General features: G+C 50.1%; 2 protein-coding genes and 1 non-coding gene across 7 annotated transcripts; 2 read left to right on the top strand and 1 right to left on the bottom strand.

The window, feature by feature from the left end:
• Nucleotides 1-46,826: 46,826 nt before the first annotated feature.
• On the top strand, nucleotides 46,827-96,999 carry PSD2 (pleckstrin and Sec7 domain containing 2). 3 transcript variants are annotated; one of them, XM_060008738.1, is made up of 15 exons: nucleotides 46,827-46,957; nucleotides 60,871-61,298; nucleotides 64,397-64,837; nucleotides 65,221-65,415; nucleotides 68,456-68,536; nucleotides 71,743-71,855; nucleotides 72,583-72,645; nucleotides 86,356-86,444; nucleotides 87,530-87,573; nucleotides 88,653-88,843; nucleotides 89,015-89,085; nucleotides 89,515-89,672; nucleotides 90,579-90,723; nucleotides 91,993-92,136; nucleotides 94,825-94,908. In XM_060008738.1, exons 2-15 carry the CDS (start codon nucleotides 60,922-60,924, stop codon nucleotides 94,831-94,833), a joined length of 2,121 nt encoding a protein of 706 aa, XP_059864721.1. In that variant the 5' UTR covers nucleotides 46,827-46,957; nucleotides 60,871-60,921; the 3' UTR covers nucleotides 94,834-94,908. The 3 variants fall into 3 exon arrangements, with proteins under 3 accessions (XP_059864721.1, XP_059864719.1, XP_059864718.1); XM_060008736.1 differs by having other exon boundaries at nucleotides 46,835-46,957; nucleotides 72,583-72,641; nucleotides 86,355-86,444; nucleotides 94,820-96,999; XM_060008735.1 differs by having other exon boundaries at nucleotides 46,835-46,957; nucleotides 94,820-96,999.
• Nucleotides 97,000-99,743: 2,744 nt separating this feature from the next.
• On the bottom strand, nucleotides 99,744-279,431 carry NRG2 (neuregulin 2). Of its 3 annotated transcripts, none has more exons than XM_060008723.1 (10): nucleotides 278,399-279,431; nucleotides 137,590-137,761; nucleotides 130,557-130,675; nucleotides 124,421-124,541; nucleotides 117,984-118,042; nucleotides 108,240-108,342; nucleotides 105,954-106,077; nucleotides 105,466-105,593; nucleotides 104,379-104,606; nucleotides 99,744-101,490 (listed from the first exon to the last, which is right to left on the bottom strand). In XM_060008723.1, the coding sequence occupies exons 1-10, from the start codon at nucleotides 279,087-279,089 to the stop codon at nucleotides 100,719-100,721; spliced, it is 2,517 nt and encodes an 838-aa protein (XP_059864706.1). In that variant the 5' UTR covers nucleotides 279,090-279,431; the 3' UTR covers nucleotides 99,744-100,718. The 3 variants fall into 3 exon arrangements, with proteins under 3 accessions (XP_059864706.1, XP_059864703.1, XP_059864704.1); XM_060008720.1 differs by lacking the exon at nucleotides 117,984-118,042 and adding an exon at nucleotides 118,407-118,483 and having other exon boundaries at nucleotides 278,399-279,430; XM_060008721.1 differs by lacking the exons at nucleotides 117,984-118,042; nucleotides 278,399-279,431 and adding exons at nucleotides 118,407-118,483; nucleotides 156,098-156,278.
• On the top strand, nucleotides 264,191-264,263 carry TRNAV-UAC (transfer RNA valine (anticodon UAC)). Its single transcript has one exon. It is a non-coding gene; the product is annotated as a tRNA-Val (tRNA).
• Nucleotides 279,432-286,516: the final 7,085 nt, after the last annotated feature.

Raw genomic sequence — 286,516 nt, 5'->3', positions numbered from 1 at the left:
CTTTTGCTCATGCATAACTTTATAACATTATGCATTGATAATTTAGAAAACATTAGTTCACTGAGTCATGCAGATTTCTCAAATGTTAACACATTTCATTATATAATATTAAATAATCACACTGATATCACCATCAGTTTCATCAGAAATGTACCAGGGAGGGAGTTCCCTGATGACGCAGTGGATAAGAATCCGCCTGCCAATTCAGGGGACATGGGTTCGATCCCTGGTCTGGGAAGATCCTACATGCTGCAGAGCAACTAAGCCCACACGCCACAGCTACTGAAGCCCGCACACCTAGAGCTAGTGCTCTACAAGAGAAGCCACTGGAATGAGAAGCCCATGCACCGCAACGAAGAGTAGTCCCTGCTCACCGCCACCAGAGAAAGCCCGTGCACAGCAGCAAAGAACCAATGCAGCCAAAAATAAATAAATAAATAAAAATAAGATGATTTGTAAACATTAAAAAAAGAAAACAAGAAATGTACCAGGGAGCTTTCAAGCTTATGGTGACCTATACAAGTATTCCCAAATTCAAATTTTCATTTAAAAAATAGAATTTTATCATTGGCGATAAATACTGTAGTTGTTTTCCTTGAAGTGACAGGCTCACTTGATTGTTTTTGAGAGCATAGCTGCCAAATATCCAAGTCTAAAGTTTGTCTGTCTTTCTTGTCGAGTAAAAATGGTCCTCCATAAAAAAGCAGCTAGGTCAGCTTGTAACTCAAACAACTGCAGAAGTGCTTTCCCTTGAGGCAGAAATCATAATTTGGTATGTTACAGACTGTTTTGTGTGAATTTCCCATATCATCACACACAATGTTAAGTAGATGTGTATGCAAGGTTGAGATTTTTAAAAAATTTTATTTCATTATTTTATTTGTTTTATTTTTGGCTGCGTTGGGTCTTCGATGCTGTGCGTGGGCTTCCTCTAGTTGCGGGGAGCAGGGGCTACTCTTCATTGCGGTGCACGGGCTTCTCATTGCGGTGGCTTCTCTTGTTGCGGAGCACAGGCTCTGGGCGCGTGGGCTTCAGTAGTTGTGGCACGCGGTCTCAGTAGTTGTGACTCGGGCTCTAGAGCGCAGGCTCAGTAGTTGTGGCGCACGGGCTTAGTTGCTCCACGGCATGTGGGATCTTCCTGGACCAGGGCTCAAACCCGTGTCCCCTGCATTGGCAGGCGGATTCTTAACCACTGTGCCATCAGGGAAGTCCCCAAGGTTGAGATTTAATAAAATCACTAATTTTACTGCCTCACTTCAACAAGGACATTCTTAAGTGAAACTAGCTTTTTTTTTTTTTTAATGGACTCTCCTGACAGTGACGTGTACAATGACTTCTAGTACAGTTTGGTGTCACTGCCTTGATTTGTGCTAAGGCACAGACAATTTTAACCACTATTGCTTTTGTACCGTCATTGCAAATCTCAACACAGTAAAAAGCTTTAGTATTATTAGTAAAATAATTTTGACTTCACCTAGCCCTGAGAAGGTCTTGGATACTCCCAGGGTTCTGTGGACCCTGCTTTGAGAACCACTGCACTAAGCTCTTCTGCCTCTCATTCTGTTCTCATTCTGTGGTGATGGGCTGTGTTTTACATATTTCACTGATTAGGACACTGAGGTGCAGTGGAGCCTCACATGGGTCCTCATCTCTCATTCCAGCACTGAAATGAGAATTTTTTTCCTGCAAGGATTGGGGAGGCTTCTTAGGGGAGGTGGCATTGATTTGATGGATGGGCAGAATGCCATAAGGGGGGGGGGTGCTGGGAGTACAGTCTTAATGGAAGGAACAGCATTAGCAAAGACCTAAGGAAAAGAACACATGATGAGGCCAGATAACTAAGGGTCTCAAATGCCGGCCCCAAGGCAATGGGCAACAGAGAGTGGTGTTGACAGGGGAAGCGATGGATGAGATGAACCCAGAGACAGAGAGGGCCAGAGATGGGGCCCTGGTCCTTCACCAGGAGGCTTTTCCATGCTGGCTGGCCTCAGGGCTGTGTCCTTAGGGTGGGGTGACATGTGGCTACTTACATGGACTCATCCTTCATGACCATGACTGGCAGCGTGTGGTCTGTTGCCCAGAATCCCCTAGTGAAAAGTGTCTCCACAGGTTTCTGCACTGACACTCAGCTTCTCTTTTCTTTTGTATCGGCTTTTGTGGTGACAGCGACTAGCCTCACCCAGCTTCTTGTGTCATGCATGCACATGAGGGGACCTGGGCAGAGGCGGCAGCTGAAGGGAGAGGTTGGTCATGGTGCCACATCAGCGTGTGATAAGGGCCTGGGCCTGAGTGCTGTGAAAGTAGGGACTGCAGCACTGACCCTGAGCAGGGACTGCCGCCCATCTCCACCCCGGGCCTGGCCTCCCCTCCTCCAGTGGCTCCGTGTTCCCGCTCCAGCTTGTCCCTCTGAGCTACTGGGGCTCGGCTCCTGGCCAGGTCTGATATGGGGAGACAGACCTCAGTTTCTGTGCAAGACAGGCCTCTATATCCTGCTGTGCTCCCGGTCTCGGTACTGGGCCTGTATGGGTGTTCGCGGCTGTGCCGTGTGACTGTGTGGGTACGTCCTATGCTACGTGTGATCATGACTGTGGCACATGAGGTGCTCTGCAGCACAGATGTTTGTGAGCTTGTGTACCCTGCCATGTACATTGAGTTGTGTGTATGTTTTTGTACCTTTAGTTGGTTGGTGTATAGTATATAGTTTTGTATATATTTTGGGGGTGTGAGTGTCACTGTGGTGGGTGTGTGATGGTTTTTTGTGTGATGGTTTGTCAGCGTATATCTTGGCCCAGGCCCAGAAGAAGGCCTGCTGAGGTGTTGCCGGTGGGGCGCATGCTTGGCTAGGGAGCCCACAGCCAGGAGGTCCGACTGGGAACAGACATGTCCTCACTGGCCCGGAGAGCATCGCAAACCCTCAAAGGGCCCCTGGCCAGTCAGGGTGGCTGGCTGGAAAGGAGGCATGAGGGAACCAAAACAACCTCGGCCCACCTCCCACACCTCGCTGGCGCTTGAGCCTAGTGGTGGTAGGCCAGGGTCCTGGGCCCATCCTCCTAAGCTCCAAGCACTTTTTGTTGTGGGGTTGGGCAGGCACCACAGGTACAGCTCAGCGTGGCTCTTGTGGTCAACTTCAGCTCGTAGCGGACCACGGAGGCAGAGCTGGGCCCACACCTTGTTGGGTCAGGGCTGTAGGTAGGACCAGCCCTGCTGAGTCAGGACTGATGCTGAGTTCATTACATGTGTCACTCATTCAACAAATATTTATTGAGCGTGTGCTCTGTTCCAGGCCCTGCTTTAGGTGCGGGGAATATAGCAGTTAAACTCACTGAATTGGGGGAAGGGGAGAGGGGCCTGCTGCTGTGCATTTTACAGATGAAGGACCAGATCCTGAGAGGTTAAGTGATTTGCCCAAAGTCACGGCAAAGCTGAGATTGGAAACCAGGCCTGTCTCGTACCAGAGCTGCCCTCCCCCTGCTCTTGCTGCTCACAGTTGCAGCCTACATGCTCACTGAGCTAGGACCAGCAGGGTGAGGGGATGGGCAGACAACGCTTGGCTAGCCTTGTGCCCTGGGCTATTGTCTGATGCTGGAGAGTGGGTACAGCAGCTAAATAGTGAGCTGCTAGTCGCTCTGCAGGGAAGGTGGGGGTGCCTGGGGTGGTCCCCAAAGGCTGTGCATAGAAGTGGTCAGGTGGAGATTCAGGTGTGAGGAGGGTGTGGAGGGTGTACCTTGTGTCTCCAGGGTACAGTGGGACCCAAGGGAACACTTCCTCTCTGGCTGTGTGACCTGGGATGGGGCCCTGCTTCACTCTGAGCCTCAGCTTCCTCATCTGTAAAGTGGGCACAATAATTGTCCCTCCCATCCTCGGTGGTACAATGCTCAGGGCATAGTGCCTGGTGCACAGTAGGGCAGCTAGGGAGATGGGGCAGAAGTGGAAGTAGGCAGGGCCTCCCCAGGGCTCTCTGCTCAGCCCCAGGAAATGGGTAGAGGGTAGGGGGAGGAGGAGCAGATGTGCCCGCGTCTCACAAGAGCAGCCGCATTTAGCCACCGAGTCGGGATTGAAATATTCCTGAGGGAGAAGAACCCTGAGGCTTCAGGGCGGCAACAGCTCGTCAGTGGGGAGTGGGGAAGGGATGTTGTCACCATCTGCCTCGTGTCTGTCTGCGACTAAAATAATACTGGGGTGAGACTCGCCGCAGGCACGGGCCCAGCCGCAAGGTTCCCCGGAAGAGGGAGGGGCCAGAGGGTGCTGCAAGGCTCGTGGGGGGATCAGTCTCATGAGTGCAGGGCAAGGGGACCCTCCAGACCTGCCTGGGGTCTGCCCCAGAGGGGAGACCAAGCATGTGCTGAGATCCCAGTAAAGCAGAGGCTACAACAGAAACAAAACAAGGGGGACAGACAAATTGCCTGATTCAGCTTCCATGAGCTGATCCAGAATATTGAAACCAGAAAACGTAGCAAGAAGCTATTTTAATTTCAGCCAACGTATAAGTTTTGGGTGTATGGTTTACTGTGGTTTTTATTTTGAATCAAATATGGAGGATGCTCCATGATCTCCTCACAGCTCAGGGCTCTGGGGACGGAGTGCCCACCTTTCTCACTGGGTACAGTAGTCACATCCCAGCTGCCTCCAAGTGTTGGTACCCCTGGGCCTGGGCAGTACCCCTTCAGATGGGGACCTGGCTGGGAGCCTGATGCTTGGCCTCTGGGCGGTGAGGCAGTCACGTCTGGTCTTTTGCTGTGGGTCTCACCAGACATGAGCAGTTGGGTATTTTTGTTTTTGCAGAGAGAACAGACCCGTGACCTCAGCGGTTTATTTTAACTGCAGAAGCACCCTAACTGTTGGTTGCTATGTGCTGACATGGTACAGTGCTATCGGTTCAGCAGGCAACACATGAGCACCTACTGTGTGCAGGCCCTGAGCTGGGCAGGCTGGGCCCACCCTCAGCCTACAAGGCCAGCCACTTGGGTGCCAGGGAGGGTGCTGGATATGGCAGGAGACCACAGCTGTTGTCCTGAAGGAGGTAGCAGATGCACTCAGCCTTGAAGAGGAGATACAGAGACATGTGGCATCAGCAAGGGAGAGTGGGGAGGATGCTCCAGGCAGAGGGAACCGCATGTACACAGACCACGACTCCGTGGCTGCCTCTTTGTGGCAAAGGTATACGCAACACAATCTTAGTTGCACTGTGGAGCCCTTCTAGGAGGCCGGACCTCATGCTTACTGCTTACATGTGTTTTTCTGGTCGCTCCTTACCAACCCCCCAAGGGGTTGGTACACTTAGCGTCCATCTTACAGATGAGGAAACTGAGGCTCAGAGATGTCTGGTAACTTGTCCTGTGTGCTACCCCTGCACAATGCCCTCATTCGGCAGATAGCAAGCTGAGGTCCTGCTATGCCAAGCCCTGAGTCAGGGTGCTTCCTGGAATCGGACCCAGCAGCACACTCCAGAGTGTTTTATGGCTGGGGTCTCTCATCTCCATCTGGGCACAGTAACCAGAGGAACCTCTCTCCAGGGTGTGTGAGTGTGTGTATATGGGGGAGAGAGATGCAGAAGCCTGCATGCAGCAGCCTGGGGAACCCCACTTTACAACCTTGAGTAAATTTCTCCTCTGAGCCTCAGTTTCCCCATCTATAAGGTGGGGCTACAGTACCTGTGTGAAGGCTCCTTGTAAGGATTAAGAGTGAAAGCGGGTGTGAGAAGCCCTCTGTGAATTCAATGAGTCTCCGATCAGGGCTGATTCTCCTCAAAACATGAGGAGTGATCTTCCCAGAACAATCCAGCCAGCAAGCTTTCCCTGCAGCTGACAGCCCCAGCCCTCCGCCGCCCCCGCCACCAGCAGCCACCACCCTGAATTATTCAGGGCGCTCCAGGCCTCTGTGGCCACCCTTCCCCTCCCCTGAACGCCAGGCTGTCAGCACCCACCTCCGAGCCTCTGCCAGGGTTTTGCCGACCTCAGGGCCCCCGCACTTCAGCCTGTTCAGGTGGGCCGTGAGTGTGATGGGGTGATTGTGTGTGAGTTTGAGAGAGTGACAGGGAGTGTGTGAGAGCATGAGAGTGTGTGTGACAGTGTGTGCAAGCATGTGAATGTGCGAGGGTAACTAAGTGTGCAAAGTGTGAGAGTGAGTGTGTGTGGATGTGTGAGGGTGAGCTTGTGTGTAAATGTGTGTGAGTTAGTGTGAGGATGAGGGTGTGAGTGTGCTATACTGTGTGGGAGTGAGGATGGAGGCTGGGTCCTCCTTAGGTGCGGGGAAGCCAGGCTCAGACAGGGGTGTCCCTCTGGCTCAAGAGTTCACAGTGATCTGGGAGTCAGATTCCAGCCTGGAGAAGGAGGGGTTCAGTTCACCTCTGTTTCCATAGTCCCTTCTTAATTGCGAGCAGCAGGGAGAGGCGGGAAGAGGCAGAGGTTTGGGAAGAAGGGTATGTAGTGGTTAGATCATGGACAGGACCTGGAGTCCATGCCCCTGTGGTGGCTTAGACTGCTGCCAGACTATTCCTGGTATGTCTCATTTCCTGACAAACTGAGACCCTCAGAGGAGAGGCAGTTCCCTCCCACTGGTCCCCTTCTTTTCCCCGAGCCTGGGAGAGCTGAAAGCCCCAGTGGGTGAGAGGTGGGGGACTGTTCCCTTGCATCTGTACTGTAGCCAGGTGGCAGCCCCCCCAAGGTCTTAAGTGGGTGCTGAGGAAGGGGGCAGGAATCCACTGGTAGGCTTGCTGGAGGGCCCCCACCCACAGGCAGGAAGGGCAGAGCAGACCTCCCTCTTCTTGACCCACTCCTACCTACACCCTGGTCCTGCCTGGAGGCTTACTGTCCAGTGTGTGGGAATTTGGAGTGCCGGCATGGGGTGGGGTGGGCTTTAGGAACTGGGAGCCTGCGGTGTGTGGTGGGGGTGGACTGTGTGACAGAGGTCTTTAGCATGAGACAGGTCTATGTATTGGTGTGAGGATATGCGTGACTGAGTTTGCATTTGTATCTGTTAGTTTGTATGTGTGCAAGCAACGTACGTGTGACTGTGCTTGTGTTTATCTGCAAGTTGTGTGTGAGTACCTGTTGGTGTGATCAGGTGAGTGTGTGCGGTCTGTATCGGAGAGTGTGTGTTTGTGGAAGTGTCTGTTTGTGTGAGCGGGTGAGAGATGACTGACAGGGAGGGGGTGGGGGGGCCACCCTCAGCTCCATGGCTTCAGTCTTCCTCAGACCTTGCTTGGCATGGCCTGATGTCCTGTCTGACTGTGCTGCGACCATGCTGCTGGGAGTGTGATTGCCTGGCTTTGACTGACAGAACCTCATAGCCCCATGGGAGGGGAGCTACAGGTAGGGGAGCCGAGGCAGGGTGAGAGAGTTGATATTTGTGTGTGTGTATGAGAGACTTGATTTTTGTGGGACACAGATAGAACTGGGTACAGAGCCAGAGCTGCTGGAATCTGATGCCTGGGTCCAAGTCCCAGTTCCTCCACTCACTGGAGTGAGCTGGGTGAGTCGTTTCCCTCTCTGAGCCTCAGTTTCCTCATCAGAACAGTGGGGATTATGATGGTCAGGGGACCTTGGGGTATAGGGCCTGCACACTAAGTGTTACCCATCAAATATCCTATGAGACTGTGTTTTCCTCCAGACTCTGGGAAGTTGGCTGGTTGGAGGCCTGGACACTGGCCTCCAGAGGCTGGGGAGATGGTACCTCCTCCCCTTCCCTGGCCCCAGAAGGCCTGATCTGTCCCTACTGTACCTCTCCCATCAGAGGGATATGTGTGGAGGGCTCAGAGGAGTATAAGTCAGCAGGTCATTCTGTCCATCCCCCTCCATTCTGGGAGGGTCAGCTCCCAGTCCCCAGACCAGCGAGCATTTTCCAGTCCTCTACTCCTTCCCATGGTCAGAAGCCGGAATGGAGCAAGTCCTGCCCATTCCCTCTCTGGCCTCACTTTCTCCCTCTGTAGAGCCAGGCAGGTGGGGTGTACTGGGGTGGGAGGCTTGAGGGTCCCTGCTGTTGGGTCCTCAGAGCTGGCTAGCTCCCTCAGTGCCCCACACCCACTAGCCTGCAGAGCTGTGGCCCAGGCAGCTGTCCGGCTGAGCGGGTTAGCAACACAAGACAGATGGTGAGGGATTATCTCAGCTTCTCAGAGTGCAATGGCGGCAGCGGTTGGAGGGAGGGGGGGGGGCTCTCACACCCTCCCCATGTGTGTATCCATACACACACACAAATATACATGCAGCTCCCCACTCCTGCCCCAGACCCAACCCAGGCTCTTGATGTTTATGAGGTGGGCAGGAAGGCAGGAGGAGAGAGGAGATTCTGAGAATTGTTGAGAACCGTGGGACTTGGCAACCTTGTCCCTGTCCCACTGGACTCCTGGACCACAGGCTGAACCAGCTGGGCTTCTGAGAAGGCCCTCCCTCTGCCTCTGCTTCCAGGGTTTCTCGGCAGCTGCCTCCACTGGGAATGGTGTGCTCAGGAGAGCATGGACTTACAGAGAAGCCTGAGGCTCAGAGATGTGTGAGCTGTGCCCAGAGCAAGTTTGGCACACGAGCCGGCTGAGCTCTGGGGCTTGGCAGGTGGTGGAGGGCACCGATGGTGGGGCTCCTGAATCTTCTGCAAACAAGGTGTGTTTGCCCCAGCACTTGATGCTGATGCCCAAGATCCCACAGGGGTGTGTGTATAACCTGTTACAGGAGCAGCTGCACGCACACGAGGACTCAGGCACAGCCTCCCTTTCACATACACTTTGGGTTGTGCATGCAGGCTGTCTGGTGTTGAATGACAGAGCTCTGTCTCCAGGCTCTGTCACTGCGAAACAATTGGGGTGGGGTGAGAGGCCCACTGAGTGAATTCTCCCAACTGTCCCCTAATGTGCCATAGACAGACAGTGGAGGGGCTTTCTCTTCAACTTCAGCTAGAGACTCAGCACTTGTCCCCCATCCTCCCTTAGACACCCTTCCCTCCCCCCAGGCCTGAGTCATCAGTGCTGGGCCCCCGGGAGGGGTGTGGGCTAGGAAGCTGGGCCAGATTTGCAAATGGCCACCCCAGGGGACACTTTTCCCTTCCCAGCAGGGGGTGGGAGTCGGGTAGGGGAGGGCAGGGTGGAAGCCTCAAGACAGAAACTTTCTTTACTCACAGCTACCAATGTCCAGACCTCTCCTCCCTCCCCAAGAGTGTGGACTAGGGGCAGTGCTAGGCTGCTCGGGTAGGCTGGTGCCAGTCTCTGCCCAGAGCAAACCCACTCGTCTAGGCCCGTGAGGCTTCAGCCTGTCAGTGTGCTCCTAAGGGTTCATGTGTGGGCTGTCCAGGACTCAAGGTCAGGACCTGAGGGTCAGCCGGGGAGCCAATTGGGCCTACCTTTGAAGCTGCATTATTTGTGGGCTTGCAGAACTTGGTAACACCACCCCACTGCTTCTGTCACGGACAAGACTCTCTGCACCACAAGCTCCTCATTTGTCAGCCAGGCTAGCCCCTCTCTCTCCTCTCGGCCTCCAGTCTGAAATAACCCCTGACTACACATCTGGCTCGTTGAAGGTGGGCACCTGGCAGGGTGCTGGGCGGAACCTAGCACCTGAGTCCTGGTCAATCTCTATCTCTCTGACCCTCCGGCCTCAAGCTGGTGGTCTGTATCCTGCATCGTGAGGGTTGGGCGAGACCATGTATAAGCTCCCCACCTCCCCTCAGAGCTTGACCTGGGGAGGTCCTACATGAACTTGAGGGGTCTGAGCTTCCCCCTCTCTCTCATCAGCAAGACTTTTCTCGTCGTTTCCTTAAGGTTTCAAAGTAACATTCTAAAGAGGCACCGTGAGAGCCAATCAGAGAGCCCATGTAAATGAGGAGTCGCTGATTGGCTGTCTCTTTCACGCCCTTTACGAAACTTCAACTACATCAACTCAGCAAAGATTTTTCGCTCTGGCCTCTCGCGCCCTGCAGGAGGCGGGGCTGGGGGTCACCCGGGCCATCCCCCTGCCGCTTGGTGCCTGGCCCGCCGAGTCGGGCCACTTAGGAACATGCGGGGGCGAGTGCGCCGGACTCTGGGGGTTTATTCTGGCTCAGAATCCCGGCGGGGGCGGCCTGAGGAGTGAGCCCCCTCCTCTTCTTTGTAGGACCGCTGCAGAGCGGGCTGCAGACCGCGGGTATCGAGCTTGGCTGGGCCGGATCGATATCTGCCCACTGGACTGATGCGCCAGGGAGTCGGCTCGACAGGGGCTCAGCGGCAGAGTGATGGCCGTGCAGCTCCCCGCCCCACCCCCTTCAGCGGCACTCCCCGGGAAACCGAGGCGGGGGAGTGGTGTCGGGATCGAGGGCGCGGCGTGGGGCAGGCTACTCTCTTTCGTTCTGGGCCGCGGCCCTCACGGTGGGGGCGGGGGTAGTCCGGGGCCGCTCCCCGTTCCCCAACCTACGCTCATCCCCACCCCCAACGACTGCCCGAAGCTCGAGGTCTTCCCCGCCTGTATCTTGTCCCCTCGTCCTATCCTTCGCCTTCCTCCCACTCTCTTTGTGTGTCTCCTCCCTGGCCCTGAGGTCCCTCCCTTACTTCTCCTCTCTCTGTGGGTGTCTATCTCTACATCTCCATCTCCATTTCTTTCTCTGCCTGTCTCTAGCTGTCCCTCGGTCTCTGCTTAGGTCTCTCCTCGCCTCTTGCCCATTTTCACTTCCTCTCTTTGTCTGGCTCTCTCTTCTCTCCCTCCTTTCAGCCGTTCCCCCACCCCCACCCCCACTACCACACACACCTCACAGCCCTGTTTACGATGTCCCCAGGGCTGGCAGGTGGGCGGGGCTGCAGCAGAGACGGGGTAGGGAGGGAGAAGCAGCCTCCCCCCCAGCTGTTAACCTTCACGCTTCAGGCCTCTGCGGATGGCAGAGGAGGGGGAAAGCCCAGCTGCCAGCTTGGCGGAGGTGACCAGGCGGGGACTGGGGCTGCCTCTCCCTCTGGGCTTGTCTCTGGGGAGATCTGGGGCCGGAAGGAATGTGATGGAGGGCGCCTCCGGCGGAGAGAGGCTATTGGCCCCCCGAAGGCTTTTGCTGGCCGGGTGGGTGCCCAAAGAGGGCTCTGAGCGGCGCCGGCTCTGCCCGCGGCCGGGCCGGACGTGGGGGCCGGCGTGAGAATCCCGCCCATCTGTGAGCCGGCCTCACGCCGTCAGACCCAATTTATCTCGCCGCCAAAGTTTCACAGCCATCTGCTCGAGTGGAACGGCTTCCAGCGCTGGCCCCACCGGGCCCCCCAGCCAGCGCGGGGATGTTTTCCAATACGGCAGTATTGCAGCCCCCCCACCTCAAAGCAAGGAGGGGGGAGAGGCGGCAGAGCGCGGTGCGTGGGGCTGGCAGGCAGCCCTCTCCCGCGAGCGAGCCGACCCTGAATTTTAAGCGATTGATCAGGAAGCGCAGGCCGTTCCCATCACTTAGAGCAGCCAAATGCGACGGCGCAGGGATTTCAAGGGGCCTTTGCGGAGGCGGTAAAGAGGTCACCGTCACCGCGCCAGCCGGCGGGCAAGAGGGGGCGAAGGCCTGCGGATACACGTGTGTACACACGCCTGTATACAGCCACACCTGTATCCACGTGACCCCCGGGGCCCCAGCACTGACCAGAACTCGGCATTTGGATGTGAGCCCATCACTGTTTCCCCAACCCCCATCCTCCAACCCCTAGCGCTGTCTGAGAGACCTAGCTAGAATTCCGCCCCTGTCCCAACAATGATCACCTTAGACAGCTTCAGCACAGGAAGCCCAACCTCCCTCCCCTCCCCCTATGTGCCTAAAATGCAAACGTTTGGGCACCCGCCCCTTGCACTTCTGAACAAGCTTGCAGAGGCAGATGTACCCTGCGCCCCGGGTAATCACACAGGTGTGCACAATTCGATTACATACTTGACCTCAATGCTCATGCATCGGTATACTCCCAGTCACCACCAACACACCCCCACAAACATGCAAACAGTAGCTCCACCATTCTCAGCCCAGCACCGAGGAACAGAGAGCTTCCACACCCCCTTCTCCAGGACACACACACATGTGCACACTGCCTCCCAAGACTCTGAGCTGCTGCTGTGTCCGCGGGGTGGGCGCCTCCACTGCCCTCCAGGCAGCGCGGGTGCAGACCTCAAAGAGAACAAAGGCCGAGCGGATGGAGGGAGGGGGGCTGAGCCCCCGGCCTCATCCTCCTTGGCGATGCTCGTCTGTCTCGGCTCCACGGCCACCGCATCGAGCGGCTCTGATTGCCGAGTAAATCACAGCGATGATCTGAATAATTATCGTCTCCTGAAAAGAGAAAAAAACAGAGGAATAAATAAACAGAGGAGAGAGCAGCCACCCGATTTCTCACAGCCCTGGGTGGGGAGAATACATTGGGGTGGGTGTCAGTGGTCTCCTGCAGATCCTAAGGGCTTCTTTGGGATGCAGTGCAGGTGGGGGGGGGGGGGGGCCTCAGGGCTGAGAGTCCTTCCAGAGAGGTGTAATTATGATCTGGTCCTCTCTCTTCATTCATCTCCCCAGGTTAAGCCAGGCCAGCTCCCATACCCCTTCCACCCCATCTGGCCTGTCACTGCTTCTCACACAATCAGGCCCACCTGTCCTGTAGAGCTCCCTCCTGTCTCCAGTCCTTGGTTCAAGCCCATCTGCCCCCTGGGATGCCCTCTCCTTTCCTCTCCAGCTTGCTTGACTCTCCCATCTCTGAAGGACAGACCCCAGGCTACTTCCTTTGGGAGGTTCTTCCTGTCTGTCCAGCCTTCCAGGATCCTCCCCTCCCAATAGTCCAGTGTCTGATTCCACATAGCCTGACTGATTTGGGGATGCTCACCTGGTCTCCTCAGCTGGATGGAGAGCTTTGGTGGGAAACAGCTTTGTTCTAAGCAAAATAATGATTATAACAACAATAGCAGCTATTACCCCATCCTGAGCATTACTGATGTGCTGGCCCCATGCTAAAATATCCTCTCACATGGATCCTCCCCAGAATCCTGCGTGGGAAGTAATATTCTCATTTTACTAACGGGGAAACTGAGACTTAGCAAGAGTGAAGTTTGGCTCTGGCCATCCCTCCAGTATTAAAATGCTGGTCATCTTCTGGAGTCCCCACCCCACCCCCCGCCATCCTACAGGTTGGAGGAGCTGTTCCTCCCCCAGGTCTCAGCCCATTCCTGCTCTTCCCACCTCCCCCACCTCCGTTTTCCTATCCTCAGGAGGTGTGCCATCCATGCATGGTGACCCTCAACCCCCTAAAGGGCACGACCCTTCCCCACAGCCCCGGCATCAAAGGAGGGGCAGCTCAGTCCTATGCTTCTCCTGCCTGAAATGGTTCCAGATGTGGGACCTGCAGGGGCCTGCGGAAAACGTAGGGTGATGTTTGGCACATGGATAGGTTTCCTCCTGGAGGCTGCCCTGAGGGAGACCCATCAACCTCCCACCCCTGGCACCTGGTCAGTAAATGAGAGCAGAACATGGTTCAGGGAGGGGGTCTCCCCAGAGGCTGAGGGAGGAGGACCCCTTGTGGAGCCTGGGTATCTGGGGCAGGAGAGAAGCTGAACCCAATGTGGGTTTGCCTTCTACCCTCCATGGGGGGCAGGCTGTGGGATCTGGGGGCCTGAGGGCTATACCCATGCCTGGGTTCTCTGGGCTGTGCAAGGAGGCCCAGGACTTAGTGGTTTAGATCCCCCCACACCTCCACAGAAAAATGCCATTGTAGATGGGGGAAACTGAGTCACAGGTCCCAAACTGACTCCTGGTTAATGGTACCTGTGCAGACCTCGCCCATGGGGATCCTGATTTAGAAGCTCATGTGTTTCTGGGGATATGGGTGGATCTGAAAGCTTTTGTCTGTGGCTTGGGTAGAAAAGGGACAGGTGAGACATGGTACTGGTCTAGAGACACATCGAGGTAGTCCCACCTCTGGATGTGGGTGAAGATGAGGCAGGCCCAGCCTGGCTCTGGGAAACCCTCAACCCCTACTTGTCAGGCCCCTGCATGTAACAGTCACAAACATAAGCACTCACATCTGGGTACACACAGGCAAGAAGACATTCACACTAACATCCACACACACACAGGGGTACACACAGCACAAATATGTACAAACAGGTACATACAGACACACTCTGTGACACACAGGGTATGCAAGCAGATTGCACACACAAGAATCCACTGGCCTATGTGCTCTCCCCCATACACATACTTATGGAGAACAGACAGGCACAAACAGGTACATACAGACACATGCACAAAGACACGCAAGCACATTTGCACAGTGAGGCAGACGCACACATGTGCACACACGTAGGCACACACCAGATCGCTCGCCCCCACCCCCCTTCAGGGAGCTGGCTGCCCGCCAAGCGCGGTGCTTTCTGCTGGGTGTGCACAACCTTTCACAGGCTCTAATTGAGTCGAGGGTGATTTATAACTCGGCGGCGCCCCTGCTTGAGTGGGCTGCTCCCTCCTACTGCAGCCCCGGCCAGAGCCTTTGACCACCTCTGCCCCATCCTCCGCACACCGGGTCACACACACAGGCCCCTAAGAGGGAGAAGGGGACCTTTCCCTCCTTGCCACCAGCTCCTTTCTTTATTCTTGCCTTTCTCCAGGGCCAGACGCCGGGTGCTGAGAGTTTTTGCCTCAACCCACTCACCACCATCAAACCCAGCACTACACAGCTCAACCTCCCAGAGACCAGTCACAACCTTTCTAACCTGCCTGTCTAGGGACAGCCAGGACTTTGACTGCAAACCTCGTGTGCTTCCCGACCTGTGGCAGGAGAAATGAATTTAGACATGAGAAGGGACTTTCTCAGTGTGTTGGGGCTGAGGGGTGGGTTCTGGTCAGCAGGGACTAGGAGAGCCTGGGTTCAGCGTGATGGGAGAGAGGGAGGCCACTGGGAATCTCATTTCCTCCCCCTCCACTCTTTTGGGTAACTGAGCTGACTGTGACCCTCCCTCCCAGCTGTCCCCATGGCCTGTGTGCCTGGGCCTGTGATTAATCACATTCATTAGGCCTGGAGGTTTGGCTCATAAAGTCCCCTTGTCCACCTAAGGAGCTGCAGTGAGGGCCTTTGTCCTGGTGTGTGTGCAGGGAGTATGCACCCTGACCCCTCACCTCTGACCCTGACGTGGACTAGCAGCTTCATCCATGGTCCATGAGCTCAGCCTGAGAGCTATTTCATCCTCCCCGTGTCAGATACGGATGCTGTTAACCCATTTGACAGTGAAGGCAACACAGGCCCAGAGAGGCCAAGTCATTGCCCAAGTTATATACTTGGTTCATGGTGGAGCTGGGATTTGAAATCAGACAGCAAAGCAAAGCACACCTAACCCAGAGCCTGACCCCACCATGGAGTCCCATCTGGCCCCCAGAACTCCTGGTGCTCAGGGTGCTGTGTTTTGGAGCAGGAGAGGTTCCTTGGAGGGGCTAGCCCTCTCTATTCCCAGAGTGGGCTTAGTTTACAGTATGAGGGACTCAGATTAGATTTAAGAGGGACCTTCCTCGCAGTAAAAAGATAGAGAGCCAAGAGAAGTGTGTGTGTGTGTGCGCGCGCGTGCGTTGGAGAGAGGTGCAGTGGAGAGTCTGGGCTGCCCCTAAGGGAGTCCACATGGTAGTGGCAGCCAACATTTAGTACCTGCTTATTGCCTGTTGACTCACATAATCCCATGGGAGAGGAGATGAACCCTATTTTAGAGATAAATACAACTGATACTCTGACAATTTAAAACCATCTGCCCAGCCTCATGGATTCAATGCAGCTGCAACCCCATTCCTTCCCCCCTGCCATGTTCTCTGGCCTCTGTGGCTCAGTGACCCCACTTCATCTTTGCTTGGGTCAACCTGGCTCTTGGCCCTCCTGAATTTTCTTGAACACACTTGAACACATGTGAGTGAGGGTGTGAAGTGGGTGGCCTCGAGGGCATGGGGTGTGTCCCAGACTCTGTTGGGGTAGGGATTTGTGTGTGGATGCATGTGTCAGTGTGTGTGCTTTTGTGACCCAGGTCTGTTTGTGTGTGGAGGTATCTTTGGGAGTCTGTGTGGGTTTGTGTTTGTCTATAGAGCTCAGTATGTATCAATCTACCTGTCTCTCTCTGCATGGCCTGCGTGATGTGTTTGTTCTCTCTGAGTTTCCTCCTCAGTTGTCTCACTCAGTGTGTGTGTATTTTTGTGTGTCTGTCTCTTTCCCAGCTTCTGGGTGTGTCTCTATGTGAGCATCTCTGCATGCCCTGCTGGGTGTGTGTGCCCCTGTAGCTCTGTCTGTTTCTGCAAGTGACTTTAGGTGTGACAGCATGCGTGATGGTGTGTGGGTCCGTCCGTGTGTATCTGTGTGTGTGACTGTGGGTGAAGCTGTCTTAACTGTGTCTGTGTGCATGTGAGACACCATGTGTGCGTGTCACTGAATGGTGCTGTCTGTGACAGTGTTTCAGGGCTGGGACTACGGTGGGCACAACATTTCTCAGTAATCAGGAAAATTCTTTTCGTGTAATATTTTTTCAAAACTCGCAATTAATGCAAAAACGGCACGATGGTAAAATATGAAAATAGTAAAGACAGGATGAGTATGTGTGCACGTCTGCGTGACTGTGTATGTCGCGGTGCCCGTCCGTCCTCCCTCCCGCGCCCGCCAGGTGAGCCCACCCCACTCCAGTCACGCTGCGCTGGGCTGAGCCGCGGTAATTTCCGAGTCGGCGGCGGCTTTGTGTGCACCGGCCGCTGTCTTGGGGGCGGGGATGGAAGGGAGGGTTATTTCTCCCCCCTCTTCCTTTTTATTGGGTCATTAACAACGGCCCGGACTGCCGCTGCGCCCCCGCCCCCCCCCCCCTTTCATGTCTGCCGCGCCTCCCGCCATTATCTCCCTCCGCCGCGCAGCGTAATTCGATGCCAATCAGGTTTGGGGCGCTGAGGCAGCCGGATCAAAGACCGGGCCGCGGCGCTGGAGGGAGTTGGGTGGGGGAGAGGCTGTGTCCCCCCGATCCCCGACGTCGGGGCACCCACTGTATGTCCCTACCAAGCGCCCAGGGTCACACTGGGAGGCCCCGCCCGACCCGGGAAGGGGTTCAGAAAACCACTTGCGGGGACGGGGTGGTCAGCGGCACCGGCGCCCCTCGTGGGCTGGAGCTCGCGGGTGGTTTCCTGGGAGGGCCTGGCCTTTAGGCGGAGCCTTGAAAGATTTTGGTAACAAAAGTGGAGCTAGCTGAGAAATGGCATTATAGGTAGAGGGACCAGCTTGGGCAAAGGCTGGGAGGCGCGGAGCAGCAGTGTTTTAGGAATAGAGAAGAAGCTGACACATTGTTGTGGCTGGGTGGTTGTGCTGTGTTCCACGGGCACGGAGCAGTGGAGGGTTCTTGGGAGGGGAGGGACAGTATCTCAGCCTGCCTTTAGGACCATTTATCTGATGGTGTCCTCTGCCTGCTGGAAGCCCTGCTGACTCAGTTTCCGTCTCTGGGAAATGGGGACCCCATCAGTTCTCTCCACCTCCTCCAGGAGACATTAGTAAGATGGTGAACATGATACAACAAGCAAAGACAAGCACAACTCGCATTTATTGAGCCCTGTTTGCCAGGCTAGGCCCCAGTCTTGTTTCATCCTCACAACAGCCCTACACGGTTGAAACTCATTTTACAGATGAGCAAATAGAGGCACAGAGAGGTAAAGTGACCTGCCCAAGGATCCACAGCTGGTGAGGGCCATGGTTGGGATTTAAACCAGGCTTACAGATCCAGAGCTCACAGGAAGAGGGTCCTCCCCTGGGAGAGCCCCTGCCCCAGCTCTCTATCCTCTCCCACCCCACTTGGGCCTTGGGGAGGGATGGGGGTAAAGGTTTTGAAGCTGCCTGTGTAGGGAGGTGATGACTCCACAGAGTAGGCTGGGTGGGGAGTGGGACCAGCATCATCCTCCCCAGACTCACAGCCACCTCCATTGCTTACAACCCTCGGCCTTGGATATGTCACCTGCTACCTCCAGTCTGCTGCTTCCTCTGTAAAATGGGGTTAACAAGTTTCTTTGGCTTATCCCTGAAGAGTTAGTGAGTGAATGCAGCAAAGGGTATTTTAAAAGTAAGATGTAGGGGCTTCCCTGGTGGCGCAGTGGTTGAGAGTCTGCCTGCCGATGCAGGGGACACAGGTTTGTGCCCCGGTCCGGGAAGATCCCACATGCCGTGAGCCGTGGCCGCTGAACCTGTGCATCCGGAGCCTGTGCTCCGCAACGGGAGAGGCCACAACAGTGAGAGGCCCGCGTACCGCAAAAAAAAAAAAAAGATGTAATAGAAATGGTAGTTTTTATTACCGCCATCAGCCAAAGACTGGTGTGTGTAGGAGCGGGGAGCAGGGACTGTCTGCCAGACAGTCCCAGCAGAGGATGGAAAGTCCCTTTCTCCCCAAAGAAAATGACAGTGTTTAGTCCCAGTGATTTTGGGGAGAGCTGTTCCCCTACCCCCAACCCCTGAGAAGGAGAGAAGTAGATTTTCTCTCCCAAATAGTGCTGGGTCTTCACAACTCTAAATATCTCAGACCAGAGAATGTTCTGAGCAAACCACGGTATACGTAATACATGTTTCTGTTCTCAGCTAAAAACAGGCCTCTGGACCTGGAGGGCGCTGGCCGGCAAGGGGCCCTGCCTCCGTCCTCTACCCTCAACCCTCAGATCTGGGCTCTAGTAAGCAGGGGGTGGGGATTGGGGGGAGTGGGGAGTGGAGGCCCCTGAGCGCTTGGCATCTTCCACATGGTTTCCTGAGTACCTACTTGGGCTGGGTCTGTGCTGGCGCTGGGGAGATAGATGTAGGAGGCCCACAGAGAGTGCGCATTCTGGTGGGGGTGGCCAGTGAGAAAGGACGGTTCCTGCACAAGGGGATTTGTGCTCACATGGGCCGGGCTTCTAGTGGGCCTGGGGGTGTCCTCTCTTCCTGGAGGGACAAATGGGTTGGATTGAAAAGAATGAAGAGAAGTTTACCAGATGAGGGTTGGGGACAGGAAGCACATTTCAGGAACGTGCAAAGCCTGGAGGCCTGAAAGAATAGTGCACAGTGAATGTTTCTGGAGATGGGGTGAGCAGGGGGGGCTGGACTGGAGAGGGCTGCCGGGCTCTGAAAGGGCAGAGCAGAGCCTGAAGGAGATTGGAGGTGAGGATGCTGGGGACCCAGGGTGGCTTCACAGCAGAAAGTCACTGTACCTCAGCCTTCTCATCTGTACCATGGGCACAAGACACCACCCCACCCTTCCCAAGCCAGACAGGCCTAGGTGGAAGGTAAGGGGAGGCACTTGTGCTTTCACCCCCCACCCCCCCCCCACCTCAGGGAACTAAGTCATGGGCAGAGACTGGGGTGAGGAGGCAGGGATGCAGAGCTCTGCCACTGTTCTCCATGCACATGGAAACAGACCTGGAGCCCCCTCCCAGACCTGGTCTGGGGTGCCAGATGGAGGTGGCCATGATTCGCTGCCCCAGGTGACGTGAGCCTGTGGCTTTGGCAGTGTCTCCTGCTGGGGAAATGGGATCTTGGTTCTAGCTCTCTGGTCAGGAAGGCTGCTCTCCGCTGGATGGCTCTGCAGGGCCTGGCCTCAGGCCTGACCAGCTTCTTTTTTGCTGTCTGTTGGTTCTATACCTCCTACCTTCCCAAAGGAGGTCCGTTGTCCCCTATGCTCCATCCCTCCTGGGGAGTCCCTGCCTGGCTGGAGCTGTGTGCCTGTGTGCGTTGGGGAAGGGGGTGGCAGCGCTGCACACTGCAGATCCCAGCTGCCTCTGGACGCTGAAAAATCCAATTTTCTTCCTAATTGCCACCGCCCGTGCGCGCTCTCTCCCCTCTCAGTCTACTTCTGCTTGGCGGTGCCTCATTCCCCCCACACTCCCCCTACTCCTGCCTCCTCCTGCCCACCCCACGGCGGACGCTGTCCCCCCACCCCACCCCGTGGTCACCCGTGTCGGGACGCACCACATATCACGTCTGCAGCCGGGAGGGGCTCAGGGAGTGGACGGCCCCCCGCCCTGGGCTCCCTGACGAAATCGTCCTTTTCTGCGGCGGATGACAGGTTGTGGGAACAACAGCTTGAATTACGGAAAGAAGTTTCCCCACTGAGTTAATCTGCTGTGGCTGGAGGTGACCTTCTGGAGACGGCGATTAATCACGGGCCGTGGCGGGCGCCGTGCCACGCCGGGCCCTTTGGGGGAATACTAATTCCACTACAAGATAAATCATAATTTGACAATAATCATCTGCCCTAATCACTCCAGTTCTTCCGTTTAATTATTTGTATACACCGTGTTTCTTCATCGAGGACCCTGTGTGCCCATGGGTGGGGAAGAGATGGCCACCTGGGCACAGACCCCTCTCTGGCCCCCTCAGCTTCTTGGCACTGTGGGTGAGCCTGGGAAGACCTGACTCAGAGCTGCTCGGGGGTACATTGGCGCTCAGAGTTGCGATAGCATGACTGGGGAAACTGAGACGCAGAGAGAGGCCAGACCTTGCCCAAGGTCCCATGTCAAGCTTGGGGTGAGCCAGGCCGAAGACTAAAGCCTATGATGTTCAGTCCTAGGCGACACCCGCTGCAACTGCCCTGCTGAAGAATTGGTCCAGAGTGCCTCACTTCCACTGCCCAGCTCCCTGACCTCTACCCCCAATCACCTGGGATGCCTGGTCCCACTCTCCATCTGCCAGCATGGACAGGGTTGCTGGCTGCTTCCACTCTCCTTCCCTAAGCCCTGGGCCTGGCTGTCCACTCAGGGAATGAGGATCAGGGGTTGTGCGCATCTGAGAAGGCATGGCCTACTCCTGCCTACCAGATGCTGTGTGATAGCTGGCAGTTGACAGGACCTCTCTGAGTCTGTAGCCTTTATCTGTAAATTGGGTGAGGCTCCCTCTCTTCCAGGGTGGTGGAGACCTGGCCTGGTGCCAGATCTACAAGGGTGCTCACAGATACCTCCCACTGCTACTTCTTGTTCTGTCAGGGCCCAACTACTAGGGCCCTGCATTTCCTACTTCCACCCCCCCACCCCCAAACCTGGCTTCTGGTGCCGCCATGCTCAGCCCTAGGTTGGGCTGCTAGGACAGCTCCAGGGATCTAGCTCTGCCCCTGATGTCTCCCCTTGGAGGGGCTGGCTAGGCTGCTGCCAACTCTGGTTCCCTGAAGCAGGAATCAGAATGACTCGGGGTCTTTCTTCTTCCAGGCCAGCTCCTGGCACCGCATGGTAGGGAGTAGTGGTAAGGAAGGGGTCCAGTGGGGGCTGTTGGACCGAGAAAAGCCCCCCAGACGGGGCTTTTGTGGGAAGCTTGGCATGCCTTTGTGGCACGTGAGGCGATGGCTCCCCCAAACAAGAGCCAGAAGCCTAGGCGAGTGTTGATAGGGCTACAGCCGTAGAGAATGATGTAGCAATGATGAGGAAAATAACAACAGCACTGAATGTTCATTCCCAACAGCAGGCTGCCTGGGGATCTCCTGGTCCCAAGGACGCTCTATGCTAGGCTGATGGTAGAAATACAGCCCTTATCCTCAGGCTGCCCTAGGCTCAGGGAAGAGATGTGGCCCCTTTGCCCAGATCTGAGAGAGAAGAAAGAAGCGGGGTGGGGGGAGGAGAATGTAAACCGCAGTATTACCTGCCAACATTTGTGGGGCTCCTGCTATGTGCCCAGCCCCGTGCTTAATACTCTGCCTTTTTCACATCTCTGAGTCCTCATGATCATGAGTGAGGTGTGATGTCAGCCCACTTTACAGATGGGGAAAGCAAGTCTCAGGGAGGCAAAGTAACTTGCTCTGTGTCACCAGACTTGTGAGTACAAGGTTGGGATACGAACTCAGCCTCCTTCTTCATTCCCTCCCATCTCCCAGAAATCTTGACAAACCCTCTTCATCAGTGTTGATCGGTGTTGTGGAATTTCTGGTCAGAGGATGTGGGGAAAGCTGAGCCAGTCTCTTCACCTCTCAGGGTCTCTGTCTTCTCACCTGTGAAAAGGGGTCTGAGGCAGTTGTAAGACTGTGTATGTGAAGGGGCAGCTGGTCCCTACCTCGGCCCTCCATACTTGTTAAGTCCCTCATGGGGTCTGACCTCCCTCCCTTCTGCTGTAGTTTCCCTTCTGTCATCCTCTGTGGAAACAGGGCTCCCTTCTTGGTCTTTGGTTAGACCTGTGCCCTCCAACTGCAGCTCCTCAGTGACCCCTGCCTGGAAGAGGAGATATGCGTGGGACTGGCAGTGTCTTGTAGCCCAGTGGCCTCCATCTGATGCCATTACCTGACAACCCCTGGGCACATCAGCCATGGCTTGTGACCGTGGGGCGATGCTGGCTCTGTGAGATGTGTTTTGGTCAGGCACCCCCCTGGCCATCCCCAAGTCCTTACCCCACCAACCTGCCTTTTGGGGCCAGTATTCCCACACCCCAGGCAGGGGTCTGGAGGGTGGCTGTGCAGGAGTACCCCACCCCAGCTATAGAGACCCGAGGGGGGTCATTTGGTCTTTCTGAGCCTCAGTTTCCTTATCTGCAAACCAGAGGTAATAATAATAAGCATTTAATAATTCTTATCTATTGTTAGTATAATTATCAGACCGCATGGTGAGGTCACAGAAGGGTCAGCCAATTGTCACCCGCCCCTGGCCTGACCCTTAAGTTGCCTATTTGGGGTGTTCAAGAGGGGATGGGCATCCCCCCCTGCAGACAGCACTCCAGTCAGAAAGGCCAGGCTGCTGGGTCAGGCCCCTCCCACCTGAGCTGCCTCTCTTCCTGCGAGGGGAATGGCAGGGTTGGGGGAAGCTGGCAGGGAGGTGGTGGAGCGGTGGCAGAAGAGAAGGGAGGCAAAGGCTGGCCGAGTGGGGGAGAGATGGCCTGGGGGGAGAGCAGCTGAGTCGCTGGGGAGGGAGGGAGGCTGTCGCTATAAATACCTCCCAGGTAACAGGACCTGTAAATGAAGGGAGGGAATTAGTCACATTCCGCGGCGCCTCGGAGAGAGGACAGGGAGCAATGACCTGAATCCATGGAAGGGAAAAAATTAGGCTAACCTTGGTGGGGGCTGGTTAGGGCTGGATACTGTGCCTCCTCAGAGAGGTGCCCTGGACGCGATCTGCTGGACAGGCCAGGGAGAAGCAACTGTGGCAGGAAGGGTCTGGGAGGGTTAGCTTGTCTGCTCCATGCCCATATGGGTGAGGGGCTCTTTTCTTCTCAAGGATTCCCTCGCCTCTCTCAGAAACTCAGACCAATTCCTCGTGGAAGTCTTTCCAGAGGTCTAGCCCTGGTCTTTCCTCATGTCACTCTGAAGCATGTTCCCATTTGCTGCCCTCCTGAAGCTCTCGCTCTTCCTGAAGCCCCTATGTTATCATGCATTCAGCTCTGCGGTCATTCCCTGGGTTCCTGGTTCAGGCAAAGAATCTGCCTGGGAAGTCAAGAAGGAGGTGTCCTGCTTCCTCTCTGGACCCCACTGCCAGGGGGCTGGATCCATTTGTCCCTCACCGGGATGATGACCATGGCCTGCTCCCCAGTCTCCCAGCTTCACCCCGCTCTGGGCCCGCCCCCCTCCCCATGGTTGCCAGAGCAACAGTCAGTGCACCCCTCCCTTACTTGTACCTTCCTACTCCTCTAGGGATGGAGTCAGTCCCCTTGGCTTGGCATACGGAGCCTCCCAGATCAGTCTCCAAGCAGCTTTCTAACCACATATTCTGCCCTTTGCTCTCCCTCACACTCTGAATTCTCCAGGTCTTTGCTCTGGTTGTCATTTTAGCCACGGATGCCTCCTCTTGCTCTGGCTGGCAGATTTTCATTTTCTCCCAGGCCTCCAAGTCTGAAATTCTCCCTGCCACCTCCCCAGCTGAATTAGGTCCTCCCTCATCTATGCTCTGGAAACCCTTCTGGCAGGGGTAGTGTGGGGAAGTGGTTAAGATCCATACGATATGCCCTCTGGTGAATAAATAAGCTCTCCATGCCTCGGTTTCCTCATCTGTAAAAAGGGGTTCTCACAGTGCTTCCCAAGGGTGCTACAGTTTGGGTGAGACGCTGCCTGAGGAGGGCTTAGCACAGTCGGCGGGTGGCAGTTGTTGGGGTCACAGTATCGATCGCACTGTTTCTGTGTCTGCTTCCTCTGTGGGCTGTGAGATGGGGGGTGGGGGTGGCGGCGTTGCGTCCCTGTGTGACTCGTCGCCGCAGCCGCAGTGGCCATCTCGCGCCTGGCACTGAGACGGTCGGCAAATGTTTGCTGAATTAATGAGTAGGGGCTGCAGGGCGGGTTTGGGCTGCAGTTCCGCCTGGGCTGCTGCAGCTGGGGCGCCTGTGTACTTGTGTGAGCCATGAGAGTATGACTGAGGGGTATCTGTGGGTGGGGGATTCGTATCCTTGTCCCGGGGGTCTGGCGGCGCCGTGGGCAGCCTGGCGCGCCCGCTCCCTGGGGTCCCCGCCGAGCGCCTGCCTGGCTGCGGGACCCCGTTGCCAGGAGCAGTCAGGATGCGGCAGCGTCTCCATGGCAACGCGGCATCACGAGCCGCGCGCCGCCCTCCCCCGGCGCCCCGCAGTGGGCAGGAGGCCGAGCCTGGCAGCCCCTCCCGGCCCAGCAGCCAGCAAGCTGGGCCAGGAGGCCGAAGCCTGGTGGGAGGGACTGAGGAGAGGGCTTCTTATTTTTCTAGAGATGAGGGGCTGACCTGTCTTTACTTCCCTCTCCATCCGGGGGAGGTGGACAATATGAGGGCTCTGTCCTCTGTCCGTGTGCAGCACTCCCCCCCCACCCCAACTTCTGTCCAGGAGAGCAGGAACAGGTTCTGGTCAGGGCAGGAGACCCTCACTGGCCAAGGGACATCTCTGATCTAAGTCCACGCTGTGAAAATGGCACAATGATCCAGCCTCGAGGGGCTGTTGGGAGGGGGCACTGAGGTACTGCTGGGGAAGTGCTATCCTGTCCAGGGTGAGTGCAAGCCCAGTGACTTCCAGTACTCACCCAATGTCCACCAGTATCCCCACTTCTCACCACTATTGACCATGTCCCCAGTACCCTGAAACAAACTCAGTGATTCCCAGTGTGGGCTCAGTTCCCACCTAGTGCCTCTGGTACTCACCCAGTATCTTCCCAGGGCCTGCCAGTACTTCCAAGTACCCACTTGGCACCTCCAGTTGTTATCCACTAGCCCCCTATGCTTACTCAGTATTTTCAAATATCCACTCAGCACCCCACCCCGCAGTTCATACCCAGTAACTATCTGGTGCCCTCCTTTCAATTTAGGCTTGGTGCCCCTTAATATCCCCCAGGGATGACCCACTTCACCGGGTACCTGCGTGGTGGCCTCTAGCGCCCTCCTCTTGTCCACACAGTACCCTACAATCAGTACCTACCCAGTACTCCTGTTCACCCAGTGTTAACCACTACAACCCAGTATACTCCCACTATGCACCCCCTGCCCCACTCTCTACTTTCCGGTAAATCTCCCTTATCCTCCTGATCTGCGCCCCTCCCCACTCCATCCCCCCAGCCCGAGCTCCGCCAGACCGCAGTGCTCCAGATGGCCAGGAGGGGGCGCGCGAGCGGCCAACCGAAGACCGAAGCGCGGGGCGCGGCCCTGGCGGAGGTCGAGGGGCTGCGTCCGAGGCCTTTGTCTTCCGAGTCTGAGTCCGCGCCCAGGATGGGGCTGCATTTCGGGGAATTCTCCCGGGAGTGACCGCACCCCCACCCTTATCCTCTGTTAGCCCCGCCGGGCCCGCCGCCGTCGCGGCGGCTTCGGCTCTGGGAGGGGGCGCGCGCCCTCTGGTGGCCATGGAGCTGCACAGCTCCCTGGGCTGCTGCACGGGGACAAGGTGGTGCGTTCTTTCCCTTCCTCTTCCAGCGTCCTAGTTTGTTGGGCCTGTCCTAGTGCTGGCTCGCGGAGGGTTGGGGCTGGGGGTGGGAGTGGGGTGCGGTGGGGTTGTTGGCAATCCAGGCCCCTCTCTGGTGGCAAGGCAGAGGGACTGGAGTCTGGGCTGAGGGAGAACATTGGTTAGGGAGCTTGGGACTGGTGGCGGGGGGGGGGGGGGGGGGGGGAGTGCTAAATCCGCTAAGAAATGGATCTCTACTCAAGGATTCAGTGTTGGGATGAATTGGGAGATTGGGATTGACATATATACACTAATATGTATAAAATGGATAACTAATAAGAACCTGCTGTATAAAAGAAATAAGTAAAATAAAATTAAAAAAAAAAGGATTCAGCAATTAGGGTTTTTATCCGGGGTGTGCTGCCTGCAGAAGGGCGGGGGCATGGGTGGATGGGGCCCGAGTGGGGTGGTAGGGTGAGGCAGCTCTGTTCCAGGCCTGGCAGCTCCTGCCTGGCCCCAAGCCCTTAGCAATGGGATGCCCATCGATCGACCTACTCCTGAATAATGCCATTACTGCCTCTGCCCACCTGCCAGCCCTCAGTCCTCTGCCCGCCAGCCTGGACCAGATTGGGGACCAGCAGTTCCTCAATCTTCAGCAGTCCTTGGGTGCCCTTTCTCTCTCCCACAGTGTGAGGTTTTCTCTCTTCTGTGTATTGGGGGAAATAGATGGAGCCACAGCAGGAAGGATCCGGGTTAGATTCCTGCAGTCTGTCCTCGATTTGGGTGACCTTGGCCTGTAGGACCAGCCAGGGTCAGATCTGTTATCTTGTACCCACCTCTGGTCTGGCATCAGGACAGCACTCAGCTAGCCTCTGCTCAGTGGAGTAGTGAGTGAGTTCCCTTAGACTTATAGATCCTTAGAGATGCCTCCTCCATCTTCCTCCTCATTGCGTGGGTGGGGAAACTGAGGCACCCGGCAGGTAAAGAATTATTCCAGAATCACCAAGAATGGACGGGTGGGCTGCACAGCAGTGAAGTGATGACCACTGGTCCGGATGGGTTTGGGCTCAGTTCTGATACCTACTGAAGGAGCTTGGGCAAGTCATTTCCTTCTTTCTAAGCCTCAGTTTCCTCATTTATAAATTGAGGATTAAAAACTCTTATCTACTTCCCAGGATAGCTGTGAGGATTAAATCAGACGGTGATGGTGTTGGGGAGAATAACAGCGATTAGAGGCATTGTCAGCCGAGGGCTCACTTCGTGCCAGGTGCTGTGTCAAGTGACTCAGCACATGAGATCCTAGAGGTGATTATACTAGGTTGACAAAGGCTCTGGGCCTTCCTGAAGAGGCCTGGGTAACGAGAGCAGCTCACAGGCAGAGTGACGAAGCCCCTACCAGGCCTGGTGCCCGACTCCAGGCCTCCAGGATGAGCTCCAGCACTCCTCTGCCAGTGCTCTGGCTGGAGGCAGAGGGAGGGACGAGATGACCTTAAGCTGTCCCCTGTGCAGTGGCTCCCATGTTCCCAGAGGCCTGGATCCGATTTCCGGCCCCGGGGGAGGGCAGAGGGGGCTGGTAGATGGAGGAAGTATGTGTCCTGGCCCTGGCAGCTGGACCTGAGGGCCTTGCCCCGGATTCTGGGGCCTTTCCTGCAAAGGGACTGTCCAAGAGCAGGAAGGAAGGAAGTGGGGAGGGGGAGGAAGAGGGGGAGAGAGAAAGGATGGGACAGGCCCCAGCTGGGAGTGAGTTTTCTCTGGGACCGGCCCAGAAAAGAGGACATCTGGATTAGCCTGGCTGAGAGGCCGTGGGTCTGGTGGCACTGGCTGGGGCCTGGATGTGAGTGAGGTGGTGGGGGGCAAGAAAAGAGGATGAGTCCCACCCTCCGTCTCCTCATCTGTGTGGCACGTACAAGAACATCCCCTTCCCCGGCAGGATGGGAGTAAAGAATGAGGTCAAAAATGCAAAGCACCACAGGGGCCTGGTAGGTGCGTCATGCTGGAGTTAGTCCCTCCCCCCCCCCCAACTGCCTGGAGGCCTGACCTGTGAGACAATACACAGCTCAGACCTAGGCAAGGGCCTGTGAACTCAGGCGTTATTGAGCACCTACTGTGTGTTGGGGCCTGGGGCTATTGACGTGCACAGGAGCCAGTCCTGGTCTCACAGGGCTGGTCTGTAATGAGAGAGAAGGATGAGTCACCAGGCAGTGAGGGAAGAGCACAGGGCCTGTGACAGTCCAAGTGAGAGACCTGACCCAGCCTGGGAGGTGAGGGAAGGTTTCTTGGAGGAGGTGATATTCATGTCAGGACTCAAAGGATGAGTATGCATTAGCCAGGAGAAGGGGCATGGTGGGGAAGAGTGTTCTAGGTGGAGGGAAAGAAAAGCAGGTCCCAAGCCCAGGGTTCAGGGAGAGCACGACTATGGCCGCAGCAGAATGTGTGGCAATGAGCAATGGCATGAGACAGGGCCTTGGGGCTCAGGGACAGGGCTATGGATTTTATCCTGAGGGCACTGGGAAGCCACAGAAAGTTATAGGCAGGGGTGGAATGATCAGAGCAGAATAAGGCCCAGTGGAGGGCACTCAGGACCTCCACCTCCATGCCCTCATCTCTCACCAGTCCTCAGTGAGGTGCAGCCAGGCCAGAGCATCATAGCCCCCTAGTAACTTCTCAGCTTTTCCCACCCCATTTCTTTGTCAAGCCTTCTTCCCTATCTGGATATTATTTCCCTGGAGAAGCCAACATCTTCCCCTGACCATGAAAACACAGCACAAGGAAGGATGGAGCAGCCCTTAGTCCCTTTACCTTCCTGTCCTTCCTTACTCATCAGTAAGCCAAAGGGAGAGAGTATTGGTAGAATGTGTGCCAACCAAGTGAATAAAAACAGTTGACTTAATTTATGCAGTGTTTCCACCGCTCAGGTAAGAATGAAATACATGTGCATGCACAAGCTACAGACTGTATAATTCTGATGATTCTGCATATGAGTGAAATGTCCTTATATTTGCATTTAAAACTGGCATTGCATAATGTAAAGATGAACGGTAGAAGTCATGCTAGTCATTAAAATTTAAAATTTTTCTTTACTTAGAATGATATTAAATAGCGAATACAAAAACATCATGACAAGTTGAGAGACCACCTAGGAAAGGAAAAAGCTTCATATATATTACTATTAGGCACTTTCTCCTTGCTTTTTGGACGAGGAGGGGGCCCTGCCTTTCCATTTTCTGATGGGTCCAGCTCTGGGTGGAAGACCCCCTCCATGTCTGTTTTAGGGTGGGAGCTGTGAAGGGGAGGACCCAAGGCTGCCCCCACCCTGGGCATTCCTTCTGTGGTGCAGCCAGTGTGGTGAGTGAGGCTTACAATTCCCTGAGCCCAGGGGTGCCAGTAGGAGACAGAACCGCCTCCTTTTCTACTGTATCCCTCCCAGCTGCGGGAAGACCTAGCCCTCCCTGGGGGTCCTGCTCTCTCCCCATGTGCCACAGTCCAGGGTTTAGGGCAGGGCATCTGGGGGAAGCCAGCCCCCTCAGGCCTGAAGATGATGCTGTCCCTGGCCTTGGAGGACCTCTTCACTGACTACCAGGCTGCCATCCAGCCTTTGAGCCCCAGGGACTTCCTGGTTCCCTCCCCTTAAGACGGGGCTCCCCAAGGGCGGGACCTGCAGAGGGGCCTCAGAAGCAGGCTGTTGAGAAGCTGGAGAGGGCTTCTGTCTCCCCTCTCTCAGCACTGCCCCCAGCTGGGTGAAGGAGAGGGGTGGGTTCTCTCTCCTTGGCTTGCTTTTGGGGGACAGTGAAGGGAGGGACCGAAACCCTTTGGCAGTGATCAGCCAGCAACCTGGAGGGCTGCCGGTAGGAGGCCCTCGCTGTTGAGGCAGAGGGAGGGTGAGTGGGAGTGCAGTTAGGTGAGCGGAAAGAGCCTCCTGAGACTGGGTCTCCGAGGGGCTGGGGGAAGGGCGGGCTGCCTGGGGTGGTTAAGACTCCCTTCCCACTGTTTGCCTCTGGCTCTAGTCCCACCGACTCGTCCAAGCTCTCTGACCCTATTTCCTCCTTGAAATCTCAGGATAATGACTGCACCTGCCCCAAGGACCCCTGTGAACGTTCTCTGAGCTAATGCACAAACAGCATTTAGTGTGGAGCTTGGCACTTAGGAGCCACCATTCACAGAAGCTCATTTGTTGTGGAAGAGGAGGTTGGTGACTTGGTGGGGTCTCCCTCCTCTGCCCCCAAGAATGTCCTCCATCCCCTTTCCCTCTCCCAGGTCCTCCTTCTTTCCTCTACCCTCCTTCCCCACTTCCTCTCTCTGCTATTCCTCTAGCATACTAGGCTTGTGCTCACCTCAGGGCCTTTGCACTTGCTGTTCCCTCTCTCTGCAGCTCTGGTCTCCCAGATGCTTGATGACTGACTCATTTCTTGGGTCATAGCATAAATGTCACCTCCTCCGGGATGGTGTGCCTGATTGCTCCAGTTGATGTCTTCCTGGTGAAGCCACTCTTACATTTCACTTGGTAGGTGATAATTTTGTTTACTTGTTTGTTCAGCATCTTTCTTCCTTGCCCCCCAGGCTATGAACCTCACGTAGGTGGGCACCTTGTCTTCTTGTTTCCCATGTCCTCAGTGACTGGCAGCGCACACTAGGTGCACCACACAGACAGAGCCCTGCTTTTCTGAAGTTCACAGTTTAATGAGTGAGGCAGGATTGAACAAGCAAACACATGTTTTGATACATATTTATTATTTTTTTTTTAAAAATACGCCTTTATTTTATTTTTTGGCCGTGCCGTGCAGCATGTGGGATCTTAGTTCCCCCACCAGGGATCAAACCTGTGCCCCCTGCAATGGAAGCATGGAGTGTTAACCACTGGACTGCCAGGGAAGTCCCTATTTATTATTTTTCATGTGGTAAGATATATATAACATAAAAATCAGGATCTTGACCATTTTAAAGTGTACAGTTCTGTGGCATTGAGGCCATTCACATTGTTGTGCAACCGTCACCACCATCCATCTCCAGAACTCTTTTCGTCTTGCAAAACTGAAACTCTGTACCATTAAACAATAACTCCCCATTTCCTGCACTCCTTCCAGCCCCTGGCAACCACCATTTTACTTTTTGTCTATGAATCTGACTACTCTGCATGGCTCGAATAAGTGGAATCATGCAGTATTTGTCTTCTTGTGACTGGCCTATTTTGCTTAGCATAATGTCCTCAAGATTCATCCATGTTGTAGCATGTGTCAGAATTCACTTCCTTTTTAAATAATATTCCATTGTATGTATAGACCACATTTCATTTATCCATTCTTCTGTTGATGGACACTTGGGTTGCTTCCACCTCTTGGCCATTGTAAATAATGCTGCTGTGAACATGGGTGTACAAATATCTCTTCAAGACCCTGCTTTCAATTCTTTAGTGTAGGGCTTCCCTGGTGGCACGGTGGTTAAGAATCCGCCTGCCAATGCAGGGGACACGGGTTCGAGCCCTGGTCCGGGAAGATCCCACGTGCTGCAGAGCAACTAAGCCCGTGCGCCACAACTACTGAGCCTGCGCTCTAGAGCCCGCAAGCCACAATTACTGACCCCAAGTGCCTAGAGCCTGTGCTCTGCAACAAGAGAAGCCACCACAATGGGAAGCCCGCGCACCACAACAAAGAGTAGCCCCTGCTCACTGCAACTAGAGAAAGCCCACGTGCAGCAATGAAGATCCAACACAGCCAAAAATAAATAAATAAAATAAATAAATAAATAAAAATTCTTTAGTGTATATACCCAGGAGTGGAATTGTTGGATCATATGTTAATTCTATTTTTAATTAAACATTTAAAAAAACTTTTTAATTAAAAAAAAATTGTTTTGGCGGCACTGCATGGCATATGGGATCTTAGTTCCCAGACCAGGGATCGAACCCGTGTCCCCTGCATTGGAAGTGTGGAGCCTTAACCCGCCAGGGAAGTCTCTATTTTTAATTTTTTGAGGAACCATCATATTGTTTACTTCAGTGGCTGCACCCTTTTACATTCCCACTAATAGTGCAAAAGAGTTTCAATTTCTGCATATCCTCACAGGATATGCTTCTTTTCTGCTTTTTTTTTTTTCAGTAGTCATCCTAATGGATGTGAGGTGGTATCTCATTGTGGTTTTTTTTAATTAGTTAATTTATTATTTATTTTTGGCTGTGTTGGGTCTTCGTTGCTGCACGTGGGCTTTCTCTAGTTGCGTGAGCTGGGGCTACGCTTCGTTGTGTGCGGGCTTCTCATTGCAGTGGCTTCTCTTGTTGCAGAGCACGGGCTTCAGTAGTTGTGGCACTCAGGCTCAGTAGTTGTGGTGCACGGGCTTAGTTACTCCACGGCATGTGAGATCTTCCCCAACCAGGGCTCGATCCAGTGTCCCCTGCATTGGCAGGTGGATTCTTCACCACTGCACCACCAGGGAAGTCCCTCCTATTGTGGTTGTGATTTGCATTTCTTTAATGATTAGGATGCACATTTTGAAAGAAATGTTTGGAGAGAATGGCGGGTAGGGAGCCTTTTAGCTCTGGTGGTCTGGAAGGAGGTGGTGTTTAAATTGAGGCAGAAAAGAAGGAGGCAGCCAGTGGAGGATCTGGGGGAAGAACATTTAGAGGAGAGAAAACAGTAAGTGAACAGGACCTGAAGTGTGAGTGAATGCTGCATGTTTTTGCTGGAGAAATAGTAATGGGCAAGGGGGTGGACGTAGAAGATGTGGTCTGACGGGTGGGCTAGGTGATCCAGGACTTTAGGCCATGGAAAGGAGTTTGTATTTGCAGTTTACGGTAAGCACTGGTTTCCTCAGGTCATAGGCAGAAGGGGGGCCGAGGGGGAACACGGGGACAGAGGGATGGATGGACGGAAAAGGGGGCTGATTGGGCGGTGATGTCACTGTTGTGAGCGTGACAGTGTGCGTGCACAGGACACGTGGTGCTTGCTGGTGTGTGCCTGTGTGCGTGTGTGCACCTGGCGGCCTGGGGCATGTGGGTGCTTGTGTGTGCGTGTACACCTCCAGAGGCCCCGGATCATCATATGATCGTCTCTCTCAGGAGTGCGCTGTGCCCACCTACCTCATGCCCACGGTAGCCGCCCCAGCCAGCAGGGCGCGGTGTTGCTTCCTGAGGTCCTACCCCCGGCCTGGAACCAGCAAGAAGGATCCAGTTGAGGCTGGTCTCCGAGTATGACGACCAGTCTTTGAAGGTTTGGAGACAAGAGCTTGCCCGCCTGAGACCAGGAGATGACTCCAAGCCTCACCTTTGCAAGGCAGCAAGGGACGCGGGGGCCACAGATTGGGTGAGCAGGGCCGGCTGCTGCAGTACCGAGAAGGGCCACACGGGGGCAGCCGAGAACGCGAAGAGGAGGTGGGGAGGGTGGGGAGGGAGGGGAGGGAGGGGAGGGGAGGGGAGGGAGGGGAGGGCGAGAGGGAGGGGTAAAGGGTGGGAGGGGAATGGTGTGTGCTGGGGGTACAGAGGGGTGGACAAGTCTGGGGAGAAACTGTGGGGCTCTGAGGTTTGCTTCTGCCTCCCAGTGGCTGTGTGTGTGAGAATAAAAGGAAGCCATGAGCTCCTTGCCACCCCAGTGGTGTCTCATTTCATCCTCAGCAACAAACTCACAGGCTTAGAGAAGTGGAGGCACTTGCCGAAGGTTACTCAGCTGGGCATTCAGAGCAGGCCTGCCTGACCTCTCGACCTGTTTTCTAACCACTGCGGACCCTGAATGAGTTCACCTGCAGATGAGTGCTGGTTTGTTGATCTATCTCTTGGCCTTACCTGACCCCAACATTCCCTGTATCATCAGAGCATGCTCCCTCTTGGGCAGGGCCAGGACAGTCTGGGAAGGGAGGCTAGGACTTGAGACCCCTCCCTGAGGCCCGTGGGGAGGAGGGGTTCAGGGGCCCTGGGGTGAGCTCAGATGTATGCCCCCATCACCACGGGAAAAACAACATATAGTAATATCAATCCCCTTTCTGACCTTGCCCTTGGCTGAGGGCTGGGTGGTGGGAGCGTGGGGATTGTGGGAAACTAGGGCTGAACCCCTGGCCTGCCTCTGGGGCCCCTACCCCCTGTGCTGAATCTTACCCAATCATCAGGCCCAAGTCCCAAGGACTGTAAGCTGGGAAACAACCAGGGTCCTCCTCAAGAAAACCCGCCAATGACTCTTCCCTGCATATAAGTGTGCGACTGAAGCGGTTTGTCCATCCTTGGAGAAAAAAACATGGATGGTTTTAGCTGAGACCATTGAACAGAGGGGCAGACTGAGGCCCAGAGAGAAACGGAGTCATCAAGGGTCATGCAGTGAGGCAGCGGCTGAGGCCCTGTGCATTTTTATCTGGAAAGGGCTAGAGAGCCCCAGACAGGGGAGTCAGGAAGATATATACCCACAGGGTGGAGATTGAGGGGCCAGAATGGCAGTGATCTGGCCTCCTCCTCCAGAAAGTCCCTCCTGACCATCCCCTCTGCCAGCAATCTCAGAAATGGTCTCAGAGCTCCCTTGACACTTTGTCTGGTCAGGGAGACTAAAAACTCACTCTGAGTTGCTTTCAGGGACCTCAGAGACCCTCAGTCCATTCTCTTAGTCTGTCTAGAAATCTCCTCTCTAACCCTCCTGACATCTGCCCATCTTGCTTGCACACCTCATGTGGCAGGGAGCTCACTGCCTTAAAAGGCAGCCTGTTTCATTGTAGGACAGCTCCTTCTAGTGAGACCAAACTGGCCTTCCTGTGCTGTTCCCTTGGTTGGAACTAGCTCACCCTGTGGAGCACCGAACATGTGCCTCTGTCTGTGCACACAGGCCCCAGCTGGCTGCAGAGAGGTCTGTGCCCTCCCACCCCCACGCCAGCCTTCTCTGAAGCTTAAGTGGTCCCAATCCCCCGAAAACAACCTTTCCAGACCTTCGTCTCCTGAGCAGCTCTCCACTGGGTATACTCTGGGTGGGAATGGCTCCTTTTGTGGTGACTACTTTTTTCTCAATACAGAAGAAAATATGTGTTTGTTATAGGGAAATTAGAAAATACACACGAGGAAAAAACATCTGCAATCCCGTCACCCAAAGACAACCCCGTTTAGCTCTTTAGGACTTTCCTTCCAGACTGACGCCAGCGCGTGTGTTAATGAAGTGAGGGGTAAAAGCTGGTTGTAGGAGGCCTTCTAGGGGAGAAAGGCAGGTTTTGTTCAATTTAACACTTTGAAGGATCATTTGGTTGTGAAGACAGGTCTGCTCTGGAAGATTGAGGAAAGGGACAAAGAAAAGGAAAGGGACAAAGAAAAGGAAAGGATCCTGATAATAAAGAAAGAAGAATTTCCAGTTTCTGAGGGCCATGCTAGAGATGTGGGGAAATGTTTCTGGAGCACTGTCCTCCCCACAAGCTCCCAACCACCATTTGCTCCCACTCTCCATCACCTTCCTCCTTCCTGAGCTGAGCCTGGGGCAGGCATCGCAAACCCGGGTTCCAACGGCAGTGGCCCCCTTTAGAATGGGGGAGTGAAGCCTGCAATCCTGAACTCCTGGGGAAAGCCTCCTGCAAGATCCAGTCACACGGTGAACTCTCCCCTTGCCCAAGTCAAGCTGTGAGTCCAGCTGGTGGCACTGGCGGTGTGAAGGAATTAGGGGGGTTCCCAAGAGATAGTGCAGGGGAAATAGGACAATGCGTTCAGGAGGCAAGAGGCAGGTGGGAAATGGAGAATTTCCTGGAAAAAGGAAAACAGAGCCAGCTGTGATAAGAAGAAATGGAAACTCCCCAAGAACTCCAGGGATTGGGATGGGGGCAGGGATGGTGCATGGAGTAACCTGTGTCACGGGATGGGGTCTCTAGTGAGGGGAAGCGTACCCCCAGAGAGCTGCTTTTCCTTCTCAACTAGTGTATGTGTAGAGAGAATGTCCTTCCATTTCAGCAAATATTTGTCATGCACCATTTTCATTGCTGCATAATACTCCAGTGCTTAAAGATGCTGCCATTTCTCTAACCCATGCCCTATTTTAGGATATTTAGGACTTTTTGCCATCATAATTAATGTTGCAGTGAACAACCTTGTAGCTACGTCTTTGCCCCCATCCATCTTTATTTTCTTAAGATAAATTCCTAGCAATGGAACTGCTGGGTTGAAGAGCAGGAACAATTTTTTTTTTTGTGGTATGAGGGCCTCTCACTGTTGTGGCCTCTCCCGTTGCGGAGCACAGGCTCCGGACGCGCAGGCTCAGCGGCCATGGCTCACGGGCCCAGCTGCTCCGCGGCACGTGGGATCTTCCTGGACCGTGGCACGAACCCATGTCCCCTGCATCGGCAGGCGGACTCTCAACCACTGCGCCACCAGGGAAGCCCAGGAACAATTTTTAAGGCTTTTGATACATGCTGAAAAATTGCTTCCCAGAAGGTGGCAGCACTTTTGGCTCCTAATGGGTAACAGCTGTGTGAATGTGCCTATTTCCCCACACCTTGACCATCAGTTGTCTTCTTTTCACAATATTTTATTACTCAAATTTTAAACTTATAGAAAAGTTGAACAAATTTTGCAGCGAACACCCATATAGCCACCACTCAGATTTGACAATTTACATTATACTATATTTGCTCTCTCATCATCTATGCATGTCTCCTCCCTTCATCAGTTCATCTGCGTTTTTGGACGTATTTCAAAGTAAGTTACGGGTATCAGTACATTTCACCCCCTGACATTTCAACACGCATATCACTAACTAGAGTTCAATATTTGTGTATGGTTCTTTGCTTTTTTAGACGAAACATATATAATGAAAAACACAAATCTTAAGTATATAATTGGTTGAGTTTTGACAAGTGCATATACTTGTATACCCCAACTCCTATCAAGATATAGAATATTTCCATCAGTCCAGAAAGTTTCTTAGTCACCCCGTGACCCCACGGTTCTGGTTTCTTTCCACAGTATCTTAGTTTTGCCCATTCTGGACCGTCATAAAATGGAATCATAGTATCTACTCTTTTTTTGTGTCTGGCTTGTTGCATTCAGCATAAAGTTTGGAGATTCATTCACGTTATTGTGTATATCAGTCGTTTGTTCCTTTTTGTTGTTGAGTAGAATTCTATTGATTGGATGTATAGCAGTTTGTTAATCCATTTGCCTCTTGATGGACACCTGAACACCACTGAAGGTTGTAACGACAGGGTTGGCTGCAGTTGCCCCGGCAATCAGCTGGACACCTTGGGCTGTTTCTCATGTACAGATGAATGCATGGCTGCCCAGCTAGGTCTTCCTGACCTTGAACTTGTACTTTGTTGGAATTTGAATGGCTTTTCCATTTGTCCTCATTAAATTCCATTTTGTTGGTTTTGACTTAACCCTCCAGTCAGTCCTGATAGTGATGAGAGTAGCAAACTCACATACACTTACCATGTGCCAGGCACTGAGCTAACTCATTCAGGCTTCAGAAGAACCCTACTGAGGAACTACTATTATCCCCATTTTAGAGATGAGGAAATTGAGGCACAGGTTAAGTAACTTGCCCAAGTTGACCCAATCACAAATGAGCTGGGAATAGAACCAGGTAGCCTGGATCCAGACATCGTGATCTTAACGACTCGCTCTATTGCCTCTTTTTGGCTTCGGATGTCTTCTCCCTCCATCTTCCACTTTCTGCAAACACACTGAGTATGCCTCTGGGTCTTCATCCAGATTACTGGTTAAAAAGCAAAACCAGGGAATTCCCTGGTGGTCCAGTGGTTAGGACTCTGTGCTTTCACTGCCGAGGGCTTGGGTTTGATCCCTGGTCAGGGAACTAAGATCCCACAAGCCACGCAGTGCAGCCAAAAAAAAAAAAAAAAAAAAAATCTATGGACCAGATAAGTCCAGGGCCAAGGACAGAACTTGGTGGCATGCCTCTAAAGATCTCTTCTACCACACTTTGTTTATCCCTTCATCTGTTGGACTCTTAGGTTTTTTCCACCTTTTGGCTATTGTGAATAATACTGCTATCAGGTTTGTTAATTGCTATTTCATAATCCCTTTCTCATCAGGTTCTCCTCAACCATTCCCACTACGGTGGCTCTTGTCAAGGTCCCCAGGGACGTCCATGTTGCTAAGTCCAATGATCAGTTTTCAGTTCTCATCTCATGTGATCCATCAGGAGCCTTTGACTTGGTTCATCTCTGTCCTCCTGGATATGTTTTCTTCATTTGTTTATGGGATCCCACATTCTCCTGCTTTTCCCCTGCCTCTCTGGATGCTCCTTCCCAGTCCCCCATCTTGTGCTCCCCTTTCCCCCACCTACCTCTTCATATGGGAAGCCCTCAGGGCTTCTGACACACCCCGCCCCCACTCCTAGGTGGCCTCATGACTTCTCCCAAATGCCCATCTCTAGCCCGGACCTTCCTCAAGTATCCATCTGTCTATCTGACATCTCCACGTGGGTGGCCAACTGATGTCTCAATCTCCACCTGTCCTCCTCAAGCACATACTTCCCCACCTTAGTTCCCAGCAACTCCATCCTTCCTATTGTTTGGGTTTTCATATTTTGCTTTACTCTTGACTCCTTTTTTTCTGACACCCCACACCCAATCCCTCAACTCATCTTATTGGCTTTAACTTCAAAATACATCCGGAATCTGGCCACTTCTCACCAGCTCTGCTGCTACCACCTTGGTCTGAGTTCCCATCAACTCTCCCCTGGAATTCTGCAGTAGCCTCACTGGTCTCCAGGCTTGGCGCTGACCCCTCCTATCTATCCCCAACAGCCAGAGGAATCCTTTAAACATATAAGTCAAATCAGGTCAGTTCTTTGTCCTAAAGCTTGGGTGGCTCCTCATGTCACTCAGCATCAAAGCCAAAGACCTTACAATGACCTTCAAGGCCCTATGTCACCTGGCCCCTTCCTCTCCGCCTCATCTCCTCCACTCTCCCCTTGGTCCCTTTGTTCCTTGTGTTCCAAGGACACACCAGGCACACTCCTACCTCAGGGCCTTTGCACTGGCTGTTCTTGTTCCTTGGAAATCTCCACCCCCCCAGATAGCTACATGAGAAATTCTTTTTACCTCTTTCTTGTCTTTGCTTGAATTCACCTTCTCAAGGTGTCTAGCAGTAGCCCTCTGTTTATTTATTTTTTAACATCTTTTTTGGGGTATAATTGCTTTACATTGTTGTGTTAGTTTCTGCTGTATAACGAAGTGAATCAGCTATATGTATACATATATCCCCATATCCCCTCCCTCTTGTGTCTCTCTCCCACCCTCCCTATCCCATCCCTCTAGGTGGTCACAAAGCACCGAGCTGGTCTGCCTGTGCTATGGGGCTGCTTCCCACTAGCTATCTGTTTTACATTTGGTAGTGTATATATGTCAATGCCACTCTCTCACTTTGTCCCAGCTTACCCTTCCCCCTCCCCGTGTCTTCAAGTCCATATTCTACATCTGAGTCTTTATTCCTGTCCTGCCCCTAGGTTCTTCAGAACCATTTTGGTTCTTTTTAGATTCCATATATACGTGTTCACATACAGTATTCGTTTTTCTCTTTCTGACTTACTTCACTCTGTATGACAGACTCTAGGTCTATCCACCTCACTACAAATAACTCAATTTCGTTTCTTTTTATGGCTGAGTAATATTCCATTGTATATATGTGCCACATCTTCTTTATCCATTCATCTGTTGATAGACACTTAGGTTGCTTCCATGTCCTGGTTATTGTAAATAGAGCTGCAATGAACATTGCGGTACATGACTTTTTTTGAATTATGGTTTTCTCAGGGTATATGCCCAGTAGTGGGATTGCTGGGTCGTATGGTAGTTCTATTTTTAGCTTTTTAAGGAACCTCCATACTGTTCTCCATAGTGGCTGTATCAATTTACATTCCCACCAACAGTGCAAGAGGGTTCCCTTTTCTCCACACCCTCTCCAGCATTTATTGTTTGTAGATTTTTTGATGATGGCCATTCTGACTGGTGTGAGATGATATCTCATTGTAGTTTTGATTGGCATTTCTCTAATGATTAATGAAGTTGAGCATTCTTTCATGTGTTTGTTGGCCATCTGTATATCTTCTTTGGAGAAATGTCTATTTAGGTCTTCTGCCCATTTTTGGATTGGGTTGTTTGTTTTTTTGATATTGAGCTGCATGAGCTGCTTGTATATTTTGGAGATTAATCCTTTGTCAGTTGCTTCATTTGCAAATATTTTCTCCCATTCTGAGGGTTGTCTTTTCGTCTTGTTTCCTTTGCTGTGCAAAAGCTTTTAAGTTTCATTAGGTCCCATTTGTTTATTTTTGTTTTTATTTCCATTACTCTAGGAGGTGGGTCAAAAAGGACCTTGCTGTGATTAATGTCATAGAGTGTTCTGCCTATGTTTTCCTCTAAGAGTTTGATAGTGTCTGGCCTTACATTTAGGTCTTTAATCCATTTTGAGTTTATTTTTGTGTATTGTGTTAGGGAGTGTTCTAATTTCATTCTTTTACATGTAGCTGTCCAGTTTCCCAGCACCACTATTGAAGGGGAGTAGCACTCTATTTAAAGTTGCAGTACCCCTCACCCTGTCCACCTCCTGGGCCCTTCTACACTGCTCTATTTCCCCTGTAGTACTCATCATTGTCTATAATATTATAAATTTGACTTATTTATTGTGTTTATTGTTTCGTTTCTTCCCCCACCCCCACTGGAAATGCTTTAGGAGGGCAAGGATTTTTGCCTCTTTTGTTTACTGCTATGATTCACCCAGAAACATGAATATGTAATGCCTCAACGACAATTCGATGAAGGAAAGAAGAAAGAAAGTAAGATAAGTTGGGAAGGGGTCTGCAGTCTAAAAATGGGTTGGAGCCAAGAAAATATGGGCTTCTGGCATGGCCAGGTGTCGTGGATGTCAGTGCTGTTTGCTGTGCAGCAACCATCTTCCTCCTCCTGGTGATTCCTCTCCCTGTTTTCCTTTGGAACAATTTCCCCTCCCACTATTGGTCCATTCGGATTACCTGGGGCTGACTCCACTCCTCACTCCAAGGGGGGCAGTGACTCCTTAGGCCACAGTGACTGGTTCAAGGCTGGGCATATTTCGCTGGCTGGGCCAATGAGACTGCGTCCTAAGACTTTTGCTTACATTCTTGGGATGGGCAAGTTTTCTTCCCTCAAAGCTAGATGGAAAATCAGAGCTGCCTGAGCCACACTTTGTTGGAAGAGGTTACCTGGAAATGAAGCCCACACAGAGGAATAGTGGGCTACAGGTGTGGAGAAAGACCACTTTTGGGACCCTGGATTTGGTACTTCCTGCACCTGGATCTACTCCTGGACTTTTCATTTACTTGAGCCCCCTTTCACTGAGGCCGGCTTCTATCACTTGCAGCCACTTAAACTGTACCTGCCTGAGCTCCTGAACTGGGAAGTGAGGAAGGGGCAGAGTAGGGTCAGCAGGTGGCAGTCACAGGTGAGAAGCGTTTAGTGTACGGAGGGCATTTAGTTATCAGTGCTGAATGGTGGGGAAATGGGAACAGATTTGCCTTGGTCCTGCCATAGAGGAGCTCTCAAACTGTTGAGGGAGAGAAGGACATGGGCACTGATGGGGCAAGACAGACTGAGGGATCCTTCCACACCAGCTGCCAGCTAAGCTGAGATGAATAGCACCCAAGATTGGGGAGGGAAGCGGGAAGTGGGAGGTGTCCGCTGTAGAGCTCATTCCCGAGCTACCACTTCCCCCATCACCTCCAGTGCAGGTGGAAGAGCCCAGTTAAAGTACACACCTGGGTGTGTTCTGGGGTAGGTCCCTTAACTTTCCTAGCTTCAGTGTCCTCATGGGTAAAATGGGCTGAATGATGTTCACCTAGGGTTTCTGTGAGGATGAAATGAGATAGTGTGTGAAGTGAGATAATGCCAAGAACTTAGGATGAACCTGGCTCACATAACAGTTTTTTAAAAAAATTATTTATTATTTACAAATTTATTTATTTATTTTTGGCTGCGTTGGGTCTGTGCGGGAGTTTTCTCTAGTCCCAGAGAGCGGGGGCTACTCTTCGTTGCGGTGCGCCGGCTTCGCATTGCGGTGGCTTCTCTTGTGGAGCACCAGCTCTAGATATGCGTACTTCAGTAGTTGTGGCTTGTGGGCTTAGTTGCTCTGCGGCATGTACGATCTTCCTAGATCAGGGCTCGAACCCATGTTCCCTGCACTAACAGGAGAACTCTTAACCACCGTGCCACCAGGGAAGTTCCTAACGAAACAGTCAATAAATATCAGCTGCTCTAATTGTTCCCCACGGTCTCTCCTAGCCCGTGGCTGTGCCTGGTGGTGCAGGTGCAATTCTTATAGATACCAGCAGGTGGCGCCCCGACATCAAAAGAACCCATTCGTGGACTGACTGCTTTCTGAAGTACTCCGGAAGGGGTTGGGCGGAGCGGCCTCTTGCTTCTCGGCCAGTTAGAGTCCTGTCTTCCCGGCTGCCCTGGGGAGAAGTACCTGCGCTCCCCTCAGTTCCAAGGAAGCGGGGCCTGGGTCAGCATAGGTTAGTCAGTGGAACCTCAGTTTTCCGTCTGTACTGTGGAAGAGCATGGATTTCGGAGACAACCTGAGCCAAGTTAAGGAAATGCTTAGGTTGGTGCAGGTAAAGGACTTTCAGAAAGAGCGAGCATCCCAGCATGGAGGCTGGTTACAGACGGCCTGCGACTGGACCTTGGGGCGCGGCTGGGCCTGGTGCTGAGGCAGGGGGACGACCCATATGACCTTCGTTTCCTTTCTGGACGAGTGAGAGAGAGAGAGAGCCGGGCTGCGCGGCACGGAGGACCCAGGACCGGTGCGTGGCCCTGTGACGCGAGACGCTCTGGTAATTCTGAGTCCGGCCAGCAGAGGGAGGCGGAGAGCCTCGTGGCCCCAGATGGCTCCGCTTCTAAGCCCCGCGCCCGCCCTCCCTGGACATTCCCATTTGGCCTCGCTTCCTGGGGCAGGAGTCGACATATCTCGTGTCCCTTTGCTTTGAAAAAGGCTTCTCCTCCTCTCTCTGGCTGGGCTTCCTGGGTCAAAGCGTGGAGTGAGGGGGAGTGTCAGCTTCAACCCTAAGTCTATGAGCCCTAGCTGAGCCCATCTCGTGGGCCTCGGTAACCTGGATGGGATCTACCGGACACTCCAATTCTAGCAGCTCTCCAAGTTGTAAGTATTTGGGGGGCAGAAGGAGATCCCTTTCCTAACCCCCCTATTAATCCAGGCCTGGATGGCCAGCTGGACCTCCGGAAGCATGGGAGTGCATCCCATCCCACCCTGGCCAGTTCCCGGCATTCTCCTGGACCGGCTCCCAGCGGCCCACAAAGGCCCTCAAAGTTCTTGGCGGGCCAGGCTTTGCCTGTGCCCTGGGCCCGCAGCCGGCTGGCTCTAGGCACTGCAAGTCCCTGGCACTCCTTGTGGGGCTTTGTCCACCAGCCCTGGACCAGTACTGGCAGGGCCACACTTGCTGGGGGAGGGTGTGGGACAGGCAGCTCTCAGAGCCTGAGCAGTCCCCCTTCCCTCCCGCCCATGGGCTTGCTCCCCTCCAGGGGACCTTCCCTCTACCTCACCTTGCTCAGGCAGTGCCCTGCCTTCGCCTCTTGGCTGCAAGCCCAAATCTTCACCTTCTTCAGGGGCCTGCTTCTATTTTACTACTCATTTATTCATTCATCCATCCAATACTTACTGAGCTCCAGCTACCCTCCAGGCCCTGACTAGATGCTGGGGATCCAGTAATAACTAGATACACAGTCCATGCCCCTTTTTGGAGTTCACAGTCTGGGTGAGATTGTAGGCAGGAAACTAGTAAAATCCATACCTAAAATTTGACTTCACCTTGTGATAAGTGGGGTGAAGTAGATAAGCTGTCTGCCCCAGGAAGCTCCACCTACAGAGATATTTCCCCTGGGAAATCATCTGATAGGCTGTGAGCTGTGGAGGGAGGGACTTTGTCTGGGCTCTGCTCCCCCTCCCCCCCACCTCAGGGCCTGGCATACTGGCACACAGTAGGTGCTCAGTAAATGTTTGTTGAATTAATGGATGAATCATCCTCACAGCCACGGGCTGCCAGTGAGCATGGTCTTTGCACCTTACACTTCCTCCCAGTTAACACAGGAGTTGCAGGTAACGTTGGGGATGTAAAGACAAGAGTTTGAGGCTCCCAGGATTCCACCTCTGGCCACTCTGACTCCCCACCTGCTCCTCACTGCACAGCTTCCCTACCTCGGGCCCTTGCCCTCTGGGACCATCCAGTCCAGAGAGTAATGGCACAGTGTGGTATGTGCCGTGACGGGGGAAGACGATGGCACTGCTACAGAAGTGACGGAACAAATTTCCTGCCCTCCTGGAGCTTATGGCCCAGTGATGGTAGTGGTGGGAGGGAGACAGACAATAACCAGAATTAGCGAGTAAACATGTAGTATACAAATATGCGTTATGGAGGAAAAGAAAGCAGGTGAAGGGAAGATGTGGGTGAGGGAGGGGGTGGTATTTCAGGTCGGGTGGTCAGAGAAGGTGACATTTGAGCAGAGAGCTGAAGGGGGTAAGGAGTGAGTCATGCAGCTACCTGGGGAAGGAGTGTTTCAGGCACAGGGAATAGCAAGTGCAAAGGCCCTGAGGTGGGGAGTGTACCTGGTGTGTTAGAGGAACAGAGAGGAGGCCAGTGTGGCTGGAGAGGTGTGAGGTTAGAGAGGTGACTGGGGCCAGATCACAGTAGGACCTTGTAGCCATTATAAGGCTTGGCTTGAGTCTTAGTGACAAGGGAGCCATTTGAGGATTTTGAGCAGAGGAATGACATGATCTGACTTACACTGAACAGGATCCCTTCGGCTGCAGTGTTGGGGTTGTTGGTACTGGGGCTGTGTGGAAGCAGGGGGACCAGTTAGGAGGCTACAGTAATAATCCTGGTGAGAGAGGATGGCGGCTTGAGGCAGGTGGTGGCAGTGGAGCTGATGAGAAGTGGCCAATTTGAGACAGCTTTGAAAGTAAATCCCATAGGATTTGTTGAGGGATTGGATGTGGGGGTGAGAGAAGGAGAGGCCTGTTGGGTGCATCTGTGATCCGGGTCTTGGGTGGGTGGGCACCGAGCACATTAACTCCTTTCATCCCTGCCCCACAAGAGGGGCTGTGACCATCCTCATTGGGTAGTGAAAACTCAGAAATGTGGTCCAGCTGTGACTTGAGGTCATGGGTCCTGAGGATAAGGAGCAAAGCCCTGTCACCACCACTTCCTCCCCCCGCCCTTGCTGGTTGCCAACTGCCGCCCAGCTCTGCCTGCAGGTAGCAGAGGGCAGAAGGTAGAGGGCAGGACAGCAGGGAAGCCATGATCCCTCTGTGTCCTTCGAGAAGATCCTGGGCCCCTGCAGTAGAGTGGCTCCCTGGGTATGTCCTAGGGTCTGATGGGCCATGAAGGGCTGTGGCCAGAGTGCCCTCTGAACTGCTCAGCTGTGTCTACAGGATCAGACCTCCTGGCTTATGCTTTTGGAGTTTGTTTTCTCATCTGTAAAACAGGTGGTAGGATTGTTTTGAGGGTTAAATATAACACATAGAAAGCATTTAGTGTGGACTCGGGCACCCAGTAGATGCACAGTTAATAGCAGAAATGTCACTGTGGTTGATGAAACCCCAGCTCCAGCTGTAGCCCAGCTTGAAGAGGGAGGAGACTGATCACAGCTCAGACCCTGTACCTCCAATTACTGCCACTCTGCACAGCTTAGGCACCCCTCATAGGTCAGCAAATCCTCTCTTCTGTCATCCTCTCCTACCTAAGAAGAGGGTCCCTAACTGTATGTGTGTATGGGTGGGGGGAAGGATGCAGAAAGCTTCATGGAGGAAGAGGCATTTAAGCAGGGATTTGAAGATTGGGTAGGAGTTCATTGAGCACAGCAGGATCAAGGCCCGACAGGGCAGAGGGTGGAATACTTGCAAAAGTGTGGAGGTGGGAAGGAGCTGGGTGAAGTGAACAGTGCTTGGGGGCTGGAGTGGAAGGAGAAAGGTGGAAAGTGGCTTCCTGTGGTAGGGCCTGACCCTAACCTGATCTCCCTTGTCCATGGCATGGGGCCTGCTCACCTGCCCTGCCTCTCCACAGCTCCCGGTCTCCCTAGATCCCTGTGGGTGGGGGCCCTTTATTACCTCTCTGAGGGGTGGAACCTTGCCCTGTAGGAGCCTCACAGCCAGGATGTTCTTTTTAGTGTTTAGCCCAGGTACAATACTGTCAACTTTCTCTTCAGAGCTAGGGTCCTGGGGTGGGGGGAGGTCTGCAGGTGGTGACTAGCAGGGTCTGTGGGGCAGGTTCCTCGGGAGAGAGTTTCCACAGCCCAGAGTACTGGGCTCCTGACCTGGTACTGGGACTCTGTATTCCTCCCTTCCCCTCCCTCAGGGTCTCTCCCCTTTGTCCCTCTCTCCTGCACCCCTCCTCACTGCACTCCTTCCAGCTCTGTCCCAAGCCCCCCTTCTCACCCCATACCGCAGGTCTGTCTGTCCCTCTGTCTGCCTCAGTAGGTAGCTAAGTAGGTTGGGCTCAGCCTCCCTCTCTCTGGGATCATCCACCGTGATCCCGGCACTCCTCGCTCCTCTCAGTCGGCTGGGTCTCCCCTGGGCGGGTGTGTGTGTGTGTGTGTGTGGTGTGTGTGTGTGGTGTGTGTGTGGCGGGGTGTGTGTGTGGCGGTGTGTGTGCGCGCGCGCCACGGTGCGCGAGCGCTGGCGGGGGTGTGGAGGGCAAGGAGCCGGACCACGAACAGACCAGGGGAGGAGGGCAAGGACCCGCTCCCTCCTTCACCTCGAGGAGGGTGGTTCCTGAGGGCTCAGGGTCTGGGGCCCCAAGGTCCTGCCGAGGGTGTTGGGTCCGGCCGGCTGGCCCGGGGTTAGAGGACAGCTGGAGCTCGGCTGGGCTAGGAGCGGGGGCGAAACCTCGCAGCGCTCCCCTCCCCCACTTTCTTAAAGGGCCGGCGCGGGCTTGTGCGGGACAGGGCTTGCCTCCCTTCTCGGCCGGGTCCGGGCGCGCGATCCGGCCCTCAGTGCAGAGCTGGGTCAGGTGGGCAGGCGGGCGGGCGGCCTGCGTGGCCGCTGTCGCCTCCCGGCTCCATTCCCGGCTCCATTCCCCCCGCCCCCCGCCCGCAGTCCCCCCGCCCTTCCCCGCCCTTCCCGCTCCTCCCTCCCTCCTTCTCTACTTCCTTCCCTCCCTCCTGCCGTCCGTCCCCCCTACCTCTGCTCTGCTTCTCCACAGACGCGCTCCGACACCTGAAGGGATAGCAGCGAGCGCGGGAGCCCCGACAGGCGGTGGCGGAGTGGGACGGTCAGTCCAGCGGTGGCCTCCTCATGGCCCCACCGTGAGAGGCTGGACCCAGCGACTGGGAGCCGGAGCGGTGAGTCGGGCCGTGCGGGAACACCTTGTTCCCAGGGTCAGCGTGCTCCGGGACCCCGCCCCTCCCGAAGCCGGGCTGGGGGCCGGGAGGGGCTGCTGGGGTTGGGGGGAGCATGCTGGGTGGCGGCGCCGCCCTCCGCCCTGCGTGCCCGCCTGGGTCTGCTAACAAAGCTACATTTCGAGATCAATTCCGTGGCGGCTGGAGCATCTGAAGGATACGGTTGTCATGGAGATGGGGCCGAAAGAGGAAGCCCGGGATGGCAGAGTCTGGGCCAGGGAGAGAGGGCACCGCTAGAGAGCCCCAGGCCAGCCTGCAGGGAGGGTTAGGGCCGGCAGCCCAGTTGTCTCCTGATCTCCTCCCCCCCACCCCGCGCCCCCCACCGTTTGTCTAATCCGAGTGCATATGTGTACGTTGATGGGGTGCCATTGGAGCTTGGTGGCCAGGGACCTGGGGTGTTGGGTGCCAGGCCTGCTGGCCACCACCTTTACCACGGAGCAGCTTTGAAGATTTATTTCTGTTTCCAGTTTCCCAACTTTGACAGCCTGGCTTAGCGGCCAGGCCTCAGCGGCTCTGAGCTCTGCCGCTGGAGCAGGGCTTGCATGGGGGCGTGGCAGGCATCAGGCAAGGCCAGGAGGCACATAATGGCTGTGGCAGCCGCAGGGAGGGAGGCGTCCTAGTAGTCACTGCTAGGGCTGGGGTGGGGCAGGGAGTCCAGATGTGGGGACCACCTGCTTAGCTGGCCCCCCTCCTAGGAGGAGGTATTCCAACTCTTGCTCTCCCTGGAGGACCTGGGGACTCCCTGAGTCAGAACTGGGGGCATTGTCTCTGCACAGGCCCAGGGGGCCACTGCCTCAGCCCATCCCTTAACCTTAGGGCCATCTTGGGGTGCCCTGGGAGAGAACTGGGGGCACCAGCCACAATGGAAGTGGGCCTGAGAATTCCTGGAAGGCTCAGGATAAGCCAGGCTGAACTTGATGGGTGGGTGAATGGGGAGCAGGGAGAGGGCTCAGGGTTTGGCCAGGACAGATGAGCAGCCTGGGTTTGGGGAGAGGCATTTGGACTTTCCTGGGTTCTCCAGCTCCTTCTTCCAGACCCTGGAAACAAAAGCTGCTTAATGGGGGATACTCAGGCAGCTCGAGGGAGAGTGGGGAAGGGGCATTGGGACCATCTCCAAGTGCAACCTCTGGCCTTGACAGATATAGTCATTTTTCCACTCCTTGCTTGGGAGGTTAGGAACCCTACCTCCCAGGGATGCTGCAGGTTCTATGACCTGTGATCTCTGAATCAGCAAAATGGGCCAGCTGCCCTCCCTTACCCACCTAACCTCTCTTACGTCATACCCACCTTCCCTCTCAAGAGCCCCTTTTCCCCAGCATATGGTAAGAGTCAGTGGCTTTTGAATGAGGCTACTGCAAAGTTTGGTCCTGGTGGAAACATGGCAGGTCCCTAGGTTGTGGCCTGAACCAGAGGATTCCCACACATTGGGATGAGTAGGTGGGTGGTGGCCCAACTAAAGGTAGAAGGTTGACTGGAATGCCCTTTGAAGTCCTCCCCTGCTGGTGCCTTTTGCAGGGGCTGAAACCTCAATGCTTAGGTGATTTGTACCCTGTAATCCCAGGAGCGCCCTGTGCCAGCCTGAGAGGCTTCCCTCCTGCTGCTGGTCTGACAGCTATGGGTGTGCACTCCCCCAGCCGACCTGACCCGCAGTGTTTCCTAATGCAGGGGAGCAAAGTTACCTGCAAAGGGCTTACTGCTCTTGATAGGACTGAGAGAGGGGTGGGGGGGACACTGCTTCGCCCAGCTTCCAGAATCGTGCACTGCCACTGTGCTAAGTACTCTCCTACACAGACCAGCCTTTAGAGGGAGGTATGCCCATTATTTCCAGTTTGTGGATACCGAGGCTCAGGGAAAAGTTGCTTGTTCAGAGTCACCTGGTTAGTAAGTGGCAGAATCAGGATTTGCACATGGGCAGAACTGCTTGAAGCTTGGACTTCTGTCCCCAATCTCATTCTCTTCTTCCTTGGAGGTACAAGTTAGGAGGGAGGTGGGACTGAGCACCTTTTCATCTGGAGCAAGAGAGTGAACTTGGGGAAAACGGAGGCACTAAGCTGGGATCTTCTAGAGAGCTGGGATCGAGGCATTCCCGTTCCGGACGTTGGCCTGAAGGAGAACAACACTGCCTCTCATGACAGACGATGCTCTAGACATTCTTTGCCAGATGGTCTTTTCCAGGAAAATCTGTTTTGAGAGGCATCTTATGTCTGGGGCTCCATATTTAGCCTGGCTCCTCACACGGGAGGATACACTCAGGCTGTCACCCCTTGAGGGGTGTTTGGTAGGGGGGTGGGCCTGGGACAGACCCAGCTCCTTGCTACGGTTCAGGCAGAGGTGGGTTAGGGCCCCTGTTCCTGCCAGTCCTGTCCCGGCTGAGGGCTGCCCTGCTGGTCTCCCTGGGACCTGGCTGTTTCCTGCAGGGCCCTGTCCTCCTAAGTTGGTTTGCTCGTAGGTAAGCCTGACCCTGTTTAGGTGGTGAGCCACTCCAGGGCTGTGTCTGCTTGGCCCAGGAGGACTCCGGCGTCCAGGTCAGGCCCACAGCCCAGCATGCTGTCTGCTGCAGTAAGGACTGCCCTCACCTGAGTCCTGCGCCATCAGGAGCCCTGAGCTCCCCTCTTTAGAGTGTCTCCCTCCACTCCCTTTCCTCCCCCCTAACTTTTTGTCTTGTCACATCTGATCGAACAATGAACACCCACCTATATACCCTTCACCTAGAGACCTAGTTTGCCAGTTGTTGACATTTTGCCCACATTTGTTTTTCTCTCTCTCTCTGAAACTTCTGAAAGTAAGTTGCAGACATCATAGCACTTCAGCTCTAAATACTTCAACATGAATTTCCTGAGACAAGGGCATTTTTCTACATAATAACTGTACTGTTGATCATACCCAAGAAATTTAATGATGCCATCTAATCTCATGTAATCCATATTCAAATCTCTCTAGTTGTCCCTGTAATGTTCTTTATAGCTTAAAAAATTTTTTTTTTGATAAAGAATCACATATTGCATTTAGTTATGTCTCTTTAGTCTCCTTTAATCTAGAACAATTCTCTGCTTTTTTTTTTTTTTGAAGTCTCTTATGACATTGTCAGTTTTAAAGAGCCCTGGTCAATGTTCATGTAGAATGCCCCACATTCTGGGTTTGTCTTATTGCTTTCTCATGAGTAGAGTCAGGTTAAATATTTTGGGCAGGAATATCCCATAGGTGATGTCGTGTCCATCAGCAGGCACATGTCATTAGCCTGTGCTGTAATAGGTGGTGCTAAGTTAGGTCACTTGGCTAAGGAGTCCCTTTGTTTCAATCCTGTTCCTCCCTCTTCCCTACCTCCAGAAGCTTCATCCACCTGGTCACCCGCACTCCAGGTCAGCAAAACTGACTGAACCCCCCCTTCAGAACATAGGCCGGAGAAGGGTGATTAAGCAGATGCTAATGGCGCCTTCAAGGAGTTCACAGCCTCAGGGGTGTGGATGGGATGAGCCACAACTCAGGGCAGGTGCTGTCAGTGTGGGGAAGAAGCCCCGAGAAAGCAGTGAGGGGCACAGGGTCGGGGGGGAGGAGAGGGAGTGGGGGGCAAGACAGGAAGAAAGGGGGTGGGGCCTGGACCACAGCTGACCTAGAATGTGGGCTGACAGCTGGCCCTTTCCCCAAGGGCACGAGGAGCTACTGAAGGGTTTTAAAGAGGGGAGTGATGAGGCAGATGTGAGTGCTGGGAAGGGCGCTCTGAGGAGGATGGCATGGACTGGCGGGGCGAACGGGGTGAAAGGGATGGTCAGGAGGCTGTGACACGGTCCAGCACAAGATGCTGGTGCACTGGATTCTAGGCTGCTGCGTACGGCGCACAGAGGGAGTGCACAGGGGGAATGGAGTTGGTGTGGTGGCCCTGCTGGGACTGGGGTATGGCAGGTGTGGGGTGGAGAGAAGGGATGGAGTAAGGAGAGATTAGGAGGCAGAATGAAGAGCACTGGTATCTGACTAGTGGTGGGGAGGGCTGTCATGCAATGGCTTGGACAGGATGTGGAGAATGCTGGTTTGAGTGTGTGAGGTCTGAGGCACTTTCCAGGTCAAAGGAACAGCGTATGGGAAGTTCACTTCCCCAGGTCTTGGTGGGATGCGGGCAGAGGGAAGGCCACACACAACCCACAGCAGGGAGTGGATGGTGAGCTTTCAGGTACCAGCAGCGGAGGGACTTTGAGTGGGGGCAGGGGCCGGCTCAGAGGCAGCTGCCACTATAAAAGTCAGGATAGTCTCTCCCTTGAAGACCCTAACTCCCTTACCTCATTTCACTTCTTCATACTTGCTTGGCAAAACCCCAACCCTGAGTAATTGCAATGCCTGGTCTGCTCCCTCTGTGCAGCTGAATGGGGCTGAGAAAATCCACTGCCCTGACTGGTCTCACATTTCGTTCAAAACCATGAACTTCGGGTGTGTCCTTAGTGCTGTCCCGCAGTCCCACATGGGTCCTAAGTCCATTCCCTCTCCCCCTACCTGATGACTGTTTCACTCTTTCTGTTCTGCCTTCAACCCTAGCCCCTCTTCTGCAATCCTCCCTCAAAGCTGATGGCATTGCTTCCTACTTCTTTGAGAAAACAGAAGCAGTTAGAACTTCCTCAGACTCCCAGTGCTACGTTCACCCATCCACTAGCATCTGTACCCACTGCTCTGCCTTCCCCAGTTGCTGCGGATGAAGTGTCCCTGCTCCTGGTTTAGGCCAGCCCTTGACTTGTGCAAACAGATCCTGTCCCCTTGTGCAGTAGAGGGGGAACCTATAAGGTGGGCGGCGGAGGGCACACTGTTCCAGCAAATGCCCCCTCCTTCATTATAGGCTCCCCCCCAGTGGATCATTCCATCAGCAGATATCTTTTTTTTTTTGGTAATACATTTATTTATTTATTTTATTTTTGGCTGCGTGGGATCTTCCTTGCTGCACGCGGGCTTTCTCTAGTTGCGGTGATCGGCGGCTACTCTTCGTTGCGGTGCGTGGGCTTCTCATGGCGGTGGCTTCTCTTGTTGTGGAGCATGGGCTCTAGGTGCACGGGCTTCAGTAGTCGTGGTGCGCGGGCTCAGTAATTGTGGCTTGCGGGCTCTAGAGTGCAGGCTCAGTAGTTGTGGCTCACGGGCTTAGTGGCTCCAAGGCATGTGGGATCTTCCTGGACTAGGGATCGAACCCGTGTCCCCTGCATTGGCAGGCGGGTTCTTAACCACTGCGCCACCAGGGAAGTCGCTTTCAGCAGATATCTTGTTATTGTTTCTCCTGTCTTAAAAGATGGCTCTCTCATTTTCTCCAGCCAGCTACCACTGCATCTCTGTGCTCCTCTTTACAGCAAACCTCCCCAGAAGGGTTGTCCACTGACTGCTCTTCTCAAGGTCACCAATGACCTCCATGTTGCTACACCCAATAGCCACTCTCAGTCCTCATCTGCCTCCTTTGGCACCTTCAATCTCTCCCTCTTCCTTGAAATACATTCCTTGATCTCCAGGACATCCATTGTCCTGTTTTCCTCTGACCTCGTGGTTACTCCTTCTCAGTCTCCTTCTCCCCAACCCGCAGCTCACAATATTGGAGTGCTCAGGACTCAGCCCTTGTATGGCTGTTCTTCCTCATCTGCATTCACTCCTGAGCCGATCTCATCAGTCCTATGGCTTTACGCACCACCTATATGCTGCCAGCTCCCAGATTTATATCCCAAATTTTGACTTCTCTCCTGAGCTCCAAAAGCCCACTCAGCATCTCGACTGCCATGTCTACTGGACACCTCAAACCCAACTTGTCCAAAGCTGAGCTCCTCTCCTCCTGATCTTCTCTCCCAAACTTGCTCCACCCGGTCTTCCCCATCTCAGGAATTGCAACTCCATCCTTCTAAGTGCTCAGGGTCGAAATACTGGCGTCATTCCTGACTCCTCTCTTTCTCTCCTATCCCATGGACACTCCTATCGCATGGACAGTCCATGAAGGGGTGAGACTTTTACCAGCCCCCAGATCTCCCGTCAGTGGGCTATGGCTGAACAGGAGGGCCAGTTTCAAAGACGGGGACAGACCCTTTCACACCCGCTCACTTTGCACCACATGCTGCTCACCTTCAACCGGGCCCAAGGAGACCACAACCTTTGTCAGACCCTGTGCCGAAGCCCTAAAACAGACAGTAGAGGACAGGGTAAGAGGACGGAGGGAGGAGAAGAGGAGCCTCAGCAAGGGAGGGGTTACGTGGAGTGATGTAATCAAGAGGTTGGGGAGAGGGTGGGGAGGAAGGTCTCAGGGAAGGAGGCAGAGAGGAAGAGGCAGGGTGGACAGAGAATGTGAGGATCTCGAGAGTATGGGGTGAATGAAAATTGGGCAGGGAGCAGGGAGGATGAAGTTTCTTGGTTCATCTCTCCTGGCTGTTGAACCAGACTGGGGGGAGGCTGCTCAGAGTTTGAGCCCCTGGAGTCTGCCCTTCCCCAGGCTTTTTAGCCAAGGCAGGACTTGCTGGGAGGACTTGCCCTTGGTCAGTTCATTGTAGCTTTTGGGGTTAAGCTTTCAGCCTGCAGGCTCATGGCTCAAATGTGGCTCAAGAAGCAGAGTGAGTCCCAGGTGCCGGCTGAAGTTCCAGGAAGACAGGCAGCAGCCAGCTCAACCAGAACAGCCTAGTCCTTTGTGGTCCCAAATAACTGAGGGCTCACCCTGCAGGGAAGCTGACTGGGGGTAGAGTCACCAGCTATAAACATGATTTGGGGTTTGACAGCAGACGCTGTGAATTTCATCAGTGTTGAGGGCTCTCCAAACCAGCATGCAGATGTATGCAAATGCTAAGCAAATGAAGGTGCCAAGTGGCTGTGGGGCGGCGAGTGAAGTAAGCTGGGAGATGTAAAAGAATGACCTTTGCAGAGCTGGGCCCAGGGGCCCCTGAAAGTCCCAGCAGGCTGCGGGGCACATGCAGATAAGATGCAAATGTACACCCAATCCCAGGAACCTCTGCCTGCCCCACCATGAGAAAGGAGGCCTTCCAGATGCCCACAACCCAAGGCCAGGCTGAGAGGAAGAAAGCAGGCTGGTGCTGGGCTCCCGGTTAATCCCAGATTAACATCACCTGAAGGGAATGGGAGCCTTTTAAGGGAGGTCCAGACCCCTGGCCCTTGCCCTGTACCTGGTGTGGCTTTTGTGCCTTGAGATGGAAAGCTAGGAGGGAGCCGGGTCTGGGGCAGGAGTGTTAGTGGGGCCAGGACTGTAGGGTCCTCACCTGCCTCAGGAAAGGGTGGGGCACCCTCTCTGGCCCATCCTCCTGGTCCCCACAGGAGCCTTTCTCCTGCCTCCACCCTCAGGCTGGGCTTCTGAAGCCGCTGCCTCAGAACCTGCTCTGACAGGCTGCCTAGGGCAAATGTCTGCTGGGGCCCACTGGGTGTCCTGTGCTGCTCTACTGTGCATTCCGCCCCCAATGTGGGCAGCCAGCTCCCTCCCCTGCAGACCTGAGAGATGGTTCTGGAAAAGCACCCTTCCCTGAGCACTTGTGCCTGACTCTGAGCTGAGCATCGCAGCCAAGCCATCTCCTTTGTCCTCCCTGCAGCCCTGCGGGGCAGATGTTGTTAGCACCACCACCCCCATTTTGCTGAGGAGGGTGCTGAGGCTGAGAGGTAGGCAACTTTCCTGAGGTGACACAGCTTGTGGGATTTGAAGCCAGGTCTTTCTGACTGCACAGTTAGGGCGCTGACCCACTGTCCTGGACTGTCCTATCTGAGGCACTAGGTGGTCCAAGCTGAGAAGACCAAGTAGGTAGAAGGATTAGGGTCACTTTGGGAAATGGAGGCAGGGCAGTTCCCAAGGCTCCTGGGTAGACATCCCTCCGTATTATCCGGGGCATCTCCCTGCCCCGGGCAGGTGGGACATGGAGGAGGTACACGCCCAGGCTGATCTGTGCCTCGGAGTGTGCTCACAGCTCTGGGATGACGGGAAGGTCCTGACCTCCAGACTTGTTGGCTGGCAGAGATGGTGGGGGGGCATGGTGAGCTGTGTGATCCAGGGGCCCCGCTGAGAGGTCTTCCTGTCACCTCCCTGTTGCTCGTGCTGTCAGTGGCTCAGCAGGTGCTTGTGGAGGCCTGGAGTGGACAGGTCTGGGCCAGCCTGGGCCCCATGAATGGTGTGGGGCACAGCTGGCCAAGGTCTGTTCTGAGCACTTACAACACACCAGCCCTTTTCGCTGATCGTCTAATTTAACTGTCCATGTGGGTACAGTTGTGTGTTTGTGTGTGTGTGAAGATCCCATCCTATGTGCTAAAATCTGGGTGAGCTAGGGAGTCAATTAGTGTAGTAGAAATTTTGGGAAAGGGCAGTGGAACCAATGGGGGTGTTCAGGGTAGGTTCCCAGGGGGCAGAAAATAGGTCTGAGAATGAAAGGTTTCCAGCTTTTTTTTTTTTTTTTTCCAAGTAGCGTTCATGGAACTCGGAGTGTACAATGTCAGAGGTGGAAAGTCCTTGGGGATTGTCCAGGTTGGGGTTCATGCCCAGTTCCTGTGGATGGGCTGTAGGGGTCCATGAGCCTCTCAAAAAATACTCAGAATATTGTGTACCTGTGTGAGTCTGTCTGGAGCAAGATCCAGAGTTCCATCAGATGCTCAAAGAGGTCTAAGGCTTAGAAATGGTTAGGAATCTCTGATGTACACAGGGAATGAGGCCAGAGAAGGGTTTCATTTGCCCAAGCCCCCCTAGCACATTGGAGGCAACACCTGAGTGCCTGGCTCCCAGCCCTGCTGCCTGGGACAGCTGTAGTCTCAGTTTTGCCTGTACACTGACATTCCAGAATGATTTTCTCTGTTCCCTGTCCCCTCTACATACCCTGCCTGGGCTGTAGGCACTCTTGGACATCCCACAGGCTCTTAGATTTGCCTGTCCTGGGTAGTGCTCAGTGCCACGGGTCCCCTATCCCAGCTCTGCCTCCTGTGCCCCCATTTCTACCAGGTTGGCCTGTACTCCCCCATCTCCTCCCAAACCCACACAGCTGCCTGATGCCAGGGTTGTGGCTGTGGTCAGTGTGGGTTCCTGGCTTCCCCACCACCTGACCTAGCCTGAAGCACTGGGTTGTCCCTCCCCTGCCCCGTCTGCTCCCAGAGCAGAATGGTTTCAACCAATCACCCAGCTGCCCAGTGATGTAGGTCTAGCTGCCCCGGACCTTGCCCCTAGGCCTGTAGGCTCCTCACCATCTCAGGAGCCTACCTCATGAGTAACTGTCCAGCTCAGTTTATGTGTGTTTATGGGTCTGAATATATGTGGGATGTGTGTGTGTGTGCCCACAAATGCCTGTACCATACGCTTGCTCACAGACGTGCACGCGGGCGCCTGCACCTGTGCATCTGCCCTCTGTCTTAGAGAACATGTTGGGCCCTCCAGCCCTTTCCTTGGGCTTCCCACAGTCCCTAGCTTGGATCCCAGCATGGAAGGCACTTTACGAGGTTATCCCTATGACAGTCCCGTGTCGTTCCACGCAGAAGCCAGCCTTGTCACTTTCCACCTTCGTGACCCTGAGCATGGTCCTCAACCTCTCTCAGCCTCTGCTTACAATGGGGATGATGGTAATCTCTAGGTTGTCATTCACTAAATATTTAAAAAGTGTCCACTGTTTGCCAGGCACTGTGCTAGGCTCTGGGAGAGACAGCAGTGAACATGACATAGTCCCCACCCTCACTGAACTTACCACCTAGTGAGCGAGATGGGCAGAAAATAAGGAAACAAATAGAAAAGGGAGTTTCAGGTCTGCTAAACGATGCTTAGCAGATATGTTTCTCCATGAAGGAGTGTAAAAGAGTGCTGTGTAGTCAGAGAGGGCCTCTCTGAGGAGGCAGCACTGGAGTTGAGCCCTGAGTGACAGAAGAGGCAGTCATTTAAAGATCTAGGGAGGGCTTCCCTGGTGGTGCAGTGGTTAAGAATCCGCCTGCCAATGCAGGGGACACAGGAAGATCCCACATGCCGCGGAGCAACTAAGCCCGTGCGCCACAACTACTGAGCCTGCGCTCTAGAGCTCGTGTGCCACAACTACTGAGCCTGCGTGCCACAACTACTGAGCCCGCATGCCACAACTACTGAAACCTATGCGCCTAGAGCCCGTGCTCCACAACAAGAGAAGCCACTGCAATGAGAAGCCCGCACACCACAACGAAGAGTAGACCCCGCTCGCCGCAACCAGAGAAAGCCTGCTCACAGCAACAAAGACCCAATGCAGCCAAAAATAAAAATAAATAATAATAAAAAAAATGAATAAAATAAAACCATCATAGTAAAAACTGGTTCAGGCTAGAACCATAGGAAAAAAAAAAGATCTAGGGAAAGAGCATTCTAGGCCAAGGGTACAGCTGGTGCAAAGGCCCTGAGGTGGGAATGAGCTCAGGGAGCAGAAAGAAGGCCAGTGTGGCTGCTGGGGTGGGGATGGGCTGAGGGTAGTGAACCAGCTCAGGCAGAGCCTTTTTAGGCCATGCTGAGGAGGCCAGATTGGCGATGGGAGCTGATGGAGGGTTGCCAGTGAGGGAGGGGTATGATATAATTTGTGTTTTCACAACTCACTCCAGCTGCCATGGGAGAGTGGGGAGGGGGGATAGGGTTGTTGCAGGAACAGCTGAGACCCAGAAAGTGGCTGACTTGGCATTCAGCCCTGGCCCAGCCAGGGTTCCATTACCGTCATGGACCCCATTTTGGTTGGTGCTGAAAAAGAGGCTGCTATGCCCAAGGTTATCCCAAGGGCAATCACAGGAGCCCTTGCTGAGAGAGGGGCCTGGTTCTGACTGAGGGAGGATGCAGAGGATGTAGCCACTGCTGGGCTGTCATTTGTAGGCATCTCCTTCTCATGAGTGGGCCCTGTGGCCCAGCCGTACCCCCTCCCCTGCTCTTGCCAGCAGGGCTGGAAGTGGGCAGGGTCACTGCTTTGTGTAGACTCTTCTGGATGAGGATTTGAGCCATGATCTTGAGGGAGGGTCTGGGAAACTGGGGCTCATCCTTTACTTCCAGCCCATCCAGGTGCAGAGGGAGGCTTCTCCTGAGTCTAGATGTAGCTACTCACTGTGTGACCTGGGGCAAAGCCTTTCCTGGTTCTGTGCCTCTGTCTCCCCGTATGTCAAATGTGGTAGTGGAGAGAGTGGGCCATAGCTGCCTTTCTCCTTGACCTCTGTAGTGAGTTTGTTTTTCCTTGGATCTCAGCCCTCTCATCATTCATGACCTTAAGTTCTGCCACCAGCCCTGGGGAAGGAGAGCAGAGGTGATGCCCCCATTCTGCAGATGGGTTCACAAAGGCCAGAGGGGACAATGATGAGTCCCAGGTCACATGGTGATTCAGAGTGAGGACTTGGGGCATTGTTTCACGCCTCTGCCCTGAAGGGCACCCCTCCCTTGGTCCCAGCAAGAGAGGGGGGTCCTGGCTCAGCTCTTTCTGGGCTCAGCTGGCCTTTAGCCCAGGCAGGGACTCTGGGCCTCTTCCCAGAGTGGAGCTCAATGTGCCCCTTGTCTGTCCACCCCCAGAAGCTGAGGACCCGGCCCCGTGCCTGGTGTTGGCAGAACCTCCATCTTGCTCTCAGCTGCAGGAGGACATGGCAGGGCAGGTAGGGCTAGAGCCAGCCTGAGGCAGCTGCTGGAAGTTGGAGGTGATGTAGGGGCCTCCCAAGAGGTCCTTGATTTGTCCATAACCCTGGCTTTGGGGCTGGTGTAGACTGAGCACCAGGTGAAGCCGCTTATGCTGTCAAATCTCAGGCCTCACTGGGAGCTCAGGCAGAGCCCTGGCCAAAGGGGGCCTAAGCATCTATGTGTGGGTGTGGGAGCTTGAGGAATCCTGGTGGAATTAGGTTGAAACCCTGTGCCACAGATCCAGTGCTCACCAGGCCTGTGGGCTAGAAAGCAGGCCAGAGGACTAGAACTCAGGCAGCAGGCCCAGAGGCCCCACTGTCCCTCCTCTTTCCTTTCTAAATGCTCCCCTCACCCCCAAGGAGTCTCAGCTGAGGAGATTACTTCCTGTTCTCCTTGCTCTGAGTACACAACCCGAGGGAACGGATTGAAATAGCAACTGCAGCAGCAGGGATTTAGGGCAGACCAGAAAGAATCCCTCACTCAGTGCCGAGCCCCTTGGGGTCTCCAGTGTCCTAGGATCAGGGCCCAGATATTCTAGAGCCTAGCTTTTCAGATTTTTTTTTTTAGTCTGTGGAAGTTTTGTTTTGTTTTTGTTTTGTTTTTTAGAGTAAAATCTTATGCTCATACAGTCTTCAAAACTCTAGGAGGTAACTGTCAGGGTGGGTGGGCTGGGGCCCCAGATCCCCATCGGTCCTGCCTGCTCTCTTCCACTCCGTGTTTGAAAACCAAGGGGTACATGAATCTTAAGTGGTCCTGTGGTGGCAGAGCTCCTCCCAAGGGCCCAGAAGCCCCCAGAGAAGTAGACTCACCTTCCTCTCCAGGCTCATCTCTAAGTGGAAAGTTTCTCCTGGAGTCTAACCCAGTGTTTCCCAAACTTGCCTTATTATAAGAATAACAGATTACTATACCCGTTCCCTATAGATTCTGGTTCAGGAGGCCTGAGAGAGGGCCTATCTGTATTTTAACAAGTTCCTCAGGTGACGCTTTTGACCAGGTGAGTATGGGGAGTATGGGCCTCACTTAAATCCCTGTTGCTATACCTGCGTGCCTCTCCTCCTCCCGCCGTTTCCTGAACGCCCAGCACCCTTTCTTCAGAGGAGCGTGGGGTTACTGGGGGAAGCTGAGGTCCGAAGAGGGGAGGAAGGAAGTTCTTTGGGGGGACTGGTCTGTGTCCTTGGTGGCAGAGGCCACTAGGGGTGAGGTGGGGCAGAGAGGGCTGAGGGGAGAGCCAGAGCACAGCCCGTCACATTGCCCACCCTCCTGAGATTGGACAGGAAGCTTCTGGGAAATTGAGCTTGTTCTGATCTGTTTAAAAAAGGGTGTGTGTGTGGAGATGGCAGGGAAAATGGGTCTCCTCATTTTACAGAGGAGAAACAGACCCCGGGCAGGACAGAGGGGAGGGGGCTGGCCTGGGTGGAGTAGTGAGGAGTCCCAACATGGACCCCACGAGGCCGCACAGTGAGTGGGGCTCCCCTTCCAGTGCTCTCCCCTGGAGGGCCCCGTGGCAGCCTCCTCACGAGTCCCTCCTCAAGGATGGGTGAGTGCTGGGGCCGGGGCGGGGTGTGGAGGGGAACCCCAGGCCCCCTCCTCCTTGCACCCCGCGCAGCCAGGGCTTTGGGCGCTCAGCGGTGGAGGAAGCCCCGCTCTCGGCCAGTCTCCCGGGTGGCGCTGCCCCACTCAGCACCCTGGACAGCGCCTCCTCGGGGCCTCACTTTGGCTTCTCTGGGGCGGCCTTTGTTAATAAAACTGCACTTCTGTTGACTTCCTTGCCTCCCTACTTAACTCTCCCTCTAAAGTCAGCCCCCAGTCCAGATCTTTTCAGTCACCACTCGTCTCGCTCCTGGAGCCAGGGCAAGGGAACATGGAAAGAGGCAAGGTGGCTGGCTGCTGTAGGCCTGGGGTTTTGTTCCCTTCTCTCACCAGCGAGAGAGGAAGTGGCCTTGGAGGAGTCCTGGACCCTTCCCTAGTACCTGCCAAACTGGATCTTCCTCGGAGGGTTTTGATGAATTCTGAAGGGCACAACAGAGATATATAAGAGTTAACGGGGAAGGTAGGACTGGGGCACACCAGTGGCTGGGGGTCCGGGGAGAGGTGAGTGGTGCTGGCCTGAGCAAGGCAGTGCAGAGGCCACAGCCTGAACCCAGACTCCAGCTGAGAGGCCCTGAGAAGATCATCTGGGCCATCCTTTTGTCTTCAGGCAGGCTGCCTGCTGCTGGTTCTGCTGGGCTTTGGACCCCCAGCACCTGCTCTTTCTGATCCACCCCTTTCTCTCTCCATCCACTGCCAGGTCAAGTTGGGTCCCAAAAGCAGCCAGCACGGGGTAGAAGCCGTGGCTGCCATGGATGAGGATAAGCTTCTATCTGCACTGCCTGGGGAAGATGGTGCCACCTGTGACCCCAGCCTGGAGCCTGAGGAGGAGCCTGGGGTCCAGAATGGAATGGCATCCAGTGAGGACCTGAACAGTGGCCACACCAGCCCAGGGCATGAGATGAGGGGCACCCTGGTGGTGCACACTGAGGGGCATACCAAGGGCCTGGACATGGCCCTGCACGGCCTCAGCCTTGGCCTCTCCCTCACCAATGGCCTAGCCCTGGGGCCAGACTCAAACATTCTGGAAGACTCTACAGAGTCCAGGCCCTGGAGGGCTGGTGGGCTGGCGGAGGTGGACGATGCCTCCAGGAGCCTCTGTCCAGACACTGAGGATCCTCCACTGGGGTAAGTGGGTGTCTCGGGATGGGGGGCTCACCACATTTGCTCCAATGCTGCGTGGCCTGGGCCTAGCCACTTACCCTTTCTGGTTCTTGTTTTTCCTCATACATGAAATGGGAATTTTATGTCCCTGTTTTGGGAGGATAGGGCCATAAGAGATAGGGTTGTTTCTTTTTAAAAATTTTTTTTCTCTTCCATTGTGGTTTATTACAGGATATTGAATATAGTTCCCTGTGCTATACAATAGGACCTTGTTGTTTACCCATTCTATATATAATAGTTTGCATCTGCTAATCCCAAACTCCCAATCCATCCCTCCCCCACTTCCCCTTCCACCGTGGGCTGTTTCTATGTCGGGTTGGAGGGCCACACTCCCTCCATCCCAGGCTGGACATCAGAGTTCCAAAATGCCTTGATGTGGGAGGTCATCTGGCCTATCCCTCTGCTTCTTGGAGATGAGAATGTCCCAATTCTGCAACTCACCTCAAGAGAGTAGGCTTATGTGGATTAATCTTTGTCAGCTACTCCTCCCTGAGTGCCATCTGGGAGTTCGACCAGGAGCTCCTACTTATTGGAGTAAGTCCTACTTCCTGGAGTTACAGCCCCATTTCTGTTATCCTCAGCTGGAGGTGGAGAGGCCCGGCGTCTTAAAGGTGCCAGTTGGACAAGGAGGCGAGGATGGGGCAGGGGAATGTCTAGAAACCCCCAGTGTGGGCTGAGAAAAGAAAGCATATAGAAGGCTTACCGTGTACCACTACAGGCACTGGCCTGGGCAGACAAGGGTGTAGGAGGTGTGCGAGCATGTGTTTGTGGGGCATGCATGTGTGTGTGTACTGGTGTGTGCACGGGGATGTGTGAGCATGTCAGTGTGCCTGGCCTGTGCATTTGAGTTGCACATTTGGGTCTGCACGTGGATGTGTGGGGCTGAGTGTGCCTAGGTCTCCAAGGGCAGGAATGTGAGTACGTGGGGTCAGACGCCAGTGTGTGCCGGGTGTGCCAAGAGAGAGTTTCCATCCGGGCCTATGGGGGGCGGGGCCTATGGGGGCGGGCCGGAGGCTGGGGCTTCTTGGAGCACGCTGTTTGTATTTAGGTTGGTATAATTTTGGAGGATGGCTGAAGGTGGAGGCAGATGGAAGTTTGGAGATTAAGCTGATGGTCTTCAAGTCCCTGTCAAAACTACCCCTCAGGTTTGCTCAGGCACATGAGAGGGTGGTAGATATGGGGACCGTTCTTGGCTCTGACACGAGATGAGAGCCCCCAAGGGCAGGACTGTCTTGTTGTTCCAGGACCCAGCATGGGCCTGGCAGAGAGAGCTGCTGGGCAGATTTTGGGTGTCTGCTCTGGCAGCCAGGGCAGTGGCCCTTCTCTTCCCTCCCCTCCTCCTGGAGGTCAGTAAAGGCAACTTCCATCCCAGCCCCCTACTGGGCATCCTACCGCCTTTTTGGTTTCTGCCCTTTCCCCACTTCCTTCTCCAAATGAGGCTGCCGTCTCAACTCCTGGTGGGACAGGGGTGGCCGATGGCCGTGGCCTCAGCTTTTCTCTCTCAGGTCAGTATTTCTCCAGGAAGCACTCAGGGATCAAACTTAGGCACTGGGGGTCCAAGGAGGGGTTTGAGGGAGTGGGGCACTTCCCAGTCCTCCAAATATGGCTCAGTCTCTGCTAAGCCCCAGGGACTAGGGGCTAAGCAGGGCATGGCTAGATCCTCAAGGTTACCAGGGGTGTGCTTCTTTGCAAATGGTGGGCCTTGGTTTATCTGAAATGGGCTGGGCTCAGCCTGCTTCTTTCTTTTTCTGTGTCTCTTGCTTTTGCTGTCTCTATGTTTCTCTCTCTCTCTCTCTCTCTCTCTGCGTGTATCTCTTTATCTCTGTTACTTTCTGTCTCTCTTATTCTGTCTCTCTGTCTTTGTTTTTCGTGCTCTCTCTATCTCTTTTCTCTGTCTCTTTCTTACCTCTCTCTTATTTCTCTTCTTCTCTCTTTGTCTCTACTTTTATCTCTTTTAGTCCTCTTCCTTGCCTGTTTTCCCTGCTTACTTGTGCATCTCCCCAGTGGATAAGAGGGCTCGGTTCATCTATGTGTGATGCTCGATTTTAGGTGCTGGGGCTACATCAGTGAACAGAATATACAAAAATTCCTACTTTCATGGAGCTTATGGTCTAGTGAGGAGACAGATAATATGTCATAAAAATAATAGATAATTACATAGTATGTTGGAAGGCGGCAAGTGCTTTGGAAAAAATAAAGCAAGAAAAAGGGGCTGGGGTGTTTGGGGGCAGGTCCTAGTTATAAATAGGGCAGTCAGGGTGAGAAAGGGATGCGAAAGGAAGACTTCAGCTTGAGGAAAGAGCACTCTGGGCAGAGGGAACCGCTGGTGCAAAGGCCTTTTTCGGGGACAGCACAGGGCTCTGCAAGGGCTTAGGCAGTGTAGTGGGCTGTGGGGCTGATAGGCATGTGTCCATTCACCCAGTGCACCACTCAGCAGGGTTTAGAGGACCTACTGTGTGCTGGGTGCTTCCTGGCCTTGTGTGTGGGTGGGGGGAAACAGGTGTAAACAGGGGAACAAACAGAATACTACATGCTGAGAGGGGCTGGGAGGAAATGAGGAGGTACCCTGAGGGGCCAGTGTGTTGGGTGGTGTGGGCCTGCCTCCCGCAGTCTCTCTGAGGAGGTGACATTAAAGGCAAGCCCTGAGAGCTAGAATGTGGCAGCCAGGCTAAGAACCACCCAGGTTGTGGGGACAGCAAAATTATGACCCTGTGTGACACTAGCTGTGATGGGGAGCCTGGAGGAAGCAGCCCCCCACCCCCTTCCCAGGCCAGGCTGAGGGAGAGTCTCACATTCATTCATTCAGCTCAGTGATGCCCACTGTGGGCCAGGCACGGTGGGCAGGGGGGGCAGGACCACGCCTGTCCTTTCACTGCTGTGCCCCGGTACCCAGTCCAGCATCTGGCACCTAGTGCTCAGCGAGGGTTGGCAGAAAGAACAAACAGGACACGATCCATGCCCACTCCCTGCCCCCAGGGAGCTCCCAGACATGGATTGGTGCCATCCTAGCACCTGTAAGGGGGACACCTGGCAGGATGGTGACTGGTCCTCGCATCCCACAGGCCAGGAGAACCAGATGTGCGGGACGGCTTCAGCGCCACATTTGAGAAGATTGTGGAGTCAGAGCTGCTGCGGAGCACACAGTACAGCAGCCTGGACTCCCTCGATGTGCTGAGCCTCACGGATGAGAGCGACAGCTGTGTCAGCTTCGAGGCCCCCCTCACGCCCCTCATCCAGCAGCGGGCCCGGGATAGCCCTGAGCCAGGGGCTGGCTTGGGCCCTGGGGACATGGGGTCCGAGGGGAACATGGGGGCAGCTGGCGGTGATGGGGAGCTGGGCAGCCCCCTGCGGCGCTCCATCTCCGGCAGCCGCTCCGAGAATGTCCTGAGCCGCCTGTCTCTCACGGCCGTGCCCAATGGCTTCCATGAAGATGGACCCCCGGGCCCAGGCGGGGATGAGGAAGACGAGGAGGAAGACATGGACAAGTTGCTGAACTCGGCCAGGTGAGGCAGGGCCCAGGCTGGGAGCCAAGAGAACCATTGAGCAGATGGGGAAACTGAGACCCAGAGGAGGCAAAGCAAGTTAGGACATCCGGGGGTCTGGAGTGAACAGCCCTCTGCAAGGTCATCGTGCCCACCCTCTGCACCCCCAGCCTGAGGTTCCATTCTGCCATTCCAGGCCTTTCTAGCCAAGGTGGAGTCAGGGAGCTGATCATCTAATGATATCCTTTGAGGACTTTTCTAAAAGTCTGACTTGATTCTGTCCCGATGCAGTGGAGCTTCTTTCCCTGGTCTGACCCCTGGATTTTCAGAGGCCTGGGGAGACCTTCCAGCCCCAAACCACGGCTTCTGACCCCCTCCTCCCCAACCCCACCTTCCCTCTGCAGCGACCCCAGCCTGAAGGACGGCCTGTCGGACTCAGACTCAGAGCTGAGCAGCTCGGAGGGGCTGGAGCCTGGCAGCGCAGACCCACTGGCCAACGGGGGCCAGGGCGTGAGTGAAGCTGCCCGTCGGCTGGCACGCCGCCTCTACCACCTGGAGGGCTTCCAGCGTTGCGATGTTGCCCGGCAGCTGGGCAAGAAGTGAGCTCATCTCCGCACCCCCACCCCAGGCAAACCCGGTGTCTTCCTCGGCCCAAGGCAGGGTGTGGGTGGCTGCTTTCAGGGGGGCCTGGTTCTGGGGGCTCCCAACAGTCCCCAAGAACTTTTCCTCCTGCCACTGACCTCATTCCGGGCCTTGCCCTAAATCTGTTTCCTTTCTGGGCTGCCTGGGCGAGGGCGCCCCCGGCTCTGAGGGAGGAGAGGTGTGGCAGGGCGGCCCCTCGGGGCTGGGGGAGTGGCATGTGGCATGTGGTTATGGGGCCGTGGTGGACGGTAGTGAGGACAGAGCAGCCGGGCAGGGGCTGGTGGGCCACCTAATGGGGCCAAGGAGGGAGGGGAACCTGGGCCTGGCTGGGACCTTGGGGGACCCAGGAGCTGGGGAAGGGGATCCTGGCCCTCATTAAGCCCCATTCACTGTGTGTCTGTTGGGACCAGCTGAAGGGGCGGGAGCCGCCAAAGCACAAGCCCCGGTCTTTGGACTTGGGGGAAGGGAACTAGCCAGGTTGAAGTCCTGAGGGGTAGGGGACAGTCAGCTGTGAAGTCAGCTGGTGTGTCCTGAGCAGGTCCGGCCAGCAGCATGTCCACCTGCCTTGTCCTTCTTGCCTGGCCATCCAAAGGACCCCCAACACCCACATAAGCCTTCAAGATGCACGGAAGCAGGCCGAGCCTCTGGAGAGAGCTGCTCTCAGGCTAAGAGAGGCAGCCCAGACTCTAGACCCCAAGTCAGAGCTGACTGGGGCTTAGGCCACAGGGAAGTCCTGAGGATCCCCCCTTCTCCCTCCCTCCTGACTCCTCCACTCTCCGTTGCCTCCAGGGCACTCCTGCCCTGGGCCTCCCCCAAAATTGCATCACCCACACCCTCACCTCTCCCACTGGGCTATAGTCCCCAAACCTAATGACATCCTCCTTCATTACGGTTGATCCCCACCCTCCCCTGTCTTTTCAACCACTCCCTCTACAAGAGTTTTCCCATCAGCATTTAATTGTGCTTAACTCTTTCCCATCTGAAACAAAAATCCTTCCTCAAATCGTACTTCCTCCCCCAGCCTCTTCACAGCCAAAATTCTATTTTCTGCTCTGGATGGCCTCTGTCCCCTCCCCTTCTGCACATTCAGTGCCTCCAGGTTGGCTTCTTCCCCTGGAGGGGCCCTTCACAAGCCCCTCTTACTAGAGTCAGTGGTGGCCTGGTGTCTTTGAATCTGATGTCTGCTACTGGGCCTCAACTTTCTCCCCTTCAACAGCCTTGACACACCGGTCACTCCTTTCTTTTTCTTTTTCTTTTTTTTTTTGTGGTGCGGGCCTCTCACTGTTGTGGCCTCTCCTGTTGCGGAGCACAGCCTCCGGACGCGCAGGCTCAGCGGCCATGGCTCACGGGCCCAGCCGCTCCGCGGCATGTGGGATCTTCCCGGACCGGGGCATGAACCCGTCGCCCCCTCATCGGCAGGCGGACTCTCAACCACTGCGCCACCAGGGAAGCCCCTTTCTTTTTCTTTAATTAAACTTTTTATTATGAAAATTTCAAGCATACACAAAGGCAGAGAAAGTAACATCTTAAACTTCCATGTACCCATTACTCAGCTTCAAAGTTATCAATATTTTTCTATTCTTGTTTGATCTGTTTCCCCCACAGCTTCTTCCCCTCACATTTGCTAGAATATTTTAAAGCATATTTCAGACTCTCTATCATATGATCCATAAATGTTTAGTATGTGTCTCTAACTGACTAGGATATTTTTTTAGACAGTCATAATTCCATTATAATTTCTGACAAAGTTAACAAAAATTCCTTAGTATCTCTAACATTTGGTCTATGCTTAATTTTCTCTGGTTGTCTCAAAAATGTTTGTTCAAATCAGGACGCAAATAAGGTACATGCATTACATTTGGCCAATATGTCTCTTAGGCCTCTTGTAGCCAACAGCGGTTGCCAGTCCCCCTCCTTTTTGTAATGCCATGTATTTGTTGAAGAAACAGAGTCATTTGTCCGGAAGAACTTTCCACGTTTTGGATTTGGTGTCCTCGTGGTGTTACTTCACATGTTACTGTAAACAGGAGGGAGAGCTCGGGGCTTGGTTGGATTCAGGTGGAAATATGCTCTGTTTTTTGGTGAGAATTCATCACTCCAGTCTTGAAACACTCTCTTCCTTGGCCTCCAGGACAGCATGCCCCTACGTCTCGGGCTGCTGTTCGTCTGTCTCCTTCTCTGGCTATCTCTTCCCTCAGCTCACCCTGACAGGGGTTCTCCTCAGATCTCTGACCTGGATCTGCTGGCCTGTCTGTGCCCCCTCCTCTCACATGGGCTCGTCCCCCTTCCTACTGAGTTGTTAGTCACCAGTTAAGGGCTGATGACTCTCACATGGGTGCTTCTAGCTCTACCTGTTGTCCTGGGCTCTGGGCATCACCCCAGGGGCCACCCTCTCTGTCATGCCCCACACCCACTCCATCCCTCTCCACATCCTGTGGATTCTGCCACCCAAACATCCCTCCTCCCCACCCCTTCCATTGTCTCTCGTGGACAGCTCCTACCCCCATGGGCCTCCACTCCACAGGCAGTGTTCCAAATACAGATCTGGCCATCTCACTCACCCCTTCCCTGCTTCAAACTCTTCCAGATCAAGTCCCAGTCCTTGCCTCGGCCCTCAGGCCCGGTTCCCTGCCTCATCTCTTGCTGCCCCCATTCCCGCTCTCCAGCCCCGGCCACATGGCCCTGCTGGTAGCTTCTTGGACAGTTTCCCCTACTGCGGACACTTTGTGTCATCTCACCTCCTACTCCCTTCACGTGGGTGGCTCTTCCTTTCCTGAAGGTATTGGATGAGACATCACCTCCTCTAGGAAGCTTTCCTGACTCCCCCACCTCCTGGCCCAAGGTTGAACTGTCAGAGCCCAACTGGCTAGCAAGGGAGACAGCAGAGGAACGGGCAGGTCTGGGTGGGTGGGTCAGGGTCCCCAGGGGCCCACTGCCACGAACCCCCACTGTTTGCTGTGCCCTGCTTCTAATGGAAAACCCCTGCTCTCCTGGCAGCAACGAGTTCAGCAGGCTGGTGGCCGGGGAGTACCTCAGCTTCTTTGACTTCTCGGGCCTGACTCTGGACCGAGCACTCAGGTCAGTGGGGCTGGGATGGGATAGTGCCCACAGGCGATACAGCCACACATCTGGATTCTCCTGCCAGCTCTACTGTAAACTTGCTGTGCAAGACCTTGGACAAGTCTCTTGACCCCTCTGGGGAGGCTGAGGGGAAGGGGTCATGAGAGCAGCAGCAATGCAGAGACTCAGTGAGTGCTGGCTCTGCGGTGGGCGCTGAAAATATGAAGGTGGGAATGCAGTCGTGACTCTTCAGGAGGGGAAAGGGCCAAAAGGCTTGCCTGTACTGAGCACTTCCTGTCTGCAAGATGTACCCTTTACACACCCTGCTGACTGCATCTTAGCAACACCCCTGTAAGGTAGGCGGTATCATCCCATTTACTTGTGGAGAAACTGTGGGCCAGTTCCCCACAGTCACTGAGGGAGGAGATAGCCAAAATGGAATTTGCCCTCAGGTCCTGTTGGTGTTTGGACCTGGGGAGTGGCCCTCAGGAGGGGCAGGTGCAGGCCCCAGGGAGCAGAGGGCGGGAATGGGAAGATGCAGCCCAGTGTCCAGCGGACCCGGCGGCAGGGCCAGCAGGGAGACCCTAGGCCAGAACCCTCCTGGGGAGGGGCGGCGGTCTCTGAGCTGAGGTGTGGGTGGTCCCATGTATGTTAGATCTGTTCACCTCCTACGTGCCTCTCACACTTTTAAAAACTTTATTTTCCCTTCTTTTTTCTCTGTTTCAGTTGGGATATTTTCTGTTGACCTGCTTCCAGTTCACTTACCCTTTCTCTGTGTCTCATATGGGGTTAACCCCATTTACTGAGTTTTCACTTTCTATTGTTTTATTTTTCAGTTCTGGAAATTTCATTTTATTAAACATTTTTTTTGGGTAGGTTTTAATTCTCTGGGGGGAATTCTTCATCTTTTGATTTATTTTCTACTTACTTTCCCCATCTTTCCCTCTCTTTTTTGAACATATTAGTCGCAGTTATTTGAAAGTCCTTGTCTGCTTTTACCCCGATATCTGCATCATCTGTATCTGTTTCTATTGTTTCTCTCTTGGCTTTCCATCTTATATCCTATTTCTCTGTGTGCTTAGTAATTTTTTTATTGGATGCTGTACGTTTTGTATAGAATTACAGTGGCTCTAGATCATTATGTGTTCCTCCAGAGAGGGTTTACCTTGTCCCTTGCTAGACAGTTAGAGGAGGGCAGGGAGGCGCAGTCCTAATCCATCCAGGGCTGAGCTGAGGAGAGGCAGCCCTGAAGTTTGGTAAGGCTCAGGGTTCACCCCGATCACAGGGTGAAGGCCGCAGGGCTTTCCACTGAGAGCATGGTGTGTTCACTGGGGCCTCTCCTTTTGGTTGGTTCTAAATCCTAATTTTGTCTCCTCGTTGCGGCGAGACTGTCAAAAAACCAAATCCCTCTACTTCTCAGAGAGGCCTTCCTACCCATTGCATCTTTAGGTTTTGGTAGATGTCTCACAGGGAGAACTGGCCACATGTTTACAGCCCCTCGAGTCTCCCGGTTTGTCTCTCCAGCTCCGTGAAGCCACTAATTGTTCTGCCTCTTGCCTGTGCCCGTGATTGGCAGTGTCCCCGGGGAGAAAGCAGCTGCAGATCAGCCCACCTCTCCCCAGTTCTCTCCTCTCCAGAATCTTGGTCCTATTGGTGTTTGTTGCGTCAGCAGTTTTCTGATAGCTTAAGAGAGATGTATTTTGTCTGGCTTTTCTCATTGTTCTCAGTGGAAGTGTTGGTCGACTGCAAGCTACTCTATCCTGAGCTGAGTCTGAATTTTCACACTGGATGATCGGGTGGGGAAGGTGTTTGGTGGGTCGGGCTCGCAATCAGAGGCATGAGTGCTGGGTGGGAGGACCTTGTATATCCAGCCCAATAGATTGAGGCTTGACTCTGCAGGCCCTGGGGAGCCCCAGAAGGTGCTGGGTGTGAAGCCGTATTCTGGGAGGCAGTGCTGGCAGCAGTGTGCTGGTGGCCTTTGATCCAGAGGCTTCTGAAGAGGGTCAGGTGGGAGAGGACGAGGCCTGAAGTTGGGCTGTGGGGCAGAGGAATGATTGGTGTGAGAAGCACAGAGGATACAGCAGACAGGCCCGTGGTTCCAAGATGCAGGGGAGAGGGCGGGCAGTAATGAGGCTGATCCCGGGGGCAGCCTGAGTTTAACCGGAGCTTGGTGAAGATCCCTGAGGAAGGGGTGTTTGGGCTGGGGAGCCGGAGCTGGGATGGATGACTCCCAGGTAGGATAGGCTACGGTTGGGATGGGGGATGGGTTTTAGAAAGTCCTAGTGGAGTATGAGAAGAGGGAGGGGCCAGATGCAGGGAAGAGAACGGGGAACAGGAGAGGCAGGGAAAGGAAGAAGCCTAGATGGCGGATGGAGTGTTTTTATACAGCGGTTGATTGATCGGGATTGAATTAGAGAGTGGTCTGCAGTTTTGGATGCCTTGGGAAGCCTCCAAGGGTAAAGATTGGCCAGAATGGGGCTCACAGGTCCCAGGGTGCCTTAGAAGTAGCTTGAGAGAGGATAAAGCAAAGTGGGCATTACAGAAGCCAAGTGAACTGTGGCAAAATCAGGGACAAACTAGTCTCATGAACCCAGGGTGGATAGAGGCCCACAATGTCTCAGCTTGCTGTTTCCCTTCCCAAGAAGGGGTGTGCCTATGCCCCAGGTGAGGGACCCCAGCCCCATCTCCCAGCCCCTCTGGTTTTAGCATACTCTGCCAGGGACTCCTGAGAGCTGGTGACCTTTGAATTTGGCCTTGAGAGGGACTCAGAGCTGCCCAGCAGAGGAGGCTCAGACTTGGGGTGGGGGGAGTGAGGGAGGCCAAGGTTGGGCCTGCGGCTCAGCTGGTAGCGCCTCAAGTGAGGAGTGGGAATGGCTGAGGGAGAGCGGTCTGAGGAGCGGCGTGGATGGCCCAACCATGGAGGAGGGAGCCAGGAGTGGAGCGGATGCTGGCACTGAGGTGTTCGTCTGCCTTTGCTCTTCACAATCTGTCCCCTGCATCCTTCCAGAAGGGCCCTGGAGGGTGATGAGGGCTGAAACTCCACACTCCAGAGGCCATTACGGGGGTCAGGGTGCCTCCCTGGGCCCAGATGCTGGGGCTCTGGGGCCTCAGCCTCCTTGGGCAGGTTTGGGTGGTGTGTGTGTGTGGGCGTCCTACCCTGAGTGAGGATTCAGACTGACTCAGGGGCTCTTGGAGGCCCTCAGCATCCTTGTATTACCCTCCAGAACCTTCCTGAAGGCCTTTCCGCTGATGGGGGAGACACAGGAGCGTGAGCGGGTCCTTACGCACTTCTCCCGCCGGTACTGCCAGTGCAACCCTGACGACAGCACTTCGGAAGGTACGCCTCGCCCCACTCCCCTGCCCCCCACCCGGGCCCTGGCTTCTTCCTACCTCTGGTCCACCTGCTACTTCTGTCCCGCTCAAGAAGCATCAGTGAATGAACAATGGCAGGTGGCATGGGGACTGTCTGCTGGAAAAGGAACCTCCCAACTGCCCCGCCCGTTGTCACTCCCTGTGCCTGAAAGTCCTCCATCCTGGAGTCAGTCCTGTGGGTCCTCATTCTCAGTGGTGCCCTGTCGCAATGCTGGTTGTTGGTGTGGTGGGAGTCCTGGTGTGGAAGTCTGGGTTGGGGTCCTCTTAAGTGCAGGACTTGTCCTGTGGATGGACCTGAGTCCCAGGAACTGGGGGACTAGGCTGGTTATTAGAGGAGACACGGGCCATGGAAGGGATATAGCCCGGGACCCAGAGCCATTCCTGGGTCTGAGATTCAAGGTGAGTTTGGCCACAGCAGGCAGGAATCTGGGCTAGAACAGGCCCAGGGTGGTCTGGTCACCTCTGAGGGAGGGGTTGGTCCTGACCTGGGGCGAGTGAGTGACTCTGATGCTGTAATGGGGGTGGGACACAGAGCATCACGCAGGCCCTGGGCCCTGATGTATGGTTGGCAGGTGGCTGGCCTCTTCTTGTCTCCAAGGCCTCCAGGCTGGCTCTGACAGGAGGCAGGTGGGAGCCTGGGGTTGGGAAAGAGCTGGGTGCTCATGCTGAGGGTGCCACCGTCTCTGATTTAGATGGGATCCACACGCTCACCTGTGCCCTGATGCTTCTCAACACGGACCTGCACGGACATGTGAGTTGGGGAGGCAGGGAGTGGGCATGTCCTCTCACTGATTCATCCCGAGTTGTCCAAGGGCCGGTCCTTTCTCCAGCCCCCTTCCCGAGACCTCCTGCTCGCTGGCCAGTGTTTCTTTAGCAGACCTGGGAGTTGGGCAGCTTGGCTTCTAGACTTGGCTCTGCCCTAGTTTTATCCACTTGAGATCTGCCTGGGTCCCTGCCCCGAAGCAGGGCAGTAAGAACAGCTGAGGCACATGGGAATTTAGGATGTGCTAAATAAGACATGTGCCCCAGCCGTGTCCATGCCAGACATTGCTAAAAGATCACATGTTCTTCCTGCCCCTTATGCTGTAAGCCTGAGTGCAGCCCTGTTGAAGTACCATGCCCCAGGCAGCCCCTTCCGGTCAACTGGTAGATCGCCCTCAAGAGGCATTCTCGTCACGCACCCCTCACCTCCCCGCCCTGACTAGGCAAACAGAGAAGTGATAAGTGGGTGCCCCGGGCTGTGAGCCTGTGTCTGGTCTGGGATCTGGACATCTCAGTGCTGCTCGTGGCTCAATAATTCCTTCTTCTTTCCTCTCTCTGCTCCGGGGACCCCCCTTTGGGCTCTCTTGCCTTCTCTCAGGTGGTAAGTGTAGCTGGTGGTCTGCATGCCCTGTGAGCCTAGACCCCATCTCCATGTTCCCCTTCTGTGTCCCACATCACCTCATCTGGCCCACTGATCCCTGCCCCGTCATTGCTCACCCCATGGTGGTCAGAACCCCTCTGTTGGGTTGGGGATATTTCAGTGACTCATGGGGACAACAGGCTAGCACATCTGGTTCCAAAGTTAACCAGGAAAGTCCAGGACATGTAGGGTGGAAGAAAGACGTGGGATAGGTCCAACTTCAGATCCTACTCTTGCCTCCAGGTGGTACCTCTGTGACCCTGGGCAAGACACTAGCCTTCTCTGCGTCTCAGGTTCTACATCTGTGAGGTGGAAATAATGATTTTACCCATAGCATCCTGGGGAGGCCTGAGAGAGGGAGGTATCACCAAGTGTCAGGGTCTGGTACTTAGTAAGGATTTATTATTTAATATTATTATGAATAATATTATGATATTATATTATACATTATAACAATATATTATAATAATATGTATTATTTTATACAATGTATTATAGCAATATATTACAATAATATTATAATATTATTGCACAGTAATAACAATAATCACATGTATTATTAATATTAAAATTTAAATAATGGAGAGCCCAAAGCCCCAGCCTGTAGATCCCTGGAAGATCAAGAAGGTGAAGTGCCCCACCTGATGGCAGCCTGAGCAAGCGTGGGCACACTGGGGTGCCTGGCCTGGGGAGGGTGAGAGCCTCGTGGACCTTGCCACGAAGAGTAGTTGTGTGACAACTTTGGTTATGTCCGCCTGGGCTGTCAGCCTGGGTGTGGAACAGGAGAGAAGACGTGTGTATTCCATGGGAATATCACCAGAGCAAATGCCCATTAACGGGTTGACGTTCCTCCAAGACTGCTTACTGTTTGTTTACGGAGAGCAGGTGTTGCTGGCTTACCTTAAAAGGAGCTTTAAGCACACCCCTCGTCTCCCCATCCCCACCCTTGGCGGGGCCAAGGGCCATCTCAGGACCCAGTCACTCCTGTGCCAGCCCTGGATGCCTCTCCCCCTGGTTGAGAGCTGCTAACAAGGGCAGCAGTCAGTGAACCCCGGGTCGAGAATACTCTCGAGCTTGGTGGGACTTAGCTGCCCATGGCACCACCTTAATGCCCACAGCTGAAGAGAAACATCACCACCTTCGTAGATCAAAAGCGGGTGGGGCAGGATTGTTCATGTTTGCAGCCAACAGACATTGAGGATCCCGTCTCTCTCTTGAGGCGGCATTGCAAAACATCAAAAGCAAGCGTTCTGGCTTGGAGTCCTCTGTATTTCTCCACACAATAGCTTGTGACCTGGAGTGAGTTATTTACTTCCCTAAACCTCAGTTTCCCCATCAGAAAGTCCCTGTAAGACTTAAGGAGACAGCACTTAGAAAGTGCTTAGCCCAGGGTCGGGTTGTTGCAGTTACTGTGAGCTTTCCAAAGGACCCCAACGGAAGTGGCATCACCTGCTTTGTTCTTTTCCCCCTCCCTTCCTGCTCTCATTCTTCTGCTCTTTGACAGAGACTGAGTGTCTGGTGGAAGGTGGGGATCTCAGGAATGTGGGGCTTGCTAGGGCCCCCAGAAATAGCTCTGGTCAGAGCAGGAGGCAGTACAGGGGCTGGCAGATGGAGTAGGTGCACCCTCTTCAGATGGACACAGCCTGGTGGAGGGATCTGGAGGACTTTCTGTAGGAGGGGCGTTTGGACTCTAGGGGCTCAGCACCTTCTGTGTTCCATAAAAAGAAGGAAAGAGAACGCCTGCCTCAGGATGCCTACCTTCTAGTTAGAGGAGATAGAAAATAAAGAAGTAAACAAGTGATTAAAGCAGTGATAGGTCTGTGAAGGGAATAAACAGGAGGGTGTGTTGGGGCTGGACTGGGGGTCAGGGAAGGTGTCTCAGAGGAGGCACGGTTGGGGCAGAGACCTGGAGGATGAGCAGCAGCCAGCCATGGAAAGACCAGGGACAAAGCCTTCCAGGCAGAAGGACCAGTGGGGCTGGTTTCCACCTTTTGGCTATTGTGAACAGTGCTATGAACATACATGTACAGGTTTTTAAAAATTAAAAAATTAAATTTTTTATTTTAATTTTTTAATTGAATGAAAAATTCTTTAAGTTCTATAGTACTTTACAATTTTCAAAAGTTTCACACACATGATTTCATATAATCTCATAATAACCCTTTTTCTTCCTACCCTATATTGCCCCTCGCCCTTCCTGGTAATCACTGGTTTGTTCTCTATATCTGTGAGTCTGCTTCTTTTTTGTTTTATTCACTGATTTGTTGTATTGTTTAGATTCCACATATAAGTGATATTATATAGCATTTGTCTTTCTCTGTCTGACTGATTTTACTTAGCATAAGTTTTTGTTTGAGCACCTGTTTTTAATTCTTTTGAGTGTGTACCCAAGTAGTGGATTGCTGGGTCTGATGGTAATTCTATGTTTAACTTTTGGTGGACAGTAAAACTGTCCATAGTGGCTGTTGTTGGAGTCCAGGTGGGAGATGATGGTGGCTGGGGCAGACAGGGCAGTGAACATGGAGAGAAGGGACAGATGACGGAGACCAGTTGAGGGTGAGCCTGACAGGACGTGCTGATGGGGCTGATCAGGGAAAGAGAGGAGTAAGGATGGCTTCAGCATCTGGCTGGATGGGGGTGCTGTTTCCTGAGATGTAGAAGGAACTTCCGTGGGTGGGTGGAGGGCGTGGTGAGTGGGAGAGCTGGGGCTCAAGTCCCATTTGTGACATATTGTGTCTGAGATGCCTACTGGACATGAACATGGGGATGCCAAGGAACTGGTGGGATAAACAAATCTGGGATGCAAGAGAGAGATGGGGTGAGGAGGTCATTGTCATCCTGGTGGAATGAAAGCCACGGGACTGGCTGAGTGCCTCAGGGAGAGAGGCAGGCCGGTGACCTCGTCCCAGGGCATGGCCTTATTTAAAGGTCAAGCAGAGCAGCAGGAGAGGCTTTGAAAGCAGCCATGGAGATGAGAGGAAAACCAGGAATGTGCAGTGTCTCAGAGGCCAAGAGAAGAGAGTGTCTCAAGGAGAAAGGAGTGGCCAACTGCATAAAAGGCTGCCATGAGGTCAAGAAAGATGTCAACAGAAAAATGACCATTGAGGTTGGAATGCCCATCGGTGGGTCATTATCACTGGATGGTCAAGGTCATCGGAGACCTTCACTACAGCACTTTAGGTGGAGTGGAGAGGACAAATGCCAGGCTGGAGTGGGTGGAGATGAGGATAGGAGGGGAGGAAGTGGAGGATGTGGAGAATTCTTTTGTGATACCTGGCTTTGAGTGGGCTCCTGAAATGAGCCACTGGCTGGAGGGGTCTAGGAGGAACTCTTTCAAATCTGACTAGGGCATGTGTGTATGTCAGTAGCATCCACTAAGCAGGCAAGGAGAAACTGATGATGCAAGAGAGAGAAGGGAAAATCGAAGCTTTCCTTGAGATGAGCAACAGAGCATAGGTGGAGAGTGGCCTTAGCTGGGAGTAGGGAAAGCTCATTCCCCATGACAGAATGAGCTGGAAGGGGAGGATGTCAGAGGAGGGTGATTTTTTTTTTTTTTTTGTGGTACGCGGGCCTTTCACTGTTGTGGCCTGTCCCGTTGCGGAGCACAGGCTCTGGACGCGCAGGCTCAGCGACCATGGCTCACGGGCCTAGCCGCTCCGCGGCATGTGGGATCTTCCCAGACTGGGGCACGAACCCGTGTTCCCTGCATCGGCAGGTGGACTCTCAACCACCGCGCCACCAGGGAAGCCCAGAGGAGGGTGATTTTAACCTCCAGACAAGAGAAGGTGGGAGCTTGGGTTAGAATTGGAGATGGAGACAAGGAGAGGTATTAAAAATGTGTTTTGGATGTGCAGTCACTAGCACTGGTTAATGGAGTGAACGCTGGGGTGAGGGAGGGAGAAGCATCTAGGCTGAGGCCAGTAGAGGGGGGAGGAGATGGATGGGAGAAGCTGTGCCATGAGCTTTCAAGCTGAAACAAAGATAAGTTGTTTTTCAAGAAAAGCTTAATTTCTCTCAAACTTGGGTTGCCTGAAGGTTAGCAGTGGGAGTGCTGGGGAGGTGGGTTGGTGCTGGATGGTGGAGGACTGGACAAATGCAGGGGTTGGGATACTATTCTGAAGACTGGGGGCGGGGGGTCCTGCCCATTCTCAGATGGCATCTGAGAGCCATCTGAGCATCATAGAAAAACTTTAAAGGAGCACTGAGTACAACTCAGGTTTAGTCTAGATTTGCAAATAGTGATGAGGGTTTCCCTGCCCATGGGACTTTCAGTTGGCCCCTCTCCTTGCCCTGAAGGATGACATCTACTTTCTTTCTTCTTGGCCTGTCTGATTCTGCTCTTGGGGGGAGACTTAAAGACAGGCTGGGATTGTTCTGACCCCTGGGCTGTGCAGGCAGGTCATGCCAGACCAGTGGAAAAGACCTTGGAATGGGGCTGTGGCCAGGCCAACCATAACTCTTTTCTGATTGGAGACAGAGGCTGTGGGAACAGTTTTGAGGGTCAAGGCAGCAGGGAGGCCCTTTTGATCCAAATGGTAGTGGGAGGAAGGGAGGAACTGGGAACTTGGAGGCCCCAAATTATCCATGTCAGTTCGCCTTTGGAGTTTCTGGACACACGTCTTTTCCTTCTCTCTTTCCCTTTTTCTCTCCCTCCCTCCCTCCCTTCCTTCCTTCCTCTTTCTTTCTTTCTTTCTTTCTTTCTTTCTTTCTTTCTTTCTTTCTTTCTTTCTTTCTTTCTTTCTTCCTTCCTTCCTTCCTTCCTTCCTTCCTTCCTTCCTTCCTTCCTTTCTTTCTTTCTTTCTTTTCCCTTCCTTCCTTCCTTTCTCTTTCTCCCTTTCTTCCTTCCCTTCCCTTCCTTTCCCTTCTCTCTTTCTTTTTCTTTTCTGGTACATGTCTTTTTGCCTGGTTATTGTTGTTATTTTATTTTAAATCAGGTAATTTACCCAATACGATTTCACTTTTTTGCAGTTGATTATCTTACTTTCCCATCCAGAGAGAGATTGATTTTAGTAGATGAAAGTGTATTCTGCAGTTGTTGGTTGTAATGTTCTATGTGTTGATAAGGTCAAGTCTCTTAACTGTGTTGTAAAAATCTTGTATATCCTTAATGCTTTTTTTATTATGGTAAAATATACAAGACATAAATTTACCATTTTATCCAGCTTGAGGTGTACAATTCAGTGGAATTAAGTACATTCACACGGTGTGCAACCATCACCACTCTCTTGTTCCAGAACTTTTTCATCACCCCAAGAGGAAACCCCATACCCATTCGCAGTCACTCCCCATTCTCTTCTTCCTCCAGCCCCTGGCAACCACTAATTTGTTTTCTGTCTCTATGGATTTGCTATTCTGGATATTTAATGTGGATGGAATCATATAGTATGTAGCCTTTTGTATCTGGCTTCTTTCACTCAGTGTAATGTTTCCAAGGTTCATCTATGTCATAGCATGTGTCATAATTTCATTTGTTTTTATGGCCGAATAATATTCCATTGAATGGATATACCACATTTTGTGTATCCATTTGTCTTATAGTGAATGTTTGGATTGTTTTCACCATTTCGATATTGTGAATAGTGTTACTCTGAACATTTGTGTACAAGTTTTTGTTTGAACACCTGTTTTCAATTCCTAGGAGTAGACCAGCTGCATCTTATGGTAATTCTATGTTTAACTTTTTGAGAAACTGTGAAACTATTTTCCATAGTGGCTAAACCATTTAAAATTCCCGCTAGTAATGTATAAGGGTTTCAATGTATTCACCTCCTTGCCAACACTTCTTTTCTTTTCTTTCTTTCTTTTCTTTTTTAATGATAGCTGTTCTAGTGGGTATGAAGGGGTATCTCATTTTGGTTTTAATCTGCATCTCCCTAGTGACTAATGATATTGAGCATATTTTCATGTGCTTGTGGCCATTTGTATATCTTCTCTGGTGAAATGTCTATTCAGGTATTGATACTTTGCCCATTTGGGGGGATTTTATAATTTTTATTTAAAGTTGAAAAAAAATTAAAAATTGTGGTAAAATATGCATTACGTAAAATTTACCATCCTCACCATTTTTATATGTATAGGTCAGTAGTATTAAGTCTATTCACATTGTTGTGCAACCAGTCTTCAGAACTTTTTCATATTCTCAAACTGAAACTCTGTATCCATTGAACAACTCCCCATTCCCTGCCCCCCAGCCCTTGGCAACCACCATTCTACTTTTTGTCTTTGTGAATTTTACTACTCTACATACCTCATATAAGTGGAATCACACAGAATTTGTTTCTGTGGCTGGCTTATGTCACTTAGCATAATATCCTCAAGGTTCATCCATGTTGTAGCATGCATCAGAATTTCCTTCCTTTTTAAGGCTGAATACTATTACACTGTATGTATATACCACATGTTGTGTATCCTTTCATCTGCTCATGGACATTTGGGCTGCTTGCATCATTTGGCTACTGTGAATAGTGCTGCTATGAACATGGGTGTGCAAATATTTCTTTGAGACTCTGCTTTTAATTCTTTTCGGCATATACCCAGAAGTAGTATTGCTGGATCATATGGTGATGTTATTTTTCACTTTTTGAGAAACAACCATGCTGTTTTCCATAATGATTGCACCATTTTACATTCACACCAGCAGTGCACAAAGTTTCCAGTTTCTCTACCTCCTTACCAACATTTGTTATTTTCTGCTTTTTGATAATAGCCAAGTTATATCTTATTATAGTTTTAATCTGCATTTACCTAATGATTAGTAATCTTGAGCATCTTTTCATATGCTTGTTGATCATTTGTATATCTTCTTTGGAGAAATGTCTATTTAAATCTTTTGCTTTTCTTTAATTGGATTGCTTGTGTTTTTGTTGTTGAGTTGTAAGAGTTCTTTATTTATTCTAAATACTATACTCTTATCAGATATATGGTTAGAAAAAATTTTCCCTTTTTTAGATTGTCTTTTCATTCTCTCAGTAGTGTCTTTTGGGGCACAAAAGTTTTAAATTTTGATGCAATCCAGTTTATCTATTTTTTCTTTTGTTGCTTGTGCTTTTGGTGTCATATCTAAGAAAGCATTGCTAAATACAAAGTCATGAAGATTTAGCCCTATGTTTTCTTCTAAGAGTTTTATAGTGTTGGCTCTTATGTTAGATCTTTGATACATTTTGAGTTACTTTTTGTATATGGTGTGAGATAAGGGTCCAACTTCATTCTTTTGCTGTGGATATTCAAATTTCCCAGCACATTTGTCCCAGCACCATTTGTTGAAGAGACTATTCTTTCCCCATTGGATGGTCTTGGTACACTTGTCAAAAATCAGTTGATCATAGCATTACAATTTATAAATGTATCGAAGTAACACAGTGTAGGGACTTCCCTGGTGGTCCAGTGATTAAGACTCCATGCTCCCAATGCTGGGGGCATGGGTTTGATCCTTGGTCGGGGAACTAAGATCCGACGTGCTGCATGGTGTGGCCCCACTGCAAAAAACACCAACAACAGAAAAACAAAGTAACACAGTGTACACCTTAAACTTACACAATGTTACATGTCAGATTTACTCAATTAAAAAATCCAATTGACCATAGATGTATGGGTTTTATTTCTGGAGTCTTAATTCTATGCCACTGATGTATATATCTATTCTCATGCCAGTGTCCCACTGTTTTGATTAGTCTAGCTCTGTAGTAAGTTTTAAAATCAGAAAGTGTTCTTTTCCAAGATTGTTTTGGCTATTGGGATCCCTTACAATTCCATATGGATTTGAGGATAAGCTTTTACATTTCTGCAAAAAAGGCCATTGGGATTTTGATAGAAATTGTATTGAATCTGTAGATCAATTTGTGAAGTATTACCATCTTAACTATATTAAGTCTTCCAGTCCATGAACACAGGATGTTTTTATATTTATTTATGTCATTAATTTCTTTCAGCAACCTTTTTTAGTTCTCAATGTACAAGTCTTTCACCTCCTTGGTTAAATTTGTTTCTGAGTACTTTATTCCTTTTGATGCTACTGTAAATGGAATTTTTTTCTTAATTTCATTTTATGATTGTTCATTACTAACATATAGAAATGTAATTGATTTTATATGTTGATCTTATATCTTGCAACTTTACTGAACTTGTGTATTAGCTCTAATAGTTTTTTGGTGGGTTCTTTAGGATTTTCTGTATATGAGATCATTTCATCTGTGAATAGAGATAATTTCACTTCTTTCTTTCTAATTTGGGGAACTTTTATTTTTCTTGTCTAATTGCTCTGGCTAGAACTTCTGGTACAAGGTTGAATAGAAATGGGGGAAATGGGTATTCTTGCCTTTTCCTGATCTTAGGGGGAAAGCTTTCGGTCTTTCACCAGAGTATGTGATGTTAGCTGTGGGTTTTTCATAAATGCCTTTTATCACATTGAGGAAGTTCTCTTCTATTCCTAGTTTGTTGAGTGTTTTTTCCATGAAAGAAGTGTTGAATCTTGCCAAATGCTTTTTCTGCACCAATGGAAATGATCATGTGTTTTACCCTCCTTCTTTTTATTAATGTGCTGTATTATGTTAATAGATTTTTTAAAAAAATTATTTATTTTTGGCTGCATTGGGTCTTTGTTGCTACGCGTGGGCTTTCTTTCGTTGAGGTGAGCGGGCTTATTGAGGTGGCTTCTCTTGCTGGGGAGCACGGGCTCTAGGTGCATGGGCTTTAGTACTTGTGGCTCACGGGCTCTAGAGCGCAGGCCCAGTAATTGTGGCGCACAGGCTTAGTCACTCCGCGGCATGTGGGATCCTCCCAGACCAGGGCCTGAACCCATGTCCCCTGCATTGGCAGGAGGACTCCCAACCACTGCGCCACCAGGGAAGCCCCTGTTAATAGATTTTTATATGTTGAACTACCCTTGCGTTCCTGGGATGCATTCCACTTGGTCATGATATATAATCCTTTATTTATTTATTTATTTATTTAGAGTGATATCTTCCCACCCAACTATTTTATTTATTTATTATTATTATGTTTTAGATGTTGGGGGTAGGAGTTTATTAAATAATTTATTTATTTTTGCTGTGTTGCGTCTTCGTTTCTGTGCGAGGGCTTTCTCTAGTTGTGGCAAGCGGGGGCCGCTCTTCATCGCGGTGCGCGGGCCTCTCACTGTCGCGGCCTCTCTTGTTGCAGAGCACAGGCTCCAGATGCGCAGCCCCAGTAGTTGTGGCTCATGGGCCTAGTTGCTCTGCGGCATGTGGGATCCTCCTAGACCAGGGCTCGAACCCGTGTCCCCTGCATTAGCAGGCAGATTCTCAGCCACTGTGCCACCAGGGAAGCCCCTATAATCCTTTTTTTAAAAATAAATTTATTTATTTTTTTACTTTTGGCTGTATGGGGTCTTCGTTGCTGCGCGCAGGCTTTCTCTAGTTGTGGTGAGTGGGGGCTGCTTTTTGTTGCAGTGTGTAAGCTTCTCATTGTGGCGGCTTCTCTTGTTGCGGAGCATGTGCTCTAGGTGCACAGGCTTCAATAGTTGTGGCACGTGGGCTCAGTAGTTGTGCCTTGCGGGCTCTAGAGTGCAGGCTCAGTAGTTGTGGTGCACAGGCTTAGTTGCTCCGCGGTATGTGGGATCTTCCTGGAACAGGGCTCGAACCCGTGTCCCCTGCATTGGCAGGTGGATTCTTAACCACTGGGCCACTAGGGAAGTCCATAATCCTCTTAATATGCTGCTGTTTGCTAGTGTTTTTTTGAGGGTTTTTACATTTATATTTATAGGGGATACTGTTCTATAGTTTTATTTTCTTGTGATTTCTTTGTCTGGTTTTGGTATCAAGGTAATGCTGGCCTTATAGAATGAGTTAGGAAGTGTTCCCTCTTTTTCAATTTTTGGGTAGAGCTTAAGAAGTATTGGTGTTAATTTTTCTTTAAATGTTTGGTAAACTTCACTGGTGAAGCCATCTGGTCTTAGACTTTTGTGCGGTTTTTGATTACTGATTGAATCTCTACTTCTTTTTAGGTCTATTCAGATTTCCTATTTTTGCTTGAGCCAGTTTTGGTAGTTTGTGTGTTTCTAGGAATTTGTTTATTTTATCTAGGTTTTCTAATTTGTTGGCATTAATTAATTGATTGTTATTAACAAATTAATTGCTTAGTATTTTTGTTCTTCTTGTTACTGAGAAAGCAGTGTTAAAATCTCCAACCAAGATTGTGAATGTCTTTCTCTTTTTAGTTCTGTCAATTTTTGTCTTTTATTTTTGTTTTTTTCGGTATGCAGCCCTCTCACTGTTGTGGCCTCTCCCGTTGCGGAGCACAGGCTCTGGACGCGCAGGCTCAGTGGCCATGGCTCACGGGCCCAGCCGCTCCGCGGCATGTGGGATCTTCCCAGACCGGGGCACGAACCCGTGTCCCCTGCATCGGCAGGCGGACTCTCAACCACTGCGCCACCAGGGAAGCCCCTGTCTTTTATTTTTTGAGACTGTGTTATTAGGTGCATACAAATTTAGGATGCTTATATCTTCTGGTAGATTGACCCTTTTATCATTATGAGATGTCTCTGTTTCTAGTAATGCTTCTTGCCTTTAAGTCTATTTTGTCAGTTATTAGTGTAGTTATACTGGAATTCTTTTGCTGGTGCTTGCATGTATATCTTTTTTCTATCCTTTTTCCAAGATTTCTGTCCCTTTATATTTAAGAGGTGTCTATTCATCTTTGCCTTTTAATTGTACCATTTAATGAATTACTTATATATTTGAGTTCAAACATACCAGGTTACTCTTTGTTTTCTCTTTGACTCATCTGGTCTATATTGCTTTTTTTTTCCTCCTTTCTTGCCTACTTTTGGATTATTTAAGTATTTTTTAGAATTCCATTTCCCCCTATTAGCTTGTTAGTTGTGAATTCTTTCAGAATTCTTTTTGTGGTTTGCAGTATGCATCCCTGACTTATTAAAGTACTTTTTACCACATCCTGGGAAATGAAATAACCTTAAAATGCCTCAACTTAATTTATTTGTCTTCTCAACTTACATACTACTGTTATCATCCTTTTAAATATTATATCTTTCTATATTTTATTCCCCAGGAAACGTTATTATTGTTATTTTGCACAGTCAATATTCATTTAGACTTAGCCACCCTTTTTGTTGCTCGTCATTCCTTTCTGCTTCTCCATGCTTCCATCTGAGATAACTTTCCTTCTGTCTGAAGAATTTCCTTCCTTTCTTAATTTCAGATGTTTTGCTAAAGTATGACCAGAGTGTTTCCCAGGGCCCCTTGTCCTTGGTGGGCCCTGAATTCCAATTTTTGTTCTCTAGTCCTATTGACCACTCAGTTGCTCACCCTTTTGGCCGCTGCTTGAGAATTGACAAATGCTTCAAAGAGGAAAGCTGCTCCTAGTCAGCCTCACCACCTCATGTTTCCCTTATTTGCAGGACCTTTAGCCTTGAAGTCCTCATTGCTCTTATATTTCTCCAGTGTCTTCACATAGACGTTTTATTAATATTTTGACCAGCAGTTGTTTCTGATGGGAAGGTTCATCTGCAATAAGATAGTCTGTCATTACTAGGATTGGAAATCTTGCCTGGTTATTTTTTGATTTTGCACCCCTGACTGATGGCTGGGGAATGTTCAGTGTTTGTGGAACTCAGGCAGTATTATCAACATTACCCTCATACTCCTCAATTACGAATGTACACATAAATGACTATATACATGTATACATAATACATATATGTACATGTAAAATATACACATAGACTTATGAAACATACTATATTAAGGCACACATAGGTCATTTCTCCTTAACCCTTTGGGAAAGGTATAGAAAATTCTTGCTTGCCAGCTACTTATAAAGCTTTCTATCATTGTTTTCTGAATTATTTTCTGTGGTGTGTGAATGTCCCACATGATGTTAATAGAATCTTTGCTAAAATGGTGCCAAGGTCAATAAATTTGAGACACTGTACGTGGAATCCTCTCCTTGGAGGCTCTTAACACACAGAAGCACATTAAAAACTCTGAAACATATAAACTTATTTGATTATGAAATCCTTTCCTGGGGGGAATTCCTATTCCCATCTGTAGGTGAATCTTGGGAACCACTGCCTTATAGCAAACCTAAATCCACAAAATCCTACACCAGTAAATATCTAGTGTTCAAGGGTCTTTGTCTTCTCAAAGGTGAAGGGCCACCAGCGTTTCCTCAAATGTGGACACTGCAGGTCTGAAAGTATGCACATCAGGTGTTGGGTTTGGAGGGCTGGAGCCCCTCTTCTAATCATTGGTTAAAAAACGAAGGCAGAACTTTGGGGTACACTCATTCCCAGCTCTTTGTCTGTTTGTGCTTCCTGGAGTGAAACCATCTGCTTGGGCTCCCTTGGTCCCAGTGCAGCTCAGCGTGGGGTACCCATGTGTGTTGGTGGAAATTGATTTTTGATTCTCTTAAGACCAAACTCTCCCTCACTTCACCTACCTCTTGGAGGTCTTGCCGCCCCTCTGTACAGGTGAGAGGGTGAGACAGTTGTGACGGAATACACAGAGCTTCTGCTCAGGAGCCAAGAGGCCTGGGTTCAAGTCCTGGTGCTGTGTGACCTTGGGAGAGTTAACCATGGAGTAGCGGGTGAGAGCATGGGCTTTGGTGTCAGACACACTCAGCCCTTCTACTTCCTTGCTGTGTGATCATGGGCACGTCACTTCACCTTCCTGCACCTCAGTTTCCTTACCTGTCAAGTGGGGATAATAATAACACCCACCTCACCTTCTCTTTGTTGTGAGAAGGAAGTAAGATAATGCATGTTGAGTACAATACCTGGAACATGCTAGGCACCCGGCAAATGTCAGCTATTACAATACATCATCTAACCTGACTCCTTCATCCGGGTTTGAGGAGAACCCTGACCTCTCATGACGCTTGAGGATCAAATAGAATCTTGAATGTGAAAAAGAGTTTTGTAAACTCTTGGGAGACAAAGGGAAATCCAGGCAGTCTTTTTTCATTACTGCCCTTGATGCTGCCTCATCCCTTCTGGCCGGGCAGGGCAGGGTGTGGGGACCACACCAACCACCATCCCTACTCTCAGGCAGAACCATTTCTCCATTACAGAACATTGGCAAGAAGATGTCCTGCCAGCAATTCATTGCCAACTTGGACCAGCTGAATGACGGACAAGACTTTGCCAAAGACCTGCTGAAGGTATAAATTGCTAAGGGTCCCCATGGCCCCAGCTGTGTCCAGGGTGGGTGGAGAGGAGAGAGGTTTCTGCCCACTAAATCCTGATGGTCCAGATTCCTAATTCTGGGGTCAGGGTCGTGATGACTTTGGGACAGAGGTAGAGACCATCCAGCTCAACATGTGACTGTTATGTGTTCCCTGAGTTAGGCAGAGGGGTAGGCTCTGTGAGATTTGTTTTTAGTGCTCCACTATCATTATTGCTGTCATGGTAATCCTCAAACTTGCCACCCATTGTCACAGCTGCCGCCACCATCACCACCACCTTTATCACCACTACCACCTTCACCACCACCGTCATTATCATTACCACAGGGAAAAGCCCACTCATTCTTTCAACATCACCAGGAATCTAATTTTCTTTTGAGGCTGAAGCCCAAGGTGGAACTCTGGCCTTTCAAGCCCTGTCAGTTCTCCACCTTGGAGGAAGAGGAGCAGGTTTCTGGGGGGTAGATGATCAGTTCAGTTTTAGACAGTGAGTTAGAGGGACCTGATGATATCAGGTGGGCAGTTGAATAGTGAGTCCGGAGGTCAAAAAATAAACATTGCCTCCATTGCTGTTCTTACCATAATTATGTTCTTCACTGTCAGGAAGCACTTAAGAGTGTTTTTGTAAGTAAGATCAAATAATCCCAGTCCCTTCACCCACCTACTCCCTGTCTACTCATCCACCCATCTACCCATCCTCCCATCCACCCACCCACCCTGCAACTCAATCATTCACCTGCCCACACACCCACCCATTCACCCATCACCCACACATACACTCCTACACAGTCCCCTATATACACTCCATATCCACTCACCCATTTCCCTGCCCATTCACCTACCTACCAACCCATCCACCCACTCATCCTCAAGTCTATCCAATCATCTAAAAACGGATCCACCCACCCACCCCCCATTTATTCACCCATCCAATAAATGTGAGTCAAACAGCTACTTTGTCCCACTGGCTGAGAAGATGCTCCCTCACCGCATCCACATTGCTAGATGGAGATTTCTTTGACTGTTCATTGAACTCTCTCTCTTTTTTCCCCCTCTTCCAGACCCTTTACAACTCCATCAAGAATGAAAAGCTGGAATGGGCCATGTGAGTAGTGCCCATGGGCACAGGTATGGGGAGACTGAATTACGGGGAGGGGGGAGGGGGAGTGGCTGGGGGTACTGGGAAGTCACGCCGGTTACTCTCCATGGTGCTGATTTCTCCCACCCAGGGCCCCGGTGCCCCATGGCCAGCTGGCCAGCTCCTGGTGTTGAGTTCCCCTTTGGGTTTATTTTCTGTCTTGATAAAAAGTGTGCAATGTTTACAGCTATGGAAGAGATGGAACTGTGAGTTTAGTTTCATGATGTTCACAACAGGTTTTCTGTTCAGGGGATATTGCCGCTACTCCCAATGATGAGAGCTCTTTCCCCTCGGGGAGGTAGGCAGGCATGAGCTATGAGTCCCTTTACAACTCCAGTAATCTGACCAGGTTGAGGTGGTGATGCTGTTGCCAATGGGGAGAGGTGAATGCCCCCTAACTTCTTCCCCTGTGAGGGCAGTGAGACCTGGAGGTGCCCAGCCTTCTGGAAAGAGGTGTGGTGACCTTGCTGACTGGGGAGACTAACAACCTCCTGAGGAAAGTTGCCACTCCACTGGGGAGTTGCTGTACTGCCCAGGGCAGCCTGGGTCTTTGGGTCCACGAAGAGGTCCCAGGCAGGGATTGTTAGGAACCCCAACCCAGCTGGGGAGAGCTGGCATTCTTATACCAGGGCTCCTAGGCTGGGGAACCTAGACTTCAGAGGCCTCATCTACTGACCTTCCCTCCCTCACCATGTCCCTGGGGCTTGGGCAAGCTGGCCATAGATTACTGCTCCCTGGGGCTGGGCTTTCAGAGAGGAGAAGGAAAACAAGGAAGGAAGCCTGAAGATAGTAAGGTCTCCAGCTTTGTGATCAAGGGTGAAGATTGGAGCTTGGAGGCCAAAAATCAAAGCTCAGAGGAGAGATGTCAGAATTGAAGACTCAGGGGAGGGGACAAAGGTCTGGACCTGTGGTCTGGAACTGAAATCTCCTTATCTCTGCTCTTTACCTCTAACTGGCTTCCAAAGGAGTGTTTTGTGGGGAGAGGGCATGTTGACGTGGGGATGAGGCCTCCGTGGAGGTGGTACTCAGGCCTAGTACTTTCCTAGTGATGAAGACGAGCTGAGGAAATCACTGTCTGAGCTGGTGGATGACAAGTTTGGGACAGGCACAAAGAAGGTGACACGGATCCTGGATGGTAGCAACCCCTTCCTGGATGTCCCACAGGCTCTCAGCGCCACCACCTACAAGCATGGTGTGCTGACCCGGAAGACTCACGCCGACATGGATGGCAAGAGGAGTGGGTGTCAGGCGGGGAAGGGGCATGGGGAGGGATGCTAGTCCAGAGGGGGTCCACAGCCCCTTGGCCACTCCTCTGGTAATGCCCATGCAGGCAGACGTGTAGGGGACACAAGGGAAGAGATATCGGGGTGGTTGGTTGTGGCCACACTACCCGTGCCCCCCTCCCCAGCGCCCCGTGGGAGGCGTGGCTGGAAGAAATTCTACGCGGTGCTCAAAGGGACCATTCTGTACCTGCAGAAGGTGAGAGACTACCCAGAGTCCTTACCCAGAAAGGGCCAGCTCAGCTCCTGCCTTATGGTGTCCAGAGGGTCCCGGGCAGGACCTAGGGCTTAGGCAGATTCTGAGTCCTCCCCCATCAAAGGCCTTACTTGGGCTCACGAAGGGCTTTGGTGGTTTCAGGGAGGGGTCTTTTGAATGTTCAGGGGTTCAGAGAATACCCAGTGTAAGACCTGTTCAGGCTTCTGAGACCAACTGGGGAGGAGTGCCTGGTGAGTCTTGTTGGGGTGGGCATGGCATCAGAGTGGCAGCAGCTTGAATAATGGTGGGATGTACAGGGACAGAGAGAAGGAGAGCAAAAGGGAGGGACAGTGAGGGTGGAGGAAGTACGGGTCGGTAAGCCAGAGCCTGGTGATGACAGAGGCTTGCCCAACCCCTACCTGGCCTGTCCAGGATGAGTACAGGCCTGACAAAGCCCTGTCTGAGGGCGACTTGAAGAACGCCATTCGTGTGCACCATGCTCTGGCCACCAGGGCCTCCGACTACAGCAAGAAGTCCAATGTGCTGAAGCTGAAGACAGCCGACTGGAGGGTCTTCCTCTTCCAGGCACCGTAAGTAGGAGTGGGAGCACCCTCGCTCCCACCCTGGGCTCAGGACCGCCCCATCCCCTCACCTCGTCCACCTCAGGGGAGGCGCCCTTAGCTTCCCCTGCACAGCAGCCATGAGAGTGAGTGTATCCGTAAACAGCTTGGGTCCCTCCCCATGAGCACTGGTTCTCAAGTGTGGTCCCCTCAGCATCGCCTGAAAAACCTGTTAGAAATGCAGTTTCTCTGGTCCCACCTTAGACCTCCTGAATCAAAAACGCTGGGGATGGGCCAGCAATTGTGTTTTAACAAGCCCTCTAGGTGATTCTGATGTGCACTGAAGTCCCTAAATACAGGGCAGATGGGATCTTTATCATCCTCCACTTAAAGTCGGGGGGATGGGTGCAAAAGACTCACCCTACAGTTTCTCCGTAAGACCTTCTTTCCACTCCCCTGCACTCCATCCTCCTGTGACTTGAGATTGGGGTTTCGTGTGTCAGATGAGCTTAAAAGGGGGGAGGCTGGTAAGTGAGCTCTCAGGACAGGAGTGGACGTGCCGGGCCAGGTAGTGGGGCAGGGACGAGATGGCCGAGTGGGGGGGACCAGTTGCCCAGCTGCCTCTAACAGTCCCCTGCTGGTCTCACACTCATTAGCTCCAGGCTGTTAGCTCTGAACCTGGCTGGGCAGCTTTATTTTCACATGAAAATCCAGGTCTTGCCTGGGAGCTGGGACAGAAGGGGAGCTCCCTGCACAGATGTGACCAGACCCATCCAGCCCCCATCCTGCCATCCTCCCTCACTCCTTTGCCCACTTACACGGAGGTCTTCATGCCCTCTCTGTGCCAGGCTGGTGCTGGGTACTGGGCACTGGGTGTGGGATAGGGAGTCCTGTTGTGAGAAGCCAGTGCGCTCTCCCCTCCCGTCCTGTCCCCAGGAGCAAGGAAGAAATGCTGTCCTGGATCCTTAGAATCAACCTGGTGGCTGCCATCTTCTCGGCGCCCGCCTTCCCAGCTGCTGTCAGCTCCATGAAGAAGTTCTGTCGGCCCCTGCTGCCCTCCTGCACCACTCGCTTCTGCCAGGTACGAGCTCCTGGGATCACAACACCGCCTCCCCAGGCTGCCTCTGCGGTGCCAGGCCCCCCATTCAACAGCCCTCACCTCAGCGCCTATCTGGCGCCTGGTCCTGGGCTAAGAGACAGGCTGAAGGGGTAGATATTCTCCTCCATCTACACCGCACCCCACCCCTGTTTACAGATGGGGAGACTGAGGCCACACGCCACCCAATGGCCTGGGTGTGCCAGTGGCAGTGTGTCCTGTGGATGTGGTTGTGGTCTGTGGGCATAATGTGTGTCTGGGACGAATGGGAGAGAATGTGTGTGTCACAGGGAGCGAGCGACAGGTGAGACTTGGCTGCCCCTTCATCCAGGGCTTTTTTGCTGCCCTCATCTACCCTTAAATATTTTATTTGTAATCCTTAAAAAACTCCTACTCATTAATACTCCATTTTTCGGAGTTTTTTTTTTGAGAGGGGAGGATAAATGGTGGGCCACTACTTGTGAGGTGGAGGGCAGGGGCAGCGCCATACTTCCCTTCCTGTCAGGGCCCTTGTCCGGGGTCTTCTCCCCAGAGCCCCTGGGGCTGTGCAAGCGGTGCACACTCCCCCCACGTGCACACATGCCATTCAAGCACACGCATGTTTATGTGTATACACACGTGTTGTGTACCCACACCTATACCATACTTGTGTCTGCGCGCGTGTGCGCGCGCGCGCGCGCGCGCACACACACACACACACACACACACACACAAATGCGTGCAACCCAGTGCCTGCATGGCACAAAGGGGTCTGGCTGTGCTTTGATGGCTGGGGTGTACTGTGCACTTGTCTGTGAGTGACAGTGTCTTTGGGTGTGATCCTGGGTCTGTGGCCATCAGACGTGTCCGGGCATGAATGTGAGAGACTGTGTGCATCGTATGAAGCCAGGGGGTGCCGAGGCCGGGCTGCCCCTTGGTCCAGTGGGTTTGTGTGCATGTGAGGGTTCATAGGAGCCAGGGGCTGTGTCTGGGTGACTGCGTGTTTGTGTAAGGGAGTGTCTGTCCACACACAGTGTGAGGGTCTCTCATCTCCTGAGCCTGCTGGGGAGGCTCTAGGAGAGCTGATGCCAATGGCAGGAGGGGAGGAAGGAAGGCAGCGGCAGAACGCTCCCTTGGGCCTAGACCTGGCTCTGCCCCTGTGTATTTGACGACCCTGGCCAGGCCTCAGTTTCCCTTTGGTGAAGCAGCTCCTGGTGGGACAGCCCTGTGACCTCCTGAGAGTGGGACCTCACAGTCCATGACTTGTCTTTGCAGGAGGAGCAGCTGCGTTCTCATGAGAATAAATTGAGGCAGGTGACTGCAGAGCTGGCTGAGCACAGGTGTCACCCGGTCGAGCGGGGTGTCAAGTCCAAGGAGGCTGAGGAGAACCGGCTGAAGGAGCATTATCTCACGTTTGAGGTGGGCCCTTCAAAGGAGGGGTTTTGAAGGACAGGGCTAGAGCAGGAGGAAGGGGCCGGCTCCTGCCTTCCACATCGTTCCCCGACCAGGGGCTCCTGCTTTGGGGGCTCCCCTGAGGTAGTCGTGGACCGTGGTCTCCTGTGGGCCAATCTCTGCACAGTCCAGCTGCACAAACAATTGTGCCCTCACTTACGTCTCTCAAAGGGCACCAGACGGGTTCTACCAGAGACCCCTGTCACCCCTCTACATCTTTCTCCAAGCCCCATCCTCATCTCCGCTTTCCCCATAGGCCCAGCTTCTCGGGAAGTTTTTACGACCAAACCACAGAACTCGTAAGCCCTCTCCACGTGACTTTCCCCCCTTGTGTCTCATGTGCCTCTTTCACATAGGTTTATCAAGCAGAGCACCTTGGTCTTTCCTTCTGAGCTCTCCCTGCTTTCCATCTTGTCTCTAACCCCTCCCCTGGTTCTGCCCCACCGTGGGGTGAAGGATGGTGGGGTGGACTTGGGGGAGGAAGGCAGGAACCACTTGTCCATTTTGGGCCGACCTGCACCAGGGGGGTGGACAGACACAAGAGAGGCTGAGACCAAGTCAGGAAGCCCCTGGAGCAGGAAGGGTGGGAAGTCGCCCCTCTCAGTCTCTAGATTTCCACTCTGATTTTCTACTGCAGCACAGAGGAGAGAGCAGAGCTCCCAGGATAGATCCTGACCTTTTGAAAAATGTAACACTTTATAGCTTTCGGAAGTCTTCTCAATTTCACTCTCTCTGTGATGTAAAAAAAGCCACACTGATTGGCAGGTGTGATTCTCTTCACTTCCTTTGTATTGATTGATTTAATCCTCATATGAACTCTGTGACGTGGGTTTTGTTATTATCCCCATTTTACAGATGGGGACATTGAGGCTTGGAGAGGTTGGATCACGTGCTTGAGGTGACACAGGAAGTGCAGGAGCCAGGATCCTAACCCAGGGAATTGACTGTGGCTCCGGAGCCCTGGTCTTTCTCACCCCCTGCCTGGCTTAACTGGGGGTGGTGGGGAGTGGTGGGGAGAATGAAGGGTAGGGGAGGTGAAGCCCCAAATGAAGGGTCTTTCAGCTCCTGTGGCAGAGCTGGGTGAGAACAGGGTCTCGTGACCCTTAGTCCCTGCCTCCTCTGGGACTGCAGTGAGGGCCTGAAGCTCAGAGTCAAGGCCTCAGACAAATCTCCCTCCTAAATGTTTACCAATTTACAGCCCCTTTAATAGCTCATGAATGTGCCTCTCTCTCCAGGCCCTCACCAACACTGGACATAATCTTCATTAATCTGATAGGTTTAACAAGTGGTGTCTTATTGCTGTTTTAATTTGGATTAAATTTTTTTTTAAATTGTGGTTAAAAAGCATAGCATAAAATTGATCATCTTAACATCATCTTATCATCATTTTAAAGTATATAGTTCAGTAATGTTAAGCCTGTTCACATTCTTGGGCAACCAATCTCCAGAACCTTTTCACCTTCCCAAACTGAAACTCTATAACTATTAAACAAAGACTCCTCAGCACCCTCCTCCCAGCCTCAGCCCCTGACAACCGCAGTTCTACTTTCTGTCTCTATGAATGTGACTACTCTCTAGGTACTTCATATAAATGGAATCATACAGAATTTATGTTTTTGTGACTGACCTGTGTCACTCAGCACAATGTCCTCAAGGTTCATCCGTGTTGTAGCATATGTTAGAATTTCCTTCCTTTTTAAGCTGAATACTATTCTGTTGTATTTGTATACCACGTTTTGGCTGTCCTTTCATCGACTGATGGACATTTGGGTTGCTTCCATCTTTTGGCTACCGTGAATAATGCTGCCATGTACATGGGTGTGCAAATGTTTCTTTGAGATCCTGCTTTCAGTCCTGCTTTTATATCCAGAAGTGGAATTGCTGAATTGCATGGTAATATTATTTTTCACTTTTTGTGGAATAGCCGCACTGTTTTCCATGGTAGCTGTACCGTTTTACATTCCACCAATAGTGTACTTGGGTTCCAGTTCTTCCACATCCTTACCAACACACTTGTTACTTTCTGTTTTGTTTTTGTTTTGATAGTAGTTATCTTAATGTGTTTGAGGTGATATCTCATTGTGGTTTGGATCTGCATTTTCCTGATGAATAGTAATGTTGAGCATCCCTTTGTGTGCTTATTGGTCATTAGTATATCTTTTGTGGAGAAATGTCTATTGGAGTCCTTTGCCCATCCTGAAATTGGGCTGTGTTTTTGTTGTTGAGTTGTAGGAGGTTTTTTTTTCCCTTTAATATTCTGGATACTAGACCCTTACCAGATGTATGATTTGCAAATATTTTTTTCCCATTCTGTAGATTGCCTTTTCACTCTATTGACTGTCCTTTGATACAGAGAAGTTTTAAATTTTGATAAAATCCCATTTGTCTATTTTCACTCTTGTCTGTGCTTTTGGTATCATATCCAATAAGTCATTGCCAATTAATTTGGATTTTTAAAAATTATGAGTGAAATTTCTGTGCATGTCCCTTGCCTAATATTTTTATTGGGTTGTTTATCTCCTTTTTATTGATGTGTGAGAGCTCTCTAAATATTAAGGGAATTAGTCTTTTGTTATATAAGATACATTTTTTCTCATTTTGTTGTTTGTCTTTTGACTTTGTTTTTGGCCTTTCTCTGCCCTTTCCCCAGAAAAGCCGTTATGAGACCTACATCCACCTCCTGGCTGTGAAAATCAAGGTGGGCTCAGATGATCTGGAGCGGATTGAGGCCCGGCTGGCCACCCTGGAGGGGGATGACCCTTCTCTCCGCAAGACACACTCGAGCCCTGCCCTCAGCCAGGGCCATGGAACTGTGACTGGCAGCAAAGCCACAAGGGATAACACTGGGCCTGATACTTAGCTGGCATGGATGGGCAGGTCCCAGAGGCAGGCAATGCCCCCAGAGGGGTCAGTGAGCACAATTCCAGCCAGGGGCCACTCGGATCAGCTCCAGGCAGTTGTTGGGCAGCCAGGGGAGTGTGGAGAGCCCTGTGGGCCAAGGAGATGGAGATGCTATTCATGGTGTCGATCTGGCATCCTGGGGCTGCTCTGGGCCTCCGACCCTCTCCCCGGCTCTCACATCCCTCTTCACCCCAGAGCCTCATTTTCTAGGCCAGTTGTGTGCATGCTCTAGACACCATCTCAAGAAGTGGGAAGGGTGGTTGACTTCCCAGGCTCTCCTCTTCTCACAAGTTCCTCCCTTCATCTCCCTTGTTTCCGAGGGCAGGTCTTGACCCCAGGTCTCAGCTTGGACTCCCACCCTTTCTCCTCCTCCTTCCTCTGAGTTGACCAGCAGCAGGTCTGCAGACCACCAGCACTATCCTCTCCTCCTCCACTCAGCAGCCTTGGGAACCATACCCCATTCTCCTGCCTCACCTGGCAATAACCCAGGACCCAGGCCTGTCCCTCAGTGCCAAGCTCTCTCCACTCAAGTGTGTGTCCACCTCATCTTCCATCCATCGAGGCCACTACTGCTTTCTTTTATATGGACATAAATGTATATATATAAGAATTATATATATATATATAAGGAACCCCTTTAGAGATGGTTTTGGAACTGATATCAGTTAGAGGATGAAATAAGAGGTAGGAAAAGCCTATTTCAGAATGCACTTGTTAGCAAGGAGGGCTGCTCTCTGGCCCCTGGAGGCCCTGACACTCTGGGAGGGAAGGTAGAGATAGTATGACCTCCTCTCACCCTATTTCCCCCTCTTCCGGCTGACCTGTGACTTAAACTGCTCTTACAGTTAATGCTTTGGAATAAATAGTGTGTGTGTGTGCGCTGCCCCGTCTGTCCCACAGGCATCCTGGGGTGTGAGTGGGATGGGACCGTGGCCCTGTTTATACTTTGGTCTTTATGTTGGTGCTGCCGGGTCTCTGAGCTCCAGAGGTGGCCTCTTGTACAGATCTACTGCTACAGGAATAAAAGACACTCTGCCTTGCAAATAGCCATTTGTCAACAAGCCCAAAGATGTTTGGTGGGGGAAGGTTATGGAAGCCATTAATTCTTGGTCTTGGGAAAAGGTGGAATGACAAGTTGTTGATTGTTTTTTAGGTTGCTATTTCTCGTACTCTTCTAGTGACTCAGAAACGCTAGTGAAGGACATGTCTGGGAAGAATAATTTTCCATGTGATGATCACAGACTAGCATCCTTTAAACCCTGCAATCCTCAGACTGACAGTGGTGGGGGTGATGGCACCTGCAATACAGCTGTGATGAGCAAATCCTTTCTATTTTTAAAATAGATTACTGTAGTTTGGCCAGCAATTTGACCTCAGTGGTAACATATTTAGTTAATAAGCCAACCTTGCAACTAAGCAGCCAACGTTTACAAGCCCACTGACGTTTGATACAAGGGACCTGTGAGCCTGTGGAGAGATGTAGTGATTTAAATCCAGGTTATTTAATTTGGATCAGCTGAGTGTATTTTATAACCAAACCATCTGGCACCTTCATTTTGCTGAGTGGAAGTAAATGTTCATTTAAGTGAAATTGAAAGAGCAATGTGGCAACATAAAAAAGCTCTCTGTACTTTTTTCTCCACGCTGTCTCAAAGGTCCTTTGAGTTTGGGGTCAGCTTCCCACCCTCTACCTCATGAGGGTGGGTGAGTGAAAGCAGAGGAGCAGGCTCCATCCGCTGCAGACATGTGTGCTTCCCTGAGCACTAGCTGTGCCTCCCATCAGTAAAAAAACTTTTAGTTCACTTTCTTAATTGTATAATTATTTATTGTAAATTATATACGTGTACTACTGTACTAAAATATTATGTACATTATAAAACATACACAAAAGTAGAAATTTTAAAAAGATGAGTTGAAAATAAATCTAAAGCAAAGTTCTTTTTTTTCTGCATTCTAATGGACCATCATATTCCCTCCACAACCTCTGCCCCTAATATGTCCATTTTCCAGGACTGTCCAAATCCAGAGACTTGGAGGACTGCAGGTGAGATGTGATAAGTGGTTTGCGCCACCTGGTGGTCCTGGGAAGTGTCCGTGGGCTCAGGGACTCCTGGGGGCCGACCCTTGAGGACAGCGTCTCTTGAGTCTCCATCCTCTCATTCAGTGAAGGTGAACAGTGCTGCACACTGTGCTGGGTGCTGGGGATACTGTGGTGAGAAAAGGATTGACCAGATCCCTGTCCACACGGGGCTCACAGTCTAGTGGGGAGGGGGACAGACAGTCACCATTTCCATTTGGGACTCTGGAAGGGCTGGGGAGACAAGCCAAAAATGACCTGGCAGAGAGAAGAAAAAAGAATTGGAGAAGTGGGGAAGACTGACTCAGGAAGCCACCCGAATGTCCTAAGTGCTCCTGGGGGACAGGGTAGTAGCAGGAAAGTCACTTAACAGGGCTATACCTCTTCCTGACAGGCCATACTAAAGATGCCCCAAAGGCAGAATTTGAGAGGTGAGTAGAAAAGGGGCCTCTCTGGCCACACCTGCTCCTAGGTTCCATTCACACCTGTGAATGAATAGGTGGCTGATATGATGGGGAGTCAAGGAAACTGATTAGGTTCTGGCCTTAGACTCTCAGCAGGTAACTTAGAATCCAGAGCAGATAATGAAGGTACCAAATGGGGTCATGTGAAAGTCAATGAGTTAATCAAGGGGCCATTCAGAATTACTTGGGGTTACATAGAGGTAGACGGGCTCCCTGGGGGTCATGGAGGTGGTTTCTGACTAAAAATTTTGAAGGTAAAAACTTAGGGCCCTCAGAAGGGTCAAATGAGGATACTAAACTGGGTCATGAGGAGGTCAGTGGGTTCACCAAGAGGTCATTCAGAATTACTTGGGGTCACATAGAGGTCAATAGGTTCACCAAGAGGTCATCCAGAATTACTTTGGGTTACATAGAGGTCGGTGTGCTCACTGGAGTCATGGAAGTGGTTTCTGAGTGAAAATTTAGAAGGTATTAGCAACTCAGGCCCTCAGAAGGGTCAAATGAGGACAATAAACTGGGTCATGAAAAGGTCGATGGGTTCACCAAAAGGTCATTCAGAATTACTCAGGGTCATACAGAGATCATAAATCACATAGAGGAATTACTGGCTCTCAGAAAATTTTAGAGGCAATAGCAAACTCAGAGCCGGTACAGGGATCTGGATGAGATCATCAGGGGCTAGAGAAGTCAGTGATTTGCAGGTTTGTGTAGCATTTAGTTCATTAATTTCCTTTTTTTCTTTGTAACAGGTACTTTTTCTCCCAGCATCCCCACATGAATATGTGTCTAGTTCTTTACTTTTCTCCATCACTTCCCTTTCATCCAGTTTTTGCCACTCTCTGTGTGACTCAAGAATGCAAGGCACAGGATATGGTCATCATCATCATCAAATTAGCCATTAATAGACATCTATCATGTGCCAGAAGCAATCCTGGGCGCTCTATATAATCTCCACAGCAACCCTTTGAGGTAGGTATTAGCATCACCATTTCCCAGCTGAGCCAAGTGCAGCCTAGAGAAGTCACACAGCTAGTGAGGGGCAGAGCTGGAATTTGAACTAAGGCCCTGTTGATACCTAAGCCCTTTCAACCCTAAGCCTCTCCTTCGCATGTGTAGGTCTCTGAGCTGACTACACATATTCCGGGCTCATTTGTGCACACACCCACACGTCAACCATGGGAGCTCTTTGGATAGCTGACTCCTTTGTGTCTGGTTGGAACCTAATGGTTCCTGGTGATGGGCATTGGCTTAGTAACATTAATCAATGAGGGGAAAGGCTCACCCTGGACACCATCTGCCTTCTCCATGCCTGAAATCACGTACCCTTCATCAGGGACTGCAAGTTTAGACAGGCCCTGGCTTTGAGGGGATATAAAAAAACCCAACACCCTGTGGGCTTACAAGCTGCAGCAGCTGTGGTCCTCCTGGCAGCTGAGGGTACCCATTATGCCACTTTTCATGTCCACACATTGCCTGTGACACGCCTGAGGCCCCAAGGGTCATCTTGCCTCAGCTGCTTCAGTGCCAACCTCACAACCCTTCCCTCCTCACCCACCTAGGCCCAGAAACTCTTGCCTCATTCTGGCCCCTGTAGCTCCAGGGCAGGAACTGGGCCAGGGCTCTGAGGCTGAGCTCGAAGCAGAGTAATCTGTGTCAGCCCCTTGGCCAGGTTCCCCAGCAGCAGGGGGTGGTGGGTGGGGAGCTGGGGGACACCTTGTGAACGTTCTTAGAACAGGGAGGAGGGCTGGAGCCTGTCCTGGGAGTCGAAGGCAGGGAGATTGAAGGGAGGGTCTCTTCTCCCAGGTACTGCTCTGGCCCTCTCCAACCTCCACACCAACATCCATCCATCTCTATCACAGGTCTTCATCCTCTGTCTCCCTCCTCACCTGGGGGCTAGGCACACGCAGTCAAACATTAGTTATTTCTGATTTTATTTATAATATAAAAATGTTCAAGTGTCAACAGTCAGGTGTTTGGACATTTCAAGGGGCAGGTTTCCCATTTGCTTAGGATTTTTTTTTTTTTTTAAACAATTACCTTTTTGACAAATTAGCAGTGGACCCAGTTTTGGAGGGTGGCGAGGTCAGGGCTGGAGAGGGAGTGGAAGTCATGGGTGGGCTAGAGGCTGGGAGTTGGGCTGTGAGAAGGAAATGGTGTTACTTTATTGCTAAGAGGGGAATCAAATACACTGTCGAGTGGCTCTTCTCGGTCCCAGCGTGACCATGCATCCAATCTAAAGAATCTGAAATGCAAAGGACATGCAGGCATAAAATAGAAAAGACGACCTGTAAACGAAGGTGCTGCAGAGGACGGAGGGGCTTCCTGGAGGCCACAGGGGAGGAGGAGCCACGAACATTGGGGCCCTGGCAGAGCTGCCCCCTCCCAGGGCCGAGGCTGTTGGGAAGACCTCTTTCTCAGTGCGCCCCTCCCTTAGCAGCTGTGAGGAGCGGGGAGGCCCCCTCCCCATTCTGGTTGCTGTCGCTGGGCCTTAGTCTCCCCCTGGACGTTACCTGACCCCCAACTCTAGCTCCAAACCTAGGATCCCCGCCCTCTCAGGGGGCCCAGGGCTCCAGATCTTGCACTGGGGCAAAGCTACTCCGGACCTCATGTCGTTCGTTGGGGCCCCCCAGCCTCACGCCCACCCGAACCCAATCCCGCAGCCTCCTCTCTCCTGCTTTCTCTCACCACCACCTCCCATGACCCCAGCCAGCTTGGGATCCTACATTCCCTCACCCCGCAACCTAGACTTCTCTCCAGGAGCTCCAGATTAGCGTACAGCAAAAGGCACCACAATATAGGTTTCTATTAAAGAGTCAAAAAATTGGCCCATCTCTCTTTTTTTTTGTTGTTTCTTTTTTTTTTTCCGAAGCTGTAAATCAGGATGTCACATATAAATAGTTTCCCTATAAAAACGTCTTTGCCGTTAGCTAGTATTATAAGACAATTTTTGCTAAAATGAAAATAAAACATTTTGTTATACCTTTTTCCTTTTATAGAAAATAAAAATATTTTTATTTCTTTTTCTCCCTCCTTTCTCTCTCCAGTCGGCGGTCTCTGTTCTCCTTAAAGACAGTGGGGCGGGCGAGGCGGAGGGGGCGGCGGGGGCCCTAGAGGGGCCCCGAGTCCTGCTTGGCCCGCGGGGGCGGCCCGCGGCTGTGTCTGCTGCTGGCCCGCGTGCTGTGGCTGTCCAGGGAGTAGTAAGTCCTGCTGTCGGCCGCCGGGCAGAGCGGCGGCGAGTCCGAGCGCAGCGCGTCGTGCGCCGCACGCAGGCCGAGGAAAGGCGTGCTCTCGGCCGCCAGCGCCCCGTCCGCGTCGTCCGCTTCGTCGTCCGAGGCGGAAGCCGAGCCGCCTCCCGAGCCGCTGCTCAGCGACAGCGAGTCCCGCGCCGCGCGTGCGCGCTGCGCCGCCAGCCCGTTGAGGCGCGAGCGGCGCCAGCGCCGGGGTCCAGCAGACGTCCTACGGGACGCGCCGCGGGCGCGCGGCCGAGGCGGCGGCGGCGGGGGCGCGCACTCCTGCGTGGTCTCGTACTCGTCGTCCTCGGGGATGCGGAAAGGGCTGGCGGGCAGACTGCCCAGGCTGCCGCCTAGGGCGCAGGCCCCGCGCCGCGGCCCCGGTCCCGCCGCGGGGTAGTAGTAGCTGTCGTAGCTGCGCTGCATGTCCGCACCGGTCCCGGGCCCTGGACCGGGGCCGGGGGGCGCCGGGTGCCGCAGGAGCGGCTGCTGCTCCGCCAGGCGGTAGCTGATGGGCGCGGCCGGCGGCAGCGACACGGCGTGCGCCGAGTTGGGGGACGTGATCTCGAAAGTCGGCACCTGCGTGGCCAGCGAGTAATGGAAGTCCACGGGAGAGAGGCGCGCGGGCGTGGTCAGGGCCGACACATACCTGCGGGGAGAGGCAGAGACGTGGGCCGGTGGCCAGGGGATGGGGCGGACCTGATGCAAAGCAGTGGTCTAGCTCAGGATCCCTCTTGCAAGAACCATGCTGGTATTCCTCAGTGGCCGTAATAAATTTCCTTAATTTCTCTGAGCCTCAGTTTGCTTATCTGTGAAACGGGAGTAACCACAGTGCTCATTCCGTAGCGTTGTTGGATGATTCCATAAATGTATCAGTGGTCCTTGGCTGTGGGGATGCTCACAGTCACCAGTGCTCCTGAATGGTTACTTCGGGTGAGGCTAAGGCTGGGGCATTTTACATGTGTGATCTCATCTAATACAGTAATTCTATAAGAGGCTTCTGTTAGTCCCGTACTACACACGTGAGGAAAAAGACTCAGAACATTTAATTGACTTACTCAAGGTTCACACAGCCAGGAAGTGGTTGAGCTGGGATGTGAACCCAGGCCAGGCAGGAACCAGAACTCATACTGCCCAATTCTTATTCTAGTCCCTGCATTCAGCCACCCCTGTGACTTGGACTTACCTCCCCTCCGGGACAGTTCATCCCATGGCTGATGGCTACAGTGGGGAAATATTTTCCTTTTTAAGTTGAAGCTAAAAGCTGCCTCAGGGAAGTGACTGCTCCCACCTCAGTTAGGGTCCTCAGCCCAGAGCTCACAGTTACCAAGACCTCACTGAAGTGTCTCTGCTTGGGGCTAAAGACCACCAGTTCCTTCAAAAGTTTGCCCTTGCTAATATCTCCCACTCTGGGTCCCAGGCACCTGTCCCTTTTCTTTCTCCACATTTCCCTTTCTGAGCCAACTGGCCTCTTGCCCAACCATTATCCACCTTGGGACAGGGACCACCCACTTCCCTGCCTCTCTTCCAAACTGTAAAGCTGGGCACCTCATTGCTCTCCAGAGTCCCCATTACTGTTTTTCAGAATCATCTGACTCCTCTCTCTTCCCTCTCCCACATGCACATCCATCATGTCCTACCCATCCCCTTTCTCCTGGAATACCCTTCACCCTGCTCCACTCCATCCTGGGACTAGATGTTCACTCTGGCCATTCCCCCACCCCAGTGTCTTTCCTCCTTCAGCCTATGCAGTTCCCAGAACAATCTTTTTTTGGCCATGTGGCATGTGGGATCCTAGTCCCCCTACGAACCTGCGCCCCCTGCAGTGGAAGCATGGAGCCTCAAACCACTGGACTGCCAGGGAATTCCCTCCCAAAGCAATCTTTTAAAGTCATATCTCTGCTCTAGGAGGCCCTTCCTGCTTACCCACCCAGGGCCACTGGCCATCTATCTGGCCCCAGCCTTCCTGTTCAGGCCCAGCTCCACTCTCCTCACAGCCCACCCTGCTCTAGGTGCCTCACCAGCCATGTCCTTAGTGCCTCTGCTGGAACAGCTCAAGTTGTTCCCCTTGCCTGGAAGTCTTTCCCTGCCTTGCCTCTCTACCTCCCATCCATTAAGGCAGGGGTCCCCAACCCCCAGGCCGTGGACCAGTACCCGTCTGTGGCCTGTTAGGAACCAGGCCGCACAGCAGGAGGTGTGTGGCCGGAGCGACTGAAGCTTCATCTGTATTTATAGCCACTCCCATGGCTTGCATTACCACCTGAGCTCTGCCTCCTGTCAGCATTATGGTGAGTTGTATAATTATTTCATTATATATTACAATGTAATAATAATAGAAATAAAGTGCACAATAAATGAATCATCCCGAAACCATCCCCCCGCCCCCGTCTGTGGAAAAACTGTCTTCCACAAAACCGGTCCCTGGTGCCAAAAAGGTTGGGGACTGCTGCATTAAGAAGTCCTGTTGCTCTTGTTACTACTAACCATAGCTCCACCTAGTGAGCACCAGCGCCATGTCAGGTAAAAGGCAAAGAGCTTTGCGCATGATCTTAGGGTGGCCTTCATAAGAACCACGCACTACAGGTGTAATGCTCCCTGTTCTATAGCTGAGGAAACAGGCACAGAGGTGATCAACCTGCCCCAAGTCACACAGGTGGTGGGGCTGAGCTTGGAAAGGTTGGTCTTGGAAAACCTAGCTGCTTCCCAGAGCCTACCATCAGACTGGGTTTCTCTGCCCTGGTGGGGTTTCCTATGCTTAGCACTTTCCATAGGCAGCTGTGAGCTTCACTGGTTTCGTGTCCATGACCGGCACGGAGTAGGCTGAATTGAAGCCTTCTCCACCCCAGCCTGGAGTTCCTAGTACCATGCCCCTTTTTCTGCTCTCCTCCCACAGATCCCAGTTGCCAAGGGGAGAGCAAGATGGAGGCTGGCCCCCTGCAACTCCTGGCTTGGAGTCAGGGAAGAAGGGAAGGTTCCTGCGTCTCACTGCATTCATTGCTCAGGAACCCAATGGCATCTTGATCCATGGGGGCCTAGTTGCTGATTCTTCCAGGGCCTGCAGGCATTCTTGGCTCATTCCCATCCTGCACTCATCGGTTTACTCACAGACAGCCTCCCCTCCCACTCTTCAGCCTGTTCAATCTTGGTGTCTGTTTCTCCCGGGACATGGGGCCTCTAGGTGACACCAGGGTAGGGCAACTGTATGTTCTGGTTTGTCCATGCCAGACCCTGTTTGTTCCTGATGTTCTACTGCAATGATTAATAACATCCCCTTCTACTCTGAAGAGTGTCCTAGTAGAACAATTAAATTAAATGGTCATAACACACCAGGGTCTACTGGCTGTAGTACCAGCCTGTCATTAACATGTTGATGACCCCGAGCAGACCATTTAACTTTTCAGGGACCTTGCTTGCGCATCTGGAAAATGGGGATGAGGCTCTTTGAAGTGTTTCTGAGGTGACCTAAGGGTCAGCCCTGGGTCAGTGGTGCCAGCTCTCTGGCTACAGTGGGGCACAGGTCACGGGGTAGGAACTGACCTCTCGCTGTGCGGGGAGTCACGCAGGGAGTCTATGGAGTCGTGGTAAGGTGGCACAGCAGCCCTGCGCTGCTCCTCTAGGCTGTAGGCTGCCGCCCGCCGTGCCCGCGCCTCCACACACGCTGGGCTGTTGCACTTGCTGGTGCCCACTGATGACAGCATGATGCCCGATTGGGAGTCGGAGGTCAGGCTCTCAGAATGTTCCAGGCTCCACGTGTGGCTCTCATGCCTGGAGAAGCCAGGTGGAAGTGAGGTGAGGTCAGGAAGGCGCCGGGCAGCCCAGCACGTGTGGTCCCAGGCCCACCCCTTCCCTGGTTCTTCATTCCATCTCAGGCTCCCTCAGCTCACTGCCCTTCACTCTGGGCTGATGTGTAACATCATAAATGCCAAACCCCGATTTTGGGAGGAGGAGAGCTGGAGGCCTGTGGATGGGTGAGCTGCAATGTGCAGAGGCCTCTTCCTTTCCTCTCTGCAACCAACCTCTCCTTAGCCTCCCTGTCTGGGACCCTTCCACTCCCATGGTCCTTAGCCACTTGCCTTAAGAGCCCAGCCCCAGTGGCCAATATATGGGGACCCTGCCTATTCTGTGCTGCTCCCCAGGGAAGAAAGGGGCCAACCACGTTCTTTCTTGAGCTGTCTGAGCCTGTGTGCTTGTGTGGACAGGCCTCCCTACCTCTGGAGAGGAGGCTAAGGTGGACTAGGTTCACGTGGGAAACCCAGGAGAGGGCGTCAAATAGCTGTGGGTATTCGAGTGAGCAGGTACTTTATGCCAGGTGAAGTGGTGCTGATGAGGCCCAAACAAAACCAAATGTTAGGTGGGAGCACAGTGATGCTGTTGTTCCTCTGGGGCTGGTTTAGACTAGAAAAGGGAATCCGGTCTGTGAGGACCTGGATGTACGTTTGGTGGTGGGTTCTGGTTTGAAGCCCCCCACCTCCACCCTTCTGCTCACAGGGACCCTCAATACAGAGCCCAGCCTGGCTGGGGAGTTTGGTGTGTGTCCCCAGGCAGGTGTGTGGTGTGCATGTGCACGCCCTGAGGGTGTGCATACGGGAGTCTGCAAGGCTGCGTGGGCCTTGGTGGTGCCCACCTGTGGCTGGAGGTGGGCGTGGCTGTGGAGCAGTGGTGAGAAGGAGAACAGGAGTGGCTCCCAGAGAAGGTGGTCTCCGTTTCCCTCCGGATGACATGGTCTGTGGCTGGCACATTCTTGGAGATATACTGGAACAGACAGAGGGTTTTTTGGCAGGGGGGCAGTTAGTGACAGATGACCAAGTTGACCCTCCTTCCTGGTGGGCAGGGGAAGTGAGGCAGTAAGCTCCAGGTTGCGGGGGCGGTGGTGGTCCACTGGATAAGCAACTCGGTGTTAGGGCAGCAATGGCCCCTGGAAATCAATCCCCCGACCTCCCTTAAGGAAGTGGGCCAAGCGAGGCTAAGTCATCCTGGTGAGGCAAGGCTAGGCTAGCAGGCAAGGCTGAGCACAGGATGGGCCGGCCGCCTCCCTGGCCCATTCTTGCAGGGGGCATAAGAAGGCGGGCTACACAGCAAGGGGTCAGAGTGGGGCCTGGGAACACCACTCACGTCTGCCATCTGGATCTCCTCAGGGTCCAGCCGGGGGTGGCTGGGCCCATTGGCCAAGCTCCGGTTCTGGTGGGCTGGACACATGTTCTGTCGAAGGTGGTTATGCATCTGCTTCCGCTGTTTTCTGCACAGGGGAAGGTGCATTAGCCTGACACCCCCTCCCCGCCTCCCCTGGCACACACGAAGTATGAGCTTCCCTAGCTGTTACTCCAGGGAACTAGTCTACGTGTGCTGGGACTGGACTGCCGTGGCAGTCTCCTGCTACTGCTCTTTCCTGTGCTCAGGCTGCCTTCAGCCAGGACCCCTTCAATCAACCGCCTACATCATCACTACCAGCCGGAATTCAGCAGGACCTGAGCGTAGTGGTAGTGAGCTTTGGCTCTGCTGAGAGAGCAGAACTCTACTACTTTCTAGCTGTGTAAGTCTGGGCAAATTACTTAAACTATCCATGTTTCACTTTCCTCATCTGTAAAACGGACTGATCATCTACGCATTCCAAAGACCACTGAGGATTAAGAGTAGATAAAATATTCAAGCACAGTGCTGGCCCACTTCCTGCATTCATTTATTTGGTGTCTATTGGGTTTTTACTATGTGCCAGATGCTGTTTTGGAGCAGAGGAGACAGATATGGTTCCTGCCCTCATGGAGCTTGCGGGCCAGTAGGAGAGGCAGATGATAAACACATAAACAAATAAACAAACAAGATACTTTCAGCAAAGTGCTATGGAGAAAATAAAACAGGATGCTGTGGTCAGGGAGTCAAGACCTGTGGGGCTGCTTCACTTCAGCACCTATTAAGTGCTCAATACATTTGTTTTGTAATCAACAAGTTTAATCATGTCACTCCCCTGTTAAAGCCCCTTCATTGGGCTTCAGAATCCTGTTTCCTCTCCCCAGCCCTGTCTCTCACGGCCCTTTCCCCACCCCAGCTTGCTGCATCCTTGGAGGGCTTGTTTCTGATCCTACACTGTGCCTCTCTGGCCTCTGGGCCCTTGCATCCAATTGCAGCACATTCTCTGCCTCTTCACCTGCTAACTCCTGCTCATCTCTCAGGCCCGGCCTAAATGCACGTTTCTCAGGGAAACCCTCCCTGCCCTCTAGCTGAGGTTAGGCACCCCTGAAATACATCCTGTAACACTGGACCTCTTGCTTAGAGCACTGGCCATGTGCCTGGTACAGGGCCTGGTGTCCAGCAGGCATTGAATGAAAGTTTGTTGAAGAAATAAGTAAATATAGTAGGGGTTAGAACATGAGGCTTGCTTCTCCCCCCCAGTTCTTGGCCTCAGTTTTCCTGTGTGGGCCCAGTCTCCTCCTGTGGGCTCCCTGAACCCTAAACCCCAAGGCTGGCAGGGCCTTAGATCTCATAGATATGGGCAGCAGGAGTCAAGACCCAGGGGCTCAGTCCCCCAAATGGTGGCTATGCCCAGACTCTTGCTTTCCGCATAAGAACAGATATGACAAACTCTTTCTGTACCACATCACTCTACAACCTGCAATGGCTCCCTATCATCTGTAGGATAAACCCAGGTCCCCAAGCTTGACATTCAAGGCCCTGTGGTGCCATGCAGGTTCCAGCTGTTCTTTTAGACTCGGGCACCTTTTTAAAATTGACCCCAGCACTCTGCTCCAGCTAGCCTCGGCTGCTCATGCTCCATGAGCACAGCTGACCCTCTCCTGCATTTGTCCTTTAGCTCGCACTCTTCTACTGGAATTGTCCAGCCCCTTTCCTTGCTCCAAGGTTCTGATGCCACCTTTCCTTTGCCCAGGGGTGGCCCAACCCCATCTTCTCTGTATTCCTGCTTGGACTGCTCCTAGGTGGGATTAGGCAGTGCCCTGTGAGGTCTCTTTTTCCCCTGAGAAGGTGCCTCCCTCTCTGTGCTTGCCCACCCCCAACACTGCCCCAGTGCCTGCCTACCTGACAGGGCAGATCCTCCCTCACAGGATCCTCTGAGGTACTAGAGGATCACACTCATTTTACAGATGAGAACTCAGAGAAGCTCATCCATTTCCTCAGGGTCACAGGAAATGGTCGAGCTGAATTAGAACCCAGATCTATCTTCTTCCACCGCCTGGGCTTATGACCGTTCTTGTGCAGTCCTCTGGGGCCTGTCTACCCCACCCTCTGCTCCTGCTTCTTGGCCCAGCCCTCTGGCCCCTCACCAGCTGCAGAAGGGGGCAGAGGGGCATAGGAATGGGGGAGGCTCCGCCAGGCATGGTGCGGTGGAGAGGAGAGCCTGTCCCCACAAAAGCAGTCCCTGGTTGCTCTGAGCGCCCGACAACTCACTTGGTCTTGCAGTAGGCGACCACGCAGACGATGCCCACGACCAGCAGAGCCACGCAAATGCCGGTGATAGTCAGGACCCTTTTCTGGTACAGCTCCTCGGCTTCTGCAGAGGTAGAGGGCGTGAGGGGGCAGGGTGGGAGGCAGACCCGTAGAGACAGTGCTGCAGACCGTCCCCCTGCCCCGCAAACCCCGGGCTCTCTCCAGCTCAGGTGCTGCCCGGGCTCCCATCCATCTCACTCCTCCCCCAGCCAGTTCCCTCCTTCCTGCTTTCCTGAACTCCACCCACCTGTGGATCTCATCACAATTGACTACACCTGAGTTCACCTTCCCAAACCCGTGCTCTGCCTGGAGCATGTGAGTGGAAAATGCAGGGGGATGGGTGGAGGAGGTGGGATGGAGGTGAAGTTCCCAAGGTCATAGGGGAGGGCAACCCACTATGGCCTGGTGGCTGCAAAGAGCCTTGATGGGCTGGGGGAAGCTGGTCTTCATGGTGGTGAACATGCTGACCCTGGGCAAAGGCCTGGCTGGCCACTTTGGCTTCCTTAAGAAGGTGGAGAGTGGCTTGTTCTGGGCTGGAGACAGGACATGAGGCCCAGAGGCTGGACTTAGGAGGGATGCCAGGACCAAGAGCAGGAACAGAGCAGACCAGGCCCACAGAGGCGGGAGAGGGGAGAAAGGCCTTGGTTTATCCCTGCAGCTCGGTCAGGGTTGTGGCCCTGGTCCACTCCAGCTCTCCCCGTCTCTGCTTGTCAGAGACCCACGAGTGGCAGCACAGCCCCCTGGCGCCTAGGACAGCCCTTGTGCTCAAGGAGCAGCCTCCACCCTTCTGAAGGAGCTGAGCTAGGCTGGGCCTCAAAGCCCTCAAAAAGACCCAACTATCCCCTCTACCTCTACTCCCACTTTTTGGTGGGGCAACCCCTACGCTTCTAGAACAGAGAAAGCCTGGAGGAAGCAAAGGAAAAAGGTGACAGCACCAGACATGGTCAAGGCCTACAGCCTAGACCTCCCGCCCTTGCTCCGGCTCCCATCTGCTGGCCGGCCCCTCCCCATCGCTCCCCTCCCACCAGCACAGGGATAAGTGGGGGCGGGACCCAAAGCCTTGGTGGAGCCCTGGGCAGTGTCCCTAAGCCCCCAGGCTTGCAGGGTCTCCTGTGGCAAAGGTACGCCCAGCAGCAAACACTGGGTACAAAGCCCCAGGCACACATACCTGGAGGACTGTGCCCGTCTGACACACAGACAGACCCTTCACAACAATACACACGGCCGCCACGCACGCGATCACACCCACTGACATAGTCATGCAGAGTCGTGAACAAACAGCCCTCCACCCCAGATCCCCACCTCCAGGCTCTGTGGTCCTCGTCCTGCCTCCGGTTCTCATCCCCAGCCACGCCTCAGTCCTCCACTCAGGCCTCTGTCTCCATCACTCCTTTGAGACCGCTCTGGTCATCGTCACCAACAACCCCCCCACTGCCAAGTCTGTGGTTCGCTTCCCTCTCAGCAGACTCCCCCTGCTGGGCCCACTTCCCAGGATGGTCTTCCCTCCTGGGTTTCCTCCCCCTGCACTGGCTCATCTCTCTGTCTCAGTTGCTACTTCCCCCTCTTCCATGTGGGCTGCAGGGTCCAGGCCCAGAGCTCTCAGGCTTCTTCTTCTCTCCACCTGCCTTTTCTCCCTCCGTCATCTCACCCAGACTCAGACTTGAAATACCATCTGTATGCAGCTGAATCTCACGTTTCTCTCTCCTGCCCTGACCTCTTCCGGAGCTCCAGATTCCTATGTTCAAGGGCCATGGCCAAGCAGAAGCACTGATTCCCCACCCTCGTTCCCTGCTCTTCCCATCTCTTCAGTGGCGACACCACCTTTCCTGTTAAACCAGCCCCAGACCTTAGAATCATTCCTGATCTTCCCACCCACTCTGGTACCTGATCCATCAGCAAGTCGTCTCAGCTCTCCCTCCCAAGTAGATCCCAGGTCTGACCACTTCTTCCCATTTCCACTGCTTCCAGCTTCATCCAAGATGATGCCATCTCTCACTCGACAGCTGCCCGCTTCTGACTGGTTTCTCTGCTTCTATTCCTCCACACCCTGTGCCCTCACCCAGTCTATCCTCTGCCCCAAAGCCACATTGATTTCCAACGATAAAGCAGATCATTTTACTCCTCTGCTTAAAAACCCACAATGGCATCCCCCTGCGATTCAAATACAACCAAAAGCCTTACCATGGTCCACGAGGCCCAGGGTCACCTGGTCCCTTCTTCTAGATCCCACCTGTAGTCTTCTTCCCCATGTCTGCTGTGCTCCAGAGGCACTGGCAGTCTTTCCATCCATCGAACAAGGCAGGCCCATCCACATCATCCTTAACTTGCTGTGCCCCCTGCCTCAAACACTCTCCCCCGATGGTTTGCAGGGCTGGCTGCTTCTCGTCAGGTTTTAGCTCAAATGTCACCTCATTGGACAAGGCTTCCCTGGCCACTTAGCTAGAGCAGCTCCTCACCCCAGCTAGGCGCCATCCCATTCCATTTTATTTTCTGTGTAGCACTTACCCCCACCTGCTCTCTTTCCTGTTTGTTTGTTGTCTGTCTCACCCTGCACCAGGAGGGCAGGGACTCTGCATGCTAGATCGCCAGAGTCTGGCCAACTCTGGGGTTCAGTAGAGGTTTGTTGAGTTGGTGTGTGAATGAATATACAGACCACCTTTACAGACAGTCGCATATTTACATATGCTCACACTTGCCTCCGCACCCACTGCTCATGCTCAACCCTTAACAACAAAGATGTTCCACTGCACCCCTCTGTGTGCTCACACCCTGCACTGAGAGACCCAACAAGGTGTAAACATGTCAACATAGACACATAACAACATAGACACGCACACCTACAGATTCCCCCCCTGCACCCCCTGCCATGATCACACAGACACCACAGACTCGGCCCCTCTCCTCCCCACCCTGTCACAGCAGAGACACAGACATACTCTTACACACAGACTTTCAGCTCCATCTTCTGAGAATAGCTGATGGTGGCTAGGTGGCCGGGGAACCAGGGCCTCCCCAAATCTGCCACGAGAACAGTCTTTTCATAACTGCAGGCTCTGCACACATCTGGGGTCTGACCCCATCGAAGGCTCAACCCCTCTGAGACCCTGCATCTCTCCTGCTATATGTGTGGACCAGGGTGGAGCCTCCCAGCACAAAGCCAGAGAGCTGGGAAGACTGACCCCTCAAAGTCCCTCCCTGCCCAAGGCATCTTCCAGGGGCCAGAGGACAGTCAGGAGTGGGACGTGAGGTTCTGAGCTGGGAGGCAGGAGGGCAGGCACCCGAAGCCAGCCCACCGTGGACCCTCGCTGGTGTTGCCCACAAACACATGTGCCACCGTGGGGACAGATCGTGAAGGGAGTAACAGCCTCAAGCAGATGGCAAAGCCTGGCAGACAAACATGGGGCAGGCGGCAGAGACAAATGGGTGTTATCAGCTGCCAGCCTGGTGAAGAATGAAAAGCAATGGAAATGGAAATGGGAAAAGGAAGGAGGATTAAGGTCAAATTGAAAGGGATGCCTCTCTGCACAGTTCTCCAAACCAGGATTCTGTGGCTTTCAGACACCTGCTCTCCGAGGGCTCGTCTGGCCACCCCACTGGGTTGCACACAGCTCAGGGGTCCCGCTCCCCTCAGAGTACTCTGGCGACTGGCCCCAGGCAAGGGGGCACTACTGTACACGGGGGCGCAGTCTGAACGCCAGGGTACTCTGCTGTTCATGAGCTTTTCTTGTCTCCCCCAAATCAATGTAGTTTATTACAGGACATCCTGATGGGGACAGGGGGACTTTTGAAATCATCCCTTTCCCATTTGGGGGGAAAGGAAACCAAACATCCAGCACACATGGTGTCAGAGGCTGTGGAGAGGGGCTGTGTGGACGGCGCTGACCGATACATAGAGGCTCCGTACCCTTTAGTTCAAATCCAAGGTGCTCTGGCAGTGCAGAAGAAAGGAGGGTCAGAGAGGGGAAGGGATGGAGGGAGAGATACAGAGAGAGAGAGAGATGGGGGAGGGGGCGGGAGAGAGAGAGAGAAACGTTGGTCAGGACTCTTCAGACACCAGCAGCCAGCCTGTGAGGTGAAAGCAGGTTAGTGGTGTCCCCTCCCAGCCTCCTGAGCCCCTTCCCTGGCCCCCAGTCCCCAGGAGCCCTTGACTGGGGTAGAGAGAGGAAATGTTAGGATCAGCAGGCAGGGCAGGTTCTTTAGAGATGAGCTGTGGGGTTAGTACCTGGTGGGGAGGCAGAGGCGCAAGAGTCAGTTGGCAGATGTCCCCAGAGAGGAAAGGTGAGTGGGGGCAGGGGGCGGAGGAGTCCCCATCCTTCCCCTCCCAGCTCCAGTGCCAGGCCTTCGACCCTTTCGAGCAAGCTGGAGACAGCTTGCTCAGCCTGAGCTCATTCATGGGGCCCTTCTTTCTGTTCAGAACTAGGGCTTGGGGTACCCAGACCGGCCCCTTGTCCCTGTCCTGCCCCCATGGGCCTCACTGGCCTGCCCATCTACTAAGAGCCAGGCACGGAGGCTCAGAGTTTGTGTGGCGCAGGACTGGGGAGGGGGAGAGGCCCCAGGCAGCAGGTCACTTCTCCACTTGACACCCCCAACACCCTAGAAACCTGCAGGGGCTAGGCCTCGGGTCCCAGCCTGATCACACGACTTAGGAAAGCAAACTGCAACTTGGAGAAAGAGACGAGTGGGTTCACCTGTAGAACACCTGTGCCCCCTAAACGGCAGCCAATTGCACTCTTTGAAGCTGGATCATGTTGTAAATGTGCAAATTCACGGGTCTTCGAGGTAGACACCCAGGCCATCGAAGGGTTGGATAAAAGGGCCCTGCCCAAGGGTCAGCTCTGTCACTGACCCACTGTGTGACCCCATAGTATTCCGCCTATCTGGCTCTCAATCTTTCATCAGTTAAATGGGGATCGGGCCTGGCCACGGGATCTCTGAGGTCTGCAACTCGGCTGTCCTTCAGAATCACCCAGACCAATGGAAACAGGCTCTGGGGTGGGAGCCCAGAAATCTCCCCAGTGCTTTTGAAAGGCTCACCTACCATTCTAAGGTAACAGCCAGCACCTGATTGCAGGCCTCGAGTCTCAGTTTTGTCCCTAGTTTGCTGTGTGCATGTGGGCAAGTCATACACAGTCTCTGTTTCCTCATCTGTCAAAAGTGCCTGTACACAGTGAGAGCAGAAACTAACACATTTTAAATCAACTAGACTCCAATAAAAATTAAAAAAAAAAAAGACGGGCGAGGCGATGTGCAAGGGCTTGCTCCACTGCCTCCGCACGTGCACAGCAAGTTCCGCTAGACCCAGGCAGGAGGTGGAATTGTGTTCTGATGTTCTCATCTCCTGCAGAGGGAGCGGAGCACGGGGACATGAGCAGGAAGTCCTGTGCACTGTCTAGCTCTGGATCTCTCCCCTGCTTCCTGATAGGGATTCCAGAGGGTTATGCAGTTGGAAAAGGGCAAGAGAGTAGGATGGCTCTGACTGAAAGAGCCTTGAGGAAGATCCTGGGGTTCTGACCCCCAGTTCCATGCAGAGACCACACCCCTGAAGCAAGAACCCCAGCTCTTCTAAACATGAGCCCTTCCGTGCACTCCTGTTAAACCTGAGGTTGCAGGTGATCTTGAATGTGGTTTCTTTGCAGTCTTATGCTTACTGCTTGGAGGTAGGAGTCACCATAAGCACAGCAAGTCCACTCCTCTCCCAGGGCCTCCCAGGGCTGGCCAACTGTGCTAAGCAGGCAGTACAAACTTGACAAACTGAAAGGGTCCTCGGGGGCAACTCTCACTGAGCAGTTAGTCCTGTAGCCCCAGGGACCCTCCAGGCAGCTCGAAAGAGCTCACAGTGTTTGGATATCCAGCCAGGTTCCCCACAGAGAACAGCCCAGCTTGACCACAGCACCCCGGACACTAAGAGAACCACAGCACCCCAGACACTAAGAGAACTGTGGTTCACAGAGCTGGTCTGGGCTCCACTTTTGGTGGTGTTTGGATTAGATGAGGCAGCTAGGGCCCAGTAGTGCTAGGACACTTTCCCAAGGTCACATAGCAAACTAGGAGGCAGAAGGGAGACTGGAGGCCAGGTCTCTGGTCTCTTGGGGCTAAGCCATGGCTATTCCTGCCCATTGAGTCCCTGGGAAGCCCTGACTGGCTAGTCCTCAGGACAGTGACCATCTGGAGAAGTGAGCAGGGCTCCCAAAGCCATTTAAGAGTTTTCTCCTGCATCACTCCTCTGGGAACCAAGTAATAGCGGCAGCAGCTTTTGGGACTCCTGACTCGCCTCCCCTTTGAGTCAAAGGCCAGTACTGTTTTGGGTGGACAGTGGTGGCTGGCAGGACTGGTGATGCCACTGAGAAGTCACTAAAAGGCAGCCCTGCTTCCCTCTCCCCGGGGATGGATTCTGAGGGGCCTGCAGCCATGTCAGCTCCAGCAAAAAACAAAAACAAAGACACCCCAAAAACCCAAAATCAAAAAAACAGTCTCCTGCTCATCATATTCACTGCCTGCCACTCAGCCAGGATGGAGTGATACCACCGAGTCACAGGTGGGTCCTACCGAACAGAAATTTGCATACTGACCAGTAACCATGGCAGCCTGATGCTGGACTCCCAGCAGGGCCAGGCTTACCAGACAACAGACAAAGTCTTCATCCTGGACATGTCCTACGACACCTGGTCATAGGCACCTGGACAAGAAGGCCCTGATGTCAACCCTGCAGCATGTGCTTGTGTGCTTGTGTGTGTGTGAGCAGGTGTCAGCAGACGTGTTTGTGTGCAAGTGCAGGCATGTGTTTGTGTGTGTGTGTGCAGGTGTGCATGCTCTTGTATATGGTGGGTATCCAGGTGTACAAGTTTTGAGTCTTGGGAAGTGGAGGGGCTGTCGAGGGAAGAAGGAGAAGCTTTAAAGGGCTACTGCGGCTGCAGGCTCTGTTTCCGTGGCCTCCGCAAAAGGTAACCTGGTCTAGAGGCTGTCTGGGCAGAGGGGGAAGGTCAGACACTTTGCTCAGGATGTGCTGGGAGTCAGCCTCCAGGGGACTGATGCTGCCCCTCTGGCCTCCACTCCCACCCCAGCAGTAGCTGGATGAGGAGCTCAACTGTGTTCAAACAACAGCAGGCCCTTGACTAAGCCCTTGGTGTGCATCACTTCACTTCATCCTCACAGCAGCCCTAAAGGCATAAATGCCACTATCCCCATTTTACAGATGAGACAACAAAATCAGAGAGGTTAAATGAGGCCCCAGAACAGGAAGCTCAGCTGCTGGCAATTTTATTCAGGTCCGTCTGAATCGAAGCCTGAACACTTAAGTTAGCATTTTTCACTCCTTTTTCAATAATTATCTAATAGAGCAGTGCATGAAGTGCTCTGGGCAAAGTGCTTGGAGAGTATAAATCCTTTACCAAAAGGTACCAGCAAGGATCCCAGTAACACTAGGCAGAAAGGCTGCATTTCCAGTCTCCTTTCTGGGCTCCCGGGGCCCTGCTGACCCTCCCAGAAGATCTGAGCTGCAAGCTGAAGCAGCCCAGCTGGCAGAGGAGCTTGGACAGTGGCCGAGTGTTGGAGGCTCTGCTGCTCAGATTCAGGATGGGCTGGGACTCCCTGTCCAGAACAGTCCCATAAGCTAGGGGGGCTCTGGGCCTAAGGGGGAAAAGGAATAGGCCCTCCATTGCCTCTCTCCCCAGGTCCTCAGCCCCAGCTGGCTGCTCTGTCCTCCTGACCTACGGTCCTCCAATGGGGCTGGATCTGACTCTGCAATTCCTCCTGGAGCCTGGGCTCTGGAGAGTTCTGTTGGGCCACGTGCCCACAGGCTCTGTTCTTATCCCCATGGCCTTCCTCCCTGGCCTCCAGTGGGAGGGGCCTGAGGACAGCGCTGCCCCCAACACTCTATTAAGAGAGTTGACCACCTGGGATGACCAGCCCCGACCTCTCTGGCGCCTCTCCTCATCAAATCTTGGCTTCCAGGTTCCTGTGCAGGGAATGTCTAGGCTTTTGTGCTGTGGTCTGAGAAGGATCGGAAGGCTCCTTTCTCTACCCTGAGCCCCAAACCCCTTTTCTCTAAGGGCTACCTAAATGGTCCCCTGGGTCCCTCCCTCGTCTTCTTCAGGCCCAGGCACCATCAATCTAGTTCTAATTCCTCATGGGACCCATCTGTCCTCCCTGGAGAGGAGGAGGTGGGTGGTGGGTCGAGCAGGGGCCTAGCGTGCTCTGGAGGACAGGGGACACGGTCCCGCCTTGCAGGCCAGTGGACCGCTGGGCCCCAAATGGAGTCCATGGCCAGCCTGTGGCCTTCTGCTCTGCTCCACCTCCACCTCATGGCACTTGAAGGCACTGCTCCCAGCCCCCAGTAAAACACGCCACAGTTAGGGCCTCATCCTTCAGCTCCAGGGGTCACAATTTTCTCGGCAGACTGTGCAAACCAGAAAGCTCCAACTTCAGAGATGGAAGAAAGGAAGGGAGTGAAGTCCTGGATGGGGACTGAGGCCAGAGAGGGCCTGGAGAGAGTCACCAGTTACCCCTTGATTCCTTCTTCCCTCTATGCCTTAGTATTTGCGGCAACCCTCACCCCTACTCCAACATCTAGCTGCACAGATGACTCTGGTCTTCACGGAAACCACTGCCCTGGGACCTGTTTTCCCTCAATCCGCCTTCCCCACTCTCCCCCATCACCCCAAATCAAACCAAAACAAACTCTGGCCAGATGGAAAGGCAGGCTTTCTGAGAACTTGCTTCACTCTCTCAAACACAGGAGCACACATGTGCACACACTCATTGCCCGGCCTCACCAACAGCCTGACATCCTCAGACAGGCTCTCAGAGGCAGGTGAGGGCTCTGCAAATGCTTCTTCCCATCCTGGCCAGGCTGCCTGACCCCAGTGGTGAAGAGGCCTGAGCCTGGCTCTGAGCAGCTGCAGAGAGAATTCAGTGTTACTGCCACCAGGCAGTACAGCAACATGAGGCAGGGGGTGTATCAGTCTCCTCTGTGTGAAACCCAGCAGGACCCTGCAGGTGCTTCCCCAGGAAAGACCCCCCAGTGACCCCTGCCTCTTGTTTGTAGAAAAGCTTTAGCCTCCTAGGCCTTTCTCCTCGAGTTCCAAAGAGCAAATTTAATCAGAGAAGTGAGAAAGTGCAGAAACAAAGGAAAACAAACAAGGCAAAATAATAAGAGTTTAGCCATAAGACAAAGTCAAGGACCTTTGGTATATCCTTGAGTTGTTTTGCAGATACTAAAACCCCACCAGGTGTTAGAAGTTAACTACATGATGACCACCCCCAGCCCTAGGCTGATTGGAACCAGAAGGTTGATGATTGAGATTCCTGAAACACCCTGTTACCTCACCATCAACCAATCAGAGGACTGAGCATGAGCTGATCGCGCACCTCGTGACCCCACCCTCCCACAGTCTTTAAAAACCCTTCCCATGAGCCCCTTGTATTCTTTGCTTGACACCTTACGACTAGCGCTGTTCTTTCTTTCACCTCCACCCGGTTTAGTAGGTTAGCTCTGCTGTGTGTTTGGTGTAGGGGACCCAAGTTTGGTTCAGTAACACGCACAGGCTTCTGATGAGGACTGAGAGGAGCCTAGGACAGCCCCCCGCGTTTCCCAGCCCCCCCCAATCTCTCTAAGCAAGGCCCCATCCTTCCCACGGGGTGGGGGGTAGGGTGGGGGAAGAACTGTCAGTTACCAGGGAAGGAAAGAAATAGAAGAAAGAGACATACTGGAGAAGTTGACCATTGCGAACTGCTGACACCTGTCCCCGGTGTATCCCACAGGACACCTACCAAAAGAAAGAAAACCAGAAAGAGAGAGCCAGGATAGCAAGACATAGGCATTGCAACACCCCGGCACAGGCTCCTGCCAATGCCAGCTGGGTTCCTTGCCACTGTTACCATTTGTACCGGCCTTGCCACTCTGCCCCTTACCTGCAGCCCTGAACTTTAAACCCAAGGATTAGGCCAAAAATGAAAAAGCAAAACAAAAGAACTAACAAACCAAAATACAAAAAAGAAACAAAACAGCCAAAGATCAAAACAACCAACACCCCTGGCCCTATGTCCTACAACGGGGTGAGGAGTGGGGGGGGGACTGCACCCGGAAGCTTTCTAAGGAGCAGGGACTCGTGTTTGTATCTTCAAACATACTTTGCTTAGGATCTGGCATGTACAATCGCAAAGGCAGTTTCTCCAAACATCTCTGTCCGAAGAATCCGTTTGGACATCTGGAGAAGGAAAAGGGGAAAAATCACAGAACAAACTGGCATCATCCGCGAGGCTTAGGTTAGAAATCAAAGTGCACAGTGATGAATGAGAAAACCAAGTCGAGCGCTGGGGCACACTCGTTGCTGAAGGGGCTGGAGTCGGGGCTGGGTGGAGGGCTCGGAAATCTCCTTCACAATCTCTCTAATAGATGTGGCTCCAGGTGGTGGGGAAGCGGGGGGGGGGGGGGGGGGAGGGAAGAAGATGATTTGGGGAAGCGGGGTGGGGAGATTGGGAACTTACTGCCTAAAGGTCCTCATGGTTATTGAGACTTCCCTTCTGACCTGCCTGGGGCCCCGTGAAGCCAGGATTGTAGACCCTCGGTGCCAGGCAGTCAGTAGGCTGGGGGGCTGGGAGTCTTCTGGAATACCAAGTTCTGGGGAGACGTTCCTTCCAAGCCCTACTAAAGGGTTCTGTCCAGGGCCCTGGGCAGGTTTTCTCATCCATGAAACAGACCCCAGAAAGCTCAAAGGAGAACTTGGGAATGCTGTTCCCAGACTGTGCGCCTCCAGCAGAAGGGGCCTTGGAGATGTCTCATCTGTTCTTTCAAAGAGGGCTCTGTGGCCAAGTAAGTTTAGGAAATCCATTCCCAGGCTTCCTTGTAGAGGTGCAGTGCACGCTAGCACATGAAAGGCTATGAAAAGTTTTGTAGGAGGAAAGAGCTGAACTTTCCAGTAGGTTCCAAATGTATTTGACCTTGGAAATTGTTTTTTGAGGAATCCTTGTGAACATACGGTTTGGGGAAGGCTGCCCTAGAGCAATATACACGGGAAAAGCTTATGGGGAACAGGTGAGGGTGGAGAGAAGCCTGAATTACCAGCATCCCAAAGCTGGTGGGCTGAGGGCGGGCGTGGGGCCTCTGGCCTCAGGTGGCAAGAATCACGGTGGCGGGGTGGGGGCGGGGCTGCAGCCTGTTCCGCATCAGGGGGCCAACTGGCTGCCTGGGACACCTGCCCTTTCCCCACGACCTGCTCCTCCATCACTGCCTGGCTCTAGCGGGAGTTCATTCTCCCACGTTGCCTCCTGCAGAGAACCACCCACTCCCATCTCCCTGACCTTGTCCTTAACTTCCAAGGTCCACTTCCTTCTGCTCCCTGGCTGCCACTCTCCCCTCGAGTCCCTGTCTTGTAGATTTCTGGGAGACATGCCCAGCCCTTGTACTCTCTTCTGAATCCCAGCAAGGCCAGATACTTAAGCTTACAGATAGGGCCAGACTGATCCTCCCGCACCGCCCCCTACTCGAAGATGGGTCTATGCTCTTCTGCCTCTTCTAAATTAGGAAATTAGGTAAGCCCATCACCAGCGTCCCCTCAATAACAGGTCAGTGACGTTAATCAGTAAACTTCCCCAAGAGGTGAATGTACTCTACCTCTTAGCATTCTAGCGTATACCAACCATCAGCAGCCCCTTGAACTTATAGGGGGTGATGGCGATTGACTGTGATAGACCCTCACAAAAACCCTGTGGCCTCCAATCTAGCCTGGAGGATCGGGAGTGGTTGATGAGCAGATAGCTGGAGTCTCTCTGGGCCTTACTGTATCTCCCTCAGGGGAGGCAGGAGGCTGGTCCTTGTAGCCGGGGCAGTGTGTGTGCAGGTGTGCCTGGCTAATGAATGGTAGTGGAGGGGGGGAAGTGTGTCTGGAGAAGGGGGAGAGCCTGCACGTGAAGCTGATGCACGCTCATCCTGTTGAACAGGGTGGCTCGGAGGAGGAGGCTACAACTTTGTCAATACGCCCTTTTCTGACCCCTCGCCCTCGTCCCCAGTTATCCCAGCCCAGGAAAATGGAGGCAGTGGCTAAGGCTTTCCGACCAGCTCCACTCAGGCTCAGCCCTTCTTCCTCAGCTCTCGGAAACTGATTCCACTTGGGATGGGACTAGAGGCGCAGGAGTGACTTTTCAAGCAGCAGCATCGTTGGGGGTGGACGATAAAGACCCAGGACGTTGCCAAAATGACTCTTGCAATCAGGAGTAAGAAAGAGATAGGCTTGACTGTGTCCAGTGTCTGAGATTAGCCCGGCTCCTGGAGACAGGAAAAACCTGTGTGTGTGTAAGAGAAAATGGGGGAGTGCAGGGGCAGGAGGGGACAGAGGGGAATTTATTCCCACTGCTGAGAGTCAGGATGCTTTCCTGTGGCTCTTGGAGACGGAGGGTAATTGAGCACATCCCTGCGTTCCCGGCCCCACACCCAGCCTGGACTACCCCGACTCTATCCTCGTATTCTTCGTGGCCACAGAGTTGCGCAGCTCCAGGTGGTGCTGTGGACACCGTGTACAACACGAACAAGCCCCCTGGAGTTGTGCCATATAGTCCTAACCTTCCTGCCCTGGGAAAGTGCCCACTAGCTGAACAAAGGAGAAGGTGGGGGGGGGGATGGGCACTGCACGGGGCTGGGACGACTAACACCTGAGCTGTTCCTCAGGCACTGGCTCCTTTCGCGGAGCTTTTGGACACTCCTGTTCTCTCGTTAGCCCTGCTTGTCCACGTCCAGGAGGCTGGGGCTTCCCTAGAGAAGGCTCTGGGGGTGGGCCTACAGCCTCTCTACCCTGCTGCCAGGACCTGGTAACAGGGTACAGGCTACATTAGCCTATCAACCAGCAGCAGGGCCTGAACTTGGCGTGGGTGGCTGGCTGGTAGTGAGTTCCCACTCAAACAGGGATTGACCCCCTGAGTTTCAGGGACACGGGACAGATTAGGAGGAGCGGCAGGTAACAGGCTTCCCAGCCCTTCCCCCCAAGCTGTTATCCTTGACTACGGGAAGGTCTGTGCTCAGGGCTGGAGAAGAGCAGGGGTAAGAGAGGGGCAGAGAGGAGAGCCCACGGGCTGCATCTGGGGTGACAGAGAGGCTGGGACTCTGCCTCCCCGTTTTCCCACCCCACCTCCCGGGCCTCAGTGTCTCCTTTTGGTAGCCTGGGGATAATGCCATGTGTGCTGCCCTCACCCAGGGGAGAGGGAGGATGAAGGATGAGGGTGTGCCCCGGGCACTGGAGGGAGTGAAGGGTCTCTGGCCTCATGAGGGGTGTGGGTGGAGAGGATGAGCAGGCAGATGGGCATGGGATGGGGGAAATCACCTGGACATGGGAGCAGAGGGGATGGGGGGGTGAGCTGATGGGAAAGGGAGGCATGCCACTGGTATGTGCACAGGGCTGGAAAGAGAGTCTTGTTCTGTCATCATCCCCTGAACCAGTCCCCAGGAGTCACGCACCAACCGTGCTCTATAAAAACACGGAGAGAAGAGGAGAAAGCAGCAAGAGGAAGTGCAGAGGCCCCTGTCTGGCCCAGACAGGAGACGGTCACCTTGATTTGGACCCCCGTTTTCAAATCCCCCTAAGCTTTCCTTTTTTAAAACAAAATTCAGCATCAGTGACACTGTTTCTTTTGGCTCTGAATTCTAGAAAAACAGGAGGGACGGAGTGTGCCTGCTTTCCAACACTCCCCGCAGGGCTCTCAACCAATACACAACAACAAGTGTCAGAAAACCAGGAAGGAAAACTGATTTTTGTAGAAACTGGAATGAAACTGACCAGTCTAGTTTCATTATCCAAGCTAAGCGGAAATGCAAAAAAATCAAAATAAAAGTAAACAAACAGCACAAATGGTACGACGTGAGTTCCGTTTCCTAAGTTCTTTCCTTTTTATTCCATGCATTCCATTCAGGGTGTCATCAGGAACCCCAAGAGGCCTACCCTCCTTCCCTCCCAGCTCACCCACCCCCAGAATGGCCTCTGGGTTCTGCCCTGCCCCCCTCCCCCCTGCCCTTCTCCAGCACAGCTCTGAGGACCTGCCCTCCTGATTGCAATCCCCGCCAGGGATGCCCCTCTCCCCTGAGGGCTCAGGGCATCAGGGAAGTTGGCTCCAGGAGCCCTGGCTGGGGCTGACCCAGGACAGGCTGAGATGGGGAGGTGGTGGTTCTGGGTACCAAGCTCAGGTTCTAAGCAGTGAACCCCAGTTGCCCTGGTGGGGCAGGGAAACAGGACAGCATCTTCACAGTGCCTCAGGCTCCTGCCCTCTGCTCCTCTCAGATTTAGCTGGGCAGCACCCAGAAAGTCCTAGGGGTACAGCCTTGCTGGCAGGGGCCCCTGGGAATCCTATAGCTCACTACTCTTTCCCACACTAGACTCTGGCACTGGAGTCCTGGGTCCCGTGGCCCTCCTCAGCCCCGACACCTGTCCCGGTGGCTGAAACCTTTTCTGTCTGGAGCCAGTGACAATGCTGGATGCCTTCAAGGTTCTGGGATCCAAGGGGCTAGGGAAGAAGAGAGGCCTGGGGTGTATGTGTTTGTTGTGGGGGACAAGAAGAAGGGGTCCAGGGCTAGGCCATCTCTGTGAGGTATTCCAGAACGCTTATGCGTTTCTATAGATCTATTCCAAAGTGCTCAGAGCATTTTCAAGGCTAGAATGTTCCCCAGGGTCTGTGGCACTAATGTGGCAGCTTCCTAGAGGCAGAAAGAGAGAGGAAGGATGAGGGGCTGAGTCTGGACTGAGAACTTCCCTGGGGGACCTGCTGTTGCTTTTGGGACTGTCCCTTGAGATTCAGGATGGGGGAGGCCGGAAGGCGGAGGGCAGCAGGTGACAGGTGGAGCCGAGGTGGATGCTGGCAAAGGAGGCCAGCTGGAGCAAGAGGCACAGGTGTGCCTGGCAGTCCAGGCTCAGCTCACCCAGCACTGAGGGGAGGGCGTGAAGGAGGTGTGGCCCCTCATTATCACGCTGTGAGGTGGAGGGGTCTTTGGCCAAGGCTGTAGTCAGGAGGGAGATGCAGCTCTGGAGCTGGAGGCCAAAGGCAGGAAAGCCGAGAGGAGCGCTGAATCTGACCTTATCTGTGGAGAGGGCAAACGCCTCTCTCCGGGAATCTTCATCAGTACTCTGCTGGCCCCCGCCCAGATGCCACGGCAATGGGGCAGCTTTGGCACATCGCCAGCGCCCTAGGCTTGGGCTGCTTTGAAACCCAAAGTTGTGAACTAGGCCTCCCTCCCTCTACTCAGGATCCGGCCAGAACCTGTGCTGCCCTCACCAAGCTCCCCTACCTGTTCCTTGCTCACCTACCAGAGAATCTGTCAAGGGGGCAGTGGGGGCCCGGCTCCCAGAAGATGTGGCTGGGCCTGAGCAAGCCCTCCCTGATCACTGTGCTCCCACCTACCCTGTTTGCTAAGGGTGGGGAGCAGGGGGTCCCCAGCTCCTGGGAGTTCCTTCGGGGCAGCTCTTGGGGGGAGGCAGAGTCCCAACATGAGCTTTTCCTCAACCCTGACCTCCCCCACTCAGCCACACCCAGAGTGATGTCCTTGCTGGTAGCCCTTCACTCCCCAGAGAGGGGCTAGGGACTGAAGTGGCACAGGCAGCAGCCAGAGCATATCTGGGCACTGGGGTCCTGCTGGGCAGGGAGAAGAGCCAGGTCCTGAGGCGAGCACTGGGGGCAGAGCCCTCTTCTTCCCTCAAGGCTATAAGAGCAGAGCTCAGCTAGCAAGGGCTCTGGGACGTGTGCCCTACCTGACCCTGCCAGGCTCCTCACTGCTGGGGAAGATGCACCCTGGGCAATGTTCATCAGCACAAAGTTTGGAAAGTTGCTGAGAGATAGGGAGGGGAAGAGAGAGAGAGAGAGAATCCAGTGCCCCGGGCATAGACTGGTCTAGCCATCTCCCAAGAAGGTGTTGGTGAAAGGGTGGACATTGGAAGATGAGGTGGGTAGGGGCCTGGGAAACTGGGACTGCAGAAGCCCTGAGCCCTTTAGAGCTTACATCTCCCTGTATTCCAGGAAAGGGCTAGGAAGTGGGGCAAACCTCCCTGTCTACACCCCTTGGAGACCCCTCACTAGTATCTTGAAGCTCACTTTTCCTAGAGCCCTCCACTTCTGCCCCAGCCTCTCTCCCCCTGCTCCTGCCCCCATGCCTGCCCCCACTGGTGACTTACTTGCAGGAGAGCTGGTTGATGCCCTCGATGTAGTAGCAGACGCCTCCGTTGACACAATAGGACTTGGCTGTCTCGTTGCACTTGCGGGCGTGCCCCGACCAGGATGATAGGGTAGTGCTCACTGGAGGTACGAGAGACACGTGCCAGTGACCCACTGAGACCACCTCTGGGCCCCAGGAATCACCTCCTTCATGGCCCATCTCAAAGCTGGACGATCAGAGACTGTAGGAATGGCTGGGGTGGGGGGAAGGTCTGGTGGTCCCTCCCAGGTCACCAACAAGGCCAAGGGGAGGCCACCGTGAGCTTGGACCATCTGCCCAGCACCACCTTGCACCCTCGCTCCAGGCAAACCTTCAAAGGCTGGGAAGATTTTCTTCTTTTGGAGGGGATGAGAGGCTAGCAGAAACTGCTCCATCTTCTGGCATAAGGGCCCACCTCTGCTGCCTGCCTGCCTGCCTTTCTGGGGGCTCCGCTGCAGGTGGATGAGGCACCATGTCTTACGTGGGGGGCAAGTCACAGGGGTTCAGGGAGGAGACATTTATATCTGTCTGCACTGCTGGGGCTCTCATGGACCAGGGCGTGATTACAGGGAGCTGGGCTTTGAGGGGAATGGCACCTTTTGGGCACTGTAATTTTCTGCGATCTGGGGACTTGCGGCGAGAACCCTAGCTTCCGTCTCTCCCCTCTTTGTCCCAGAGTTGGGCCAAGGTGCCCGGAAATGCTACAAAGGCCGCTATGCGCGTCTCCATAAGCATCCCGGGCCGCCTTCACGTCCTCCCTCACCAGGCAGCCTCCACCTCCCCCACCCTGTCAGCTGTGGCCTCTGGAGGGAGCCTCCAGGCCTTGGACAGCCCAGGCCGTAAATCCGGGGCTTCACGTTGCTGGGGAGAGGGGACAGCTGGGATGTGGAAACTAGGTGACAGCAAGACTGGGCTTCAAGGCTGCTAACCCAGACTGCACACCTGCTGGATCAGATTCATTTGATCAGTGAAAATCACAAAAGCACTGCTCCCCAAAGGGATGGCAGCCAGGAGCCTGGTTTCAAGTGAAAATTCTTGCCCCAAATTTCAGTCTTTATCTATTAGCTAACCTCTTAGGCTGTGTATCCATATTGGGCAGCTAGAAACCGGTTCCTGCCCCCCCCTCAGCTTCTGTGGCTCTGAGGGCCTCTCATGCCCACCCAGCGGTGGCCTCCTGACTGAGGTGGCCCGTCCTACCTTGGCCGGTCCTGTCTACTCAGGGGTACTGAGTCTCCACCATCCCCCGAAGTAAGTGGGGGATGAGAGGAGGAGGAGGAGGGCCGGCACTTGGCGCCCTGAGTGTTTAGACGTGTGGGGAGACGGATGGAGCACGGGACTGGGAGTGTATACACAGCTCTGCCTCTGTATATGTCTGAGGAGCTCGCTGATAAAACCCAGCGGGTAGGGCCAGCTCCCACCTTCCCTCCACATCATGCCTGCTGCTGGTCTGGCATCCTCGAGCCCCACCCCTGCTGACGTCTCCCACCTCTGCTCAACCCCACACAAGGCTGGGACCCACATGCTTCTGGGTCAGTGAGACCCAGGGAACTAAGAAAGGGACAGAGAAGACAAACAGCTGAGGTGACCACGCCTGTGAGTTACAAAATCTCATTGCCGGGACGACCCTAGAGGTTGTCCTGCCCTTCGGTTACATTGCCAAGGAGGAGTGAGGAAAGAGAGCAGGGAAGGGCCTTCCAGAGTCCAGTGTGTGTTGTAACAAGGCCTCAGGGCTCCTAACATCTGGCTGAGCATTCTCACCAGGCACCTGGTCCCTCGTAGAAGAACACGTCAGCACCAAGGCTTGACGGGAAGACGAATGCAAACACGACGTGGACCACGGGCCCGAGTCCTCTCATGGGCCTTGGCCAAGTCAGAGAAATCTCAGGGCAGCTTGATGCCCTCTGCAGCCAGGGGTGGAGGAAGCTGCCCAACGATGGGCTGCATGAGCAGCGGGCAGGAGCGAGGATGGCGGCAGGACCACAGCTGCACGCTTGGGCCTGTCTACACGTACATCTGTGCTCACTGAGGCCTTGGGAGGCAGAGGACGACTCCTGAGGGAAGACAGGGCCCCATCTTGGGATCCATGGCCTAGGCCTGCCAGAACCATGTCATCACGGGGACTAGGCTGGGGCCCCAGAAAGGTAAAAAGGGAGGGCAATGGGGGAGCCGGTTGTAGAAGGTGTGGAGGGAAGTGACCATAGGCCTTTCCACCTCACAAAGAAGTACCTTGAGGCCACCCCTGTGATGGCAGCGCCCTCCCAGCTCACGGCAGCCAACTCTGCTGGTGGTGAAGGCTCACGCTAGAAGCTTTCCACACTGAAGAGGTGCATTCGTGCTATTGCAGCACATGTGGGCTCCTAAGGCAATGTGTCACGCTGCCTCGTCAGCCTATTTGTATTTCTTCACTGTGTTCTCCCGTGTTTGGGGATGTGGAGATGACAGATGACCTCCGAGTGGGAGAATTTGGCCGCTCCCTGGATACCACCGCGGGGATGGCGCCGATCCACCCCAAACTCAGCTCCCACTCATCTGCCCCAGCCACTTGTTCCTCTAGCCTTGCTCATCTCAATGACTGGACAGCACAAACCAAAGGCCTAGAGGGCACCTTTGATTTCTGGTCCTTCTCTGTCCCCCTAGCCGTCCATCACTGAGGGCTGCCTTCCCACCTCCTCCTGAGGCTCTGTCCATGTCTCAATACCGCCTCTGTGGTCTCTTTCCTGGATGGCCACAATCGCCTCCTCACTGGTCTTTCTTCCCTCACTCTTGCCTTCATCTCTAACCTTTTCGCTTTGCAGCTGCCACCAAAGGGGTCTTTAAAATATGTAAATTGATCAATCGCTTCCATTATCAAAACCCTCCAATGGCTTCCATCCATACTCATAATGAAGTCCCCCTCCCCCTCCCCAAGTCTAATCTGGGCCTAACCACCTCTCCCACTTCATGTCCTGTCCCTGTCTTGCAGCATATTCAGACTCCACTGGCTTAGTCCAGCTCCTCTAAGAGGCCACGAGCCTTCTTATCCAGGACTTTCAAAATATCAGTGTCTCAGAGAGGCTGCTCAGGCTCCTCCTTCATTCCTTCCCTTAGCTTTGTAACTTCTCCTTGTAGTGCTTATTCTAACAATTAAAGGACTAGTTATGCAATTACTAGCTGTCCAAAGCTTAGCTCCTCCACTAGAATGTAAGCTCCCTTTGGGCAGAGGCCATGTCTGTCTGCTTCACTGGTGAACGCACCCCAGTGTCGAGCACAGCGCTTGACATGTCATAGGTGCTTAATGAATATTTACAAATATTTCTAATGAGCAAATGGACATCTGATTCTTGAGAGAAAGGTACCTTCTTCTACCATCCCAGGGTCTAGTCTGGTCTCCTCGGCCGATGATATCTTTTCTGTAGGTTAAAGCATTGTCTCTTACTAAAGGCAAATACTCCTGGAAGGTCATTAGGGAAATGAAAATCAAAACCACCGTGAGATAGCACTTCACACGCCCTCAGGTGGCTGTATTTAAAAAAAAAAAAAGATGGATAATAACAAGGGGTGGTGAAGATGTGGAGAAATGGGAACCCCCCATACTTTGCTGGTGAGAATGTTAAAATGGTGCAGCCATTTTGAAACACAGCTGGTCATCCTTCAAAAAATTAAACATAGTTACTATATGACCCAGCAATTCAACTCCTAGGTGTATACCCAAGAGAACTGAAAGCGTATGTCCACACAAAAACTTGGACACAAATGTTATAGCAGCATTTTTCATAATAGTCCAAATGTGGAAACAACTAGAATGATGCAACAACCTCAGCTGATGAATATATAAACAATGTGGTAGACCCAGGCAATGGAATTATTATTCAGCCACGAAAAGGAAAGAAGTACTGACATGACTACAACATGGAGGAACCTTGAAAACATTATTTTAAGTTGAAGAAACCAGTCTTGAAAGGCCACATATTCTGTGGTTCTATTTATATGAAATGTCCGGGATAGGTAAATCCACGGCGGCAGAAAGGAGATTCTGGTTGCCAAGGGCTGGGGGGGATTTAAAGAAAACACCTGGGAAGGATAAACCCAGGAAGCCTCTATCAGCCATTAGTGTCTTGGTGTGAGTGAGTTTATTGGATCTCCGAAGAGAAAATGGGCCGGGAAGGAGCTGATGCTGCAGAGATGTTCTGCCTGCTGCCAGCTCCTGCAACTGCTTTTCTCCCTTGCTCTTGGAGAAAATCTCTGCTCATCTTTCAAGGCCCAGATCAAGTATCTCTTCATCCTGTAAGGCTCCCCTCCCGCCTGCCTGGGATGCCCCCTCTCCCGTTGTTAAGTTGCCTGTCTTTCCTCTTCAGTGTGTTAGAACAGGCAGACGCTTTGAGTTCAGGTTTTAGCTTCCTGCCATTTGAGGGGACTTTGGGAGCCAAGACTGTGACCCCCTCAGCGCTCAGAACAGCGTCTTGCTGAGTTAGGCCTCGCTGAAGGCTTGAGTTGACAGGACACATGGGTGCACCTGTGATTAAACAGCTAGCCTTTCTAAGCCCCCAGGTAAGGGGCAGACCCAGAAGCCTCTCCAGGTCTTCCACGATCCTGTGACACCCCAGGTCACACCTGCCTGCCCTCTGGGCAAAGCCAGGCCCGGCCCGATATCCCAGGACTTGGTACAGCCACCCCGGGACAGTCCACCCAGAAGGCCACACCCGCAAAGAAAGTTCAGCAACAGGATGAGAGCTGAAGAATGATCTGATAGAACTGGAGAGAGATACACAAGACCACAGAGGGCCGAGGAGTGGCCCAGGAGTGGGGCCTGCACTGGGCGTGCCGCTGCGGTGGGCTGGACTGGTCAGGAGGATAGCTGCCTGGGAGAGATGGCGCAGGAGGAAGAATAAAAATGGGAAGGAGAGGCCGACTACAGTTAGGGTCGGAAAGGCCATTTGGGTCGGATTTGTGAGAGCTGGGCTGTGGGACCGAGTCCTTGTTCTTTGGCTCCATGGGTCGGGGAGTGACAGGGCGAAAGCATCTTGAGGCTGCTGCTCTGGTCCAGGTTCAGCAGGGATGAAACCTGGGCCAGGATTGCCCCTAAGGTGGGGCTGGAATGAAAAGGACATATGTGAGTGAAAGATCCAGAAAGAAGACGGACCAGGACTCGCAGACTCAGACCTGGTAGATCCAGTGGTAAGGGAGATCGAGGAGCTGAGAGGCTGGGAGGACAAGGGAGGTCCCTTACAACACGGCAGACCGGGTCTGAGCCAGGCTCTCCTCTGAGGGTCACAGGGCAGGGTTCTCGTTAGACTGCGCTGGGTGCAGGGGGTACTGGAGGGCTGTCTGGTGGAAACACGGGATGAAGGGAGATGCAGGACTGGAAGTGAACCCAACAACCAGGTAGCCAAGTGGTACGTGGAGGCTGGGTGTCAGGAGGAGGAACGAGAGCTGTGGGGTTCTGAGGACTCAGGCTAGAGTGGAGGGGGCGCGACCTGAGGACAGGCAGCCTTGGTGACTTTCCAGTCAAGGGCAATAACCAGAGGACAGCCCAGCAGGGAGGCCGCCTCCACGCCGAAGCCGGAGCTGCCTCTGCGGAGGGGGGAAGTGAAGGGTGCCGTGGGCTCCTGACCTTGCACGTTTCCCAGGGAGGGGATGACCTGTGGGAGAGGGTCCTGCCATCCCTGAACTGAGGCTGCCCCCAGGGGCCCGGGGCACCCAAGCCTTCCACCCGTGGCCCCGTGGAGCAGGCTGCCTGCACACGGGCACCCAGCAAAGCAGCGGGCAGGCAGCTTGCGCGCACCCTGGGTCTGCCTCTCCCCGGAGCCCCGCTTCAGGCAGCCCAGCCTCCCATAATTGCCTTCTAAAAATATCCTTCCCCCCACCCCCACCTCTTGATTTCAAAATATTTAGTTTTCAGGGTATTTAAAACGAGAGCTGGCGGCTCTTCCAGGTCCAGATAACAAAGCTAAACATTTATGCTTCGACTGCATTTCTCTGAATCGGCTCAGATCTTGGGGCTTGATACGGCAGTGGCAGGAGGGAGAGGAGTCAAGTGCAAGATGGATCATGTGCGGGCCTCCCTAGGGCTGGGGGGCAACTGGCCCACCCCCACAGAACCCCTCTAGGACCCCTCCCTTCGTTGGGGGACCACCTACCGCTGTTGACGAAGAGCCGGCCCCTGACGGTGTCCTTCCCCAGGATGTTCTCAGCCTCGCAGACGTACTCCCCAGCGTCCTCCACCTTCACCTTGTTGAACTGTAGTCGTGAGTTCTTTCTGGTTAGGGAGGGGATAAGAGGCGAAGAGGCGTGAGCCAGGGCTTAGGTTGGCCGTGGCTCCCCAGCAGTCACCCAGAGGTCACCTCTCCCTGCACAGCCACAGCGTCTACGCCGTGTGGACGGGAAGTAGATTCCCTCCGACCAGCCATTGCTGGGGTCCAGGTGGAGTGCAGAGTCCCCAGGGCTGGAGGGAGACCTGGGCACCCAGGACAACATTGGGATTCTAAGTCCATGAATCGTCACATTCACTTTTCCAGGGCTGGGCCTTCTCTGTAACCATTTTTCTAGGGGAGGAAAGTGGAGTCCTTAGGAAGTCGCATGGCCACCTTCCTCCTTTTCCTTTAGTGCCCTTCTCTCAGGCCCGCTGTGTCTCCCCCCACCGCCTTCCAGTAGAGCAGCTGCTGGCTCACAGCTACCTCAGCCTTCCCTTAGAAGCGGTAGCCCGTCACTCTAGATAAGCCAGGCCTATTTCCAGATACCCGGCAGGGCCACCAATCTAACAGGTTCCCATGGCAACTGTGCCCAGCCTCCCAGTCCAAACCTGTAGCTCTCTCCTGCCTTTGTGTCGGCCCTGCCACTAAGGGGCACTCTGTGGCCTCCTCAAGGGGTTTCGCTTCATTCATTCAACAAATGTTCACCGAGTGCCTTCTGTGTGCTGGGAGCTTGGATACCTCAGGGAACAAAAAGATCCTATCCTCAAGGCCTGACTTGACCCTCGTGGCTAATCTGGAGGAGGACAGGACAGGACAGATGGGAAAACTGAGTCCCAGAGGGGCTTCCGGACTTGTCCAAGGGTACCCGGCAAGGCAAAGGCAGAGGTGGGTAAGGAGCTGGAGTTGGTGAGGACTTGGGCCCCAAGCAGCTCGTGGGCTGTCTCCTGATGCTGAGGCTGACCCCTCTGTGGAGGGCTTTGCACCCAGCCCTGCATGCCACGAGTTGTGGGGTGAGGCCTGGGCAGAGACTTCAGTGCTGTGGGTGACTCCAGGGCACCTGGCCCTGCTTCCCCTCTTCTTTCTGAAGACGCTGCCAAACCTCTCCTTCCTTCCGTGGGCTTCCCTGCACTTGCCCGCGGTGCCTGGGCTCCGTAGGATCTGTTCACACCTCCCATCCCTCCCCCTGCCCCAGTGCTCTTTAGGGCCAGTCTGAGCTCCGGATTAAACCCCGGGACCCCAGCCTGGTCCCCGGGGGAAACAAAAAGTAGCATGAAAATTTCTTAACATGATGTAACCTCCTCCTCTTTTAGTCCCGAGTTAAAAAATCAGATTCCCAGAATATGCGCAGTGGGTTGGAGGAGTGGTGGCATGGGAGGTAGGGTAGCCGAGCTGTCCTGCCCTGGGCCCAGGGATGGAAAGACAGAGCCATGAAGCTGATGGGGGAAGGTGTGGATGGTGAGAAGAGAGGCTGCACCAGGGATGGAGGAGATGGCAAAATGACCCACATCCCTCCCCGGGCTGTGCTTTGGGGACCTACCTGTCTCCTGAGCTCCACCTCAGCCTCTGATGCTGGGTTCTTCCCAGACCTCCTCATTCCAAGATCCCCCAAACCAGCCTCCATGAGCTTGTCTTGTCAAAAAGGCCCTGTTGCCGTGGTGATGTCCTTGCCGACGTTACAGTGACAGCTGCCTGACTCCGTGCCACCCCTCCCGGCTCACGCCATTCTCTGTCTCCTTGGCCTGGTGTCTGCCTACAACCCTCTTCTGTCAATTCAAGTTTGTTCTCTTCATTAAACAGAGCCCTGGAGGCCCCTCTGGCTAAGACAGCATTTCCTTCCTGGCTCCAGCCTAATTAGATGCCACAGATCTCAGCTGTCCCGAACCAGGCTTCTGCTTCCTGACCACCAGCTCTTCCCTGACATTAGATGAGCAGAGGAGGGGATCACCTGAGGGTCTCCGGGTCAAGAAGCTATAGGGGACACAGACTCAGAAGCTCCTTGTCACCCACCCACAGCTGAATTCAAAGGAGCTTCCCTTACACGACATGACGTGCAGCAGGACAAGGTGGAGCTAGGCTCACAGTTAACTGGAGGAATGAAAGCTAAAACCAGAAGGAAGGGCTTCCCGCACGAAGGGGTGTGAGATGTGTGGAAAGGTGGGGGTGCAGGGAGAGCCCCTCCCCTTTAAGGTGCCAGAAAGAGGCAAGGGGACATAAACAATGACCCCTAGGTTTGCTGGCTGCAGACATCTTGGGTTACCAGGTGTGTGATGATCTCCCCAGTTCCAGGAAGGTGGCCCCAGCCTTGCACAAGAGGCTCTGGGGTCAGTGCTGAAGGGTAGGGCTCTGTGGGGCTCTCAGGCCCCTAAAGAGTGCGGGCAACTACGTTTCTCTTCTCCTCACTCCTAGCTCCAGTCCGAAGCCCCAAGGACTCAGGACTCCCTCCCACCTTCTGGCAGGCCTAGTGCCCGCTTGCTAGGCTGACCTAGGTCTGCCCCTGTGATGGACACCCCTCCCCTCCTTCCTCAGCCAGTTTTCTGCTGGCAGGGACTAGGGATCTGGGTGGCTGCTTCCTCCACCCGTCCGCATGTTCCTCAGTGCCTATCTCCTGCTGCCTGCCTGAGGGGCCAGTTCCAGCCTGCCCCTCATAAATAAGGGAACACTCGGCTCTGCACGGGTGGGCTCCATGCCCAGGGCTGGGGAGGGGGACGGTTTTCTCCTGGCACAGGAAGCCTTGGGTGAGATACCTCAGCGGGGCAGTCCCAGAGACAGGCGGCACCCACCGGGAATGGGCCTCCGTAGACCAAGAGTGATGTCAAGACAGAGTGTGGCCTGGGCAGAACGGAGCGCTGGGAGGGCCAGAGTGCAAGCTGCAGCGTGGGCAGAAGGAAAGAGAAGATTTTGCCAGAAAGGAGACTCCCGCCCCTCACCCCTAGCCCCCATGCCAGGTGAAGTATGTGTCTAGAGGTGGCAGCTCTCTGAGTCACAACATGGGAGTCAGAAGTTCTCCATCATGGCCCCTCCTCCAACCCATCGCCTCACTGCAGGGAGCCCAGGGGCATGACGGGTGGAGCAAGGCAGTTTCAGAAATGCAGCAGATGGGACAAGGTCCTGACAGGAAGGGAGCAGAGGCACACTTCAGGCTCTCAGCGGTCCTTAGTACCCAGGAGGAGACCCAGATGATATGACCAGGCCGTTTCCAGACTGGGTGACCCATTTGTCTGATGACACTGTGGCTTGACCAGGACAGTAACTTGTTCAAAGGCCAGCCCAGAGGGTGTCCTGCCCAGTCCTAGGGGCACCCTGCACCCAGGAGAGGAGAGCTAGTCCTGCGAGATCCTCATCAATTCACACCGGAAGTAGACCTCCTCTGCCAGGCCACACAGGAGAGAGGGTGTGTCTGGGTGGTGGTCTTGGAGGCTCTCATGCTGGGAGAGACAGCCCCCCAACCATGCTATGAAGCCGTGTCTAAGGCACTGTGGGAGGAGACGGTGAGAGCTTGCTGGAGGGCTCAGGAGGGTGACCCAGAGGATGTGGCATCTAAGCCGGGCCTTGGAGAATTTTGCAGAGGACAAGGTGAGAGGAGGGGGGCGGGCACTGCCAGCACAGAGAACAGTCTGGGCCCAAGGCCAGGGGTCAGGAGCACCGAGGTGTAGGGGAACAGCGAGGCAGTGAGTTACAGGCCAGGAAGGGGAGCGTCAGAAGGGCCCCAAGACCTAGGCTGTCCTGGCATACTGCAGGCTCTCGAGATCTGTCAAGCAAATGAATGAATGATCAGATATGTGCCCTGTTAGAAAGATCATCCCCTGTCAGAGTCACAGGGGTCAGTGAGTCTGTGGACCCCTCGAATTGCAAGCAAAACCAGGTGTATAAAGAGCATGTTTTCTGAAGCAAGGGTCAAGGTCTTTACCAGATTCCCCACTAGAAGCTAGACTAGAAGCTCCGTGAAGGTGGGGACCGTGTCTGCTCCGATTCTTGGTGCAAACCCAGCCTCTGATAGAGTGCCTGGCACACAACTGTTGCTCAGCACATGTATGTGAGATACAGAAATGAATTCACAGAGGGGCCTGTGGCCCAGAAAAGGTGGGGTGTGGTCAAGAGTGAGACCGTGGAGGAAAAGAGGCTAAAGCCAGGGAGGGCAGAAGTGAGCAGGGAGAAGGGTGCCTCCTTCCAGAGGCGGGGTATCCACCTGGAGGGGACGGCATGGGGGCAGGTGCCAGCCAGCGGGCAGTCTGGTTCTGCCACAGCTGAGACGGGAGCACAAGGGGCAAGGCGGAGAGGCTAGACTGGGCCATTCTGGGTTAGAGATGTCTGTGGAGCTTTTCTGGTAAGCAGCCTGAGGTGACTTCTAAAAATTCACTACTGACCCAGAAAACCCCTCAAAAATCATGCAAATCATAGAGATTCAAGTCTTCGTGTTCACTTTAAGAACACTCGTGAAACTGTCCGGGTCATTAAGGGTATGCATATCTGAAAAGCCACCAAGTATCTGAAGGATGTCACTTTACAGAAAAAACCTGTGCCATTCCATCATTACAATGGTGGAGCTGGTAGGTGTGCCCAGGCCAAACAGGGGGGCTGGAAGCAGGGTCGGTGGCCCAAAAAGAGTGCTAAATTTTTACTGCACCTGCTCAAAAATGCAGAGAGTAATGCTGAACTTAAGGGCTTAGATGTAGATTCTCTGGTCATTGAGCACATCCAGGTGAACAAAGTCCCCAAGATGTGGCGCAGGACTTACAGAACTCATGGTCGGATCAACCCATACATGAGCTCTCCCTGCCACATTGAGATGATTCTTACTGAAAAAGAACAGATTGTTCCTAAACCGGAAGAGGAGGTTGCACAGAAGAAAAGGATATCCAGAAGAAACTGAAGAAACAAAAACTTACGGCCTGGGAATAAATGCCGCAAAAAAAAAAAAAGAGATCTGTGGGGTATCTCCGGGGTGGTAACTAAGTGTTTACCTGGCAGCATGGGTCTGGAAAAAGAAAGGCCATCAAACTAGAGATGGAGGCTTGGGGGTCATCAAATATAAGAGGGTGAAATCACCTACCGGTGGAGAGGGGAGAAGAGTGAAGCCCCGAACACAGCAAAGTCCCAGCATTCGTGACGCCTGAGACAGTGTGCTCAGAGGCACAAGAGGACCAGCAGGAGGACCACAGGGGCAAGGAAGCAGGTGGCACCCATGCCAAAGGCTGCTGAGAGGCCTGGCGGCTGGGAAACTCTGAGGTCACAGGGTCTGTCGAGAGCCACAGCTGCAGAGAATTGGGGTTGTATTCACAGGGCAGATTTCTGCAGAGCAAAGAGGAGTGGAGGATGAGCTGTAGAGTCAGTGGGTGCGAAACTCCCTCCACGTGGTGATCGAGGGAAGGAGCAAGATGGGGCAACAGCTGGAGGAGGAACGGGAGGCGGCAACGTGGAGGGAAAGCTTTTAGAAGAGAGGCGATGGTAGTGGTTTGTTGGGGGGAGAGAGAGAGGCTGAAGTCACCAAAGAAAGGAGTTTGTTGGCGGCACAAGGGCTCTGTGTGTGCAGGAGGATGTGGGTGAGTGTGAGGGCCACGTGCGGATCAGGAGTGGGATGAGGATGGGCCATGTTGTGGACTGTTTGAGAGTAACGCGGCCGGCAAGGAGCACCCCGTCTCCTGACTTCTGCTGTCTCAGTGAAGTAGGGGGAAGGGGAGACGGGGCCCCCCAAACTGTAGAAGCCTGTCCACTCCTCTCTCCAGCTCAGAGCCAGGCTTGGCGGGGAAGGGGTGAGGTGGCCTCAGAAGGTGAGCTTGATGGGCACCCTGTAGACTGGTGACACCCCAGACCCCCCTCCCAAGTTCCCTGAGGAAGCAGTGTTCTTTCAGCCATAAACCTTTGATCTGCACCAAATCCTCTTAAATTACTTTCTGTTTTCTGCCTGGACCACTTTCCAGGGTGACCAGTCCTGTCTTTGCTCCCTGTTCACAGAGAGAGAGTCAGAAAACTGGAAGCCCTGCCCAGACCCCTGACCCCCACCTCCTCTTTCACAGGTTTCGGAGACTAAGGCCTGAGGGCAGGATGTGTACATCCGGGGCCACCTGGCGAACCAGGATCAGCCTGAGCCCAGACCCTTTTTCCATCACTTTCTCTTGTCGGACAGGTTGGAGGGTCCTCTAAAATCATCTTCATTTGCATTTTGCAGGGGTGAGGAGGAAATGATAGCTCCTCTGGAGGGGCAGGAAAGGCGGGGGCGTGCCTCAGCCAGAGAGGGAAGTCCACAGGGCCCTCAGGGCCCGCAGAACAGATGTCAGGCTTGTCCTGCCTTCTCACAGCCCCTCAGGAGAGAGGTGAGGGGCTGCCCTTGGACGTCTGGCTTCTCTGGTGCCTGGAGCCCCCTGTCTGGCCAATCCAAGATGGAAGAGAGGCCACCTTCCACAGCCCAGAGACCCTAGAGCTTCAGATTCTCTTCCCTGGAGCACTGACTCAAAGACTAAAGTCAATTTCCATGTCACAGGGGAACTGTCTGAGATACAGACTCCTTCGACACCAGTCAAAGCCATGTGCCTTTCCCTCACCTGGCTGTCTGCCCAGTGCCAGCTTGCTGAGCTGAGGAACCAGCCCGTCATCACACGTGCCCTCCCAGACCCAATCTAGAGTCAGGGTCCTTCACCAAAAACTGCCCAATGGTGGGCTTTCCGACCCTGTGGCAGGTCCTTTGAGAAGCTTTATGCCCAAGATGGGACTCCACAGTTAAAGCTGATTTGGACAATCAAATTGCCTTCAACCATCCAGGGACATTAATTAAGCAGGTACCGTCATCTGCAAGACGCTGGGGCAGCATCACCAGAGGGGCTGGAGCTGCCAGGAGAAACTGGGCGCCACAAAAGAGGGGGGACTGGAACTGGTTCCACCGGTGGATCTGGGGTAACAACCCTGGGCTCTTCCCGGCTCAGGCCCCTCCTTCTGAGGAAGGATCAGGGGTGGCCGGGTGGATGGAGGGAGGGATGTCGCTCACCTGCCATTGCCGTACTTGATGCGAATGTCGCGGCTGCGGTTGAGCTCCTTGCCGTCCTTGAACCAGCGGTAGGAGGGCTGGGGGTTACCAGCTGCTGCCTCACACTTCAGTGATTGCTTCTCACCCACCTGTCCCGTCTGGCTCTTCATCTTCTTCAGCTTGGGCCGGGTGGCTGTGGGGATACAAGGCAGGAGGTGAGCGTGTTGGTGGTGGGGCAGCGCCAAGCACGCGCAGCAGAGGAAGGGCCACTGTCCTTGGGGGGTGGGGAAGAGGGTGAGCCTGGGGAGCCACCCCTCCTGGTGTCACTTCCTAGTTCAAATCAACAAGCCTTCACGGAGGGTCTGCGTTGATGTCAGTGTGGGTACCGCCTGTGGAGAGTTTTCCTTCATGCCTGGAATGGTACTCAGAGCTTGATACACACTAGCTGATGAAAATCACCCCGTGAGTTCATTGCAATGATTAAACCCATTTACAGATGGGGAAAACTGAGGCTCAGAGTGGTGAAGTCACTTCCCCAAGGGGCTGGAACTGGAATTCAAACCCAGGTCTCCTTGACTTCAGTGCTCAAGATCTAATTCCTGTCCCAGACCCCCAGGCCTATGCTGGGCCCAGAGGACACAAGTGGACCAAAATGACAGACACAGCTCCTGCCCTCAGGAAGTTCAGTCTAGCAGAGGAGCTGGAACCTGGCCTTGACATCACAGCGTGGTTTATGGAGGCCTGGGGGTGCTGAAGCCCAGAGGTGTGTCTCCAACCTAGAGTGGGGGAGGAGCTAACTCAGCTGAGAGTTAAAGGATGGGGGAGCTAGAAGGGAGGGAGGTGGCCCAGGCTGTGGTTTATCAGAATCCCACGTGGTCAGCAAGGTGAGCTGCCCTGAATGGGTGAAGTGGTGTGGCTGTGTGGGGGCTGGGGCCTGGGGCTACACTGGTGGGCACAGGGCTGCAGGGCTCCAAATGCCAAGCTAAGAGGTTTCTCCCATTTTTCTTGAACACCATTCTATTTCCACCTGCCCTGGTCTCCCATGTTTCATCTCCTTGCCCCCCTCCCTCTAACAACCTAAAAAAAGAAAAGGAAAAAGTACTCTGTTCTTAGGACAGTGATGGCAAGTCCATGCTCCCTGCTGGGGCGTGTGATAATTTCCACTGGGACAGCCCTGTAAAGGATACCCAGTGCCTTTGTGTGTGCTCTCATTTGGTCACCGAGCTCTGTAAGGCAAGTGTCATGCTAACATAAAGGGTGAAGATGAGACTCAGGTTAAGTAACTTGGCCAAGGTCACCCAGCCAGGCAGCCACAGAGCCCAGGTATCTGGATGTGCAGTGTGCCAGGCTTGTAGCAGGCCGGTGTCTGCTTTTGCAGCCTCAATGGCTCTCTTTGAGGAACAGAGAAACTGGTTGAGGGGAGGGTCTGCTGGGGCCAGAGAGTTGTCTGGGGACTGACTGACCCTGTCTAGGCCATTGGTCCTTCCCCCACCAGTTCAGAGTCACAGCTCAAGCTGGCTCTGGATAAAGACAGGTGAGAGGGCCTGGCTACAGGGGCCCCTCACTGAACCTAACCCTGGGCTGCTGCTTTTAGTAGGGAGTAGATGAGCGTGGGGTACAGGGGTAGAGGGAGCATGGAGAGAAAGTGCTCCCAAAGCCTTAAAAAATATAGTACATAGATTCAAAAAAATGGTGCTTGTGAAATGAGTTTGTTCATTTTAGAAAATTCAAAAATACAAATGGATAAAAGAAAATAAAATCATCCATTATCCTAGTACTTACCAGTATTTAAAACACACATACACACACACACACACACACACACACACACACGCACCTACACATCTATTTTTAAACAAAGTGGGATCAGTGCCAGTAACATGTTTCTTTCATGTAATGAAACACTGTAAGCCTTTCATCTTGGCATTAACTATTAATAACATTTTGCAAACTGACTTCTATAGGACAGGCATATCCAGAAAGAGGATAATAGATACTACCTAAGAAAACGGTTCCACGAGCAAATCAGTTTGGGAAACATGTGGGTAAACATTAAAGAAGTATCTTCATTGACTTCAGTATGATTCCCCAAGTAAGGGTCTTGGAGCTTTGTTGGGAAACCCTTGACTTTATTTCCTTGAAATGCTATTATCTGGAATAAGTTCTATAACATAACAACTTATGTGTGTATATATTTATAGATATATAAATATTGTAATAGAGAATATATTCACATGATTCAAAATTCAAGAAGTGAAAAGGGGTATATGGCTTAAAAAACAGATCTCCCTCTAACTTCTGACCAAGGCCACACAGTTGCCTTTCTAGAAGGCAATCAATTTTATCAGTTCCTTTTACATCCTTTCAGAGACCTTTTAAGCATAAACAAAAACCCCTAGTATTTACACACACATTTTTTCCCTGTAGCACCATTTTTAGGGTTGCATAATATTCCTGAATGGGTGAATCAGAACTTATGTAACCAATTCCTACTGTGGAGCATTCAGCATACATTCTCCCCTGCCTCACCACACCCCATCACAGACAAGCCCAGAGGAACACCCTTGCAGCTTCATCCAGTGTATATATCCAGTGCACATCAACCTTTGCACAGATCCAGCGTATACTCCTGTAAGGGCAGTGAGGCTCCTGACTCAGACTGCCTGTATTCAACCCACGCTTTGCTATTTGTTAGTTCTATGTCCTCAGGCTATCGCCTTAATCCTTCTGTGCCTCAGCTTCCTCATCTGTAAAACACAGGTGATAAAAACAGCTCCTACCTTATGGGATGATGATTGAGGATTATATGAGATAAGGGATGTAGAGCTCTGGCACGCACAGAGCATTTAATAAAGGTTAGCTATTACTGTTATTATTATCCACAATTATTTCCTAAGGCAATCTTCCTAAAAGTGGAATTGTTGCACCAGAAAGGTGTGCAGTTTTCCTCAGCTTTACACGTTGCCAAACTGCGTTCTGGAAAGGTTGCACCAATTTGCACTCCCACCAGTGAACGATGGTGCCTGTTTTTTCCACACCTTCACCACATGAGGCATTATCATGTATTTAATCTCTGCCAATTAGCTAGGCAAAAGATAATGCCTCTTTGTTGTTTTCATTTGCACTTATTTGATACCTGGTGAGGCTGACCGCTTTTCATAAGTGTATTGGCTCATTGTATTTCTTCTTTTTGAATTGCCTGTTCTTGTCTGTACTCTTGTTTTTCTACTGGGTGCTCATCTTCTTACTGATCTGTAAGAGTTCTTTATAAATAGCAAGGCTATTCACCTTTTGCCACAATGTTTTTCCCCAATTACCTGCTTCTGACATTTTTAAATGCTGGTTTATTGTTTTGGGTTTTTTTTTTTTTTTTTGACACTCGGAGGTTTTATGTGTATCAACCTATCAATCTGTGGGACTTTCTGGAACTTCATTATTCTAGTGTGATTGAAGCCCTGCCTCAGCATCCTTCTCCCTTACCTACACCCCACTGTCCTCCGTCTGCTTGCTCTCGGGGCCCCGTCACTCCTTATCAATAGTTATCAACCCTAGATGCTAATGAGAACCATATGGGAAGCTTTAAAAAGTGTGTCAGTGCCAGGGACATTGTTCTGGACGTTCTGAAGCAGGACCTGTGAGGATGGGTCCAGGTATGTGGGTTTTAAAAATATATAATAAATATGTAACATACTCTAGGCAAGAGCACATATTGTAAGCGTAGAGCTTGACAGCAAGCTGCAAGCTGAACACATCTTCACAGGCGGCTTTGCTCCAATGTTGGGTTGACACACAGTGATCTAACCTCTTGGTCACCTGGTGACCTGCAACTAGGCTCCTCCCCCTCCTCGTGAACTGGGGACACAGAGAGCTCTTCTCAAGTTCTCAGGTGCCTCCTTACCCTGCTTGGAGAGTGTTGACCTTCCCTGAAGTTCTGAGGTTAGGGAGACCCCTGACCCCACCCTCCCCAACCCAGGCCCCCTTCCTCCCAATGAGCCAGGGTGGGGGTGGTGGAATACCTGGTGGGAGGAGGTGGTGCTTCCTGACAAGTCCTGGCGCCCTGTGCCCTGAGCCCGAGGCCACTGCTTAATGGTGGTGGTACTGGTTACACAGAGACTGACCCAGAAACAGCAGACACAACCCCAGTTCAGAGGGCCCGAGGAACTGGGGGCTTCAAGGTCGTTCCCTGCCACCAATGGGAAACCCAGGACAGCATTTCAGATGACAAGGAGCCACCCCATCTAGTGAGAACCTTGTGTGACCTGACCCGAGTGACAGTCCACTCACTTCAGAACAACCCCATCCAGTTCACTTTTTCCCCATTCATTCACCCTACTATATACCAGGCACTGTTCTGGGCCCTGAGTGTACAGTGGTGAACAAGGCAGATAAACTTCCTGCTCTTGGGAGCCTGCATTAGAGTGAGGAGAGTAGATAACAGCAAACAATCTCAGGAAATATGAGGCAGTAATAAGCTCCTGGATAAAGGCCTTGAGGGGTGAATGCGCTTGGTGAGTTCAAGGGATAAAAGAGGCCCAGGTGGCTAGAAGATTCTGGAAGGCAGGGGAGCCTGGAGAAGTAGGCCCAGGTGACTGACATGAGGCTGTGTGAGCTAGGACGAAAAGTCTGGGTTTGTTTTGCCTCCCCCCGCCACTTTTTATGTGCTTACTAGAAAACTTTAAATTACATATGTGGATCGCATTATATTCCTGTTAGACAGCACTGGGCTAAAGGATGGCAATAAAAACCACCATACATTTCAATCATGCTGTGTTCTTTACGAAGAGTCTTCTTTTCTGTCTCTTAACAGTTCCTCACGAGCATCATCTGAGATACTGAAAGCCTATGTCTCCTGCTCTAGCAGCATCCAGTCCTGGTCCCTGTTCACAGATACCTTAGTTCACGGCTCTTTGAAAGCCAAGGATGTGTGTTTTGAAAGGAATGGGACCCTGTGAACAGGCTGCATTTTTTACTTCAAGCAAGTCCCTTGGAGAGAGGAGCGGCAGCCCAGGAAGAACACCCCGCAGGTGGCACTGGGAACACTGCCCAGAGGACCTCTGTACCCTCACTCCTGGGCCTGGAGCCCTGTCAGGCTTTCTGCAGTGAGGAGCGTGGACAACCTGCGCAAGATGGCCCTGGAGTTTTGTAGATGTGATGGGAAGTATCAGAGGCTTATAAGTCGGGGAATGACTTGATCTTACTTTACTTTCTGCATTTTAAGCTCGTTCTTATCCTGAGCCACCATTGCTTCTCCCACTGCATCCCATCGGATTCAGTACCAGACCCTGGGAACACCTGGGACAAGGTTAAGAGGCTGCTGACACAGCAGACTTTGAGGAGCTGAAGATAGAGCTTAGACATGAGTGGGCCAGCTCTAGCCCCAGCCTGGGCACCATCTCTGAGCCAGGTCCGGTATTGTCTGGGTCACTTTTATAGCCCAGGGCCCAGAATGCAATGCTAGTGTGAGGTATGGAGACCACTATACCGTGTCCCTAGAGTGTCTTGGGGTCAGAGCTGAACCAAGCAGAGACATAGTCTTCCTGGGGTGGATGGGATCTGTCAGGACAAGAGCTGAAGCAACCCAGTGGGTAGGCTCTCAGCCCCTAGTCAGTCAAACCTGTGTTTACTAAGTGCTACTATGTGCCATGTCCTGTGCTGTCCCAGACAGAAATGACCTAGCCCCGTATGGAGCAACCACTCCTACCCACCAAGGAGCTTAGCTTGTTCCTCTCTGTTATTGTTTTGTTACATAAGAAATACATTCTTGTTGTAGAAAAATTGCACAATGTGGGTTTCCCTGGTGGCGCAGTTGTTAAGAATCCGCCTGCCAATGCAGGGGACACGGCTTCGAGCCCTGGTCCAGGAAGATCCCACAAACCGTGAAGCAACTAAGCCTGTGGGCCACAACTACTGAGCCTGTGCCCTAGAGCCCGTGAGCCACAACTACTGAGCCCACGTGCCACAACTACTGAAGCCCGCGCGTCTAGAGCCTGTGCTCAGCAACAAGAGAAGCCACCGCAATGAGAAGCCCGCGCACCGCAACGAAGAGTAGCCCCCGCTTGCCACAACTAGAGAAAGCCTGCGCGCAGCAACGAAGACCCGACTCAGCCAAAGATAAAATAAATAAATAAATAACTTTATTAAAAAAAAATTGCACAGTGCAAGTAAGGAAAAAGAAAAGCACATTTAAATCCATTCAATTACCACCAGAGAGAAAACCACTGTCAACATTTTCAAATACTTCCTGCAAGACTCTTCTCTTGAAAACGTTTTATAGCCTACTTTTCCTGGTTAACGTATTATGAAGACATTTCCCCAAATCTAGAAATACAGATCTAAATCATTTTAAAGGCTGCATAATATTCTGTTGCTCAGAGGAACTTGTTCAGTTGTCTCCAACGTTCTGCTAATGTTAATAATATCGCCATAAACTTCTCTATAAATTCAGCTTTGCAGCCAAAGGGAGGGCTCACAGTCCTGAGGGTCTGTGCTTATTTCCCCACACAGAGAGGGCACCCTAAAGGCCCAGCACACAGGAGAGCGGACAGACGAGAGGCATCAGGTAGAAGCAAGAGGAAGATCTGTGTTCAAAAGAAGGGGGTGGAGATTCCCAATTCCCTGCTTCCCCGGGGCTGCTGCTCCCCCCCGCCCCACCCCGGGTGCTGGGGCAGACAGCAAGTTGACGGCCTAGGTGGCCCTAGGGTGTTGTTCAGCTCGCCCTTCACCACCTCTAGTGTCTCCTCAGACCAAGCCCTGTCTACTGAGCTCCCATCCTCCTTGAGAGGTCACTTTGTCCCGTTCCCGTCCCAGTCCTGCTGCTTAGGGCCCACCTAAGCTCTCTGGAGTAGGGGTGTGGGCGTGTGGGGACAGCTCTTTTGGCAGCTTTCTAACAACAAGAGGAAAGTCTCTCAGGGATGACCCAGGTCTCCGCAAAAAGATCTCCCTTGATAAGGGATCCCATAAAACCTTAAGACACATCTCAGTTGCCACGAGTCGGGCCATGGTTAATCTGGGGGCTTCTGCTTTCTCATCACCCGATGCCAAGCTGGGGCACCTGGCCCGCATCTGTGTGGCAGGGAATCCCCAGAAAGCACCTCACTGAAGAGAACAACAACAGTAAGAACAATCAGGGCTGCTCCTTTCCCACATCCCAGCCCCGAGGCCAGGCAGTACCGCTGCTGCCAGCAACTTGACCTCATTCCTCTCGGCAGTGGGCGGTGGGTGCGGAGCCTGCAGAGATCTGAGAGCAAGACGGATGCCTGGGACAGGGCCAGGCAGCCCAGCCAGGCGGACCAGGCCCGGCCTCCCTCCCGACAACCAGGGCGCAGGGGCAGCGGACTCCTAAAAGGGTTAATGGTCCCCACCTCCTGACTAAGGCTGAGCAGTCCCCTTTGCAGGGCAACACCTGGAGACAATGCGGCCAGCCTGCCTGGCATCAAAGTCGCCCACTGTCCTGCTGCTGATGGGCTGTGGGCCAGCCCCTCCCCACCCCTCCCCCACCCAGAAGTGACCGCGACCTCTGGGAGGTTAATTACAGACTCCAAGTTCAAATGAGAAGGAAAGAAGAAACAACAACAACTAAAAACACAGCTGGTTGAAGTGAGCACAGAGGGCCTACTCTGAAACTGGCCCTCAGGTATCCTCCCAGGAGCCTGCAGAAAAGCCACTCGATACCCACAAGCCAGGCCTCCCAAAGGGAGTGTGTCCCTGCTGGGCCTCTTGGCTTTCCCTGAGCCACCTTTCCTCAGCCAACCAGGCCCAGCCTGGTGCCTGGGCTTGCCTTGCCCGCCTCTCACACCATCTAACAAATACCCACCTCAGTCCCTGTGATGTACCAGCCACCTACCAGCCATCAGGGATATGGTGCTAAGCAAGACAACGTGGCCACTGCCATGGGCTCCACTGAGGCTGGGAGTGGAGTGAAAGCCAGCCCAGACCTAATGGGCTCTTAGCTCAACAGGCCAGGTGCCTGACACCTCAGCTACAAGGTAGAGAAGAGGGGCCAGGGCTGGCTGGGGATGGGAGCTAGAGAGAGCAGACGCTGGTCCAGGGGCATGGGTGAAGAGAGGGGAAGGGAGGAAGGAGGAGGACACAAAGCTTGGCAGCTCTAAGAACAACTGAGATGGTTCCTGCCTTAAAGCCTCGCCTGCCCATCCAGAAGCACCCATCCACTGACACCCAACCCTACAGTGCGAGGGCAGGGCAAGAACAGGCCTGTCTTGACCACCAGGGCCAACACTATGCCCCTCCCTTCCCCCAGTCCCCTCTGCCAGGAGCCCGGGGGCCTGACAGAAACACTGCCGCCTCGGGACCCTCCCAAGACAGAGATGCCCAGCCCTGGGAGTCAGGCAGGTCTACGCCACAGTTCCTCACCTAGGTTCAGGGCTGAGACATGGGGACATGAGCAGCAGAGATGGGGGACTGCGGGGGATGTCACCTATGTCTGGGGAGACTGCACAGGTTCACAGAGCAGAGGCACCAGTTGCTGGGGTGGCATACGGCTCCCTGGTTCTTACCAGTGCTCAGGGCACAGACCGCAGACACCTAGAGTTGGCACAGAGGAAGCCGTGCATAGCAGAGGAAAGAGCAGTAACCGAGGACACAGTAGTTCAGGCCTTTGTCCTGGTCTCCCAATTTTCCAACTGTCCGCCCTTAAGTAAGTAGTTTAGCCTTTCTGCGCCTCAGATGACTCATCTATAAACCACACTCTGCCTATTTTAGAGGAATGGGGCAAGAGAAAGCTCTCTATGGAGGGATGGAAGAGATTATCATCTCTTTGGCTGCTGGAGGTAGAGGTAGGGACAACAGAGATCACAGTCCTGCAAGGCCATTACCATTTGCCCAACTCTGTTTAAGCTCCTCACTGGGCAAGGATGGGCCCTGGCCTCGGAGAACACTCTGGAGAAGGCCTGCTGCTGATGGACTAGGCTACCCCTTGTTCAAGGAACCCAGAGAGAAAGAGAGCTGAGGAGGGGAATCCCAGAGTCCCTTTCCCCTTTGGGACAGGTCTGCACTTCCCACCTCATCAGCCTGGCTGGAGAATGTTGTTCCTGAAGCTCTAGGTCAGTGGAAAATGAAGTGGGGGTGGGAAAAGGGGAGGCATCTTATACACCAGACAAGACTGGCTTCTCAACCTGGGATGCATGCAAAGCCACAGGATGACCTCAGGGCCTCTTTCTGAAGGGTTTGCCAAGCTCATTAGTAAGGAAAAGCAGCACCTTTGTATTAAAACAAACAGATCTACGGTGGAGTACACTTGCAAGTTCCTGTGGATTTTTAAGATAAAATAAAAATACAAGAATTCAAAGAAATGTTGGGTTTCAGGGGAAAAAGTCTTAGCAGGCCTGACACAGGTAAGGATACAGGCCTACGTGCTCACCAAATGCAGATACCTCAGTGGGTTCTGGGGTCCCCCACGTTGCCAGAGGCCTGGCCACCCTCCCTACAAGTTATCCTTGGAGAGTCCTGGCCTAAGCACTCTGGAGTCTGGGAGGGCTGTGTTGTGGTCTTTGTGGTCCAGGCTAGTGAGACAGGAGGCTGGAAAGAACTCACCCTAAAACAGATCACTGTCTGGATCTGCAGTCAGTAGCTCACGAACAGCACGGGGGAAAACCAGTTTCTCCATCTTCTCTCCCAAGACTGCTCTTTCTCCTGAGTTCCCGCTTTCAGTCACCTTGTCATCTGTGACAACTCTGTGTCTCTCCCCAAAGGTGGAGACCAATCACCTTCCACCAAGCCTCACCCTCCTAAGCCTCCATTGTCTGCCAGGCCCTGGTTTAGGCTATATTGGTCCCCCAGCCCAGAGTACCACTCTGGGAAGATTCACCTCTGTATGCCTCTCCGACATTCAGAAACCCTCCTTTGGCTCCATGATGTCTGTAGAAGGAAGGCTACGGGCCTTCCTTGGCTGGCAGCCAGGGTCCTCAGGGGACGCTTGCTTGGTCAGTGAATGGCCCCTTCCCAAACACAACTCTCTGCCTTTTCCCCTACTGGTTCCCTTCAGGAATTCTATATTCCAGGCAAACCAAATCACAGGCTGATCCCCAAGTGTGCCTGTTCTGTATTCTGCCTGCCTCCGTGCCCTCTGCTCATATGCTCCGCCGCCATGTCTTTCCCCACAGAAGCACAGTTGAGAGTGTCAGACACACAGGCTGGGGGTCAGACCAGTCTCGGCTTGCATTCTGGCTCTGCCCAGTGTCTTGTATAACTAGACAAGTTACTTAACCTCTCTGAGCCTTTAGTCCCTTGTCTGTAAAACAGGAACAATCTCACCCGCCTCTTAAGATTGTGGTGAGAATTAGATGGGGATAACGTATGTCAAGAACTTAGCGCAGTGCCTGGAACAGAGAGACAGCTCAACAACTGGCCCTTCTTATTCATCTAAATCCCTCGAGATCACCTCAGATGGCATGGCCTTCTCTAATCCACTGAGCCAGGAGCAACCTCTGCCTTGCACAGACTCCCTGAGCATTTCACCTGCCCTACTTTGGGCTTTCTACCTCAGAGCAAAGTGGGTTCTTATCTTTCTAGACTGTGGGACCCTCAGGGAGGGGATGTGTGGGAGCACAGCCATACTCCTGGTGTCTGGCACTGAGCAGGTGCTCACTGATCACTGGCTGAACAAATAAATTAGTGATCTAAGCTGGGCTGTGACTGATGGGTGCCTCACAGTGGCCCAGGTCAAGACTGCTGCGAGCATTCAGGGGAGGGTGGGGTCCCTTGACGGCTAATCCCAGGGCCCTTTCCCACCCAGCACTCCTCCGCATCTCAGTCCTTTCCTTCCCCCTCAGCCAAAACAGGCATCTGCCCCAGGATAGCAGAGCAGATGGTGCAATTGGGGCCTCCCTGAAGAACTACCCTTGCTCAGCCCACTGGGCTGCTCGACAGCTGAGGGGCCCCCGGCCGTGGGCAGGAAGCTCAGCCAGGGCAGCCTCTTCCCATGAGACTGCTCTTCTTCAAACAGGAGAACGAGGGCTTCCCTGGTGGCGCAGTGGTTGAGAGTCTGCCTGCCGATGCAGGGGACACGGGTTCGTGCCCCAGTCCGGGAAGATCCCACATGCCGCGGAGCGGCTGGGCCCGTGAGCCATGGTCGCTGAGCCTGCGCGTCCGGAGCCTGTGCTCCACAACGGGAGAGGCCACAACGGTGAGAGGCCCGCATACCGCAAAAAACAAAAACAAAAACAAAAACAAAAACAAATAGGAGAACGGGCCACAGGTGTCTGTGTACAGAGGTGAAAGAGCTTGATAACGGCCTCTGTCGTTCATTCGCTCAAGCATGTACCGGGCACTCAGGACATGTTGGGTACTGAGGGTCACGTGACACGGTCTCCCTGGTGGGGATTCCAGCTGAGCGGGGTATTGCCCACACAGTGGGGTCGGTACTGTGATGGGGAGGTGCTGGGTGATGCGAGGGCACAGACCATACACCTCAGCCTCCCTCCTCACCCTGAGGGCCAGGGAGGGCTCTGAGGAGGGAACAAAGCCTGTGCTGGGCCTGAAGGGTGACAGGAGTTGGCCAAGAGGAGGGAGACAGTGTTCCAGGCAAAGGGTTCAAAGGACCAGGGCAGGAGACCACAGTGCACTCGGGGAACTGAGACCCGGGGCTCAGTGGTCGGCGGGAGGGGGCAGTGTCTCAGGAAGCTGTTGCTCTCTTTCTTGCCCGGTAGCTGCCAAACCCTTTACCTTGTGGTGTGTGAACTTCTCTGGGCCTCAGTTTGCCCATCTGTACAGTGAAGGGACTGGCCCCTGAGCTCAGATCCAGCCTTGCCTGACTGGGCTAGAAGTCGCCGACCTCTGGCCAGGCCCAAACCTCCAGAATCCTTCTAAAGTGCTGCCAGCTGGTGAGCTATCCCGAGGCAAAGCTCACGCCCCCCTGTACCCACCCATCACCATACACACATCCTGACTAATCGGCTGGGACTGTCGAAGGAGCCCTGGCCGTGTCCTCCCCTTGCCCATCCTGCCACAAACTGGTGGTGGCTGACGATCCCGCAAGAGTGGCTCTGGGAGACCAGGTCAGCCTCCTGCTCAGAACACTTCACTCCGTGCTGTTTCAGAGAAGTCTAAACTCACCAGCCTGACACTCAGAAAACCTGTTTGGCCCTGTTGATCTCTCCCTCCTACACACCATGTTCAGCAGCGTACCTTTGGAATTGCACTTTATTTCCCAAACACCCTCTGTTGCCCCCTTTTGCTCACGTGGTTTCCTCAGCTGGAATGCCGAGCCTCTTTAGATCTCTCCAGCACAGTGCTTCCTTTCGCCAAGGTCTACCTCAACCCCATCTCCTCCAGAAACCCTGCCCAGATTCCTCTGATGGGAATGAGTCTCTCTTCTTGCCACTCTGTGTCAGCCTTTGCCAGGCTCGACCTAGCAGCTCTAGGTCTGTCCCCATCTCTCTCAGCCCACAAGGTGGCGACCCCATTCCCCTGACAGCCCCCAAGCATGATGCCTGGCACAGGTGCCGTGGGGCTGGCATGCCCTCTGCAGGGCTCTGCCCTGGGAGGCTGGGCCACAGCTTAACCAGTGGTTCTCGTGCTTCAGCACGCATCACAGTCAACCAGAGGGCTTGCTAAAACTGCTGGCCCCCATCCCCATGGTTTCTGATTAGAAGGTCAGGGGTGGGGCCCAAGAATTTGCATTACTAGCAAGTTCCAAGTTTATGCTTTAAACCAGGTTCCCACTGGTTGAAACGTTCACCTTTTGCACAAGGGGTTCCATAGGACCAGAAAACTACCCAGACTGGCGCTAGATCTCACTGGACTCTGGATCCTGAGCTTGGTTTCTGCTTAGACTACTGACCATAATAACTTCAGGCTTCCCAGGAGCTCCTCCTGCCTGTCGGTACAGCCTCAGGGCCTTGGGCTGCCCCTCTGTCAGTGCTCCACAGTTCCTATTCACACCTTACTGCCACAGTCACACTGCAAGCTCCTTGTGAGGGCAGGGACACAACCTGCCCATCTCTGTACCCTTAAACCCTGCCCAAGAGCCCAGGAAGTAAATATCTGACCAGTTGTGGGATGGGAAGGACCTGCTCCAACAAGTGGACCAACAGAGCATCCTATGCCCTTCACTGGTTTGTCTTGAGAGGCACGGACTGTGGAAGAGCCTGGAGCCAGGTGGAATGTGCATGGAGAGGCAGGATGGAGGGGGCAGACCTGAGCCTAAGATCCCATGCTGCCATTAAGTCATGCTGGATCACAGGCCAGTCGTGGACTCTCTCCCTGCCTCAGTTTTCTTATCTGTAAAGTGGGGATGATAAAATAGTATCTCTACTTTATAGAACCAGGACTGACATGTAGTAAGTGCTCAGTAAACGATAGCTGCCTCCTTTCTCCCTGCTCCTCTCCCACCCCCCAGCCCCAAGCAGGTTGGGTATGGAACGTTCCTACCTCTTGGAAGGTGCTTTCTCACTCTGGTGAATTCCTACTCACCATCCAGGCTCAGCTCAAACGTCACCCCTCTGAGAAGCCTCCTCTACACCCTCCCAGGAGAACAAATCATTCCTTTCCTCATCATACACCTCATCACATACAGATCTCTGACTTGACACTTGGATGCAATCACAGGTATTTTGTAAGGATCTGTCTGAGCTTCTTGAGGGCAGGAGCTGCGATTTATTTGCATAGGAGGAGCTCGATGAATGTTTACAGATTTATTTGCATAGGAGGCGCTCAATGAATGTTTGCAGAACTGAATACACTATAGTGAATGAGAGCACATGCAGTGTGTATAGTTCCCACGTGGCCATGACCTGGAAGTCTTGGTGAATGGATGGATGGCTAGGCCAGGGCTGGGCTGGAGGAAGACAGACAGTATCCGCTGCACTGTCCCCTGCTAAGTTATAAACGGTGTGCTACAGGCTCAGGCATGGTGGGGAAACACAGTGGGCACACGGTTCTGACGGACCCCAGGTCTGAAGTTTTGGCAGCGCTTTGCCAGTATTTAAAAATAACCCTTCTCTTCCCTATGCCAACTGTTCGTCAGGCCAGCCTTGTGTGCTCGAATGCAGAGGAGACTTAGAAGGAGGAGTGGGGCTGACAACCAGGCATGGGTAGCCACGCTGGGAAGCCCACCCGAGGCCAGGGCTAGGGCCTGCCAGTGCTGGGCTAGCGCCTTTTCCTCCATACACTCCTCACTCTGGCACCACCCTAAGGTCAGGGCTTGGCCCTGAAGCTCCCAGCACCAAGGGCAGAGGGCAGAAGTAGGGATCACTTAGGCATTCTCGTCAATATCCGAGTCCAAGGGCTTCTGCTTCCCAAGAAGCTGCTGCTTCTTCCTCCAGCGGCTCATAGAACCCACAGGGGCCAGAGGGCCTGAGGGAAGGAAGGGCCCAGCTCATACTCTTTTTTTCTTTTATAAATTTATTTATTTATTCCTTGGTTGCGTTGGGTCTTCGTCGCTTCATATGGGCTTTCTCTAGTCGCAGAGAGTGGGAGTTACTCTTCTTTTCGGTGCGCGAGCTTCTCACTGCGGTGGCTTCTCTTGTTGCAGAGCACGGGATCTAGGCGTGCGGGCTTCAATAGTTGTGGCATATGGGCTCAGTAGTTGTGGCTTGCGGGCTCTAGAGCGCAGGCTCAGTAGTTGCGGCGCACGGGCTTACTTGCTCCGTGGCATGTGGGATCTTCCCGGACCAGGGATCGAACCCGTGTCCCCTGCATTGGCAGGCGGATTCTTAACCACTGCGCCACCAGGGAAGCCCCACCAGCTCATACTCTTTTAAAGGAAACTATCCCCTTTGTTTGCAGCCTGAAGCCCTCGGTCCAATTTTACTTCTATCCCAGACTTACTGGCCACTTGATTCCTCCACAGTGGGTGACTCACTGTGTGCCCCCGGCCCCACTGCTGGGCCAATCTGGAAAGACCAGGGCTCTCTGCCCCATCGTCCCCACCACTGAGTGTCTGGGACCTGGGCTGAGGACCTATAAGTCCTGGGGTGTGAACTGTTTTGAGCTCTCAGGATGAAAGCCTGCTGGGCAGTACAAAGTCACTCTCTGCTTGCTGTTCTTGTTCCTAATGAACCCTGAGGTGCCAGGGAGACGGAGCGGAGTGTGAGACACAGGCTGAGCCCCAGAGGGCCAGGAGGACCACTCCAGGTACCCAGCTCAGCAGGGTCATCCAGGGGCCAAGGCCAGAGGCAGAGGCTGCCAAAAACAACTGCCAGATGTGGCTCAGCCACGTACACGTAGGCAGGCGCGTGACCACCTCTGACCTGACCCCGGACAGCCTAAAGACAGGAGTTGATCCTAGAAGTCTGGGCGCTATCTTCACCAAAGGCAGGAGATGGGAAAGATGAAAGAGAAAGACCTTGCAAGGATTTTTTGCGCCCATTCAAATGAGATGTGTCCAGGGTGCTCAGCTAGTGATGCTAATCCCCCTTCATATCCCCATGAAGACCAAAGCCTGTCCCCTGCCCTACTGTGGGCAGACACAGAGTCCAGTTCACATGGGAGCTCCAACAGAAGGACACTTTCCATCAAACCCTGACCGGACTTTCAGGGGGCACATGGAAAAGGCCAGTTACTTAGAATCAAATTCCAAAGTCGTTCTTCAAAACAACACAGCACTTTCAGGGGTTATCAGTTTCTTTGGGGCCAGCTTTCCCCCTTCCTCCCACCCTAATCCCATAGCTCTCCTCCTCTCAGGATTCTCAGAGACACAGGGCCTGAGGCTCTGCCGTTGCTGTGGAGAAGGTGAGAGCTGAGAGCAGAGCACATTTCCTGAGGCCCAGAGAGAGGGAGGGCAGTGCCCGGGGCCACACAGAGGCTGGACCCCAGGTATGTGAGTGAGCTTATTATCCACCCCTCCCCCCAAACACTGCTGCTAAGGCTGGCAAGGCTAACGAGCCACCCCTACCCCAGTCCCCTGGGATAAGGGAAAATGGGGGGTGAGGGGGACCCAGCCCCAGGTAGGGATACCAGGCAGTGGCCCTGCGAATTCTCAGTGAGTCATGGGGCAGAGTTCACACCTGCAGTTCAGTCCCCCCCGGCACCCCTGTGCCCGTTTCCCCACGCCGGCCTGGGTTTTAGTACAGGGGTACCCTTTCTGCTATTTGCCAAGGAGGAGACGGGGCTGCTGGATGTGTGGTCAGGGACAGGGGAGCCAATTAATTAATGTTCCCTCTTTTCTCCCTCCCACTTTCCAGATTCCCTCCCCCGTCTAAGCTGAAGATTTTAATGGATAACTTGCTCACACTCTCCATGTCTGCACCTCCCAATCTTTCAACCAAATGTGGCTCCACCCCGGCTAAGACCCCTCTCCAGCTGCCCAGTGTCCGTGTTCTCCCTGGCGGGGGCACTCTGAGCATAAAAGAGGAGGACCCTGCAGCCTCAGATGGGCAGCTGTGAGGGAGGCCTCCCGCTCTGTAGGCCACTGTTGGCTTAAGCACTCATCCTACCAGGTTTGAAATCAGACCCACCCAGTTACATAGCAGGGATTTAAGACTGTTGCTTCTCACTGACATGGTTTCTTCTGATATCTTGTTTCAGAGCATGATCGTCCCCCATGATTCCCCCATTCCACAGTGTCCCAGGTCTCCAAAAGTCCTCTAGCTTACGCCTTTGGTCTGTTTGGTATCTACTGATCAGCCAACTCCCTGAAAGAAGCATTCTGAAGAGCTGCCCACGGAGAAGCAGGAAACAAGAGAAAGCAGAGAAGGAAAGACAGCAGGAAAGATTATAGTTAGACATCAAGAAGGACTTTCTCACAGGGGTAGAAGATGCTGGAAGAGATCACTGAGAGGCCTGTGGCATCTTCTACTCATAGCCCTCTCCCACCTCTGCCCCAACGCGTACTCTACCCTCTGCAGCTGCTCGTTTCCCGGCGCTATTGATTCTCACCAGCTGAAGTCCATGTGGCTTGCTACCAGCTCAGCTCCTGCAACCTTGACATTGGAAGGGTGCCCTTAACTAGCCAGCCTTCCAAGGTGCCCACATTAGGATGTGTATGGTGGGGTGGGAGAAGAGGGTGGCTCACTGAGCCAAAGCCATGCATTCTGATCCTGAAAACAGGCACCCTGAATTCCTTCAGATCTCAGATTGGAGGTCATCCACACTACACGAACCTAGACTAAGCTGCCTCGCATTAGTATGGTCAGGGCAGACCCACAGTGTCCATCACCTTACAGAGGACTCCTAGACACACTCATCCGGCAGAAATGCGCAAAGAGGCTTTCTTTATGAAGAAGAGAACATAGCCTGGCCTTTAAAATTCCCTTAGTTTCTTCTCTCTACTGGGCTGAAGGCAGTGTTTAACTCCTAGGCTCTTCCCAATAGAGACCTCACCGGCTACCTTGCTACCCCTTCTCTCGCATTACACAGAAATTCAGGAAAGGAAAGGAATTTGGCCAAATTCTCAACCACAGTTGAAGCTTCCCAACTCCCAGTCCAGTGCTCTTTTGAAGACATTTTTATGTTGCAGCTCTGGCAGGAACTTTGGTGAGGGACAGAGACACTAAAATAGGCATCATTGTCCAGGAATGCTGATTGGAAGCCCCAAGACCTATCTCTGGAACTTACTTTGTGACTCTAACCTCAATAAGCCTCAGTTGCTCCTTCTGTAAAACGGGGCTGGGACCACCTACCCCCAGGATTATTATGAGGATTAAATGGAGATGAACCATTTGAACATGCTTGGTCTGCTTACAAGTACAAATAGGCATTAACGAAATGCTTGCCTGAAAAAGAAAAAAGTGAGAACCCGAGGTTTCCCAACTGCATCCCAATAGTGCAAGCCTAGTTCTGGGGGGGAGGACCTGCACACCTTAGGCCCATCCCTGAGAAGCCCAAGACCAGTGCACTGAATGGAGACCCCTCCTCCTTCCCCCCTGCAGCTGCCCAGGGAGGGCACCAAAGTGGGTCTCAGCACAGGCTCTGCTGCTCACTCAGAGCAACTTCTCACCTCCCAGAACCCAAGGGAGTCACTCCTGAAGACCAAAGAGGACAACTGCCTGATGCCTGATCCAGTCCTAAGGGAAATACCTGTCACTGAAGCAGGGGCTCCCTACTCCCTGGGGCTCTCCGGGACAGGGCATCCCTTCTCAGGAGGTGGCAGGCAATGCTGCCCTTGCTCCAATGGCTGAGCAGAACTCATGGAGGTGTGGCACATGGGTGGCAGCGAGCCCAGAACACACTCTGAGGACGGGAAGACAGTGACAGCTCCCTGAGCACTGCGGCCAGGCCAGGCCCCGCGTCTGCCTGTCCGCTGTCTTTTGGTCAGCCCCACTTTGCTACTAGCTGCGGTGTCCTCGCGGCAGGCCGGTCCGCTCGGGTCGTGTCTCTTTCCCGCCCGCTCCGTCGGGACGCGGCGGCCCGGGGACAGGCGCGCACAGCCACCGACCGGCTCCGAGTGCGCAGTCCCTTGCCTGCCCAGCCGCGGAGATCCGCTTGCACGCAGGCACCCGCGCCCCTCGGTGCCTGTCACCTCGGCGACCGCTCGCACAGCCCCGGACTCACCCGCGAGACGCTGGGGGCGGGTGAGAGGGTGGCAGGTTTCTCCCAGGGAAACGGGGTGTCTGGGTGCGCCGAGGTGCCCTACCTTTCTCCCCGGGTTCGAGCTCCAGCTTCCTCCCCTCTCGGTGCTTCTTGGCGCGGCCTCGGCCCCTCCTCCTGGACTCCGACATTCTGCCCCGGGTCCCGGGTGATGGGACCGACGCGAGATGCGAGGCGCGAGGCACGGGAGGCAGGGGGACGGCCTGAGCTCTCCGCAGCCGCGCTGCGCCCCCGCCGCCTGCAGCCCCAGAGCCGGAGCGCGGCGCCTTTCTTATAGGCGGTCACACCCTCCGGGGGAGGGGAGCGCCAAGCCTTAACTCTTCCCCTCCCGCGCCCAACGCCCTCACCACCCACACCCCCACCCGCTCCGGAGGCCGGGGCTGAGCGCGGCCGGGTTTGGCCTTGGACCCCTCCCGGGGCCCACCGAGGGAGGCAGGACCGGCGCCCAAACAGAGCGCCACGACCTCCTCGCCCGGAGAGAGGGCTGGAGCTGGGCTGGGGGCCTGAGACGTGACTGAGGAGGGGGAGTAGAGATCCCCCAGCGAGGGCCAGGCTGAGGACAGCATGGGGGTGGGGAGACAGCGAGAGTACAGCCCAGGGAGGGACCGAAATGAAGCCCACTGACCAGCCCAGCGGAATGGGAAGCACTCTTGCTTTTTGCAGTCTGTCTCCACTGCTTCGTGCGCCCACCAGCCTGCCCGCCCGCCCCGACCTTAGGGGCAGTGTGCCGGTGCCTCCTCATCCCTGAAGGTCTGGCTGCAACCCCCTGGGATCCCACCAGCCGGGGGAATACCGTTTATGGAGCACCATTTGTGCCTGGCTGCAGGGGTCTGTGGCCCAGGAGCCCCTCCCAGCCAGCGCAGCCTGCAGCCAGAGAGAAACCTGGGTGTCCCAGGTGGCTGGTAGCGCCCCCTCCCACACACACTGACAGCCCAGGCTGCCAGCACCAGCTGGCTCTTCTCTTCAAGGCCTGTGATGGTGAATTCAGACACTGGAACCCCCCTGCCCGCCAGCACACCTCGCACAAGCCAATGGACAAGGGCTGTCAGAAAGGACAGCGTCCTGCCTCCTGCCTGTGTGTGGTGCTGAAAGGGTTACATAGAAGAGGCTCTCCCTCTTCTGGCTCCCAGAAAGCCTGAGCCTGCGGTTTGCCTGCCTCACTCTGCCTGAGGTGTCCCCTTACAGCCATCCCAACTGGAATCAGAGTCAAAGATCATCTTAGCCAGTCCTCTGTCTCCTCAGGAGAGGGTCCCAAGGCTTCTCTGGACAGTGTCCTCCTTAGGAGAGCCTGGAGCAGGCTAGGGCTCTGGGTCAAGGCCAGAGACTCTGAGGCTCCAGGGCTGCTTGGGGGCCTGGCCGACCTTGAGGCCAAATGCAGAGGGGCGGGGGTGGGGGAATGGGGGGGGTGGACACAGAAAGAGAAAAGATGCAGGCAATGTCCACGCAGATGGCTGAACTCTAGTGCTCTTGGGGCCTCAAGCCTGTCCCATCAGGGGCCAGCTCTGGGAAGACCAAGTGTAAGACATCTCCCTCCTCCCACATCCCAACTGGGGTACAGTGAACACTCACTTCAATTCAGGTAGCACTGTTCTCTGTGAGGTGGGCAGCGAGGGGTCCCGGGCAGAGCCAGAGTCCAGGTCTCACTCCTCCCCTATTCGTTCAGCTTCCAAGTTGGCATTCACATCCATCCCTCCCCAGCCACCTGGTCACTGCCTCAGTTTACTCTCTCCTCCTGTCCCAGAGACTCTGGTCTCCTTGCTTGAAGTCTTGCCCTCTCAGTTCTGACCTCCTCAAGGCCATCAGAGTGAGCTTGCTAGCACACAAACCAGATCACTTACTACTGCCTACAGGTTAAACCTAAGCTCCTCATTGATATCCAAAGCCCTGTTCCATTGGGCCCCAGCTCAAAGCCTTCTAGCCTCTAATCCTGTGCCTTAGCCACATTTACTTACAAGCCAAACACACCATATTGTCTCCTCTCCATATCTTTGCACAGACTAATCTCTCTTCCCAGAATGGCCTTCCCCCCTTCCTGCCTCCCTAGCCTGGCCTGGCCACCCTCTCTGTTCAATCATTTAGCCAATATGTAGTAAGGCTTATTGTGTTTCAGGCCCAGTGCTGTGTGCTGGGGATTGGCTGTGAGCAAGACAAACATGGGCCTACTTACATGAAGATTACAGTCTTGGTCGGGATGGACAAACAACTAATTACACAAATAATGAATTAATTAAAATTTGTGTTAAATGCTGAAGAGACGCTCGCTCAACAAATGTTTCTATATGTTGACATACAGGTTGATAGAGGAAACAGATTGTAGTGAGGGAAGTCATTCCCTAGGAAATATTTAAACTGGGATTCAAAGAATGAGCTGGAGTTGGCTGGACTAAAGGAAGGTGGGAAAGAGCATTCCTGGCAGAAGCAACAGTACCTCCAGTGGCTGTGGGGCAGGAAGGAGCTTTTGTGCCTTTGCAACAACAAAAAATAGTCAGTGTGCTGAGGGGTGTGTATGCGTGTGTATATGGGTGTATGCGTTTGAGTGTGTGTAAGTGTGTGTATGGGGTATGTGTATCTATCTGCATGTAAGGTAAGTGTGTGTGCACCTGGGGTGTGGGGGGATGTGGGGTGGCACACACGTGTGGAAGGAGCCTGGAGAGAAGGCAAGCAGCGGTCAGATCAAGCAGGATACTGTAGGCGCAGTAATGGTATTGGGGTTTATCCCAAGAGCAATGGTCTGCTTCCAAAAGCTTTTAAGCAGCGTTTGTGAGGGGTGGGAGAGGGCAATCATCCGATCCGCTGCTTCCTAGTACTTCTTATGTATCTCTATAAGAATACATCACTGTGGGGCTTCCCTGGTGGCACAGTGGTTGAGAGTCTGCCTGCCAATGCAGGGGCTGGGAAGATCTCACATGCCGCGGAGCGGCTGGGCCCGTGAGCCATGGCCGCTGAGCCTGCGCGTCCGGAGCCTATGCTCCGCAATGGGAGAGGCCACAACAGTGAGAGGTCCGCGTACCGCAAAAAAAAAAAAAAAAAAAAAAAGAATACATCACTGTGTATTGTTTTTAGTCCCCCCTCCCTTGTTTTTTGGCCGCACCACACGGGGGGATCTTAGTTCCCTGACTAGGGATCGAACCCGCGCCCCCTGTTGTGAAAGCGCAGAGTCATAACCACTGGACCGCCAGGGAAGTCCCCGTTTTCTAGTCTCCACTGCTAGAGTCAGGGCCCTTTAGGGCTGGAAGCCCAGCACCTGGCACATGGGAGGTGGCCTGTACCTCCTTGTGGGTCAGATGAGTGACCCCCTCCCACTAGTGAAGAAAGGCCCAAGGGGGCAAGACAACATGGCTGCAAGTAGGAGCCTGCAGCCAGAGCTCTCATGGCTCAGTATCGATGCACGATGCGAGTCAGAAATGCCACGGCAACTCCAAGGGGGCATGAGCACTCTCCATGGGCTGGGATATCCACACATACTCCTGAGGGAGGTGGGGCTTGAAGAAGGGCTTCCATGGTGGGGAGGATTTCGACAGGGGGCAGGGGAAGGGTTCCAGTGGGTGAGACATGCCAAAGACCTAGGGGAAGCAGTCGCTGGGCACTGGCTCAGGAGACCATGAGCAGACCAGGTTGATATGAGGAGGCTATGGGAGTTACTAATAATTAATATGGCAAACACTTACTGGGCACCTAGTGCAAGCCAGAGCTCACAGCACTCAGCAATAGAGCCTAAATAGAGCCTACTAGGGGACAGGCTATGAACATTGTGAGGGTCAGGTAAGAGCTTGAACCAGGGGGCAAAGGCGACGGAAGCAGTAGTAGAAAGAATAGCTAACATTATAGTATTAATTCACTTAATTCTTTACAGCAACACTATAAATATGTATCATTATCCCCATTTTGCGGAGGAAAATGGGAAACTGGGGCACAGAAAGGTGAAGTTATTTTTATTTGTCCAAGTCAAACGACTAGTAAGTGGCAGAGAGGGGTGAGGCACCTATGCGGTTGGGTACCCAGAGCACAGACTCTTTAGCACAGCTCCACGGTGTTGCTCAAGAAGATGTGGAAAAGGAGAGAGTAGAGAAACGGCCTCCTCAAGGCCACCCACTGGCCTCGGGCCCTGCACAGTCCCCGTAGCCCTGTGATGGCTACTCGATGCCTTGGTCACAGGCAGGTGGAGAGTCACAGGGCACCATGAGGTGTGCCGGCAGGGCTCCCATGGCCCCGCCCCCCAGTTCCTGGAGCAAAGGCTTCCTGTCCTTCCTGGAAGGACAGCGGGCACTTGGAGCATCCCCAGCCTGGACCAGGGCTCCTGCCATGAGCCTGAAAATGACCCTGGAAGCCAGACCTGTTGCCATGGGAACTCCTCCTTCTTACCACAGGTTGTGCAATGCCCTGTACAACCTCATGTGGGAGCGAGCTGAACCTGGGGATGGGCCCAGAGACCACATCACCCAGAGAAGAAGCCTCTCCCCAACCCTGGTTTCACAACGGGACACTAACAGTAACGTAACAAGTTAATTCAATTCCTTTAAGGAGCAATAACACAATGTTTAACTGGCTTACAAACTTTTTTTTTCTCTTTTTTAACATTTTCCCCTCCACTTTGAGGCTGTACCACGGGCCAACTTTGACGTTTAGCAAAGTTTAGACTTGTTTGAGTCATGTGCAAAAATGCCTTTGAGTGAAAAGGGAAAAAAAATACTACCCCTTTCTCCACCTGAGACTTTGGGGCTCCGAGAGGATTACCTGTAAAGTTCTCCTGCAAAGGGGTCTCAGGGACCGAGATCCCTCCCCTTGGACTCACTGCTTGGTAGGGTTCTCCAGGAGAGTGTCAGTGACCTCAGGCCAGGGAGAGCCTGATGCCCTTCCTTAGGGCCACCTCCAGCCCAAGAAAGGGCACCCCTGAGCCAGCCCTGAGCCACTGCATGTTCGCCCGGGGAATTAAAAGTCCCTGGAGAAGATGAAGCTACTCTTACTCTCAGCCACTCCCGTTTTAGTGCCTCAAAGTTGTGAGGCTCCTCTCCCTCACTCCCCACCCAGTGAAGCTGCCAGAGGAGGAAACAGATCAATATGCCACTCCCTGTAGGACCGGAGAACTTCCCAGTCACCCTGGAGGATTATGCAAGAAAGGGCCTGGGAAGCACCCCATGACTCTAGGAGACAGGGGGATCCTGGCTGGAGCCAGGTGTGCCCTGAGGAGCGCCTGAGGGCCAGTCCCAGACCACCAGGCCCAGGGAGAGCCTCTCCCAGAAGCTGTACCCGGCCTGCAGCTTCAGCATCCCTATAAACAGGCACAGTTCAGCCCCTGAGGGAATCAGGGGCTGGCACAAAGCCTGGGGCACGGGTATCAGGCCCCGCCGCGGGGGGCCGGGCTGCTCTATAAACGACAGATTTCTTCTCCTACATACAAGCTCGCTCATGCTGCCACCTCTCTCTGACAGCCTGCAGAGAACCGGGCAGCCAAAGAGAAGGGAGGTGCATAGCCTGGACAAAACGGAGGGGCTGAGTTAGATGCTAGGACACCTGGGCTTGGGCCCAGTTTTGCCCCTGAGATTAGCTTCATCTGAGCAGGTCAGTTCCCAGGTCACCAGGGACTCAGGCTACAAAATGAGGAGAAGGGCCCCCAGATCTCCCTGCCCCTCAGCCTGGGAAGGCCACTAGAAGCTGGGTGATCAAGGGCGTAAGGGGCTCGAGATCATTGCAGAAAACACTCGACTGCCGGGTGAGAACGCCTCTGGAGCCACACACAGCCCTGCAAGCCCTGGCTATTCCCCTCCGAATTGTGCCTGCCCGCTCAGCACACACACTGGCACCCACACCTAGGTGCATGAACTCCCCTAAGCCCTGGCACCGCAGAGAGATTGAAATCAGTCATCCATCCCACCCAGGCTCCAAACCAGTCCTCTTAAGACTGTGATGCTCTGATCAAGACTTGGTTTCTCCTCGAGGGGAGAACAAAAAAGAGCCCACAGGCCTTTCTCACAGAGATTCCACTAAGCGGATGAGGAAATTAATTTCTGATCTTCTAGAATGAAGACATTTGAAAAGGGCTCAGCCTTGGGCAGCTCCCTAGCCTCAAAGGCCCACACCAACAGTGCCAAGGTGCAGGGCCACGCCTCCCCACCATGCCCTTTTGACCCCATCCCCTTTCCCTTGGCTCCTGCGGGGACACAGGTTAGCTGTTCCAGAGCCTGAGCTGGGCCTGACTGGGGGGCTGATGGGTGGGCACCTCTGCTTCCATTCCCATTGTTTAGAAGCATCTTCCTGCCTCAGCCCACCCAATCCCAAACCCAGGAGAGAATTCATGCCTCCTGCTGGGGACTTTATCCTTCCTTTCAGCCCCTCTTGGAAGAGAGAAGGAGGTGGAAGGGAAGGGGCAGGCCCATCCCAGGAGGAGCCCCAGGACAAGATGGGAGGGCCCAGGAGAGAGAAGAAAGCATTGGCCAAAGAGAGGGTGGAGAGACGCCCCTGGCTCCAGGGGCCGGGGGAAGAAAGCCGAGGCAGCAATGGGAGAGCAAACCAGGGGAGAGGTGAGGCGACAGGCAGGCCTGGGCAGGGCTGGAAGCAGGATGGAGAGAGGAAGTGAGGAACTGGAGCAGCCCCAGTGATGAGGGTGGGGGTGGGGGTGTGTGATCAAGATGACAAAGAAATGTGGGCCTGGAGGGAGGCGGACTAGGTGCCACTTCCAGTGTCCCTAGACACCTGCTGGGTGCCCTTGGGCAGGTCTCTTTCCCTCTCTGGCCTGCCTTCCCGTCTTGAAAATGTGAGATTGGACTAGATGATCTTGAGAGGTCCTCCCGTGTGAGGAACCTAAGGGTTCCATGCCTACCAGCAAGAGGGGAGGGGGCTGGGAGCAGACAAGTGAGTGGCCCCAGTCTGACAGATGGGGAAGGGAACTGGTCCGCAGGCCTTTCTCTCAGCCGCACGCTCTCCCTTAGCTCTTTCCTTCTGTGGCCACTTGGCCCGGCAGAAGCCCTGAGTTGTTGTCAGTAGCCCCTCTGTTAGGCTGCAGGGAGGGAATCAGGGGCTGGCGCAAGGCCTGGGGCCCGGGTATCAGGCCCCGCTGCGGGGGGCCAGGCTGCCCTGGATTCCTGCTGCCAGCCTCTTCCAAGGCACAGCCTGGGGGCAAACTGCCCCGTCTGCATGGAAACACCTGGGAGACTCTGGCGCTTCATCTAGTGTGACCCAGAGCCACACTTCTCCCTGCGGTGGGAGGTGGGAGCCTGTTTACCTTTCCCAGTAGACAGGGAAAGGGGTGTGATTCAGTCCTTCTGCCTGCCTTCTTCTTTAAGCTAACTGTGTAATTACACAGCAATAATAATAACTGGCACTTACACACCGAGGCCTGTGAACGTACATAATTTATAACGACATAATGACTTGTTTGCTGGCCTGGGGGCTGTGGGGACCATGCACAAGGGCTTAGCTACTGTCTACATCATCTCGGGGACACAGTGACTGTGTGCATCAGCAACCTATGAAAGCCAGCGCTCCCAGAAGTAACTGTCCCCCACCCTGCGGGCCCCGTCCAAGTGTAGCAGGGATAGTGAGGGGCCAGCCCTCTTATATGGAATCGGCTCACATCTCTCCATCCTCTCTGGGAGGTCAGGCTGGAGGGGCCAGTGTCCATCCCCACCCCCTTGAGGACTGAGGGGGCTCATCTAGAAGGTTGCAGTCCCTTTCCGGGCAGAGGGAGACAATTCAAGCCAGACTGGCAAATTTGGAGAGACTCCTGGTCACCGCCCAACGAAACAAGAGGCCTTGCCCAATATAGGCATTTATGAGCCTGGAGGCAAAAAATTCTCTTCTCTCTCTCTCAGTCCTGCCCAGCCTAGCCCTACCCAGCCCAGCCCTGCCCTGCCACCCCAGGCTTGGCTGTTGCCAGGACCACAGCCCAGCTTCCCTAGCCTGGTCTGGGTGCTGGTTCACATGCCAGACTTGGACCTCTTAGAAATTCCCAAAGACAACTTCACAGATGCTAATTTCATCGTAGCTGTGGCAGCCCTCAAGGACCCTGAAGACCCAACTCTGGCCCTGTCCTCTTTCTTCTTCCTGCCCCCAATCACCGCTTTCCTTCTCCTCAGAGCCCCTGTTTACAGCTGATGGAAGTCCCAGCACTAACCACAAAGCAAAAACCATGGAAACTTCTAGGCTCTCGGCTCTTGGCGCACCCTGGAGTGGGAGTATCATAATTCACTCAGGAGCAAGGTCTACACATTCCAAGTGATACGACATCAAGATAGGGCCAGGAAACCTGAGTTGTCTTTTCAGCTTGGCCAGTTTTTTTCTGGTGGTTCTTGAAGTCATATTTTCCCTTTGGGCCTCGATGTCTGCTTGACTGTGAACCAAGGGAAACCGAAATGCTAGCCAAGGGTCACTCTAGCCATGAGCCTTCAGAGAAGAGCTCTGAGCCTCCAAATGTGTTCCCATCTCTAGGAATTTCATCCCTGGCCATCAGCTGTGGCCCCTAAAGCTGGCTCTCCAGAAGCCTCCCTCCTACCTTTGGAAGGTCAACCATCCATTGCTGGAAAACTCTGCCCTTGTGAGCCCAGCCTGTGGGTGTGTACGGGGATGTACCTGGGAACCAGCAAGCTCCCCCACAGCCTCAGGAGCTCTGAGCACCTGCCCCTGGCCATTGGATGCCGCAGAATTCCATTCAGTCTTCCGAGGGCTGCAGACCACAGCGTAGAATCATCCACCATCCTCCCACCGTGGTGACAATGGCAACAATGAGGAGGAGGATGTCCATGATGGTGACTTCGATAACGCTCTTGCACCCATACTCACCCCTAAATCCGTTTCCGACACCCTGTCCCAGTCACATCCAGGCTTCTGGTGAATCTGACTCTCTCTCCCTCCCTCTCTGAAGCAGTGGCTTCTGAAAACTGTGGTCAGCGAAGTGCCTACCACAAGCCTTTGTCTAATTACCCACATTGTTCTGGGTTCTGAATGATGTCCAACCAACTGCTTCCTTTATGTCATTTTTATATAGAGTATTGCCCCCCAAATCAGTCCAACAGCACCAACCCACCTCCTAGTCCCTGAGGCTCACGTCTTGGTCAGTGGCTTCAAGCGTTCGGCTGCCTGAGGGGATCTGCACCAGACGCTTTGCGCAGACTCTGCTTTGCTTTCTTTTTTTTGCTCCTTGGAGTCAGACATTGCTCGCTCAGCCCCTGCTCTGTGACAGGCACAGTGCTGGGCACTGCAGGGACACAAAGGTCCTGCCCTCAGGCGCTCAGGGTCTAGAGGGAGGATAATACTTTCACAGATGGACAAAAATCACAGTGCAAGACAGCAGCAGCAATTTATGGATAGTTTCCTGTGAGAGGATCATTCTAAATATCCTGGAAGTTCCTTGGGAAGAGTTAGCGTGACCCGTGGTGGTCAGTCAAGGTGGGCTTCCTATAAAGGAAGGGGAAGATTCCAATAGCAGAAGGGGTTGGAGGTGAGATGCGAACTGGGGATGGGAGGATGGATGTCAGAGGGAGGTACACTGACTTATAAGGGAAATCAGGATGCTTCACATCCTACACCTGGGCCCTCTGGCAATTTCCCTGTCCCTACCACCTCAGCACCAGGGAGCCCGCACATCTGGAGTGGCCTTAAGGCCACCGTGGGCCCGGAACTCAGCCTCACTTAGAGCTACCTTCCTCTAGCTGCTCTCCACAAAGAAGAATGACACCCCCTCCCCAAAATGCACACGTACACACATGCGCACCCACCTTAAAGACAACAGCTTCCTGAGCTTTTCTGTCAAATCCCCTAGGATCCTCCCACTATATGTATTCTCTCTGTCCCTCCCTCATTCACTCACACCTATCTATACCTCGCAGCCTCAGCCCTCCTATCATAGTCCTCCAATCCATTACATAACTCTGTTTGGGATTATTTTTGCCCAGAGGTATGAGCTACATTTCTGCATATTTAAGCTGTCCTTGATTCATTCCTCCCCATTTCTTAGTTCTGTTTGCCCAGGTGGCCGCCCCACCCACAGGCTCCAAGGCCCCTGGGAACATGCCCACATCGGGCTCAGCCTGCCTCACAGCTAACCGGCTGCTCCACTCCGGGCCCAAGAGAGCAGACACAGAGCCATGCGGGGCACCGCTCAGGTGGGCCCCAGGCCAGGGTAGGCCCTGGGCCTTGTTACACCAGAGTCACAAAGACTCTGATGCCTTTCATCGTTCTCCATTCCCTTGGCCCTTGTATCTCCTAGTCTTTTCCACCTGCAGGGGTTGCACTCCAACTCTACGGCCCCAGGGTGAGGCCCCGATAATTCAAGGGGGAAGGAACAGTGGGAGGAAAGACAAAACGCTAATTAATGGTTTGTTTCCTATTAGCTTCTCACAAATAGAATGGCTTAATGTAATTACTGAAATGGTTACAAGGGGGCTCTTGTTGCACTGTAAAACATTATCTGACAATCATTTTATTTTTAAGAGCTCATTACCAAACAGACTGGAAGTCACTCTCCAGCCTTCCCTCCTGCTGTGGGATGGGGTGATTTGGTGGACAATAAGATGGGGGAGAGTTTTTGCTCAAGGTCACCAGTTGAAATGAGGATTCAACCCAGCAGTTTCCAACTACTGCGAGCAGCCGGTGCCAGCTGAGCTGCCAAGGCTCGCCGGGCTTGGTGGTGGCCAGGACCCGCAAGTCCTGCCCACATTACTGTGTCTCCTGCAGGCCCCTGACTACTGGGTCACCGGGGAGGACACTGAGATCCTCAGGACAGACTGCCACCCGAATTTTGCTCCTCGCAGGCCAGCACTACCACCTCCACACCTGTATCCTGTGCCTGAAGGCTCTGTCCCAAGGCTCCCTTCGCAGTTATTTAGCTCCTACCATGGGCCAGACTGTGCCAATGGATCTGCATGTGTCTCTCATAACACTGAGTATTGTTATCTGATTTACAAGCAGCAGAATGACATAGCCTAAAAGTTTATGAAACACTCTGTGAATTTTAGATGATCATCTAGTTAAAATGAAAGGATCATGGGAACATTTGTACTGCGAAGATGTGATGGGAATATAGGAAAGGCTTTCCTGGAACACGGGACAGCCTGGACAAAGGCACAGAGTGGGAACTGGCAGAAAGGGTTCAGAGAATGATGACTATCTCACTTTGACATCAAAGACACAGATAGGGAGTCATAAGAGAGAAGGCTGGGAAAAGTGGGTGGGAACCAGGCAGCTCAGAGCTTTTGGAGCTCCTGCCAAGGAAATAAGAGGACACAGGTTTCTGAGCAAGGGGGGTGACCCAACCCCCATTCTCCTTTTGGAGGCTCATCTGGCAGCAATGTGGAGTACTGATTCCCTCCAATACATTCCGAGTTACAGTCTCGGGGGTGGGGTCAGACGGTATTTGTAGCTATCCTGATGCAGATGGCATCTGAAACACACCTGGAGAAAATTGGCCCTAGAGAATCCAGTCCTCATTGCTCAGCTTGGCATTTAGTTTTCTGCAACCTGTCCCCACTATCAATTTTTTTCCTTACAACTATAGTTTTGAAAGTTAATTGAGGGCCTCCCTGGTGGCGCAGTGGTTGAGAGTCCGCCTGCTGATGTAGGGGTCACGGGTTCGTGCCCCGGTCTGGGAAGATCCCACATGCCGCGGAGCGGCTGGGCCCGTGAGCCATGGCTGTTGAGCCTGCGCGTCCGGAGCCTGTGCTCCGCAACGGGAGAGGCCACAACAGTGAGAGGCCCGCCTACCACACACACACAAAAAAAGTTAATTGAGACAATTTACGTACCATGTAAGTGACCCATTTAAAGTACAAAATTCACTGTTTTGGGGGGGTATATTCACAGAGTTATGCAACCATCACTACAACTAGTATTAGAACATTTTCATCACCCCCCAAAGAAACCCTGTACTCTTCAGCACCCCTCTTCCCCCATCCCCTGCAGCCCTAGGCAACCACTGATCAACTTTCTGTCTCTATAGGTTTACCTATTCTAGACATTTCATATAAATGGAATCATACAACATGTGGTCTTTTGTGACTATCTTCTTTCAGCTAGTATATTGTTTTTCAAGGTTCATACATCTTGTAGCATGTATCAGTGCTTCATTCTTTTTTATGACTGAATAATATTCCATTGTATGAATATACCACATTATTTATATATTCTTCAATGATGGAATGATGGACATTTGGGTTGTTTCTACTTTCTGGCTATTATGAATAGCGTTTCTATGAACATTTATGCTTAAGTTTTTGTGTGGATGTATGTTTTAATTCCTCTTAGGTATATACCTATCTGGGAGGAGGATTGCTGGGTCATATGGTAATGCTGTTTAACCTTTTGAGGAAGTACCAGACTGTTTTCCAAAGCAGCTGTACCCTTGTATATTCTCACCAGCATTTATGAAGTTTCCAATTTCTCTATATCTTTGGCAACACTTGTTATTATCTGACTTTTTGAGTTTAGCTATCCTAGTAGGTGTGCAGTAGTATCTCACTATGTGTTTTTTTAAAGTAGATTTATTGAGATATAATTCATACCGTACAATTCACCCACTGATACATTTCAATGGGAATATTACATTATTTCATTGTGGTTTTGATTTACATTTCCCTAATGAACAATGACACTGAACATCTTTTCTGGTGCATATTGGCCATTTGTTTATCTTTCGAGAAATGTCTATTCAGATCCTTTGCTCATTTTTTTTTCTTTGCTCATTTTTAATTGGGTCATTTATCTTTTTATAATTGAGTTGTAAGAGTTCTTTATATGTTACAGATACGCATCCCTTATCAGACATGTGATTTGCAAAAATTTTCTCCCAATCGTGGGTTGTCTTTCACTGTCTTGATGGTGTCCTTTGAAGCATAAAAATTTGTAATTTTGATGAGTTCCAATTTATTTTTTCTTTGGTTCCTTGTACTTTGAGTGTCTTTTTTTTCTTTTTTTAGAACCATTACCTAATCCAAGGTCACAAAGATTTACAACTGTTTTTTCTTCTAAGAGTTTTGTATTTTTAGCTCTTACATTTTTATCTTTGATCCATGTTGAGTTAATTTTTGTATATGGTGTGAGGTATTCTTCCCCATGTGGATATCCAGTTGTCCCAGCACCCTTGTTATACAGACTATAATTGCACTTTTCATCAGTTCATCTCAGTGATTCTTATGTGGACTACTGTCTGAGGACCACTGAATTAAAGGATACAGAACTAGGCTAGGCAATGAGTGAAAGGGTTTAAACTTTGGTGGTCATATTAAGAATTGAGATAAAAGGACAGATGAGAGATATAGGGATGAAAGAAATGGTAACACAAGGTGACAGTGGTTGTAGTGACCCATAAAAAGCCAAAGATGACAATACTACGATTACACCTTTTCTTTGTACCCTTTTACAGCTTAAAACATGTTCCCACAAACCTTGCTTTATTTCGTCCTCTTAGTGAGATAGAGAGGGTTACCATCTCCGTACAACAGGTGAGGAAACTGATTGTCCAAGGTGTGGTTTGTAAGCAGCCAAGACAAGCCCCGAGATTCTGAACATCAGTGACTAGAACACTGACGGGAGTCGGCAAGATGGGGGCAAGAGCTGCTTGAGTTGTTTACACAGGTTGGATTTGGGCTGCCAGCTGGACATGACTAGCGGACATCTGAAAACGCAGCACCAGAGTGGGCTCAAGAGGTGGGAGTTGAAGATGAGGTTTGAGGAGTCACTGTTGAAAAGCATCGTTAAAGTAATCGGGGCAGGCAGGCCTGCCAGGGAGAAAGTGTAGACAGAAAAGAGGAAGGCGGAAGCAGTTCCTTGTGGGAAGAGACCTGTATTTAGAGGCCAGGAAGAAATCACCAGTGTAAGAGGCCAGGAAGGGTCAAGACAGTGGATGGGAAAAGAGCTAGGAGAAGAATTTTCTGAGAATAATAGGGTGGGTCAACCAGTAGGAAACACTGAATAAATAGCCAGGAGGGAGAAAACTTCCAAAAGGCAAGGTGGGGGGATGGAAGGGGCTGGGGTAGATGTCACAGATGATTGTTTTGAAGAGCTGGCCAATGAATCACACACTTCAGTGCTTGATGGAACTGTTACTTGAAGGAAACGCTTCGTGATCATCTTGTAAAGCAAATAATCACTCTCTAACCAATCGATGTCTGTCTGTCTATCTATCTACCTTAGAGAATTTTCACATAAAGGTTTTGCTTAATGTTAGCTATGGCTGCCTATGGAAGGGATCACAATGTGCTTCTGAAATGATTACCTTTCCAGGGGCAGAGGAGTCAGACCAGGTTTCTGCAGTATGAGTACAGATTAAGCAAGCAGTTCTGGGAGTTTAGAGTTTGTATTCAAAGTCATGTATGGGGAAGGGAAATGGCAGGTAAGGGGCCACTAACCCTCCCTTCCCCATGCCCCCTGGGCATCATATGGCCCTGTGTCACTAACATCAAGAAGCACTTGCCAGGACCTGGTCATTATGTTTAACCTGTATACATTAGCTGCCTGAGAAAATGATCTTCAAGGTTCCCTGAATCTCTGTAGCTAAATGACAGTCTGGAGAGAGGAGGGACCATGGGAGGCAACAAGATGAGAGACGCAATGTTAGCGCGATCAAGCATCTGGAGGAGGGTACTGGATACTCTCTTGTTCCACATCTTAGCCCTTATGGGTTTAGTTTGTATCAGGGTAGAGGTGGGGGGTGAGTTACATGGCTAAATGCCTGGCTTTGTGACGTCTGATTCAACTGAGCAGAGCTCTCTGAGCATCTAGTCCAAGCAAGCTAAGCACGGTGGGGGAGACAGTGATGCTGAAGACAATCTGGTCTCAAGGAGCTCACAGCTGCCATACTAACAGACAAGAGATGTGGTCTCTTGCACATATTTGGCATGCAAATATTTGTGAAAACAAGATTGAATTAAAATATACAACACAGGGCTCTAAAAGAGAAGCAATGAATGTACATGGAATACCAGGTAACCACTTCAATGACAAATATGTTGGCTATGTCAATGTGTGAAGACTGTAAATAAAACACAGCAATTGAACAGGGCAGAGACCACACCACAGACAGGTGTGCAAGGCTCTCAACCAAAATCAGAGAGACTACGGAGGGCAGCAGGGATTTACCTGTCTAGTGTTCCATAAGTATTCTTCCTGTAAACTGGCTTAGGTTCATAATAAAAATGAGTGGTGTAGAAAACAGGTGTTCTAGAACTGTGGAAGATGGAGTGGTCATGGATGCAGCTGGGCCTTGATGGATGGGTAAAATTCTACCGAGCCAAAGGGGGTAGGGAACATTCTAAACAGGGAGAATAACACACACAAGGGTTCAGAGGCAGGAACGTGTAGACTATAACAAGGCATAGTGAGCAAACCAGCTTAGCTTGGAAAAGCAGATGTAGACCCTGATGCTGAAAGCTTACATGCCAACCTAAGGATCTGGATTCTATTTTATAGGCTGAGGAGGATTCCTAAGGGTATTGGGCAGCAATTCTCAGTCTTTACATTTGTGAGGATTAAATGAGTTAATCCAGGTAAAGTCCTTAGATCAGAGCTAAATGTTTATTATTATTATTATTATAACCTTTGTGGCTTGTCTTCCAAATAAACCATAAGTTTCTTGAGGGCAGGGATTCTATCTTCCAGGGAAGGAGAGAAGTGTGTATGTGGCGGGGGGGGTGGGGTGGGTAATCATCTAACCTAGACTCATAGGGTCAGAGAAGGCTTCCCAGCATAAAACATGGCTTCTCTGAGACCTTGAGGACATTAATCAGGCGTGACGAAAGGCATATCTGGAGTGGAGATTGAGGGAGAGAAAGGAGATTATTCCAGATGAGAAAACAGTGTATAGGAAAGCCCAAAGGAGAGAAAGTACATGAAACTAAAGAAAAGTTTAGCTACCATCCTCTGAGAAGTTTTCTGCTTTAAAAGCAAATGACAAAATGGTTATAGCATTGTTGCAGGATACAAGGTTAATAGACAAGAATCAGTCACTTTCCTAGGTACCAGCAATTAACAAGTGGAATTTGAAATTAAAAATGCATTACCATTTACACTGGCATTCCCCTCAAACGAAATACGTAGAGAAAAATTTAACAAAATGTGTATAAAACTCTGATGAAAGCTATCAAAGAACTAAGTAAATGGAGAGAGATTCCATGTTCATGAACAGGAAGGACTCAATGTTGTCAGGATGTCAGTTCTTCTAATCAGAATCCCAGCAAGTTATTTTGTGGATACTGACAGACTGATTCTAAAGTTTATATGGAGAGGCAAAAGACCCAGAAGAGCCAACTCAACATTGAAAGAAAAGAACAAAGTCAGAGGACTGACATAACTCAACTTCAAGACCCACTGTAAAGCTTACAGTAATCAAGACAGTGGGGGGGACTTCTCTGGCGGTCAAGTGGTTAAGACTCCACACTCCCATGCAGGGGGTGAGGGTTCGATCCCTGGTCTGGGGGAACTAAGGTCCCATATGCTGTACAGTGCAGCCAAAAAAAAAAAAAAAAAACAAAAACAAGGAAACCCCGCTTTAAAAAAAAAAAAAACAGACAGTGTGGTATTGCAAACAGATCAATGGAACAGAGCCCACATAAATATAATCAACTGATCTTTGACAAAGGAATAAAGGCAATACAGTGGAGCAGAGATGTTTTCCTCAATAAATGGTGCTGGAATAATTGAACAGCCACATGCAAAAAAATCAGTCTAGGTATAGTCATTACACCCTTCACAGCAATTAACTCAAAATGAATGATAGATCTAAATGTAAAATGCAAAACTGTAGAACTCCTAGAAGATAATGTAGGAGAAAATCCAGATGACCTTGGGTTTGGTGATGACTTTCAAGATACGACACCAAAGGTACAAGCCTTGAAATAAATAATCGATAAGCTGGACTTCCATTAAAATTTAAAATTTCTGAATGTTCTCACCACAAAAAAGAAATGGTATTTATGTGATGTGATAGAGGTATTAGCTAAAACTATGGTGGTAATTATATCACAATATATAAATGTGTCAAATCAACACTGCTGAACTTTTTTAAAAAATTTATTTTTATTTATTATTTTTGGCTGTGTTGCATCTTCTTTGCTGCACATGGGCTTTCGCTAGTTGTGGCGAGCGGGGGCTACTCTTCGATGCAGTGTGCGGGCTTCTCATTGCGGTGGCTTCTCTTGCTGCGGAGCACGGGCTCTAGAGTGCGGGGTCTTCAGTGGATGTGGCGCATGGGCTCAGTAGTTGTGGCTCTTGGGCCCTAGAGCGCAGCCTCAGTAGTTGTGGGGCACAGGCTTAGTTGCTCTGCGGCATGTGGGATCTCCCCAGACCAGGGCTCGAACCCATGTCCCCTGCATTGGCAGGCGGATTCTTAACTACTGCACCACCAGGGAAGCCCAACACTGCTGAACTTCTTAAACTTACACAGTGCATGTCAATTATATTTCAATTAAAAAAACGAAAAACTTCTGCTGTGTGAAAGACAATGTCAAGACAATGAGAAGACAAGCCATAGACTGGGAGAAAATATTTGCAAGAGACACATCTGATAAAGTACTGTTATCCAAAATAAACAAAGAAGTATTAAAACTCCACAATAAGAAAACAATCAACCTGATTTAAAAATGGGCAAAGGACATGAACAGATACTTCACCAAAGAAGTTATACAGATGGCAAACAAGCATGTGAAAAGATATTCAGTATCACATGCCATTAGGGAATTGCAAATTAAAACAATGAGATACCTCTACACACCTATTCAAATGGCCAAAATCCAGAACCTGACAACACCAAATGCTGGTGAGGATGTGGAGTACCAGGAACTCTCTCATCCATTGCTGATGGGAATATAAAATGGTGCAGCCACTTTGGAAGACAGTTTGGCAGTTTCTTACAAAATGAGACATACTCTTACCGTACGACCCAGCAATTATGTTCCTTATCCAAGCGAGGTGAATACTTATGTCCACACAAAAACCTGCACAGGGATATTTATAGCAGCTTCATTCATAATTGCCAAAACTTGGAAGCAACCAAGACGTCCTTCAGTTAGGCGAATGGATAAATAAACTGTGGTACATATAGACAATGGAATATTATTCAGTGTTAAAAAGAAATGACCTATCAAGCCATGAAAAGACACAGAGGAACCTTAAATGCGTATTACTAAATGAAAGAAGCCAATCTGAAAAGGCTACTTACTGTACGACTCCAACTATACGACATTCTGAAAAGGCAAAACTATGAAGACAGTAAAAAGATCAGTGGTTGCCGGGGGATACGGGGAAGGGAGGGATGAATAGGCAGACTACACAGGATTTTTAGGAAAGTGAAGCTATTCTTTATGATGCCGCAATGAGGGATACATGTCATTACACATTTGTCAAAACCCATAGAATGCACACCAAGAGTGAACCCTGATGTAAACTGTGGACTTTGGGTATAGTGGTGTGTCAATGTAGGTTCACCGATTGCAACAAATGGACCACTGTGGCGGGCCATGTTCACGTTGATAGCGAGGGAGGCTGTGAATGTGTGGGTAAGGGATATATGGAGCTCTATACTTTCTGCTTAATTTTCCTGGGCACCTAAAATTGCTCTAAAAAATAAAGTTTATTAACAGCAACAACAAAGCAAATGACAATTATGAAACACTGTTTGTGCCACGTGATCGCTCATTAAAATGTATCTTGTGTTCTCCAGAGGTCTCCTAGGCATGTCTGTGGTAGACAGCCCTGAAATAGAAAGACAGAGAACAGTGAGCACAGGGCAGAAGTGAGCTCCCAGGACTTGCTGAGAAACCTTGGTTCCTGTCCTGCTAAGCCACTAATTAGCTCTGTGGCCTCAGATGGGTCTCAGGCGCTCTCTCTCTCTCTCTCTGGAGTCCAGGTTCCTCCTCTCCAACAAAGAGTTTAGATGGACTACCCCCCTCAGCGAGGCCTCTTCCAGCTCTCGTGTCCTGTGCCTGTACCAAAGAACGTGGGAGCTCTGGCTCTCTGGTACTTAACTGGAGAAAAAGCCCTTGGGAATCAACTTCCAAGGGCTCAGGCAAACCCAGAGCCCCAGCTGTTATTCACAAGGCCCGACAAACAAGAGACCAGCAAAATTCTGAGGGCTGATGGGATCCGTTTGGCCACGCGTGGGACCTCTAAGCTCCCTGAAAGGGGGCACCAGCCCAGAGATGTGAGCGCTACCCAAACAAGTGGTTCCCAGGCCCCTATGACCAGATGTCTCCGTGCTGCAGTGGCAGTCCTGTTGGTCATTTCCCCCTTGTGCTGGCTGCCAACAGGGCTCACGAGAAAGATGGGCACCGACAGCTCCAGGGAGCAGGCCCTGGGCCAAGGACTCCCAACTTCAGGATGGCAGGAGGAAGCAAAGAAGAGAAGATAGTGAGCACCCCAGGCCTGGCCCAGCCCTGCCCAGGGTCACTGGGACAGATGAGTGAGCCTTGTCCCACCTTCTGCTGCCATCTCCCACAACCCCGCAGGTTAGGCACTGAAAGCATCTTCGAGGGGCCCCTGGTCCTGGACAGGGGAACGACCCTGGCTCTCTGGGCTCAAGCATCTCTTGTGGATTTCCATTTCTTCTGATCAGAACTGAACTCTCTTTAATAAAACATTCTAGTGCTAAATTAATTAGGTTTTAACAAGAATACATGTTTTTGGTTTGCGAGACAATATCAAAAGTACAGAATTTCTGGTAAACGAGAAAAAGAAAAAAACCCTGAATATTTTTTCTTAAGGGCAATTAATTATGCCTTCCTTGTTGTGTCCTACAGACGGAATTACTCAACCGGCTTGTTCTGTTTTAACTAACCCAGCTAATAATTTCCCTGCTGGATTCCCTTGTTCATAATTTCTTGGTTTCACATAATAACGTGTTTGTTTCTTCCTTTGTGTTCTAATGAAATGATAATAACCTTCCCTGGCATTCATTTCATCCTTAATATCCGGAGATTTCATTAATATAAACCCTCTTTCCATCTGCTCTTGCTCCCTTTTAAAGGAAATATTTCTGTGTTCTCTTTACTTGTCTTCTTTGGGGAGGCTCAGCTAATCTCCTCTTTCCTCCAGAAAGAATCTTTCCCTAAGCCTTCCCCGGCCGATGGGGCTTTGGCACATGGTCCATCAGCCACTCCCTTTCCAGGGCCTCACTGATGTCTCTTCGCTGTTGCTTCTGGGACAAAGTCCATGGCTCACTTGGAGCCTCGTCCTAGGAGGGAAGGCAAGGGCATTAAGTTGCTGACACCTTTGGGGCAGGGTCGAGGTAGAAGAGGCGGTGACCGCTGCCCCAGGGCTTGCCTGAGTCTCGGGTCTTGGGACAGCAGGAGATGTCAAGACCAGGAACAGCCCATGGGGAGGACACTGGGAGGCAGGAATAAGCGGAGAGCCTGAGGTCAAGGAAGGTGTGAGGTTAGCCAAGGTATTGGGATAAAGGAGGGACGGTGCAGTCTGTTGGTTCATCAGTGACTTCCGCTGTCTGGCTGTCTGTCTTCTTTCTTGTTTTCTTGGTCAGGAGCTAAATCCTGACTACCAACCAGTGTCAAGGTAGAAAAATTCCTATGGAGTGAAAGTCCTGGGTTCATTATGCACCAAAGAACCTACTGGGGTGACCCCCTGCACCGCACAAACTCGCCACTTCTTTGTATGTGGTCTTCTACTACTCTTGCCACTGTGCTGGGTCAGGGGAACCCACCACAACCCTCAAGAAGTCTCTACACTGGTGGGAAACTGAGATGATGCTCCCCAAAGCACTAGCAACCCCAGATCCTGGGGGCTGGGCCTGCTGAATGTGTCCCCCTGAAGGTCATAGGAAGGGAAACTTGCACCCAAGTGGCCAGGAAAGGCTCCCCCCTTTCCTGGCGACTATTTCTTTGATGCTACTACCATGTAGACTAGAAGTCTCTCCAGAGGTCCTTCTATCCTGTGGATCATCTAGACCCCTGGAGTGTGGAGCACTGCTGAGAGCAGAGCACTTCAGGCCCTTGAGCCACCCCACTGAGGGGAAAAGCAAAGGCCCTGCAGCCACACCAAGCTGAGGGAGGAACCGCGCTGGCAGAGGCCGCGGGCAGATGCCTACAGTGAAGCTCCTGAGGTCTGTAGAGGACTCTGCAGCTGCCGAGAGCTTGAGGGACGACGCAGGGCACTGTTCTGGTCCATCTATCCTCAACTGTCTGGCTCCCACAGCCCAGCAGGCCCCAGCACTGCATCCACTCCACGGGTCTTCCAAGCGGCCATCCATGGATACAGGGAGGCTGCACCCACCAGCTGGCAGGGCCCATCCTCGCTGCCCAGGGTGCCTTCACCTTGTTTCCTTCCACCTCAGCCCCTGCCACACGCACCCAGCAGGCACAGCAAATGTGGCCATCACAGCCTCTGAATCATCCCATTGCCCCTAACACAGGAGCAGGGTGGGGGAGAGCCCAGAGTCTTCTTCCGACACAGGAAGAGGGTAGAGAAGAACCTTGACCATCCACAACAGACTGACTTCTTCGGGTCCCAGGAGATAGTGTGCCATGTCACACAGGCTCTGGTTGCCCTGCTGGGGTCGGGATGCATGGGTGTGGGCATCTCGGCTCCACGTGTTTAACAGTTGCCTCTGCACCTTCTGAGATGGGCATAGGTGCCCACCAGGGAAGGATGACACTACAGAGGCAGCACTAGTGCTTGAGTCCTCTGCAGGGAGCGGTGCACACAGGGCAGGTATGGTCATGCTCAGTCACATATGATCATATAAGCCTGGCTCTCAATGGCCCTCCAAACTAGCTACCCCTTCCTGATTCTCCCTGCTTCCCAGACCCCAGGCTGGCTGCAGCGAGTGATGGTGCTGTGCTTACGGCCTCGGTAGCCTGGCCCCTGGTTGCTCAGTCTGTCCAGAGATCAGGGCCATGGCTTCCATCAAGTGTACTGCCGAGTGGGAATGAGGAGGGCTCCTGTGCAGAGGTACGTCTGGGCAGGAAAATAGTCTAACTGTGCTGTTTTCTTCCTTACTTCATTAGTCTAGAAGTGGTCAGCCTCCAGGCTCCGGGCTCAGGCAAGGCTGCCTCCAGCCCAAAGGGGATAAATGAATGCTCGGTAAACTCCTCCAGGGATAGAACCCCCGTTCCCTCTTCTCTGGGAGGTCTGATCAAAGTGGAAGCAGTGAGCCCCACCTGTGACGTCACCTGAGCTCACCTTCCAAGCACATTGCATCCAGACCTTCCACCAGACAGTTGGACACAGCACCCTCTGTGACCACGGAAGGAAGAAAAGCTTCCTGGCTCCTGAGGGGATGGAGCTCAGGGTCTGTGCTGGCCACCCTCTACCAGGACTCCACGTTAGGATATCCCTAACCTTAGTGTCTTCCGCAGAGTCAAGATTCTAAGATCTAATAAAAGGATGTGGTACCTGGCAAGGGTCACAGCTGCCTCGCCAGGAGACCGTACTGGGAGAGCATGCAAGTGGGAGTAGCAGCCTCTCTTCCCGCCCCCAACCGGCTATGGTTATTCTTGGCTCACTCTGGGCCCAGAAGCCTCACCCCTGCCCTGTTGCCCCAAGCTATTTGGAATCTTCACTGCAGGGAGTTCCAGGCAGCTACATCCCCCCCTCCCCTCACCCCACTTTTACTCTCCCTCTTGCACCTGAAGCCCTCCAGTTCCCTGCTTAGAGGCTGTGGTATTGCTCCTCAAAGAATACAGCAGACACGAAAATGAAAATTATAGAAAAGAAACCTGGCACGGCCTACAGGACAAGTTTTGAATAGTCTCTGGCCCTACTCTCCCCTTATCTCATGTCCAAAGAAAACCATCCCCAGAGTTACTCCACTGGCCTTGGAAGGGATGGCCACCAGCTCACAGCTTTGTCTACCCTCTCCCTGTGAGGCCAAGATGCAGTCTTTACAGAGATGGGGTGCTATGTCCCTACTCTGCCCCTTGCCCTGGGAAAAGCCTCTTTGTCTTAGAAAACAGAATCATCTCAATCCTCATATTGTCAGCTCATTGCATGCCCTGTAGTTTCCACCACTGGTCAGAGGCAAGAGACAAAAAGGAAGTCCCTCACCATCAGTCAGCCCCCAGTACTCTCATGACTGGAGCAGGCATCATGACAAAACAGGAAAGACAACAAGACAGGCATGAATGCCTGGGCCCTGAGTCCCATCACTGGCGCGAGCTATGGGACTTGCCCAGTTCATAGCAATGAAGCCAGCTGTCCTGACAGCCTTCCAGGGATCTCCACTGTTTTGCAACAATGAACACTGTGGGCCACCTCCTTCCTGAACGTCTCCCCTCCTGTGTCTTCTTCCTTTCCCAGGGCTCCTCTTTCTCCTGGTTCTCCCAACTTTCTGAAGGCTATTTCTCCCCCTCCTTCAATGATAGGCTATTCCTTTTTGTCTCACTCTGTATGTGTAAGTGTGTCTCAGGATTCTGCCCTTGGCTCATTCTTCCGTTCATTTATCTTTCTCTTCCACAGGGATATGAGAGGTGCTCTGGGCCAGGTACTGGGCTTGGCATTGGCCATTTATTTCTCATTCCCCTCCCAAGGACTTCCACAACCCTCCAAGCAACAACCATGGCTTCTCGAGGACACCCCAAGTGTGTTTCCAACCCTGGCTCTTCTGATGGTCAATCCTGTGTTCTTAACTCCAGCTGGATACTGGAAGGTGAAGCCCAAACACTACAAATGGAACTTAACATCTCCTCCCTCAGCCTTCTGCCTCTGGCTCTCTGACTTCTACTACCTGCCTCAGCATTTTCTTGGCCCCTGGAGCTGACAATCAGGAGTTGTCTCTGACTCGCATTCAGTCCCTGGCTGTGTCTGGCTAATTCTGCCAGCACGATGTTCATCAAACACCTCTGCCCCTTCCTCTCTACTCATTCTCATCGCTACCACCACACTCAATCAAGCCTTCCACAGTCTCCCAACTTCCCCCCTTCATCCTGGCTCTCTGGTCCCCCGCCCTCCCAAAAAAAAGTCCCACACAAAGTTGCTGGATGAATCCTTCCAAAGAGCTTTTATCTTGTCACTCCTCTGCTCAGAGGCCTTTAAGTTCTCTATCAACTCTCAGGTAGTGTCCAAATCCTCTGGCCTGTCGCTCAAGGCATCCATATTGCGTCTTTTCTCATTGTTCTGGCCACCTGGTTCTCAAACACACCCTGCTCCTTCCCAAGAATGCTTATTCTGGCTCCTAGGCTCTTTGTGCCACCTCTTTTATTTCTAAACCTCCCTGTCCCTAAAGAACAGGATCAGATGTTGCTTTGCTCCAACGAAACATGCCATGCCTTCTACCACAATGATTCCTGTGGCCTCATTGGCCTGACTAGACTGTCATCTTTAACTCACAGGGACATTTTCTCCTTCCTCACTGCCCTCCCAGCACCTAACACAGTGGGTGTTCCTAGTACTTGTCAGGTGAATGAAAATATAATTCTTGCTTCCTGGGGAAGGCAGGAGAATACACGAGATCAGGTGTGGGCTAGGAGTTCCTCAGAAGGAAGCTGTGAATAGTGGTCACAGTTGTACATAAATGTCTACCAAGTAGAGAAGCCACACTTCCATCTAACTACCAAGGAAATGGCACCCCCCAGGAGGCTACTTGTAGTGTCTTTCTTGAAATGTTTTTAACTGCAGGATGGCTTCTCCCCTTTGCCAAAACATTAGATACCATGACTTCTCAAGGACCCCTCTGGCTCTCAGACTCCTTCTTCCAATGGGGCTCGGCACCTCACAAGCCCCTCACACATCAACCCTCCTGTCAGCTGCTGGGTCATTCTGTTAGTGAGAAGAACTGCCTCCATATTCCAGTCAATTATGACTCTACCTTGAGGACAAAGGGAGAAAATCACCAACAGGGACATTTACCGCTCATTTGTTTGAATACGTGACGGCACTTAGCATGAGCCATTTCAACATAGTTCTTAACCCAAGACACCCCCTTCAGCTTCAGACAGGGCTTCTGTACTGACATATTAACATGGTTATTTGTGGGACAAACCAGGATTAGAGTGTTTTCCCATAGCACACTCCCACCTTTCCTAAATTTTTCCTACTCCAAGTTGGGACTAGTTTTATTCCCTCTCAGACCTAACCAGAGAACCAGCTTAAAGCAAAATTGCCTTCTTTCTACAGATTTGCTGTTTCATGCCTTCTCTGGGGGAAGGGATGTAAATGAATTAAAAAAGAAGTTTTCTCTTCCAGTTTGCTGATTCTGGGGTAAACCAAAGGACCTGACTCAGCAGCGCAGAGGTGACCACGTCTACAAGGCACTGAAAGCAAGATGTTTCCTAATGAACCCCTGCAAAGAGATAGTTTATGTATGATCTGTTTTAGCCATGTGTAGGGTATGTTTGAAAAAGGTTTCAACAAAGAGGACCAAACTCCTCCAGGTCTCAGAGACAGAAAAGGAGCAGAGCTCAATTCAAACTTTTACACAGGCTCCTGTTGGTTTGTGTTTCTTCTCCTGGCAGGAGGTCTGCTTTCCATCTCTACCAGAACACACTTCTGCTTCTGATGATAAAGTGCGTGCCTCACTGGCTTCCATATAGTCACTGTCTGCTGCTGGCCTTGCTCAGGGCCCCACTTGGCAAAAATGGCTAGGGAAAACCCACCAGGGGACAACGAAGCCATGTGGGCTACCAAGTAGGGGTTCAGGGAGTGGCAGGCCATGGGTGGATCCTGACAAAGAGGGTAGCCTATGCTAGAGCAGACAAGCAGGCCTTCTATCTACAGTAACGAGAGGTTTACAGAGAACGATAAGCCACCAGATATCATCCAAAGAACAAACAGATTTATCTGGGTCTGTTTCACGTGGTGACAGTTGGACTAGTGGCCAGCAAAGAGCAAGAGGTTACAAGTCCAACTAGAATTAAAAAGCCAAGGGTACATGGGCTTTGAGTCAGATGGATCCAAGTTTGAATGCCAGCCTAGTGATTCAGTCTCATTGGCTGGTGCCTTTGGATTCACCATCTAACCTTGCTGAGCCTTGTTTCCTCATAGGTAAAATGAGGAAAATGATACCTACTTTACAAGGCTGTTGTGAAGATGAAATGAAATGATAATATAAAGTGCCCAGGACAAGACCTGACATGCAGAAGGAATTCAATTTGCTGATATTATAGAAGGAATAAAAAAATAACCCTAATCCTGAAGGAGTTTTTATCTAGTTAGTAATACAAATTATATGAACATTAGTAAACAAACAGGATATGATCAAGCCTTAGATTGTGGGGTATAACTTTAAATGTAGCAGTTCAGAGATTAAGATGACCTCACAGTCATCAGGGAAGTCAATCTGGAGAAGGTGGGATGAGAGTAGGTCCTTGAGAGCAGGGTATGAAAGAGAGAAGTAGAGAAGGGGTCTTCCCCTATTACCATGCCATAGGGGAAATACTGGAGCCAAGTTTCAAGAATGAAGTCCAGGGGCTTCCCTGGTGGCGCAGTGGTTATGAATCCGCCTGCCAATGCAGGGGACATGGGTTCAAGCCCTGGTCCGGGAAGTTCCCACATGCTGTGGAGCAACTAAGCCTGTGTGCCACAACTACTGAGCCTGCGCTCTAGAGCCCGCAAGCCACAACTACTGAAGCCCATGTGCCTAGAGCCCATGCTCTGCAACAAGAGATGCCACCGCAATGAGAAGCCCACACACCGCAAGGAAGAACAGCCCCCGCTTGCCGCAGCTAGAGAAAGCCCACGTGCAGCAACGAAGACCCAACGCGGCCAAAAAAAAAAGAAAAGTCCAATGGGCCAAGTACAGTTAAGTCATTTTGAAGGTCAGCAAGGTAGGGGGAGACAAAGTTTGTAGGCCTTGTATCAGGTGCTGGGAGTACAGTGATGAATGATGATTCTTGTGTGTGAAACAAGCCATGTAATAGGTGCTATGATAGCTCTCATACGTTGCTTGTGGGATGTAAATTGGTATAACCTATATGGAGGGACATTGGTTAAAGCTATCAAAAATTTAAATGCACATAACCTTTGAAGCAATTTTCATTTATAGGAATTAATAATGTTCATTGATAATCTTAACAGCAAAACATTGGAAATAACTATCCACTAGAACAAAACCCCAACAATCCTAATTAACATTCATGGAACAATCCACTGAACAGCAACAGATCACAAACTAGGCCACAAAACAAGTCTCAATACATTTAAGAAGATTAAAATTATATCAAGCATCTTTTCTTTTTTATTTTTTTGTGGTATGCGGGCCTCTCACCACCGTGGCCTCTCCCGTTGCGGAGCACAGGCTCCGGACGTGCAGGCTCAGTGGCCATGGCTCATGGGCCCAGCTACTCTGCGGCATGTGGGATCTTCCCGGACTGGGGCACGAACCCGTGTCCCCTGCATCGGCAGGCAGACTCTCAACCACTGCGCCACCAGGGAAGCCCCAAGCATCTTTTCTGGTCACAACAGTATGAGACTAGAAATCAATTACAAGGGAAAAAAGAAACCAAAAACTGCAGTGACAGAAAGCAAGTCAGTGATTGCCAGGGGCATGAGGAAACTTTTTGGGGTAATGGAAATGTTCTATAAGATGATAGTGGCAGTGTTTTACATGGCTGTATACATTTGTCAAAACTCATAGACTTGTACCCTTAAAATTAGTGAAATTTATTGTATGTAAATTCTATGTCTAGTTTTAAAAAAGTATGAGGTAACGCTACCAAAGTTTCCACTCCAATGTAGGTGGGAAAAAAAAAAACTAGGTGCAGAACTACGTATATAGTATTCTTTTTTCCCCCACAAATGATAGCAAACATATATATATGTCTCATATAGGCAGAAAATATCTCTAGAAGATACCCAGGAAAATGTAATAGTGATAGCCTCTAGGAAGAAGAATCAGTGCCTGAGTCTGAGATAGGCAGGAGACTTTATTGTTTATCATGAATTCTTTGACTTTCTGCCATGTACATTTTTTAAAAGATTACTGATGCAGGAGAGGTACAGGATGCTGTGAAATTTCACAGAAGGGATATCTATCTCACATTGGTGTGGGGGGCGGCAGTGTTGGAAAACACTTCCTTGAAAAAGTTATACCTAAGTTATACCTTGAAAAAGTTATACCTAAGCTAAGACCTGAAGGACAACAAGGAAGTGGGGAAGAAGAGGAAAAGCATTCCAGGCAGAGGGAATAACATGTGCAAAGATCCCAAGAAAAGAAAGAAAATGTGAATTAGGTAAACAGGTAGCAGCCAGGTTTTCATCATGTAAGCTAGAGGTCAGGAAACTTTTTCCATAAAGGGCCAGATAGTAAATATTTTAGACCTTGTGAGCCAAGAGGCAAATCAAGGATATATTGTAGGTACTTATATGAGAAGAGAAAAAATTAATTTCCACAATTTTATTGATGAAATTCAAAATATAATAATAGAGTATAACATTTTATAATACAGGTCTACTAATGAGAATAATGGAATTTTTTTTAGGGGGGGAGGAATAACATGGCACTTAATTAGAATGCAAAGTTAGTGTTCCCTATCATGAAAATTGATTGCAAATGTTCACCTGTTAATGCCGATCTGTAATGAAATTTTATGTATTTCAGCTTTGAAAATGTCTTTTCACACACATAAGTACTAACAGATATTGCTATCAATCCATGAGCATGTGATTTTAATTGAGTATATTCATCACTTGGAAGGTATTTATAGAATACTATCAGATTCTTCTCTTGATATTTGCCTTTTAGCCTATTATTACATTGCAGATTAATCACTTCCAATTGAAAGTTAGGTGGAAGCTCCTCAATTGCACATTTAAATTAATTTTGAAATATGGAAATTTCCTTTGCACTTGCATCAACGTTGGAAAAAACACAGATGGAACTATAGTTTGAGCTCAGAAAATACTCCACTGCAAATGTCTGTGGGAATGGAGCTCCTGCTTCTTGTTTCAACTTCTGACAGTGTGGGAAGTATATAAAGCAGCTTGACATTACATGTGATTCAAACAACATAAGTTGTAGTTGAGATTATTTTACCACAATATAAATTTCACAAATAAGCATTATTTTGCTTTCTAATTTTAGGTTTTATTCATTAATAAATATCAAGTCTGCAGCAAAAGTTATCCAAAGCCATTCATGGTTTGAGTGGTAGAGGGCAGTTTTTCTTATTCAGAAAAATTTCTATCTTAGCTCTGAGCTCAAAAAAATCACAGTAAAACTTTACTACTCTTAAGCCATCAAAATGCTGTATAGTAGGAGAAGTTAACATATTCAGCTCTTATTTCTGACAGAAATTCATAGAAATATCAATAGTTAAGTTCCCAAGAGTGTATATATTTTATATCTAGATCTAGATCTATATATATAGAGAGAGAAAGCTCACTGTCGTCACTACTGGTTGAACAGCACATGATAGATTAAAATGTTTTCCTCAAAGTACCTGCCAATGAATACAATGAAAAATGATATGCTTTAAACAGCTTTTCCATTTTAACAAGTTTTGTAAATTTGCTTAAGTAAGGCTTTTTCTGTTTTACACATATTTTTTGCCATCATTAGTTATAACACATCTTAGTGGATTCCACTTCAGGTTGTACTGAATTAGTGTTTTCTCAACTATTCTCACCTATAGTTGCTCTATGCAGACTACATTTAGAGGCTAATTCTTCAGTCACTTCACACTTGGCATCCATTCCTTGAATAAACAATAACTGGCCAGTATCATTAACATCTATCAACTCATCCAGAGCCAAGGAAAACCACTTGAAATCATTTGCCTTGTCTTTTAGTTTACTATTTACATTGTTCCTAATGTCCTAAGCTCTTTGAATGACTGTTTTTTTTTTGTTGTTGTTGTTTTTTATTTGTGGTACGTGGGCCTCTCACTGTTGTGGCCTCTCCCGTTGCACAGCACAGGCTCTGGACGCACAGGCTCAGCGGCCATGGCTCACGGGCCTAGCCGCTCTGCGGCATGTGGGATCTTCCCAGACTGGGGCACAAACCCGTGTCCCCTGCATCGGCAGGCAGACTCTCAACCACTGCGCCACCAGGGAAGCCCAATGACTGTTTTCGCTGAAAGGCTAATAGTCTTTGAGTTTATTTGCTCTGGACACATTCTTCAGTTGCTACAATCAAACACAATTTAATTAACTCCCCATTTGTAAACAGTTTTCCTTGCTTTGCTAACAAATGAGGCACTTGGAAACTTACTTTCGTTGTAGCCTGATTTTCATTTTTTATTTTTGTGAGGAATTCTGCTATAATGAGATATTCCACTTTAAATTTCCTAATTTTTTTAACCATTGCTTTCCTGTGAATTAGGACTATTGTGATGAAAATTTGTTTGGTAATGTTGACGTATACTGTATTCTTTTAGCATAGCTACAATGTCGTTGCACAGTAAATAATTCTTTGTCATTTAATTTGATAACAAAATAATCCACAGTTCACTGTGGCCTCAAAATTATGACAAAGTCTACTTTTCTTTTCTCATTTTGACCTGAGTGTGAACTGATAATAAAAAATAAAATGCCACAGAACAGTGACACACATGTCACTTGAAACACTGTCAAGTTACAAGTAACGGAGCAAAGTGATGACAGCATCATATGTGGTCTTCATTGCAGCTACTCAACTCTGCTATTGAAGTGTAAAAACAGCCATAGACAATATGTAAACAAATGGGCATGGCTGTACATTCCAAAGACATTTTATTTATGGGCACTAAAATGTGAATTTCATAAAATTTTCACATGTCACAAATATTGTTCTTTGATTTTTTCAACAAATGTATAGATAAGAAAATTAAATAAAAGGCATCCAGATTGGAAAGGAAATAGTAAAACTATCTCTATTTACAGATGACATTATCTTTTATATAGAAAATTCTAAGGAATTCACTAAAAAAAAAGAAAAACTATTAGAATAAATGAGTTCAGCAAGGTTACATGATACAAGAAATATATACCTTATATTTGTAAGAATAATAAAATATATATCATATCATATTATAATATTATAAAAATATATAGTATTTCTATACACTTGAATGAACAATCAAAAAATGAAATTAAGAAAATTTCATTTAAAATAGCATCAAAAAGAATAAAATATGTAGAAATAAATTTAACAAATGAAGTACAAAACAAACTCTCAAAATTACAAAATACCTTGTTGAAATAAAGAAGATCTAAATAAAATGAAATACACCTTATGCTCATAATTCAGAAGACTTAATATTGTCAAGATGGCAATACTCCCCAAATATATAAAGAATGCTTACAGCTCAATAATTAAAAAAAAAAATTTAAATGGGCAAAGGACAACTCAACAAAACCTGATTAAAAAATGGGCAAAAGACTTGAATAGCCATTTTGCCAAAGAAGATATACCAATAGCCAGTAAGTACATGAAAAGATGTTCAACATCATTAGTCATTAAGGAAATGCAAATCAAAACCATGAGACACTTGGGTAGGACATAGGCAACAAAAGCAAAAATAGACAAATGGGACTACACCAAACTTTAAAATTTCTGATCATTAAAGGACACAATTAATGGAATAAAAAGGCAAAATACGGAATGGGAGAAAATACTTGCAAATCGTATATTTGATAAAGAATTAATACCCAAAATATTCAAAGAACTCCTACAACTCAACAACAAAAAAAATCAACCTGATTAAAAAATGGACAAAGAGAGCTTCCCTGGTGGCGCAGTGGTTGAGAGTCTGCCTGCCGATGCAGGGGACACGGGTTCGTGCCCCGGTCCGGGAAGATCCCACATGCCGCAGAGCGGCTGGGCCCGTGAGCCATGGCCGCTGAGCCTGTGCGTCCGGAGCCTGTGCTCCGCAACGGGAGAGGCCACAACAGTGAAAGGCCCGCGTACCGCAAAAAAAAAAAAAAAAGGACAAAGAACTTGAATGGGCATTTCTCTAAAGATGATATGCAAATGGCCAACAAACATATGAAAAGATTCCCAACATCACTAAACATCAGAGAAATGCAAATCAAAATCACAACATGTCACCTCACACCCATTAGGATGGCTACTTTCCAAAAAAAAACAGAAAATAACAAGTGTTGGTGAAATGGTGCAACCACTGTGGAAGACAGTATGATGGTTCCTCAAAAAATTAAAACTAGAACTACCGTATGATCCAACAGTCTCACTGCTGGTGATATCTGCACACCCATGTTCACAGCAGCACTTTTCACAATAGCCAAGAGGTGGAAGCAACCCAAATGTCCATCAATGGATGAATCGATAAATAAAAATGTGGTATATACACACAATGGAATATTATTCAGCCTTAAAAAGGAAGGAAATTCTGACACATGCTACAACATGGATACCTTGAGGACATTATGCTAAGCGGAATAAGCCAGTCATAAAAAGACTAATACTGTATGATTCCACTTAAGAGGTACCTAGAGTAGTCTAATTCATATAAACAGAAAGTGGAACAGTGGTTACCAGGGGCTGGTGGGTAGGGGAGAATGGAAGTTGTTTAATGTGTACAGAGTTTCAGGTCTGCAAGATGAAAATGTTCTAGAGATCTATTTCACATCAATGTAAATCTGAACTGTACACTTAAAAATGGTTAAGATGGTAAATTCTGTTATGTGTTTTTAGTCACAATTGTTTTAAAAAGCCATCACTGACAAGTGGCAGGACAGTCTAAAATGGGGGAGGATGAATGGGAATTTGGGTTTCAAAGAAGCAGAACCCAGCTACAAGTATATCAGTGAAAGCTGAGGAGACTTTTGGAATATCAATACCAACCCTTTATTTATGTGTGACAACCTCTGCTGCCCCTGAGGACTTCTGATGCCTAAGTCTAAAGTCCCAAAGTAATAAAGTGTATGTTCCCGGAAGGACTTTTCATGCTAAGAGGCTCAATGTTAAAGTTTAAATTAAGTAGAGACTGATACCAGTCAGGAATTAATGAAAAAGGTAATGCCCCATATCCACGTGTTTATTTCTTTAAATCTGGCACTATTACAGACCACGAATTTAAATGTAATGAGTTATAATTTGTGTTAACAGTCATATCAAGTTAATCTAATAAAGAGCTCCACATAAAAAAACAAACATAAAACATCACTTCACGTCCACTAGGATGGCTAGAATAAAAGACAGGTAATAACAGTGTTGGTGAAAATGTAGACAAACTGGAACTCTCATACACTGCTGCTAGGAAAGTAAAATGGTACAGCTGCTTTGGAAAACAGTCTGGCAGTTCCTCAAAAGGTTAAGCTCAGAGTTAACATATGGCCCAGCAATCCCTGTCCCAGGTGTAAATATACACCCAAGAGAAATAAAAACATCTGTCCATACAAAAACTTACACACAAATGTTCATAGAAGTATTATTCATAATAGCCAAAAGTAGAAATAACCCAAGTGTCCATCAACTGATGAATGGATAAATGTGGTGTGTGTGTATATATATATATATATATATACACACACATATTTACATACACTGGAATATTATTTGGCAATAAAAAGGAATGTAGTACCGATACACTTACAACATGGATGAACTTTGAAAACATTATGCTAAGTGAAAAAAACCAGTCATAAAAGACCACATATTGTATACTTCCATGTATATCATGTATATGAAATGTCCAGAATAGGCAAATTTATAGAGACAGAAAGCTGATTAGTAGTTGCCTATGGCTAGGGGTGATAGGAGGCTACAGAGTACGGGGTTTCTTTTTGAAGTGATGAAAATGCTCTAAAATTGATTGTAATGATGGTTGCACCACTCCATGAATATATTAAAGACCACTGAACTGTACACTTTACATGAGTGAATTGTGTGGTATGTGAATTATATCTCGATAAGACTGTTCCCCACCCCCTCGCCCCACCCAATGTACAAAATCTAGCTTACTGGACCATACCAGACCAGGCAGCAGGCTCCTTTCCTGGGGAAACTGAACAGTCAGAATTGAACCAGGGTCCACACAGTCTCACTGCACCTGACATCTGGTCACATCCAACCTCAGGGCTCCCGCATATGGAGCCCCTTCATTCCAGTGGTGCGAAAGAAGTTCAGCTCTGGACTTCCTGAGAGAACTAACCCGAATGGAACATTCTTGTCTCCAAAACAGGTCCACTTCACAAATCATTGTTCCCATCACTTTGATTATCACTGCCACCATTCTAGTCCAGCATCTCAGCCCCTATGCCAGCCAGCATCCTAGCTACATTCCAACTACTACCATAGCCAATATCCCAGCCATTGCTGCCAGTAGTAGCTCCCATTTTTTGAGTACCTGCTATGCTGTCTCTAATCTTCATTGCAAACCTGCATACCAAGAAGTCTGGACTTTATTCTGAGTGCTATGGAAAGCTACTGAATGGTTTTAAGCAGTATAATGTTAAGGTTATATTTGCATATTAAGATTTACTTTGGCAGAAGCCTGGAGAATAGAAGAAAGACTGTTGCAGTAATTCCAGGTGAGATAAGGGTGGTGACAATGAGGATGAAGAGAACTGGTACAACTGAGAGATATTTAGGAGAGAAAATTTCTAGAACTTGATTGCAGATTGGACTTGGGGGATAAGACAAGAGGCTAGAGTCAAGATTCCCTCGGCACAGGTCAGCTCAACAGCCAAGGGCAGCAATTTGCTGTTAACTGTCAAGGTCTTTGAGTCTTGATGACCCAGAGGCTCCCAAGGCCAGATCACTCAAGTCTCTATCAATAGGTTTCCCCAAAGGTCCATACTGTAGGCATTTCAGTGAGGAACCAAACTGACAGGACTAATTTGACCATCATAGAAATGGTCTCCTTTCTCTTTTTTCCCTTTAAGAGAAAAAGAAGCTGTTTACGCTGCATATCAAAAGGTCTTCAGGAGGCCCAGTCTTTCTTCTACCAAATTTCTATCATTTCCACCTGTCAGTTCTTAAAAATCAATCAGTAAATTAATTCCACAGACATCTGATGGTCCTGCTATGTACCAGGTGTGATACGCTATATTAGGTTTAAGGATTCAGAGGTGATCTCCCTCCCTCTAGCACATCCTGTTCTTAGGAAAAGACCCAGAGCTAATTTACATTGAAGCACAATTGACTGATGTCTTAATGCAAATTCCCCTTAAAGAAAGATCACATTACATTTTTTCTTTTATAAAAGGTAATTCATAGATAAGTACAAATAAGGCAATCATTAGAACTCGTACCACCTAAAGATCATTATTATAAACATGTTAGCCTGTCTTACCAGACTTCTATGATATTTCTCTCTCTGTTTTATTTTAACTAGGGAATTGACATGTTACATAAGAAGAACATCTTAGGCTAAGGAATGACCCCAGTGTGGCTGCTATTTAGTGCAAAGAGCTTTCCTCAAGGCCTCAAAAGTCACATCTCTCAGGTTTTCACATAGGTGGTTGCTTCCACATGAGACCCTGCTGGGTATCTGGCCACAGGTAGGCGTTCATATTCACCAGCTTCCTCTACACAAGCCCTGCCCACTTTGGTTTTGGAGACTAACAAAAAGGAAGTAACAGACACCTTCAAAGCCAGGGCAGGGGGCTGGTCAGAGGGTAAGGTCTCCCAAAGGACAGCTAGAATTGCCATATTCTCTGCATGGCTTCTGCCTCTGTCTAAATTGTAAATTGCTGCTAGGACTGGCCCATCTGTGACAAAGAGACCAGTGCAAATGTGTTGAGAGTGGTGTCCCAGACTCTTCCTAGGGGAAACCTGATTAAAAGGATTATTTCAAAGGACTATTAGTAGAAAAAGAATTTCTGGCTCCCCAGGATAGAGCCACCTTTGAGCCAGGCTGTTTCAACACTTCTAACTTGCCCCCCAAAAGGTCAGCTGGAGTGAGCCACATAGCAGAGAACGAACTCCCAATGGCAGGGACACAGATGGTCAACACTGGCCCATCCCTGACTGGCTGGACCTTCCTGACCCACTCCAGGGGAGAGCTGGATGGTTTGCCCATCCCTGGGAAACTGAAATGCAGCACTAGAGGCTCTAAGACTTCCCCCACACCCAGGGGTATGATGCGCCATCTGGAGAACATTTAGCTTCTTCCAAAGTAGACAATTCCTGATGCTGAGAGAGCTAAAGGCTCTCCTTGAACTGAAACCTAAGAGCACCTTCCCAGTCCCACCTCTTTAAAAAGGTGCCGGTCCTAAGGCTGTGCTGTGACCTGCTCTTTCCCGGGGAACCAAAAAAGGGGTAGTCTCGGCCATCCCCAGGCTGACCATTCCTCCTGCAGATGCCTAGACTCACAGCTGCCTCCCTTCCCGGGGAAAAACTCTCCACAGACAGAACTGAACCAGGGTCCACACAGTCTCACTGCACCTGACATCTGATCACATCTAACCTCAGGGCTCTCACATATGGAGCCCTTTTTTCCAGTGGTGAGAAAGAAGTTCCTCTCTGAATTTCCTGAGAGAACTAACCTGAATGGACCACTTTTGTCCCCCAAACAGGGTTCACTTCCCAAATCATTGTCACCGTCACTTTGATCACTGCCACCATTCCAGCCCAGGATCTCAGTGCCTATCCCAGCCAGCATCCTAGCTGCGCTCCAACTAGTAGCATAGCCAGTGTCCTGGCTGCAGCTGCCAGCCACAGCTCCTATTTATTGAGCACCTGCTACATTGTCTCTCATCCTCACTGGAAGCTTGGAATTTCACTGAAGCAGAAACGGTGGGTTCAAGATGTTGAGTCACAGCACAGAGAAGAGGTAGAGCTGGGCTTTCAATCTAGTCTGGATGACTCCCCCAACCGGTGCTGTTCCCACTGTCTCATGCTGCCTCCCTATGGTGGGCCGAGCTCTGGATGCAGACTGAGAAGGATAAAATACACATTTGCCGGCTATGTGACCTTGGACAAGTCACTTTCCTTCTTTGTGCTTCAGCTGCATCTCCACAATGACAGCCAAAGACACAGAACAGTATTTGTGTGTGCCTGTGGGTAGGGAAGGAGTTTGTGCGTGTGTGCCTACGTCTGTGTATTGGGATCAGGTGAGGTAGGGATGAGGCCATGTTGCTGCTCTATAAGCCTAGAGAGGGGCCAAGTACTAGAGCTGCCATGGGGACCTAGTCAGTCATGGTCAGGCTGGAGGGTGCCTGTCCACCCCTTGCTGCCTGTCTAGGATGTCACATTCTGTGGTCAGGAAGATGGGTCCCGGGAGTGCCACTGGAATGTGCCATCTGCTGGGAGCCCCTTGGACAGCTGATGGATGATAAGGCGACAACAGCAGCCTGGGCTCTGTGGCTCCCTTCTTTCCCTTTCATGAGTTTCCTTCTGCCCCATAGCCGTGGAAAGCTCCCAAGTTCCCCACAGATGCCTCCTTGGCCAATCTGCCTGCCTTTTATCCTACACCACCCAGTTTTCTCAACTCTTAATTCTGTTTCGGAGACCTCAGTCACCGTGCCCTTGACCAACCATGCAGAAAATCCACTGGTTACAACACTGCAACCTCAGCCCAGCATCCCCTTTGTGCACACCCTCCCCCCGGCTTATCCCAGCAGTCCTGCCTGGCCTGGCAGGAAGGCCAAAGCTCACAGCCTCAGGGTCTCAGCTCTGGAACATCCAGAGAATACAGTGGCCAGGAAGGAGGACCTGCAGCTGCCTACAGGCATTCATTCACCAGCAAAGTTGTCGGGGAGACAGCACGGTATAAGGGCATAAGATTTGTAGTCAAATGCACTAGGTTTAGAATTCTGGCTCTGTCTCTTCCCGGCCGTGTGACCTTGGGCAAGAGATTTAACCTTTCTGAGCCACGCTTTCCTCATGTGTAAAACAAAGATGATAATAACTACCTTGCAGGACGGTTGCAAGGATTAACCAAGATAATATATTTGAAGCACCTAGCTCAGTGCCTGACACATTGCTGGCACCCAATAAATGCCACTTTCCTTTCCCTCCTCCATCCCCCTGCCCGGCCTCTGCCAACACCAATGGGCAAACAAATTTGGCAGGTCACCTCTCAGTTATCTGAGGGTCCAGAGCTCAGCCTCTGCACCTTTAAACTGCACACGCTGTGGATTACAAAAGGCGGAAACAAGGAAGATGAGACAAGGTGGGATGGGGGTGGGTGGGCAGCCGAAGGGTACAGAGGGGAGTCTCAGCATGAGACGGGAGAGCTTAAGGCCCGGAGCATCTCAAAACAAGTGCACAAGAAACTTGTTAAGAACAGCTGGCCCCTGGGTGGGGTGGGGGTAGGCTCCAGACTCAGAGCCTGGTTTCAAGTGGGTCCTTCCCACCAGCCTGTCTGGGCTAGAAGCAGGGAACCTGATATTTACATACTCCTGCAGATGTGTCCCAACAGCCTGCCTGCCCTACCACTGCCCTACCACGGTGCTGGAGGGGAGGAATAATCGCACCAAGGCCGAGCTCCCTGTGGAGAGCCAGATGACCTCAGTGCTCCAGTGCTCCAAATGGAGGGGGTGGGGTGGGCCATGTGCGCATGTGTCTGTGTGTGAGCGTGCATGTGTGCGTGCATGTGTCTGTGTGTGAGGGTGCGTGTGTGCGTGCATGTGTCTGTGTGTGAGCGTGTGTGTGTGCATGCATGTGTCTGTGTATGAGCGTGCATGTGTGCGTGCGGCTCCAGCCCCTAGCAGACAAGGCTGCAGGCCTGGGTTGACAGGGATGCAACATCTGGCCAGCTGTTCGCCTGAGCCAGACGCACGCCGGCCAGATGTAGGGCAAGCTCCCCTGGGTGGGGGCCGCACAGGAGGGAGTCATAACCTCATTGTACGGCCTAATCTTGAACATATTACCCTGGAATATGTGCGCCATCAACGGTATTGCCATAAAAAAAAAAAAGGCCTCAATAAAGAGAAGAAAGAGCAAGTCCTTGAGAGTCCCAGTGGCCTCTGACACACTTTTTGGGGGAGGGGACAAGTGGAGAGAGAGTCTGGACCAGCACTTACCCCTGGGCCCTCGCAGCGCCTGAGCTTGGGAAGAGCAGAGGGCTGAGCAGGGAGGTGTATCTCCCACCCTGGAGAGAGAGCTACTGAAAGCTCAGAGCCCTGGATGTGGCCACAAAGAGCCTTTGTGACTGAGGTTTAAGGGTTAATGGATCTAGGGGAAGGGGGTGCCTGAGTCTGGGAAGCGCTAGAAGAAGTGAGCCAGAGAACAGCTCTGGGCCTCTTTCCCTGGCCTTCCTGAAACTAGGTATCTGGATGCTTCCAGCAGGGAAAACACTAGAATGAATGTCTACTCCTCCCCTCTCCACTGTCCCCACTCCCATCTGCACTCCGCCCCCAAGCCCCTATCCTGAGAGAACCAGCCAGACAAGCCACAAAGACTCAAAGGCAGGATATCAGGCTGGGCTGCCTTGCTACCTGGGGGCATTGGGCCTGGGCCCAACCAGCTTTTCTGGAACAATGACAAGGTGCGGTGGTCACAGCAGGCTTTCTGGAGGATACGGGGTCTCAGAAGATAAGAGGGATTCGGTTACATGATGAGAAGAGGACAGGACCTGTCCTATTCAGCTAAGGAGGGCCTTGGGCCCTTGAGAAGCTGAGGTGGAGAGGGAAACACACAGAAAGGAAGAGTGAAAGAGAAAAATCCACGAGAACCAGGACCTCAGCGTCCCTGTGGCCCCAGCCCTTTACCTGACAGTAGGGAGAAAGAGAAGAAAAAGGTGTAGAGAGCAGGAGGAGGCTGTGAGAAGGACCCCAGCAATGGGCTTGCAGGCACTTGGCGAACCCCCAACCCACCCCAGGCAGCTTTCCTGCCCTGGAAACCCAAAGGGAGCCAGAAAGAACAGGCAGAGTTGAGGTCAGGTAAGTCTACCTGGACAGTCGTCCAGCAGGAGAGAAGGGGAGGTGGTGGCTGGAAGCTGATGAGGAAGGAGACCCAGGGAGGCTGGGAGGCACGCAGAAGCAAGGAAGGGGCCGCCCAGGGTTCTCTCTGTCCACCTCTTACGTGTTCGAGGCAAGCACAACTGCTTCTCATTAGCAAAAGTGACGGTGGAGGAGAAATCCAGCCCAGCCCAGGTCATGGTCGCAGCCCTGAGCAGCCAGCCTCCGCCAAGCCAGAGAGGAGCTGGCTGGGGCCCCAGGAGACCTGCAGCTGCTGTCCAGCCCTAGGGTCCCTGGGCCACCATGTCAGCGCTGTCGTGGGCAGTGATGAGAGGGAAGGATGAAAATGGCTGGAGGAACAGGGAGGGAGGGGAGTTATGCCAACACCCTCCTTCTGGCCATCTTGCCTGTTTTCTTCCTCCTAATTCATTCATCAACATCATGGCCAAATCCGACCCCACCAATGTCCTGCTGAGAAAGCGGCAATGGCTTCCCAACGCCTAAATCAAGACAAACTTCTCAGCCCAGATGTAAAGATTCTCTGTGATTTAGCTCCCCTGGACGTCATCAATCCTCACCCCCATGGCTCCTGAACCAAGCCCTCCACTCCAGCTACTCTCCGAAAAGGTCCCCACGTGTATCCTGCCAAGTCCCTCTGTATCTTTACTCTCGCAGTTTTCTAAGCACTAAATGTCTTTTCGTCTCTACCAACTCATTATTATTCTCCTTTTACATTTCACTCATCTGCAAAATTGGGAGAGTGATAATGCCCACCTCATAGGGTTTTTGTAAGGATAAAATTAGAAAGCGCTTGGAACGGAGCCTGGCACTGAGTAAACATTAGCTATTCGTATTATTCTATTCGTTCCCCTTCTAGTCCAAGTCCAAGTTCTACCTTCTCTACAGAGCACCATCTCCCTGACTTGCCCAACGGTGACTGTCATCACCCTCCTTCTTACATTCACCAGCTCAACTCACTTCTGTTCAAACGATGTGTTTGGCGCCCTACACGATGCTAGGCACCATGCTGGGCAGCAGGGAGGAAATGCGAAAGAAGGCAGTTCTCCTGCCCTCAAAGAGCTTACAGCCTGGAGGGAACCAAATAAGCAAAAGGCAGTTACAAGAGGGTGTGCAAGTGCTGGGCTCAGACTACCTACTCACAGGGTACCATGGGAGCCCAGAGGCAAGACTAGCACTGAAGATCAGGGAAGGCTTCTCAGAGGAGGTGATTGACAAATGGGCATCTGAAAGCTGAATAGGAGTTAGCACGGTGAAGGGAGGGAGAGGTGTTGCAAACAGTAGGAACAGCATGAGGGGAGGAAGAGGGCGATGGATTTGGAAAGTGCAGTGAGCTCAGTAGGGTTAAGCATGGACCGTGAGGAGGACCGGTGAAAGCTGAGGCTAGAGAGGTTTGCCAGGAGCAAGATCTGGAAAGGCTGCATGAACTGAACTAGGACGCTGGGGCCGAGGCCTGTGGGCAACGGGGAGTCATGGGAGGGGCTGTGCTGCTCACTTTGGCCCTTACCACATGTGCCTGCAACTACTTTTAACTGTTTCACGTCTGTCAGAATTGTCTCTTAGGAGATTTACAACCTGGCACCTTCTCACATGCCTTTTTTCAATGAGATAGAATATAAGCAAGTGGATACCTACTAGATGCTCCTTGAGGGCAGCAAGGACTGTGCCGGGCTGTGCACAGAGCAGGAGCTCAGCGCATGTCTCGGACCAGGTGGTGTAGCAGGGGTGCTCTGCAGCTCAAGTGGTGGGGGGGTACCGTGGGTCAGCACCCAGCCATAGGCAGCCTGGGGACAAGCCACTCAAATGCCCCAACACACGGCTTCTTCGTCTCTGCCGCCTGTCTACCTGCCTACCACACATGAGCATGCAGGTGAAAGCTCTGCAAAGGTGCACCGAAGGAGGAAGCAGATGTTGAGACAGAGGAAGGCTGGACCCCACTGCGGGGCTGGCTCTGGAGGCTGAGGAAGAGAGCCCGAACCAAGAAGAGCAAGAAACAAATGTGTGCCTCTCAGCAACACCTCCACCCCATCCGCGGCGCCCTCTCTGTCCATTTCTCTCTCTCCAGCTCGTGGGAATCACGGTCGACCCTGGTAGCTGCCTAGTCGTCCTCCCCCCAACACATCCTGCAGTGACTGGGGACCTGAAGAAGTCAGGTTATCGGCTCTGGGCCGTCCTTGTCCTGACCAGTTAGCACCTCCTCCAGGAAGCCTTTCCTGACACCCAACTCACAGTGCTCTCTCCCTTCTCTCACTTTCTGCACTTCCAGGTAGCACCATTCGTGAAGTACATGACTGTGACTTCCCTCTCAGGGCTCTCAGACCTCACAGGGCCCCTCCCACCCTCAAGAGTCTAAGCTCCTTGAGGGCAGGACCCAGCTGTTGCCTCCCCAGCATCCTCCATGGTCCTCATCATGGGCTTCCCAAAGGTGTTGGGTTGCTGGTTCCTGCTTCTTCCTCTTTGAAGCTGAGGAAAAAGATCTGGGGGTCTGGATGGTCCAGAGCTGGGTCCCAGGCATGGAGAAGGAGAGAAGAGTGGCCTCTCCTGACGTACACGCACTCTGCTTTCACCAGGCGAGGGCCATAAACTGGGAGCAGTGGTTATGTGACTGTCAGATGGAAAAGCTAAAGCAGCTGGGCAGTAAGTGTCGAAATCCCAATCGGTAGGATGTGGAAGTTCCAGAAGACGAGGTGACGAGGCAAGGCGGGGAGGCCACCAGCTGCCCAGCAAGAAATTTAAATGCACTGCGGGTTCCAGTGCCGGACAATTGGTCTAAGGCAAGGCCCACTCCAGGCACCTGCCCCCAACCCCTCCCCAGCTTCATGGTACAGTGGGTGTGCCCAGGCAAGCACAGCTGAAACATGGGCTACCATCTGGAGAAGATGACAGGGTCTGGAAGACAGTGCCGCCAGAGGCCTTCTCCTTGAGGCAGTTAAGGCGGGCCTCATCAGCACTTTGAAATGGGCATCTGGCTGATTCCAGATGTGGAACCAGATGGGAGAAAATGACATCCTGGCATTGACTGGTAGGCAAGTTCAGGGTCCATCCTCCACCCTTCCAGCTGGCAGGGCCTTAAGGTCTTTCTGTCCATGTCCCTGCCTGCATATCTCTCTTGGTCTCCTATCCCTGGCTGCACGAGTCTCATGGTTGTCCAAGTGACTCCTGATGTCTGGCTTTGGTCCACCCCAGAATCAGTTTATTCTCTTGTTCCGTGGAGATGGGAACTAGCTGGTCACCATTGTGTGTGTGTGTAAATATGTGTGTACATATGTGCACATTCACATAAAAAGGCCTGAGAACACAAGGTCAAGTCAGATCCCCGGCCCTGAAAGGGGCGTTGGAGATGATGTAGCCCTGTTCACTTGCTATTCAGGTAAGGACACCAAGAAGAAGGGAGGTCTGCCATGTAGGAAGCAGGGAGTGGATCAGGTTGACTTAGATCTCGGCCATCAGGCTTCCAAAGGTCTCTCCGCACTGACACATTTCCCCCACCCCACTCCAGCCCCGCCCAGCATGCCCAGCTCCAATCGCTGTCTTCATCTGCAAGGTGAAGAGGGCCTGTTTCCTGGCATTGAGGCTGTCACTGTCCAGAGCTGCCAGTGTTGATATGCAGATGTCAGAGGGAGGAGAAGCAATTGAAGGATGGAATGTCCTTTTCCAGGTTGAAGCGAGCAGGATTGAGAGCTTGAAAGAAGCCAAGAGGGATTTGGGAGAGGGGGAAGATGAGAGAAGAGAGCCCTCAGACAATGGGTTCTGAGGGATGTAGCCCAGGGAGTGTGGCCGGATGGGGGAGGGTTCCCTTGCTCAGCCAAGGGAGAGCCCCTCATTTCCTCTGGACACTTGAGCCATCACCACTTCATGCCTCAGGACGCAGCCCTCTATTCAGACCCCTGGTGGGTCCTGGGACTCCAGAATCAGTGGCTGCTCAAAACTATAAGGTGTCTCCTGGAGGTTTCCTGGGACAAGGACTTCAAACATAAGCTTTCCAAAGACAGGCTGACTTCACCTTACAAAGCAGCGTATGCCTGACTCCAACTTTGCTCAGGCTCAGCCCCTCAGGCTGCAAAATAGGCAAAGGCCACCTAGGGTGGCAAAGGAAACAGCATCTTTAGGCAGAAGGCGTGGCCACCTCGCTCCTGAATCACCCCACGTGAGCTACAATTTGAGACTGGGGGTCTACTCTGGCTTTCTTAGGAGGGACTGCTCTTGAGAGGTGAGGTCTCGCACGCAGGGAAAGAATGCAGAGCTTTTTCAAGCCTCAATGATTTTCTGAATTTGAAACCTCTTTTTTCCAAACTTTGCAGAGCACATACTGTACGGTCCCCTTCATTAAGGATTAATTACTAGCCAAGTCTGAAGTCTTTTAGAGTCTTTTGGGAGTTATTTGAGCTGAAACAGAAAACATAACGATGTTGTTGTTTCTTCTAAATGGAAAAAGAGTATCTTTTGTGGGTGTCTGCAATGCTTACCATCAGCTGAAGGGGTTTTTACTCTATCTTTCCAAAAATTGTTGCTCCAGACCATGACCAAACATGGGAAATGTGACCAAAAGAATAAAGTTCCCCAAACCATGAACTTTTCAGAAAGTTACAAATAGCTGAAATAGAAGCATGTAATAGAAACGGCCAATGGTCTTGCCTAGCACAATTTCCCAGTATTTCCTGTCCACCCTCCTACCCACACCAACCCACCCACCACTCAGATCTGTGATACCCAGTCATCTCTCCCTTCTAGGCATCCAAGAACCATGGAACCAGGCACGGAACTGAGTGCTGGGGAAGCTCTCAGCACTGGATTATCATTCTCATCTCACGGGTGAGGAAACCGAGGCCCATCAGAGGGCATAGTGACTTGGCCCAGGCCCCAGAGCAAGCTACGGCAGAACCAGATCCCCAGGCTGGCTTTTACCTGGCTGTCATCCCATGCCCAGAAACGTTGCAGGGCAGACCAGGGGTCTCTGGGCCTTTGGGAAGCCAGGACAAGAAACCATCTGTGGCTATGCTTGGGCCAGGCATGTCACTGAGAGTAAGGCGGGCATTGTAGAGGAGAGGGTGTGGGCTTGGGGACAGGGACAAAGACTTCTTCCCTGTCTTGGAAATGGGGGTGGCAGGCTCTCATGAAGAACACACTGACTATGCTAGCCACCGCCCCAGGTAGCTCCAGAACCCCCCACCCCACCCAAGCTCCTGGACAGCTGGCATAGAGGAAAAAGTGAGTAGGGGTTGATGATGCTACACCCCTTTCCCTGGATCCCAGGCTCCGATATACCAGAAATTATGCCAAATCAGGAATCTCTCCACAGCACCCCTCTAACCAAGGTCCAGGCCAAGGCTTTTGGGACGTCATTCCCCAGATCTATTTCCCCCAAGGAGGAAGAGAGGGGACAGGGGCTCCCCTCTCCTCAGGGCTTAGGTTGGAGTTCTGCCTTGGCACAAAGCGTCCGTCCTAGGTGTGGTCCAGAATGGTAATATAATTTTGAGGTTAAAACTCTGGCACCAGACTGCTGGGGTTTGAATTCTGATGCTATCACTTCCCAGCTGTCTGACCTGAAAGTTACCTAACTTCTCTGTGACTCAGTTTCCTCATCTGTAAACAGAAATAATACTAGCACCTACATCCTCTGGTTCACAGTAACTATTGTTACCGTTGTTATCTGCTCAATGTTGGCAACTTATGGAAGAGAGAATAAACAAGTGGATACCTAAGAACCCAGAACGTACTTCCTAAGTCGGACAGAACCCGCCCCTTCCCAGCTCCTCCACGAACCTGGAACAAGTTGCTAGGATCATCTGGGCCTTGGTTTCTCCATTAGTAATATGGGGATAATAGAACCCTTTGCTGTTCTCTCAAGTTCTTCGAGAGGCTTGGATGAAAGGCACCAGCATCTGGGTGAGATGCTACTATTGCAGCTAATGACAGAACCAACGTGTTCGTAAACTGCTTCCCGGCTCTGACTCAGGCTGTTTACAGTTCTAGGCCTTGCTCATGGGGAGGCCCGGGTGGGTCTGTGGTCGGGGGACGGGGGAGCCCCGGCCGGTGCCCTCACCTGCCCTACTGTATTAGTGCGTCTGCTGTGACCTAGCTTCCTGCAGGCTTCCTCTCCCTGGGTTGAACCTCTCCTGCCCGGTCTCCCTGAGAATCCCAGCACTCCTCACCCCAGCACCTGCCCCCTCCCCTCCTACCAGGACGCAGGCTCCAGCCCTGCGTGTGACACATCGCTCCAAAGGACTATGAAGCCTGTTTAGACACATGTGGAAGCCATGGTCTTAGGCTGCTGCAGCCAGAAGATAAGACACTCCCCAAGGCCAGGCCCTCCCTCTCCCACCAGCCCAGGGACAGTGACCCAGAAGGGGATGATCAGCATGGGGCTGGACTCCCTCTGTGACCTCAACATCTGGTCAGATGCTGCAGGGCCCTCCCTCCTTTGGGGAGCTCCTAATGGGAGGCTGACCAGGGAAGGGAGGTTTTTGTAAATAAGACCCCCTCCAGAAGGCCCTGCCGAGCCATTCCTGTTATGTTATCACCAGCTCAGTTTCTAGATTGAGGATGGCCCCCTGGTTCCTTCTGAGAATGAGAACTGGAAGTGAAGGGGGGGGGGTTGTTGGTAAAGCCAAAAAGGAGCTGATACCAGGCCATCTCCAGCCCCTAAAAGAGGAGCTCTTTTCTTGGCAGTTCAGTCCAGTTCCAGGAAACCTGTGCAATGACCTCTGTCCTAACCTTAGCACTGGCCTGGGAACACACAAACCCATCCAACCTGGACCCCAGGACGACTGGGGGCCAAGGCAGCCCTAAACAAACATCCCTTGGCCTCCCAAAGTGCGTGCTCCTCACCAAAGCTCTCGCTTTCCTGACCAATCCAAAAAACAACAAGTCACTGGACAGACGGATGGCCAGATGGCAGGAGGTACTGGCAACTAGGGCCACCAGCATGCCTCTCCCAATCTAGCTGTCTCTCTGGCCCCAAGAACTAGTCCTTGACACCCCAGAATCCTTTCCCCCTCTCCACGTTCCCTCAAACTCCTGTTACTCCCAAGACTAGCCCCTGACAGTCCTTCCTTCCACCAATGCTACTAAGCCCCTATGGCAGACCATGTGGCAGACACTGAGTTAGGGATATGCTAAAGCGAGCATAGAAAGAGGAACATGATGCTGGAGGCAAGATATGGAGGACAGAGTGGGGAGGAAACTGAGCCTCCAATGGGAGATGCGCTGGCCAGAAACCAGAAGGCTTGAACCAGTCAGGACAGAATGAGATACACTGGGAGAAGGTTGGGGAGAGCATTCTAGGCAGGGGTAATGGCACCAGCAAGAAATGGGGGAGGGAAGTCACTTGGGATCTCCAGGAGAATCAGCTCCTACAGGGCACACAGTCTGGGGGGAAATGGAGAGTGACCCCCAGATTATGCTTTGGGGATCCTGAGCAGTGAAGGAAGCGCATAGACTGGGGGTGGGGTGAGGGTGTAGCCAGGGAAGTCAGCACACATGATCTTCACGGGAACTCCCTGGAGGTAAAAGATAGGGACCTCTTTCTTCTTCAGAAATCAAAGCAACCTTGTAGAGATGGGCTCCTCGCCCTTCCCAAGCCCTGGAAGGCAGGGAAGGAGCTAAAAGGAAACACTCTTGTCACGACTGAAAAGAGAGGGAAACTGAGGCTCATTAGTGCTTAGTCATCTGCCCAAGGTCTTAGAGTAAATTAGCATGCAAGCCATTGGAATATTCTAGATGCCCGGGTGTGGAGGGGTCCTCAAGAGGTCACCTACTCCACCGCTTGCCCCAGGCAGGCCGGATCCCAAAAATAGGGGCTTCTGACCATGCTTAACCATGTCCGGAAGCCTTTTTAATTCTTTTTTTTTTATCATCAGTGCCAAGTATTTGTTGAATTCAAATCTAGCCTGAATCCTTCCTGCTGCGGTTTAAACGTACAACTTCTCTGGTTCACAGGCAAGATGGAGCCCTCTCTAGACTTGAAGGGTGTGTTTGGGCTCCACCTCAGTTTTCTCTTCTCCAGGTTCAGTCTCAATAGTTTCTTTCTCTCTAGGCCCAAGCCTCCCATGACTGACGTGACACGTACACTACATGCTCAGTAACTATCAAATGATTGAATGAATGGTGAATAAATGAACAAAAGAACCAACTGTTTCTAGATAAGCACAAAGTCCTCCATGAATTAGACCCCTCAACACCCCTAAACCTGGCATGATACACATACAGCCGCTGCCCAGGGTAGTCTGGAGATATTCTTAGGCCATATTCTTACTTTAAAAACATGGTGGGAGAGGGGGGAGATAAATTAGGAATTTGGGATTAACAGATACACACTACTATATATATATTAGGTAAACAGCAAGGGCCTACTGTATAGCACAGGGAACTCTACTCATATATATATATATATATATATATATATATATATATATATATAGCTGAATCACTTGGCTATACACGAGAAATGAATACAGTATTGTAAATTAACTATGCCTCAGGAAAAAAATTTTTTTTAATTAAGTTAAAAAAATAAATAAAAACATGGGTACCTTCCCTCCTTATCTATAGCAGTGCTTTTCCACCTTCAGAGCCTTTGCTGGGCTGGGGCAACATGTTTTCTTATTGCTTTCTAAGCCCCACAATGCACTTGCACATGACATGTGCCCACACAGGTGCTTGTGTGTACAAGTAAAGGATGGGCACTGCCCCCGCAGGCAAACCCATCCCCGTCTTAACCAGGTTGGCATTTCTGCTGGGCTTTTTCTTTTTTTTTTTTGCGGTACGCGGACCTCTCACTGTTGTGGCCTCTCCCGTTGCAGAGCACAGGCTCCGGACGTGCAGGCTCAGTGGCCATGGCTCACGAGCCCAGCCGCTCCATGGCATGTGGGATCTTCCCAGATCGGGGCACGAACCTGTGTCCCCTGCATCGGCAGGCAGACTCTCAACCACTGCGCCACCAGGGAAGCCCTGCTGGGCTCTTTTGATAAAGGGGGTTACTTCTGCAGACAGCTAAGACCTATGTCCTTACAAATCCTCCTTACCTTCACCCCTACGATGCTGACACACAGAAAGAACTAAGCCCTATACGTATAAGTGCCATTTATGTTCACCATTGCCAGGCACTGTGCCCAGCACTGTATATGTATTTTCTCACTTGGTCCCCAAACCACCGTATAGATTATAGAAGAGGAAACCGAGACTCAGGTGAAGTTTGAATCATAAATAACAGAGGCAGGCTTAGACCCTGGTCAACCTGACTCCAGAGCCCCCTTATACCTCGGTTGCTGTCCTGCCCCCACCTAGGCCTGGTGGTGAAGGTGAACTTGGCTCTCCCCACTGCACCCTGCCGCACACCCACCCCAGCATGCAGAACCACATCTAGGTAAGAACACTGCGTCGCAATGGGCAGTGGGGCGTGGGGCGTTGTTCACGTCCAACAACTTGTCTTTGTTCAAACTGGTTCCTATTTTGGATGTTTCCTTTTCTCCTAATCTCAAATTGAAGACCTATTATTTCCAAGCCAGGTAAAAAGAACAAGAGGGGAAAAAAAGGGAGCTCTGTTCCAGGAACTGTAACATCTCTCTCTCTGTGCTGCCCAGTTTCTCACTTCTCTGATTCTCGGACAAGCCCAGCCACGCCTGGCCCCCAAATTTGGCAGGACCATTGGTCACAAAGCCTTTTTAGGGTCTTCTCTTCCCCCATATACCTCCAGGACAAGACTGGGGTGAGAGAACAAAAAGCAGAGCAAGGAAAAGGCCATGGAAAGTAAGAAGCTCTAGCTCCCAGCCTAGCCCTCCGATGTGTACCCTACTCTCTTGGGACTCTACTGTGTACGCCCTTCCTGGCCTAGAGAAGTAGCTCTAGAGAGAACCTGTGGTTAGTCACACACAGAAACACATACACACGCACACACGTGGGTGCCCACACCAGAATGGCAGACTATTATAAACACACATCCCAGCCTGGGTCTTATTCACAGAGGCAGTCGGAGCCTCAAGAGACACAAACCCCCCTGAGGCTAAGACACATAATCACGAGCACACGCGCTCCCAATCACATGCTTCCAACACTGCCATAAACATGCCCTTTCTCTTAAGCACAAACATTGTCACATGCACGCTCGGGGAGTGCAGACCAGGTCTGTCGGCACAGGTCTCTGTGGACGGGCCCAAAGAACAAAGAGGCTGGAGCTAGACCCTTTAATCAGATGGGTTCCCAAAGTTCGTGGGCCTCTTTTTCTCAGCCCCCCACTCCATTCATCTCTGAAGTTCATGAATTGGCTGGGCCCCCTCCAGTCCAGGGAGGGGGCTGGGCCTTTCCCAACGCTACCCGTGGCCCCCACTCCAAAGCATAGCCCACCAACCCTGAGCCAATAGAGACCAAGCTTCTGCCAGGAGAGATGGTTTGTGGCTGAATGTCAGGAGATGCCACTGTGTCTCCCTGGGACAGAGTGGAGTTTCTAGTCTCAGGCCAGCAGGAGCCCCTAACCTGCAGCTGGAATCCACTGTCCCAGTTGAAGGAGAAACAAAGGTGTCTTGATGCAAGGGAGTTACAACACTAGACACTATACTGCCCGGGGCAGGAACCTGCCACCATCCTGTTAACCCCACAGGGTCAGGCTGGCCATCCAGCCTCTCCACCCAGCTCCACAAAGCCAACTCCCCTTGCTCTGGACACCAGTTGGCAATGCTCCCCTCTAAGACCTCCAAGAGCCAGTATGAGTGACCCGGAAGGGAACTGGGTCGGGGAGACAGGAGCAGCTAGACAGCTCCCTATGTTCCAGGTTGGGTCAGTGGAGAGCACCCTGGAGGGACACCCCAACTCTTTCAACATGAGTTCACCCAAAACAAAGCCTTCCAAGAAGGCAAACAGCTATTCAGAGGAGAAAGCAGCCCAGGCCCGCACAGCTGCCAGCAGAGCCGGAGGGCACCGCCTTGCCCAGACCAGGCCAAGGAGCAGAGTGACGCGGTCCTCCTGGACAGAGCTGGCACCTGCCACAGGAGGCGATGGTTTTCATGCCATCCACGCCGGTCCTGCTGATGCTCCACTCTGTCACCAGGAAGCGAACATCTCCAGACCTCAGATAGAAGGACTCCGACACTTCTGGTGATGAATCTGGGCCCTCCTGAAGGCCTCCCCAGCTGCAGCAAAGCAAGGCGCCCCTTTTTCTGCCCAGACACATCTCCTTCCCACCCTGGAGAGCCCTGCATCCCAGAGGCACTCAGTGCTAAAAGGAAAAGTTCCTAGGAGGACTCATTAGTACCACTTTTACAGAGGCCAGAATGTAACTCCGAAGTAAACCCAGCAGAGGTAGGAATATGGGGCTTAAGGCCTCAGCAGAGAAAGAGGTGTGCTGGCCACAGGAGGAGAGAGTATTGTGGGCACAGCCCCTCCTCTTATTCTGTCAGAGCACCCAAATCAGCCCATTCACTTCCTTTCTAGGACATATCACAATATGTAACTGTGTTATTTTCATATTTGCTTCATATTTGGTTTCCTCCACTAGGATATAAGCTCCATGGGGTTAGGGACCATGTTTGTCTTAGTTACTGTTGTGTTCCAGTGTCAGCACGGTGCTGGACATACAGGAGGGACTCAGTAATGTTTATTGAATGAATGAGTGGTCTCTGCCCACAGAACCTCTGCACACTGAGCTCCATCGCCCAGAAACACAGGAGTAAGGTACCTAAAGGCTCAGAGGGTCCAGACCAGAAATGGCAGGAAGTGCTGCAGGGAAGGCCTGCTTGCTCCTCATACACCTGTCAGCTTGTACCACACTCCACAAATCTATCCTGAGCACCTATTACGTGGCAGTGGGAGCTGAGGGCACCTCCATGTAATTAAAAAACAGAAACACCGCCCCCCGCCCCCCCAAACTGGCCCCTTTCCTTAAGGAGATGATGCCACTTTGGTAAGGGAGGTCTATCAGGAAACAAGCTACTACAACTCAGTCTGACAAGGGCCATGAGAGAGGTAACAACAGAGGCCCTACCCTGTTCTTTGGGAGCTGGAAGGTTTCCCAGAGGGGGGACATCTAAGATGAGCTCTAAGGAGTGGTGTGAATTAGCCAGCAACGTTGGGGTGGGGGAGGAAGAGGATTTCATAAAAAGGGATCAGTACGTGCAAGAGCCCAGAAGTGAGAGAGAATGTGGCTTAAAGAGGGAGAGAAGGGAGTTCCGTGTGTCCAGTGATGGTGAGGAAATGCCAAGAGAGAGGCTGGAAAGGCCCTGGAGGGCCTGGAAAATGGTGAGGAGAGCCACTGAAGGGCTGTAAGCAGAAAAGGAAAAGAATCTAAGCTTGCAATTTAGAAAATTCCCTAAGTCCTCAGAAAAGGACGCTCAGAGCATGCAGGCTCAGGCAGAGGGCGAATGGTCCTCCCTCTATCCCGAATGGACAGGCAGAGTATGGGAGCTGCTCAAAAAGAAGCCTGGGAGGAGACAGGGTCGTGCAGGGCACCCAGCCTCCCCCAGTGGCTCAGTCAGTAGATCCTCCTTTGCCCCCTGCTTCAAGAGGTAACCCCTTGGGGACAGCAGGAGACCTGAGATGCCAGTCACGTGGGAACCGTGCGTGAGGGGCCCCCTTCTGCATGGCCCATGGGGACAGGGTGAGAGGAAGAGGAGGCGCAGAGTGATCATGCAGTCATGTGAGCTACTTAGAGTCAACCTGCTCCCTAGATTCCAAGTACCTTCAGAGACCATTGCCACTGATCTCACATCCTGCTCAGCCCTGGGCTTGAGGCAGAGGCCCAAGAAGTGTTCCTCCTGGGCAGAGGAATAGAAAACCCACTCAAGCGCTCTCAGGATACAGATCACTCCCCTCCCCCAAGAGTCCCCCTCCCGAAGAACAAGTCCCCGACTCCTTTTTCCACAGCCCACAGCCCACAAAGGCCACAGGTGGCCAAATGCGCCCTCCCACCAGGTCAGAACAAAAGCTGGCAAAGATGCTGCTGCCGTGTATGCAGTGGGCCTGGAAGAAAACAGTCAGTGACCCAGTGTGAAGAGAAGCAGACACGCGTATAAGGAGAGGCTGGTAACTCAAGGCCTCATCAGAGACGTAGAAGACCTGAGCTTTTAGTCAGAGATCAGTCACCAACCTGTCGTGTAACTTTGGAAATTTTTTCAACTCTGAGCCTCGATTTTCTTACCTATAAAAGGAGAGCTGGACCATGTGATCTCTCAAGTCCTTCCAGTGCTTTGATCGAGGGGAGAGGAGGCTGTGTGGACCCCCAAGGTGTCTAAGGGAAATGTCTTGTGGTTTCCTGGTGGGCACTGACACCCTCCTGTCAGGCCTTCCCACCTTGACAAAATACCAAGCCGGGGCCCACGATCACCATGTCTACGAGACTGTGTGAGGAGGGGTTAGAAGGGAGGATGTGGAGTCAAGGAGCTAGAAGCAGCTGTTGACAGAACACAAAAAGAAAGGGGCTCCACTGGTCTGGGCCCTGAGCTGAGAGGGCCTGGGTGAGTGGGAACTAGGGCCTAGAGCCCCAGGAAGCTAGGAGCAGCCCAGGATTTGAACAACCTCCCCACAGAGAAGAGGCCTGTAGAACTCATCATTTATCCGGCTCTGCAAGCCAGCCCCGGGCCGTTCTCCTACTTGTGTGAAGGGAGGAACGAACGCACAAGGGGGAGGAGGGCCAGCAAGACAGCAGCAGCTTCCCTCCAAGACCTGCAGGGGTTTGGAAAGAGGAAGGAAGGCTGGAAAGGGCAGGAGGGGTGGCTCCCAAGCTGGAGCATCCATCAGCCATCCACACGGGAATCTCCATCCCACTAACGTATAGTGAGGGCCTGCTCCCGCCAGGCCGTATCCTAGATAACACCCTGAGGAGCAACAAGGTAAATTCCCTGACAGGCCAGGACTCAGACAGCAGGGCCACCAAGAGCCTGCCTCCACCTCCTCCACAGGGCAGCAGGGACATCGACAGGCCCTAAACTGGGAGGGAAGCAGGAGACCTCTAGGGGCACCTACAGCCAGGTTAGGCTTTCCAGGAGGCCTTGGCCCAGGAGGAGGGGACCCCCTTCCAGAGGGCAGGGCAGCATCCGAGACACAGCCTGCCCCGCCACCTGGTGGAGAAAAGAGGAAGATGCTGGAGACGGTGCTCAGCCAGGTAGTGCCCTGCCACCTGGTGGAAAGCTGGGGCGGAGGGTTCCAGAGCTTCCGAAATCAGCCCCAGCAGCCTACCACCCGGAATCACTCAGCCCCTAGGCAGCCTGCTGTCCCAGGCTACAGTAGGAAGGGTGCAGCCTTTTGAGGCGTGACCCCAGTCCTTACGTCATTTGGGAGGAGACAGAGCTCATTTCCATGAAAGATTAGACAATACAATTATACATGCTCAATCATCCAGTTCAGCTCATTCACCCATCCAACCACCCATTCATCTATCTAAGGAGTCAAATACTTCAGAATCCCATACTAGATGTAAGGTGCTGTGGAGATTATGCAGGGGAATAAATTACAAAGCTTGATCCCGACCCTCAGGAAGCTTAAGCTCTATTATCCTTATCCAAACAAGGCTTTTTCCCCCCTAGGACCTTTTTCCCAAAGACTTTCACATATATCATCTCCCTTAATCTTTGCAAAACCCAGAGAGATACATATTTTTATTCCCATCTTACACATGAAAACACTCAAGCTCCAAGGAGTTAAATGATTTGTCCAAAGTTTCACAGCTGGTAGGTGGCAGAGCCTAAATAGAAACCCAGGGTTTTTCATTTGTTAAACAAACATTCCTCCAGTGCCTGATGTATGCCAGGCACTGTGGCAACAAAAATGAATAAGAAATGACCCTTCCCCAAAGGGTGCTCATCGTCTAGTGAGTGACAAACAAAGACACCAAGAAATATACACAGGATATTGGGCAGGGCTAAGGCAGAATTTTTTTTTTTTTTTTCTTTTTTGCGGTACGCGGGCTTCTCACTGTTGTGGCCTCTCCTGTTGCGGAGCACAGGCTCCGGACGCGCAAGCTCAGCGGCCATGGCTCATGGGCCCAGTCGCTCCGCGGCACGCGGGATCCTCCTGGACCGGGGCACAAACCCGCGTCCCCCGCATCGGCAGGCAGACCCTCAACCACTGAGCCACCAGGGAAGCCCTAAGGCAGAATTTTATACAAAATTCTCTCTACAGCATGAGCAAGAAGAGCTACAACTTTAATAAGGATAATAATAGCTACTATTTATTTAGTGATTACTATGTGCAAGGCACTGTGGTCAGTACTTTATATGAAGTAACTCATTTAAGCCCCTGCAGGTGGGGGAGAGGCAATGTTAATTCTACTTTGCAAATGAGGAAACTGAAAGAGAGAAAGGTTAAATAACTAACGGACAGGGCCAAGATGCAAACCAGCCAGGCATTCTGGCTCCAGAGCCTGCACCCTCGACCATTATACTATATGGTCCCGAGGAAATGGCAAATGATTAGCATGTGCCCCTGCACTGATCTGGGGGAGAATGAGGGGAACTCACTGGAGCAGAGGCTCAGAGGCTGTGTCAGGCTTCAAACCCAGGAAGCAGACTCTGGCCCTGAGGCAGTGCTGGGAAAGGACCATTCTGATTTAACCCTCCAAGATTAGGGCCAACATGCTTGACTTTTAATGACCCGTGATGACTCTGACATAGTCTCCTACAGATGGTCTGAAGTGAGTTCTAGATCTGGCAGAAGGAAGTAAGGAATCAGAGCTATCTTCAAAAGGAAAGACATAAAACCAGAGGGTGGAAGTTCAGGGGAAGCAGGCAAGGCACGATCGCTAGTTGGTGGAGGTGCTAGAAGGGTAGTTTCTATACAGGGATCTTAGTGTCCCTTCCAATGCTGAGATGCCACACAGGCTTCTCCCTTGCTCCCTCCCTTTCTTTACAAACATGCATTGAGTAAACCTTATGCTAGACAACAGAGGTTTCAGAGATGACTAAGAAACAACATGTGCCTTCAAAGATTTTAGAGTTCAGTGGGGGTTGTGAGCCTTTAGATCCATCCCAAATGACATATGATGACCTTTGGCTTACCACATTTACCTCTCAAATAGGAAGGGAGAGGGCCATATGTGCCCTTTCTATCCTTATTGGAACAGTTCTACACCTCCAGTTAATATTTTAACTTAAACAATACTGAAAACCAGGTATGCTATCATGACCTAAGAATGGCGATATAAATAACAACATAAAAACAACTAACATCATTTTACTGTGTACAAGGCAGTGTACACCACACCTAACAAGTATGATTTTTACTTGGTTGTGCTGGCAAAAGTTCAAAGGCAAACTTAATAATCCTTCAAGGTCCTAAAGGGCTCTACCAAAAAAGGGTGTCTGCCTGTTCTCCACATTCTCTAAGTCATGCCATGGGATAATGGTTTGATATTACAAGATTGGCCTAGTTGTAAAATAGAACATTCTGGGAACAAGATGGTCCAAAACGCTGGAATAAAATACAACCAAGGCTGTGCTGTCTCCTTCTTTGGAAGACGTAAAAGAACATGGATTTCCATTTGGTTTCAGTGGTAAAAGGAAGGGAATAGAAGAGATGATCTGGTTTGGATAAGGTCTGGGCACATGGCCAGACCTTTAAGACTTGGTTGATAAAAGTCTACATAATAAGGAGGTGGCCTTCATAGGACCACCAGGACTAGAGCAATGTCCCTACCTTGACTGGAAGGACACTCAGAGAGAGGCACCAGAAAATGCAGGCAAGGCTTATTTGGGCCCTGACCTGAATAAGAGCCACCACAGAGTTCTAAGCTCCATGCCCCACTCCAACCCTCCATGTTCATGTCCATGTCCATGGGCCCCCTGCTTCCGCCTATGCCTCCATGTCTCTCCCTAACTATTCCAGCCCTGTGTCCCTCTGCTGGGCTGATCCTCTCTGCAGTACCGCTGGGGCCATCTTCTCCTCCAGCTTTCAACCCCTGTGGGGAGCAAGGAAGAATGGGGGTGGCCATGGCAGGGAGCGGTGGGAGGGTTGAGAGGGTGTACATCACCGGGAGGCAACCCCAAGTGCTAAAACGCAGAGAGAAATGGCGGAGCGAATCTGTTCATTCAACCAAAGTAGACTGTGTAAAACCTGATGGGGACTCCTTAGTCTGCACTCTCCACGACATCTTTCCAAACGTGTTTGCTTCAGACTTAACAATGAAGACAGTCTCCATAACCAGTTTTTCTTTTTTGGCCCCGAAGTTTTGAAGGTTAATGTATCTCCACCCTTCTTAGAAGGAGCACATGGCTGCAATACCACCATCCTGGAGCTTTCCTGACCCTGGTTTCTCTAACATGGGGAGAAAGGAAGTTGATCCAGCCCTGCCTTTGGGCCACAGTGAGGATAACCTCACACGCCTTCTGCCATCCCGGACGCCAAGTGTATGGCACTTATACAGTTTCCTGAGAGCTCCCAGGGGTGGCACCAAATTTAATCTAAACACGCTACCTCCCTCGTGATCTCTCCACCTGCCTCAGCTTTGACGTGGCACCTATTTTTCACTGGCTGGTAAGTCTCTGTTTCTCAGCTTCCAAATCGCTGGGATTGGAGTAGGAAAAGAACTAGGTGGGCATCTGTTTCACAACACGTCCATCCTTAGGAGGCAGCTGACAGGGAGCAGACTGTGCCTGCCATTCTTTCCCCAAACTCTATGCTATGGCCACAGGGGATGGCTGGGAGGAGCTATGGCCCCGATCCAGAAGGAAATTAAATCGCCTCAAATTAGGTCAAACACACCTTTGGCACCAAAGGAAAAACTGGAAGACAGCATGTGTCCCTTCCAGTTACAAAACCAATGTATAAAAACCAAGTGCTTTCCTGTATATGAACAATATACAATTAGAAAATACGATGAAAAAAAATCCCATTAACAATGTCAATTAAAAACATAAAATGATAGGAATAAAGTTAGTAAAAACATACAAGATCTACCAATAGAAAACTATGCTCTAGTTCTACTAAAGGAAACAAACCGAAAGATATGAATTGATAGAAAAATGTAGTACTTTACAATGTAAATCTTCCCAAGTTAATCTCTAAATTTAACACCATTCCAATCAAAATCCCAAGAGCATAATGATTCTCAAATTCATCTGAAAGAATAAACATATGAGCATAGCCAAGAAAAACATCAATACAGAAAAACAATAAAAAAAGGGAACTTGCACTGTCAGATATTAAAATGTACTATAAAGCTACAATAATTTAAAAGTGTGGATCAGGCTTCAGAATAGACTGATCGATAGAACATATTATAAAGGCGAGAAACAACTGCAATGTCTAACAGAGGCTTCATTAAGGGTGCCAGTGCTTGTATAAAATGTAATATTATAAATACATACAGGATGAAAGTGACATTTCATATTGTCTGATAACACTGCTGGGATAACAAGTTAACTAAATTTTTTAAATACCATACTTATTATAACAAAAATAACTTGTGGATGGTTAAAAGATTTGAATGTTAAATAAAACACTAGAACATTTATGTGGATGTTTATGTAACACAGGTGTAGAAAAGACTTTCTAAGCTTCATCAAAAGGCAGTCCAAAAATAAATATTGATGCTTATTGATGCTTACGACTTTAAAAAATGTAAATCTTCTGTGTCAAAGGATGTCACAAAACTAAAGGCAAATAATAATGTGGAAAACTGTATATCAAAAAAATAAAGTTTAATACTCGAGATAAAAAGAACCTTGCAGGCCATCCCTGGTGGCGCAGGGGTTGAGAGTCCGCCTGACGATGCAGGGGACACAGGTTCGTGCCCCGGTCTGGGAAGATGCCACATGCCGCGGAGCGGCTGGGCCCGTGAGCCATGGCCCCTGAGCCTGCGCGTCCGGAGCCTGTGCTCCGCAACGGGAGAGGCCACAACAGTGAGAGGTCCGCGTACCGCAAAAAAAAAAAAAAAGAACCTTGTAAAACAATGAGAAGAAGATAAATACCGCAATAAAAGACTGGGTAAAGGGGCTTCCCTGGTGGCGCAGTGGTTGAGAGTCCACCTGCCGATGCAGGGGACACGGGTTCGTGCCCTAGTCCGGTAAGATCCCACATGCCACGGAGCGGCTAGGCCTGTGAACCATGGACGCTAAGCCTGCGCATCCGGAGCCTGTGCTCCGCAATGGGAGAGGCCACAACAGTGAGAGGCCCCCGTACCGCAAAAAAAAAACACTGGGTAAAGACATAAATGAAATACAAAATGCTAATAAACATATTAAAATGTTCAGCCTACATAGTAAGCAAAGTAAATTAAAATAAAATAACATTCTACATATCAGATTTGTAAAGGTGGAAAAAACACATTGGCGAGAGCATGCAGAAATGGGCACTCAAATACTGGTGGTGGAGGTAAATTGGTATAATCTTTCTGAATTATAATTTAGCAAGAGGTATCAAAAGCCTTAAAATGTACATAACTTTAGTCCCTACAGTTCCATCTGGGAATTCATCCTAAGGAAACTTTATCTAGAAGCACAACTGGCATAACAAAAAATTGAAAACAAACTTAATTTCTAATTATAAATAATTGATAAAATTAATTATAGTTGTATGTATAAAATGAAATATCATGTGACCTTTTAAAATGATGGCACAAAAATACAACTATTGCCACAGAAAGATGTTTCTAATATACTTCTAAATGAAAAAAGGGGCAAATTATGAAACAATAGGTACTGTATGGTCCCATTTTTTTAAAAAATTGTTTAAACAATTTTTTATACATAGCAGAAGGCCTGGAGAAATTTACTCCAAAATGCTTAGTTTTGTTGATGTTGGTAAGATTTTAAGTGTTTGTTATTATTTTCTCCTTTTTGGTCATCTGTATTTTCTGACTTTCCTATACTAAGCTCTTCTTGTGTAATTTTTAAATTTAAAAAAAAGAGAAAAATTAGGAGCCCCTGGCAATTCCTAGATATCCAGCACTCTCTGGTCCTGTTTGATCTGGGAGATAAAAAGCCTAATTAAGGAGAAATGATCCCATGGCTCAGAAATACATACCTCCCATCCCGAATCGCTTCATTCCAGTTCCTCACTCGGGTTCCTCCTCCTCATCAAAAGAACTGCCACAAAGTCTATAATGTGGCAAGGAGTCAACCTTCCCCGCTTTCCTCTTCCCCTCCCCCCATTCCCAAAGTGAGGACACACCATAGGCAACAGGGTACTCCAAAAGGCATGAACCACATGGGTCGCTCTGAGCCAGGGGAAGGGAAGAAGACCCTGGGCCAGCAAAGAAAGGATCTGGGTTGGGTCGGCAGCACATGAATCTGAGTGTCATGAGCTGACACCTCCACCGTAAAACAGCAATGGGGGAGGTAGCAGAGATCGGGGCTCCCTGAAGGGCTGGGGGCAGAAGCAAGGCAACCGCACGGTCAGCTAGGGTCATAATTATATATTTTTTAATAGAATAATTTACCAATAGCTTTTTCCTGTCAGTCAGAGACTAAATTAAACATTTCACAATCCAGCCTCCTCTTCTTCCCCAGCTGTCACCACCCTCAACTTCTCTTCCCCACACCAGCCTCAGAAGTGGCCTAATCCTCAGGACCAACTGTTCTCAGCACCAAGGCTGGGGACAGCGGCTCTCTAAATGGGCCCTCACTGGGGGCTCCTCCCGTTAGGGGGCCTTGGCTGCCAGGCCACAGGTCTAGGCCTCTTCCTTCCTAAATCCAGAGGGGGACAGGCCCACGGAATGACTCCTTAGACGCGGTTAGTGTTCCTTGGATGTGGAAAACCCATTTCCTGGTCTGTATGTGAGCTAAGAGCCTCCTAAGTGGGCTGGCAGCCAACCTCCCTCTGGAAAAGAGGTTTCTTGAACACAGATACACAAGCGCCTCATGGGTGTGTTACAAATGCCTATCTATCATGTGCACCACCTAGGTATGGATGTCCAGGCCACCCTCAGTAATATACTAATGTTCCTGACCCTCCCCATTCTTAACTCTCTTGGAATCACTCAGCCAATTCTAACCCCAGGCAACAGTGGACTTGGAATCAAAATCAAGTCCAGCCTCTCTGGTGCTGTGCCTTCCAGTGAAAAAAGAAAAGAAAGGACCTGGTCTAAACACCTTTCCCGGCACTGCAAGAACTACTCACAGTGAGCTCCCTTTGTCTCTATTCTGCTAGCGCCTGGGGCCTCAGAGGCACAGATGGGAGCCTCCTGCTAGAGGAGTTGACCCATCTGTGTGGCGCCGCCAGGCCTCGCCTTCTGCCCCGGTCCTACTGTCATGGAGGGCCTGCTCTCACACACCCCCACTGAGCCTAGTATCCAGGACTCCAGGCTGGTACACAGCACTCAAGCCTCTCTGTGGAGAGCCAAAGAGGCCAACACAGAGCCACTTGCCAGGTCAGGGAGGTGCCCTGCAGGGGAACCCTCTGGACGGTCCTCCTCACCGCACAGGGGAGGTGGCCCTCAAGAGCCCAAGGGCCATCCGTGGAATATCAGACAGCACCAAGGAAGGCTGGCTGGGGCAGTCAGGACTGGGCTGGGTTTGTCCTGCCAAAGCTACAGGCTTCCTTTGCAGCTGGTGGAGAAAGAGCTAAATGGAGAAGCTCGACACACTCCCCCCTCCACCTCAGTATGTGAGAGCAAAGCCCCCTGTCTCCTAGAGCTGCACTGCTTCTCAGCAACTGGTACTTTCTGGCTGCTTGGCACTCCAATAGGGCAACAGACCTCAGAGGCAAAAAAAGAATCATTTTTAGAGCTGGAATTAAAATCAGTCTACTATTCAAACAAATCCTAAAAATAACTACTGTTTGTTAAGTATTTATTTTGGGTTTAATGTTTACATAAATTATTACATTTAATCCTAAGAACAACTCCATGAGGTTGCTATCCTTATATTTTCCCTATATTACAAATGTGGAAATGGAGACACAGAGAGATTGAGACTTGTCCAGGGTCACCAGTGTGCAAGAGGCAGGCCAGGTCTATATGACTATCAAGCCCATGTTCTTCCCCCACTTGGAGACACTACCTCTGGGATGCTGACAAGTCACCCTTTATAGGAACAAATTCTTTGCACAGTGCGCTTGTCCTCCTCAAAGAGTGGGTTTCTTTTATGTTTCAGGAAAAATATTGTTCCGAGTGGCTTCCCTAGAAGCCTTATTCCCGAAGGCTCCTGGACTAGTTAAGGGCAATAAGCTCAAATACAGAGCCGACAGCCTTGGGGTCTTCACTTCATGGACAGCCAGGTGGTTCAATCTTATACAATGACAGATCTATCACACCCATCTGCAGGCTCATTTCCCAGATGCCAGTGACACTCTGTGCTTGGGAAGCAGAACCCACCTCCTTCCCAACTTTCCCACCAGCAGCCCCCAGATCCTTTGGACAGGGCTCTGGGATAGACCTACAGGGTTGCAGAAAGTCAGATGCAGAAGAGACCCAGGGTCATTAATCTGATCCTATCAGCCCACAGATGAGAAAGCTGAGGCTAAAGGAGGAGCCACTGAAACAGTCTCCTGGCATCCTCTTATCTTTCCCATAAACTTAAGCCTTACGAGCAGGGCCAGATGTTCGTGCTTACGTGTATAATTCCCTTCCTAGAAGCAGGAGTCAGGGGATGAGAGAGAGGAAGAGATGCATAAATAGTTGAGGGCACTACATGGGGGTGAGGGAGACCACAGTTCAAAGGCTCACTTGGCTTCTGCACAGCTCTGTGATCTTGACAGGTTACTTAATCTCTGTGCCTCACTTTCCTCTTCTGTAAAAAAGAGATATTAATAGTGCCAACATCATAGAATTGGTCCGAGATTTATAAAATAATGTATAACCCAGTGCCTGGCTCAATTACATAGGAGCAATAAGGAAATCTGAATAAAAGATAGGCTTTAGCTAATGATAATGTGTCAACATTGGTTCATTAATTGTAACAAATGTACCATACTAATGTGAGATCTTGATAATAGGGAAAACTGGGTTAGGATATATGGGAACTCTCTGGCCTTCTAAAACCTCTCTAGAAGGTTTTAAATAAACCTTCTAAATTAAAGGTTTATTTAAAAAAAAATAAAAAGGAGTATAATAGAAGTTGTGATTGTTATAGAAGAGAATGATTAGGAGCTATGTCCCTGAGAATCTGGAAACAGCCAGAAAGAATCAAGCAGCAAATCAGCCAGTATCAACGTCCCTGATGCTCAGTCAACTCAAATCTGCTCCAACTCCTAACCGGGGGCAGTGGATTTGACAGGCGTCAAGGCATCTTGATGAGAAAGACCACTAGATCTGAAGTCAGACAGACAAAGAGGTTCAAATTCTAATCTACCACTTGGTTCTCTGTGATCCTGGGCAGATACCCTCCCCTCTCTAGAGCTCCTTTTCCTCTTTACTGGTGGACTATTTCTCCTTGTCTACAGCATGGGGGTGTTGTAAGGCTGAAATGAGAGTTGGGGCAGCCAGCCTCTAAGATAATCCTGCCTCCTGGTATTCATGCCCTTGTGTAATATCTCCCCTTGGGTGTGGGCTGAACTTACTGACTTGCTTCTAACAAACAGACATTGGTAAATTGCAGGATGTTGTATCCGAGATTAGGGTATAAAAACACTGTGGCTTCCCTCTTGGATTGCTTGTCCTGGGGAAAGCCAGCTGCCATGTTGTAAGGGAGCCCTGTGAAGAGGCTCCTGTGAGGGAGTTAGGAAGCAGATCTTCTGAAGCCCGCCAATAACGCGTGAATGAGCTGAGAAGCAGATCCTTCAGCCCCAGTTGGACCTTGAGATGCAAGCAGTCCTGGATGACAGCTGCATTACAATCTCAGGAGATGCCTTGAGCCAGAAGCACCCAGCTAAGTCACACCTGGATTCTCAATACACAGAAACTGTGAGATAACGAACGTTTGTTGTTTTAAGCCACTAAGTTTTGAGGTCATTTTTTATGGAGTAATAGATAACTAATAGAAGGACTATCTGTGAAGACATTTTGTTGGAAACTAAGAAATTTGGTAAAGCCGTAAACAAGACAAAACAAAACCCTAAGGTCCATCAGATTCCATGGAAGCTCCCTCTACATTGTCACCTCCGCGGCATTTCCGCTGATCACCGCCTCTTCCTTCCCCTCCCTCCCTGAACATCTGGAGGCAGATGAATTTGGTGATGACAGCCCATGAGATTCTTTCCCCACAGATTGGGGAGGACTCAGCCATTCTGGGAGCCAGGAACACTCTGGTGAGGCAGCCCAGTGCTCCCCTGACTCGAGGCAGGGGCCCTGCCTCAGATCAAGCCAAACAGTTTTCCCAAAGTTATTCAGTCCCAGCTCTTTGGGGCATGGGGGGGGGGGTAGATTTCTCTCTCTAATTCATAGGATGTTCACTGCATCACCAAAAAAACAGAATTCTATTTTCCTTCTACGTTGTTTTGCTCCCTTTGAGGCTGTCCTCAGGATAAAGAGACACTCTGCAAACAACAGCTCAATCCTTAGACACACAGGAACGTCCAGGCAGATGAGCTCTGCTCCCAGCGCAAATCTGCTCCCAGGGTGTCTCCTCTAGGACAGACACCCTATTCCCAGGCCCACTCCTCATCCTTGAAGGGTGAGGAAGAGGAAGATCATCTGCCTTCCAAGAAGAGACCAAGTCCTCCAGGGGCTCTTCAGCACCCCAACTCCACTGAGCTCTGGGGAAAGAACGGCCTCGAAAGGATGGGGCCTCACTAGAGAGAGAGCCATCTGTTCAGACATGATGGACTTCACCTGACACCAACCCCAGTCTCCACAATCATTTGGCTCCGGTACAAAATCCACCCCCAGTCACTTTCCCTGTCCCTCCCTCCCAGCGCTACAAATCCTCCCCCAACCCCAAACTCTTCTGAGCTCGCCAGGCAGCTCTTCTTTCCCTGGGGAATCTCCCTCCTACCTTGCTTTCCCAAATGGCTGAAATCTGTGCATCTCTTGACTTGATTACCCCCTACAAGGAGCCTGGTTGTACAGAGAAGAGGTTTCTGTAGAGGCTTCTCCGTGGGGGCAGGAGAGGCACGGAGACTAAGTCACAGCTCCTGGGGTGCAGCTGTGGCTGTGAAGAGCTGGCCAAAGCATCAGCAGTGGCTCCCCACTGCGGGGCACAGAAGGGCTTCCCGGGGTGTGACTGATCTAGGCAGGATTCAGGCGGCGTTCCCTGTACAGGCCCTGTGGCCTCTGAGTGCAGGCCACCGCTCGCAGCTAGCCCCAGCTTGAGAGGGCTGCTTATCTCGGCCTGGGTCCTGCCCCCTGGCTATCCTCGTGTTCTTCCAATAGCCCCTTTTCCCAGAAGCGGTCTCAATCATTCTTCCCACACGGAGGGCTGGAGTTCAAGGCAGGAAAATGTAGCCTACCCACCCTACGCAGCCATGGGGGAGGGGGCCGGCCTTTCTAGCAGCCACTTCCCTCCCTGCTCTGGCTCTCCCTCATGTGGCACTCTTTTTTTTTTTGTGGTACGCGGGCCTCTCACTGCTGTGGCCTCTGCCGCTGAGGAGCACAGGCTCCGGACGCACAGGCTCAGCGGCCACGGCTCACGGGCCCAGCCGCTCCGCGGCATGCGGGATCCTCCCGGACCGGGGCATGAACCCGTGTCCCCTGCATCGGCAGGCGGACTGTCAACCACTGCGCCACCAGGGAAGCCCTCGTGTGGCACTCTTACAGGGCTGTTACCCACCATGCTGGCCAGCGTCAGCCATGCCTCTGTGGCCTTCCCCATTCTCTGAACACGGGCGTGCTAAGCCAGAGAGAGTCCAGGGGGCTGGTAGAACCCAACTGAAGTTCTCCTTCTAACCCAGGTCCCTCGAGAAGAAGGAAATAGTAAAGGAGCAGGTCCCAGAATGCCATCTAGGGCGCCCTGGCTCCAGGGTGCTGTGAGGAAGACCCCATTCAGCATTGCAGGCTCTAGGAAGCCTAAAGGGAGCCGCCTGTCAAGCTCAGCGTGTGGTACTGAATTTGGTGCTACCAGGCTGTAAGCCCCGAAGACAGAGGCTGGGTCCTGTTCATGTCTGTGCTCCCGCACAGAGCCAAGCTCCGAGCAAGCCCCGAATATGTCTGCCCTCCCCTCCGCCCCTGATGCTGACAAGCCCTAGCCTGCCAACCTCGAGACAGGAGTGCAGGGGAGAATGGAGATGCAGCCATATGTATAGGTCCTGCTGGAGACGGAGGGGCTTGTGGCCATCCCCAAGGCTGTGCCAGCCACAGTACAGCCTGGCTCTCAGAAGAGGTTGGGAAGCCTCACTGAGGGCAAAAGGAATTAATTCCATGGGAGTAACCAGCAAGGCATGGCTTTCTACACTTCCTCACACTAGGGATACCTTCTACGCAGTATTTGCTATAGAGTCAAGACTAAACTCCTCTGCCTAGAATTTGAAGCAGTCTACAATCTGGCTGCCTCCCTGCCCTCCCACTGCTCCCCCACCCCCAGCATCCCCACACAATCCTGGGTACCGGGTGGACTAGCCTCATCGCTGTCCAGGCAGACGCCCATCTTCACTAACACCGCTCCCTTCTTCCTCCCTCCCTCTTGACAGCAGATCTGAACCTTCAGGCACTGGGCCCTGGCCCTGTTCTCTCTGAAGCCTCTTCTGATCCCTCAGTCCACACGGATCTCTGCCTTTTCTGAACTCCTACAGCACTCCTAGCCTGCACCACATGACCGAGCCTGTTTATAGCATCTCCTATTGCTCATTAGATGCTTTTCTTGAAGTCATAGTCAACCAGAACAGAGGAGCGGCACGATGACGAGCAGAGTGCCTGTCAGGACTGTACAGCCAGGTTTAAGTTCTTTGAGGGTCGGGACCATGTCCTTTGTGTCTCTCCTGGCTCAGGATGGGCTCAGTGAACCCCAGTAATTCTTTTCAGTTTTTAGGTTCTATCCTCCTCCCATCCCCCTGCAAGGTGCCTGCTTTTCCCCAGGACAGGCTTTGAAGACCAGCCTTTCTGTCTACAGACTCTCAGCTGACTGAGAAGCAAAGGGTAACTTTTATGAGCTGCCTTAACAGGGGTACATACCACCCGCTCTGCATCTGTGTCCTCCTGCGGCTCCCCTTCATCAGGCTTTATCAGCCCCACTCCCATCTCTGCCAGGCCGAGCCCTGACGTCTGGGGGATTAACTGGCCCAACTGCTCAGTACCACGACCTCTGTTTATGACTCTCGGTATCTGGCCACCGCGGGTGGAGAGTGTTGCACATTCCTGTGGACAGGCAAGACCCATGTCATACAAGATATTCCGTGAGGAGCTTCCCAGCTGCTGAGCTGGAGGTAAGCAGACGGATCAGAGTGGCCTCCCTGACCCGTTCCCACAGCCCAGGACGCAGCCTATCTTAAGACTTGAAAGAGAAGGTGGCTGTGAGTTTGACCAGACAAGCCACTAAAACTGCCTTCCAGAGGGTGGAATCCCAAAGCACCCAGGGACAAATGAGAAAGGTCTCTGTTTCTTGGGATGCATCAGGGCTTTAGGCTGGGAGTGGTCCCCGGGACAGAGCTGACCCAAGGCAAGACCCAGCCTAAAGGGTGGCCTGGCCCATCCTGGGGCTGCTCCTCCTCAGGTCGATTCTATGCCAGGCCTCGAACATGCTCCTCGTGAGGTTTCCCAGCCTCCCTCAGTCTCTCAGACGCTTGCCTTCATTTCCTCTGTTTTCTCTCTTGTTTCTCCTCCTCCCACCAGCCCGCAATCTCATTATGAGAGAAGGCAAAAGAACAACTTTTCCTGCACTGCTACATCTTTAGTGAGTTCACACACACACAATTTCATGTCATCTTCACAACATTCCTTCATGTCGTCTCCGCAAGCCCAGGAGATAATGTGACCTGCTCGCGTTATTAACAATTTCTGTAAGGTGTGGACTGGAACCCAGAGTTTCAAACACTTAGGCGAGAACTTGTTTGTTTGTTCTTTTTTAATGATGCTTTGCCTAAACCACCTGCCCTGTCATACTGAAAACTTTCTTACCATAAATGATTTGTTTTCCTGGCATAAGGCAATTCTAAAAAAGAGAAATAGGCACAAATTCTATTGCAAAATTCTACCCCTACCCTTACCCATACCTCCGCACCAGGATCATGGAGACATTCACCTCACATACACAGAAATGCCTATTGCAATGGGTGTATAAGGATAGAAATTCATGATGAATAAACTGGTATTCATCATCATTCTCATCAATGCTGTGCAGTTGTATCATATACTGTATATATAGTATCAGCTCTCTTTTTTTGGTGGCAGGCTAACATTTCATTTATTACACATCAAGTTTAACACATTAAAAACCATTCAGTTTTATTAATTCACATATAGTCTAAATAAAGGCTTTCACAATCCATCGTATGCTCCTCATTGAAAATTCAGATGACAAGAAGTCAGAAAGTTTCTTGTTCTTATGACATAATGATCTGAGAATTGTGATTTTTATGGTTAACATAACATGGGATAATTATTTAGTAAACTTGGATGTACATTAATTTTAGGACCTCACAGGGAACGGCTACCTATACTTTTCTTGGATATCTGTGCATATGTCTTTATTTCAACTATGTTAACTAATATTTATGACTTCTATCTATTGTTTTTATGAAGATTTATGAGTGTATCACTTTATGCTTGGTCCATTTCTAAGAATTTACTGTAAGGAAAGAGAGATGAGTACAGGGATTTAAATACAAGGTTGTTCAACATAGCATTCTTTACAATAATGAAATATTTAATAATTTATAAACAGCCTACACTTGGGGATTTGTTAAATAAAAAGTTTGGTTCTTTCAAATGATGGAACATCAGCCATTAAAAATCAGGTTTCTGAAGAACAATTAACGGCTTGGGTAATTTATAATACTTTATAATAATGGGGGAGAAAAGCAGTATATACAATTATATGAACATTAAGATCTAGTAAGGAAGAAAAAATGTATACATGGAAAAATGACTTGGAAGGAAAATTCCAAGACTTCATAAGAGGATCTATTTCGGCATGGTGAAATTGTGAATGATTTTCCTTTTTTTCGTGATCTGTTTCTGGGTCTTCCATGTTTCCTACGATGAGCATTTATTAACTTTAAAATAAGAAGACATAACAAATGCTAATTTCTGTCAAATTCCTTTTTATTTTTCAAAACAGCCACCGTCAGTATTAGGACAGGGGAAGTTAGCCCATTTTACAGATGGCGTAACAAGCACAGAGAAGCTAAGTGACAACCAATGTCACAAAGTGATTGATTTAAGGTCGACATCAGAATCAGGACCCAGGTGCCCTCAGACCCAGCCTAAGATCCCTTCTGCTTCGCCAGATGGCCTCCTCACATGACTATTTTCACGGGCACATGCACTCCAGCCTTGTCTTCTAGGTTGTGCCCACACAGATAAAAATCCTCACTTGGGACCAAACATCAGACCTCAGAGGTAGCGGATGGGAGATGAAAATGAGCCGAAGAGCATTTCAGTTCCACCCCAGGGGGCTGACAGTGCTGGGCCTTGATAAGGGCTCATTAAATACTTGCTGGCTGGGCCCTTCTGCAGGGGTGGTTCTAAGAGCTTCACTCAAAACAGCTGCCCTCTGATCTCCCGGGGAAGCCTGGTCTTCACTGCCCCTCTCCAAGCAGGAATGGCAGCTCCTCTCCTCAGTTCCCACAGGGCCAGGCAGTCAGACCTCCAAAGGTAATGATTCAGAACCTCTTGATGTCTTGATGGTTACTTAACTCTCTAGGAACCTGATGAAAGATATGGACCCTCCGCAGAAAAATGCACGCAGGCTTGTACCCACATACTCTCATTCATAATTCTTGTCTACAGACCTTCTGAAGCTAACGGATCCTAGGCTTCCAGGTCTCAGCAGACAGTTTGCCCGGGCAGCGTGAAAGCCAGGCCCCTCCTCAGCCCTATCTAGAGACGCTCCGTTGTCCTTTCAGCCTGCCACCTCTCTGCCTCAATGAGTCCTAATTAGCTCCTCTCTGGGAGGCGACTCAGGGCCAGTACCCTTCCTCTACCCCTGATGACCCATTAGGAGGAGAGGAGAGGTGAAGAGACTTACATAGTCATACCGTGAGTCAGTGCACAAGCCAAGACTCGAATGTGGCATTTGGGGCTCCCAGGGCTATGTTTAGGCCACTGGGAAGAGCTGCTTCTCACAGCAGGGTCTGGACATATGCAGGGTCTAGACATGGGCAGATGCTGAGCACAGCTCTAGGGTAGCAGAAAGACAGAACCTGGAGCATCATTACCCCTAAGCACTCCTTTCTTGCATCTTAGGATGCAGCTCCATCCTCATCCTGCACAAGAAGAAACTGAGGTAACAGGAAGGAAGGAATTTCTGGCTCCAGTCTAGCATTCTTCCTTAGGACCACTGCAAACCCTGGCAAGACCTCAGGCTGTTTGCACATCAGGTGTGGCCCCCGCGATTTCCCTTCCAGGACCATGCACTGGAGGAAAAGGGCTTTGGCCTAGTTTGGTCAATGTCATGAACTAGCCACCAGATTTCTCTTATAAAACACACTACACACAGTTCTTAAGACATAACTGTGACAGAACTGGAGTCCCCTGCTCAGGGCCAGTGAAGAAAAGGTAAAAAGAACCTAGATTTGATGAAAACTGATTTCTGGATCAACAAGGAGAAATCTAGCAAGTCATATTGGTTGATACCAATAACTTTCACCCACCCTCACTGACCATCCCAACCCCACACCTAAAATGACTGCTGGGAATATTTCCTGAGCAACCCAACTTCAGCAGTGCTGTCCAATATAACTTACTGTGGCAAGGGAAATGTTCCATGTTTGTCTTGTCCAATATGGTGACCATAGCCACATGTGGCTATTGGGCACTTGAAATGTGATTAGTGTAACTGAGACTCTGAATTTTAAAATTTTATTTATCTTTAATTACTTTAAATTCCAATTTAAATTGTCTCTAGTGGCTACTGTATTGGACAGTGCAGCTCTAGAGGCTCTGTGAGGACATGAATTTTAGTAATTAATTGATTAATTCTTTTATATATGCCTGCTTAACCTTTACCCAAGTGATTCAGAAAAACTCCCAGACTTGTTAGAAATTCCCAAGGGTCTTTAAGGGCTGGGGGTGGGCAGAGTCTGAGTGGAAGACCGTGCAGAAAAGAAGGGAAGGGATCTCTTTGATACAAGTATTATGAGTCTTTCCCAAGGAGAGGGAGATTATGCCATCTCACATCCTGGACTGCATGCTCCAGAGAAAGACCCCATGCAGGAGTCCAAAGCTCTAAGGATGCCCACTGCAGGAAGCAGGGAATATTCTCTGAATGGTAAGGATCCTGGCCAGAGGGAGACTAAGCAAACACAAAAAAACCCTTCCTGGGGAAATTACTAGGAAGATACACATTCCTTCAGCTGCAGTGAGACCATTCTGAACTCAGAGCTCTTGATGGAGAAGAGAAGGATGGAACAAGCCTCCCTGGTGGGTCATGCCTCATACTGCTAGTGGGAGCTGAAACAGTACAGCCTTTCAGGAAGGTAATTTGGTAGCAGGTATCAAAAGCCTCATCAAATGCACATATCCTTTGGTATAACAATTTCACTTCTGGAAGTTGAATTTAATTCAAGATAAAAGGAAAGAAATTAATTCAAGATGTATGAAGATTAAGCTACAAGGATGTTCATTTTAGACTTTTTATGAAGCAAAAAAATATTGTAAACAATCTGGACTACGTGAGCAGATTGTTAAATTATGGTAGCTTTGTGGAATAGAATATGCCTTACCTCCTACATCTAAGCCATCAGAGCAAGTCCTCCCTTACCTCCCAAATGTATTCTTATTCTATTACTCTCCAACACACCTGCCATCATCTGAGTACAAAGCACCCCCTTTCCCCTGCACTACTCTTTAGCCTCCTAACTGGTCACCCTGCTTTTACTTTTACCCCCTTCAACCCATTGCCCACATAGCCGCCAGGGCTGGCGAGCTTGCTGATTGGCTACCCAGGTAACTGTTTTTGTTTTAATGTAATAAGCACTTGTAAACCCACCACCTAATGTAAAAGTTAGGATCTTGACCATCACTTGCATCTAACCATTTGGCTCCCACCCATCCCATCTCCTAACCTTCTCCCAGGCCAGGCAGCCATCATCCTGAATCCTCATTCCCTTTTTAAATTTTTTATATAGTGTTATTGCATCTATAAGAATTCCTAAATATGCATATTTTATTAAAGTTATTTTTAATTTAATAAAAAAACATGTGACATGCACTATCTTTGGTCCACTTATTATATATATGCAAGAGTTTCTCTTGGATATGTACCTAGGAGCAGAATGTCTGCATTTTAGGGTATGTGAATGTTTAACTGTTTTCCAAATTGTTCACTAATTTACACTCCCATCAGCAATTTTGAAGAGCCTGTGAATCTACCTCCTTTCCGACACTTAATATTACAAAACTTAAAAATTTTTACCAATCAAATGGGTGCTAAAAGTTATTTAATTGTAGTCTTAATTTGCACTTCCCTGATCACTGACAATGTTGAACATCTCTTCATATTTCTATTGATCTTAAGTGTTTCCTGTTCTGTGAAATGCTTCTTATGCCATTCATCCTTTTTTTTTTTTTTCAGTTGGGTTGTTAGTACTTTTCTTAATTTGTGGGAGTTATTTTTATGTATTTCTAACATTAATCCTTCCCTGGTTGTGTGTGTTGCAAAGACCTATTCCCAGTCTGTAAATTGTCTTTTCACTTTCTTTAAGGTGTCTTTTGATATATAAAAATTCTTAATATGGTCAAATGTATCTATTTTTCTTTTGTAGTCAACATTTTTGTGACTTATTTTAAAATCTTTCCCTACTCAAATTGTAAAAGGGAATCACCTATATTTTCTACTAAGAGTTGGAAAGTTGTGGGTTTTTTTTACATTTCAATTCTTAAACCATCTGGAGTTGATATTTTGTATACGGTGTGAGGGAAGGATCCAATTTCATCTTTTTACATATGATTTTTCTTCAAGTTCCATATATTATACAGTTCTTTATTTCCCTATTGATTTAGCACTCTACTTCTGCCACATACCAAAGTTCCATATCTATGTGAGTCTGTTTCTGAACTCTCTATTGGTCAATTTGTTTATCCTTGTGCCAATACCACACACTGTCTTAATTACCTTAGTTTCATAATAAATCCTGATATCTGGTAGGGCAAGTCTTCCCTCGTACTTTTCTTTTTCAGAATTTCAGAAACCCTATCAAGTAATATGAAAAACCCTGTTGGGGTTTTAATTGAAACCTGTAGGACAAATAGGGGAGAACTGGAGAACTGACATCTTTATGATATAAAAATTTCCTATCTATGAGTGTGGTATCTCCCTGCAGTTACTTAGTTCTCCTTTTAATACCTCAATGAAATTGCACACTTTTTTCTGTAGAAGACTTGTACATCTTTTGTTAGATTTATTCTTAAGTATTTCGTTTTGTCTGACCCTGTTTTTAATTCTTCTCTTTATGTTTTCTAGCTTGCTGTTGGTGTATAGTATAAAATTGCTTTTACATATTAATCTTATATAAAGCTAACTGGCTAAATCCTATTATTTCTAATAATTTGTATATTGTTTGGGGTTTTCTATACAAATAATGACACATAATGCAAATAATGACTATTTTATTTCCTCCTTTCTAATTTGTATGCCTCTCATTTCTTTTTCTTGCATTTTTGCACTGGTGATAATGGGCACTTTTGTTTCTTTCCTGATTTTAAAGTGAATAGTTCCAAAATTTCCCCATTTAAGAATTTGTTTGCTGTAGTATTTTTATAGTCACTCTTATCTGGTGAGGAAATTCCCTTTCATTCCATTTTATCACGAATGGTTGTTGATTTTTAAAAACTTTTTTTACAGCTAAACTAACACAAAGGTAGAAAACAGCAGAAAAGAAATATACAGCTTAATTATTGTAAGACTAACACTTCAGGAAAGTCTTTCCTTGGTCCTGAAACAGAGAGAGAGAGCGAGAGAGCGAGAGAGAGAGAGAGAGAGAGAGAGAGAGAGAGAGAGAGAGAGAGAGAGACTAACACCTTTGTAACTACCATCCATTAATGAAGATAAAACTAGCCACTCCAGAAGCCCCACTTGTGTCCCTTCCCATATAAGCCCCTCCCTCCTCCTACCTAAGAGTAACTGTTCTCTTGACTTTTCGGTAATCACCTCCTTACTTGTTTGGGTAGTTTTATCACCCCAAAATGAATCCCTAAACAGTATGGTTTAGTTTTGCCTAATTTACCTTTTATTTTTTATTAAGACTCCTTTTTTAAAAATGATACAAATGAAGTTATTTACAAATCAGAAACAGACTCATGGACTTAGAGAACGAACTTGTGGTTGCGGGGGTGCGGGGCGGGGGGAAGGGTGGGGAGGAGGGATAGTTAGGGAGTTTGGGATTGACATGTACACACCTCTGTATTTAAAATGGATAACCAGCAGAGACCTACTGTATAGCACAGGGAACGAACTCTGTTCAATATTACGTAACAACCTAAATGGGAAAAGAATTTGAAAAAGAATAGATACATGTATATGCATAACTGACTCACTTTGCTGTACTCCTGAAACTAACACAATGTTGTTAATCAACTATACTTCAATATAAAATAAAAGGTTTTTTTAAAGTTTAATAGAAGTATTAAAAAAAAGATTCCTTTTTTAAGAGCAGTTTTTAGGTTCACAGCAAAATTGAGGGGAAGGCACAGAGATTTCCCATATACTCTGCCCACACACATATACAGCATCCCCCATTATCATCATCCCCCACAAGAGTAGTACATTTGTTACAACTGATGAACCTATACTGACACATCATAACCACCCAAAGTCCACAGTTTACATTATAGTTCACTCTTGGTATTGTACATTCTATGGGTTTGGACAAATGTATAATGACAGTATCCATCACTGTGGTATCATACAGAGTATTTTTACTGCCCTAAAAATCCTCAGTGCTCTGCCTATTCATTCTTCTCCCTGCTCCAACCCCTGGCAACCAATGATCTTTCTACTGTCTCCATTGTTTTGCCTTTTCCAGAATGTCATATAGGTGGATTCATGCAATATGTAGCCTTTACAGATTGGCTTCTTTCACTTGGTAATAAGCATTTACCTAATTTTTAAATATGTAGTTCGAATCTCTTTTTTTTCCCCCTCTTGTAATCTCTTTGGTGAGGACACCAGCTCACTTGTTGTATGGTGTTTTCCTCTTTTGGATGTTGATTTTTATCAGAGTTTTCTTTGAATCTAATGAGATAATGAAGTGGGGATTTTGTCTCTTTTAATCTGTTAATGAGGTGAATTACATTTATGGAGAGCAATCTTCCTAAAACAAATCCGATCATCTCACTTTCCCCAAACAGCTTCTCACTGACCTTAGGATAAAATCCAAAGTCTTGACCAGGGCTTACAAGGCCCAATAGGGCCCTACAAAAAGTCCCATCTACACCCCCCTTTTACTTAATACACAGTTTCCCTCTTCCTCACTCTCTTTTAGGCACAGTAGCTTTCTTAATAGTTCCTCAAACATGCCACGCTTATCCTCAAGCTTTGGTCCTTAATTAGCTGCTCTTTCTTTCTGGTATGTTTTTCCCCCTGATCTCTACATCATAACTTTCCAGTATCATTAAGGTCTTAATTCACCATTTCCTTCTTCAAAGAGACTTTCCTGGACCATCTGATCTAAAGTAGTTCCCCAGACACCCTCACATCACTTGTTTTTAATAACCCTTATCAGAATCTGGAGTTATTCTGCTCATTTAATTTATTATCATCTCCCCTCATCCCAACCCTTAATGTAAACTTTAAGCAAGTTTTGTTCACTGTTTTATTCCTAACATTTAAATTGGTGCCTGGCACAGTGTAGGTCTTTAATAAACATTTATTGTATCAAAATTATATTATAGAAATTTGTCTAATGACAGGTAAAGATATACTAAACTGATAAAAGCAGTATGTATCCATGATAGGATTTTATTTTTGTTTAAAAATGTATCCAGGGACTTCCCTGGTGGTGCAGTGCTTAGGAATCTGCCTGCCAATGCAGGCGACATGGGTTCGAGCCCTAGTATGGGAAGATCCCACACGCCGCAGAGCAACTAAAGCCCATGCGCCACAACTACTGAGTCTGCTCTCTAGAGCCCAAGAGCCACAACTACTGAGCCCACGTGCCTAGAGCCTGTGCTCCGCAACTAGAGAAAGCACCACAATGAGAAGCCTGTGCACCACAGCAAAGAGTAATCCTCGCTCGCCGCAACTAGAGAAAGCCTGCGCACAGCAACGAAGATCCAACACAGCCATAAATAAATTAAATTAATTAATTAATTAAGTTTAAAAAATGCATCTATCTGTGTGTCCAAATCTGAAGAGTCAAATATCTGGAAGGACAGAGCACAGAGTTCACAGCAGTTACCTCTGGGTGAGTGAAACTACATCGATTACTGATATTTATGTTCTTTTGCTTGTCTGTATTTTCTGCTTTTTTACTTCTTTGACAAGTACATATTGTGTTTATTGTAAAACAAAATAATAAGAGTAACCTTGTTATGAAAGAACAGGCAAGATTCTTTCTTTTAAAAAATTCACAGTCTAGTTAGGAGCACATAAAGACCCCTCAAATAGCTCAAGAACACATTTACATCAGCACATGCAATTACCAAACAACACACAGTAAGTGGATGCCTAGCCCTATTCTGGGTGTCATAGGGGATCCAGGGACTAAATCTGCATTTATTTAGCATTCTCCCTTGTTCCAAAACAGGAATTGTTGTGGCTCATAGCAAGATCCCTCCCATATCACCTATTTAGGGAGATGAGACATACACAAATGACACGGCAAACTCTTGTTCGATAACAACTGTGAACACTTTGTGCTTGGTGGCTGCGTCTCGTCTAGCTTCGTGTTCCCCTAGAACCTACCGAGGACTTACCTGGAACACTGGAACTCACTGAATGCTACTTGAAATAAACAGTTCAGCATTTATGATATCACAGCAGGATCCTTGATCCTTGATAAAAATGCCAAAAAATAAAACGAAGTGGGGTGTAGAGTTTCAGTTTTGCAAGATGAAAAATTCTAGAGATCTGTGACACAACAATGTGAGTAGACTTAACACTCCTGAGCTGCACACTTTAAAATGGTTAAGATGGGAGATTTTATGTTATGTGTTTTTTACCACAATTTTTTAGAATGCCAAATAGAATGGTACAGGCTGGTACAGACCACAGTGCTAAAAGCATTTATAAAGCACAGGAGGGATCACTGTGCACTCAAGGGGTCTGGGAAGACTTCAGGAGGAAAGACTTGAGCCAGCCTGGGAAAGAAGAGTAGAACAGACTTGGAAGACAAGGGAGGGCAATTCAGAGAGGGGGCATATAGGAGCCAGTATGCAAATATATTTGGGGCCAGCGAATAAATGGATGGGCTCCGACGAACTGCAAAGGGTTACAGAAGGCCAGTAGTGGGAATAAGGGTGTGAACGGGGGTTGGGTTAGAATGTGGAAGGCCAGGCTGAGGAGTCTGGACTTGAGCCTAGAGGCAATGAGAGACGGAAGGTTTTAGATTTGGGAAATGATGTGATAAAAGGGGTATTTAAAAAATACTAATTAGCATTCAAATTAAAATACTGTACACATTAATCTCAAACCTGCTAGGAGGGAAGAAAAAGCAAGCACCCAAATCTCCTAAAGTGACATTCAGATGACAGCTATTGTTGAGACAGACAGCATCCAGACCAAAGAGGTCATCAGAATGAGCTTTTCGGGGAACAGAGACGCTGTCCCCCAACACTAGTGTCAAAAGATGCATTCTATCACTCTTGCCTTGTAAGCTCTTCTCAGTGGCTTGGAATCTCAAACACCTTTTTCTTCCCAGCACTGTAATTAGCTAGACAGTGGGCAGCAGTGATTCCCTGACTAGAATGCAAAGTATAAAGAAGGCTGGATTTAAAAAATAGAGCTCCCACATATGCCAACAGGAGCAATTCAGCTCCAGCTGCCGCATGCCTAGGAAATACGCAGGTTCCCACAACTAGAAGGAGCACTTGGAGGCTTCCTCTCAGGCATCGCTCTCTGGAAATGAGCAGGCTCCCCAGCACCTCCCGTCCCTGCCAGATATCTTGGTCTTTTCAGGAACTGAACACCAGTGTGAACCAAGGGCAATCATCCCCACAGAATAAGGGACAGGTGACTCCACTGGACCAGTCCACCCACAATTGTTATAGGATGTTCCAGTTCTTTTATTGAAAAAAGAGGGAATACATCAGAAGTTATCTTACTGAGTACTTAATGAACATGTAGCAAAAAAATCAGAAAACGGATAAGCCAAAAAATTAATAAAACCGTCACGTTCTAGCATGTTACTATGTTAACAAATACGAATGAACTCCTACCGGACATACTATTTTGGAACCTGACTTTTTTTCACTGACCAATCTATTGTGAATATTTTTTATGTCAATTAGTGAATTTCTGCAAAAATGATGTGTGATGGTTGCATGGTTATTCCATAATATGGGGAATATGGGAGGTCATAGGCTAGTCAACCAATGTCTCATCGTCGGATATTTAGGTGGTCCCCAATCCTTGGTATTATAAACAATGCTCTGATGAACATCTAGGAACTAAATAACCTCATCCCCAGGATCCTAACACTGTTGGTGGTGAATGTGTTAAAAATGTGCAATACAGACCTATTCCAACGGGAGACTGCTGTAACACCTACTGTAAGAAAAGCTCATGTCCTTCAGGGGCCTGACTCAAATCTCAGTTCTTCCAGGAAGGCTTCTCTTGACCAGATCTATCCCAAGTGTTTCTCTCCCTCCCGAGAACTCTGATCTGCTGCTTAGCAGGCGTGCCCTTCCTCTGGCACTTAAAACCTGCCTGGCCTGGCCTTTGCCACGTGTCCCTTGTCTTTCCAATTATACCAGAAGCTGTTTGAAGACAGAGATCACACTGAGTACTTCTCTGAAGTCTTGAAATAATGGCACATGTCATTAGCACCCAATAAATATTTGTTAAATTATTTCGTTTAAAAGCCTGAGGGGAATCTGTAGGAAAACCCTCAAATTTTAATTAGGGCTTATGAGTGGTCACTGGGAAGAAAGAACTAAAAAAAAAAAAAAAAAAGCCCCCCCTTCCTTTGCCCCTTCAAAGGCACTGCTAGAGCTCAGTCCCCCGCTTTTGACCTGCCTCACTTCCTTGGCCCTAAACTTTCAAATCTCTGACGACTGGACTCAAAGAACGGTGGGAATAAAGGGAATGATCTGATAAAGACCATCGGACACATGGTCTGGCAACACTGCTCTAAGGGGTTACACGCAGTGAGCTGCCTCTGTCTTCAAAGTGTACTTCCCATGCTCCTTAGTGAAGGAGGGGTTAGAGCAAAGGTCAAAAAAACAGACCCGCCCTAAAGGTTAAGGGAAGATACCACTGCCTAATCCCACGTGAAGGACAGACACAGCAGAACTACTCTGCCATATGGGGCGTCATCTGCCAAAGAGCAGAAATAGATGAAAGTAGCCCCCAGAGCAAGGGCTCAGTAGCCCTAAAGAAGGATGCCCTCCCTCAGCCCAAAACAGACCCTAGAATGGAGCACATCTCCAGAAAAGTGAGCCGGTGAATTCTGCTTACCAAGAAGGCAGAACTTCCAAGCCTGCCGCCCACAGGCCAAGGTCTGTTGTACAGGGACATGGGCTCCCTCTAAATGGGCCAGGGTCCTACCTGGGGAAGGGCCGAAGTTAATCCTTCCGGGCACTCTGCTGCTCTGAGCTTTGTCCCTCCAGGGAAACCAGGATGCTTTTGTTGAACATCTGCTCTGCCTAGACCTGGGCTAAGAGTGGTGAGGTATGTGGGGAAAAAAAAGCCTGGGCCCTCTCTGTATAGAGCTATCATCTGGCTAGAGGTCTGAAGTTAGAGACAGAACAAGGGGAAAAAAAAATACTGTTTCTGTGTTGGCAGCTGGGGTGGGGGGGTGGGGATGGAGAGTGGAAAGTCAGGAACTTTAGGTCAGAAGTCCAGAGGCCGGGGTTCAGCGCCCTCTGCCACCAGTGACAAATGACACAGCTTTGGATAAATCACTTAACCTCTTTGGGCCTCTAGTTTTTACACTAGAAAAATGAGAGACCAATCCTAATGCTGCCCACAAAGAGCTTACAGGTCAGAATACGGTTCTGAAAAAACCTCAGAGGGCTGCAAAAATGGCTTTATTGTGGTCGGTACTTATGTATTTACACCAAACCAGAAGCCAAGAAAGCCCTGGTGGGCTGGCTACGGCTGCATCTCAGGCACACGCAGGTGAGACTGTGCTGGAGCCTCCCGACAGACCAGCCCCCCACACCAGAGCCACACTGGATCGGCTCCACATCAGAATCAGAGCCCTATCCAGCCAGGGGGCTGCAGCTCAAGACAACCCGCCTCTCCTTTCTCCTCTTCTCATGCCATCGTCTCCAGGTCTGTCTCTACTGGAGATGCAGCAAGGAGTGCAGGTCTCAAAGTCACCTGCGGTGGACGCGCTCAAGTCTCAGAGGCCCGATGCTTGCTCCTGACAAGGCTGAAATCAGAATTATGAGCTAAGGATTTCAGAATTGGGGAGTTGGCTGAAAACAAATAAACAAGCACCATCTACCAGAAGTCAAAGAAACATACTGTCACTTGAAATATGGGATAAGAGCAGAGAATTGTAGGAATGGGGGAAGATATTCTGAAAAGGAGTCAAGACGGCGGAAGGGACTGGCTCCAGTCAGCAACACCAAGGAAGGTCCTGGCATGACCTCTGAGGCTCCACATCACATCCCCCTGGCCCACCTTCTATTTCCACACGGCTGTTCTGTGTGAGCTCAGACCCATCTCCTGCCGACAGGGTCACACCTCAAGCACACAACCCCACGGGGCTTTTTCTGACGCGTGGGAACAACACTCAGCCCGTGGGGAATGGGAGCTGGTGGATGAATGCTCCAGGCTCGCAACCTGCCAGCAGACAACTCCACAGAGCACTCTGCGATTCTCAGGAAGTCCCGGTAGAAATGAGTCTCCATTGCCCACAGTGGGAACCTTAATGCCTCCCCCTCATATTGGCTTCCCCTCCTCCCTGCCTCATTCCCACTCATGCTCCTCCCTCATCCCCACTTCCTGGGAGTTCCTCTCAAATAAACTGTCCCCGTGTCCTCATATCAGGTTCCGCTTTCAGGTGAACCCAAACCAAAAACATCAGTAGAGAATCTGGAGCTTACAAGCTGGTTAGAGAGGTCGATGGCACCTTGGAATCTTTTTTCAAGAGATGCCACGTTACTCTGAAAAGCTTTCTTGGTAACGCTCATGGCTCTCTGTGCATCCACCAGGGCCGGTTACTCAGCTCGAGGGCAAATCTAGCTTGTCACTGCCCCATCCAGCAAGGCTCATGGAAAGAGGGAAGGGACCGAAAGTCCTCTCCTGGCGCTCTGTGGCTCTCTGGGCAAAATTATTATACCACCGCGATTTCATCGTCCCCACTGCACACCGTCCCATGCTGAGCTCCTCCAAACATCATCCCATCCTGAAAGAACCAACAGTCTTTTAAAGAAGCACGATTTCATTTTTGAAAAATGAGGAGAGTCGTAGGAGGGAAACCACCCAGACTACATGGGAAATACACTCTGAGCGAGAACACTTGGGAGCGGACGGTGTGTGTAGCGCTGTTCTAAACCCACCCGGAGGCAGGCAGCCTGGGCAAAGATGACATGCGTGTGCACCATACACAAGCCTACACACACCCAGGAAAATACACACGTACGCAAATGTAGGAAAAAAGCAATATCAAAGTGTTAGCCAGAGTTCCCTCTGAGTAATGGGATTATGGGGCATTTTAATTCTTTTCATTATACTCTTGTGTATTTTCTACAATGAATGTATAATACTCTTAAGTTTTTAATTATAAAAGAATGACACTTGTTCCTTCCACATGACATCTGCAGAGCCCTGAACATGACCTATAAATGCCCACAGATTTAGCTGGGACAATGGCAGGTCTTGTGTCGGGAGGTTCTTAGACAAGAAGTGGAAACACAAAATATTATCATTAGCAAGCATTTTCTCTCTCAGTAACTCGGCCTTTCAGAGGAAGTGAAGCACAGAAACACGAGTCAATTGCCTACACACCTCTGTGCCTGAACTCTGACATTTCCCGTCACCACCTCTCTTTGCTTCCAGCTTCTGAGCCACCCTTTCAGCTTCCCCTGCTGAAGAGCCTTAGGGGGAGATAGCCTAGCATCCTGGCCACCCTACCAAACAGTGAGGGGACTGAAAGGCAGCAGTCAGTGAGCTAGGGAGCCCCTGAACCAAGCCAGTTGTTAAGTAGGCGTGAGAACCCATCAGCTGGAAACACCGAAGGCGGGCAGGCAGGCGGAATGATTCTGGGTGAAGGAACATTGTAAATGTTGTCACCCAAAATAGAGCTGAGCTGAACTCGGCTCCCAGGCACTGCAAGCCTCCTTCCGGGCCCTCGGAGATGCTCCCCAGGCACCACATCTCCTCCTCCCTGCTGCCAGGATTGGCCTGGTCTGCACTGCTCCCGACGCCGGAGGTTGTGGGCAGAAGAGCAGCTCTGACCTGGAGTTCCAGGAGTCAGCCCTGGGGACAGGCTCAATCCTTCCTGGCCCAGCGCCCATTCATATTCTATAGCCAGACCTCAGGGAGCTCAGTGAGGTGGAAGGCACATCTACCAGGGTGATAGCACGGACCGCCTATCTCTACCATCACCTCCACCCTCCCCACTCCTGCCACCCCTACTCCCAGCCTCACTCTTCTTTCCATGTGCTATGAACCAGCCAGTTGCCCAAGTTTCAAACCTCAGCATTATCTTCACTAAACCCTTCTCTCCTACCCCCAGAGTAATAATTCACTCCATGTACTGACTCTCCCTTCACACTCTCTCCAGTCCATCACCTTCGTTCCTTTTTACAGCTCCTGCTATACTTCAGGCCTTTGTCATCTTTCCCCTCAATTGCTGTAGGAACTTCTGAACTGCTCTCTGTAACTTCAATCCTTTCTAATCTATCATTGGATCTCATCCAACATCACATGTGATCACTTCAATCCTCTCTTCAAAAGTTTTTCAGGGGCTCCTCACCACCCACAGGATGAAGCCCAAACTCTTCAACGTAGGACCCAAGGCCCTTCACCAGCTCTCTGTGACCTACCTTGCTAGCCTCATCTCTTGTCTCTTCCCTACCCTCACATCCCGTGTTCTAGCCACATCAGACCTCTCAGAGTTCCCTGGATTTTCCAGGCCCCAGGTGTTAAGGTGAGACCTTTTACACGAACCCTGCTGCTCCCAGCTCCTCTGATGAACCACGCCCTCCTGATTTCCTGTCAGCATCCATACCAATTATATGGCCCTTGCTCATCCAGTCGGGTAGAGCTTGTTTTCCTTTGCATCATCACAATTAGCCTAGAAGAGCTTGAAAGAAGAAACTGTGATTTCATATTCATTTGTCCCTAATACCTGCCACTGTGCAGAATTTTCTCTACTTTACAGAATTTAATATACACTTGCAGTTTATGGAGATGATACCATTAGTTATCTTCTCACATGGGTATCTTATTATCCCAACCAAATTATAAGCAACTTGAAGATATAGGCCTAAGCAGGCCTTGTATACCTCATCAAGCAATTGATAAATATACAACCCAATTATAAAAGCACATATTCATTCATTTCACAAATATTTATTGAGCACCTGCTATTTGCCAGGCACTGTCTTAAATACAAGAGATGTGACAGAGAACAAAAAAAGGCAAAAAACCTTGTCCTCTTGGAGTCCATAATTCTAGTGGAAGAAGACAGACAACATTTATAAGACAAATCAGTCAGGGACTTCCCTGGTAGTCCAGTGGGTAGGACTCTGCACTCCCAATGCAGGGGGCCAGGGTTTGATCCCTGGTCGGGGAACTAGATCTCGCAAGCATGCTGCAACTAAGAGTTTGCACGCTGCAACTAAGAGCCCACGTGCTGCAACTGAAGATTCGGAGCAGCCAAAATAAATAAATTAATTAATTAATCAATTTTAGAGAAGATAAATCAGTCAAATATATAGTATTGTTAGATAATAGTAAGAGCTAAGGTGAAAATTAAAACAGCAAGAGGGGTAAGAAGTAATGGGAGTTGCGATTTTAGATAGGATGGCCCGAGAAGTCCTCATTGATGTCACATTGAGGAGGGAACTTTTTTTTTTTTTTTGCAGTACACGGGCCTCTCACTGTTGTGGCCTCTCCCATTACAGAGCACAGGCTCCGGACGCGCAGGCTCAGCGGCCATGGCTCACGGGCCCAGCCACTCTGTGGCATGTGGGATCTTCCCGGACCGGGGCACGAACCCGTGTCCCCTGCACCAGCAGGCGAACTCTCAACCACTGCGCCACCAGGGAAGCCCGAGGAGGGAACATTTGAAGAGGTAAAGGCAGCAAGCGAACAAGCCATGCAGAGTTCCAGGTGAAGCATATTCCAAAGAGAACAAACAACATGTACAAAGTTTCCGGAGGCAGGAACACATCTGGCAGGTTCAGAAAATGGCAAGGAAGGCCATGTGGGGTAAAATGGGAGAAATGAGGGGACAAGGTAGGAGCTGGAGTCAGAGAGGTAACAGAGCAGAACATACAAGTGGGTCTTTAGTCATGTTATTCTGGGTGAGGAAGAAAGCCACATGAGGCTTTGCACAGAAGAACCACATGAGCTGACTTATTTTTCATTTTTTGGTTAATCTGACTGCTGTGTTCAGAATAGACAGAAGCGGGGTAAGAGTGGAAGCAGAGAGACCAATTTGAAGGTTATTAAAACAACTAGGCAAGAGATAATGGTGGCTTGGATCAAGTGGATAATTGGGAAGGTGATGAGAAAAGAGGAGTTTGTCAGTTAATGGACAAAACTGCCTGGATATCTCTTGTAATTATCCCCAACTCAACAAATGGCAAGGCCCGTTGTTTGGGTCAAAAATCTTGGAGCCATCCTGCACTCCTCCTCTCCTCTCTCACTCCACATCCAATTCTTTCACAAATCCTGTACATGCTACCTTCAAAATATATCCAGAACCCAACCCCTTCTCATCACTTCCCCAATTATCCAGGTGACCCAAGCCGCCATTATCTCTTGCCTAGTTTTCTTTTAGTAAATTTATTTAATTTATTTATTTATGGCTTGTTATGCGTGTGTTAGCCCGCGTGCAGCCAGGAAGACCTATCTCTAGTTGTGGCGAGCGGGGGCTACTCTTCGTTGTGGTGAGCGGGCTTCTCATTGCGGTGGCTTCTCTTGTTGTGGAGCACAGGCTCTAGGTGCACGGGCTTCAGTAGTTGTGGCACACAGGCTCAGTAGTTGTGGCTCACGGGCTCTAGAGCACAGGCTCGGTAGTTGCGGCACACAGGCTTAGTTGCTCTGCAGCATGTGGGATCTTCCTGGACCAGGGCTCGAACCCATGTCCCCTGCGTTGGCAGGCGGATTCTTAACCACTGCGCCACCAGGGAAGTCCACCTAGTTGTTTTAATAGCCTTCAAATAAGCTAGGTAATTTCCTACTTTTGATAACATATTAATGTTAATAACATGTAACATGTTAATATTAGGGGAAGTTGGGTGGGGGGGTGTATGGAAACCTGTACTATATTTGCAAGTTTTCTGTGAGCACAAATAGGAAACTAGTAGAGGTCTAAGGAGATAAATATATCATATTTGGAAAGAGCTACTGCTCTCAAAGACTTGATTAAGGAATAATATATTTTATCAAGATTATGTATCTAGCTCTACCTTACAGTAGACACAGTACAATATTCTACAATTAGTAAATGGAGAAGGCACAGAAGAAATAGATATCATCAGGCAAACACCACAAACAATTGTTGCAAACAGAATCCACTGATGGATGCTAGAACTAGTGGTCAAAATTCAGAAGAGAAAAACGATTTATGTAGTTTCAAAGTATGTCTTCCAAGATATTTGTTAATTATAAAGGAAGGGATAGTAACTTCACAATGGAGCAATTCGGCAGACACCACCTACCCAAGCGATCGAGGTTATCATCAGTAAGACGCACTGAGAAGGAGACAACCTCATTTCTGTGGCAATTTTGTCAAAAAGGCATAACCTTACTTCAAGAATGAGAAAATATTAGACAAATCCAAACGGAGGTTCATTTTTCAAAACAACTAATCAACACTCTTCAAAAGTGTCAAAATCATGAAAGACAAGGAAAGACTAAAAAACTGTTACAGGTTATAGAGGGAATGAAAGAGGAATAATAACTAAATGCAGTGTGGGATCCTAGGTAAGCTGGTGGATCAGAAAAGGGACATGAGTGGAAAACTGCTGAAATTCCTATAAGGTCTATAGTTTAGTTAATAGTATTGCGCCAATGTTAATTTCCCAGTTTTGATAATCTTACTATGGTTATGTAAGATGTTAATATTAGAGGAAGTTGGGTGAGGGGGGTGCAGAAACTCTGTCCTATTTTTGCAAATTTTCTGAGTCTAAAATTAGTTCAAAATTTAAAAAGAAAGATTATGTCTCTAGATTAAACATTACCCCACAACTCCAGGCATCTTTCCCTCAATTCTACCTGTAAAGTAAGATGAACCTGCTATCCTCTAGGAAATGTATCATTGCGTGGGTCTCACCGAAAAATATCTATTAGACCTTGAGCTCCCTAGGGTCAAAAACGAGGATTTGAAAGGAAAGATCCCCAAAGTTTTAAATACTTCTCTTTCCATGTATAAGAATTCCTCCTGTTAACATCAAAGGACTGATGACAGATCTGAAATTGCCATTAACAAGCACCAGTTAGCAGCTCACCAGAGACCTCCACTCTAAATTCCACTGTCCAGAGAAAGGTGGTCAGGGACTGGAAGCTGGTGCTCCCCCAGATGCAGTCACCCCAGTAGCACGGCAGGTCCAACACTGCCCCAATTTGCCTGTGTCATACACTGCTGGTATGAAATGGCACAACCATTCTGGAAGGTAACTTGATAATATGTATCAAAAGCCTTAAAGATGTTCCCACCCTTTGACCCAGCAATTCTACTTCTAGGAGTTATCTTAAGGAAATCAAAGTTGCACACAAAGATGAATGCGCAAGGTTTACCATCCCAGTATAAACTCTAGTAGTAAGAAATTGGCTGCCATAAACATTATACAACCCAAAGTTGATCAAATAAAATATAGGACATTCGTAAGATGGCCTTCTATGTGTCCATTAAAATCACATATTTCAAGAACAGTTTGCTATATATATGATCCTGATTTGGTGTGGGAGAGGAGAGGTATGCAAATTTAAAATGCAGGGGAAAAAATAGGCCTTATAGTAGTCATCTCTGGGTGGTTGAGATGCTGACAAAGCTTTAAATTTTCTTCTTTATACTTTTCTGTTGCTTCTAAATTTTCTCCAACAAACATATATTACTCTTCTAATAAGGAAAATGCACTCCCTACCCCCCCCACCCCCGCCAACTTGCAGGTGAATAAACAGAGTTATAGAGAGCCTCATTAACTTGCCCTGGGTTCTTCAGTGAGTCAGAAGTGAAACCAAAAACAAAGACCCTGGTTCTCAAAAGCCTCGCTCATCTCACAAGCTGCCAGCATGTGTGCAGTGGTAGTTCGAGGACAGTGTTCTTAACTGGGACGATTTTGCCCCCTAGGGGACAGCTGGCATGTCTAGAGACATTTTCGTTTGTTGTAACTGGGGGAAGGGGTGTTACTGCTGCTAAACATCTTACATCTCACAGGACAGCACCCCTGCAACAAAGCATTGCTTTGCTCAAAATGCCGAGGGCTACTGTTAGAAGCCCTGCTCTAGGAGAAGGGAGCCACAAATGTATTCCCCCACGCTGGATTTTGAAAGAGCTCAGGTGGCTCAAAAGTACATTGGGAACCTCCAACCTGCTTCACATCCTGTGCGAGCTGTAGTGCCTTCTGTTTCAAACAGGATCTGACTTGGCAGTTAATGGGCCCCGGGGTGTACGCACCAAGGACTTTATTACTCATATTAAGCAACCTTCCTCTTCCAACTGGAGAAAAATAAATTGTTCATTTCACACAAGAGCCATAACAGATACACACAGAACACAGCTTAAGATCAAGAGTTCAAATATGGGAGATGGGCCAACGGGGGGAGAGGGAGTGGTATCCTGACAGCCAGAATGAGGGGCAGGAGACCTGTTTTCATGTCTTTCCACTGCATTTTCACTTCTGGCACCTCAAGAGTCCTGGGGAACCATGCCAGACTTAGCTTCCTTCTAAGTATCTTTAGGAGAAAAGGAAAGAGCCCCAACCAAACCCTGAGACAGATTCTTTCCACTCTCAGGAAACTCTCTCCTCTATCAAAGGGGCCACCTGCTTGGACTTCTCCACGAGTTTCAAGGGGACAGAGACGTCATGCCAGCGTTTCCTGTGCCCTTGGGTCCAACTTACAACTCCCAGGACTCAAGAGCTGGAAAGATCACAGATGCAGAAAACAAACTTATGGTTACTAGTGGGTAAAGGGGGGGAGGTATAAACTGGGAGATTGGGATTGACATATACACGTTACTATATATAAAATAGATAGCTAACAAGGACCTACTGTATAGCACAGGGAACTCCACTCAATACTCTGTAAAGGCCTATATGGGAAAGAGTCTAAAAAAAGAGTGGATATATATATACGTACAACTGATTCACTTTGCTGTACACCTGAAACTAACACAACATTGTAAATCAAGTATATTCCAATAAAAATAAATTTTAAAAAAAGAGCTGGAAAAAACATTGGCCAACTCCCCCTCCCTTTACAGATCAGTCAATCAAGCCCAGGAGGATCTAAGGATCAAGCCCAAGCCACACGGCTATAACAGAGTCACCCCCTGATCCCAGACCTTCCATTCTCTCTCTTCCTTAACAGCATCTCAGCCACCAGGGAGTCCAGTGCTGTAGGACCACAGACACCAGCCCTGCCAGAGGAAGCATTACTCTCTACTGGCATTTCAAGTGAGAACAGGTGTGCCCCCTGTTCTCACACAGGAATGTGTACACAGCGGGTAGAATGTCATCCGTGTATCCCACTTGGCTGCAGCCACTGAGGGCAAGGGCAGTGTCTGTGCAGAAGACGTGTGGGAAAATCAGAGAGGTCCCATAACAGGTGTGAATATTTAGTGTTTGCTACTGCCAAACCCTTCAAGTAGCTTGATTTTAGCCAAAACAAAAGGGCTGTGTTCCCACCGGGGTTGCCGCTAGTCCCCTTTACTTGATAATTGACTACACAACTGTTGGCTGCATCTACTCAACAAATATTTACTGAGCACCTATTATATGCCGGAAACCAAGCCATTTGGGTCTGATCTAGTCTCTCTAAGGTCCAGCCCTGGTTAGGCCCTATTCATGGATTGCTTTGAGATCCCAAACTTCTCACCACTCCAATTTTCCCCAGAGTAAGTACATCTTTACCTGAGCTAGCTTAGGAGAATCTAACTTTGGCTTGTGACCAAAAGAGCACAACTAACCAAATGAAATGTGTATATACCGCAATGAATCCCATGTGGGTCAGCACTTAAATGCCAACTTTAAATCTAGGAGGAAAAATAGCCTATTTACCTCAGCAGTGGAGGGAAAATAATCTTCTGACAAATGAATATGATTAGAGACAAGAGTGATGGGCTCAAATAAATAAAAGCATAAAGACAGGGGACGGGCGGTAACATGGTTAGAATATGGGCTCTAAAGTCAGACAGGCCTGACTCTACTTCTAACTAACTGTGTGGCCTTGAGCATGTTACTTAACCTCTCTGAGTCTTACTTCCCCATATGAAAATGTGATAACAGCAATAGTACCACCTTCTTAGGCTTGTTGTGAGGACTAAATGAGATAACATATGCCAAACGATTACATAACACTGGTACCTATTCAGTAGCCATTATTTCTGGCACTTAGGAGCAAATTAGCACTCACGCTCCAGAAGATACTACCAAGATGGCGCCACAAACCTCCCTGGGCTTCATGGTTCACTGCCCGGTTCACATGCCACCGTATCTCTCTGCCCTCTCAGGCACAAGCAACCTGCATGAGCCAAATGGCAGGTTGGAGCCCAGAACCATCTTGGGGTGAAACTGACTGACTCAGAAATCCTGGGAGGCCAGTCTGGAATGAGGTAAGGGGAGGACGAAAGTCCTTGCCTCACCAACACAAGTGGAAGCTCAGTGGCCTAACCACACCATGAGGATCCACCACTAGTCAAAGACACGTGGAAAAATCCAGCAGCATCTTAGAGTGTTGCTGCTACTGCAGAATTGGGGCACATGGAGTCTCTCGCCCGCCCTGCCTCAGAGAGCAAGTGTCCCAAATCTAAATCAGATCTCTTCTTTCCTAGAACTAGGCTGAAGGCTCTTCAAGAGTAGGGTTTTGTACTCTGTATTCCCCATAACACTCTGAATGGGATTCTATGCACAGGAGGCACTTAAAAGATGCTCTGGGGACTTCCTTGGTGGCACAGTGGTTAAGGATCCGCCTGCCAATGCAGGGGACACGGGTTCGAGCCCGGGTCCGGAAAGATCCCACATGCTGCGGAGCAACTAAGCCCATGGGCCACAACTACTGAGCTGGCACTCTAGAGCCCGCGAGCCACAACTACTGAGCCTGCGTGGCACAACTACTGAAGTCCGCACGCCTAGAGCCCGTGCTCCGCAACAAGAAAAGCCACAGCAATGAGAAGCCCATGCACCGCAATTAGACAAAGCCCGTGTGCAGCAATGAAGACCCAATGCAGCCAGAAATAAATAAATAAATAATAAATTAATTTTAAAAAAAAGACTTTAAAAATGGTCCACATCAAAAAAAAAAATCTTAAAAAAAAAAAAGAGACCAAAACTAATCAGGTCACTTTCCTATACAAAAGACTTCAAGGGATTTTCTCTTGGGACAAAGATCAAAGACCAAACTTCTCAGCATAGCACACAAGACCCTTTCCAATGGGCCACAGTCTATCTTAGCAGCAATATCTTCTACCACTTTGGACGCATAGTACATTGCATGCCTCCACATCATTGCCCATGTTATTCTCTCTTCCTTAAAGTTCTTCTGTGCCATCTTCTCCTAGTTGTTCCTCATTTTTTCTCTAGCAAACTCCTTAGCCTCCTTCAGGACTGTGGGAAGCAGCATCTGAGGTGGCCCCCAATGATCCTGCCTCCTAATATCCCTGCTCCTAAGCAATATCTTCCCCTTGAGTGTGGGCTGGGCCTAGAGACCCACTTTTGATAAATATAATATAGCAAAAGAGATGAGATGTCACTTCCGTGGTTGAGTTATAAAAAAGACTGTGTCTTCAATCTTGCTTGCTCTCTCTCACTCTCTCCCTTGCTTGCTTGAGGGTAAGTCAGCTACCATGTCATGAACCACCCTGTGGTGATATCCAAGTGGCAAGGAATGGATGTTTCTGGCCAACAGCCAGCGAGGACCTGAAGCCTAACAGTGACCATGTGAGTGATCTCGAAAGCCCCCTACTGAGTCTTGAGATGACTGCAGCCCTGGCTGACACTTAGTTGTAACCTCGTGAAAGTCCCTAGGCCTAAGGACTCCATCAATCCCAACTTGGATTCCTAACCCACAAAAATAGAAAGTTTGTTGTGAGAAAATATAAGTTTGTTGTTTTAAGTCACTAAGTTTTGGGGTAATTTGTTATGCAGCCATAGATAGCTTATACATGGACCCAACTCAAATGTCACTCATCCATTAAGAATTCCCCAACACCCTCTTCTATTGCCCAGTCCATCTCCACCTCTCCCATTGCTCACGGGATCGATCCAAACTTCTTAACATAGCCCTCAAGGCCCCACATGATGATTCAACTCAACCCACCTTCCCAGACTCATCTTTCATCACTGCACATGGCACCTGGGGTTACTGATCTTCTTTCAACTGCTCCAACTTGTCCCAGCCTCAGCTTTATCCCTTTACACATACTGTTCCCACTTTCTGGAATACTTCTTCCCTCTCTCTTTACCTAGTTCACTTCCATTTGTTCTTCAAAGTCCCAACTCAAATCTCTTTCCTCCAGGAGGAAGCTCAACTCCCAAGGCTGGGTTTAGGTATCTTCCATTTGTGCCAACCCCTTTCCCTGTACTTTTCTACTTAGAGCATTTATCACTTTGTGCTGTCAGTGCCTTTGACTTGCTTACCTCCTGGCCTGGACTGCAAGCTCTTTGAGGGAAGGGCACATGTCTGTCATTCATTTACATATGTATACTAGTCCTATCTTAACTTTTAGTTTAAATACAACCTAGTACTTGCACCCGTGCAACTGAATGCAGCTGGAGAAAAGCACACAGCCACGTAGACTGGTCTCACTTTAATTCATAACCATGAACCAAAGATGGGCCCTTAAAGATGCCTGATAATATTGCATCTCCCTAGTTTATTCTATTCACTCACCTACTCTCCTTGATGACTATTTCACACCTTCTTTCTTCTTAAACCTCTCACACTCCACCCCCATACTCTCGGCTGATGACTTTGTTTTCTACTTCACTGAGAAGACTGAAACAATCAGAAGAGGATTTCCACAGACTCCCACCACGTTTATGCACCTACCAGCATCCATCCACATAACTTTGCCTTTCTTCCTGTTACTAAAGATGAATTACCCATGGTCCTGGAGCCAATCCCTCTGCTTGTGAACCAGACCTCACCCCTCCCCTACTCTAGAAAATCATTCCAACAATCTCCCCTCACCCTCCTACATCATTCATTTCCCCCCTCACTCAGATTGTTCCTGCCAGCATTAAACACGCTGTTACTTCTCTCATATTATAAATAAATAAATAAATAAATAACAATAGAGTTTCGATTTGGGAAGATGAAGTTCTGGAGACGGATGGTGGTGATAGCTGCATGTGAATATACTTAACGCCACTAAACTGTACTCTTAAAAATGGTTAAAATGGGGGCTTCCCTGGTGGCGCAGCAGTTGAGAGTCTGCCTGCCGATGCAGGGGACACGGGTTTGTGTCCTGGTCCGGGAAGATCCCACATGCCGTGGAGCGGCTGGGCCCATGAGCCATGGCCACTGAGCCTACACATCCGGAGCCTGTGCTCCCCAATGGGAGAGGCCACAACAGTGAGAGGCCCGTGTACCGCAAAAAAAAAAAAAAAAAGGTTAAAATGGTAAATTTTATGTAGGTTTTAGTACAATAAAAAATAAAAACCCTCCTCCTGATTCCACTTCCCCTACCAGCTACCACCCCATTACTGTTTCCCTCTGCAGCGAACTTGCAATAAATTTCTTCTTTCATTTTCTGTTAAATCCACTCAAATAAAGTTTTAACCTCCATTACTACACCGAAACCGCTCTTGTCAAGATCCCCACTGACAACCACATTGCCAAATCCAGTGATGAATTCTCACTCCTCATCTTCCTTGATTCCTCAGCAGTACTGGAACCAACCCGTCTCTCTCCAACTACCTGTGCACTTCCCTTGCTTGGCTTCAGGATCACCACACTCACTTGGTTTTCTTCCTGCCTCACCGGTCACTTCTTCTTTGCTGACTCCTCCCTCCCCCAACATCTTACCGTTGCAGTGTCCAGGGCTCACTCAGCTCCTCGCTCTGCCTTTCTTCTCTACCCATATTCGCTCCTCTGTGATCTCCCTTATGGTCATGTAAGTAATACCACCTATATACTTAGATGATTCCCGTATTTCTATCTTCAGCCCCGATCTAACTCTCCACTTAACACATCCAAACGATCTAAAACCAAACTCCTTATCTCCCCCTAAAAGTTGATCCATCCACAGTCTTCTCCATCTCAATGGCAATATCACATTTCCAGTCGCTCTGGTTAAAAAGCTTGGAATCATTTTCTACTCCTCTTTTTCTTTCCCACCCTATATGTTATCCATCAGGAAATCCTTTGGGCTCTACCTTTTTAAATTATCCAGAATCCAACCTCTTCCCAACCCCTCCTCTGCCATCGCAATACTTCAAACCACCACCATCTCTCACCTAGTCTGCAGTGGCCTGTTTCTCTATTTTCGCCCTTGCTCCTGAAAGTCTATTCTCATCACAGCAGACTTTGTGATCCCTTTCAAATATAAGTCAGATCATAACACTCCTCTACTCAAAACCCTCCAGTGGATCCTTTTTTTCACGAAAAGAAAAAGCCAAATCTTCACAACGGCCTACAAGGCCCTACATGATCTGGTACCCATTGCTTCTCTAACCTCAGCTCATTCCACTCCAGACATATGGGCCTTTTTGCTGTTCCCCAAACATGCCAGACATGCTTCCACCTTAGGTGAATTCCCTCTGTGTGAAATTCCTCTCCCCAGGCTATCCATATGTCTAACTTCCTCACCTCCTTCAAGTCTCTGCTCTTACATCACTTTGTAAATTAGGGCCTTCATAACCACACTATATAAATTGCAAACCACCCCCCCTGCACCCCTTTCACCCCTTCCCATTGTTTTTTTACTTTTCATAGTATTTAACACTTCTAAACACTATATAATTTACTTATTTATTATGTACAATCCATATTATTAGTCTCACCCACTAGAAAGCAAATTCCACAAGGGGAGATCTTTGTTTGTACAATATTCCAAGCACCTAGAAGAAGTCTTGATATACAGGAGGAACTCCAATATTGTTGAAGGAATGAATGACTAAGCCCAGCACAATACCTAGTGCATAATAGATGCCTACCAAATATTTAATAAACGAATGAATGAATAAACGAATGGTCCATCTGTCACCAAGCTGTAAGCCTTCCATGGGCAGAGATGTAACTTATTCATCTTTGTTTCCTCAGTAACCGGGACAGTAATGGAGATTCAATAAATGTAGGTTAAATTAAAAAAAAAAAAAGAAAACCTGAACATGAGTGAGGTGAAGCTGGAAACGTGAGGTGCCAGCATGCTAAGGTTCATATGCTAAGTATCCTGTTTCTTCCATGGCCACTCCCAGCTTGGAACTTTCCATTTCTGGATCTTTCATGATGTAATTCTCAATGACTAGAATGAAGAGGTCGGGTAAATGTGATTGAGGAAGGGTCACTTTACTGAAGAAGGGCTTCCCTGCAGCCCTTAACTAAGGCAGCACCGTCAGACCGCACAGGTAGGGTTTGCAGGTGGGCGCACCGTGAGTCCATAAGTAATAGATGCAAACCAGGCTCCCGTAGGCTTTAGATCCAATGTCAGGCTTCCACACCCCAAATTCGGAAAACCTAGAAACTGGAAAATCAAGTTACTTCAACACACATGTGCCTTGTTTTCCTCCTTTCAGGGCTCACATCTCAATGGGTAAGGCTGGCATTGGCTCAGATACCTTTGCAGCTCATCATTCATTTCTAACACAGGGAGAAAGGGGGTGAAATGGCTCCTTATACGCTTCGTGGGGTTGGCTGCTCCTACCTGCTACACCCTCATGTCAAGGAGGAAACAATAAGCCTTCCTGACTCCAGAGCCCTGCCTGCTCTGGAGAACGTAGAGGCAAGAGAGCCAGGAAGGGGGTGGTGCCGAAGGAGAGCTGGTGCCAACCTGGAAGTCAGGCAGGAGGAGTGAGAATTCTGCTACTATCTCATTCTATGACCTTGGGCAAGTGAATTCACTCTCTGGGAATTCTCATATTTAAAACTAAAATTTTGAACCGGATAATTTAACTATGTGCTTGTTATAAAAATTAAACTCGGGGCTTCCCTGGTGGCACAGTGGTTAACAATCCGCCTGCCAATGCAGGGGACACGGGTTCAAGCTCTGGTCTGGGAAGATCCCACGTGCCGTGGAGCAACTAAGCCCGCGCGCCACAACTACTGAGCCTGCGCTCTAGAGCCCGTGAGCCACAACTACTGAGCTCATGTGCCACAACTACTGAAGCCCGCGCACCTAGAGCCCATGCTCCGCAACAAGAGAAGCCACCGCGCTGAGGAGCCTGTGCACCGCAAAGAAGAGTAGCCTCCACTCGCCACAACTAGAGAAAGCCCGTGCGCAACAAAGACCCAACAGCCAAAAATAAATAAATAAAGTAAAAAAAAAAAAACTATTATTAATTACTCTAACTTGACAGTTTGAGAGGACCGCATTGTCTGCAAATACCTCCCAGCAAATTCATCTTAACCCCCTCGTCCCTGGCTCAGCTGTCATTTATTCATAAAAGTAAACAATCCTGGTGCCAACTATGTGCCAGGCATTATGCCAGGCCTGGGCGTACAGCTGTGAATATGGCAGGCACAGTCTCTGCCCTCCAGAGCCTATGGTCTAGCAGCAAGATAGGCATCTGATGTCCCACGATGTTTCAGTCACTACCACGAATCAATCTGAGAATGGAAGTGATCATGGCAGTGCTGGTGTGAGTGGATGGAGCATAGTTATGGTCTAGTCTGGGGTTTCAGAAAGTCTTCCTGAAGGAAATAACATCTGAGCTGAGCTCAGAAGGACAGATAGGAATGAACCAAGGGAGAAGAAAGGGCATCTGAGAGACAGAAAAGAGCACATACAGATGCCCTGAGGCAGGAGTCATATCTTGTCAAGGCCAGTGTGGCCCAAGTGCAGAGTGAAGACCAGACGGGCAGAGAGGTAAGGCCACACAGGCACAGGTGAGCCCACACAGAGCCTTACAAGAGGGATGTGGTCTTAATATACGTTAAAGACAGTGAAAGAGATCGGAGCAGAGTAGGGGTGGCGTGACTGGACATGTGCTTTTAAGAGCTCACTATGTGGAAAATGAACTCTAAGGGGCACAAGTCAATATGAAAAGGCCAGTAATGAAGCAACTAGAGTGAAACAGGTGAAAAATGATCAGTATTTGATATGGGTTATATCAGTGGAAAAACAGATAAATTCAAGAGAGATTTAGGAGGTAAAAGTGATGAGGGGGAGTTGCAGGGGGCAGGTAATAAAGAAGAAAGTACCAGAATGCAACCTAAGTGGTAAATTAGGAAACACTATCAGAGGACCAAGTTTGGAAAGGGGGTGATATTATTAGTTCAATTTGGGACATGCTGTGAGATACCAAGTAGAGAAGATGAGAAAGAAGGTGAATGTATGAATCTGGAGCTCAAAGGTCTCCAACTAAAGAATTGAAGATATGAATTTGAGAGTCCCCATAGACACAATAAGTGAAGTTGTGAAAAGTGCATATGGAGAGAGTATAGGAGAAATAAAGAGAACCGAGGATGGAGACTTGAGGAAATCCCATATTTAAAAATTGAGTAGAGAAGAAAGAGCTAAAAAAGAGAGAATGTAAAGGAATGGTCAGAGATAGGAGGAAAACTAAGGGTTTGACATCAGGGTAGCCAAGGGAACAACATATCTCAAGAAGCCAGGATTAGATAATTGTATTAAAGTGCTGAGAGATGAAATAAGATGGGGAATGAAAGATGTGCATTAGGGTTAGGGGCTTGGCGCTTGCTTAGAGCAGTTTTGATGGCAGGGGAATTGGGGAAGAAGTCAAAGGGGTGTGAGAGGAGAGGTGTCGTGAAATAGAGACAGGGTGTATAGACTGTTCTTACAGCTATGAAAGAGGAGAGATAGGTAGGCAGTGATTGAAGATGGGAGAGACTTGAGTATGTTGAGAAATGGATAGAAAGGATTCAGCAGAGATAAAGACAGAGGAGGGACAGTGGAGAGAAAGAAAAGTGGACAGTATCAGGATCCTGAGAAGGTGGGAAGGGCTAGACTACAGGGCAGAGCTGGAGAACTGGTCTCAGATGACAGGACAGCTCCTCTGTGCATCAGAAGGGAGGGGGACAATGTTCATAGCAGCATTACTTACAATAGCCAAGGTATGAAGCAACCTAAGTGTCCATCAACAGATGAAGGGATAAAGATATATATAAATGGAATACTACTCAGCCATAAAAAAGAATGAAATTTTGCCATTTGCAGCAACATGGATGGACTTGGAGGGCATTATGCTAAGTGAAATAAGTCAGACAGAGAAAGACAAATACTCCATGATATCACTTATATGTGGAATCTAAAAAATAAAACAAAAAAGAAGCAGACTCACAGATATAGAGAACAAACTAGTGGTTTCCAGTGGGGAGAGGGAAGTGGGGAGGGGCAGTAGAAGGGTAGGGGGAAAGGGTTATTATGGGATTATATGAAATCATGTGTGTGAAACTTTTGAAAGTTGTAAAGCACTATAGAATTTAAATAATCTTTCATTCAATTAAAAAAAGAAAAGAAGAAGAAGGGAGGGGGAGAGGACGAGTGAGTATGAACGTCAGTGTATGTTCACCCCTGCAAACACACAGTCATAAAGTCAGCTCTGCTAATGTTTTCCAGAGAAAACCTCAAAGTCTACAGGCCCGTGTACTCTTGGTGAGCGGTGTGGATCCCAGGAAGAAAACACCCCTGTGGGCCCCATCTTGACACCTAGTACAAATCACACTGCCTCCTCTGCCCTTCTCTTGAGTCAGAACAAGGCCAAATGGGAGCTGCTTCCAGCCCTGCTGTCCACAGGTGATGTGATAGGATCTCTGCAAGAAGGCCCAGGTGTAACCAGGTCCAGTCTGGGGCCATGACTGAAAACAGCAATGAAGGAGAAGAGACGTCACAAAGTGCCAGCATGCCGACGAGGAATCAGATGGGTGTGTTGAGGGAAAAACAGCCCCACTCCTTCATGCAGTAACTCTGGAAGGGGGAAGAGGCTGCCTAGCTGCCTAACAGACCACGCTCTTAGTTTACACACTATAGTCCTTAGTGAGATGCCTCCCATGTCACTGCCGAGGCACCTAACCTACAGCTCCCCAAACCTGGAATCTGGAGCAGTTTCTCCGGCTCACTGTATCACAACCATGACTGTAACTCTAGGACCAGAATTCAATCAGCATCTTTTAGTCCAAAGCGCGGAAACAGCATTAGGACACAAAGATTTAAGAGGACAAGTGCTTGCCAAGGTCACAGGAGAGGGAGAGAGAAAACCAAAACACAGAGCCTGCCAAATCCCGGGTCAGCACTTGACCCCTACAGATCCAAACCAACACCTCTCACCCCCCACAATCCAGGCCCTGCTCCCCCAATTTGCTGTCTTTTCAACCCTTTGGGCACTCCTTCCTTGGACCGTAGACAGGATACTTGTTTATGGTGCCAGTGCTTCTAACAAAAGCTCATCCCTGAGGGAAAATTAGCAGAAACGCTTTATTCCACGTGAAGAACTGTAGAAGGAACCTATTTAAGAATGCAGCCTCCTGAGTCCCTGTCACCCAGAGTCTCCAAAGCACTGGGAAAGACAGAAGGAGAAGAAAAGGCAGGGAATCACAGGGAGGTGATAACTGACACTTAGCAGACTGTCTATAATAAGCAAATGACATAATAGAAATAAACACAGCTTTGGGGAGAGGTGCTGCAAGCACAGCCCCGAGAAGGCCCAGGGGATCCAGGGAGTCACGCTGGGCTAGAAACCCGGTTATTTCTAGGGCACCAAGCAGCATCTGCCCTGAATCAGGAGCCTCTGGAAGCAGAGGCCAGGGGACCAATCAGAGGCCAAGAAATACAGCACAGCTCCAAGCCAGGGGCCTTGGTCACCGGCCTACTTCCAAGGTTGGGCAGGAAAAAACCCCACAGAACTCTTCAAAGAACCCTGTCCAGTCATTTCGAGTCCCTGCATTAGCCAGGAAAGAATGTCTGCGTAATCAGTAAGAGCAAGTAATCCCCTTATCGCTTCTCTTTGTTTTCAGACTGGCTCTGCCTAGAAAGCATGGGTTCAGATGAGCTCTATCACTTATGACCAGTGTGGCTTATATAACCAGCTTATAACCAGCTTGGAACTCACCTCACTGTTTCGTTCCTAGATGTAACGTAGGGAAGGGAAGGCCCACCTTCGTAGGTTGTTCTGAGAATCAAATGAAGTAATGTCTGTAAAAAGTACCTGCTTGGGAAATGTTAGTGCCTCTTCCTTACGCCTCTTTACCTGAGGATTTACATTCATAACTACAAGGTCTTAGTCTACATTCCCTGAACCTACAGGAGAGGACAAGGCGGGCGGCAGGGTTGGTGGGGGGGAGTGGCTCAGAAGGCTCCCTGCCATCCAACTTAAAAGATGGAAAGTCCAGGGACTTCCCTGGCGGTCCAGTGGTTACGACTCCAAGCTTCCACTGCAGGGGGGGTGCAGGTTCGATCCCTGGTTGGGGATCTAAGATCCTGTATGCCAGGCAGTGCAGCCAAAAAAAAAAGGTGGAAGGAACACATCCATATACTCAAGAAAAGACTGAAGACTCAAGAATTGGTACTAAGAAAGAAGCTCAGAATTTGCAGTTGAATCTGAAGAGCTTTCAAAAGGTAAAAGAAAACAAGAACAGGATTCGTCTAAAGAGAAGCCTCACAGGCAGTGTATCGATTGTCCTGTCACTTGGAGAGTTTATGTTAGGGGTTTATAGGACAGGGATAGGAGACCTAGCCCCCACCTTCTAACACCCCAGGGCCCAAGACAGTCAAATCCAGGATAAAATAAACTATCCATGAACCAAAATGCATCTCGCCTTCCACTTTTAGGTAGAAGCAGGAAATGACGACAAAATTGTCACTAGCGATTTTTTCTTTAATCAACAGGCAGGATATGTCCCAAGATCAGGACATATATAGTCAGATCAAACTTCTGTTTGCAGAGATCTGTGCAATGAGAAAAGATGACGATGACACATGACAAGATACTCAAGGACAGACTGAATTCTACAAGTACTGAGGCAGCAAAATGCCCCCATGCATTTTAGCAAGATCTTTTCTAGCAAAGGTTGACAGAAAATAGTTTTTCATGTAGAAAAAAAGAAAGTTTGTATATGTGGCCCACCTAGCTCCAAAAAAAGAACTAGCTGGCTTCCGTCGCTTCTACTATGCCGTCCTTGTAAGGCCCAGCCAAATTTCAGAGATGTTAATGTACAGAGTGGGGGGAAGGGCATCGGAGAGCCAATGAAATAGGATATACCTGCCCGAGGAAATATTCTATGCTGCAAATCAAACTCCCACTCTGTAGTCTTGCCCTGTAAATCCTTGGCAGAGGGACTGTGAAGAGGTTGTGCAAAAGGCACTCACTCTCCAAGCATTAAATCTTTAAGAGTAAGCAAACTGGTTAGTCGTTGTAATAATAACAGCACACTCTGATACAGCACTTTGCAATCTCAGAGCACTTTCACAGACATTATTTCCTCTAAGCCTCACAATATCCCTGCTAGGTAAGAAAAGCAAATATCACTAACCTTCTTTTTCAGTTAAAAAACAAAACAAACAGAAAACACAGGCTCCCAAATGTCAGTTGTCCTGAGATCACAGAGCTAGTAAGTGGCAAATTGGAGTTTAAAGTGACATCTCTCTCCTACGACTGTGTGCTTTGCTTTATGAGACGGAGTCTGAGGTTAGGACCATTCCAGCACGTTCACTGAAGAAGTTCAAGAGTAATGTCGGATCTCTGTATTTTTAAGTTCCGTCTCTACTCAACACTTGCCCTAAGAATGATCCTTAAAGGCCTAAGGGGGTATGGAATACTAGAATGGACCATGCTTTGCTTCTCCTCTGGAGGTCACCACCCATGACCTAAGAGAGCAATCTCAACCACTCAAGTGTTGCAGCACACAGGGATTCCCTGAAATATCACCTCTGCATCCATAACATGAGCATGGTCTCATGTCTTTTTAATTTCTCCTTCAGTCCAGGCAGAAGGGTCCTAGGATTCCTGCCTATATCTACTTAGGGAACAAAGACAATAAGAACTTTATTTACCCCTGGCGGGGGGGGGGGGGGCCGGGGGCGGTGCAGGGGCTGGGGCTGGAATGGAAGGCTGGGAGATGCTTGAGGAGCAAAGGCAGACAGCCAGGATGGTCTCCCCATCTAGAAGAGGAACAACCACAACCCACAAGCCAACAGGCCTTATTTTAGGAAATATTTAGCTCATCCCAAAGTAAGAATAGCCTAGATATGTGCATGCATAAAACAAAAAGGCTCCATCCTCAGCTCTCTACCCTTCCCTTCCTTATAGTCTTCCCTCCAAGAGTGTTCTGCTCTTCCAGCATCAGCTATGCATTCCTAAGCCATGGACCAGGGATTTGACCTCTCCAGTCCGATCCTCTCACTTAGGCTCCAGCCCTTTAGCAAGGGAATCTCAGCCTTCTCTCCTACTGCTTCTCCAACCCACGCTTTAGGTTGCAGCCTAACGAATCACTTCCCATCCTAGTTCAGGTCAAACATTGACTGAGCTAGGTACTATGCCGTGTGCTGATCCCAGAATATGTTTTGAATTTTCTTTCTTCCATGATTTTACCTTTTATCTCTACCAGGAATAACCTACCTTCCCCTACCACCAACAACCAAAGTCCAACTTGACCCATCTTCCAAGCTGCTTCTCCTTTGAGTCTTTTCTGATGTTTCTAACTAGACATGTCTCTAATAAATATGTATTTATTATACATGTATTTATCCTCCCTCTCTCCTTAGTTATGTGCTGCCCTCTCTTGTAGCACAAAATATATTACCCTCAACAACGATTTGACCATCTGCCATTCCCTCACTAGAACTTTACAAGCTCCTTGATGGTATATCCATGTCATACTCATTTTAAATTTCCTGCAGAGTTCTGCACAAAAGATGCACCCAACAAATATCTGGTTTTCTATTGTCTATTGTATTTTCTAGCTGGGTCTCCCATCAACCAGAGGAAGCCTAGAATAAATGGTCTGGCTTCAGAATCCTGGCTCTGCCATTTATTTATAGCTTCATGACCTTGAGCAAGTTAGTTCACTCCTCTCTATGCTTGAGTTTTCCCCTTTGTAATAAAGAGGATAATAACAGTATTTATTTCATATAGTTATTATGAGAACTAAATGAGTTAACACTTATAAAGTGGTTAGCACAGTGCCAAGTACGTAATAAGTGTCAAGTAAGTGTTTGTTAAGTAAATAAAATCACTGCCAAACTCTTCAATTTCCTCCTTAAAATTACTTTTCCTCACAACTTCTCCATTTTTGCTAATGGCACTATTATTTTCCCCAGCTTTCCAAGATTAAACTTTGACCCCTTTTATGCCTGCTTCCCGGTTCATCACCATGTCTCACAGATTCTGGGAAGAGACAGGACAGTTTACCTGCCTCTTCTCCCAGTTTCCATGGCTTCAGAGACTTTATGATTCCCTCCTTGATCTCTCAAACATCTATCTCTCCCCAAATCCAGTCCACTCTGAATTGTGTATACAAAGTATTTGCAAACATTCCTCTCTTCATATCCTATCTCTGCACCAGTACCTACAATGGCGCCATATCACCTCCAGAACCAAGTCCAAACTCCTCTGCCTGTCTCTGGAGACCCTCCTTAATCCAGTCCTTCCCTCCTTTCCTAATCTTATCTCCCCTATAACTCTACCCCAAGCACACTAATCTCCTCATGGTTCTGGAAAGACATCTTCCTTGTCTCTGCCTCTGTTCATACTGCTCTTTTGGCCTAGAAACCTTTCCCTTATCCTCCTAAATCCCCCAAACCTATTCATTCTTCAAAACTAACCTTTAGCCCTAACTCTATCCTAGAAAATTTCCACCCTAATTGATCTTCCCCATCTCTGAATTCTATAATCTATTTTCCCTTTTGCAACTATTATAAACTTTTTGCTTTACATCACTTGTTATTGATTCATGTTAATCTGATATCCCCAACTAGACTGTAAACCTCTCCAGAACAAGACACATGACTACTAGACGTCCCCAGTATATCCTTCAAAGAAAAAAACAATAAAGGAGCTAAAAATGTACATCTATTAGCCAACACTTGATGATGAGCTTGCCTCTCCCTTTCTTTGGGAGGCAGGGAGTGGACAAGAATGGGACTGCTTACCCACCTAGCTGACCCTATGTGCTGTGTTCACAGATGGTGTGGGTAGCCCTACCCGGGGGATTTGCTACAGCCAAAAAGCCTGTTCTCTCTGTTGACAAATGCCAGCAATCACTGTAATCTAGGCTGCCATATGGTTCACCCAGCCCTGTAGTAAAATCGGTTCCTTGGGGATATAGAGAGACCAAACAGGCCAACTCTCCGATATATGGAATCGAGGGAGATCACCTTGAGCTAGCCCCACAACAAACAGGAAGGCACAGAGTGTCCAGGACAAGCCAACACCCAAGCGGATGCAAAACCCACGTACCCTGAGGTTCCTGTCAACTCCACCTACCCCTTGCCTGGAATCCTTACCATGGGCCCAACAAGCCCCCTCCCTCAAGACTCTTGAGACTCCCCTAGAGGAATCCACGGGCCGGCAAGGGCAGAGAGAAGAGGTGGCCCTGCTCTCACTGTGTGGAGAGAGGTGCCCGAAGTCGTAGTTTAATTTCTGTTTTCATAGCATCTGGTCCTGAGGGCCATTAACAGAGTAAGACAATTTCATCCCCGAGCCAGCTCTTCTAATTTAGGAGGGACACTCCCCATTTTTTGATCAACTATTCATCATTTTCCCCATTCTTTCTCCTTTGTGTATTTCAAATGCAGGAAGAGGTCAGGCCCCCATCATCTTCCTAAATTGCCCCAAGCCCTCCCATCTAATTATCACAATCACAGACTTGGGGAGGCTGTTCACATTTGATACTCAGAATGGAATACAGGGGAGGTCTAGCTTCAAGAAAGAAATTTAGCATTCTAGGCGTCCAGACTGTCCCTCTGCCCAGGATTTTGCTAAAATTTTCAAAGTACAACTATAAACCCCTGCAGGCTCTATTTTGATGGCATGCCACTTACCCAATTAGCTTGAAACACTCTCTCCACCCCACTTCTCATAGCTGAAGAAAGCCCCTTGTCAGCTCAAAACAAAGCCCAGGGTATAAGGACAGCCTGCGCAAGGTCATACAGAAAGCTGTGGGCTGAGACTGGACCAGGGAGGCTGATTTCCAGGAAGGACTCTCATCATTTGAAAACAAAACAACAAAAAACCTCACAAAGCCTGCATAGTCTCCTCTTCCTTAACTAAGGACACTGCTCAGACTCCCCTCCTGGCCACTTAAAAGAAGCTCCTGTCACTTCTGACTGCTTGATTCAGATTGCAATTCTGCCATCCACTTGCCCCCAATCACCCTGTCTACATCTTAAGGCCCTAATATCTCCTACTTGTCTGTGGCAAAGCAGAAAGCTCTGGGTACCAAGAGGACCCTGGATAAATCACTTGTGATGAATAAGCCTTCTCTTAACTTGAGCTAATTTTGAACCAGCTCTCCTGGCCATGCTCGTTGGGTATGGCACATGTAGGTACCTAGAATCACACAGGAGAAAAAATCATTTCTTCACTCATTTCCCCCTCAATTAACATTTACTGAGCTCCTATAACATGCCAAGAACCATGAAGGTGATAGGGATACAGTGGTACACAAAACAGCCAAATTCTCCTATCCCTGAATAATCTTTCTAAGATACTTCTCATAGAAGCTAATAAAACACAGACTCCAATCCACATATCGGAGATTTGGTATTTTTTTGCTATAAATAGCAGCAACAATGACAGCGTAAGAGTCCAGGGCTTCCCTGGTGGAGCAGTGGTTGAGAATCCACCTGCCAATGCAGGGGGGACACGGGTTCGAGCCCTGGTCTGGGAAGATCCCACATGACGCAGAGCAACTAAGCCCATGAGCCACAACTACTAAAGCCCATGTACCTAGAGCCCGTGCTCTGCAACAAGAGAAGCCACCACATTGAGAAGCCCATGCACCACAACGAAGAGTAGACCCCACTTGCCACAACTAGAGAAAAGCCCACATGCAGCAACGAAGACCCAATGCAGCCATAAATAAATAAATAAAAAAACTTATTTTTTTAAAAAAGGGTCCAATGTATGCAGCACTATTTACAATAGCCAGGACATTGAACCAACCTAAATGTCCATCGACAGATGAATGGATAAAGAAGATGTGGCACATATATACAATGGAATATTACTCAGCCATAAAAAGACATGAAACTGAGTTATTTGTAGTGAGGTGGATGGACCTAGAGTCTGTCATACAGAGTGAAGTTAAGTCAGAAAGAGAAAAAACAAATACCGTATGCTAACGCATATATATGGAATCTAAAAAAAGACAAAAAAATGGTACTGATGAACCTAGTTGCATGGCAGGAATAAAGATGTAGACATAGAGAATGGACTTGAGGACACAGGGTGGGAGGGGGAAGCTGGGGCGAAGTGAGAGTAGCACGGACATATATACACTACTGGATGTAAAAGAGTTAGCTAGCAGGAAGCAGCGGCATAGCACAGGGAGATCAGCTCGGTGCTTTGTGACTACCTAGAGGGGTGGGATAGGGAGGACGGGAGGGAGGCTCAAGAGGGAGGGGATATGGGGACATGTGTATGCATATGGCTGATTCACTCTGGTGTACAACAGAAGCTAACACAGTATTGTGAAGCACTTATACTCCAATAAGGATCTATTAAAAAAAAAAAGAGTCCAATGTAGCACTTTGTAACTAAACCAGCCTTCCCATTTTCATCTAAAGTGGCAGCCTCAATTTACCACTTTCATACCTCTACCAGCATATTGCATACCTAGGCCAATCTCCTTTCATGCACCAGATGCTTATTCCCAGTTTCCAGTTCTAATCCCAAGGTAAAATCCATTCTCTCAAGTCACCATGCAGCTATTAGTCATTAACTTATATAAGGCATCAAAAAATAAGTGAGATACATCCTTTGCTACAGTTCCATCTTGCACTCAAGAAGCTCTCCATCTGGAGGACCATACACACATACCCTGCTTCCCCAACCAATTACGCTAAGTGGTAGGATAGACCATTATGATTACAGAAGAGCTATGAACTGCTACAGAAACATGCCATGGTCCATTTGGACTGAGGGGATCAGAAAAAGCGCTGCGGAGAAGTGAGATCTGAGCTGAGCCTTGAAGGATCAGGAGGTTAGCAACTGACAGAGAAGGAAATGAAGACACACCAGAAAACAGAATGTGCAAAAATGCTATGGAAGAAAAATGTAAAACGTGTTTGAAATGTTCAGAACACTACATTTTGGCTATAGCAAACAGTAAGTGTGGAAAAGCAGGCTAAAGGCTTAATGGCAGGTGGGTGTCGGTTGTGGAAGGCCTCGCATGTTATGTGAAGGAGTTTTCACTCTATTCTACAGATAATAAAAACCTATTGAAGATTTCTGGGTTGGGCACAGAGAATTACTTTTAGAAAGCTGATGCCATCAATAGACGACAGATGGAAGAGAGCAGAGACTCTGAAAATTGGGGATTCCATTTAGCAGCCACAGTGGCAGCCTAAGTGAGATATAAGTACCCAACTAGAGCCTCATGAATGAAAAGAATTAGATTGAAGGTACTTGCAATAGTCAAAAATGTCATCACTTCACAATGTACTATATACAGGGGATGGAGGTGAGAAAGGAACCAAAGCTGGTTTTGAGGTTTCTGATGGCTTGGAAGAGTAGATGGATTGTTATCTAGGATGGGAGTGTCCTAGACAGAATAGGATATGGTAAGGAGACTATAATGAGCTTAATTTGAGACACTGTGAATTGTATCCTTTGTTAAGACCTCAGAAAGATCAAAGGCAATGCCTTTGACTTGCCTCCAGGCCCTTTCCATTAAAGAATAGTGATTCCTTTAGCCTGAAGAATAGTGTCCACAGCAGCCCCACAGGGAGCTCAAGGTAGAGAACAGCTTATCTTGATAAGATTTGTAGGTATGGCTTTTGTCTAATGTAGGGAACCTTGATAAGATTCATAGGCAAACCACAGATTTTTTAAAAGAAATATAGTAGCAGGAACACCATCAGTTTGGACTAAGAGGGACCAAACAGTGCAAAATGAAAAGAAGCTTTTGGGCCCCCAAACATCTACAAGTAGGAATCAGCCTGAGTGCACTGTACAAAATTTTTACTTTTTATATATTATGATGTTTTGACATCTTAAAAAACCATTTCTGGCTGGGGAGGGACTGCCCCTCCCAGGGCTAGCCAATTCTTAGAAACAGCAAAGGACTCAGCCAGGAGAAGGCCTTTGATGTGCAAACTAACCAATCCAGAGCCATGTCTCCTCTATGTGCCCTTTAATCATCCCAGGGCCAGGTACCAGGCAACCAGGAACCACCCCTATAACTTAGAGCCCATCAAAGTTATTCAAACAAGCCAACCCTAAACTGTTCACCCTGCCCTGCCTTCCCCTCCCCAAGGACACCCCAATAAAGGTTTCTACCTAATGTTTCCCCTTTCCAGTCTTCTGCCACCTGACCAAAACCTGGTACTTCTCTGTGTTCCTGTGTGGCAGGCAGTGACACCCCCATCTCTAGGACCAATCAATATAGTTAGCTCGTTGTTTTGTGTGCCTCTCCTGTATCTCCTCCTCTTGTGGCCACACTTGACTAGACATCACCTAAAAGAATACGGAACTGAGGACACTACTTAGCTGCAAACACAGGCTACATTTTTTGGAAAAGGAAGGATAATTAGAAGGCAAAACCATGAGCCCATAGGGTAAAACCAAGAGCAGTGGAGAATCATTCCCAGGCAATAGGACTGAGCCCTACTCATATGCCAGGCCAGATTTCAGAACTGCTATGGACTAGGACTGCTGGTTCCCCTCTTTATAAATGGGAACATCTACCCCAGATAGAAGACTAAGAAGACATAAAAACTAAATGTGATGTGGGGGAATTCCCTGGTGGTCCAGTGGTTAGGACTTGGTGCTTACACTGCCGTGGGCCCAGGTTCAATCCCTGGTCGGTGAACTAAGATCCCATAAGCTGCTCAGTGTGGCCAAAAAAAGAAAAAAAAGAAAAAAAAAAAACCAATGTGATGTGGGATCCTAGACTGGATCCTGGACCAGGAAAAGGCCATTAATAAGACAATTGGGAAATTTTGAATAAGGTCTATATAGATCAGTTAATACTATTGTATCAATACTATTAATTTCCTGGTTTTGATAATTTTACATAGTTGTCTAATTGGGGGAAGTTGGGGAAAGAGGATTCTTTGTACTATTTTTGCAACTTTCTTATAGATCAATTTATTTTAAATTTCAAAATTTTAAGTAAAAAATAATAAAGTCATTTTACAATGTTCAAGTATTACCAGTTTTTAAAAGGGGGCATCGGGCTTCCCTGGTGGCACAGTGGTTGAGAGTCCGCCTGCCGATGCAGGGGACACGGGTTTGTGCCCCGGTCCGGGAAGATCCCACATGCCGCGGAGCGGCTGGGGCCGTGAGCCATAGCCGCTGAGCCTGCGCGTCTGGAGCCTGTGCTCCACAATGGGAGAGGCCACAGCAGTGAGAGGCCCGCGTACGGCAAAAAAAAAAAAAAAAAAGGGGGGGGGCATCTATAGCAGTTATCCTATGTCTATTCCAGCATTGTATGGGGGTTGGGGGTTGGGGGTGGGGGAGGTGGAGGGCAGACGACTTGTCTCTTTCATTGACATCCTTCAGGTCAAGAGGAACAGAATTTGAGTTGCTGTCCCCAAGGAACCGCATGAGAGGAGCCTCATTTGTACCCAGACCTAATTTAGATGATGAAACCCTGGCTCTTGAGCCTAAGCCTGAGGCCGTATAGATGAGACTTTTTGGAGGGAGGAGGGTCTTGGGTGAGGATGAGTGTATTTTTTTTTTTTAATAAGTAAGTATACATTGGAATTTGAATGCAATGACCAGGATGAGTGTATTGTTGTTTCAAAACATGTCCACAGATTCTTTGACAATCTGTCCATTGAAAGGTAGAGTCTAATTCTGCTCCATTTGCATCCAGTCAAGCCTTAGTAACTCTCTTCTGAGAAACAGAACGTGGTGGAAGTGGTGCTAGTGACTTCTGCGGTTAGATCATAAAAGACAGTACAGCTTTTGCCTGGTGCTCTCTTATGCTCACTCATGGACCTTGCCACCATGTTGTGAGGAAACCCAGGCAAGGTCGGTCTCTGGCCCTCAGTCCCAGCTAAGCTCCCAGATGAGAACCAGCCAGCATCAAATGCTAGACACGTCAGAGAGGAAACTTAGAAGCGACCCAGTCTCATCTACCAACTGCTCAGCTACCATCTGGCCAAAAACTACATAAGAGATACTAAACCTCCTAGCTGAGCCCAGTCAATCTCCAAACTGTGAGCGATAATAACATACAATGACTGCTATTTGAAGCCACTATATTTTGAGGTGGTTTGTTATGCTGCAATGGATAACTGAAACAACGTGCCATCGGCAGTTGGAAACTGGGACTCAGAAAAATTAAGGGACTTTTCCCAAGTTCACATAGCCAGCAAGGAAGAGTCAGGATTTTAATATCAGTCTGAATCCAAAGCCATTCTCTTTCAACTAACAATAGAGGTGGCAATAATAGTAATTGCAGCTAGTCTGCATTGAATGTTTTCTACAAGCAGGCACTGTTCTAAGCACTTTACAAGGAATAACTCACGGAATCCTTATCACAATGCTATGAGGTAGGTATTATAATTAGCCCCATTTTACAGTTGAGGAACCTGAGACACAAAATGGTCTATTTGCCCAAGGTTATACAGCTAATAAGTCACAGAACCAAGATTCACTCTTCAAAGTTGGCTCCAGAGCATGCAGCCTTAACCACTATGCTATGTAGAGTTGAAAATTCAAAACAGATTATGTAAGTTGAGAAGAGAAGCAAGGACAATCCGTTAAAAACTGTACCCTTTACAAGAGGCTGAAAAGAAGAGCCAGTGATGGAAGGACCTGAGAAGGAAGCGGGAGGGGAAAGAACCAAACACTACATCTACAACATAGTGGAGGAACTCATGGCAGGATCCACGAAGCAGCTTCAGTCTTTAAGGTTGAACAGGTCAACTGCAAGCCAACCATGACCTCTGCCCCAAACTCACAGTTGGCAGTAACAAACTCTTTCAAAGAAAGGAAGCTTTGAACCATAGAATGGAGAGTAACATCCATTGGATTACCCCCGACTCACGTAGACAGAGCAGCACTACTGGCCTTTTCTACTCTTCCTCTTTCAAGGGCAACGCTCACCCCCTACTCTGGAATTATGAAGCTGCTACTTAACTTCAGAGCTGAGAAAAGTAAACTCTTATACTTCCTTTAAAAAATATAGTTCGTGGGACTTCCCTGGTGGCGCGGTGGTTAAGAATCCTCCTGCCGATTCAGGGGACGTGGGTTCAAGCCCTGGTCCGAGAAGATCCCACATGCCGTGGAGCAATGAAGCCTGTGCACCACACCTACTGAAGCCTGTGCACCTAGAGCCCGTGCTCCATAACAGAAGAAGCCACCACAATGAGAGGCCTGTGCACCACAACGAAGAGTAGCCCCTGCTCGCCACAACTAGAGAAAGCCCATGAGCAGCAACGAAGACCCAACACAGCCAAAAATAAATAAATTTTAAAAATATATAAATGGTTCGTGACCTTGGCCCAATGAAGACCATCAAACCCACTGGGACCCTTTATCGATATGATGTTTTCTTTTAGATACAGCACTAAAGTTTCAAGTGATCCCTTCACAGAACTAATCTTAAAACCAACGCCTTTAATTCCTACTTCTGTACAACAAGCTCTGGGCCTAGTGCAGACCCTTCACCAGAGGCTCTGAGGCTGTGACACCACACAGAAGAAGCACAAAGCCCACATTATGTATGTATGCAAAGGTAGAAGCTGGGGTAAAATCGGCAGAGGTGACAACAGTATTCCCAAGGGAACCAGTCTCAGCTCCAGCTCCCATTTGCCCTCTCAGTTAGCTGAGTGCATACCACGCACAGTGGAAACCTACTCAGGTGATTTACATACTGAGAAACAAAGACAGCCAACTCCCAAACTGGGGCCACCCATGTGCCTCCCTTCAACCTACAAATTAGATTCTTTCCCAGCAGCAAGGAGTTTCTCTCAGAGGTGGTGATGTCTTGTTCTGCCCAGAGTATACTACCTGGCTCCACATCCAGTGGAGCCTGGCCCAGTATTGGCCAGAATCACTTGGGCCGAGCCCCAGAGGTGCTATCTGAAAGGGATTACTGTCAGTACTTGGCCAGGACAATTTAATGCACGTGTTACTAAAAGGCCAGTGAATGTTACTAGCCTTTTTGGAGAAAGCATTTCCTCTTGAAAAGGACACCTAGAAATACAAGAGAAGCTTTCTTGGGAAAACCCCATATTTTGTCTAAAATGAACCAGACCTGAGAAAAGTTTAGCCCAACTTGTTGGATATAGTCCCACCCACGTAGGTACCTATCTCTTGCCTTGTTCCTATTTTCCCACTAGGTCCATGAGACCTAAAGTCCAAGAAAGGATTGCGAACTTTGTACTAGAAATTTCTGGAAACTTCTCTGGTTCTTGGGAACAGGGGCTGAGGGATGGCTGTTATATTTATGATGTAAGCAAGTATGACAGCAGGCCTAAGTAGAAAGGTAGGAGCTAGATGGGATAAGGTGGGAGGGGTGGAGCCCCAGGTAAGAGGGTCTCAGAAGAGAAACCCACCTGAACAGACTGTGAAAAGGAAACCATCTAAGAGTGAGCAGTCAGACAGGCTGCCTTTGGAAACCCCAGTGTCCTTTGAAAAAAATCTTCACCTGTGGGCCTTGGTTTCATTCTGTGACAAATGAGTCATGTCGTGGTCTGAGTCTTCTTTCTTCCTTTTAAAAACATTCTTCTTTTTATTATTATGTTTCTCTGAAATTCAATCAACCAATGACAATGTCGGGAAAGTCGCACTGTATGCAGCCCTGCTGTTATTTTATTTCTCACTCAGAGACAGGAATTCAGACACAACAGATCATCTACTTAATCTACATGTTCCATCCTGACTGGTAAATAAACTCTCTTCTCTAAAGCCATATAAAGTTACTCCAGAGGAGAGCCATCAATTGGGTTGTGCTTGTGAAATTCATTACTGGCCTAAGCAACATGGTGAAGTGCTGTACTGAGATTTTATGTATGGCCACAGGCACCAGTGAAAGGAACTCTGACTCGCTGAAGCTAAGGGCCACAGCCTTCTGCAAGGTGATGACTAGGGGCCCTTAGGAGCCCTAGGCTTGAAGAGAGCTCCCTCTGGAGAGGCCCCTCCCATCCCCACCCAAGGGGATTCAGCCAAGGAGACATGGCAGAAAAATGTCTCATTTCAAGGCAAAGACAAAAGAATGAACATACTAAAAGAGAGATGTGAAGAAATATTAGGTTTCTACTCCCTACCCTTTCAGAAGAAAAGAATGATCTAAGAACCAGTACTGGCTTCCAGAAGGCCCCAAGCTGCCTATAGGCAAAAAGGTACAACCACTCCTAATTTGTGATCTCAGCTTACTACAGAAGATGCCTGGTCACACCTCTTACCTCTTTAAGATATTCAGCCTGAAGCATGAACAGGCCAGGGTAAGAGACTCCAACTGACCATTCCAGTGAGAAACCAGAATGGGGAATAACCAAAAAGCTTGCATGGCAAGTGAAAATGGAGAATTTTGCAGAAAGCGAACTAACTAAAAGATAGGAATGAAACACAAGCCAAAATATTGACATGTATGAGGTAAACCACCTAGAGATAATTCTAAAACTCAAGAACAGAAAATTACTTGCAAGAAAATGAAGAAACTATGGACTATCGAGAAAAAAACAAACACACCTGAAACATAACTGAGAAGCAAAATTCTGCCCTTTATCGAAATGTCCGAAGACATTTCCATGGTTGGTCTAGTCCTTAAGCCTGAGCTGTCATTTGAGGAATCTCGAAATTTGTCTAGGACAAAGTGGTCTTTATAAGGAGAAAGCAAAGGTCTCACTTTTCCCTTACTTGGCAATAGCCAGTAGTCAAATATTTACTAAAACATATTTTAAGTTTCAGGCCCCAAAGATCTTAGAATCAGGTGAAGGAGCTAAGACACTGACCCATCAAAAGATAATTAACAGGGCTTCCGTGGTGGCGCAGTGGTTGAGAGTCCGCCTGCCAATGCAGGGGACACGGGTTCGTGCCCCAGTCCGGGAAGATCCCAAATGTCGCGGAGTGGTTGGGCCCGTGAGCCATGGCCACTGGGCCTGCGCGTCCAGAGCCTGTGCTCCGCAACGGGAGAGGCCACAGCAGTGAGAGGCCAGTGTACCGCAAAAAAAAAAAAAAAAAAAAAAAAAAGATAATTAACAGTGCATGGCATTAAATGATGTGTCATATAAATGATACAGGCCATAAATACTAAAAGTCTAAGAACAAGAAAAAACAATACTTCCTAAGGTCAGGGATGTGTAGCCAGTCCAGAATCTGAGGGGTAATAATACCCAACAAATATTTAGAGGAATGACTCAAAGCAGAGTCTTTGTCTTACAAACATTTAAGGAGCAAAGTTTCATACTTCCAATGGGTACCACACATCAATTAATTAATTAAAATTAAACCCCACAAATTCCCAAAATGCCACCTGTTACACGCCCATACCTGTACCCCTCTGACCCTGGGCAGCCACCAGACCCATCCCAACCCAGTGCAGAGAAACAAGGAAAGAGTATGAATGATTCAGTGTGAATCCACCCCCAACTCTGGAAACCCCCAAATCAAAGCAGGATGAGTCAGGGACCTTCTTTCTTTGAAAGAAAAAAGGATGCTTTCAGCCATTTTCCAGTGACTTTCAGCAACTCCTCCTAACAACAATACAATGTAAGATAAGACCTGCCGAAGTAAAAAAGCAGACCTGGCAGGACTCCAGAATGTGGACCCTTGGTTGACCCCACAAGCATGATGAAATTTTGAAATGGTCATTTTGAAGTTTGAGTCTTAGTCCTCCCATTTGTGAAACAGAGAAAAGCAGTTTCCATCCGTGGGCTTCTCTAAAAATTGACTAAAACAGATCCATGGACACATCAAGATTTGCAGCCTACTTGGGACCTCTATAGGACCAGCATTCATACCCTGGACTCACATGGGCTTCCCTACAATTAGACCGCACACATAATACAGTTTTCAGTAAAAATTTCTCCCCTTGTCTGCCTCCAGTCCTCCAGAACTTAATATTTTCACTTACTAGTCTTCCTGCTCACATTGGTCTAAGTTAATAAGATTTTGTTAATAACACTTATTAAGCAGGTGCTGTATTAATTATTTTACATGCATTATCTCATTTAATACTCATAGCAATCCTATTAAGTGCTATCACTATCCCCATTTATAGGAAACTAAGATACAGAAAGTAATTTGCCCAACATCACCCAGTTAGAAAATGTAGAAAATGGTTTCCAAACCCAGGTTCATCTGGCTGTAGAGCACAAACGCTTAGTCATTACACTATATTTAGCAGACATTATTTTTTTAAAGGAAGAGCATCTATGAAAAACCTTCAGCTAACATCATACTTAATAGTGAAAGTCTAAATGCTTTCCCCCAAGGATGCTCATTCTCACTACTCTTATTCAGCATTGTACTTGGCAGTTCCAGCCAGTGGAATAAGGCAAGAAAAAAATAAAGGCAAACAGATTAGAAAGGAAAAAGTAAAAATGTCTTTTTTTTCACTGACAATACAGTCATGTACATAGGAAAAAAATCCTTAAGAAATCTACCCCCAAAAACGTTACTGAAATGAATAAGTGAATAACTAATACAGGATACAAGGTCAATATTTTAACAATTATCTTTCTATATACTAGCAATGAATAAGTGGAAAACAAAATTAAACAAAAATACCATTTACAAAAGCATCCAGAAAACAAGAAGTACTAAGGAATAAATTTAACAAAATGTGACCCATTCACTGAAAACTACAACACGTTATTGAGCTGCTTTTAACTGAAGCCTTCAAATACTACTTACATAATTACAAATAAACTCATCAGTCTAGCACTCAAGATGGGTGGGAATATAATCCTAACTTACTAGGACCTTTGCCCATTTGCTCCTTTCATCCTGGTTATTTTGTATACTACAAACATGCCCCTCGGCCACTGAGAATGCTGCTCTGTCTGCATGGAATTGATTTAATCAATCAGTTCATCTCTCTCTATCCCTAAACCACCTCTACCTCTTCTGTCTCTGACTATTAGAACCACATCTCAAACTGCTTCTCCAAGAAACTTTCTTTAATCCTCTAACCAGATCTTTCTTTCTTTTATGACTCTTCCCCTCCTCCCAAAAGCACTATGTTGGTGTATCTTATGGCATTTGTCATACTCTAGACTGAATTACTGTTATATCTTTGTACTTCTAGATTGTAAGCTCCTTGGTGACAGGGACTGTCTGATGCAATTCCCCTAAAGTACCTAGTTCTTTACACAGAGCACATTTGTTGAAGCAAACATTTGAAAGACGGAAATGAAAGAAAGCTCTTTTAGTAATACAACCTCTGGGATACCAAACTGCATCACTGTCCCAATCAAATTAATGATGTCCTGACTTTCCCATGGTTGGACCAGGTATTTAGCCATGTGGTAACCTTCCTTATATTTAATTCTGAGGAATGTTAGTTCAGCTTGGCTTCTGTTAGTTGGACCAATATCAAGATCAAGACCAAGTAAAACATCCCAGCCTAAAGGACAAAGACAGATCCTCAGTCTGTATAAACAGACGAGGGAGGGAAGGAGGAGGGGGAAGCCAATGTCCTAAGCACAAAGCAGGAAATCATTGAAGGAAAAAAAGAACCATTAAAGATTCTGCTTCCTAAGAGAGAATAAAAAGTAACCTGAACATCACATCTTGGGGGTCTGTGTTGCTAGTAGAATAAGGAAACTCCCTAGGATACCTGTGCCTCTGCTACTCTGGAAACATCTGCAAGGGCAAATGGAATGTTAACTACCTCCAGCCCCACCCCAGGAGGCAAGCAGCACAATCAGGTTCTGAGCTGAGGCACAGAGAAGAGCTAGATGCTCTGTCCCAGAGAAGGTCCCTGGAGAGGCTATTTGGATCTCACTGCATGTACAAAGCAGGAAGGGAATGTCACTGTAGAATGGAGCTTGCCTGCCACACTCTGCCAACAGCAACCAGCCAGAGCAAGAAGGCTCCTTAACTCAACCTCATTTCATAATTATCAAAAACATCACAGCTGGTTAGCAGCAAATGATCTCAGTCAAGTGTGGAATCTCTGTCTTTTGACCCCAGATTGGCAAAAGCTTCCCAGCTCTTTGCCTGGGTACAGCATGTCCTCTTTCATGTCATCCTAAAGCCTTTTAATCATCCTCTAGGTTTGCTTCAGTTCCTACAGGCTTGCTTGAAACATTACTCACCAAGATTCATTTGTGTGTACTGTTGTTTTTAAAGGAGTCTACTTGAACTTCACATAAGACAGTCATTTTTTCAAACGTCATAATTTAGCACGTCCACTGCTCAATTCATCTACTTTCCTCAGTTTTCTAAAGAGCTCCCTATATCATCTCTTGAAATTCACAAACTGGGTTTATCTCTATGTACAAATTCCAATAAGTAAGTGGGGAGAGTTAATTCATGGGAAACAAGTAAGACAAAAATCCCCATTTCACACACATCCATCCAAACTCAAAATTTGGAGGGAAATTTCTTTTACCTTTGATGTAAATTATACTAACAACGCTTCAGACCCTGAAAAGAAAGACCCAAGAACAAGTGTCAAAGACTGCACAGGGGAAACTTCATTGATAGTGAGATCATTCCTTTTTCAAGTCAATGTTCAAAATTGCCATATGCCACTAAACCAACAGGCTTTAGAGGGTTAAGACGTCCCACTGTTTAGATTTGCATATTTGCTTTCCCCTACTTATCCAAATGGAAATTCCTCGATCCTCTGAAATTTTAACACTACGTTCAAATCAGTTACCTTAAACATACTTCAAAATAGTATTCAAGTGGCTAATTCCCCCTGGAGTCATACCAGCTATACAGGAATATGATCAAAATCAACCTCTTCATCAGCAACTGGGGTCTTTGGTTTCTAAATGAGAATCGAAGCAATCATGCACTGTGGAGTTTTCTCTTCCCATATATGGGATCATGTGATTTCCCACATGGATGCTATTGTGAGATTACCTACCAAGAGTGTAAACAGTGGGAACTGCTGTATGGGCAGAGCTGCAGCCCTAAAGCTCAGTGACAAACCTTTGGATCTCTCCTTTGAGCACCCCAATTAAGACTCACAAAATTCACTGCCATAAAAAACTTCTTAATGGCAAAGTATCTGAAAAATAAGTTGGTATTTTTATTCCTCACTCTAGGGTTATATTTGTAAGGTAGGATATTGGTTAAGATCTTGGATTAGGTTTAAAATATATATATATATATATATATATATATATATATATACACACACACACACACACACTACTTGGGAAGAATTTACCATAATATTGGCTTAATGGCAAAATTAACATTCTCCATCTGTTAAGAAAAAAAATAAGATTACTTTGAAAAACATTTTGCTTTTAGAGAAATACACATTTCAAGAATATGTTATAATTGCCTAAGAGCTGGGTAGCTGAGGACAGGGGTAAGAAGAAGACTTTTCACCGTATATTTTTATGTGCTTTCTAAGTTTTGAACCATATGAAAGTGTTACATATTCAAAAATATAAATACAACTTTATAAAGGAAAAAATTAATGACATATTTGCTATTAGGAAATGAAATTAAAATGTCATAGATAGGGACTTCCCTGGTGGCGCAGTGGTTAAGAATCCACCTACCAATGCAGGGGACATGGGTTCCAGCCCTGGTCCGGGAAGATCCCACATGCCCCGGAGGAACTAAGCCCATGCGCCGCAACTACTGAGCCTGCGCTCTAGAGCCCAAGAGCCACAACTACTGCAGCCCGCGCACCTAGAGCCCATGCTCCACAACAAGAGAAGCCACCACAATGAGAAGCCCGAGCACCGCAACGTAGAGTAGCCCTCGCTCGCCGCCGCAACTAGAGAAAGCCCGCACAGCAACAAAGACCCAACGTAGCCAAAAAAAAAAAAAAAAAAAAAGTCCTAGATAATAAAAGATGGTTAAGAGCCTTGGGACCAAGGAGAAGTTAGTCACCTAGCTAGTTAATATAACACCCTCTCTAGCCCCCAAACCTTTTGTTAATTCAAGTTGATAGTTACCTTATTTTTGTTTAAACATGGGGGGGCGGTGATAACCTGCCTTCCAAAAAAAAAAAAAGAGGGTCTTCTTCAACAAGACCTAGATTCTCCACTGCTCAGATCCCATTAACACTAATCAGCACAATGATTAAGCACATTGTGGTTAAGTACTCTAGTTGATTACGACTCCTTCAGAAAAAAAGGTTCCCATAGCGACAGGTAAGGGCTATCATCAAACTCAGCTTTTCAGCACAGGACTTGATGTCACAGATAGGAGAGTTAAGATTGTTTTAGTATTAATCTGGAGGCTTGCTTTTTGAACTTCACTTGCCTTCATCCATTCAAAAGACACTTATGAGAATCCCTCTGTAAGCCACCGGCAGTACCAAACATTGAAAGGCAGGAGAGCTAGGAGAAAGACCTCAAAGATAAGATATGGTTCCTGCCCCCAAGAATCCCAGTCTGCTGAGGAAAGCAGCCACTGAAAGAAATAATGACATTGTGATGGTAATTCTACCCCTAAATCTATAATCAAGCCTGTCCTCACCACTAGGACTGGTCAGTTTCTAATCTAGTTTCACTTTCCCCATCTTCAAGCTGCAGCACAGCTGGGTTTCCAGCTGGCTGGGGAAGAAAAGATTCTTTAAATAAACAGCACTTTAAAAATATGCAGTCGCTTTTGCTATACTGAATTTTGTGAACCACCTTGCCCTAATATGTGAATCTGGGTGCCACATTAATTTAAAACTATCCTAAAGAACATAAAGTCCCCCAGGAATACACCTTTTCTAGCTTTAACAACAAAGTACACTACGTTGGAAGAAAAAGGCAAATCATAAAGTCCCAAAGGAAGAATGATCTTTCTTTTAAAAAAAAAATATCTATTGCATCTATTCAATAAGGAAACAATTTAAAAAAACATACACATATAGGAAAGCAAATGATAGAGTGTGATTAAACCAAAATATATGCAACCGTCATTAAAAATGTAGGACTATTTGCAGAACAGGATGCTTTCATAGCATTGTACAGAGTTGCTAATCCCTGAGAGTCCTTTTCAAATCTTTTTCCTGTTCTTTCCTCAGAAGGCACAGAAAACACCTCCATATATGTAATCTGAGAAATGCAAAGATTTTACTCCACTCTTTACCACCAGAGGTAGTAATTTGGGATGAATGATACACATTAGATCTATAAAAATGCCCCTCTGGCACACATTGCTATTCCAGAAGGACTTAACAGGCTACAAGTCAACATTTCATAGTTGTGGTAAAATTAGCCATTTATGAAGACCTTTATCTCTCTGTATGGTACCTTATCCCAAAGTCCTGGCCCACCAAAACACAGCTTTCTGGACAATCTCCCTAGGAACCATACCTCTCAGAGCCCAGACAGGCTCACAGCTGAAAATGGCTAAATAAAGTAACAATTTAACCACAGTTGCTCAATATAACGGCCATGATGACAGTTTCCAGGTGCCAGTTTCCCTATTTTGCAATGGGCAGATCTGCTCCAAGGAGAAAATGTTCCCAATGACCCTGTGGCCCAGACGGCTTTTTTTAGAGATAGAAAACAGAAAATGAATTTGTTAGTTATTTCCTGCTGAGCACAAGTAAGGTGTTGTGGTTAGTTAGGAAGATTTGTTTCCTTATTTAATATACCATTACTAGTGCATGTTTTCTTCAACCACATTGTAGAAAATAAGAAAATGTAGTTTATGCTCTTCTGTCATATTATCACCAGTTCCACAAGTTTCCTCTCACAAAAATGTCCTTTAATTTCTAATCCCCTTAGATAAAGCCCCCAAACTGACTTGTATCTATATACTATCAACTCAAAGCAAAACTTTTTGCACTCTAAAATGTTTACTCCCATACACTTTCCTGCCCCTTGATAATTTGTGATGTATGAGGGCCCTCTCGTTAGCAGGGATTGCAGTCCTAAATTTATCTTTTTGAGAACTATATTGCACATGCTATGTTCATAATATGAGATGACCACAACCTAAAAGCAGACTATATTTCTGAACCCCAGTTCTTTCATGATCTCCATATTCAACGATTAAGCTATTAAACACTCACTAAAACAAGGTAGAATTGATGGAGGAAGGAGGAAAGGAGGAGGAAGACAGGGGACGATGACCACTGGGGCTCAGTGGACCAGACAAGGGATTATGTGGCAATGTGCGCGACGCACATTCAGGAGCAACTCACTGAAAGCCAAAACAGAAGCTGTCCTTGGATAAGGTTCAATAAATGTTTTTACTATTTCCCACTGCACAATACAGTTCCACAGCTCCCCAAGGGATCTCAGACAAAATGCTTAACACAATAAAAAATTAGAAATTCTTAACTGGTCTCAATTTGTCATCATCAAACATTTCAGAGCATAAAACCAACATTAAAGAGCAGTCAACAATATTCCTCAGGACAATGTCAGAGAGATAAACTGCTGTTATCACCAAAGTTTCTTTCTTCTTATTAAGACACTGCAAGAGTCTTCTGATTAAAGTGGTCACAGTTTAACATAATACCTAGATATACTCTCACCACTAAACTAAAATTCGTCTCCTGAAGGACAGGGGTGGGGAGGGGGCGGGGGACGTGGGGTAGAAGGGAAGCTTTTGAAAGTCAAAGGCATTGATATAGAAAGATGAGGGCAGCAAAACTTCCTACAAGCTGTTACACATTCTTTGCTACTCAAAGTCTATTTATACTACTCAGAATCACTTGGTAAACTAGTAAACACACCAACTTCTATGACAGACCAGGACATCTGTCACAATTCAGTGATTACACAGCTCAAAGTCACACTGCAAACACCAAATCCAGCCTTTGGGGATAAAATGAAACCCCAATATGAATAAGCACAAGACAAGCTAACATCAAACACTCCAGTCTGGGGACAATTTGGTTCGAAATATCTTACTGAGAAGTAAGTACTGGATTCAGGGACAAGAAAAAAGAAGATCTTAAACTGACATTTCTTTGACTTTTGACATTGGAGACCTCCATTCCCAGCTGCACGGATCTACAGATTTCAGTGTTTTGTTTCTAATCACCTGCATTCCTGTTCAGCACCCAACATCATGAAGATGAGATATGCAGTCAACACATCCTGCTGGTGAGATGTCAGAGCTGAACTTACAGCATTCAGCAGAAGTTACTCTATTTTGCCGTCATCACAATCAACAGACCTAGGAAGATCTCCCAGAAACAGCCAAAAGAGGTGTCTGCTCACTAGTCGTGGAGGTTAAGAGAGGGCTGTGCTACCAGCTTAGAAAAGACAGGCAATCACGATGCAGAATAAAACCCTGAGCCACATGGGGGACAGAAAACAGTAGCAGAAAAAGTCTCAACTCTGCCTGTGCCAGCGGTGTGGATGAGCTGACCGGGAGCCCAGGAGAGGAAGGAGGGGGCGGGGGCCATGATTCCCTAGGAGAACTTGTAAGCGGAGGCCTTCACAGCCTGGGAATCTGCCCAGCTGCTCCTGCAGACCCTGCCAGCCTGGGCAAGGCAGGCCCGTGGGAGCAGAGCGGGCAAGGCCTCCGAGGGTCACTCCTGACTCACTGAGCCTCGGGCCAGCAACACCAGGACCTCTCCGTTTTTCCTGCCGCTACTGGGCTATGATGGCAGTTTTCCAGCCCCACATGCCATACATCAGCCGCAGATCCCTGCTGGCACAGGCCAGCGCGTCCCCCCGCCCCCACCCCTGGCACACTTTGAGCCTGATCCTCCTTCTCCCCAGCCCAACACCCTCACCCACCATGCCAAACGCCCTGCACAGGGGCGGCCCCACCCCCCAGCGGCCGGCCGGGGCGCTGCCAGGCCTGGGCACCTGCAGCACCTCCCGCCCCACCCCCATTCTCCACAGCTTCGCCCCTCCCCCCTTTCTCTAGCAGAGGGAGGGGGCGACTCACCGCAGTCAGTGCACAGGATCTTGCCCACCTCTTTCTTGAGGTTTTTGCCGTTGGTGTCAAGAGGGGCAAAGGCTGTCTTAAAGACCAAGGGCTGCTCCGTGGGCTCCAGGAAAAAGATGTAGCGCTGGTTCCTTTCGAGCGGCGCACAGGAGCCCACGCTGATCACCTGCTCGCGCTGCAGTCCCCCGCTCCGGAGCGGCCACTTGTCCAGCACCTTCACCAGTGCCACCCGACCCGAGGCGGGCGGCTCACGGGTGCTGTTGGAGCTGGAGCCGCCGGCCGGGGCCAGCCCCTGTACCTTGCCCTCCACCACCACGGGTGCCTTGTACGCCTGGTCCTGCACCGACTTGAGGCTAGGCGAGTAGCAGGCGAGTGACACACCGAAGAGCAGCATAGAGAAGCCGGGGGCCGGGTCGCGCCTCATGCCGCCGGCGGCTGCGGCTCGCGAGCGGGCGGCGGCTCTCCGGGCTGCGGGGCTGCGGGGCTGCGGCTGTTGCGACGGCCGCGGCTCTGGGGGCGCAGCGGGACGAGAGATGCCGCTGTTGCTGTCGCTGCTGCTGCTCCTGCTGCTGCTGCTCTCGCCGCCGCTGCTGCTGCTGCTCCTCTCGCTGCTGCTGCTGTCGCTGTAGCTGCTGCACCGAGCCTTCTCCAGTGGCGGCGGCGGCAGCGCTGAGCAGCAAACCTGCCGCATCTGGCCAGGCCATTTGGGGGGCTCCGCCGCTCCGCCGCCGCCGCCGCCTTGGGAGGGGAAACCAGAGCCCGCTGGAAAACCGGAAACAGCGTAACGTTAGCGCCTTATAGCCCTCCACCCGCAGCCCGGGGAGGCGGCCCAGCTAGGGCAGGGGGCAGGCGGCAAGCGGGCCGCTATGCGCAGCGCGGAGGCGCGCAGCGCTCCCACCCTGCGCGCCAGGACCTGGAGGTGGATGCGGAGGATGGGACGTCCGCCCACTTGCTCTCTCGCGCCCCCTCTACCCCCGAACCGAGTGGGGAGCGCGGCTTCTGCAGGGGAAGCTTGGGACTGCACTGCTTCAGTGCCGGCTTCAGGGCCCGCAGGGACGCGGGAGGAATTGTGCTACCCTTTGCTCTTGGGATTTATGGGCACGACAGTGGGGTAGTCCGTGAGCAGAGGGCGGAGTAGAGATAACAGATTCTGGCACCGTCCTATGAAGGGGGAAGTGGGACACAGGCTGTGCCCTGCCTTTGGACATCGGCTGTAGGAGCCAAGGAGATTGTCACGGCCCGGGTGACTGGCCAGCCTCCTGCCTCCTGGGGTTGTATATCCCCTTCCCTGGGAGGACCCTAGAGGCCAGCCCTTAATCGGGCCCACGTGCTTGGCCCTGCCACCGCCAGGTGAGCGCTGGAGATTCGAGTTAAGGTGGGGGAGGATCCCAGCCCCGTCATTTGGGGGAGAATTGGGGCTACATGGAGTCTTGCCTCGGCGTTGAGGACACCTAACCCCGGGTGGTGGTTGAGAGAGGGTCCAGTCCCCAGGTCTCTGGGCTTTCTCCAGAAGCCAGGCGGGACCAGGTTACACGGTATACAACCTCATCTTCTTTTAAAAAAGCCTCTTCCTAAAGGAGGTGGGGGCTTCTTGGGAGCCAACCTAAGAGCCAGAGCCGGTTAGGGCCAGAGCTGCCCCACAGGAAATGGTTTCTTTTTAAAAGTGTGCTGCTTGCAAAGAGGCAGGAGAGTTTGCTCCACTGAAGCCAGCATCTGATTTTAAAAAGCGAGTTAGGGATCCATTCTCCTTCTATCAATAAGGATACAGGGAGTTTTTAAGACCCAGCTTATATCCCTGAAGGATATGGAGCTCAGGAATTCCAGTGAGGTCTTGGAGAATCTTATCCCTGACTGGGGACTGCAGGTAACTGGCCCGAGGATGTCTGACTTTGGCTAGGAATGCTATTCTGGAAAGGCAAGAGGGAGCTAGAGCTTTCCTCTTGGCTAAGAGACCCCCCAAACGTAACATATTCAAAGCCAACAGCATTATTTCTCCCACCCAACTCCTAATACCATATAATCATTAATGGAACCGTTTTATTATACTTGGCCACCCAATCCAGCAAGTCCCTCAGTCTCATTTTATTCTCCCTCATCCAACCAACAACCAAGTCCTTTGCCACTTCTTTTTTTAAAAAAAAATCCCCGATTTATCTAGCTCCTCTCCAACTCTGCATGAATACCCGAGGTCCAAGTGCTCCTCACCTCTCACCTGGACCACCACAAAGCCTTCTCACTAGTCTCCACACCTTTCACCTCATCACCCTCCTCCAGTCCTACCACTGCCAGAGTGATCTTTCTAAAAATAAAATATAAATATGATTTGGCCATGCCACTGCTCTCAGGAGTAAAGTCCAAACTCTTCAGCATGGCTCTTCACGGGCCCCCTCTACTGAGCCAACTCCATCCTCTGGGAGCCAAGCCCCTACCCTAGCAGTCCTCAGCACATCATACTGTTTCTTGGTGTGCTTCTGCACATGATGTCTCTTGTGTCCAGGAAGCCTCACCTCCGCCTTGTCCACCTGGAAAACTATTCTATCCCCAAGGCCTAGCTCAGCAGTAAACCTCATCCCTCCCTCCCTACATATGCACCACCATCCTCACCACCATACGCATACAAGATGGAATTAATTCCTTCCTCTTCTGTGTTACCATGTGCCTCATACATATTACTGTTATGGCAAAGACCTATACTGTACTTCAAGCAGCTATTAATGGGTCTGCATTAGACCCATCAGACTAAGCACCTTAATGGCAGAGACTATGTCCTATTAGGCTTTAGATACCTATCCAAAACAACAACCAACATAGTGCCTGGCATAAAATAAGGATCAGCAAATCCTTAGTGAAAGAAGGAGGGTAGGAATTAAAGAATGGAAATCAGCTGTCTTAAAGGCATCAAGCCAATCTTGTTGGCCCCTTCAGTGTCTCCTTTTCCATTTTCATCGATCATAGCTATAAGGAAGATTACTAACTCCACCCTCGCATTTTGCAATGGAAGAAACAATCCCAGGGAGGAAAAGGGTATTACTCAAGATCATACACAGCCAAGATTGTACTCAGTCTTCTGTTCCTGAGACCAGGGTAGTGGCGAAGAGCTTGTGCTCTAGGGTCAAGCAGTACTGGGTTTTAAACCAATTTTGTAAGTTACTAATTTTGACTTGACTCTATTTCCCTCTCTAGGGCTTAGCTTTCTCATTCGTATAATGGAGACTATACTAGGGTCTACCTCATAAAATTGTTTTTTGCTCATTGTGTACTTAATTCAATAAACATCTGATGGAATGGCTCCTCTGTGCCCAGCACCCAGGCATGGGACTGGTCACTGGATATACTGCAGTGAACCAAACTGACACTGTCCCCGCTCCCAAAGCTCTTACTCCATTCGGGAGACAACAGTAAACAAATAGGTGAAATAGGACGAATAGGTAACTGTCCTGAAGGAAATAAACAGGATGAAATGATAGGAAATAATGGAAAGGGGAGAGGGTAGGTCTACTTGGATAAGGGAGGGTTTCTCTGAGGAGATAACATTTAAATTGGGATTAGAAGGATTTGAAGGATGTGGATTATGTGAGATAACAAGTGTAAAGTGCTTAGAACAATGCCTGGTGTAGAGTAAGGGCCAAAATTAATGTTGAATGTTATTGATATTTTACTTATACTGGTGGTTCCTAATCTAAGAGCTGAGACTCTCTGTGTGGTATGTAGTTACTGCACACTAGGATTTTCTGTATATTAAAAATGCAGTGCATTCAGGGAGCTGGGGATCAACATGTACACACTGCCATATTTAAAATGGATAACCAACAAGGACCTACTGTATAGCACAGGGAACTCTGCTCAATGTTATATGGCAGACTGGATGGGAGGGGAGTTTGGGGGAGAATGGATACGTGTATATGCATGGCTGAGTTGCTTTGCTGTGCACCTGAAACTCACAACATGGTTAATCGACCATACTCCAATATAAAATAAAAAGGTTTTAAAAATGTAAAAAAAAAAAATGCAATGCAATTTTTCAATACTAGAGGCCAGGGTGGTGAATAACAATACATATTCCATCTCTTTTTTTCACATATCCATTTTAAAGTATAACAAGACATTGTTAAGTATGCAGAAGAGTGCAACAAGGTGAAGAGGAGTGGCAAGGTATGTTACCATTTTGTCTTTTTTTAAAGGATACATACATAAATATTCGTAGATCGTAGATTACCTTTGAAAGGACACAGCAGAAATGGAAACAATAGTAGGCTCTGGGGAAGGGCACTGGGTGATGGAGGATGGGTGGCGGAGGAATGTGCAAGAAGAATGCTTTTCATGGTGTTCCCTTTTGTACCTTGTGAATTTTTTAATCAAGTTCATATACTACCTATTCCCAACAATGCTTGAGAGAGGATCCTCTAATTTTTTTTACTGATGCTGATTTTTTTTTATCATGTATTTTCTCAATCAGAAGTGACCTAAAGTAGAACTATTATTATATGGGATTCCTTGAAATTTTTTTAACTTTAAAATGAGATTCTGGTGCTAAAAAAGAGAATTATTAGGGAATTAAAAGGTTGGGAATTATTGCACTATAACTTTATCTTCTTTAGAATGAAAAGATAAGTTTTGAGATCCCAATTGTCCACAGAGGGTGGAGACTTAGGCAGAGATGTCTAAAAGGAAGAGAGGTCCTTGTCCAGATTTCCCCAAGGTGTGGTGTGTATGAAGATAAGCTTTACAGAATTAACATCAGCCATTTAGTAGAGAAGAGAGCCCAGTTCTCTTCTGGCTTTTCCTTAGGGATCAAAGTGAATTGGTACACAGTCTCAGAAAATAAAGCTTGATATTCTGAACCTGCTAACTCTTCACTGTAATTCAATAATTGATAGTCAAAATAATAATAGCCACCATATTTAAATGGCCTCTTGTGTGTCAGGAGCTTCATGTTTATATTTCCATGCCTCAACAACTTTGCATTTTACAAACTGAAGAGACTTATAGAGGTTTAGTAACTTGCCCAAGTGGCAGGCAGTGTTGGGATTCCCATTCAGGCTTGCTTTATGCACAACACCGTGTCTCTCTGAGGGGAAGGCGTCCTGCAGCCTCGCTTTCATTGTCGTCTGAGAGGTCTCCAATCTCTCCAAAATACTTCTACCAATGTCAGACTATTTGAAATGTACAACACTGGCAAGCAAATGGTATAAGCATCATTTTACAAAAGATGAGGAAAACTGAGACTCTGAGAGAATTTGACTTTCGCAAGATCACAGAGCTACTGATAGGACCAAGGTTTCTCACAAACTCAAGCTCACATTTTGGGGCGTTTTTTGGTTTTCTTTTTTTTTTCTGTCTTTTATTTATTTTTATTTTATTGATGTATACTTGATGAAATTGTCATATATTTAAAGTGTACAATATGATAATTGGATACATGTATACATTGTGAAAGGATTCCTACAATTAACTCATTAACAGTGTCTACCACCTTCTATACTCTGCCCCCCTTTTTTTATGAGAACACTTAAGTTCTACTCTCTTAGCAAAGTTCAACTATACAATAGTTATCAACGACAGTCACCATGCTATACATTATATTCTAAGAGCATATTCATTTTATAACTGAAAGCATATACCCTTTCACCAACCTCTCCCCCTTCCCCCACTCCCCAGTCCCCAGCAGCCACCATTTTATTCTCTGTTTCTATGACTTTGTTTTTTTTTTTTTGATTTCACACATAAATGATACTATGCAGTATCTGTCTTTCTCTGGCTGACTTATTTCACTTAGCATAATACCCTCCGTGTTCATCCATGTTGTCACAAATGGCAGGACTTTCTTCTTTTTTCAGGCTGAATAATATTCAATTATATATATATATACCACAGCTATGCATTCATCCATTGATCTTGTTGTTTCTGTAACTTAGCTACTATGAATAATGCTGCAATGAACATGGGAGTACAGAAATCTCTTCAAGATAATGATTTTGTTTCCTGTGGATCAAGCTAATACTTTTGAACAGAACCAGACAGAGAAATGGAAGGCAGACCTGTTCACTATACAGGCTCCCCACATGCTTGTGAAAAAACTTGTTCATGGTAGCAGTGGGCTGTGTCACTACATAATAATCACTGAGAACAAAAACAGAAGTAGACAGAATGGTATAGACATACTGAATTCAAGATAGAACACCCACATGAAAAGCTTGGCTTCTTCTCCCAGATCCCTCCCACACGAGGATGGACTTCTTCCAGCTTTAGCCGATTCAGTGGCCAGAAATGGCCACAGAACCAGGTTACATGGCTTATTACATCCCGGAGAACTGGTCCATCAAGGTGATGTGTATGGCCTTTATGTGGTCACTGGGTCTCACAAATCAAGCCAAACAATTTGCAGGACAGTCTCATTTTCTAAGTAAAGATATTTTGTAAACTTCTTTTTTTTCTCCTTTTGAGATCTGTTTTCTAAATTTGGCTTCCAGAGTCACTCTCAGGTTCTGTGCGGTTAATTTCTTTTCCTCCAAGGATTTTTAAACAAGGGACCAGATAGAAAACAGATATTGAGACTCTGAGGATGTTAGCATTGGGAAGGAATCAGCGTCAATGTAGCCCAATGGCCTCCTGTCACAGAGGAAGACGTGGAGACCATGCAGACTATTGGATTTGCTCAAGGTCACACAGCCTAGTTAGTGGCAGAAACATCACTAAAACCCTAACTTCCTGCCTAGTGTTCTTTTTGTTTATGTTGCAAAATCCTGGCTCCCCACATACTAGAATGGGAGCTTGGGCAAGTCACTTCACCTTTCTAATCCTTACTGTCCTTCCCAAATAAAATCAGGATAATAATATACCTACCTCTAGAGGTTTTGTGAGGATTCAGTGACATAACGCATGCAAAGTGCTTCACAGTACCTGGCACGGAGTAACTGGCTAAGAGCATGGGTAATGGACTCAGGCTGCCTACATCCAAGTCTCAGCTCTGCCAATTACTTAGCTGACATTTGGCCTAGTTACTTAACTTCTCTGGGTCTCAGTTTCCTCAATGGTAAATGCGTAAAGTGATAATAGTTCTTACCTCATTAAAATTGCCGCGAGTCTTATAGTCAAAAATATTATATTGCAAATTTGAACGTTGCTAAGAAAGCAAATCTGAACAGTCCTCATCACAAGAAAAAAAATTTTGTAGCTTTTTATGGTGACAAATGGTAACTAGACTTATTGTGGTGATCATTTCCCAATGTATACAAATACCGAATTATAATATTGTACACCTGAAACTAATATAACGTCACGTGTCGATTATACTTCGATTAAAAAATTGTTGTGAGGGGCTTTCCTGGTGGCGCAGTGGTTAAGAGTCTGCCTGCCGATGCAGGGGACGCGGGTTTGTGCCCCAGTCCGGGAGGATCCCACATGCCGCGGAGCGGCTGGGCCCGTGGGCCATGGCCGCTGAGCCTGCGTGTCCGGAGCCTGTGCTCCACAATGGAAGAGGCCACAACAGTGAGAGGGCCACGTAACGCAAAAAAAAAAAAAAAAAAATTGTTGTGAGTATTAAATAAGAGAATATATATAGCACACTTAGAATAATGCTTAGCACATGTTAACTAGTATTAGTCTGACTAGAATAACCATTTTCTTACTTTAAGTAGACATACTTTACCCCAATTCAGCAGTTTTAAAACCACCCATTTTCATATTTTTTGAACACATGCTAAAATTCTTAAGCATAGAGCCTGATGTTCTACTTTGTATGTATATTTTTAAAAGTCACATCATTGGTAGTCCCAGCTCCCAATCAATAGAGGACATGATTCAATAATTTATAGCCAAAAAAAAAAATTTATAGCCTAGGGTTGCATCAAGAGTCCAAGGGCTTACACTCTCCAATTTGCTGAAGAGGGCAGCAGCCCCTCTGTCTGAGTTGTTCCATCTGGGATAATAATACTTATTTCTTTGTAAAGTGCTTTGAGACCTTTGAATGAAAAGCACCATGTGAGCACAAATTATTATCTCTTTTCCAGATATCAGTTTTAGATTCAAATCCAGAAGCTCCCTAAAATAGACCACAGCAGAAGTACAATCTGGACACAGATGTATCTGTCCTGTGTTATTTCAATCAGATAATACATT

The sequence above is a fragment of the Delphinus delphis genome, chromosome 3 (genome assembly GCF_949987515.2).
Source record: "Delphinus delphis chromosome 3, mDelDel1.2, whole genome shotgun sequence".
Taxonomy (NCBI): domain Eukaryota; kingdom Metazoa; phylum Chordata; class Mammalia; order Artiodactyla; family Delphinidae; genus Delphinus; species Delphinus delphis.
This window is presented reverse-complemented; position numbering and strand designations above follow the sequence as displayed.

Coding starts and splice junctions, on each gene's coding strand:
- PSD2 (XM_060008735.1), top strand. CDS start 60,922: ATGGATGAGGATAAGCTTCTATCTGCACTGCCTGGGGAAGATGGTGCC. Junction 64,838..65,220: donor AAGTTGCTGAACTCGGCCAG/GTGAGGCAGGGC, acceptor TTCCCTCTGCAG/CGACCCCAGCCTGAAGGACG. Junction 68,537..71,742: donor ACTCTGGACCGAGCACTCAG/GTCAGTGGGGCT, acceptor ATTACCCTCCAG/AACCTTCCTGAAGGCCTTTC.
- NRG2 (XM_060008720.1), bottom strand. CDS start 279,089: ATGCGGCAGGTTTGCTGCTCAGCGCTGCCGCCGCCGCCACTGGAGAAG. Junction 105,594..105,953: donor AGGAGATCCAGATGGCAGAC/GTGAGTGGTGTT, acceptor TGTCTGTTCCAG/TATATCTCCAAGAATGTGCC. Junction 101,491..104,378: donor GACTCCCCGCACAGCGAGAG/GTCAGTTCCTAC, acceptor CTCTCCCCGCAG/GTATGTGTCGGCCCTGACCA.